The 285,433-nt window shown below is 41.3% G+C and overlaps 19 protein-coding genes across 31 annotated transcripts in view; 6 read left to right on the top strand and 13 right to left on the bottom strand.

The window, feature by feature from the left end:
• Window positions 1-41,479: 41,479 nt before the first annotated feature.
• On the bottom strand, window positions 41,480-44,945 carry ndufa4a (NDUFA4 mitochondrial complex associated a). The gene is made up of 4 exons (XM_072694249.1): window positions 44,778-44,945; window positions 43,003-43,091; window positions 42,495-42,555; window positions 41,480-41,798 (listed from the first exon to the last, which is right to left on the bottom strand). The coding sequence occupies exons 1-4, from the start codon at window positions 44,817-44,819 to the stop codon at window positions 41,742-41,744; spliced, it is 249 nt and encodes an 82-aa protein (XP_072550350.1). The 5' UTR covers window positions 44,820-44,945; the 3' UTR covers window positions 41,480-41,741.
• A 5,307-nt stretch (window positions 44,946-50,252) lies between these two features.
• slc35b1 (solute carrier family 35 member B1) lies at window positions 50,253-57,978 on the bottom strand. Its single transcript, XM_072694259.1, has 9 exons — window positions 57,301-57,978; window positions 55,592-55,695; window positions 55,366-55,496; window positions 55,081-55,111; window positions 54,389-54,549; window positions 54,127-54,253; window positions 52,820-52,926; window positions 52,314-52,467; window positions 50,253-51,190 (listed from the first exon to the last, which is right to left on the bottom strand). Exons 1-9 carry the CDS (start codon window positions 57,420-57,422, stop codon window positions 51,138-51,140), a joined length of 990 nt encoding a protein of 329 aa, XP_072550360.1. The 5' UTR covers window positions 57,423-57,978; the 3' UTR covers window positions 50,253-51,137.
• Window positions 57,979-58,733: 755 nt separating this feature from the next.
• fam117aa (family with sequence similarity 117 member Aa) lies at window positions 58,734-74,626 on the bottom strand. The gene is made up of 8 exons (XM_072693637.1): window positions 74,227-74,626; window positions 71,306-71,454; window positions 66,605-66,700; window positions 65,917-66,030; window positions 64,707-64,823; window positions 63,853-63,979; window positions 62,710-62,863; window positions 58,734-61,653 (listed from the first exon to the last, which is right to left on the bottom strand). The coding sequence occupies exons 1-8, from the start codon at window positions 74,351-74,353 to the stop codon at window positions 61,398-61,400; spliced, it is 1,140 nt and encodes a 379-aa protein (XP_072549738.1). The 5' UTR covers window positions 74,354-74,626; the 3' UTR covers window positions 58,734-61,397.
• Window positions 74,627-77,090: 2,464 nt separating this feature from the next.
• rundc3aa (RUN domain containing 3Aa) lies at window positions 77,091-97,738 on the bottom strand. The gene is made up of 11 exons (XM_072693244.1): window positions 97,577-97,738; window positions 82,971-83,086; window positions 82,708-82,841; window positions 81,671-81,756; window positions 80,495-80,584; window positions 80,210-80,290; window positions 79,776-79,941; window positions 79,093-79,250; window positions 78,404-78,523; window positions 78,214-78,320; window positions 77,091-77,846 (listed from the first exon to the last, which is right to left on the bottom strand). Exons 1-11 carry the CDS (start codon window positions 97,681-97,683, stop codon window positions 77,704-77,706), a joined length of 1,308 nt encoding a protein of 435 aa, XP_072549345.1. The 5' UTR covers window positions 97,684-97,738; the 3' UTR covers window positions 77,091-77,703.
• On the top strand, window positions 83,836-90,489 carry zwi (zwilling). Its single transcript, XM_072694329.1, has 3 exons — window positions 83,836-83,986; window positions 84,070-84,357; window positions 87,643-90,489. Exons 1-3 carry the CDS (start codon window positions 83,836-83,838, stop codon window positions 87,678-87,680), a joined length of 477 nt encoding a protein of 158 aa, XP_072550430.1. The 3' UTR covers window positions 87,681-90,489.
• A 4,772-nt stretch (window positions 97,739-102,510) lies between the features above and the next one.
• On the bottom strand, window positions 102,511-119,436 carry tlcd3ba (TLC domain containing 3Ba). Of its 2 annotated transcripts, none has more exons than XM_072693853.1 (8): window positions 119,340-119,436; window positions 117,788-117,935; window positions 113,052-113,212; window positions 111,828-111,911; window positions 109,072-109,294; window positions 108,182-108,277; window positions 106,708-106,817; window positions 102,511-106,085 (listed from the first exon to the last, which is right to left on the bottom strand). In XM_072693853.1, the coding sequence occupies exons 3-8, from the start codon at window positions 113,174-113,176 to the stop codon at window positions 105,833-105,835; spliced, it is 891 nt and encodes a 296-aa protein (XP_072549954.1). In that variant the 5' UTR covers window positions 113,177-113,212; window positions 117,788-117,935; window positions 119,340-119,436; the 3' UTR covers window positions 102,511-105,832. The 2 variants fall into 2 exon arrangements, with proteins under 2 accessions (XP_072549954.1, XP_072549955.1); XM_072693854.1 differs by lacking the exon at window positions 119,340-119,436 and adding an exon at window positions 118,496-118,610.
• A 2,183-nt stretch (window positions 119,437-121,619) lies between these two features.
• Window positions 121,620-133,133, bottom strand: nlk1 (nemo-like kinase, type 1). Its single transcript, XM_072693980.1, has 11 exons — window positions 131,565-133,133; window positions 131,338-131,467; window positions 130,858-130,913; window positions 130,242-130,348; window positions 129,417-129,502; window positions 129,111-129,320; window positions 128,435-128,536; window positions 127,104-127,190; window positions 126,491-126,689; window positions 125,487-125,580; window positions 121,620-124,059 (listed from the first exon to the last, which is right to left on the bottom strand). Exons 1-11 carry the CDS (start codon window positions 131,876-131,878, stop codon window positions 124,011-124,013), a joined length of 1,434 nt encoding a protein of 477 aa, XP_072550081.1. The 5' UTR covers window positions 131,879-133,133; the 3' UTR covers window positions 121,620-124,010.
• A 259-nt stretch (window positions 133,134-133,392) lies between these two features.
• On the bottom strand, window positions 133,393-143,971 carry maza (MYC-associated zinc finger protein a (purine-binding transcription factor)). Its single transcript, XM_072694111.1, has 8 exons — window positions 143,149-143,971; window positions 142,846-142,996; window positions 141,408-141,781; window positions 140,597-140,967; window positions 137,921-137,984; window positions 136,382-136,553; window positions 135,180-135,592; window positions 133,393-134,299 (listed from the first exon to the last, which is right to left on the bottom strand). The coding sequence occupies exons 1-7, from the start codon at window positions 143,179-143,181 to the stop codon at window positions 135,273-135,275; spliced, it is 1,485 nt and encodes a 494-aa protein (XP_072550212.1). The 5' UTR covers window positions 143,182-143,971; the 3' UTR covers window positions 133,393-134,299; window positions 135,180-135,272.
• A 2,794-nt stretch (window positions 143,972-146,765) lies between these two features.
• cdipt (CDP-diacylglycerol--inositol 3-phosphatidyltransferase (phosphatidylinositol synthase)) lies at window positions 146,766-149,902 on the bottom strand. The gene is made up of 6 exons (XM_072693500.1): window positions 149,725-149,902; window positions 148,341-148,475; window positions 148,091-148,244; window positions 147,349-147,430; window positions 147,155-147,236; window positions 146,766-147,001 (listed from the first exon to the last, which is right to left on the bottom strand). The coding sequence occupies exons 1-6, from the start codon at window positions 149,765-149,767 to the stop codon at window positions 146,856-146,858; spliced, it is 642 nt and encodes a 213-aa protein (XP_072549601.1). The 5' UTR covers window positions 149,768-149,902; the 3' UTR covers window positions 146,766-146,855.
• Window positions 149,903-153,347: 3,445 nt separating this feature from the next.
• taok2a (TAO kinase 2a) lies at window positions 153,348-177,281 on the bottom strand. Of its 4 annotated transcripts, none has more exons than XM_072693065.1 (21): window positions 176,438-177,281; window positions 175,516-175,602; window positions 168,398-168,538; window positions 167,999-168,070; window positions 167,144-167,245; window positions 166,978-167,023; window positions 166,636-166,732; window positions 165,156-165,269; window positions 163,462-163,553; window positions 163,005-163,098; window positions 161,948-162,029; window positions 161,007-161,174; window positions 160,705-160,911; window positions 160,071-160,214; window positions 159,583-159,819; window positions 159,192-159,320; window positions 158,215-158,418; window positions 157,692-157,931; window positions 156,927-157,148; window positions 156,375-156,557; window positions 153,348-155,459 (listed from the first exon to the last, which is right to left on the bottom strand). In XM_072693065.1, exons 2-21 carry the CDS (start codon window positions 175,552-175,554, stop codon window positions 154,524-154,526), a joined length of 3,549 nt encoding a protein of 1,182 aa, XP_072549166.1. In that variant the 5' UTR covers window positions 175,555-175,602; window positions 176,438-177,281; the 3' UTR covers window positions 153,348-154,523. The 4 variants fall into 4 exon arrangements, with proteins under 4 accessions (XP_072549166.1, XP_072549167.1, XP_072549168.1 ...); XM_072693066.1 differs by having other exon boundaries at window positions 156,936-157,148; XM_072693067.1 differs by having other exon boundaries at window positions 175,540-175,602.
• Window positions 177,282-181,355: 4,074 nt separating this feature from the next.
• On the top strand, window positions 181,356-186,034 carry LOC140574596 (prostasin-like). Its single transcript, XM_072694486.1, has 6 exons — window positions 181,356-181,547; window positions 182,481-182,498; window positions 183,598-183,760; window positions 184,111-184,388; window positions 184,700-184,839; window positions 185,518-186,034. The coding sequence occupies exons 1-6, from the start codon at window positions 181,487-181,489 to the stop codon at window positions 185,785-185,787; spliced, it is 930 nt and encodes a 309-aa protein (XP_072550587.1). The 5' UTR covers window positions 181,356-181,486; the 3' UTR covers window positions 185,788-186,034.
• Window positions 186,035-188,146: 2,112 nt separating this feature from the next.
• hirip3 (HIRA interacting protein 3) lies at window positions 188,147-194,254 on the bottom strand. 3 transcript variants are annotated; one of them, XR_011980684.1, is made up of 9 exons: window positions 194,128-194,254; window positions 193,807-193,933; window positions 192,635-192,788; window positions 191,288-191,989; window positions 190,594-190,772; window positions 190,020-190,170; window positions 189,789-189,887; window positions 188,763-188,882; window positions 188,586-188,668 (listed from the first exon to the last, which is right to left on the bottom strand). XR_011980684.1 is itself a non-coding variant. In XM_072693507.1 (8 exons), exons 1-8 carry the CDS (start codon window positions 194,193-194,195, stop codon window positions 188,484-188,486), a joined length of 1,665 nt encoding a protein of 554 aa, XP_072549608.1. In that variant the 5' UTR covers window positions 194,196-194,254; the 3' UTR covers window positions 188,147-188,483. The 3 variants fall into 3 exon arrangements, 2 of the variants coding, with proteins under 2 accessions (XP_072549608.1, XP_072549609.1); XM_072693507.1 differs by lacking the exon at window positions 188,763-188,882 and having other exon boundaries at window positions 188,147-188,668; XM_072693508.1 differs by having other exon boundaries at window positions 188,576-188,882.
• Window positions 194,255-195,137: 883 nt separating this feature from the next.
• Window positions 195,138-204,243, bottom strand: kctd13 (potassium channel tetramerization domain containing 13). Its single transcript, XM_072693194.1, has 7 exons — window positions 204,079-204,243; window positions 202,668-202,934; window positions 201,205-201,374; window positions 200,112-200,201; window positions 199,928-199,980; window positions 198,945-199,140; window positions 195,138-197,150 (listed from the first exon to the last, which is right to left on the bottom strand). Exons 2-7 carry the CDS (start codon window positions 202,897-202,899, stop codon window positions 196,899-196,901), a joined length of 993 nt encoding a protein of 330 aa, XP_072549295.1. The 5' UTR covers window positions 202,900-202,934; window positions 204,079-204,243; the 3' UTR covers window positions 195,138-196,898.
• Window positions 204,244-206,464: 2,221 nt separating this feature from the next.
• On the bottom strand, window positions 206,465-224,934 carry sez6l2 (seizure related 6 homolog (mouse)-like 2). Of its 2 annotated transcripts, none has more exons than XM_072692932.1 (19): window positions 224,204-224,934; window positions 221,636-221,717; window positions 221,328-221,456; window positions 219,971-220,183; window positions 219,237-219,373; window positions 217,187-217,379; window positions 216,898-217,083; window positions 216,210-216,393; window positions 215,627-215,790; window positions 215,297-215,491; window positions 214,542-214,680; window positions 213,657-213,853; window positions 212,762-212,956; window positions 211,820-212,014; window positions 211,313-211,504; window positions 211,106-211,144; window positions 210,720-210,837; window positions 209,594-209,705; window positions 206,465-207,807 (listed from the first exon to the last, which is right to left on the bottom strand). In XM_072692932.1, the coding sequence occupies exons 2-19, from the start codon at window positions 221,691-221,693 to the stop codon at window positions 207,778-207,780; spliced, it is 2,676 nt and encodes an 891-aa protein (XP_072549033.1). In that variant the 5' UTR covers window positions 221,694-221,717; window positions 224,204-224,934; the 3' UTR covers window positions 206,465-207,777. The 2 variants fall into 2 exon arrangements, with proteins under 2 accessions (XP_072549033.1, XP_072549034.1); XM_072692933.1 differs by having other exon boundaries at window positions 221,391-221,456.
• Window positions 224,935-224,962: 28 nt separating this feature from the next.
• asphd1 (aspartate beta-hydroxylase domain containing 1) lies at window positions 224,963-234,631 on the top strand. Its single transcript, XM_072692934.1, has 6 exons — window positions 224,963-225,027; window positions 227,216-227,658; window positions 229,076-229,282; window positions 230,705-230,912; window positions 232,317-232,430; window positions 232,769-234,631. The coding sequence occupies exons 2-6, from the start codon at window positions 227,236-227,238 to the stop codon at window positions 232,876-232,878; spliced, it is 1,062 nt and encodes a 353-aa protein (XP_072549035.1). The 5' UTR covers window positions 224,963-225,027; window positions 227,216-227,235; the 3' UTR covers window positions 232,879-234,631.
• A 4,960-nt stretch (window positions 234,632-239,591) lies between these two features.
• Window positions 239,592-244,203, top strand: cabp5b (calcium binding protein 5b). The gene is made up of 6 exons (XM_072693811.1): window positions 239,592-239,678; window positions 240,758-240,788; window positions 241,894-242,037; window positions 242,451-242,560; window positions 242,876-243,023; window positions 244,175-244,203. The coding sequence occupies exons 1-6, from the start codon at window positions 239,592-239,594 to the stop codon at window positions 244,201-244,203; spliced, it is 549 nt and encodes a 182-aa protein (XP_072549912.1).
• Window positions 244,204-254,671: 10,468 nt separating this feature from the next.
• On the bottom strand, window positions 254,672-264,049 carry pitpnbl (phosphatidylinositol transfer protein, beta, like). The gene is made up of 11 exons (XM_072692848.1): window positions 263,972-264,049; window positions 263,422-263,452; window positions 262,960-263,105; window positions 261,529-261,620; window positions 257,915-257,922; window positions 257,707-257,781; window positions 257,523-257,606; window positions 257,189-257,266; window positions 256,944-257,051; window positions 256,627-256,749; window positions 254,672-255,710 (listed from the first exon to the last, which is right to left on the bottom strand). Exons 1-11 carry the CDS (start codon window positions 263,989-263,991, stop codon window positions 255,663-255,665), a joined length of 813 nt encoding a protein of 270 aa, XP_072548949.1. The 5' UTR covers window positions 263,992-264,049; the 3' UTR covers window positions 254,672-255,662.
• On the top strand, window positions 263,526-282,692 carry sh2b1 (SH2B adaptor protein 1). Of its 4 annotated transcripts, XM_072692847.1 has the most exons (11): window positions 268,842-269,261; window positions 269,616-269,654; window positions 270,679-272,794; window positions 273,500-273,601; window positions 273,759-273,850; window positions 274,198-274,283; window positions 274,572-274,724; window positions 274,959-275,170; window positions 275,557-275,731; window positions 276,831-276,921; window positions 279,281-279,386. In XM_072692847.1, exons 3-11 carry the CDS (start codon window positions 271,085-271,087, stop codon window positions 279,300-279,302), a joined length of 2,643 nt encoding a protein of 880 aa, XP_072548948.1. In that variant the 5' UTR covers window positions 268,842-269,261; window positions 269,616-269,654; window positions 270,679-271,084; the 3' UTR covers window positions 279,303-279,386. The 4 variants fall into 4 exon arrangements, with proteins under 4 accessions (XP_072548947.1, XP_072548948.1, XP_072548945.1 ...); XM_072692846.1 differs by lacking the exons at window positions 268,842-269,261; window positions 276,831-276,921 and adding an exon at window positions 263,526-263,594 and having other exon boundaries at window positions 269,620-269,654; window positions 279,281-282,692; XM_072692844.1 differs by lacking the exon at window positions 276,831-276,921 and having other exon boundaries at window positions 269,620-269,654; window positions 279,281-282,692.
• Window positions 282,693-284,373: 1,681 nt separating this feature from the next.
• The window catches only part of atxn2l (ataxin 2-like), a 13,581-nt gene continuing 12,521 nt past the window's right edge, over window positions 284,374-285,433 (top strand). For 2 of the 3 annotated variants that reach the window (XM_072693286.1, XM_072693285.1), the window contains exons 1-2: window positions 284,374-284,678; window positions 284,956-285,062. In XM_072693286.1, coding sequence (XP_072549387.1) covers window positions 284,658-284,678; window positions 284,956-285,062 — 128 coding nt within the window. In that variant the 5' untranslated portion in view covers window positions 284,374-284,657. Of the gene's footprint in view, window positions 284,679-284,955; window positions 285,063-285,297 lie in introns of those variants that run through there. The other variant, XM_072693287.1, reaches the window with a different exon arrangement.

Here is a 285,433-nt window from a genome sequence, read left to right as displayed (position 1 = left end):
TCCACTAATTAGCATCACAGGTGTCTACAATCTTGTAATCAGTCAATGGGCCTATATATAAGGCTACAGGTAGTCACTGTGCTGTTTGGTGACATGGTGTGTACCACACTCAACATGGACCAGAGGAAGTGAAGAGAATGTTAAGAATGATAAGAATGTTAAAGGTAAAGGTTATAAGAACATCTCAATGCAGCTTGATGTTCCTGTTACTACAGTTATTCAGAAATTTAATTTAAGATCCATGAGACTATAGCCAACCTCCCTGGATGTGGCTGCAGGAGTACATGTTGACAAGCCCCAAAGCTTCTAGGAGAATGTCCTATGGACAGATGGAACTTTTTGCCAAGGCACATCAGCTCAATGTTCATAGACGGAAAAATTAAGCATATCAAGAAAAGAACACTGTCCCTACTGTGAAACATGGAAGAGGCTCTGTTTTGTTCTGGGGCTGCTTTGCTGCATCTGGCACAGGGTGTCTTGAATCTGTGCAGCGTACAATGAAATTTCTAAACTTTCTAAATTTCTAAATTGTGGGTTTCTCTTTCATTACCAAGGGGTACCAACAATTTTGTCCATGTGTATATACCTAGCAAACATATTGTGCTTTTTACACAAGGCCATACACACACAATACACACACATACATGCAATAACAATTCAAGTTAAAATTGTAATCTTCTGTCTTTTGCTTTCAAACACAAATGTAGGATCAACGTAGGATCATAAATGTTCCGACCACACACCTTTGTAAGAATTCCTACTAGCAGGAAATGATGAATAAATTGAGTTACAGCTCTATAGCATCTGTAATCCAGCCACTGGATAATCGCTGCCAATAACTGCAGCATTTGTGGTTAATATATTGTAATCTTTATCACAGTTGGGCTGTGTAATATGATCAGCCTCCACACACACAGGCCTTCATATTCAAGACAAGCCACACACACACACACACACACACACACACACAGTGTATGTTTGTGTTTTGGTCTCACTCTCAATTCAGTTCAAAGATGCTTTATTGGCATGACCATATTATGTTACAGGGTTGCCAAAGCATTAAACATAAAACCTCATTCAATGCATTTAAATCAGTCTCACACACACACACACACACACACACACACATACATACACACACAGAGTTTATATACATATATACAATTGACTAAGGTCGTTCAGACGTTCAGTCCTACATGTGTGAGCAGTGTAGTTTGAGAATGAGATTAAGTATATACATTATATTAACACTGTATGATCAGCTGTGTCTATTATCTATTACTATATTAACTGCTGTCACTGTTGGCAGTGTTATTGTTGTGCTTGTTGCTATGCTAACCCACTCTCTCAGACTCTCTCTCTTTCTCTTTCTCTTTCTCTCTCTCTCTCCCTTTCTCTTTCTCTCTCTCTCTCTCTCTCTCTCTCTCTCTATTTAAATATATGTCTGTCCCACTGTCTGAATGTCTCTCTTTTTCCTTATTCTCTAACGAAGTTCTCTCTCTCTAAATATCTCTCTCTTAGTGTGTGTGTGTGTGTGTGTGTGTGTACACAAGCTTTGTAGCGAGAGGGAAATTAAGAAAGAAGGCCTTTTAAGCCAGTAGATCCAAACGGTGAACAATATTCGAGGCAGAGGAGTGTAAATAGCTGTTTAATGAGTCTTCACACAAGCAAATGGACTGGCCCGTACTATTACTAACACACATTCTCACATACCCCCCCCCCCCCCACACACACACACACACACACACACACACTCAGTCACAGCAGAAACTCCTTCCCCTCCAATTAGAGGTAGCCATTGGAAGACTGCCCCATATTTTTCAAATAAATGTATACTCTCTCTCTCTTTCTCTCTCTCTGTATTCTTTTGCCCTGTACTGAAAAAGGGAACCATGGCTGGAAAGTCCCACACTAATGATGTACTCGACTAAGCTAAACATGTCTGTCTTAAATACAACAGACCAAAAACTCAGACATACTGTTTTTAACATGTCCTCATTGGCTTGCCCTCTTTGTTTTCCCTGCATCATGATCTTGACCATCCTTTCGTTACTGCTTTAGTGACATTTTTCAGATTTAATCAACCAAGGCCTAAAAATCACTATGACCCAACAGAATGTGCAGCAGAATACTGTATGTTATGCTTATGTAGCTTAACTAGTGTACTCTGCTAGCTTATTTGCAGGCCTACATAGTCTAGGGTTGACCTAGGGCAGGTCCAAGCCACACTTACTAGAAGATCCAACAAAAAGTCACACACACAATCACACACCCTACAAAACCTACAGCCTTATTTACACATCACTGCAAACATGAACCAAACTCCATTTCAGAAGTCCTGTAGATCATCTTGCAGTCTTGTTCCCCTCTATGTGCATTACATACTGAACATTTGGAAGCCTGGATAACCCACTCTGTACAATTGTGGTGAGCAGAAAAACATCTCAGAATGTTGAACCTTGAAGCGGATGGTCTACAAAAGCAGAAGACCATGGCAGGGTCCACTTCTGTCAGCCAAGAACAGAAAGCTGAGGCTGCAGTGGGCACAGGCTCACTAAAACTGGACCGTTGAAGACTGGAGAAACAGAGGCTGGTCTGCTGAACCTCATATCTCCTGAGGAATTTTGTGCCCTCAATTCATGTATCCAAGCTGCCATGTATCAACAGTCCTAAGCAAAAGTCATCTCAGTGGCCTTCCCAGTTAATGGATCTGAATCCAGCAGAGCACCTTTCAGGTGCGGTAGAAGAAGAGATGAACGGCAGCATGAAGGTGCTCCCGAAGGAATTTCTCCACCTTCATTTTCTGAAGTCCATGTTGTCAAGAACAGAGGCCTTTTTTAAAAGAGGTAAAAAGGAGGATCTACCTACTGTTGGTGTATTTAAGTAGAAGATTCTGAGTCCAAGTCAAGTCTGAGACGAGACAAGATAGAGACAGATGTAGAATGTTATCATTATATTCAATTTTTTAGGAAAATGTTACCACATAAAAGCCAATGAATATAAACCAACAGTATCAATTCCATCTATTTTTATTAATAAATATGAAAACATAACATTCAAATGGAAGCTATCCAGTTAAAACACTGTGCAAAGGAACAGTTCCTTGACTAAAGAAAGCCATAGTAGATGAGCCGTGGCTGAAATTTAAACAGGCTAATGACAGTCTTTTGTTACCTCACCTAACTTTAGTAGCCTGGTCTTGTTTCATCTTGAACACGGTGAGCTTGGGTAGAAAGTGTAGTAAAATCATACTAAACGTAAGACATGAGTGTCACTTTCATCACAATCCATTCTCTGTAGTATAGGCCTGCTTTGTGTGTATCCCTGGATCAGGGCCGGTCCAGGCATATTCTAATTGGGTATTTGCTATTTTAATCCCAGTCCAGGTCCGAGTCTTTGTGTAAACCATGGTGTTCGGCACACCGTCTGGTGGCCTCAAGGCGCTGTCATCAGACATCATTGCCCAGCCAGCAGATCTGGTGAGTTTAGAGTCTGCAGTGTGGAGTTTTTTTTACACTGAAACATGAAAACACAACATAATATCTGGAACTTAAAAAAATTGTCATTTTTAAATCAGCACTGAAAAGCACCGAGTGGAGGCTAATGCTAACGCTAATACACATACGCCATTGAACCCGGTATAATAGCATATTCACCTCTATATAGACAAACAACAACAGATATCAGTCCACAGTGTACCACTACACACACACACAGTGACTTGACTCCAGTGTTTTAAAGAAGCTAGGAGTTGATTGGTCAGAGAGGAGAGGCAGACTGAATTTTAAGATATTGAACACTATAATGGAATAAAAAAAAAAATGGGTGGAATAAAATATATGAAAAAAAACTAAACCAATCAGTTCAGAATGTCTCATTATAGAAACTGCTACAAAAAGTTATTTTACTTCAGAGTTAATCAGCAGCTCATCTTATCTAAACTGTATCAGCTGATACTCAGCATTAGGAGACTGGGGGCAAAATAATCTGATCGGGACATCCCTAGTTTCTATTTAACGTTACCTCAGACAGAAACACTGGACTCAACAGTTTTTTCGAGTCCGCCTTACCCCAAGGCAGGACCAAGTCCCCGAGACGAGACTCAGACTGCTCCTTTATGGTCTCGAGACTGGTCTTGAGGCCGAGACTAGACTCAAGTGCTACAATACTACTAATTAGGGCTACTAATGAAGTGCTCCCGGGTATTCACTCCTAAGACTGTAGCTTTTCCTTTTTACTGTGTGAAATGAAAGTATCAATCCAGTTTTGTTTGGCAGTACATTATGATAGAATAAGCCATTCAGCATTTCTGCCTGTGGCGAATCTTTAATCCCAATTTGCTAAAAAGGCGAATCCGGTAGCCCCACAGGGGGAAGAACCAGCAGGCAAAGCACGCTTGATGAAAACGGTGCAGTGCTTCTGATTGTCATAGTGACCCTGCAGCTGTTTTCTGACTGTTTAGTACAGTGTTTAGTTTAGTTTAGTTCCGACTGTTTTAGCACTTTCACACTCATGGCTTTTCTCACGCTTCTCACTGCTATAATTGACACGTTGCCCCTGCCTTCTTTAGTTTCGGAAGGGGCGATTGACCCAGTGCCTCCCTTTAGTTGATTCCTATGATGTTAACGAAGGGGATTTGAATGTGAAACCCCTTTAGAACAAGATAAATGTAACGCTGACTGTACAAGAAAGCTAGGAACTGACAGCAAAATGTCATCCATATAAACCACCTTTCTAAGTAACTGTGTCACCATGTACCTTTTAAAGCCCTTCTGTCTTTTACTGATTGGTGAGGAAGTCTGACTGACTGCTGCATGATTAATGGTTAATGGTCCTGCAGAAATCTTGAAGTAGAAAGTCATTGAGAAGTACGAACACACTGCTAACTGTTCAACTGCGCCATCTTGTGGAACTAACTAATTGAGTAAAACCAAAAACTGCTGGTTGTCTCCTCTTAACAGTGTCTCTCCAGTGGTTGACTGGAGAAAGTCTTTAATGTGATGTCACCCAGTTTAAAATAGCATATGGTCCAAAAATGACAAGCAGTTCCATTAATCTCACTTTCATGCTTTTATTTTTCACATGCTTTTCCCCAAACCTGTATTTTCACACATACGTTAATTTAAAAATCTGATTTATAAAATTTATATTTATTAAGAAATCTGTAATATTCAGAATAGGGTTAGAAATGAACATGTCTGGAAGCTAAAAGTTACCTGCGGAGGCAAATAAATTTCCCAGAAACTGATGCCAAAACAACGCTACAGCCAGACACTGTACTGATCTCAAAAGCCCTCAAGCAGATCATACTCCTAAAACTATCTGTTCCCCCGGGAGGAGCGCCTGGAGAAGGCCAACAAGAGAAAGAGAGCAATGGATGGCAAGCAAGGTGCGTGTCTATGGAGTTGGGATGCAGAGTGTTCACAGGCCAATCTCTCTGCAGGGCCTATAACACACTGGGTGTGACAGGTGTCAGTAGGCGAGGGGCCATAAAGTTGACCACAGAGGCGGCAGAAATTGATTCAAGGTGGCTGGAGGTCAGGAGTGTCGTTGAATGCTTATAAACTATGTTTGGGGTTTTGGAGTTTAATAAACATTGAATACATAAATAAATATTCCCAGACTGCACAGAGAGCTGCAGAGAGAGAGAAGACATCAAACACAGGAGACCCTCCCAGCCACTCTCCATCGGCATGCCGGTCAGCGCAGGACCACTTTATTGAGAAACATGTTACTACAACCAAGCCAATAACTCCAGTACTCAGTGGATGAGTGTCCTATTTGCTATTTCGGAGTTTCCTGCCTGCATCCCCTGTCAAAAGAGCCAATTATTAATATTTTAATTAGCCAGCCGAACATGAAAAGCGAGGGTGAAATATTTGAAGTGAAAGGAGTTCGGATGGAGGCGGCCTGTTGCCAGAGATTTGCTGGTGGAATTCTAATTGCTTTCTAACAGGATGGAATACTGATTTCTGTGCAGCGGCAAAGGGGGTCCGCTCAACATGGTGACGAGAGAGGATTCCTAGATGGTCTGGAACAGGAGATGGTGCATTGTGGGTTAGCTATGCCATGATGTGTGTTTGTGTGTGTCAGTCATCTATGTTTGAAACAGTAACTGTGCCATCAAATAATATGTCTGTGTAAAGTGATCTGACCACCCCCATACACAGACACACAGTCGCTACATGGACTAAAGTATTGGGACAGCTGCTCATTCATTGCTTCTTCTGAAATCAAGAGTATCATAAGAGTTGACCTCTTTTTTGTTAGCGAAAAGCTTTCCACCAGATTTCAGAGCATTGCTATGAGGATTTGATTGCACTCAGCGATGAGCACATTAATAAGGTCAGGATGTTTGATGATCATTACCCCACCTCATCCCCAACTTCCCAAAAGTACTGGGTGGAGCACCAACATTAGAGAGAGCACAGTTTCTACAGCTCAGTGCTGGGGGGCTTTATACCCCTCTAGCCCACATCTGGCTTTAGATGTATCTGCTCCAGAAAGTCCTATTATATCAGCAGTACTTCTCTACAGCAACTAGTGTGTTTGTGTGTGTTTGTGCATTTGAACACACTGTGTCAGCAATGGGTGCAGCTTAAAGTAGCTGAGTGTATTCATTAGAAGAGGGTGTCCACAAACATTTTGTGGATAGGTGTAGTGTAGATAGGTGTGCAATTATCTCAGGGCGTACCCCATCACACAAACAGCACAACGCTGGGCTCATTAAAGATGCTATTGACTTTTGCATTAAGCCTTATCAAGGCCTGATCAGTTTGGCCCTCAACACTGAGTAGAAAAGGCCTGTATTATACGTATGTAGTCGAGGAATTTGAGAGAGAGGCAGGCATCTTCTGTACACCATTCACTTATCTATGCTCCGCCCATAAAAGCATGCTTTTACAGTGCACTGGAAAACAAACCCGGTTTAAAATGGACCCCGTTTACAGTGCAGTACTAAGATAAGATAAGACTAAGACTAAGACTAAAGGGGCACATACGCAGGCAAAGGGGGCATCTTTAATTGGTTACCTTTGATTATTTAGTCTAGACACAGATTGCAGTACACTATATGGACATAAATATTGGGACATCTGTTCATTCATTGTTTCTTCTGAAATCAAGAGTATTAAAAAACTGAGAAAAAAGGCTTTCTACTAGATTTTGGAGGAGCATTGCTGCGAGGATTTGATTGCATTCAGTGACAAGTGAGCTTCAGTGAGGTCAGGATGTTGGATGATCACCACCCCACCTCATCTCCAATGTGGCAATGTGCCAATGAGTTCATGTTTATGAGAGTCCTATTTTATTGGCACTAAAATCCATAGCTTACAGGAAGTGAAAGGGAAATGAGGTACGTGTTGGTGTGTTTTTTTACGCAGGACAGTAAAATCGGATCCTGACTAGTCATGACACATTTCACTGACAAGCGTAAACAGAATCCAGTCAAAGTAGATCCAGATACTATCCGGATCCAAAACACATGATAACGGCAGGTGTAAACAGACCCTCACTCTCTCGTTCACACACTCTGTCTCTCTCTGACTCCCTCACTTTCATTATCCCTCCTTTGACCCTCTCACCCTGTCTCTCTCTCTGTCTCCCTCGCCCTCTCCGTCTTTGCCAGACACCACAGTCATGGCGGTTGCCTTCATTAGGCAACTGTGCCGAACACAACACTTAACATTTCAGCCAAAGCCCCGTCCTAATCCCTCATCAGCACTAGGTCAACACAGTGCTTAAGACCCCCGGGCTCTTCTCCTGTAACATTAGAAACTCCTGTCTAACTATCACACTTCTGATTCCCTCTTTCTCACAGTACACATGCAAATACAGCAAGCCAAGCACTACATGCAATTAAAAGGAGCTCTACCGAATGAGAGCAGGAAAGACTAGGTGATGAGAGAGAGCGAGTGAGGACGAGAGAGGGGGGAATGCATGGGATGGATTTGGTGGTCTTAGGTCACACACACTACTGCCTTCAAACAAAAATGGAGTTTCAATCCCTTCATTTCATCTGTAGATGAGTCCTTCAGAGAGCACACACACACACACACACACACTAGAACAGGTCATGGTGACCTTAAGGCTTTGTATTTGTCGCATGATGAAACATCCTCCGATCAAAACTCTGTAAAGCCACAGCAGCCGATTACACGAAACCACAGTAAAACCAGTGAAACACTGCATTATAAATCAGGTCCTGAAATCTGATTGGCTGAGCCTCGGCTGAAGCCTTTGTAACATTTTAGATATTAACCTACACAACCTCACCCTATACACCCTATACAACACACATTAGAGAAATTAAGACATTTGATGATTGTTATGTTGCTTGGCAACCACAGCCCAGCCAACATGCTCAAGGGGAGCTCACATGGGTAGAACATGGGCTAGGTGGGTTCCAGGTGGGCATGGGCACTGAGTGGGTTTGTCCCTGTGCTGTTGTTTTTTTTACTGGGACCCAGTTGAGACTCTTTTCAGTTCCTCAGTGCACCACAGCGTGCCACAGCATTCTGACAGTACTACATTAAATGAAAGCCATATCGATGCTACAGAAAGCCTTAAAATTCACACAGAGAAAGGTAGCCAGTTTTTGTGTCACCTCAGCTAACGTTACTATCCTAGCCCTGTCCAGCTCCTGTTTTTCAGCTCGAAAGCAGGCAGCTCACAGTAGCTGAAAGATGCCATGTGTATAAAATACATCTGAATAAATAGTTTGCTGAAAAGTTTGTTACACTGTATTTCATAGAGGAAACACTGTCCATCACTCCTCTTCCCATTTTGACTTTGGCAATATTACACATTTGAAAGCCATTATCATACATTTGTGAAAACTAGATGGAAGTAAAACTCGCAACTGATATTCAATTCAATTTGAGTCGTGTGAGAGTTGGGGTTGAATGTTCAAGTCTGAGGACAGTTGAAATGCTTGGATCCGTCTCTAAGGACTTCAACTCTGATGAAATCGTGTGCTTTCACTGTAATCAGCTCGGGGGGGGACAAATTCACCGTAGCGTGTTTTTTAACAAAGGAAAGAGTTTGAGAAGCGCAAGTTTAATGACCAGATTTATGCCACACCAGCGCAGCTCAGCAGTTGCAGTAAACACAAACTCTGCTCACAAAATCAGTTTAGATATGTCCGCCTCTACACTGCACCCAGACTGCTGGGGAAAACCAAGCCCTTCATTTTCTTCATGAACAATAAACAGAAATTAGAAACGGTATGAGGAGCAATACCAAGAACTACAGCCTTTCATGAGGTGGGAGAACATCAACTGCACTGTAATGAAAGCTTTCCTTTAATAGTGGTGAACTGGTGTGAACACTACTTTGTGTAAGCTACAAAATCTCCTCATTCAGTGTGGTGCTAAAGTTTGAGCACCATGGCCGAATGAGCTGTTACTGTGAATGGCGTAGAGTTTGGTGAATAGTAAGAAATGACCTTATTTGATGCCTAAAGTTAGAGAGAAACAGTGATTTAAGAGTTTAAGCTCTATTAAGCGCTACAGGTTCAAAATAACTAAACAGGAAAAGGGCCCAAAGCAAAAGTTTGGGCTCCCTGCATAGTCAGTTCTTAGTCAAATACCCCTTGGCGAAAACACTACATGTGCAAATGTTTGTGAACAGTCTTTTAGTTCTTCCTGGGGGATTTTCACCCATTCTTCTATGCAAAAGACTTACTTTCTAGGAATTTCTTCAAACTCTGAGCAGTTGCACTGCGTGCCTTCTGATTGTGCTTGAGCAGAGACATCGGCCCAAATATTTATGAGGTCTGTTATCTCGCTATTCCGCCACTGAAAACCTCCCTCACTGCTGTCTGTCTGCGTTTCCCTTCTCGTCAGCGCATTTACGAGGGATGTCGAGTTGGATTTCCGTGACAGTCGCATGAATTCAGATCTGTCATTCAGAGTGTCATTGCCGTGTATCAGAAATGTATCGGATGTCAGTACCACATATGAAAGCAGCCCAAATCAGAACTTAGCATGTCTGCTTCAGTGTGTTTGTTGCCGTTCACACTGCCACACAGAAAACACATATGTGTCACAAGTGAGGGAAAAGATGGGATTTGGGCCACTTGTACCTGCTCTGTGAGAGACATGATGGAGGCACACAGTGAAACTGACCATTTAAACTCGTTGCCGTGGCAACTCTATTATTGGAAAAGTAATGGCGAGGGACATTTGTTAGTAAGCTCGGGCCGTTTGTTTAATTACAGATCTATGAACAGAATCTCTCTCATTTACATATGTAAATTCAGGAAGGCTTGCTTTGGAACGACTCTGGCTGTGGTGGAGACGCCATTTCGTCTCTGCGTGTTTGTTGTGTTTGTAGAGTGAGAGAGAGTGAGAGAGAGACTGTAAGAAAGTGTATGTGTGTGTGTGTGTGTGAGAGAGAGAGAGAGAGAGAGAGAGAGAGAGAGAGACAGATGTTGTTCCAGGCAGCTGTATTGTGTGTGTATGTGAGGGACAGAGGAACAATAGAGTTGATGGAGACAGATGGAACGGATGAAAAAGAGAGAGATTATGATTTTTTCCTCTTTATTTGGCAGCATACGAATCAGAGCGAGTGTGTGTGTGTGTGTGTGTGTGTGTGTGTGTGTGTGTGTGTGTGTGTGTGTGTGTCTAAGGCCAGCCTGGGAGTAGAGGATCGAGCTATTTAAAGTCAACAAACACAGGCAGCCATCAGGGAGTGATATTTAAGTGTAAGAGAACACACACACTCATTAACTCTCTCTCTCTCTCTCTCTCTCTCTCTCTCTCCTCACTTTCTCTCGCTGTTCACTCAATTTCAGGCTCAGTAGATGTAGTATGATACCCTGCTGCCAAAGCAGTTCATGAACATGACAAACTAAACAATAAACACATGTAAACATACATTAAAAAACTCTCTCTCTCCCACTCTTCCTCTCTCTCCCACTCTTTCCCTGTTGTTCTTTCTCACTCTCACACTTTTACCCTCTCAGGTTCTCTCACAGTCGGTCTCTCTTACACTCTCTCTCTCTCTTTTGTATTCTTTCTCAATCTATCCTTCTGTGTCTCTCACACAAATTACAGGCTGTATTACCTACTGTTTTTCACTGAACCCGTTTTAGACCCGTCCGGGTTCACATCCTCACAGAACCCAGACTGCGCAGTCTGTCGCACTTTTTGATAGAGCCGTTACAGGAATGCGAGAACCTTGTATTGTTCCACTCTGTTGTAGATCCCTCACCGTTCCTGTAAACTGTTCACAGTCTCCAGAGCAGGACAGTTTTGATGAGAAGGCGTTGCTCACAGAAAGTGAAAGGGAAAGGAGGTACGTGTTGGTGTTTTTTTTTACAGAGTCAATGTGGATCCAGATACTATCCAGATACATAACGCACGTTAATGCCTGGTGTAAAGAGACCCTCACTCTCTTAATCTCTCTCTCTCTCTTTATCACAGTCTCGCTCTCTCTCTCTTTATCACAGTCTCGCTCTCTATCTCTCTTTATCACAGTCTCTCTCTCTCTCTCTCTCTCTTTATCACAGTCTCTTGCTCTCTCTCGCTCTCTCTATTACTATTTCTCACTCTGTCTCTCTCCCTTCCCCTCTCCCTTCCCCTCTCTCTGTCTCTCTCTCTCTCTCTCTCTCTCTCTCTCTCTGTCTCTCTCTCTCTGTCTTTGTCTCTCTCTCTCTCTCTTACTATTTCTCACGCTGTCTCTCTTCCTTCCTCTCTCTCTCTGTCTTTGTCTCTCTCTGTCTCTCTCTCTCTTACTATTTCTCACTCTGTCTCTCTCCCTTCCTCTCTCTCTCTGTCTTTGTCTCTCTCTGTCTCTCTCTCTCTTACTATTTTGCACTCTGTCTCTCTCCCTTCCTCTCTCTCTCTCTCTGTCTTTGTCTCTTGCTCTCTCTCGCTCTCTCTATTACTATTTCTCACTCTGTCTCTCTCCCTTCCCCTCTCTCTTTGTCTCTCTCTGTCTCTCTCTCTCTCTCTCTGTCTTTGTCTCTCTCTCTCTCTCTCTCTCTTACTATTTCTCACGCTGTCTCTCTCCCTTCCTCTCTCTCTCTGTCTTTGTCTCTCTCTGTCTCTCTCTCTCTCTCTCTCTCTCTCTCTATCTCTCTCTGTCTTTGTCTCTCTCCCTTCCCCTCTCTCTCTCTCTGTCTTTGTCTCTCTGTCTTTGTCTTTCTCTCTCTCTCTCTCTCTCTCTCTCTCTCTCTCTCTCTCTCTCTTTCTCTCTCTCTCTGTCTTTGTCTTCTCTCTCTCTCTCTCTCTCTCTCTCTCTCTCTCTCTCTCTCTCTCTCTCTCTCTGTAAGTCAGATTCATCAGCAGTAAACAGTGGTAGTTAGAGACTCCTCTGAGGGTTTTTGCTGAACTATGCTGAAGAGTCTAAATGTGTCACTGCACAGGTGTGCACAGATGTGATTGAGTGTGTGTTGTGTGTGTGTGTGTCACATTAGTGGGTAGTAATTGATAGTGGCAGGCAGAGGGGACAGGCTGGTTTCTCTGAAGCTGGAGGAGCTGAAGCTGAGCTGTGTGCAGCTGGAGCCTCCAAGCTTATGCTGCACGTCAACTTACTGATGTAAGAGTTGCATGTGGTGAAATGCACACACACACGTATGGAAAGGATTGTGTTTCGGGGAAGCATTTGTCCTCTCAAGCAATGATGTAATGTATACACACATACACACACACACACACATACAGATTTGTTTTCATATAGCATGGTTTACAGTATGGTGGTTCTTGTTGTTATTGACAAGATCCTTACTACAAAGTAAACAAAACAAACAAAAACACACAATACACTCACACACATACACACACTGAGAGAGAGAGAGAGAGAGAGAGAGAGAGAGAGCGAGCTCAGCTAACTCATTAATAACCATCCATCAGCTCCTAGACTCTCCTCTAGCCGCTGTCAGTGTATTCCCTTTTCCACAGCCAGATGCCATGATTCTCTGAGTCTCCAGCAGAGCACCACGAAAAGCAGACCCCTGAGTCACCCCCATACACACGCACATACACACACACACATCCGCACTCTCTCCCCCCAGCTTACACCACAGCAGAATAGGGGCTAACACTGCAGATACACATCACCAATTTATCTCTGCAGAGGACCAGACCACAACCAGATGGTGCTGCATTATTTGTGTGAGTGTGTGTGTGTGTGTGTGCGTGGGTGTACTTGTTTTCACACTGATTTTGTTGGAAAAATGGGAAAAACAGACAATGTCAGAATTCCCCAAATGACCCGAACCCTCCATTTTTCATTGTTTAAAGCGGTAAAGGTGTGTTTTTGGTTTGGAGGTTAAAGGTACAGTCTTGCTTCTTATGTAACATGTTAATTGTGCTGCATGTTTTTTGTATCCAAATTTCATGGTGAACGGACCAATAGAAATGCTCCGAAATGACTAAAATCTTTTCACAGGTTTTTCTTTCATCTGTGAAGTTTTGGAGATTATATGTGTATAATTTATTGTAGAGGGAAATATTACTACACATAGTTACAAGGTCTAAATGCAAGTATTTGTGCACGCATACTTATTTCATCCCACAACTAGCAGATTTCTTACTGTTTCACTTTTGCCGTCTGCTCCTCCCTCCTCTAGTCAAGTCCAGTCACCCCAAGAATATTTTATCATACAGTGATTTATCATCAGTAAATAATGTGCAGAATAACTGAACTCTTCATGATTTCCGACTTAGTCTTAAACCCATTTATAGCAGTTACTGAATTAGGAGAAGAGCAACCAAGGAAAGGCAATGAAAGGTCTCAGTAAACTCCACTATAACTGTGTGTCAATATGGTGTCTGTTTAGAAAAGTCACAAAGCTATTATTTGCCCTGTCTATGAATTTCTGAAAGGGTTTCACAGTTTCATCTCTTAAATAATTTCATCACACGTCATTTACAAAACTGAAAGACTACTTAAGGAACCAAATTAGGGTTTTCAGTGGAATCAGAATCAAAGGATCCAGTGTAGAACAAACACACACAGTCTCTAGAGTTTACTCAGAATGGAAACAGAATGGCTGGTTGATAAGAGAGGTCAACAGAAAAAGGCCACATGGTTTTGAGCTGTCAGAAACTGAGCTGTACAACTGTGGTGAGCAGAAAAGCATCTCAGAATGCCCAACACCTCCAACCTTGAGGCGGATGAGCTACAACAGCAGAACCATGTTAGGTACCACCTCTGTCAGCCAAGAACAGAAGACTGAGGCTGCAGTGGCCACAGACACCCCAAAACTGGATGGCTGAAGACTAGAAAAGTGTGGTCTGTTCTGATGAATCTCGATTTCTGCTGAGGCGCACAGAGGTAGGGTCAGAAAGTGGCAACAACAGCATGAATCCATGGATCCAACCTGCCTTATGTCAACAGTCCAGGCTGGTGGAGGTGGTGTAATGGCATGGGGAATGTTTTCTACAGGAACTGCAAGACACCATCATGTCAACATGCATCGGAATTTCGCAGGAATGTTTCCAACAGGAATGATATTATTATTATTTCCTCCTTATTCCACACATAACTCTGTGCCTTGTCCCAGGCCCAGGCTACAAGTCACCCATTAGGTCTGACCAGGACTGCTGGGATTCAAATGTCATCCACTTAGTCTCTTGATGGTGAAGCAGTTAGACAGTAGAGTCACCGATTCTTAGGTAGTTGGACAGTTAGACAGTTGGGTCCAACTGATACAAATATGTTTTTAAAAAAAAATCATTATATGTCTGCTGATGTGATTCTGATGTCATTTTGCATCATTTCATTCACATGGTTTATTTGTTTGTTATTTTTTATGTAGCTCAGTAGCTTTAGTAGCTACAGTGAGTCTGAAGCTGCTGTACGACAAAAGCAAAGCTACCATGCAATAACACAAAGCTTCTACACTATACACTTATACAAGACTGCTGACACAGATGTGCAAATGCACACACACAGCTTGCCTAGTCCCTGAAGAAAGGTATTGCCAATAGAATAGGACTCTCTGGAGCAGATAAACATGCCAGGCGTGGGCTAGAGTGGTATGAAGCTCCCCCCAGCATTGAGCTGTGACACAGTGGAACTCTGGAATGATGGATGATGCTCCATCCAAAACTTTTGGGATGAGGTGGGGTGGTGATCATCCAACATCCTGACATCCTGCTCTTGTCGCTGAATGCAATCAAATTCTCACAGAAATGCTCCAAACATATAGTAGAAATCCTTCCCTGGATAGTAGAAACAGTTACTCCAACAAAAGCAGGACGAACTTTTTAATACCCTGGATTTCAGAGGAAACAATGAGTGAGCAGGTGTCCCAATACCTTTTGATACCAATTGATTCTCTCTCTCTTTCTCTCTCTCTCTCTCTCTCTTTCTCTCTTTCTCTCTTTATCAGCTACCTGTCCCTCTTGTCCTCTTGATGAACGCAGACATGTAGACAAAAAGGCCTCTGAGATTTTCCCTTTTTTTTTTACTCCAGTTTTTACGGTGAGGTGCTGCTTACGACTAATTAGAGTAAAGAAGGCTGATTTAAACGAGGGCCGTCTTTCGAGCTCAGCGTTCATCAACACAAAGAGGAAGAGTAGAGTTCAGACACTGTCTGTCTGCTTATTGACTGTGAAGAGACACTGAAAAACGACAGGATAGAACAAGAGAAAAGGGATGGTAATGGTGTGAGATATATGACCCGTCTCTCTCTCTCTGTCTCTGTCTATCTCTCGCTCTAGTGCTCATTTCCTCGCCTCGTTTCTCCTTCTCACACAAATGGCAATTGGTGAAATCAATAACCCAATATGTTCAGTCACAGATAACGGATGATCAGAAGAGAAGCGTAATGATCTCCAGCACCAACTGTCCAGGAGAACGCGGATATGAGGTGACAACCAGAAAGCCGGGGGAAGGTAAAAGCAGCGGGGGAAAAGGTGTCCTCTCGGGAACACCAATCGTTGTTAAAGTAACCATAACAGTGGAGACAAATGAAAGCAATATCCCGGAATGGAATTAGACTTCATATAAAAACACGGATATGGGACGTTTCGAGCGGTTGTGCCAGATGCTACCACCGCTATAAGACACATGCCGGTTGTATTGCAGAATAAAAAAAGAGAGAGAGGGAAGAAGAAAAAGGAGGCCAGAAAAGCCAATCTTCAGTCTCGGACTCGGAGCGGAGTATCAGATTAGTGACAGCTCTCTGACAGTCATGCCGCTCTTTGGCTTTCTCTCTTCTCTTTAAACTGAAGCTCTGCACAGAGCCGAGAGTGGGAAAGGTTAATCTAGCGTGTCTCTACCTTGCCTTTCTTGTAGCGTAACCACAAGAGGCATAAAGGTAGTCTTGTAGCTTAAATCCAGAGCTTAAATGGTAAATCGCCGTGGAATGTCCAGAGACTTTCATTCATTTATCCTGGCTATAAATACTCTGAATGACTATCTGTGATTGGCTGAATGTATTTCATGACCTGTGTAGTGCACTGAACAGACCGTAGCAACTGCCTAATATAACAGATCTGACCATTCGAGGCATGGATTCTGGGGCAGTGGTGGCTCAGAGGTTAGAGCGCTGGGCTATCGCTAACAAGGTTGATTTCCCGGGCTTGGCAAGCTGCCACTGTTGGGCCCTTGAGCAAGGCCCTTTACCCTCTCTGCTCCCCGGGCGCTGGAGTTGGCTGCCCACCACTCTGGGTGTGTGTGTGTACTCACTGCCCCTAGTTCACTAGTGTATGTGTGTTCACTACCACAGATGGGTTAAATGCGGAGGACACATTTCGCTGTACAGTGACGAATACGTGCACCTTTACCCTTTACCTTTACAAGACCTCTAAAGGCATCCTGTGGATTCTGGCACCAAGACATTAGCAGCAGATCCTTTAAGTCCTGTCAGTTGTGAGGTGAGGCCTCCATAGATTGCATCAGTGGGCTCAGGTGCTCATGTCCCTGTCCCTGCTTCATCGGTTGTCCTTTCTTGGAGCATTGTTAGCAGGTACTGACCCCACAACACCTGCCTGGTTTTTGGAGATGCACTGACCCAGTCTAACCATGTCAAAGTGTCTCAGATTCTTATGCTTGTCCATGTTCCCTGCTTTTAACACATCATCACCTTCAGGAACTGACTGTTCACTTGCTGCCCTTGACAGATGATTGCATCAGTTAATGGTACTAATGTTATGGCTGATTTGGTGTATGTTTCCAGTAAAAAGTCTGGGAGGGAATTTAAAGAACATAGTTTGTGTTGTCTTTATCGAGAATTATGCGAGAAGTGGTTGCTCCTGGGCTCCCTCTACAGTCAGGAGGTGAAATTCGTGCTTTGAGTCACCCTTTATGGACAGGCTTTACACATGCATTTCTGGACAAGCTGAGAGGTACAGAGCCTACAGAGCATGTGGACTGAGGCATAGAGTGTAGAGTAATACTGCAGGATCAGTAAGACCGCCCACTTCAACAAAGTTACATAAGCAAACTTCATCTCTTCAGAATAAGTGTCCTATTATATTGGTAATACTTTTCTACATGGACTAGACAACATGTGTGTGTGTGTGTGTGTGTGAGAGAGTGTGTGAGAGAGTTCATTTGCACATCTGTATCAGCAATGGGTGCAACTTAGAGTAGCTGAATGCATTTATTAGAAAAGGTGTCCACAAACTTCTGGACATATAGCATAGTGAATTTTACTGATATGCAAATCAAGAGCAAGAGCACGGAACCGTGAGCAGTGAGGGCTTTTCCTATGTGCTTTATTAAGCTGTATCATAAATATGGTGCTTTTTACACACTGTAATGTCGGTTACTGAACACCTGTACACAGGTTAGGTCGTCTCTGAACTCTCCAGTTTAGAAAGGGTTGCAAATAATTAGGCTATTACGTGCTCCGACGCTGTTTCCTTCCTGTAGGCTCAGACTATTGTGCATAAATATGATAATACCTGTCTAATATTCGTCACTCGACACGCGCTCGCTCCCCACTGACAGCCAAACAAATACAACAGCATTTTTAATGTAGGGACACACCGTGGCCTGCAGAGGTTTTAAAGCACTTGCCCGGCCTATTATTACTGCCTCAGGACTGAGGCCTAATGAGTTGTCGGCTCTTGTGATAAGGTTTCACTTAACTGTGTCTTTTGAACACGAGCGCGAACAGTGTGTAGACTCATTACAGCCGACTACACTCCTAGAGTTTCCAGCCTGAATGAATTACCCCAAGGCTTTCTCATCATTATACACTCTATAATGCAGCCGGCCCGCACCAGTTACAATTCCATTACATTTCTATTTTCTGAAAAGCAGCGAGAGCAGGACGTGGTGGAGTTTGTATGGAATGTAGTGTGTGCAACATAAAGCAGGACTGTAATTGATAATTGGCTACACGGCGACTAATCAGGCGCGGCTGACTGCCTGTTCTTTAAATTCCCTCCTAGACTTTGTATCAATTTGCAACTAAATGGAAACAGTCCACTCACTGGAATCAGTAATGCTCTCTCTCTCTGCTTCTACCTTTCTCTCTCTCTCTCTCTCTCTCTCTCTCTCTCTCTCTCTCTCTCTCTCTACACACACACACACACACACACTATCTATCTTCCCATCTTCTCACTTTTTCTGTCTCTCTCTTGCTCCTTTTTTCTTCTCCATCTTTCCTCGTTCTATCTCTCCCCCTTTCCCTCCCTTTCTCCCGCTCTCTCACACACACATACTGAGTCATGTCCTCCTCTCCTCTCTTTCTCTCTGACACACACTCACACTCCCACCTTCTTACTCGCTCTCTCTTTCCCCAGTCTCTCTATGTCCCCTCTCTCTCCCTCTGCCCCTTCCCTTTATCTCTCTCCCTTATTTCCCGTCTCTCTCTTGCTCTCACTGTCTCTCTCTCTCTCTCTCTCTCTCTCTTTATCTCTTTCTCTTTATTCCCGTCTCTCTCTCTCTCTTTATCTCTCTCCCTTCTTTCCCACTCTCTCTCTCTCTCTCTTTATTCCGTCTCTCTCCCTTATTTCCCGTCTCTCTCTTGCTCTCACTGTCTCTCTCTCTCTCTCTTTATCTCTCTCCCTTCTTTCCCACTCTCTCTCTCTCTCTTTATTCCCGTCTCTCTCTCTCTCTCTCTTTATGTCTCTCCCTTCTTTCCCACTCTCTCTCTCTCTCTTTATTCCCGTCTCTCTCTCTCTCTCTCTCTCTCTCTCTACACACACACACTATCTATCTTCCCATCTTCTCACTTTTTCTGTCTCTCTCTTGCTCCTTTTTTTCCTCTCCATCTTTCCTCGTTCTATCTCTCTCTTTATCTCTCTCCCTTCTCGCCCTCTGTCTCTCTCCCTTCTTTCCCTCTGTCTCTCTTTCTGTGTGTCTCTCTCCCTTCTTGCCCTCTGTCTCTCTCTCCCCTATCAGTCTATATCTTTTTTAACTCTTTCTATCTCTCTTTCCCCTCCTCCTTATCTCACTTCCCTCTTTCCTTCTGTCTTTCTCTCCCCCTTTTAAATCCACATGTCTCTCTCTCTCTCTCTCTCTCTCTCTCTCTCCACGTGTAAACAGTCTCCAGTAGGAGGGGTTCTGGTTCTGGCTTGTTTCCAGGGTTGGGGGTGTGGAGGCGGCTGCTGTGTAAAGACCTTGCGATTTGATTCCCGCGCGCGCGCAGCGGTCGGAATACTAATCACACCGCGCAGCCACGCGCAGCCACGCGCCGCCGAGTCCCAGCGGAGCGCGAGCCCACGGAGGCGGCGGGCTGGTGTGAGAGCGCCCTCTATGGGCCGTGTGCGTCTACACCTGAACACCCTTCGCGTCCACGCAATCCTCCAACCTCCACCAGCACAAACCGAGACTCAGCTCCACCCACACAGCAGCCCGGTGTCTGCAGAAGCACCAAACCAACAAACAGCAGCAGAGAAGGCAAAAGAGAGGGGGGAGAAGGGGGGAGAGGGGGGAGAAGGAAAGAGAAGGGAGAGAAGGTGGGGGGGGGGAGAAGGGGGGAGAAGGGGGGAGAGGGGGGAGAAGGAAAGAGAAGGGAGAGAAGGGGGGGAGAAGGGGGGAGAAAGGGGGGGAAGGGGGGAGAAGGAAAGAGAGGGGGGAGAAGGGGGGAGAGGGGGGGTAGGGGGGATAGGAAAGAAAGACCTTTACAACTTTAATAATGTTCTAAGTGCAGCGGCGGTCGGAAGCTGATGGGGTGTTTTGGTGACTAATGGGCCAAAGATGGAAAGGGTCACGAGTCTGAAACCGCCCTATAAGCGCAGACACGCCCTTCGGTGGCCTAATGATGATGTAGGCCTGGATACAATCAAGCTCCAGATCTTTACTGCCACTGGACCAGAGCACTAATGAGAGACACTTTATCAGCGATGAATGTTTTACTGACTCGCATCCAGAGTAAAAAGAAGAAGAAGAGAAGAGAAGAGAAGAGAAGAAAGTAGGAGAAACACAAAGAAGAACAAGCAGGAGAAGAAGATAAAGAGAAAAGAGGATGATGAGGATGAGGATGATGATGGCAAAGACGACGTCAAAACAGATGTTAATGACGTCTCCTAGTCCTTCTTTAAATACTGTGATGAGGATGGAGGTGATAAAAAGAAAGACGTGAGAATTAGGGATGGGGGAATTCATACATGCAGATTCATCCGCATGTCAAAACTGGATTTTTACTAAATGTTAATGATAGCGTAACATTGACGGATGGATGGTAAAAGATGGAACTCGAAAGTGTGGAAGTGCAGCGGACTGAAGTACTGTGGAAATACTTTGGCTCTGGTTGGCTGCAATTACAACAGTGCGTTTCTTTTTTAATATAGCTGCCAAACACCATCGAGGACCATCGAGCAAGAGATGTTGGCTTCCACCCAACTCTAAAGGCTAGTGAGCTCTTCTCTAAAGAGCTCTAAACAGCGTTAATCAGCCTGTTGGAAAGTTGGGTTACTGTAGGATCAGTGTCCACTGCAGTAGAGTCCTTTAGACTGCCTTCACTTTGAATACCGTGTGATCATGAACTGCTTACTACAAACTGACCGGAGACAGACTCTTGAAAGTGGGCTCTGCAGGATAAGGTGGATAGAAAAAAAGATTCATCAAGAAACTTCGATTATCGTTTTATCAGATCACTGCCCTCTGAAATCCTTAAGATTCCCACCTCTAATGAGAACAGGATAAATAAGATGATGAGGATGATGATGAGGATAAAGACAATGAGTTAGTAAACAAGAGAAAATGAAAAGGATGAAGAAGAGCATGAAATATGGTGGTGAGGAGGAGGAGGAGGAAGAAAAAAATAAGGGGAAAAAGAGGACAGATGAAGACTATGATGAAAAATGAGATTTAAGAAAAATGATGATGTGGCAAATATTATGGTGATGATGATGATGATGATGATGATTAGACTAATAAGAAAAAGTAGGAGACATGAAGGTTATGATAAGAATAAGAAAGAAGGACATGAGAAAAGGACAGAAGATGATAATGAAGACAAAGATGAGGATGATGATGATGATAAAGAACAAGATGAAGATGGTGGTGAGGAGAACAGTAGAATAGAAGAATAGCAGGAAGAAGAAGAAGCAGGTAGCAGCAGCTGTCGGGGATGATGGCAGCTGGTGGAGGTGGAACACCTGTCCCACATTCCCCACCTCTCATACACCCTCACCTCCCTGGCGTCCCTGCAGCGACAGATGGAGTCCGAAGATTCTGATCTATCCCCCCAACTCCCCCCGCCACCACCCCCTGTCCTCTTCTCATAGCCAGGAAAGAGGCCTCATGCCTGGGGAACACGTGGGTCAGGACCAGCCTTCTTACCCACACTCTCTACAGAGCAGCACAGGTCAACTGCTTACAGACACGCATTACACTGCCAGCTCCTGGCAGACACACAAACAGTACCGCCCCCCGGTGGTTAGCGTTAGAACTGCAGATAGGAATTATGTGTCTGATTTAACATCCCACTGTTTTACTTGGGAATAAAAGTGTGATTCGCTCCTCGGTTTAATTACAGCTCCTTAGTTAACAGTAATTAAATGAATCAGTGAATAATGAAATTCCCAGTGATTCGTTGTAATTCAATTATTTTGATATGATTCCGAATTCTTTTTAAACACACAAATTGGAAATGTTAACACTTGAAATTGGCTCAATTTTTTATTTGTATGTTTTTTTAAATGATGTTTTATCGAATTTTCTTATAATCAGTTCTTCCATCACACCTCTTACAGACCGATGCTTCCCAATGCACTATACAGCCTTTTGGTATTAGGAATGTTTAATCATCTGAACATCTGAACTCAAACAAATCTAAAAAACATCTAAAGCAGCATAGTTGTGTGAAACAGGGATTTGATGAGACTTAGTTGGGCAGTTGTTGTCCAGGATGGCCAGTAAGCTAAAGGTTAATAGGGTCAAGGGGCACATTGACCTGAAACATCCTTGTTTGGCTTAATGATGACGTACTTGTTGATTTACTGCACTTACAATTAACCTGGTGGCACCAGATCCTTACAGTCACTGAGCCTGAGGACTAATGAGAGACGCACAGATAAAAACATTCATCAGTAATTAACATCTCAGAGACCGTGTCCTGCATCAAGAGGAGGAAAGAAGAAGAGGAGGAGGAAGAAGAATGGGCTGAAGGAGGAGGGGAATAAAAAAAGAAAGGGAAGAAAAAGAAGGAAGAGAAGGAGAAGGAGGAGGAGGAGAAGGAGGAGGAAGAGAAGGAGGAGAAGGAGAAGGAGGAGGAGGAGAAGAAGGAGGAAGAGAAGGAGGAGAAGGAGGAGGAGGAGAATGAGGAGGAAGAGAAGGAGGAGGAAGAGAAGGAGGAGAAGGAGAAGGAGGAGGAGGAGAATGAGGAGGAAGAGAAGGAGGAGGAAGAGAAGGAGGAGAAGGAGAAGGAGGAGGAGGAGAAGGCAATGGAAAAGGAAAAAAAAGAGGAGGAGGAAAAGAAGAAGGAAAAGATGGAGGAGGAGATGGAGGGGGAGGTAAAGAAGCAAGAGGAGCAGAAGAAAAGGAGGAGAAAGGAGAAGGAGGTAGAGAGTAAGGAGAATGAAAAAAAAAGAAAGTGGAAAAGATAAAGGAGGAGAAGAAAAGAGGAGGGGAAGAAAATAGACATGGCAAAGACGGAGGAGGAGAATAAGGAGAATTGAGAATAGGAGAGAGGAGAAGAAAAAGAGGAGGAGAGAAAAAGAAGGTGGCGAAAAAGGTGTAGGAGAAGAGGAAAAGAATGGGGAGGTAAAGAAAGTGGATAAGAAGAAGATGAAAAGGAGGAAGAAGTGGAAAAGAGAGAAAAGTAAAAGAAGAGGCAGAGAAGGAGGAGAATAAGGAGAATCAAGAATATGAGAGAGGAGAAGAAGAAGGAAGAGGAGGAGAGAAAAAGAAGGGCGAGGTTAAAAATAAGAGAATGAGAAGGTGGCGAAAAAGGTGGAGGAGAAGGAGGAAAAGAAGAAGATGAAAAGGAGGACCAAGTGGAAAAGAGAGAAAAGTGAAAGAAGAGAAGGAGACTGAGGAGAATAAGGAGAGTCGAGAATATGAGAGAAGAGAAGAAGAAGAAGAAGGAAGAGGAGGAGAGAAAAAGAAGGAGGAGGTTAAAAATAAGAGGAGAAGAAGGTGGAGGAGAAGGAGGAAAAGAAGAAAATGAAAAGGAAGAAGACGTGAAAAAAAGAGAGAAAAAGGAAGAAGTGAAAGATGAGGAGAAGATGAGGACGAGGAAGAGTACGTAAGACTAACTGGAGTAATTGGAGATTGATCAGAAGTGAAGGTATCCGGGACTGTGTTCTGTAGCAGGAGAAAACACGGGCTTTCGTAAGCCTCTGCCTGCTGTCAGTGAGGATTTACAGTCAGCCCTGTGCTGGTCTTTTGGTGTGTGGGGGCTCATTACCATGGAGTCTGAGTTAGGTCAAAGACCATTTTCTCCTACAACAGCAACAAAAGCCCATCTTTTCTCCTTACATCTGCTATAAGTGCTCCCTCTAGACTCATAATGGGACATTACCAATCCTCTGCCGTCCCGTAAACAGGAATAATACTGTCGTGACTGCAACTTCACCTGCCACCGCATGTTTTATTCCTCCATAACTGCGGCTAGTTCAGAACCAAAAACACAATGAAACAGTAATTGATGAGAAAGGGACATAGTTAGCAGTTTATTAGGAACACTACAATCAGTGGCTGTTTTATCAGATACGCCTGCCAAATAGGTCAACTAAGGTGACCATATGTGCTCTTTTTGGGATCTAAAAATGCTTCCAGCCAGGATTTCGCATTGATTTCACATCAGCCACAGCTGATCTATATGTAGTGTATTGTATCTACATTCAGCCATGGGTCAAACTGCTTCCTAGAGAGAGAGCAGGGGATTGTGTAACTACAGCAGCACTGTGTGTTTAATCACAGCCTAAAAATGTCTACATGCAGATGTAAATAAACACAAACCATTACAGCAAAAATATTCATTGGTTTTGTCTTGATGGAAGCAAGTGGCCCAAAATCACCAATCCAATTAATCACATGCAATTATAGCCTGCCAGGCACACCAGGACAACCAAAATGATTTCTATATATTTTTTATATGGTAAAGGTAGATTTTTTCTTTCCTTCACTTTTTTATATTTATTTTACTCTTTGACCCATAAAAGGTTATGTGGTCATATAGGCCAATTATTGACAGGCTGCACCTAGCGCTTACTGACTGAATGATAGAGTGACTGAGTGACTGATAGACTTTGTTGAAATGCACATGTGCAAGGACTGCCTCATGTTTGCCTAGAGGACCATTTTCTCATACTGGCTGTCTGAGGACATTTTGCCACATAGCTAATAAGTATCTGTGCTGCCGAGAGGAGATGTAATCTTAGCTGAGCTTAAGTTGTGTCCTTGCTTGAAATATTAATATGAAGATAAGAAGGTAAGTTGTACCGCAGCATCCGCCGGCCTTGCCTACCATCGCTACTGCAGCAAACTGCATTTCTGTAGCATTAGCATCGCTGCTGCACTGGCCTCACCAGCCTCTCCCAGCATCACTGCCGTGGCGTTCTGTCTTCTTATCCTTATAGTCGCTGTGGGTCCTGAGCCTACATGGAATCATTCTGCACAAGGTAAAAATACCCCCTGGACAAGGTGCCAGTCAATTGCACATGTCTGATTGTAATACCATACCTAAAGCAGCATTATGATCAACTTCACAACAGTTGCTATGAAAGAACACAATCACAATCAGTATCCATATAGCTGCAAAGTACACCAGTGGTAGTTTATCTGATAAACAGATACAGTGGACCCAAGGTAGGCGTACCTAATATGCTGGCAAGTCAGTTCAGTCTGCCATGCTGGCTCAAATGCATTTACAGTTTTCGAGATCTGAGCCAGCAGGAGGCTCTCACTGATTGGAGTGACAGCCTGAGAGACTCTGAGTGACCAGCAGCCTCAGCAGTAGGCCTACATCTCCACAGCAACTTTCCAAAGCTCTGCATGACATGCTGCGTTGAATACGACTATGCTCTCCCCCTGGGAGCCTTGGAAACAGTTGGAGGTTGGCTTCAGAAGTAAAAGAAAAAAAGAAAAAAAAGAAAACTAGAACTAATCTGGTGAAAGTGAGCTGTGATCCTTCTGGACACAGACACTTTGCTCTTCAAACATTTTCTCTAGAAAGAAAAGCTGAATGAGTTTAGTTGACTTACACGGCATGAGGCTTCCTTCACACTGTTAAAAGATGGGAAAAGGTTTAAAGTGGGCCAGTCTACATATGTGTTTTACTTTAAGGTTGTCACACAGCTTGTCTTGCCCCTGTAGACAAGTGCTGCCAATAGAATAGGACTCTTTGGAGCAGATAAACATCAGCCTCTTGGCACCATGCCTAATGCCAGTAGGCTAGAGGGGTATAAAGCCCTCCAGCATTGAGCTGTGGAGCAGTGGAGGAACTGTGTTCTATGGAATGATGATGGTGCTCCATCCAAGGCTTTTGGGATGAGTTGGAGATGAGGTGGTTTGGTGATGAAAACCTTCACTGGACAGTAGTTAGTCCAACTAAAGCAGGATAAACAATACCCCTGCAGGTATTTATAGCCTGATCATCCTCATGCAGCGCCATCTGCAGGAGTCTGGAGTTAGAACCATCTTAAACACGCAAAATCACATCATTTTTTCTACAGGAAATTCTTCACAGAATTGTGTCCGAAAGACAAACTGACAGACATGGACCCTTCCAGCAGTTTCATGGCTTGTGAATGAGAATGCAGTTCCTTGTGGAGAGTTCTTTCAGGACTTGGTTGTAAAGAACCTGCACTGACTTTTAGAAGCGATTCTTGTCTGGAAGCGAATTGATTTTCATTGAAACCCGCCAGCAGTCCCTGTTCATCAGTTTCGTCTCTCAGACACAGTTCTGACCAGAATTTCCTGTAGACTGGGATTGTGGCGTCTGCTGACATGCCCAACAACGTGGATGTGAATGGGCATGGCTGAACAGCTATAGGCTGAGTAGGCAGATACATGTAAATATCTTGTTTTTTATCACAAAAACAATGAATTTAAAACTGACCATACAGACGTACAGTGACCGGTACATTCAGCAACCTTTCATATTGTCGCTGTCATGCAAAAACCTTATTTCTCTAAAATTGAAGTCGATGAAGAAGATTTTATTTTGGAGTCATTTTTGTAACACGTTTCTATTGGTCAACTCCAGATTCACATTATGTAAAAAAAAATACAGATACATTTTATTTTACGCAGTACTCCAAATTTTTAAACAGCATGAAAGAATAAACCAAAGATGGTGACCAAAGGGTCTGTGTCCTCTGTGTTTCCCCTTAAATCCATTAAAGTCAAAGGCCAGTAGATCATTCGCCTATTCTGCAGTTCACTCTCTCTCTAGCAACAGTGTCACTCCCCTAACAACGAGGGAGAGGAAAACGATGCTATAAAGTCTACAAAGACGCATTGTTTTGTGGGATTTTTTTTCCATCTTCTACCTCCCCTTTCCCCTCTGTGCAGCGCGTCTGGGGACTCTCCATCATCACTGAGTGTGTAATGAATCCATGGAGACGCGTTTGGGCAAATAATTGAACCGTTATCACTCACGACTTAATTACACACACAGGGAGTCGCTCCACAGAAGCAGCCAGAGAAGAAGCCACAGTCAGTCAGCACCAAAAAAGAAAGAGCGAGAGAGAGAGAGAGAGAGAGAGAGAGAGAGTCAAATGCATTCAGTCACTATAGGACAGGCAGAAAGAACGGGTTAGCATACATTAGCATTCAAACAGCAGTGTTTCCATTTCCATAATGTAAAACCAGTTTGCTGCAGATAAGCAGATAAAACGATTCCACATAACTTAGCGTATGGCTCTTTCCATTTCTCCTGTCTAGCACCGGCTCGAGGGGCATAAATCCCCCACCGCTGAGCTGTGGAGCAGAGGAACCCTGTTGTCTGGAATGATGGTGCTCCATCCAATACTTCTGGGATGAGTTGGAGTGGTGTTTGTGATATAGGACTAATTACCCAACATGAAATACCTGACCTCGCTCAGGCTTGTGAGGCTGAATGCAAGCAAATCCTCACAGCAATGTAAGAGATCCATTTGCCATTGCTGCATAAACTCCCAGTTAATGCTATTGATTTCAGAAGAGCAGGTGTCCAGAAACCTTTGGACTTATAGTGTGTTTAGAGAAGTGTATAAAAATATAATATCTAATGTACAGAAAATAAACCTATAGACGTCACAGTTTACACTGTCTGTCTACACAAGTCTGTCAAAAGAATGGACCACAAGAGTGGGAAAGACTTCAAAATAGTGCTTGGTTACTATTATTATTTATTCTAGTATTTTACTATTATTTATTATTGTACTTTCTGTTAAAGCGTTCCACTGAACAAACTGGGAAAATCTGCTCTGCTTTTGCACTGGAAGCTCAGGCGATGTGAGACATGCCTGGTCTAGTAGAAGGGGGCGGGTCTACCAAATGATAAGGCAATTCTGACTCCGCCTCCAGTCTCTACTGCGCAGACCCTGGTTGCAAATTTGACAACATGGCGGATCACTCTGGCTTCATTACTATAGATTGGAAAGGGAGTGGAACCACAGCGTCTATGTTTTCTACAGTCATTGGTTAATACAATAAAATGACGAATGCTTCTTAACCAATCAGATTGCTTGGCAAGAACCAAGTGTTGTCTAATTTATATCTAATGTATTATGATTTGAATTATATCGAAAGAGAAAAAGTTGTTGTGCAGTTTATCCTTTATTTTTGTTTGAAATCTGAAATGGAGAAATCACGATTAGCCAAATCATCTGTCGACATCATCTGTCAAACATGGTGGAGGCACTGTTATGGCATGGGTATGAATGGCTGCAAGTGGAACTGGATCGCTGGTGTTTATTGGTGATATGACTGTTGCTAGAAGTAGCAGAGTTCGAAGAAAAGAATCCAATATCAGAAGCGTAAATGAAAAGATTTAAAGACACAATAAAAGTCTGGACACTGTTTAACCCACCAAAAGCTGTGTATTTGCAGGGGGGCTTGGATAGTTTTTGATGGTGACTCTGTTCATGTGTAAAGGGGGAAGGGGGGGGTTGTTGTATTAGCATGACGCTAATCAGCTGCTGGCAGCGCGGGGCCGGGCGGGCGGTCTCTGTTTGGTGCCGTGGCACCCCGGGTGTGTGGCGTTGGGTTTGAAGTTTAATGATGCCAGCTGCCGGCTCCGCCAGCCTGCGGACACTAACGAGCTGGCAGTGCCAGTGGAGCGGGAGAGGGGCACCTGGATGCCAGGCATGCGCTGCAGGGACGGAGGGGGAGGCGGGGCCGCAGAGGGGTGCTAGGCGCGGAGGGGCGAGAGGGGCTCTTTGAAGAGGGTCCCCCTCCCAAAACTCTCCCTCCCCGCCATCACCAGCACCATTTCCATATTTCATTACACACTGCTGAGCGACAGGCCCCTGCCAGATGTTCTATTTTCAGCTATTTAAATTTTGACCTGCTTTCTGTATGCCACCGTGCATGAAGAACAGAAAAGGGGGGGGGGGTTTGGGAGGGGGATTTGGAGGGATTTCAATCAACAACAGCACAGATGCTGAGGTAGATAAGAAGGTGTGTTTGTTTGTTGTGTTGTTTCTCTGTCGATTGTTCTGTTGGTGCTGAGGAAAAGGTTGAGAGAGCAAAGTGAGACTTTAACCCTCTTTAACTCCCTCAGTCTGTTCACACTGAGGGAACGCTGCAGCAGCCAACAGCAGGGCTGCCACACAAACAACTGACATGCAAATGCAAGAGCTTCAGTTTACATAAACACACCCTAAACAGCGAGCATGCGAACAGCTACGGGCGCTCAGCAATACTTGCAAATGACTCATGAAGTTTTTTCCCCCCTTTCTGAAGCCACACACACACACACACACACACACACACACACACACACACACATACACACACAATTCTGACATCATCTCCCTCCTTTGTCTCCAGGCTGCTGCACTGCCTCTCCCAAGCAGCTATTAATATGGAGCTTGTACTGAGACCACACACCAGCCAATATTTCACACCAAACTACTGGGACACAGCTGACCTTTCTCTGAGTGAGTGTCTGAGAGGGTGTATGGGTGGGGGGATTAGTGAAAGAAGGTGAAAGGAGGGAATCGAAAGAGATAAAGACACATAGAGATAAATCTTTAAAATAAATAAATGAATAAAATGGTAGTAAATCTAAAAAACAAAATAGGCCCTCGGGGGGTATTTTTGCCTTACAACCAGTGGCAGCTCAATGACTGAGCACAGTAGGCCTACGCCCATTTGTTTAAATAACTGACCCATGTATTATAAATGAATGAAAGAATGAAAGGAAAATGGCAAACTACCAAAATACAAATCACTGCACTGATGCTATAACAACATTATAGGAGAGAGAGAGGGTTTAGTATGATGCTTGTTTAGCCATTTGAGAATCATCTTTGTGCTAAGATGCTTTCAGGTAACCCAGCCCAGATCCAGTATTTTGAGAAACCAAGATTAGCGTAGAGAAGAAAAATGCCACATCATCTGTCAAACATGGTGGAGGCACTGTAATGGCATTAGTACATATGACGGCCAGTGGATGTGTGTCACTGGTGTTAATTGATATGATTGCTGACAAAGGCAGAAGAATCCAAGCATTGAAATGCTTCTTAAAGCCGCTCTATAAATATGTTAGTTAGTGGTGGCAGGACTGTGGGACTTGGAACAGATGTGGTAAATGCTGTGAAATCCTGTACTGGTAGCTTGTGAAAAGTCCCGGTACAAAAAAAAGTCAACTGTAGAAGTGCCAGTACTTCAGCCTACTTCAAGCACTGGACTTACATGAAGATCAAATCACACTATAGAAGTCAGTCATGCAGCCAGTTAGATTTGAACAGGGTAGTAAATTAAAAGGTAGTAACAATAGTTAGTCTACTTTAGTAGTATTTAACCTAAAATCTAGTAAAATGAGTGCTGTATGTGGAATACCTGCATACACTGAGAGAAAGAAGAGGGAGGAACAAGCGTTTGCAGGACTAAACGCTGTCAACACTGAAAACCATCCATCACTCTAACCCAATCATCTGTAAGCACTGCCGGCTGCATAACCCAATCATTTGCAAGCATGCCCTGCTCATAATCCAATCAGACTCCCAGCTCCACCTGTCAGCACCTCTGAGTATGGCCCAAGCAAGACAATGGCCAAATGGTTACCTCAGGTTACCTTCAGGATAACAAGCTCACAGCTGAGGTAACATACACTATATGGCCAAATGTTTGTGGACACCCTTCTAATGAATGCATTCAGCTTCTTTAAGTTGCACCCATTGCTGACACAGATGTGCTAATGCACACACACACACACAGTACATCTAGCCCCTGTAGAGAAGTATTTCCAATAGAATAGGACTCACTGGAGCAGATAAACATTAACCTATTGGCCCGTATGGGTAGCCCAACTGGGAACCGAAAATAAAAAAAGAAAAGTTTTGTCCATGGGTTCCATGTTGGCCCCACATATGAATTACCACCAGGTTCCCACCAGGGTCATTGATGGGACCAGAAGGGGGTAAACATGGGCTCCATCTGCACATGGGACTTAGCTGGTAACCATGTGATGGGCTGTAATGATGGTGCCCATTTAGGAAGCCCTGGAACCTACTTAGCCACATTCCACCCATGCCTATGAGCCCCACATGAGCATGTTGGCTGGGCCGATACTTTTGTTCTAGAAAGTTATTGGTGTTATTTGCTGCAGAATAATCCACAATAATCTTAATGTGTTCTTGCGTTTACGTCCAGGGAGGAGATACTTTTGTAGCCTGCTCAGAAAATGTTTTGGCGTGTTAGCTTCAGGCTATGTGTTCTCCAGCATTTATTCACTTGGTTTATTTGCTTATGAACTCTGACTGGGGAAAGAGGGGGCTAGGAGCAGCCTGTATATGTGTGTGTGTGTGAGAGAGAGAGAGAGAGAGAGAGAGAGAGAGAGAGAGAGAGAGAAGAAATAAGACTAGGGAGTAAGAAAGATGTGAGCTGCAGTAGAGCAAATTGTTGTTAGAGAAAAAAACATTGCTTGTATACACTGTGGCTGTGGCCATCAACGACATGTGCAATAAAGCAGTGTCATTTTTAATAGCAGCAAATGGTACAGTATGCTAATGTGAGTGTGTGTTTGACACTGCTAGAATGGAAGACCTGGCTTCAGAGCAAACAGAGTGCTGTTTAGCTGTAGCAATGCAAGCGCTATATTATTTCATGTGTGTCTCTGTAAAACTATTGCCCACATGCCAGCTTCTAGAGGCAATTATTAACCATGTCCTGAGCTGTGTACGAAACAGTGCCCTTTTCACTGTATAGTGCATTAATTTGGGGTTTCTTTATTTTGTTGTGGTGTCTTAAAGCATTCTCCACTATAACAATCCCACATTGCATTGCACTAAGTAGCGTACGAATGATGCACGCTAGCGGACATGGAATACACTGCAATTCACCATATTGTTCCGTAGAGGCTAGAAAAGTTCAGCAGGTTAAAATAAACACTGAGTCAGAATCTAATAGCTCTGAATGGTCTGGATGGGACAGCGTTTTGCTTATTAGTGACCTCTGCCCGAGTCAAAGCGAGCGAGGCTGTAAAATGCAGAGGCCAATTCGAGAGAATTTTCTGTTGATACTTCAGCAGATATCAGTAACTGGGTTGCTACATGAACCAGGCCTTGTGACCACGGCCTTGCCTGTGCCAGTGTCTGCTAAAGGGGAAGTGAGCGGGTCTCAGTGCTAAGCTAAATTGCTAATCGCTAGCAGTATGCAGCAAGGTGGGTGGGCTCTAGGCAGTGCTGGGCTAACATGCACTCTTAAGCCTACTTCATTAATCTTTAGGCCATGTCCAGCCTAATGCACCACAGAACCATTCATTGAAAGAGTCTTTTGGAGAAGTAAAAGGTGGTTTCCTGTGGTACATTTACTTTGTGGGATACTGGCATTTTTATTTTGTGAAAAAAAGGACGAAAAGCAGACTTTCATTAACAAAACAATAGACTGCATATGAGAAATTCATCCAATACAATAACTGTATCCACCAAGTTCCAGCCGTACTCTAATGCTGTTTATGATGTAACTGTGACCAAATGAATGCAGATTAGATGAAGAAAACAAGACGTATGGGTTCATAGTCCATGCATCCTGTGTGGATTTAACTGTTGGCAGAAAAATCAATGAGGAATCTTTTAGCCTTGATCTTCTAGTCTAACAGAAGAGTACAACTTCTGGTGATAATGAGTCGTAGCTGCTTCTTTAATAATGTCAAGCTCCTTAAAGTTTTAAAAACTGAACTAAAAATATAAAGTATTTGAGACTTTAGAAAGACTGAAATCTTTCCACACAGCCAATGTTTGCCCATCCACTCACTCAAGCAGAAGCTCGCTTTCTGTCTATTCTGAGAGATGGGATAATCCAAAACCAATATCGCGGCTTTAAACCCAAAGAACACAGTGCTGAGACTAAAACACACCAGCAATGTAGCTTTATATGCCCTCTGGAACCTTCTTAAGGTGCACAAACACTGCAAAGACGGTAGAGTGTACCTAGCGTTTGAAGAGAAGAGCTGCTGCACCTCACAAGAAGTTAGTAGCACGGTGGCGCTAACTGGATTTCTCTGGATTTATTTTTACCTGGAGATGAGATACTTAGAGTTTCTGGGCTAAATGCGAGTAAACATCTGTGTACTGTAACATATTCAAGAGTAAGATTGACAAAGCTGTCAGTAAATCACTGGACAGGTACACAGTTATTGCTGTTCTGGCTTTAAGTTGCACGCCTTGCTGACACAGATGTGCAAATTCACACACACAAACAGCTTGTCTAGTCCCTGTAGAGAAGTACTGCCAATAAAATAGAACATATTGGAACCTATTGGAACTAATATATGCCTAATGCCAGCTTTGATCTGTGGAGCAGTGGAACTGTGTTCTCTGGAATGATGGTGAGTTAGGGAGTTGGCAATTAAGTGGTGTGCTGACCATCCAACATCTTGACTTCACTAACGCTTTTGTCGCTGAATGCAGTCAAATCCTCATAGCAGTGCTCCAAAATCTAATAAAAAGCTTTCCCTGGACCCCCTCCCTGTTTCTCTAACAAAAGCAGGATACACACCTTGATTTTAGAAGAAACAATAAATAAATATCTATGTGTGTGTGTGTGTGTACACTGATCAGCCATAAAAAGAATACCATCTGCCTTATATTGAGAATCTGTGCTCAGTATTTTACTAAGGTATTTTAAATTCAATTTGTAATTGTAATTGTCATATTTATTACTAGATTCCAAATACTTTGCAACCTCAAAATCCCTGGCCAGCCATTGGTTATCATGAGTATCTCATCCTGTTTTGTATTTAGTGATGTCTGCATTAAGTGAAATACATATCCTGTGGGTTTCATGTTAGTTGACTGAATTGGCCAGTCCAAAACACTTCCTCTCCACAGTTGTTTCAGTACCATATCATGGGTCATTGTCCTGTGGCAAGGTCAAGTACAATCCACTGAGGTTCAAGGCATTTGGCTAGATGCTGCACTCTTCACTGCACACTTTACCATAGGAAGTCACATCATTAATTGAGAAAGTGAGCCAGGTACACTCGCAGCCATTCATGCATGTGCCATCATATTTCAGAGATAAAAAGGTTTGCTTTGGGTAATGAGCAGTCCCTGTGTTCCTTCACACTTCCCTCTTTCCAGTACTCTAGCGCAGGTTCATCTTCAGTCTGGTCTTTATGTATTTTTAAAGAAGCCATAGAAAGCATTTATTGAACATTGTAGGATGTTATATGATGAATTAAATATAGGGACAAAAGTATTGGGACACCAACTCGTTTATTGTTTCTTCCAAAATCAAGGATAATAAAAAAATTTTATTTTCTTTTTCTGATTATAATGAACTCTGCTTTTTGGTTATACAGGATTTTTATTTATAAGAGATAAGAGTGTTTGTGGGCCACATTGTGTCACTTGCATGTACCAAACTCTCGTTATTCAACTATACCAAGGTGAATAGAGTCAAAGTGGTGCTTAGCACATCTACACCCAAACACATCTGGGTGATGTTCTTTACCTGTTAAACAATTTCTATTCACAAATGAAAGTATGATTTGGTCATTTACAATTTTAGGGTCATGGTGGCCCTCTTTATTAGCATCTTTAGCGCTCACATCTATAATGACTGATTTTGTTAGTTCTCTAGTTCATTAATAAACAATGCAACAAGAACTGCTGAAATCTGGCTCTTTAACCTTAGTGGTAAATCCAATGTTCTACAGTACTGACGAACCTGTGGAAAAAGTCACTGTCCAATAAGTTGAAGACTGCACTGTGTGTGTGTGTGCACCATGTGTTGTCAGAAAAAATATTTGTGTTCTCTGAATGTTTGGCTTCAGAGTTCTAATACTGTGAGGTGCATGGCTGGAGAAGATGGACACTGCAATGTCCAGCGTCTGCACAGTAGCTGAACCGAGGTAAGTTAGATGTGTGAGTCTGTATTTCACACCTGTCTGACATCGCCAGCAGTGTGTGTCCACACTGAGTCATGATTGACAGCTGCAGTGTGTGCTTTTGTGTGCTGAGGCTGACTCTGCTGTTCTGAATTTTTAATCCAGCTGCCATTTACTGTGGTGACTTCTGAGCTGCCATATGCTGTCCGTATCCTGTCCTCCACCTGCGCCCAATATATATATATATATATATATATATATACATATATACTGTGGGCTGCTCTTCTAATGAATGCATTCTGCTGCTTTAAGTTGCACTCTAGTTGCACACTAGTTGTCTAGTGCAGAGAAGTATTGCCAATAGAATAGGACTCTTTGGAGCAGATATATATGTACCTATAGTCATCATGCCTAACACCAGGCGTGGGTTAGAGGGGTATAAATCCCCCCGCATTGAGATGTGGAGCAGTGGAACTTTCTCTAGAATGATGGTTGGTGCTCCATCCAATACTTTTGGGCAATACTCTAAAATCAGAAAGCAGGAGAGATAGTTACTCAAACAAAAACATGAAAAACTTTTTTTTAATACCCTTGATTTTGAAAGAAACTAATTAATGAGCTGGTGTCCCATTACTTTTGTCCATGTAGTGTACATTGTATGTTTTTTTCAATGGTTCCCATGGAGATAAACAGGTATTTGTGAGCTGTTTTTCCAATATGAATGCCTGTATTTCATTGCTTGTAGGCTGCACAATACCTCCTACCAGTGTTGCTATTCTACAGTCACTCCCGTTCTGTGTGTACATGTGCGGGGGTGTGTACATGCCTCACGCCACATCGATCCTCCTGTGACCTGCGGTGGATCATTTTCAGCACTCCTGACACTCCATCTCCTTCCACTCTCATTATTTTCCTCATCAGAACCGGCTCCACACAGGCACGGAGCCCTCCGCTTTCGGGTGGGGTCAAAAGGTCAGGCAGGCAGCCCACTGGCTCATACCACACTGACCTCCGAAGCATCTGACAGCAAATGTCCACCAAATAGTCGCACTTTGTACTCAGACCTCCACAACCTGTGGGGTGCCAGTCCAATGCAGATACGTGGCGTTCTTCCATCAGACAGTGAGAAGGAACTATAAATGATGACTTGGTCCTGAAGAGTGGGCGTGGTCTGTTAAAGGGGAAGTCCAGCTAGTTTTTAAAGGTTCTGCATAATTGAATGAAGATGTAAACAAAGACATTAAGAGTGGACTGATGTGAAATGCAGTCAGAAATGCTAGAAATAGGAAACACACACCAAAGTGTTTATCCAGCTAAAGACTAGCTCCCAGGAGGCTATTTAATAATGGTGTCTGATGCCTGAGCCATTGTTTTCTGATTGTTTTTTGGTTTAAAACTTTTTTTTTAAATATACATTCATGGTGGGGAGGTACATGCAGGGCGTTGTGAGGACAAATAGGCCCCCTAGGATTTTGCCGTTACAGCTTTTCTTTACAGCAGTTTCACAACAGTGCAATTGAATTTAACCTCTGCATTTAACCTGTGGCAGTGAACAAACACACCTGTGATTATGGCCATGAACACACACACACACACACTATGAGGTGGGCAGCCACCTAAGAGCTCAGGGGGCAATTACAGGTTGGGTGCCTTGCTTAAGGGGTGCAATAGAAGCTGTGAAGTGAGCAAACTTTCAGTTCAGAGCCTAGGGAGCAATAGAAGGTTGAAGGCTCTGCTCTGCGGCACCTCAGCCATGGAGGCTGGTTCTGGGAATCGAAGCCTTTAGGCCACAACTGTCCCCAACATCAACATCATATAAACACAGCAGACTTGTGTAGGTCAAGTTTGTGTATATATATATATATATATATATATATATATATATATATATATATATATATATATATATATATATATATATATATAGTAACCAAAAATGGTTAGAATTGTTTTGTAGACATTGTGACCCCTGATTACTGTCGTCACCAAGAGACATCTGAGTTTCTCTACAACAAACCAGTTCTTCCCAATTCACTTTAAATCACTTGGTGTTCACATGCGTTTTGTGGTGATCAGATCATGTTCGTATTTCATGTGACTGAAATACATCTGTCAAAAGCAATCACGCTTATTTACCGGTAGATGAGAGCAGTATTGCAGAGTGTGTTCCACTGCGGTTTAAACAGTCTGTTGTATTTTCTGTTAGAGCCGTTACAGGAATGAGAGAACCATCTATTGTTCTCTAAACAGAATCGGGTGGAAGCAGATCCAGATACTATACGGATACAACACATGTTGATGCCAGGTGTAAACTGGCCCTTAGTTACCAATAACTGTTAAACTTCCCAAAAAGCTGAAGCTTCTGAGGACCCCCACCACCCCACCACCCCGACACATACACACTCCAGTGGTTTACTTGAAACTGTGTGCTTTCTATTATTTTAAAAAGCTGACTATTAATGAGGAGAGAAATCACCTGCTCACCCAGGTTTTCCAACCTTTCGAATATTTCCTCTCAATTAAGTAAGACTTAAGTGTCCTTTCTCACACCCGTCGTCCCTTGAAGCCATTAAGCGAAAACAGCCCTCTCGCCCACTCTCTAAAGATGAAGTAACTATTCTTTCATTAGCGGTGGAAATAAGTACTAACCTTTGGAAAGGCGGGAGAGTTTGAAGGCGCGAGCTGCTTGGCGAGCAGCTCCTTGACATTTCTCGCGAGGCTCGGTGACATTTACCAAAGTCATCAGGCTCAGGCAGAAAAAAGGATGACAACCCTGAAGAAGAAACAGCTAAGCAGCGCATTCTGTTCCAGAACAGCTCGTTTTATCAGCTCCTTTCCACACCTGCAGGAACCGAGCCACCAACTCTTTATTTACACTACATGTGCGCCTGGTCTTTCAGCAGCAGGTTACTATGACTTCTGCCATACTGGAGGGCCGTGTGCTGCTTAGAAAAGCACAGAAGAAATGCGCCTTTACTAAAGTAAAGTACTAAAGTTAATTAGACAGAACCACACTGGAAGCGGCGAAGATATCTACAGCAACAGGGGAATTTACCATGAGATCATTTTGGAGTTGGGGGTCATGAGATGGTTGTCAGGCTGTATTTATGAGAGCTGTATTTTCGTAACGTCGCTCACAGCACTGATATTGAACAGGCATTGCAAGCCAGAACGGAGTGGCTGTGTGAGGTAGATGTGCCATGGACTGAAAGACCGTGTTCAGCAGTGCTTAGCCAAACAGCTAGCATGTACACAACTAATTGTCCACATGTGTGGTGTTACCTTCTCTGAAGAAGACCTCCAGAGATACACGTTTCCTTATTACCATCATTCCCTTCTAGACCAGACGCTTCGTTCAGAACAGCCACCTTTCCACCATTTACTTCCAAACATTCCCACACACTTTAAAACCCTTCCTTTAAATAAAATTGCCCTTTTGGGCCTTGCTAGTTAAAAAGTATATCCGCCGTCAGCAACAGCACTTTTCCTACCCTCTCAGCACTTTTGAAAAATGCACATTCGGGGGGCTATAAGATGCGTGCCGAGGTGGGGCCTTGCGAGAGGTGGGCAAGGTAGAACGGAGCCAGTCTGCTTCACTGCTTTGTACGTCTGTGTCGTAGCAGTGGGGAAAACCACTAGCCAGGTTTGGAACTTGTGTTAAACAATCTCCTTGTTAATCAGTTACTACAAGACATGTATGTAAATATGTTGTAGATACAAATATATATATATTCTTGCTATCATACAGAAACCTCGTATCTCCAAAAGGGCAGCTTTACAGAAGAAGGAAAAGGACTTCCTAACTTTCAGTGGAGGTCAAAGTAAAAGTCATTTTGGAGCATTTCTATTGGCCCATTCCTTGTGAAATGCATGCACAATGTAAAGAACAACTGCTAGATGACGTTTTATATATATATATATATATATATATATATATATACACACACACTATATGGACGAAAGTATTGGGACACCTGGTCATTCATTGTCTCTTCTAAAATTAACAGTATGGGGGGGGGGCTTTTGTTGGAGTAACTGTCTTTACTGTCCAGGGATGGCTTTTCACTAGACTTTTAGAGGAGCATTGCTGTGAGAGCATCAGTGACATCAGGATGTTGGATAATCACCACCCACCTCATCCCCAACTCATCCCAAAAGTATTGGATGGCGCACCAATGGAACACGTTATATTGCTCCACAGCTCAATGCTGGGGGGCTTTATACCCCTCTAATCCACATTAGGATCTGTTTATGACGGGCCTATTCTGCCGACTCTACTTCTCTAAAGGGACTAGACAAGCTTACACTTGTAACATTGCTTACACAATAACATTGTGTTTCACCTTCCCATCCCACCACACCAGTCTATCACTGGGCAGAAATGCTCCAGGTAGCTCAGAAACACACGTGATACTGTTTGTCACTCGGAAATACGTCATAGTTTGAAAGGATGTGGGCTGGTATGGAGTCAAAACTGTTCATACCGCACTGCTAGCGGTGGTGTACTAATTGGCGTACTCATTAGTAAGGTAGTATGCTGTTTTGGACACAGTTAGTGACTTTAAAGCCAAATAAACTCCACAAAATTTCCCTTTAATTGCAGTCAGTAATGACGTGCATCCTCGCTGCCGTTTTGCTTTTCTTGCTGTAAATCGAGAGGATCATTAATTACGTTAAACCGAGCAGTGCGTGGGCAAGGCCGAACAGGCAATCGCCTGGGGACGACAGACCCTGCTGGAGGCATCACTCGGCTGCCTGGTTTATTTCCCTGCATTTTCAGCCTATAAATCATAACATCAGTAGTTGGCTAACCAGCTCAAAAGAATACCAAGCTACTGAAATTATCCAGCGATTACAAACCTCTGACAACTACCTGGCATCCTGAACCTTTATTCCCCATTAGCTTCCATTAGTTTTTGCCCGATCTGGACATCAATCACCTGGCTCTACTTGCAACTCAGCACTGCCAATATATACTATATGGACAAAAGTATTGGGACAGCTTCTTCCCCAGAGCTGTAGCGCTCCTCAATCACAGTGGTCACCTCCCACTGTAAACCTCTAAACTTACAACTGAACTGTACCAAACCGGACTGAACAGTTATTTGCACTCTGCCTATTTTGCACTATGACTATTTGCACACCTGTACAGATGTCCTTTTCTTTTCTGTAAATATATTTTTCAGCTCTTTATTACCTTTATTACCTTTAGTACTTTCTACTTTTTTTAATTTATCCCCTACCCTATTTATTGTTTAGTGTCATTTTCCTTTAGTTTAAGACTGTGTTCTGTGTTTCTTTGTTACTTGTCATGCGTGTTGCTCTCACCAAGACAAATTCCTTGTATGGGTAACATACTTGGTGAAATAAAGAGATTCTGATTCTGATTCTGATTCTGACACCTACTGGGTATTAAAAAACGCTTATCCGGTTTTTGTTGGAGGTAATTGTCTCTTCTGTCCATGTAGGGATTTTGGAATACTGCTGTGAGGATTTCATTGCCTTCAATGACTAGTGTGTTAGTGAGGTCACCTCATCCCAAAAGTATTGGATAGAGCACCATCAAGTCAGAGAACACAGATCCACTGGGCCTTATACCTGGCACGAAGTATAGGGTCAAGGCCCCTGTTTATCTGCCCGTGCATTGCTGTAAGGATTTGATTGCATTCAGCTTTCAGGGTGTTTATGAGATCAGGCTTCTCCATGATCCCAAAAGTACTGAATGGAGCACCATCTTTCCATAGAACACCGATCCACTGCTCCACACTCTTCTAGTATTAAGCATATTGCCAGGATGTTGATCTGCTCCAGAGAGTCCTATTCGATTGGCAAGGTTTCTCTACAGGGACTAGACAAGCGGCGCACACACACACACACACACACACACACACACACACACACACACACACACACACACAATCTGTTTTATCAACAGGTGCAACATAAAGTAGTTGAATACATTCATTAGAAAGTGTGTACATAAACATTTGGACATAGTTTATTGGGGAGGCCAGAGTTTATTGATCAGACAAAGATAAAGGAAAGCCAACAGGACAGGAAGTGTCATTCTAGCATGGTGGCTTATGTCCATTTTAACCCCATCATCTATACCCTATCCATGCCTACCAACTCTTGCGAACAGAAAATACTAAATTGATTTTGAACCAGCAGGAGCCATCCATACCACACAGTCAACACCCTCAGACAGTAGAACCGGCCAGCAGCCAGAACCTGTCAAAGTCCAGGAACACACCACAGCATGACGGGGGGGAGGGATTCAGCTCCTCACTCACTGTCTGTGAGCTAAGAATACTACTGTACTTTCACCAGGGACTCCAGGCATTTCTGTACAATGCTGCCTCTTGGAAGACAGCCATTATAGCACCACACTTGGCTCTCTTTGAAAGGTTACACTGGTAGGAGCCATGGAGGATGACAGTGCTAGAGCTAATTAGTTTAGAACGATGACTTTCCTGACTCTTGCTTTCAGGCGTCGGGATAACTGTACTCACCAGACCGTCAGGAGGGGTTTTGAATTGTGAGATAGATAATGTTTAGCACGGTCTCTTCCTTTCTCTCACACAGGCCCAGACACACACACACACAGACAGACAGAAGCAAGACCCAGTGCCATGATTTTCTCTGTACAAGGGAGATAAGACTCCTTTATTGTTCTGCTGTAGACAACCATAAAGAACACACACGTCGTAGCCCAAATAGATTCAAAAAGGGGGACTCAAATGAGCAAAGACAAAATTGTGCGGTTTAGCCTCTTTGCTTATGTTGGGGTAGGGCAAGGGACACTGGAGAACAGTGTGCGAAATGCTTCTTTAGTTTTTTTTTGTTTACTCAAGCCTTTGGTGCAGCAGTGTTGAAGGCTTCTCTGGATAAGGCAGCTTTAGAAGTCAGGGCGGTCCTTCTTCAGTTTGCTGTAGTCCATGTTCACTGTGAAGAACTGAGCACACAAAAGGACAATCAAAGCTGATTTTTAAGAAACAAATAGGCATGGAACAAAGATTGAGAAACAAAATGAGCAATTTATCAACAACCAACTACTTTAACGAGCTCTTCGGAAAATTCAATAACTTCGAACCATGTTTAAGTGTCCAAGTTGGCGCTGTATCAAATTCGCATTAAGGAGACTGCTTGATTAGATTTGTGACTAGTAACGGAGCTTGCATAAAATGAGCTTATGCAAGGCTTAATGAATTAAACTCATTAAGAGTGGAGATTAGGTTCTGATACGGTCATTCGCTTCTGCCAGAACTCTTAATTTGATCCCCTTAGGCAACGCGACAGCAGTGCAAAGCTTAGATAACTACCAACACTTGGGTGCTTTTCAGTAAAGCAAGGAATACCCTGCACAAACCCCCCTCCTCATCGCTGCTGTCGCACACCAATTTTCAGAACTGTGATGAAAACACTGAAGAGCAAAACCTTGAGACGTGAGCAGATATTTAAAGTTCTTGCATCCACTGCTTACAGCAGGCTGTTTGCAGCTCAAGTGACGGTTTCCCTTTTCACACCCTGTAGCTAGGCTTTAAAATATAACAAGCATTTAACCACAATATTCACAAGGCTCAACAAGCAGGCATCACAAGACACCTGATGCACCAAACAGGTTTCAGTTCATAAACTTCTGAAAACCTACCTTGTACTGATCGTTGGGCCCCAATTTGTTCCAGGGCTCGGGGTTGTTCGTTTTGTCCCAGCTGTGAATGGGTGCGTGAAGGAGTGAATGAATAATGAAGATGTGCATGAACAAACAAATCGGTGCAATGAAAACTCTCAATGCCTTTAACTGCAAGAATTTAAAAAAAAAAATTGAAATAAAAAAAAATAAAAATAAAAAAAAGAGCAAGCCAATCTCATTAATCGTAGCTTGTCAAACTACTTCGCTTCTGAATGGTGACTTTGTTGTGTACTTGTAATTTTGGTGTCTTACAATAACACATTTAGACATTCGACAATAAGAATAAAAATAAAGCACTGTTTAAAGTCAAAACATGAGCCAGATCTTGGCATCATATCTTGAGTTCTTGGATCGTCCACACTGAAGAGGCCTCTTAGTTTAATTACCTTGGAGTTAATAGGCATTTTTAAAAGCATCCACAAATCAAAGCTGGATGAACTGTGATGAATGTGTTGCTGAATCTTACCAGACATCAGGGTTACGGAGGCCCAGCCTAGCCAGGTAACTCAAAGACATTGTACACCCACCCCCAATGAAGAAGAAGAGGGGAATCAGCTAGAAGAGGAGGACAAAAGACCAGTGAAAGATATTTCAATAAGTGTACACAGATCTGTAAACGAACAGAAAGTGGGCATTGTGCCACCAAGGTGTTAATGGTTAATGAATAAACTCAGACTGGCATGTTGGCTTAACCACGTGATTTGAGAATTTAAAGTCAGCATGAAGCCATAATTGACCTTTTTCACCTTGATGGGTCTTGTTTTTATCATAATCTCCTCATAGCCTTTGCCTGATGCCTACTGTTTTTTGGCTAGGTCACTTTACACCAGCGGGGGGTCAAATATATTAACCAATAATATCACACAGCCCCAACACACTCTGCTAACTCCCGGACAGTGTTTCACTGGAATTCATGGCATGGAGGGAAAGTGTTGTTGTCTGGTTTCACATGGACTTCAACGACAAAGAAAACGACCAAGTAAAAGCATCAATTTTAACACAGCATGCCCAAAACCTTTTAAACTAAATCCAGCGTAATACCACTTCGAGAAAATCAACTCTTACAAATGAGCTTTGAGCTGCTCTCTACTTTTAAGTAAACACTAGCTATAAGAACTTCCCCTCAATTTCTATTAAGGCTGCAAACACACATGTTCAGGTCTGGGACATACTCGGTTGGCTCAGAACACAGACTTTACCTGATACTGCAATATTATACATTTCTAAGCCAAAAAAAAACACAAAAATTGAATATGTATGGAGGCAGAATAAAGGCAGAACATTACTGAAATCAGAAGTTCAGAGTTTAATAAATTATTCCCTCAATTTAACAACTGAGGCAGCAGTTTTCTTAAAAAAAAGAAACGAGTTATTGGATCTAGGGAATGGTTGAAGTCTCTAAATATCATCTAGCTCTTCTCCACACTTCAGGTCACGTCACCCAAAGTTACAGGGTCGACATTACCCAGAACGGGCTCGCAGAAAGTAAACCTGCAGGCTTCACTTTTGGACAGTAACAGAGTTGTAGAAAATGGTGTAAAGTGCTGGTTTGGTTGAGTTTTCAGTGGTAAAACTGGGGTAAACCTGCGCGGAGCTACACTCGACACTTCGTCCTCAGTTCGCACTGCTCGTCCTTGAGGTCCTGAAACAGCAGTCACGTGACCAGGGGCCTTTTGGGCGGGTCGCCAAGCAGCCAACAATACACAATGCTAATAAACACGACTGAAATATATATATATATATATATATATATATATATATATATATATATATATATATATATATATATATACACACACTTTTCAAACAGCATCTTTCCATGCTGATAAATGATTTAAAAAAAAAATCCTGATATTAACTGATGGCTGTAAGATCACCCAGTCACTAACGACGGCACATGCACTTTGTTAACTCTTTGTTAGCCTGTAATGGTCGCGTCTGGCAGCGACTTGTTTTTGACACTTCGTCAGAACTCAGCTCTTACAGCTGTAGCGATGAAGGAGCAGAAAATGAGGACCAAACATTTCTCTAACCTCGACTGTGTTAACAACACTAATCTGTTGGACCATTTGTAACAAAAAATAAAAATAAAAAAGACAGACAGACGCTAACGGTTAGCTGCCTGAATTCCTTAGCATTTTAGCATGGAGCTAACTAACTAGCTACCTAGCTAACGCGCTCTTAGTGACAACAGCGACCAAACCCCAAAGACCGGCGCTGAAATCGGCTTTAGCTACTCACGGCGGGGTGGTTTTTCAGTTGGCGTCCAACAGTACTCAGCATCGTTGCGGATCGAGATGATTAAAGTCTCCCAAACTGTACTGAGGTAGCTTAGCTAACCGGATTAAGCCTGGGTCTCGCCAGCAGACGGACACGATTTATAGAGGGTAGCACTTCAGCGTCACCAGATAAGGAAAGACAACAAACCAGATACAGCCAGCCTGCCTGTCTGCACTGAGCTCCTCTCTAATACTCCTTTCACACGCTTACCGTGCTCCAGACTGTGCTCTGTTTCGTTCAAATCTTATATTTTAGGGTAAAACTGCCATTTCTACGTTGTAAAAGTAACCCCAAGTGATATTTGGGTTACTTCCAAAAGGCAATACACAGGACACCAGGCTCGTACGTGCAGACAGTGCAGGTAGCACAACACTTTAATGGGATATTTGTTGGGGAAAGGTTCAGACGCTCATCAATAACTATTTACTGAGAAATTAGGTCAGATATGTAAATTATAAGATCATAAAACCATGTTTACCCAGTAAAATCATCCTTTTTGGTAATAATGCCCAGAAGTATAGGCTGCATCTGTCCATCTGTTTTCACTCTGTGGGAATCTGTAGCTCTACACTGGATTTACCTTGGATTTGCAAAATATAGAAAGACATATTGTATGTAATCTAATTATTTGATTGGCAAATTACTATATTTAAAGGTGTACGGCACAAAAGAGCTGACCCCTATTTGATCTTTGTCAAAGATGTGGGTATTTTTCTTTTTCTCTTATAATAAGAAAGCTGTGAAAACCTGGCATCAGTGTTTTGTAATACTGTTAGTTTTTGTCAGGGTTTACTGTTTCTGCTTACGGTCTTCATTTGTTTTGTTTCTTTTTCCTCTTTTTCTCCCCTGACTGTATTTATTTGCATATCTTTTATTATTTAGTCAGTGGTATATAATGAGTTTGACTGTCTCTACGTTGCTGTATGTGCAAAGATTCAATAAAGAGCATAAACAATTTTCTACATTTCTACGAGTTTCTACATTCCTAAATATTCTCAAATAATAATTCAGTCTGTCGATTTAGTATATGTGCAGAAAATTCAACTGAATTTACCCTTTATATCAGTTAAATTAATGTATATAAGTTATATTAATATATAATAATAGTTTATTCCAAGTGATTTTGTGTATTTTTATTGGTCAGTCAATGCAGAGCAGATACAGGGTTTAAACCATGGAGAAAGATAAAAACAGACAAAAATGGAGATTTATATGGAGATATATATATATATACTGAAATGCTGTCATATGGATCACCTGTACTTATACTTTTGTAAGTCTAATTTAAAACCAGGCAGGCTTCCCCCTGAAGATCTGCCTTCCTGTAGGTTTTTACCTCCAACCCAAATATAACTCTTCATTCAGCTAATTGAGGATTCAAGTGAGGACTGAAGGCAGTAATTAGATGATCAGGTGGGGTTAATTAGGGTTACAGCTAAAGTTTGCAGGAAAGTAGATCTCCAGGAATAGAGTTTGGTCCACTGGTTTGGACTACTGATGTGACCTGAGGACAGCTCTGTGCTTCGCTGGTAGGGCAGCATTTACAGATGAAAGTATGTTATTGTGATTGATTGATTTACTAACCCAATATGATGTAGTACATTCCTGATCTGTGATATGAAACACATTCAGTACTACAGTAAATACGGTATGATGAACCGTGTGGTTGAGCTGTCTATGGCTTCTAGCTACTATTCTGCCTAAATAGTCTATTAACCCAAGTCATCTACTCAGAATTATGCAACCCCTTTATGACTTTATGACTTCAGCACTTGGGAGAGCACCGATTTGCCCCTCTGATCTGCTGCAAACGTGATGGATAGCCAGACACCAGCTTCTGGCAGCTTTCCTGAGAAATCTTAGCCCACCCCTCCTGGCCAATGGCCTTAAGTTCACTAATATTCTTGGGTTTTCTTTTGTAACCTCCTTATTCAAATCCCACCAAAGATTTTCTGGGGGTCAAGTGACTGTGACGACCACTGCAAAGTCTTCCAGGACTTCTTCTGAAACGAAGCCTTGCTTGGGATCATTGTGCTTTTGGAAGAGACAGAAAAGCCCAAGCTTCAAGACACACAGCTGATTCAAATTCCAGTGGTTTCTTTTATAGCTCCACAGAACAGAATCCCAAAATGGCTTATTTATCTGGTTTTCAGCAAATTGGAGGCGACTTTTTGTGCTTTTGGTCAGTAAAGGTGTACAGTCATGAGGACCTTCAGTGCTTAGTATGCGCCTTACTGAAAACTGAACCATTAGTCCCTGTTGCCACCAAATCTTGCTGCAAGTCTTTTGCAGTTACTCAAGGGTTTGTGACCACCTGCCTCTTCGGGAATCTGATGGCAGCCGGTGATAGCTTCCTCTTTCTGCCAGGTCCAGGTAGTGTAGCCAGTGTTTCTTTTAATTTCGCCATATTTCTAACATGTAATCAAACATCCCAGTCAATGAGACCCATAGCAGGTCCAAGTATTTGATGTGTTTTATCTCAAGCACACCTGATACAACTAATGAAGCCTTTGATTTGCAACCTGATTTGCAAATGTGTGCTCGTATGAGGGATTCTCATTGAATAATTCAGAGACCACAATCATCATTAAAGGAAACCAGCAATTTTACAATGATTGTGCCAACACTGGGCCACGTGTGGGGTCCTGGCTGATCTATGTTATAGTCTAATTTGTGCATTCTGTTTGGATAGACCATAATTAATTACAGTCTTTTCTACTGTATAATTGTAGAATTGCAATAGTTGAATAAAGGTAAATGGTAAAAATGATGTGACACATGAAACTACACAAAAGAATTAACAAAGGCATAATATTGATATTGATATACTTGTTTAAATTGTAGTGATATTTGAGAAAAACAATTACTGGCCCAATGGTGGTGTAAATGAGAAGGTCAAACTGCTATACAGCAATAAAGTTTTGGTGAATAGTGTATAGATCCAACTCTTTTAGTTCAAAATAGAAAAGTACTGTCCTTTAAAGCCCGAAGTTGTAAAATGTGATCCAAGCTCAGTGTAATATTTTGCGGGAAAAAACAGTAATAAATGTAGCACTGCTACATAGTCTGCTGAAGTCGGCTGCTGTGGTAGCCTGCATTACCTGTTCTTAAAGGTTTAGTATGCATTGCACACAATGTACAACACAAGCTTTGAAATTCTGCTTTACAACCTGAGCTTGTACCATTTAAACTTGAGTGAGGAGAAAATGAGAGGGAAGGAAAGAGGCAGGGGGAGAGGGAGAGAGTTTTTGAGCGAAGCTGCCCTGAGGGCAGGCTGTTTAAACGCTGAGTTTGGAAATGTACGGTTTTGCTACTGTGCCAGTTCTCCTCCGCTCACTCCTTTAATCAGATTGCCTTTCCTGACACCCACTAGTGTTTGTTTCCCCACAATTTCATTTTCTGCGCTCAATTGAGCATTAACCTTTCTTTGCAGAGAGCCCTGGTTAAGCAAACGGAGGCAAACAACGGCACTCCGGAGCCTTGTCACAAATGCGACAGGTGGGCAGGAAAGACTCCCTCCAGGGCCATCTGACCCACTTTAAACCCCACTGTCTTCTGCAAAAGACAAATTATACAAGACTGCAGAAAAGTACCTGTGCTCATCAAACTTTGTTTTATATCTCCTCTTCAAAGCATTACGCTATCAGGCAGAGAACCCACCAGCTTCAAACTCAAGGATCTACACTCCTTAAAATAAAGGTGCTACAATAGGTTCTTTGAGTGATGCCGCAGAAGAACCTTTTTTGGTTTCATGAAATTTATAAGAGATTTGAGCGTGAAGAACTTATAAATTGGTAAAGAACCGCTACACAGACTTCTATAAACCTATAAAATGCTCTTTGCACATTTACATCTTCTACGGAATTATTTGTTTTTGGTTCTTCTATGGTATCACTCAAAATGGGACCGCGCCTAAACTCCTCCTCTCAAAGAAATGCTCCTGTCCTGCTCCTAAAAAAGCCCATCAACTCGAAGCCCCCAGAACTCCAGGCCAAATTTCTCAAGTTCTCCTTCCTTGCCTCCGGTTCAATCAGGTTCAACCAGACTCCGGTTAGTTTTCACCATTCGTTTGGGCAGGTGTGAACACAGTAATCGCACTCAGATGCAGGCAAAAGCATCTGCACTGAGACCCTTGAGAAGAGGTGGTCTTGGTCCAGTCCCAAACGAACTCTGGAGCAGTCCGTTTGTGGTGAGAAAGTGATCTGACCACGATTCGACCCAGCTATCAGATGTACTCCATATAAGTGAGCTCTGCAGGTGCAGTTTAACCGGCTGTATAACATGATATTTACTACAGCTATGGACAAAAGCCATCTCTGCGGTTCCTCCAGGTTAAACTGCACAGAAATCTGCACTATTTGTATTGACTTTATTGTTCCCGCCCCCAACAGTTCTGACCAATAAGCGGAGGGAACGCGCTCACGTGGGTTGACTGTGTAACGCATGTTGGTGCGCTTGGATTTTTCCCTGTGTGAAAACAAACCTAAGCAAGGGGAAAATGCTCCTGGTTCAAAAACTGATCTTGACTGGAGCAAACGAACTATAGGTGTGAATGATCTAATTTGCAGTGCTTCCAGTGAAAGATCGCTTAAAAGTACTTTACAACAATGAGTATCAGCTGGTTTTTAATGTTTCAGCATCATACCCCTAACAGATTATGTGAATTATACCCAAATAATAGATATTTAAATACATAAATATAGATATTTAATGGGCATGTTCTGTAATTGGGAAAGTCTACCAACCACCAAAAAAAGCTATGTCCTTCCGAAGGCCTGAAGCTGGAATTAAACAGGGTGCAGTGTTTGGCGGCTGGATTTGGACTGAATGGAGCACAACGCCTAAAGATTAGAGAATGTTCAGAGCTGAAGTGCTCTAGAGCAAAGTACCTAACCCCCAATCGCTTCCTAGATGCTGAGGTGGCTGCCCACTACTCCAGGTGTACATTCTCACTGCCCTAACTGCTAGCATTATTGTGTGCTCAATGCCACGGAGTGGTTACATGCAGAGATTGAAGGAAGTGTAGTACTTCTCTGTCATCATATTTTAGGGATTTGGAGTCACTAATCTCTTTTGGAGAACTATTTCAGCACATCTGTATGTGATTTTGGATGCAGTTAAAGAGCCTGTCTGAAATTATGTAATGCAGCACGGACGTTGAGAAAAGATGCACATATTGGGTTCATTTACATCCAAGTTCTAAGTTTAATGTCATCTGGTCGGGTGTTTCTCTCTCTGGACAGATGGACAGCATGGTGTCGCTGGCAGAGTCCGACACCGTGTTTGGCGGCTGTTTATATACAACAGCTGGTCAACAGAAACCCCCAGCAGCCTGACTGAGTCCCTTTCAGTTTAACATCCATTACAGTTCCAACTGGAGTTCAGGAAAAAAAAAGAAAAGGAAATAAAATAAAATGAGACACATACCCAGGCAGATTGTTCCGAAACTGGTTTCTTTTTCTCTAAAATGTATGAAGGAAAATGACAGTAATTTTCCCAGACAGTAAACAAGACAGACATGAATGCAAACAGGAAAACGTGCTCCATGTCTTACATGAAAGATTTTCGGTCGGAATGAATTTCATCAGGAATATAATCTGGATGAGTGTGGTTTGTGCGTACCCGGAGCAACGCATTTGCACAGTGGACATAATGGAAAGCCAGCTGTAGGTCTTGGATGGAGTGTGTACACACACACACCTACAACCATCCAAACACATTCACACTCAAACACAAATTTTACAGTTGTGAAAACAAAGGCTTTCCAAAACATTAATTGAGGACACTTGACAAACCACAAATGAGGTATTGGACAGATTCCAGAGCAGAATCCTAAAACTGGGTCGGGGTTTAATTTGATATGACTGGTCAAACCTGGGAAACACACATGCAAACAGTTGCAAGTGTGCACTGCGTTCTCACAATGCTCATTTCTTCTGGCTCTAGGATTCCTGGGTAGTGTAGTTCTAAGCTGGAGTATGTGCAATATTCTGACTACTCCACACAAGGAACCTTCTGTCCCTTTAGTTTCTAGTATTTAAAAGACGTAGTCCTGGCCACTGTGCGCATGTCTGATGAGTGGATATTAGCACTTGGCTGTAGAGACCCTGTTTAACAAGGGTAATAGATAAGTCCAGTATTCAATGCCATAAAAATAAGTCTATATAAATGCCTAAGATTTAGCCACTGATGGAAATAGTGCACTGACGAACAGATGCTTAAGTTTACTGTCCATGAGTTCAACACACACTCAGGTGTGTGTGCACACAAACACACACACACACTCACACATTGGCTACACTCAGGCATTCTCTTTGTGCTTTAGTGTGTAGTCTTCTTGGGTGCTTTTCCAAACTTAGCATCAAGCCCCAAACCTAAAAGACAGAGAAATAAAAAAAGGAAGAGATCAATACAACATCCATCCACAGCGTTCAGCCTGTATGAAAAGCACCTCAGATTAAAGCCACAGTTTGGCCAAAATCTCCCGTCACCCTAAATGCAGTCAATCAGTCAAGACATGTTCAGCGTCTGACCTATGCCTCTTTATTTTTGCACTGAGCGGAAAGCCACCAGGTTAGCATTATGAACTGTAGGTCATCACATCCCTTAGTAAAGAGGCCCCAGAACAGAAACTGTATTTACTATATAGACAGAAGTATTGGGACCCCCGCTTATTCACTGTTAGAGAATGCCTAATGATTTCCACGAATTATTAAAAACATTAAAAAATCCGACCACAAATGACTGCCAAAACGCAGAGTTGTTCAGACCTGGCATTTTAAATGCACTGTTGCCGCCAAAGAAGGGTCATGGAGCACATTAATAATTATTTAACCAAGGTGAGACACATTTGCTTGCGCACAAGCCACGAGTATTACCTTTAACCATTAGTGCGTTACTGCAGCATGCTCAGCTGACTCGTGTGGATGGTGGACGATGTGGTCTCACAGGTTATTATGTATTTACTGGCTGGGGCAGTAACAAGGTTGATGCGGATGGTGCTTTGCTGTCGAGGCGCTTTGGTGCAGCAGTAAAACACTTATTTCAATGTTAAATACTGGCTGGAAAGAAAAGGGTTCTCTATGATCCAGATTCACTGGTAAAGACTGATCCTAGATTAGCAGTCTTAGAAGAAGCTGAATATGACCCTCCATAAAGCTACTGCACAGCCTATACACACACACACACACACACACACACACACACACACACACACACACACACACACACACACACACAAAATGGGATTAGAAACTAACCTAAGCCCTTAAACCTGCAGCTAGCAGAGCGAGAGAGCAAGAGAGAGCGCAAGAGAGAGACTGCAGACAGCTCATTACTGGGAAAGAAAAAGAGGCACAAATAGGGCCTGATTTAAAAAGCCACTGAAAGATAAGGGAAAGGTGGAAACCCAGCTCAGCTCAAGAAAAGGTTTCTTTCATAATACTGTCAAACAGAACCAGACCAAAAGTAGAGGAGAGAAAAAAAAAAGCTACTCACCCAAGAAGACAAGGATGGTTCCTATCCACTGCATGTGGCTGATTACGTTTCCGAATAGCAGCACCGAGCCCAGGATGGTGAAGAACTTCCGCGTCGTTGTGACAATAGAGCAGGTCAGAGGTCCAAAATACACAACCGTCATGAAGATGAAAGTCTGACAGAAAATTGGGGAAAAAGGACACTGTTACTAAGACGACACATTATTAACTATATTCATATTCATATATTGCATACAGTTTACAGTGCATGACACACGAGACAAACTGAGAGAAAGAGACAATCTGAGAGACAGAAGAGATGTAGATAGGGAGACAGACAAGCAGAAAGACAGATGTAGGTAGAAAGAGAGACACTGATAGACAGATAGATAGATGTAGACAGAGAGACAGACACAAACATAGATGTAGGTAGAGACAGACAGACAGGTAGAGAGACGGACAAAGAGATAGACGGACAGATGGAGAGACAGAAACACAGAGGAGACAGACTTGATGGATCTAAAGTACCTGTCCTAGAGCGCTGGTGAGGCCAAAGAGCATGATGTTGTAGATGACGCTGGGGTAGCGATCAGCAAAACTCAAAAACTCCCACACCTCACCTGTCCACAACACAGCTGGAGGAGGAGACACAGACACTATTTAAGGGTCTAAAGTCTCTACAGTCTACAGTCTGAAGCCCCAAGCACATAGCATTCATTGCAGGTTATTTAAGTTACTGGAACCTCGCTAACATGAACAACAAATATTGTGGTGAGACATGATGATCACTGTAATGTTTAAAATGTCTGGCTTGGCATTATAAATGGAAAACTCAGCACTTTTCATTTGTTTATTTGTCCCAATTTATACAGTATTCTGAATACGCTGCTTCCTCCACTTGTATTCAATTTATTATCCTGCAAGCAAAGCAACTCTTTTCCATTCAGGCTGTGTGGTGCGAAGTCTCTTTTTAAAAACTTTATTAAACAGGGGCAGTCACACCGAGATCGCCATCTCTTTTTTTCCCCATGAGTGTGTGATGAGATTAAAGTGCGAGGAGCTGAAAGATTAAAAGCGCGTGGCTGAACAGATGCCTCTCAAGCCCTGCCGAGACCGTCTGACCAGCTGCCTAACACCAGCGGGGCTGCTCTCTTTAACACCGCCTTCAACACGACCCACACATCACTACAGCTACAAATACGCTGGAGCAATAGCTCCCCCTCCTGGAGAACAAAAGTGATGGCAGGTTTGAGGCCAACCAGACACCTGAAAAAGAACATCTCAAAGTAGGGGTGGGCGATATGGCATTTCTTTTTTTTTTGGTAACAATACTTAGACATTTTCATGATACACATTATCACATTCTTTTTAAACACAGACAAAATGCCCCAGTAAGCCATTTTTTAAGAAACTGCTAGTAAAAACAGGTTTTTACACTGAGCTTTTTTTCTGGACCCAGGTCAGCTTGCTCTATGAGCTTGTTTGGTCAAGTGTGATAGCTGCTTTTGAGCCCAGGAGCAGCCCAGGGCACATATCTCTGGTTCTCTTGAAATTGGTGGTCTGTGGTTTGCTTCTAGTGAACTTGCTGCGGCCCACCGCAAGTGTGAAAGCTATCCGCTCTTGGTGCCACAAGTGGGGTTGCATGATTGGTTCATTTTTATCACCGGACTGCTTCAACTTCTCACATGCATGGCTTAAAACCAAGAACCTAGGCCTTACTATTTTGCAAATATGCATGCAGAAATTGCACAATCCATGTCAGTGGTGCTAATGTCATGGGTGACTGGTGTATTTCTACAATGCTAAACATTTTCTGCTGTGTTGCAGGGACATACCCATGCCCAACACAAGTGTGGACCACAAGTTCACGTTCAGCATCATATGATTGGCTCCTGTCTGGAAACGCGCCCTCATATGATCCTGAGCCACACCAGTCAGACCATCCAGGGTCAGAGACAGACCCTGCAAAGAAAACACAAAACAGGTGACACACAAAAAGAGGGTAACAGACACAGATCTAGTAGCTTCCTCACTCTGATGGGTGGTGAGTTGTTTTTCTCCATAAAGGGTAAAAAGCTGAAAGGAAATCGTGCTAACCAGCAGCATCTCTCCAAAGCCGAAAACATGTTCATCTGATGAGGTGGAGCCCTTATTGGGTTTGTAGAGGAAAAGTGCCACACCAGTGACAATCAGAAGAACACACAGATACTTGGCCATGGGGTACTTCTTCCTCAGAATGGTCACTCCCAAGATCATCACTACAGAACCAAAAGCACAGAGACATTACAGCAGCATTATGTGAGAATGGGCATTTCTTGCTCCTGGGCTCCCCCTACAGCAAGTAAGTGCAATTCATGCTTTAGGCCACCCCTAACGGACATACTTTACACATGCATTTCTGGCCAAGCTGAGAGATACAGAACTGTCAGTGAAAGTGAAAATAAAATTACAGGATTTTACACAAATATATACATATGGTTAAGCAGCGTTACACAGCTCTATCCTGCCCGCTTTACCAGAGATACATACGGTGGTTGCTTATTTGCAGAGCCCAGCGTAGCAATGACAGAGCTGATATTTTCCCTACTACAGCCAGTGAAGCATCAACATGGTTCTTAAGCTGTCATTTTAAGGTGAAAATGCTACATAAATGTTGCTCCACAGATAATGTGTATTAAAATACGGTGTGTCAGTGTGTGCAACTGACAAAAATAATCAATGTTGTGAATAGGTTTATACCCCTGTGTAAGTATGTGTTTGTGTAGAAGACTGCAGAACAGCTCTCTTACCTGGGATAGGTTTACAGGACTTCCCCAACACCTTAAAGAAAACAAGAGAAATTACAGATTTACAGACATGAAAACAACATTAACAACAACAACAACAACCCATGTATCTATGGCTAAGGCTGTGCTTACCTTACAATGGCTTCTGCTCACTTTACAATTTTCCTTTTTAAAAAAGAACTTTCATATGTTGATCCTAATTCAGATACGCACTGACCATAAGTGTGGTCAAATGAAGAGAAATCACAGAGACAGAGAGACAGACAGAGAGACAGACAGAGAACTGACCTGTGTGGGGTAGTTGACATACTGCAGAGCAGAGTTGCTGGACACCATAGCCCCCAGATAAGACACCGCACACACGCCATAGAGCCAGCTCCGCGTGTGGTCCGGCCTAGAGCCCTCAAAAAACTGGATTACTGTTTAGGGACAAAAGGACACAGGGAAAAGTTTGAGAATGAGTACAAATGAGAACAACTTGGGAGGTGAATGGTAATATGAAAAGATGACTCACGGATTCGAGCGAAGACAGCATTGATGATACACTGGATAAAGACAAGAGTGGTGGCGTAATGAAACTTCTCCTTTTTCTCCCCCTGGCTGTAGTTTCCTCGTGTGCTGAAACACAAATAAAGGGTTAGAGACTGATACTTATCCAAGAATGGTTAACCTTACCCAAGCTTTAAAAACAGCAACTAACTGTGCCTAGTGTCTAACTAACTAGTGTCTAACTAACTAGTGTCATTAGCACTCTTCTTTAACCTCAGGCAATGAAACAGCAGGTTTAATTCACACAAATAATTCAATGCACATGTAACAGTAGTTTTCCAGGTACCCTTCACAGTATAATGTGAGCAAGCTAGACAGATCTAAAATTGGAGCCTAGACATGTACAGCACAAAGGGCACTCTGCTTGGATTTTGAAATAAGATACCACCGTGGCAGTAATGTAGGCCTATTGCAAGTGCCACCTCATTCAGCATAGTACAACCGTGTGTATTATACTGAAGGGGAATATGAAGTGCCCTAACGGTCATAGTTGAGCGAAAAACAATACTTTATCTCGCATCATCTGATGGTTTCAGTTTTGAGACAACCAGCATGTAAGCAAGTCCCCTTTATGAAACTCCATCCAACTGAAGTTGCCTTACGTTCATTAACCATGGCCACACGTGTATCACTAAATCACAGACTACTAGGATACTAGTTTCTAAGCAAACTGGGCCAGTGTTGGGTATTTAAAGAATTCACTGCTTTAACCACATTTTTCTCTAGTGGAGTCCCCAGTCCAAGTCCTATTAAGACCGAGTAAAATTACAGTCCCTGGAGGGCTTCAAAGAGACCGCATCTCTGCCTAAAGCAGGGATTTTTTTAATTTCCCGTTCTGAAAGACCACCGTCCAGAAAAGTCTGGTGATTTCCCTGCTCAAACATGCTTTCGTTGCCAGGTTCACTAGGTTTTTTTATTATTATTATTATTTTAGCACGGAAACCACCAAACTATTCTGGACGCTGACCTTAGACTGAGAACCCTGCATTAGACAGAGATACCCCTTTTTAATTGGAGATCTTTGGTTGGATTCATGTTCACCCAAAGGTGAAAGGGAAGCAGTTTACAAACCTCATGCTGGTGCTGATGGATCACTTCATAACTGATAAATGATCTAATGAGAAGACTGAACATCTGCTGACTGACTAAACCACCAAGCCCTAATGTTTTAGTTTGTCTTCTGGATAGAGATGAGATGAAGTTCTGGGTCCTGCTGGCATCTTACAGTACTTGCAGCCAGACAGCTGCTACAGTTAGCCACCTACCTTATGAGAGACGTGTATCGTAGTACAGTACAGTACAGAAACACTATCGGTACTGTAGCACATAATAACCTAGCTATGTTTCTCCCATTAAAAGTCCCTAAGAAGTCATTTCTAACTTGAAAGCCTTGTGGGACCATTAGAGAGAACTAGCTATGCTAGCTAGCTGCCTACTTGGCTAGCTAACATTTAGTTGACCACAGAAGCCATTGCTCCATAAGTCAGGCGGTGCTGGCTAGTGCTAGTGTAGTGCACTACACAGGGAGTAAGCAGCCATCTGAAATTCACCGTTTTAAAACAGTGACCGAAACGACCAGGTTAGTGTTACCGCCTATGAGTTGAGCTAGATAGCTAGCTAACTAACTTAGCCAGCACCGCTAACCGGTCACCAGCTGGACGCTTGGCAACTCACATCGTCTCCTGGAGAATTCCATAATAAAAGTAGCAGACGAAGACTCCGACGAAGCAGACGGCAAAGCGCACTCTCTCGTTCTGCCAGAGCGACCCTTTCACCGCGCCTTTCCCCGCAACCATAGCGTCGTCCAGTGAAGCCGGTGAGACCGGGATGGCCACAGTCGCCGATCCGCTCGGAGGAACCCGTAAGCTCGCGTCTCGCTCCACTCTACCGGCTGTGAGGAGTGCGGAAACGGAGCCGGAGTGAGATGAGCTTTAAGCGGGGATGTGGACGGGGCTTTCCCTCTGCCCTCAGCTCTGCTTACCTCCCCGTCAGATTGCTCTCTGACATATAAAACAGACCCTGTTAGTGAGGCAGCTGTGTCCAGCGCTTTAACGTGTCATGTGTCGTCTTGTAGCATCCTGGAAAAGCTGCCTTCCGCGGCGCTAGCTAGCGCTAATGTTTCATTTACAGCATCGACTCGACTTCCGCTGATTACTGAAGCTTCTCCTGACACAACAGCAAGTGAGCTGAATGTTTTTATTTTAAGCTCACAGGAGACGAGAGGAGACACAGGACCAGGGCTAGTCTAGAGAGGCTTTCAAACATGCCTGCTTCTCGAACTAGCTACAGTGCTTAAGCTAATGCTGGGCCTGTAGTCGATGTTCCCGTCCCCGTCCCCCCGTCTGGCTGGGACTGCCGCACCCTTTAGGGTGGAACGGATAATTAGGAGCAATCTTGAACGGTGTGTGGGAGTTTGACAGTACACAGTAGTGCAGACTGGCCTGTCATTATAGTTAGCTCCTGAGACCAGGGCGTTATTTCAGCCTCAGCCCTCCGATGCTGTAATTCAGGAATCATTTCAGGTTCTAGACATATTAATACTATTATTATTAATATTACGTCAAGTACGTGAAACCCAGAGGCAGAAATGACTCTGAAACTACTTCTTTTGACATAGTCTTCATTTTCGAAGAAATATTATAACTTTATACCCCCAAAAGAGTCACAGCTGCTGTTGGGCATTAGACTAAGCCGGCTACGTGAAGATCGAGCGGGCCTTTCTGAATACAGCGCGCGGAGAGGTTTTACGTCTTGGTATGTGGAGGACCGCGATTGGTCCAAATAAGCGAAACAGGCTTGACTCGGACCAATAAGAACGCCTGGATCAGAATGAAGGCGTGGCCTCTAGTTCCAAAGCATAACTACACGTGTCAAGTAAAAAAGCCAGCCGCTTACCAACAGCAGCACTGGCTGTAATCACTAATAACAGGCTGTGCTGCTGAATAACCCGGGTTTATATGCAGTTTTCCTCTTTAGCATTTAACATTAATCACCCACAAATTGCAACATCGTACAGCAGAACACCCTGTCAAAATAATTTAAAATAACAAGTAAAACAGTGATCATACATACTTTGCTTTGTATATATCTTTTATGTCATCCAACAACATAAACCAAGGGCATAAAAATAACTTTTCCAATCTGCAGCAGTCTAATCTGGAAAGAAAAGAGGTCAGATACACTGCTCGGCAATAAGCCGATAATCAAACATGAAAAAATTAAGCCACAACAAAAGGTGACTGTACAAAGAAACCTTTCAGAGAACAAACAAAAAAAAGAAACATTCAAGGAAACCCTTTTCACAACTATTAACGAGACACTAGTATAAGTATTCATTTGCACTCTTAAAATGTCAGGTGCCACAATTTCAGAACCACATTGGTTACATAAAGAACCATGTTTGTGATAATAATAATTTGTAAATCACTTGATGTAAAGGTTCTTCATGGAACCAAAAGTGGTTCTTCTATAACATTGCTCTAACAACCCTGTAGCACCTTTATTCTTAAGAATGTACAATTCCTTCCAACAGGAACTGAACTGAGCCGGACAATTTGTTGAACTGAGAAATCTTTAACAAATCTGGTTAAAAATATCCTGAGATTCTGGGATACGGACAGGTTTTAAGAAGAACATGGCACCAGAGCTTGAATCATTCGTCTGCTTTGTGTAAAATGGTACTTTGTCTCAATAGCATTAAATACTTATACAATCACTCTATATACTGCTTGTGTCTGTAGTGGTCTGTAGCAGTATACTAATGCAACAAATGGCACATTTTCTGTTTTTACTCTCCCATTCTATAAATCAATGTGAGATTAAATGAGCTAATGGTCAGATGTTTTAAGATTTTAACCAAGTTGAAAGAAAAAGAAAACAGTGACTCCAACATACAGAGCAATAAACATAAACCTGAACTGCAACTGGCTGTTTTTAGTGCTATGCTACAACAAGTACTACACAATACATGTACAAATGCACAGGGCTTCAGACATTGTCTGTCATATCTAGAAAATCTACATGCAAAATGCAGACAATATTCACGTTGGATATCAAAAATAAATTCAGGAAAAAAAATGATATCAGAAATCAGTGCTTGTGAATGTCAGTACTTTGCAAAATAACTTTTCGTTCAAAGGATGTGTACATATGGCCTCCAGAGCAACCATTCGGTTGACAAAAGCCAGTTTAGGATAAAACCAACGACACTTTAATTGTGTACACAATTGTGTTTCACTTTTTAAAATGCGCACAAGTGATCGCAAATAATAAAGAAACTTTAATATAATTTAGAAAAAGTGTGTCAGCAAAACTTGTTTGGTCAACTTCAGTTTTATTATCTGACCAGTTGATCAAACGGAAAAGCACCACCCTGACATCAGCGCTAGCAGTGCGTCAAGTCAAAAACGGTTATAGTCAAATCTACTTTAAAAATAGCTGGTAATTTCTGTGGTGGTAAAAGAAACACAAAACAAAATTCTCAGCAAATATTACAGTGGATGAATGAACCCTTAGTGGGGTCTAGTCACTCTGTGTTACCACACAGCATAGTATGTTTTGCAATAGCAGTGTGCCATTCCCTTTTAAATGGAGCTAAAAGCACAAACAGGTGTGCTGGTGATCCTCACATGTCTGACACTATGGTCTGCTGCACCAATACATCAGTACATCAATAGCAGTCTCTCGGTCTTCTCTAAATGTGGTTTAAAAGTGCAGTAAGTCTATTTAGATGCACCACAGCTCAAATTCTGCATGACAATGGGGCATTTTTTTTGCTCATGTTTGACACATTGAATACTCACAATAAAATACAGTACTGTGCAATGCCATGTAGAGCTATTTATCTTCAGTAAATATTCAACACCAACAGAAAAATAAATACAAATAAACAATACACAAGCGTGTGTGTAAGGAAAGGTAGTCTCTACAGTTAACCTCTAATAGCTAGTTTACCTAATCAATTCTTCATTTAAGTAAATCAGGTGAGCTTCTGGTGAATCTGAACAAATTTATACAATTATATTCTGTATTCTAATTCTAAGTCATATCAGCATATTATGACCACCTACCTAATAGTGGGAATAACCACCCTTGGCTCGGATGACACTAGCAAGACTTTGTGGCATCTCAGAGACAGCTAACTTTGTGCAATGTTCTAGAGATGCCATAGTGAAAGTGTACATGGCATAAAAGGCGAGTGGTACAGACACACCACTGTGGCGCAGTTAACCTCTATAATGAACACCTTCCTTCAACTAATATAGTCATCTGAGCCAAGGGTGGCCATTTCCACTATTAGAGAGGTGGTCATAATATCCTGATAGGATTGTGTATAGTGTTTTTACACACAAAACACAAATACAAATATAGCTTTTAAACAATTCTTGTCACTGTCTAAGGCGCTTTGCACAGTACTGTACGTTTGGACCATTCACATGTCAAAGGGGATTTTTTTTACCTAGTGCATAAGCTAGAAAAGCTTATCACACACAAAAAAGAAAAAAAAGTTTTGAGTGTTTGTCCTGAGAGTGACCGTGTTTTTTCTGCAGTCATTTGGTGAGAGATTGTCTTTCTTCTTTTTCTCCTGATTTCCCTCATAGCTGAAAACGTAACACTCATTCTTCAGTCAATTCTTTGAAATAAGAAAATGGCCCATAGAAAAAAAGCCACAATCCAATACCCTTGTGTTTGTCAGTTCCCTCCTTGCATTCCCATTTCCTGTACCTTTTAAATGGCTGGTTTACAGTTAGTGGTGGTAGTTAGAGTCCTTTTTAAAAAGTGGTAGAGTCTGGGAGGTACGTGTTGTTGCCTACTGTATGTGTGGATGTCTGACAGGAGGCGGAGCTTAGGCCTGAGCAGCCAGTGACAGGTGAGACTGACAGGCCACGGAACAGCAAGTCCATGGAAGGAAGGAGGGGCTTAAGCAGGCTGACGGGACAGAAGGCTGAGCCTCCGTGAGGAGTAAAGTTGACTTTGTTGGGGTCGGGGCAGGATGGCTGAACGGGGCGATCGCCATGGCAGGGAGAACTAGAAGGGGGGTAGAAGGAAGACAAAAGAGGCAGGTTATGAGTTTATCAACAGAGCAAACTGCATATGTACACTACAGACAGGCACCAGTTTTGTAAAAATAAACAGAAACAGTTAATAAACTGTTATATACTGTTCATAATAGTTTATTTTGTTTATTGAGAAGCATACTGTAATTATCCTACAATATTTCAAGAGCTTGTTTAGAAGACCTTCTGTCTATACTCTGCGTTCATGTCATTCATCTTTGTGCATGCCCTGTGAAAGCTTACAGATGGATGGAAGAAAGTCATACCACTGGAAATTGTGGGGGCAGTGTAGCCAATAGTGTAGCCAGTAGCCAAAAGCAAAACACAACCTTTAGACCACTTTTATGAAAGTTTACACTGCTGACTCTTTTGTGTTTTATGTAATAAGTACATTATCACAACCTCCTCCACCGCCACCATGTTTGTTGTTGTCAGAGACCTATGGCACTGAACTGCACTCTAGTGGATGCATTGCTTCTCATCTATGCCAATGTAAAGGACGAGTAAAAGTAGTGTGGGCTGTATTGGTTACAGCATTTGAAATTTACATATTCATGTTTGCAAAGGGGAGTATAAATGAGCCTCAAGTCTTGCCTGGCATTTGTTGGTGTAATGTAAGAATTCATGATTGCCACATGCTGCACACTAGTTTTGCACACAAACAGTACCCAAGCAGAATGAAGCAGGCTATTTCAAACCCAGCCTGGTTCCTAATATGTTCCAGGTGACATGTGATTGCAGCCATAATCATATCTGCCTGATTCCCATGTTCTGATGCCCCTCAAGGCTTGATTTACTGTATCAGATGTGTTTATTAAGAATTTATCAATTAAAAACTGATCAATATAATATCTGTTAAAGCGTAACTCTGTATTTTGCTAACTTTGTTGTTAGTTAAAGAAGTTGTGAACACACAATGTGTTTCAGTGTTGGCAAACTGACTTTACCACTTGCTCCCATACTTTGGACCTGTAGTGTTTTCTCTGTAATCTCTGTGATATTTCTGTACATGCATCTGTGTACTCACAATGCCTCCTCACACACGCGCACTCTCTCACAGCCCTCTGGTGGCTCCCTCTGGAAGGCGCAGGTCTTGTTGGGGCGGGGGGAGGAGGAGGGCGCTTCAGCCACATAGAGAGGAGGAGAGGGAGAGGTGTCCAGCGGGCCACACACCACCATATCTAACACACAAAAATGTTTTTGTTAATACTACACATACACATCAAAGGTTTCTCTACAGCAGAGGTCTTCAAATCCAGTACTGGATGGATGGTGTCCGGAACAGCTTGGTGCTTTCCCTGCTCAAACACAGCCACTAAAGCCAGCAATTAACAGTGGAGTTAAAACAGGCGTGTCTGAGCAGGGAAATCACCAAACTGTCCTGTACACCGGCCATCCAAGACCTGAACTGAAGAAGCAGAGGTATATGTAGCAAACAGTGCAGAAGCCGACAGATGCCTCACTGGTGGGAGCTGTACATGTCGACACTAATTAATAATTTAATATTAAGACACAGACCCGGAGTGGTGAGTAGCCCAGTGCCCAGTAAGCAACTGTGTTTTAGGTGCTTTGCTCAAGGGCTTCTTTGCTGTGAGGGAGGATAATGTGTCATACTTTCATTCCCCTGCCTTTCTACTTCCTGCCAAAGGATCAAAATAGGAGACCTGATCTCAAGACCACTTCTCTAACTTTTAGATGCCAAGCTTAAAAGGGACACAGCTGCCTCCTCAAATCCTAAAATGTGTGCATTTTCGCTTTAATCGTGCAGAACTTTACATTACCCTCACTATGTTTGTCCAAAATCTCCACTGTATATGTATATTTACATTTATACCACCTGTATTATGCAGACATGTCTGACTTCTATAGCAGAGCAAAGTTTATAAAAAAATAGGATGCCAGTTACAGCTGATGTTACCTGTATCCTAGGGCCAATTTATGCTTCTGCGTCAAATCTATGCCATAGCTGTATACCCTTTGTACCCCACATTGGTTCACTAGCATCGAATTTCTGACTTCGTTGCAGAGCAGTGTAGGCCAGAAATCTGCCTTTTCTGGCTTTCATGCAAATCTTGGCTTTTCTACTTGGAGTACACACATGTTCACTATACTTACGATAAACTGTCTTTTTTATTTGTGATTTGACAGTCAACCAGCTACAGTGACTCACCAGAGTCTGTTATTGGACAGGGGGACTGTGAGGGTGAGAAGAGTCCAGGTGAAGGGTCACTCTGAGAGCCACTGCTGCACCTCTGGGCTGGAACAGGTGCTCTATGACCATCAGGGACTTCCAGAATCTAAGCATAAACCATAAATTACACACGCATACAAAGAAAATCAGCTTATGCTACTTTGTAGAGTCACATTTTCTCTCCATAGACAGACAATTCTGTTCATTTCATGCTGCTTATATACAGATAGTTATTATTGATTCACCAGTGCATGCTTAAATATACTGTGGGACATATCACAATATCGTTAGTTTAGTATGTAGCAAAGATCTTATATTTAGTATAAAATAAATTATTGTCCATATAGTTCTCTATCTTTTTGTTTAATAATTTGTTTGTCAGATTTTTCCCTTTTTTCTTCCCAATTTCCACCTGTTCATAACTCCCCCTAGCACTAGCAATGCTCCCAACACTAGGAAGGTGAGGACTTAACAAGTCTCCTCAGATACATGCAAAGCCAGCCACCACCTCTTTTTGAATTGCTGCCAATGTGGCTTGGCCAGGCAGCCAACACGATCGGAGGAAATCATCGGGTCCACAACTCCACCACAGACACCTGTGCCGACCAACATTGCTTTAAGAGCACCATCCCATGAGTACACAATGAGAGTACTGCCAATTGTGCTCTCTCAGGCACCAGGTGCTGATGGCAAGCATGGCTTGTGACCCTCCCTATAGTGGCAGTGCGCTAGACTGCTGAACCACTTGGAGCCCCCAAACTAGTTTAAGCAGCTAACATTTTATGTGCTAATGATGTGTGTGTGTGTGTGTGTGTACACATGCAAATTCCGACCTTGTGCTGTTCCTCTGGTGACTCAGAAACAAAGACCTCCTCCAGCTCCAGGTTAAGTCCCTCTACACTGCGCCGCAATCTGGGAGCCAGCCTGCTGAGGGGCAGGAGAGGTACAGTCTGCTCACACACAGACAGTAAAAAAAAAAGGAGAAAAAAAAGAGAACAGAATTAATAAGGTAGGAAAAAATACAATATTTCCAGACCATTAAAGAACAGGGTGAAGAGAGGCTAACAAAGTTTATATATTATTTTAAATATTCAGCTGTGGAGTTGTTGGGTGTTGAAACTTAAATGTATACAATTCAGTCATGCAATCTCTGTAGTCAAAATTGGCAGTTACCCTCTTTAAATGTCACGGGATGCCATCTTTGTTACAAGTCTATTTGTGAGGTTTCTGCCATGCTAAATCTGCCCTAGTCAACTGTAAGTGCTGTTTTTGTAAAACGGAAGCATCTATGAGCAGATCCAACATGCAACCTCACAGAACAGGGCCACAAAGTTACATACAGTGCAAAAATTGCCTGCCCTCTGACAGTTCCAAAGTGCCTGGAATAAATATCAGCACAACAACTGTGTGTCTGGACCGTCATTAAACAGGTTTCTCTGGCGAAGCATGCTTGTAAGTGTGAATGTCAGGGGTCCAAATACTTTTGGCCTTTAAAGTAAATCAGGTGAGCTGCTGATGGAAATAAACAAATCCATACAGTGGTAGAAGTGCTTAAGAACGTCTCAGCCCTCATCTTGACAATTGTTCTAATTGAATAATAGAACTATTAATAATGTTAGTATTAAAATTTTATTTAAAACTGAACAGTGGTAAAATATCAGCCAATGCATTTGTTTTCCATACGGTATGGAAAAGAAAGAGCTCCTTGTGAATGTTAACTTGTTGCTGACGTGTGCATGTGTGTGTACACAATATTAATAACAGTGGCTCAGTGATGCCATCTGCTAAGATAAGCCAGGCTCTATTTAAATCTCTGTTGCTATATGAATGTGGAACTGCTGCTTTTCTGAACATCATGCCACAGAGCAAAGCTCACACACATCTCCTATACATATGCTGTCCCTGTCAACACATCATGCTTTGGAAATAAACTTAAGCCAACTAACATGCTTGCACATACACATTCATTTCTACTTACACACATAATAACGTACATGTTGAAGGCTGTGCATAGTGAGTGTGAAAGTTTCTAGGTGTTTTTACCTGTGTTCCGCCGGGTGTGTGCAAGTGAATGCTAGGTGGGGGCTGATTAGGGCGGTCATAGCCAGGAGGGGCATGTCTGGAACGCTTCTGTAGAGAGTGCCTCAGCTTAGCAACCTGTGAGAAGAGAATAAGGAGAAATGAGCATTAGACTTCATGTCTAAGGTCAACATGCTGTACTTCTAAACAATTAGGCATTTAGGTCTCAAATCAGTAAATTAAAGCAGCATTATGCAAGAATTGGCGTTTGCAAGAAGTGGCATTTCTTGCTCCTGTGCCCCCCCTACAGTCAAGAAGTATAATTCACAGTTTAAGCTTTCTCTGTAGGATATGTTTCATATGTGCATGTCTGGACATACAAATATAGAGATACAGAATCTGCATCTAAAAGTTAAAGAAGCATATAGACTGAGGTGATAGAATTATATTACAGGCTTATGCATGACTTTTTCGCCAGCACTGTCCTGCCCAAGTTACACCAGAGTTACAAAGTGCAGTGGGCAGCATGCCAAACCCAAAGTAGCAATACCAGAGACACTATTCTCCCTATTACAGGTCAGTGGAGCACAATAATGATTTGAAGCTGTTATTTAAAGGGATTTATAAATACGCTACAGTACTGATCACCCACTCTACTACAAATGCTACTAGTATGTAGTTTGAAAAGGTTAAGATACCATAAAGCACTGACCTCTCTCAGATGCTCAGCACTGCCCCATGATGCAGAGCGCTTGTGCCCTAATCCACCTCTTCTCCCCCGGGTCTCCTCAGTCCATGAACTGGGGGTCTAAGGACAAGAAAAAGGTTACATGACAAAAATGTCACATACAGCCTTTGTTGTGGTTATGAAATAGTGTTAAAATATAAAACAAAAAATATACATATACATATATATACCTCAACAAAGCATTTCTCGATTAGCTCTACCACGTATGACTGTATATGCCACAAACTTTGATAGGATCTGACAGTACATTCAGTACACATTGCATACTTCTAACAGAAGCATAGCTATGAAACATTCACCTAAAACATGAAAAAAAAAACATTTCCGAATAAGGTCAGAGTTAAACTGTGGATAAAGTTGAAGAAACACAGTTTAGGTTTTCTCACTACCAGTTTAAAATGGGTAGACATGCTTGTTTGGGTAGCCTAAGAACTACTTGCTGAACAAGTTACTGTACATGTCTAATCATGCCTGAACTGTTTACCATTGTGTGTCGGTTGCAATGCACCAGTTCACAAAGGCAGCATCCAGCAGGGCCCACATCATTTGACTAAAACCAGTAACTCATTGACTGCAGAAGTTGTTAACCTCCTTTTACCCCAGTTTTGGATGGAACTGAAAGAGGTTTCCTCACCCCAGAGACTACATTTGAATACTATACAAAGAACAAGCAAACACACCTGCTATGAACACCTGTGACATACTCACAAAAACATCTGTGCTAAGAGAAAAACACACTCTACATGCGCAACTACAGCTTCTGCCCCATTTCTGTTGCATATGTCAAGAAAAGCCGCTTGCATTTCCAACATGTAACAGGATGTGTGAGCGGCCAATTATCGTGGGCAGGTCATGATCTCAGGGTTACAACTGGTGTTTTCGCTCGTTTGCTGGCGTTTTACTGTGGTGTTACTGGCAATATTACTGGTAAACATAGATATGCCCTTCCCCTTCTGATCATCTATGTCAGCTAAATGTCAGGGGCATTCTGAGGTGGGGAAACGTCACAGCACTTGCAGAAAAACAAGATTTTGAATGCCACGACTCGAAATATTAAGCTTAATATAAAAAGTCATGAACTAACATGGAATAGATATTTTGGGCTTTGACTTTCATCGACATTTGAACCTCACTTTGAGCAAGATCTTTAACTTGATGATATAATCCATCAGGATCTCTGCAGCTGATCTGATGAAGGCCATGCTGTGGTCTGTTGTCAATTTATCCTGACAACGATAACATATGAGACTGCTCTCCATCACAGCTCCATAGAGAACTGTCTGGTGGCACTTTATCATGTCTCATTCTCATGCTCTTGACCTAACATTCTGTTACACACCAGCATGCATGCATGCACATTGACACAGACACACGCATACCGCCATGACACCCCCCGGTGCCTTCGGTTTGTAGCCACAGACCCCGGATGACACACTGGGAGGAAGTGGCTGGGGGTCTGTCAGGAAAACACTGAGCTTTTAGCGTAGCGACCGTTTAGCTGCACCGACATGAGCGTGACTCTGCTACAGCTGCATCACACTTCCTCTGCGCTCATGTATATGCGCGTGTGTTAGTAGACAGATCTTCTTCTCTTCCCCAACAAAACCTCCCAACAGGTGGTGTTCTTCGCCAGATCAGATTCGGTCTGTCACGCCTCCCTGGACAGTTTACTGGTCACCGTTTTCTCTCCGAAGGTTTCACAGCACCCCTCACCATGGGGTCCACACTGTAGGACACAGCTTCCTCCAGTGTAGCACTGTCTCATAGCAGAACCTTCCTGCGGTGCTTCATGATGAGGTCAAGTCATGTAGCTATCAGTATGCTATAAATCTGAAGTGCAAGAAATGGGTCACCCCCCAAGGCTGCTGACTGTCCTCATAAGTGGATCTAGAGAGGGTTTGGAGGTGGGACATGAAGGAGAATGCCATGCCCCCAATACTGTGCCAGTGTAACACACTGGCTTTAAACTCAACCCGCTGTCTACGCCCAGCCAACCCCCTGAGCCAGGACTTAATGAAATAAGGATACTCTGATCACAGGATCAGCATCTATAAACAGACCAGCTGTATCTGGGTCCGGATGCAGATCTGGATGACTGGGGTAAAGTTTCAGACCCTAAAAGAAGCATGAACGGGTCTGGGGGTGAGGGGGTTTCAGTTTGAGAATGTGATACAATAGAATAACTAAGAGGTGTGTGTGTGTGTGTGTGTTTCGGGTGGAGTCTAAGTTGGGAATTGTGTCAAGGGTGAGAAAGTGGTTAAGTTCATTCATCATTACATCAGTGTAACTGATTATGGGACTGTGAAAGAGTAGTTTAAATATCTGTTTACTGAAACACTGTGTATATATATGTGTGTGTGTGTGTGTGTGTGTGTGTGTGTGTGTGTGTGTGTGTGTGTGTATAAACCAGAGACTTGAGGCTAAGCGAAGACCACAGAGGTCATACAAACAAAACCTTCTTTTTCTGGTTGGCCAGTCACTGGTAGCCTGCTGAGCGGCACTGCAAGCATGAACAAACCCCTGTTCATGGGGGGCAGCGTGTGTTTCAGATACAACAGGACTGAAAGTTAACAGGGATGTTTAAAATGATGTAAAGGTTGAATTAAGAGACCCAACACCTAGGATGAGCAGCACTTTCCAAAAAGGGCTGTGCAATACAGTCAAAAGGCTCAGCATTAAATTTCCACAATCCTGATAATTACTGATAATTACTTCATGCATTACTTAATGCTCAAATTTAAGTCTGAGTAATATTTGGAACCATAAAGAGAACAAAGGGCTTCTTCTGATTGTAGTGGCTAATCCAAGTTATCCAAAAAACCCAAGCCCATTTTGACCCCCTATTGTTTGGAGATGTTTTCCTCAACCTCAGTGTTTCCAACTGTGGCTGACAGGCTAACTCCGCTAACTGCTTCCTTAGCAACGGTTGAGCTACAATTGATAAAGTAATGAAGTCCCATTTTTATTCCAACCATTTTATCTTCTGCTCAGTACGTTAGTTCAAACGTGTTGAATCTTCACAGCATAACTGAAGATTCACTGGTCACTGGTGAGAGATTGTGAGAGAGTGGGGGTACAAAAGGCATATGTTTTGGCATGTTGTCACAGTATAGTTTACATACAGTTGCCCTCAAAACTATTCAACCCCACTGCTAATTAGGTTTATTATTAGCAAAATGTACAAACTTCAGCTGTTTGCAATAAGCCTATCAAATGAGACCAATTTAAATATCTTGTCACAACAAGTATAACAAGTGCTTAATGACGACTGCAGTCAATGACCAGCACCATTATGACCTACAGCAAACGTGATGCATAGCCAGACACCAGCTTCAGGCAGCGTTCCTGAACGTTCCTCATGAGCAGTGGCCTCCAGTTCACTAATAATCCTGGGTTTGTGTGCTGTAAGCGCAAAGACTTTGTATGGGGTTCCAGTCAGGTGACTGCGATGACCACTACAGTATTTTCCAGGAATTCTGAAACCGAACCTTGGTGGACTTGGTGAGGTATGCTTGGGATCACTGTCCTGTTAGAAGGTCTAATAAAATCCAAACCTTAGCTTTCTTACAGAAGGTATGACGTTTTCTTCTAAGGTTTCCTCATATTTGATTAAATCCATCTTGCCCTCCAAACCCTATAGGTTTCCAGTGACAGAGGAAGCGAAGCAGCCCCAGAGCATCACCGAGCCACAGCCATACTTCACAGTAGGCAGGGTGTTTTTTTCAGCGTATGTTTCATTATTTCCAGTTTTGTTTCATCACTCCACATAAAATACCAAAACGTCTGTGGAGCAATTAAACTGAGTGAAACTGTATATGCTGCACCTCAAGTTCACCCAAAACACCTTCTTGCGTCCCTGCCCATGACCATCTAGTGTACTGAAGTATCAGTGGTTCAGAACACGAGCTTTACTCTTGATACTGAGGACCAGTAGGTCATTCTCATTTTATTACACCATTCATGTAAAGAAATGTGTTTGATTTCAATAATGACCATTGTGGTTTTATTGCCCAGGCCTAAAGTTCAACTAGCTAAAACCACATGAGGCCTGTCCACCAGAAAAGGACCATAAAAAAACACATTACTAACAGGACTGACTGACCAGTGCATGGGACGTCCCAGCAGGGGGTGTTCTTAAACCTTTTTAATCAGCTTCACTGAACAGAAATCCACAGTCATTTTTATGCAGCACTCCAAACCCATGTGGAACCCATTTAGTAAGAACAACAAGGCTGCTCCACCTAGCAGAGTTCTCACAAATTCCCACCATGATTGACCCTGAGCTCCTCTGAGGCGCGTTCTCTGGTTGGTAACCAGTCGGCTTGCTTTAAAAATCAAACAGATCGTCCTCTGGCGGTACAGAAATATTCCTTTTAAAGCCGCCTTTGGTGAGATCTGATTCAGTGCCCCTGGGGGTCAGATTCATCAAAGCCATTTATCCATGTTACGCTTTACTGGCATGATAAATGATTTGAAAGTTTCCCCACTTTCCTCAACCAGTCCTATAATCTCCAGATAATCTGCTCTAAGGCTACCAAGCGTTACTCTCAGAATATCTAATCCACATTTTGTCTGAACACCTTTTCCATGTGTAGCAAAGAAAGAACGACTGCTCAGTGTGGTTTTCTCTTTGAGTAACAGAATGAGAATGAATAGGTAGGTTACCTGTGTAGCTTTGTCATTGACACAGGTTGTGTTCTGACTCTCCGCCTGTTTGGGCCAGTGGCCCTGCAGGTACGGCCCAACCAGCGTGTCCAGGGAAAGAGTCCGTCGCAGGGTCGGCTTTGGGGGACGAGCCTTTGTCTTACACTCAACTGGAGGGACAGGGAAGCACATCACTGAATAAGAACTTGGAAAGGCATGCTGAGAACCTTAATGCTAGGAGACTAAACTAGAGAGGTTCAATCCGAAACCATGCGTCAGTATCGGGCTGATATAAACAGAAAAGGCTGGATTGGATATCCGGAAATCTGGGTCTCTGGAAAAATAAATTAAATTTAATCTGATCCTGCTACTATAAACAGAATATGCACTGCTAAGTATATCAGAACTGCACCACGGAAGCAATGAAGGTCATGTGATCAAGCAACCATATGATAACCACATCATATTTCTGTTATATAATCATGTGCTTGTTCTAGATGGTCATCTTAAGTGGAGAGCTAATCAAGCTATTGATATATATGAAAATCTATTTCTGAGCAGGGTTTACATTGTTCTTACCAGAAAAGTCAAACAGGCATAATGAAAAGCTGGTTAGAGAACCCGTTAAATATAAACTACAGGCTTAGGTCACACCAAGTTTCAGTTCAAATTCGAATACAGATAGACTAAACAGATACAGACAGTGGCACTTGGTTACACCCCTAGTATCAGTTTCAGTCAATACTCAAGTATTTAATATTGGTATCTGTCTCAGAACAGATAAATGTGGTATTTCTAATGCAAATAAAATATATTCTTCTTTCATAACATGTCTATTGGTTGTTTAATTAGTTAATTCAATTTGAATCACCTGACAAAATTTATCACTTTAACATAACATCTAATATTTGGTAGCCAATAAAAATAGAAAGTCAGGTCAAACGTACTGTTGAAGGATCTTTGCAAAAATGTACTGTAGTTCATTGAAAATGTGGAGTGCAGATATTGCAGAATTGTGCAGAGGTTTGAAGGCACGTATCTTAACATACAATAAGAGAGAGTTTGCTTGTAAAAACTCCAGATCACATTAGAACAGGTACAGGTAAACGTACGTACGGTAAGAATGTTTTGAAGAAAGTAGTTCTTGAGTTCAAAGAGTTCTTGTGACCTAATCTAAAAAACAAAGCTTGTGTTTTAAATTTCTCCTGGACGTCCCCAATGTAGATGGGTCCAATTCCATTACCAGCTCACCTAATTTTACATCATTAAGCACTGATTTACTAAACCAGGTGTTGGATATCTATAAATAGTACTAGACTCCCATAAGGAGAGCTCTGGAGGTGTTCTAATGAATTCAGGGTGTAAAATCACTACTTTTTGCATGAATGTTATTCAGATTTATGTTAATAATAGTGTTTTACTAAGTAAACAAATACTTACTGCCCAGAAAAGGAGCTTTTTCCATTTAGATTAGTAGGTTTTCAGAGGTGCCTAAAACATTTGTGCAGTACTGTACGTCTGCACGTTTTAGTATAACGAAGATCTGATCTTACATCAGTGTATTTAGAAATGCTTGAAAAGTATGAGGCCTGGTCTGGGTAAAAGCATGCATTGCCTGTAACAGCAAACAAAAAGTCATAAATAACTACCTATATAACTACAGGCCTTTTGGGGCCAGTGATTTGATATGCAACAACCCAGTTCACCCTCCTCAACTTTGATATGCAGCCTCCACCACAACATCCCCTACTGTCACACTGTGCCCTTATTCGCTGTGCAGCTGAAGATCATCGCCAGCAGATGTTCAACCTCAAGCGTGTGGTGTTGAGTAGGTTGCAAAACAGTGAAAAAAAACCCGGTGTACTGTTCAGCCCAGCTCAACTGATCCCCATCCCCCTTCACCTCCGTTCCCCATGAGCACAGTGAGCTGGCTACTAAAATAAACACGCGTTGGCACATGGACTTGAGTTACACACACACAGCTCGGCCACGAACAGAGCAGAAACACAACAGCTAGACGAGACTGTGTACACTGTTACATTGCACGTTGTTTTAGCAGATGGAAAATGTGACGAATCAATGAATCAAACTCTCCATTGAAGCCCTATCAATAAACATAAAGACTTCACACAACCTGAGCAAAGAAGCTAGGCCTCAGTATCTATAAGTAAGTGTGTAGTGTTAATAAGAAAGGCTAAAGAACTATTTCAAGATTGATTTTCCATACATATGTTGTTATGTCTTTAATCCAAGATTGAAATGTAGCCTCTTTTCAGGGGAGAATGTGGTCTTGGGTTTAGTTAATCTTAATGGCGTATTAGGAGAAATGTTTCAGCGTCTATTTTGAGACTTTAAGACCCCTCATATGCAAAAGAAAGGAATCAGAGGCACCTCTGATCACATTCAGCAGGGCCTAGAAGCCTTGCTGGAGAAATCAGTCTTGAGAGCTCTGTAACAGCACCCAACCCCCCAAATAGCCCTACCTTCTTGATGCATGCATGCATGAGAAGTTCTTGCTTAGGTCTCAGAGGTTTTGGGTAGTGGAGCTGCTTGCAAAAATATGCATGATATGGTGACACAGTTGAAAATGTTGCTCACTACTTTACGCTTAATGTCAACAAAGTTAGCCTATGGGCACAGCCAGGGTATTTGGGGTATTCCCAAACATCTGGAGATCCCTAATAGTTGCAACAGCATCTCTTTCACTTTCACACTCAATCTGTGGGTTCTGCACAGAGAAATGCAAAACCTCATGGTTACAACTGAGGTTAGTAAAAGTAAATATATCTAGAATACATGTTGTATTTGTCTCCATACAAATCCATCAAACGTTTAGACCAAGACACTGAAGGCTACAAGGCTTCTGGAGGACTACAGAGAGTGAGGGTATTTACACATACTTAACACACAGGTTTTAAAAGAGCCATGAGCTCTGCCCATACCTGTTGAGAGGGCATCTCTGCAGCAGCGTGGTGGTGGGGCTTTATTGTGGAGCTGAAAGGGAACAGTAGCTCTGAGAGGCTGAAGACCCTGACTTCCCCCCCGGGCCTTTCCACTCCAGCACGACATCCCAAAGCACACGAGTTGGCAGCTGTTCTCTCTCCCGGTTTGGGCTTTCACAAAGTTCACGAATCTCCAAGGTTTCAAGCTATTAATCTCTGGAGCTGCTTCAGCTAGTGAGGCTGCCTCTGTACCTCCATACAGAGAGATGTTTGAGAAGTTAATGCTAACTTAGCTCCCTCGCTAGCAGCCAGCTAATTTCTTTTGTGGAGAGGACTCTCCAGAACTTTTTTTAAGCAAACTTTAAAAAATGAAAAGCCTCCTGTTGCTGTGTTTCACGGAATATCTGTCCATATCAACCTAAACGTGACGTTACTGAAGGTACCCGCAGTCTGACCGGACTATGGTGTACTTTGTGGAGCTCGTCTACATTGTTGGTTGGCTGCCAGTTTCTTCACTGTCTGACAACAGCCAGCCGACACACTCGTGCTGGAGGGGGGCGTGTCTGCGCGCATGCTCTTGATTTGATTGGCTGCTGTAAAATACTACTTCTACCCTATTGGTCGCTGCCAGTATCGGTCGTGTAGGGGAGGGCGTTAAAATGCAGCAGGGCCCGCCCACCTTGCTAACTCTTATGTTTGGAGTTGTTAACATGGCTGTGGTTTATAAGGCTTATAAGAAAGTCCCTGTAAGAAATCCCAGATATTCCCAAATTAGTATTAGTGTTAGTTTCCAACTTTCCTCAGAAGGTATTAGGTTAGCATTTCCATTGGTCCGTTCATCATGAAATTTTGGTACAATGTAAAAAAAAAAAAAAAAAAAAAAAAAAAAAATCAGATTCATGCACAAATTTAAGGTTTTCGCATTATAGTTAATAAATAAATAATAATTCTTGGTTGATTTTCCATACATATGTTATGTATTTCATCCAAGATTGAAACGTAGTCTCTTTTCAGTGGAGAATTTAGTCTTGGGTTAAGTTAACCTGTATTAGGAGAAATGTTTCAGCATCTATTTTGAGACTTTAAGACCCCTCATATGCAAAAGAAAGGAATCAGAGGCACCTCTGATCACATTCAGCAGGGCCTAGAAGCCTTGCTGGAGAAATCAGTCTTGAGAGCTCTGTAACAGCACCCAACCCCCCAAATAGCCCTACCTTCTTGATGCATGCATGAGAAGTTCTTGCTTAGGTCTCAGAGGTTTTGGCTAGTGGTGCTGCATGCAAAAATATGCATGATATGGTGACACAGTTGGAAATGTTGCACACACACACACACACACACACACACACACATTATATATATATATATATATATATATATATATATATATATATATATATATATAAAGTAAATAAGAAACTTTAGAAATTCCAGATATTCCCATATTAGTATGCTTTCCAATGTCCTGCCATGGTGTTAGTTGTATATCGTCGCTGTTAAATAAAAAGCGTCTTTCCAAATTTTAATTTTGGAGGATTTCCATTGGTCCATTCATCATGACATTTTGACAAAATGTGAAAAAAAACAGATTCAAGTTCTATCTGAAAGTTCAACTGCTCAAATTCAAGGTTTTTGCAAAATAATAGAAGATTGAAATATATAGCCTCTTTTCAGTGAATATATATATATATATATATATATATAAATATATATATATATATACATATATATATATATATATATATATATATATATATAAATATAAATATATATATATATATATATATATATATATATATATATATACATATATACACACACACACACATGACAGAAAGACAGATCTAATATGTTGGAGTGATATAGATCTAATTTCCCATGTTTCCATGTGTTTTGTTATATTTTGAAATATACAGACTAAACACTAAACAAAAGCCCTGTATGATGGAAACACGTTCTCAAACATGTCAACATGTCAGCACTAATTTTTAGCCACACAATTATACACAGCACCAAACTTAAATTAACATAAGGAGGCTTTATATATTAAAACTCATTAACTTTAAAGGGGAGGGCACTCTTCACAAATACACCTGCGACATCTGAGAAATTCCTCGATCACTTACAGAATACATTTCAATTCAGACTTTAATTAATTAGCCAATTGCTTTATTAAGCTTTCGCATGCTGAACATGATGCCATTGCATGCTTGATGTCAGTAACAAGCACAGTCCACCAGGGGTCACCTCCCTCAAGGCAACAGGAAGCCATGCATCTGTCTCTTGGCTGCTTTCCCAGACCAAGACAGAGCCTAAGCCTTAACCACATTTCAGTTTAGTCCACAACTAGCTTTAATCTGTGCCAAAGAAAATGTTCCTTGATCTTCTGGGGTGAGTTTTTCAACTATTTAGCTAGACAAGAATGAACACAGTTACACTGTTTTATTGGTGGGGGCATGGTTACACTTGATGCCCGGCTATATTCTGACATACAGATCCTAGTTTAACGATAAATTTGGATTTATTGTACAAAATCAGCCTTTTCATCACATTTGGGTAGTCAGGGCCTTAAGGTTAACAAAGCGGACTTGGGGCCAGAGGGTCACTGGCTCAATCCATATGACCAGCAGGAAGTGGGGGCGGGGGAAGTGTGCTCTAGGTGTGCGCTCACTCCCCTTCACTCCTTTACTACAGTGTGTGTGGGTTAAATGCTGAGATTAAAATCTTTTGTGCAATGGCTGTAAAATGTTTCTATTTCTAATTTCATATCAGTTCATATCATCCAAGGATGAATCCAGTGCACAGGTCATAGTCTGAGCTTGATATTTAAAATACAAACAAAAAAAGATGCAGACAAACAAGTGTGAACTGAGATAATCAAAAGAAAGACCATTTTATTGGCAAAAAAGACTAAAGCACTGCCACTACATAACAAAATATATAATATGTAGAAATGAAGCAGCACGACTCTTCAAGCCAATCAAAGCTTTACAAACATAAGAGAGCTACAGGAGGTCTACGTTTCAGTTTACATTTGCTGCTGCCCACACTCATACACACAACGCCAGGCATAACTGTCAGTGGCACAAGCACATCAGGGGAGTGAAGACGTTTACAGCCGTTCTGGATGGAGGTCAGTTCTCATGCAGACAAACAAGCACAAACTCATTCTCGCCTATTCTCTCACAATATATGATCATATGATCCCTCTGGATGGTGGGGAATGAAACCGATGAAAGGGGCTTATATGGAGTCACTACAAATTCACTAGAGATGGAGGGGAATAACATCACCGTTCACGCTAAGAATCACCGCTTTCTCAGGACAAACCGAGAAAGGCATCCCTGACCAGAGCAATTAGGCTCTTTCCTAATGATGAGTGATCAATGGTAAAGGAGTCTGAATGAGGGTGAGAAATAGGAGTGATGAATCTCTAGTCATGGTTGATTTCACTAGTTATGCTAAACTTTGAGCCCCCTAGCTTGGGGACAGGGCAGGGCTGGGCTCTGTGCTGATGTTGACCAAATACTCGCTGGATTTGAGGCTGGCCAGAGACTTGCAGCTGGGCGAAGAGGCCAGAGATCCACACAGGCCAAGCATAGACGGAGTGGTGTCGTTAGCTGGAAGAACAGAGAGGCAAGAAAAAGCAAAACAACAAGCTTAATCACGTGCTGGAAGCAGGATTCCTCACCCACAGTGTCACTGGCAGACCTGCAGCCCACTCAAAAGTTCAGCTACTGAGACAGCTGCTAGCTTATAACAACAAACTGGGTCTCTGTAGGCCAGGGTTCTTCAATCTCGCTTTTCCCAGCACAAATACATCTACCTAACCTGGCAATTAACAGGCAAGTTCAAATGTGTTTGAGCATGAGGTGTGTTTGAGCAGAGAAATCATCAAACTTGGCTGGATACCAGCCCTCCAGGACTAGGGCTGAGGTAACCTGCTGTAGACCATTAGCATTCAAATATGAATGTTTGTGTATTCACCTGCTGAGGACCAGGCTGTCTCTCCATTCTGCTTCTCATCTCTCTTAAGAGGGTCTTTTGAGTTCAGATTCGCCTCTCCGGAGAAGGTCAGACTATGAAAACTTCTCCTAAAGATGCGGACACACAGAAGTGCACATTAAATACAGTTTCATACAAGCAAATCTTGTCTTCCTAATACACAAACACTTACCGGCGAAACAGCTTGACGTCCCCTTGGTTGTTGGCGGCCTGTGCGGATGGCCATTGGTTGACTAAGGAGACTGACAGGTTTTTTTGCAAATGGGCTGAATCACATGGAATGACACCAGTCCTGCAGGAGCCAATGGAGAATGAAACACATTAAAAAAAAGAAAGAAAGAAAGAGAGAGGGCAACAGAGTAATATAGTAAACAAGGGAGCGAGAGAGAAAGCGTATAAATGTGGGGCAGGAAGTTGGTATGATGGTGTTTATGGTATTTGTATTGGAAAGTTTGTACATGCCACATTTTAAGTATTTCTTTTTTCCCCATATGCTAAAATTCACCAATTAAATTGTATTTGTGCATTTGCAAGTTCGGACCATTCCATCAGCACGTGATAACATAGGAGTAGATTGTAAGAGAGGGGGAAGAACTCCAGCAGTTCAGGTGGTTTCTGCTTTGTGGTAGAAGACCAGCCCTCTAATAAGTGGACCCAGGATATGGAACATAACTGGGTGGTGCTGGGTTGCAAAGACTTCATTGTGAACACATAAACAAGGTATAGAAGAAATTCATAGGTCATTCAATTAGGAGAAAAAGGGCCTGCAGGCCTGTTCCTCCTCCAAAATGCAGTTATTTCATAACTCCCTTTATTGGGTTTTTATTTCATTTGACTGTATGTAGGAACACGTGTACATACAGTTGTGCCTGTAGTTCCAGTATAATGGCCTCCAGCTCTTTCTTCTCCTGTTGGCTCTGGAGCTGCAGATCCTCCAGTTTAGCATTTAGCCTCTTATTCTCGGTCTCCACATTCTTCAGCTGCGACTCTCGCAACCGCACCAATTCCTCCAGGTAACCCTGTTTACAATCGCAGGATATACACCATGTACAAGACACAAATCGGTCTATGAACAAACAGTAGTTTAGACAATACTTCTATTGTAACTGTGGCACTGTGGCAAAAAATAGCAACTTTACAACATAAATAAGTTCTTTTTTTACATTTACATTTACGGCATTTAGCTGACGCTCTTATCCAGAGCGACTTACAGGGTTACTCATATTACAGAGGTGGGCCAATGTAGTGTTAGGAGTCTTGCCCAAGGACTCTTATTGGTGTAGCACAGCATAGTCACTCAGACTGGGAATCGAACCCCAGTCTCCCACGTGGTGAGGTAGCTCACTAGCAGGTAGTGGTATTATCTGTTGCGCCACACCAACCACTATACACTATACTTTTTAATTCAATAGAAATCATTTTTGGAGCAGTTCTATTGGTTTGGACAAGCTAGAGAACAGCTACCAGATTCAGATTATGTCAAAAAGTGAAAAACAGCAAAAATGGAGATCTGGGTGAAAGCAACCAAATAATTGTGTGTTCACCTTCTGAGCATAGACAATCTTGAACCTCTGCTCCATCTTGCGGCACTTTGCGCTCCAGCTTTCCTCATCGGTGACCAGAGGGATGTAAGGATGCTCAGCTACACTGTCCTCGCTCGCACTGCTGTCCACACTGCGGCGGTCCTCTTCATCACTCAAGTAGTCATAGCTACAGAGGGCAACATCATCACATATGTAGTCAGAGCTGCAGAGTTAGCATCACAACAGCATTGCTTTTTTGTACAATGTACAGTCCAGCCAGCAGTGAACAAATGCATTTCTATAAGCTTGCAAAACCCAAGCAAGGCCTACTATGGGTTATAGTATGGGGATAATTCATAATGGAAAAGATTCATGTACAAAAGAGAAAGCATACATTAATGCATTTAAGATCAACATGGCAAATGTTGCAAGTGCTTTGTGTAGGCAGCTCTCACCTCTGGGTAAATTTCAGGTATGGTGTGTAATCAATCACAGCAGGTATTTTCCCATCTAATACCTCTCCCTTCAAACAGAAACTGAGAGAATGAAAGAGTGAAAGAAAGAGAGGAAACGAGATAATTAGAATACTCACATGAGTGGGTCACAGCTACTTGGCCTAAGTGCTGGTAATGCTTTCAAATTACAGCTTTGTGGAGTATCATTTTGCAGCTGTACACACACACTGCATGTGTGTCTCTCAGTAGAGTGTGTAGAGATAATGCTTCTTTAGGCATTCTCACCTGAAGTCAATTGCACTTAGCCCAATCAGCATTCCTGTCAGGACGGTAGCTTCCTCTCTAAGCATAATGGCACCTTCATCATAAAACCTCCTGCATACCACATACACACACACACACACACACACACATTATTCAGGTTATATTCACATAGCCAGTGGTCTAAATTCACCAATATATTTTTAAAGCCCTATTCATACAGGATTAGTTTTACATGGGGAGGTGGAGTAATGTACAAAATTTATGAACGATTTGACAGAGATAGGAAATCTTGGAATAAATGACTAAGAGAGAGGCTATTTGATTTACACACTACAGTCACAGTCACATTTTATAACCCACCTATAGTAATAAAATTGTAGTTAATAAAAGAATTAGCTACATGTTCGTAAACTGTATGTAGGCTATAAGTTACACTACCCAATGACTTGCCTATAGGCTACACTACATGATGACAGCCAGTTGCGGAACGCCTCTGGGGAGTCCTTTGGTCGGTCTCCTGGATTTGACTGAGGTTTTCAACAGACTCGAGGTATCTGTGCCATGCACAACTAAACGAAATGCCTCCATACTTTAGAAAAAACATGATGGAATATTTACCCACATGTTGATTCACACAGAATTAATATAACCAGAGGTTATTTTTGTGGCTTGGTTTATAGGAGGTAAAAGATGCCGGAATCTTTACAGACACAGGAGTGCGTAGTCCACAAAAATGACTGACATGGCGCATTTGGACTAAAATCACTGAGAAACTCAATAATAATAATTACATTATCCCACCTCCCCATGTAAAAGTAATCCCATCTAAATTTCTTCTTAAGAAAAGTCCATGTCGTGTTTTTCAGGCACAGAATTGTTCACAGCTCCTACTGTCCTTACAAAGTGAGCAAATCACAAATAAGAAAACATTGGTGAATGTCAGAACCTTTGTGAAAAGTGCATAAATAGGTTTTAACGATATATGTCCAGTTGGTGAATAAGGCCTATTGTTTTGCACCAAAGAATCTGAATTTGTACAACAGCTGTACTCTGATGTTTGAGAGGCCTCCACTGTATAAGTGTTAGCACTGTAAAGTGTCGCTCACTCAACATTCTTACAACGTTCTGTGTGCTACAGTTTTTTCAGTCTTTCATAAAAAGTCTAAAAAGCTACCAACACCGCAAGGCTGTTCCAACCTGGTGGTCCGAGTATCTCTTAAGGCTGTGGCGATATATTCAGACAGACGTTTCTCCATGAGAGCCATGCGAATCCATGCCCTGCCCTAAAAAAGATGGGAGGAAAAACCATCAGAGATAACGAAAAACTGAGAAGGTAAAACTGAACCTATGTAGCTAAAGTTGTAGTCAGATTTCAATGATTGGAAAGAATCAATTATTATTTTTCTGGGGTAGAATGAATGCACAGCATGTCTTTAATTAAAATTATACATACAGGGCTGCAAATATACATACACCCACTTATTATTAATTCAGTGGTGCTGAAAGCTCCAGAAGGCCTCATTATTTCCTGTTCGTGCTCATGATTGAATTACAGCTGGCAGCTTCTTCGTGTCCACATAGAAATGGCTTGTTTGAAAGCCCTCACTGGACCGACTGACACAGTGTACAATGGAACATTACAAGACGTTCAGTGCAGATCTAAGAAGGATGATCACAGAACTGTCAGAAGTCAGAACTGTTTCTTGGAGAAACTTCTAAACATCTGCAGATTCCGAGATCATCCCGTGCCTGTGAAACCAGCCAACTGAATTGCAATGAACTCTACCAATTCTGCCAGAAAGAGTGAATCTTGCTAAGGGATACCAAAGGCCAGCTAACATGCAGCTTGGGATATTTAACCAAATGAAAAGTCTGCTGTATGGATATTTTTAATCCTGTATGCGTAATTGCATACAACTCACCCCCCCCCCCCCCCCCCAAAAAAAAACAAAATTGCTCACTAATATTATTAACCTTTTTGTATGTATGTCGTATCTCATTCCGCCCCAGACAAAGAACAATTCAAGGAAATCACTGAAAGCCTCATATTCACACATAATTTGCTTCTATGACGAGTGTCTCATTCAGGACTAGATATACTGAACATTATTTATGAGTCATGGCACTGGATACAAAGAAAAAACAACAATGAGGAAGAGTTGAGACAGCTAATTATCATCAGGAGGGGAGAGAAAGTGTTTACTACAGGCTTAAGCGGAAGCACTGACTCTTACCTTGGCCCGAGAGGTGCTGATGTTTTCAATGTTCTCAATGCTGCTGATGCAGTTGTTATGGACTTTACTGCAGGCCAGTCGCACATAGTCCCAGAAACTTCTCTGTCCATCTGAACTGAACCAGCCCCCTGGTCCTAAACCCCATGCAATAAAATGTATTAAAACTGAATTCAAATTGAATTGAAAAACACTTAAGAAATAAATCATTTTCTTGTGAAAGGCTAAAACAGTATATTTGGACGTGTGGGTGTTTATGGGTTTACCTTTGAAACGGTGACTGAGAATGTGCTCCAAAATAGCGGCAAAGTTAACGAACTCTTCTGATGAATCATCGATGGGTTCAGCGGTATACTTCTCCAATAACGTCTTTACTGAAAATCTGAAACAGACATGCGAAAAAACGGTAAAAAACTGTACAACTCTACGATAATCTGCCTGCTATTAATAGATACATTTTCTTAGCAATGCTGTACCAGAGTGATCTGTCTCTCTCTCTCTAGCTCTCTTTCTCTCTCTCTCTCTCACACACACACACACACACACACACACACACACACACACACACACACACACACAAACACATAAGCCTCAGCTCTCCATTCTGAAGAACCGGCAGCTTTTGGGAGTGGTGCCACAGCAGGCCACTGAGGTCACCCCCAATTGTCCTGTGTGCTACACAATGCGCCTCTTCAGATGTCCTGCCCGATTACCACAGCAACAATCACAATCGGAGTCCTTGTGGGGCAACGCTACTGTCGGCGTTACGATCTTTGTCCATTTGCCTTGGTTCCGTTCCAACCTCTGTATGCCTTTTTTTTCTTTTTCTTTTTTTTCCTTAAAGGATCAGCTTCACGGTCAGAAAATGACAGAATACCCTAAACACAGGCACCCACACAATCCTTCTCTCCACCCACTCATTCTACAAGCAGTCGCCTGATCTATTTAGGGCTGCTCTCAGTACTGGTGCAATTTTGCCGCCGTGGATCTCCCCCAGTCTCGCAAGGCTTTCCTACACAGGCCGGCCTGCAGGGCTCTGGCATGCAGAGACGGCTCTAGCCCACACAACCGAAATACAAAGGAAAAAGAGGATTGGCAGAATTTTCCAGAGCTGATCCTCTTCATGCCTTCATGGGGAACACCAGCATTACTGAAGGGAAGACGGCCCTGTCTGTAGGTGGCTCCTCGATAGCACGGGGCAAGACATCCATCACCATGGGCAAGTCTTCCATCACCCGCGGGGTCACTACCACCTCCATGGGGGACTCCACCATCACCCGAGGCAAGACCACCATCTCTCTGGGCAGAGCCAGCTTCAGCAGGGGCAAAACCACCACCTCCTTCCGCAAGGCCCTAATGCCCAAGCGGCGAACGACTTAGATGGAAAAGAGCACCGTAACGGCCGGCATGAGGAGCAAGAGGAAACCAAAAGCAAGAGAGGCAACCGAGGAGAACGAGGAAACAGAAACTCAGCAAAATACACCGGGAAGGGATTCGTGGAGATCAGGAAGCAAGGCATCCATTTTGATGAGAAAGACCTCCTTCATAAAAGGGAAAACCAAACTGCTAAGAAGCAAGAACGCCATCTCATGGGGAAGGACCGCCGTCTCAAGGAGCAAGACCAAACTCAGGACGGGAGAGACTGCATTTGCGGTGGGTACAACCACAGTTACACACGGAGAGACCACTAGTTCCCTAAGTAAGGCCACATTAAGTCAAGGAAAGAAGTCCATAACTGTAGTAAAAACGCTCCTCAAAAGAGGCAAAGAAACTCAATGGAACCTCTACTGGGATTTTCATCTTTGACTGAAACACACAAAGATGAACACATGCGCTCCCACACACACACACACACACACACACACATACACACACATACACGTACAACAAACTTTGCAATGACTTTGGGATAAAGAATGCTTAAGCAAGTTAGTTGCTTTGTGAGATGTAAGTGTTTTGCCTGTCTGTTCAGATGATATTCCAGTGTTAAAAGTTTATTGTACCTTAAATCAGCTTGGAATCTGGTATGACATTTCTGTTCCACAGTTGGAATATGATTGAAAAGTCTAAGCTGATTTAAGTCAGGTGGATTTGTGTGATGATTATGGAAATGATTCTAACGTCATGACTGTATAGCAGGTCTGAGGCGGGAGCTTGTCTGCGGATGCGCTGGCAGGATTTCAGTATGAAACAGCTGGTATGGTGTCATGTGTACACACCCAAGAGGGCATGTGTCCAAAGAGAGAATCAGTAATAAGATTCTGCTTTCCAGGAGCAGACTTGTCACAAAAGACAACAGTGCAGATGCTTTACATGACTGGTCCAACTTGCATAGTACATGGATCCATTGAAATACATGTAGTATAATATATATTTGAGGCCTAGACACATCTTAATGTAACAGACTGACAGTTGTCTACAACTAATTTCAGCTAGGATAACTAAAATCCATGGTAATAGATTATACCTCAACATAGATCAAAACTGTAGTAAGTTTCTCTATTCATGTTTCTTAAGGTTGGAAAACCAATAGGTGCCCATCTCAGTACTGGAAGATACATGGAGCTCAGTTTGTAAAAATTAAATGGGAAAGTTATGAAACCAAGAACTCTAATATTTCATGAAATTGTCTTTTACGTTTTTTCAGTGTTTCCTCCACATGCTAAGGTCCCTCACATGTATGTCCACACAAATTATGTAAAACAACATGCGAAAGTAGTCCAAGCTTCACATATTAAGTCGTACTCATGTACAGTATCAATCAGGACACCACTGGAGAGCAGTTCCACTGGAAAACAATGCCAAGGAACTTAGTGATGTCACCAGCGATTGTACCCCTCAACAATGTGTCCTTCAGTGCGTTCCACAGCCTTGCCTTAGCAATGGGACAATGACATCTACTGTCCCCCCGGCCCCCAGATAGGGCTGCGGCCTCCTACGGCAGCCTCTGTCCATTCACGGCACACAGGGGAGGTATGTGGCCCTGTGGAGCCCACGTCGTTCTGCTCAACAAGGGGCTTTATGCTGCTGCATGGGGGCTGCGCTGAATGCGCTTAGCTTTGTGGTCCCATCCCTGAACTTGCTGTGTGGATCTTGTCACACCCAGCCAGGCACGGTCTGTGCACGTTTGGGATACGCTGCTGGCAGGGAATGCGATGAGCCATCAAATCCTCGCCCTGTGAAACCAGGAGGAAAAAACAACAACAACAAACAAAAAAACACCTTCCCAAAGAAGAAGAGACAAGATTTAACCCAAACACCTTCCAGGCTGGCTGCTGGAGGAGAACCCCTGCTTCTCCTGTTCCACCTCAAGTTGGTTCTCCTCCACCATGGGTAACACCAGCATAACAGAGGGCAGGACGGCCCTCAACCTGGGAAGCACGTCCATCAAGAGGGGCAAGACCAAGATCATGATGGGAAATTCCTCCATCTCTCGCGGGAAGAGCACCACATCCCTAGGCTCCTCCACCATTACCAGCGGCAAGACCAAGATCTCCCTGGGTGGTGCTTCCTTCAGCAGAGGCACCAAGACCACGTCTTTCCGAAAGGCATTAATGCCCAAGAGAAAGACTCTTTAATAGGAAGAGGGGCCGAATTGTCTGTGCAAGGGTCTGTGGGGAGGGCATTGGGTACCAAGGTTGGGAGGTGGGGAGTTTCTCCAGCGTGTCAAAAACTGAAAATGTCAAAGAAAACTTAAGCTATGGCAACATCGCAGCGGAATTCTAAAGAGGATTGTTTTAGGCATCGTCCAACCAGTTTTGTTTCATTTATACATTTTTCATCATCCAGAAACTGTGGGATTGAGTTTGACATCAAGGTTTTTTCTCGTCCATTAATTTGGGATTAAGTCGCCGATGCAGGTTAGTGAATCAAGAGTCTTGCTTAAGAGGTTTCCAATTAGACAAGTGATGTTCTTTCTTGCATTGTCAATATTCCAGTTAAAAAGAGTGAACCAGTAGATCTGCTCGAGAAGCAGCTATACATACAGAGATGCTGGTCTTATGCTACAGCAAAGGTTATCTACTTGATATTGAAACTGCTTGGTTTATGGCATGTCATATCTAATTTCTTGCACTGTAAACCCAATGAAAAAATTGGAATTGGAATTTCAGTGTCAACCTTCTTAATCAACCATGTGCTTTGGCTTGAGCATCACATTTAAGGCTCATATTTATTCAAGAACATGACTTCTGAATGACTTGAAAGTCCACATGCCCTCAGGGAGTAACTGTTATTTATTTGCATGGACTGTGCTCTATTTACTGGTTCTTCAAAGCAAGGAGCCCTTTATTCCATAACACAAACCCATGTGTGTGAATGATGGAGGCGTAAAAACGTAGGGCTCCAACCTAGAGTGGGCAAACGCAGGGCTAAATCGCTGTCTTTCTGAAGCAGTGAGAGTTGAAAGATGAGCTGACATGCCTGAAATGCTAATTGGTGAATGTGGCAGCAAGATGCCCTTGGTACGATTTGACACTGAAAAACAAATGTACAGCCACTTAACAAACGGCTTTTGTGCTACTGCTCTCGCCCACCTTGGCAGGAAGCCAAAGGAAAGCCACGCTATGGCCCTCTGGAACACTCCTCCAGAAAGGCGGGTTATGGGATTTTAATGTACTTTGCGATCTGAAAGTCTGTCCATATTTTTTTTACTGCCCCACAGGCACTCCACCTCTCATCAGCTTGTTGCTGAGTCTCTAATAGCATTGAAATGCTGCTTCTTAGTCTAGACAGACTGGCTCTGCTTCTCCATGACTATATTTTCCTCTGTTAGCTCTTTCCCACTCTCCTACCCTTACCCTGAGTATCACATCTCCTTCTCTGTAATTGCCACCTGGAGTCTTCCTACCTTCCTCAGTGACCTCCTGTCGTTGTCAGTCAATATTTCTAACACTCTTGATTTCACCTGTCCTCCCTGCCTCTCTCTGTGTCTCTCAGATGATGTCTCCACTCTTGAAGATCAACAGCAGACCTAGGATCCATATTTTCACTGTTAAAAAAAAAAAGACTGCCCCTGACCAGGACCTACATGCCAAATACTTAAAAAGCAAATCTACTCTGAGGGGATGGAAATTTTACCACTTGCACTGGAACCCACAACGTTCAGTTTTAATTTGTGTATGAGATTGTTGAATGGATATCGTATGTGTTGAGGAAATGGCAGATGTATGTGTTTATGAGGGTTGATGATGGCTGATATGAAAGATATACACTCTAAAAAAATAAAAGTTCTACAAAGGGTTCTTTGAGCGATCAATGCCATAGAAGAACCACTTTTGTTCCATAAAGAACCATGTTTGTGAGTGTGAAGAGCCTTCAAATTGGAAAAGGACTTCTACATCAAGTGTTTCAAACATGCTTCTTTATGGAACCAAATGTGGTTCTCCTATGGCATTGCTCAAAGAACCTCTTTAACACCTTTATTTTTTAAGCATGTAGAGAGTTCTTGTGTTGATAGAAGTTTACATTGATCTGCAACCCAGATCCTGGTATGTAATAGATCTGGAGCATACCATAAACCTGTAGACTAATGATACCGTGCCATAGGTAGAGATGATGCTGGAGAAGTAAGAATGGGTATAATTTAGGGCAACTCAGAAAGCAAGCAGGAGCGGATCAGTTAGGGATTGCTTCCAATTAAAAGATGTATGAGCCAACTCCACCTAGAAAGGTTCTTCTAACTGTAAATGACTCTATATATGAATTATCGTCTTCCCTGGAAAAAGCCTGAGGACAAACGCAGGAAGTCTCTCAAGTGGGAAACGCTTTCTCTGAAGGGAGCTCCTGGCCTGCCTGTTTTCTCCTCGGCAGTATTAAGGCTTGAGTAGAAGACTCTTTGGGAGTTTGGCTAGTCTGTCAGCTCTAGAAACATTCCAGATCTTCCAGATCCTCCCAATACCTCCCAACTCTTCACTCATATCATTTCTTAACCTTTATCCCGTGTTCTCCCTTGTTATGGGAAATCAAACAGGAGGAAAAACTGACAGGAAAGTGAGAACAGGTGTTTCATAGAATATTAATGCTCACGTTTTTTTATTTTCTTTAGGTTGAACATGCTGCTGCCATCAACTTCTCTCAGCATCTGCCACTTGAAATAGTGTTCAATACAAGACAAATTAGTCACTGTTCAACAGCCTGCACTTCTGCCTAAAGTCTCCACAGCATCCCCTGACTTTTTATACTCTTCCCTAAACTACTTTTCGAAAATAATTGAATTCCATGGAAGATGCTCATATTATGACCCTAATTCCTCATAAGGTCGTAAACCGTTGTGGACATTCTAGCAAGCTGCCACTGAAATTTGCCTTCAGCTCTTGAACACAAAGAGACTTACCCAAAAAGAGACTTTCTTCAGAACTGCTGGAACTCTGACCTCTCAACTTTGTCCTGGAATCATCACTCCCCATTCGCCTTAAATTATAAGCAAAGACCCTTAAGAGCACCCCTTCATGATGACTGTACTAGGTACTGTACTTATGTTGTGTTTTACATCAGTGTACTCATGTCATGTACACAGAGAGCACATGTGTGTAGTGTGTCATGCTGATACATGATCAGCTCCTTATTAGATTGGGATATGAAAGCCAAAACCTGATCCCAGACTGCACACTTTCTTTCAATTCCGATTCGGCTTCAGACATGTGCAGACCTTTACTTTTAAGTGCTGGTGGGCACTCAATGAAATTCCCTAAATTTATAACCTTACATATAAAGTCCCTCCCACACTTTTGTTTTATTTTGAGGTGTTTGTAAACCATGTGACTGTGTGTAGGTCCATTATGTCTGTGAAACAGAAACTGTGTGTGAATGGAATAGGAGAAGTAGAAAAAAGTGCACTGTAACTAATGCTTTAGACATTAGCACTGATTAGCAATGGGGGCTTAAGAAGGAAAGGGAGAACCAACTGTGTTTCTGACTGTCAAAAGTTCCATCATTTGTAAATGTTCTCCATATCGCTTTCCACCAACCTACAAACACCCACACACCATCAAAATCAGTGGTCCTCAAACTGGTCCTCAAGGCCTTCAAGATGATTTTGGAGAATTATTTAAACGCTCTGCCCAAAGTGTTTTCAATGGCAAAGGAGTTTGTAGTGTCACACTGCCCACTGGAGGCCTCAGAGGAAATGACACGCCATGGTTTGGGATCAGCACTGCCCAGAAATTCAAAAAACACAGGGATCACTTTTTCTTTAATGTCACCGTTGCAGAGAACCTTCTAAACGTCTCACCATTGCTGTAAGGGCTAATTACCAGCCCATAAGCTATGTGAAAGCAAAGCAACAGACATCCCAATGCACTGAGGAAACCTGATGGAGAACACGGGCACCGCCGAGCACAAACCAGACCAAGAAACACAGGAGGTTTCAGTTACGTAAGGCTTAGAGCCCCTAAGAACACTAGGTAGTACACATAAACAGAGCTAATTTACATGCGTATCCTAAAATGTAATGGTCATTCACTGTTCAAGATGTCTTAGCTAGCAAGAATTAATGGAATTTCAGGTTTTAACCTTTATCTTCATTTCAAGTCCTTGTCTATTGTAGCCTGTCTTTGCATGTCCTAGATTACAACTGTCTAGATGTGGTCAGGTAGGAGAACTGGGAGAAAACTGGGCCACATTGTTGTCAACAGAAATGTCTTTGTGCTTTTTGAAAATATTGTTTTCCTCCTCTTGCTGTATTAGCATGTTCTGTGTTTTAGCAGCGTTCTGCAGGATGCTAGAACTCTGGAAAGTGAGGTTCTGTCTATGGTGCATGTCTAATAAACAGTTGCTGACGTTGTCTGATGCCATGGTCTTCTTCACCTTTGTCTGATCAAAATACTGTCAGCGAATAAAACAATGACTTTGAATTGATTTGCTTACTCAGTCAATATTTACTAGTTTACATGCTAGTTCTTATTCAGGTTGATACTGTAATGTAGGCTAATGGTCAAATGATTAATTAGCATAAGTACACCAATCTGCCATAACATTAAAACCACTGACCTTAAGTAAATGACATTGATTATCTGGTTACAATGGTGCCTGTCAAGAGGTGGGATATACATATTAAGGAGAAAGTGAACGGTCATTTCTTGAAAGTGACGTGTTAAAAGCAGGCATTCACACAGGTCGTTTACATCGTCACAAGTTTGTCTCTTGTAGGTGTGTTCAAGGCTGATTGTGTTGTCCCTTGTGGGTGTGTACAATGTCCAGCTTCCGACAAGAAAATTAAATGCATATATATAATAACTAAATTCAAAATGAATTCAATAATTAAAATAACCATGTTTAGCACCACACTGTTGAGAATAAAAAACTAAATACTGGAAGGAACAGAAAATTCAGCCAGCTGAAGCTGCAGGCCTTGTGGAAGTTGTTGAAGCCAATCGTTTAGTATGGCACATTACTACATCATAATTCATTTGCATAAAGTTAAAAAGGCCTGAACCTAATTAGCTGCTTGTTGACGTATCTCTTGCTGCGACTATAAGGCGCGTTCTGTAAGAAATGACTAGTCATGACTACACTAGCTTGTCACTCGCTCTGTCATCTGCTAGTGTGAACGCAGGGTGTAAATCTGAGCTCCTTTGATAAGGGCCAAACTGTGATGGCTAGACGACTGGGTCAGAACATCTCCAAAACGGCAGGCAGGCATGTCTTGAGATGGTTTTTATTGGTTATGCTCCAAGGAAGAACATCCAGTGAACCAGCAACAGGGTCATGGGTACCCAAAACTCATAGATGTGATCCAGGGAGGCCCCAACTCACAACACAACACAAGTAACTGCTGCTAATGTCTTCATGCCAGATACCACTGGATTCCTTCACAGTCTTTGTGAAAAGCTTTCTGGTGGCTTGAGGGGTATCAACACAATATTAGGCAGGTGTTTTTAATTTTATGGCGGATCTGTGTATTTCTAGCTATTTGTGAGTGAAATTACTGATGTAGCGATGTAAAGGGAACAATAAAGACACTCAGGGGTCTGATCACAGGTAAAAAATGACCATATACATACAGTACATAATGTAATGTATGAGGCTTCCTTCATTGTTGGATGCACTGTGTTTTTGTGCACTGTGATCATGCAAATTAATTAAGAAAATATAAAAGTAATTATAAAATGTGACTGGTGTTTGACTTGTATTGCTATTTATATGCTTTCTTGGTCAGATAGCTTTCACTATTAAAAATCACTGAATAAAAATTCTTAATTTTAGCTTTATTAGACAGCATTCTTTACATACCAAATTAATGTGACTACTGAGGAATTCTTCAGCTCAATCTCCTTTCACTAAATGTGCAGCATAGATTTGCTCACCACGGACAATACCTATCCCTGTACTTAGAGAAGAACAGAAAACCTCTAGAAAACCAGTAGACAGGGTATTGTAGGTCAGGTTTCTGTTCTTTTGCTAAATGTGCAGCTAAAAAACAGGCTGAAAATTCCTGGAGTAGTCCTTCAAAGATCCATCAATTGAAAGGTTCTTCAGGGAAGGTACTTCTATGGCATCACTCCAAAAAGTCTTTTGGCACCTTTATCGTCTAAAAGGGGTCTGAGTGCCCAGATTGAGCACTTGACATCAGTAAAACGAGCCACCCATAGACCTTTACGGAGCCTTTTAAATGCAGAAAGAGGATTCGCATGGATGATATTATAATCGTTTGTCTCTCTTGGAACAATCATGGCCTTGTCCCTGGTTTCTTCAGGGGTGGCAGTGTTCTCTGTCCATGCAATGGCCATGCAGGACCCACTCCTTGCCCCACACCCACCCCTTTGGATAGCCTATGAAATATTCAAAGCCCAGTAAACATGCTACACAAACCTACAGATGTAACAAACTACAGTACTGTCCCACACGCCTGTGAAATATACAATGCATCAGCTGTTGGAACTCACTGTCCAGTGTTTCAAGTGATTCAACTATGACTCACCAGCGCTTATGTTGGCACCATGCACTGGACAGTAAGCTGAAACACTCACACACATGCACATGTGCACGTGCAAACACATACAGTACATACAGCACCAGTAGACAGCCAGCTGGGTAAACTCAGGAGAAAGGAGCCTTTGCAGCAGCCAAGCCATAATAGAAGTATATGGATCCAGAGCTCGGTGGTCCTGTTCACTCTTGGTATTAACATTTGTCTTGAGTGAGTGGCTCATAAGTGGGCAGCAAGACCTACAGAGGTTTACACCGTCATGTGTTCCATTTCAACGTGTCTCAATTGAGCATTTTGGATTTCAGGACTGGAGGGAGTGTTCCTAGAAGATCTGAAGGTCTGATTTCACACAATATCTTGTGGCATGACAATAATTGTGTGTGTTGAGTAGGGTGGGAGCGGGCAGCCCAGCCCAGTGTGTTTGGAACAGGACAACAGATCCATGAAGAAAAGTAGGCCAAAAAATTAACTGCATCTCAAAAAGTGTGTCACATCATTAAAGGTGCATTCATTAGTTTAGTGTATATATGTGTGTATTTCATATGTCAAAAAATGTATTGTGATTTTTTCATGTATGCCATGTTGCCCATCCCTAGTTAGACATTACACTTCACATTTGCACTAAAGCTACATTTACACAGTAGGTTAAACATGGCCCAAATCCCACCTTCTTGGTCATTTGTGACACAGATGTGTTATTTGTGTGGCAGTGTGAACGGCAAAATTACACAGAATCTGACATTTCATTTCCGATTTGGTCCACCTTCATGTATGGTACTGAAATTCGGACAAAATGTAGGATACAGACAAATGTCACATTTAGGTCACAGTATTTAGATCACATTAAAAACATCGTGTTTGCAGAGAAAATTGGATTTGGGCCACTTTATCTGCTGTGTGAACGTAGCCTGTACACAGATGATAAAATAACCATACAATATCGTCTCTAGAGGCAAGTGTTTTAGTGCCTTACCTTCTAACCCTGATGGTTATACAATTACCTATCAACTGGACTAGCATTTATTATTACCGAAGAATTTATAATAAAAACTCTATTCTGCACAGACGGCATATAGCGCTATATAACATCCAGGTTGTGTTTTCTTTTCTCATTGAAAACCTATATACTGAAAACTGCCACATTGGCACCATTCTTCTGCGAGCAAACTTCAAATGTGATGTACCAGAGTTTCTTTTATTTATTTGTATGAACCTTGTGCGCTTTCCAAGTGGTGTTCAAAGTGTGTATGTGTGTGGTGCAATTAGATGGTGGCGTTCTGTTTGTGTTGCCTTGAATTAAGCAAAGTACTTTCTACTGTACACATTTTTTACAAAGGGTAATGAAGGCAAAGCATTAAACAATATGTAGTATACGAATGCAATCATCAAAAAAACTATTTGAATACTATCTGCACTTATTTTTATATTATAATGATATTCAATAATAGTAATAATCAGCCAAATCTTATGCACTGCCCACTTATGATTGTATCACCCCAGAGTTATGTAAATGCTGTGTGTGAATAGGGGCAAGTGAGAAGGGCTGTTAGCTCATGCGCTCTGTCTCTACTTATGTAGCATCTTGGCCTTTAAAAAAAAAAAATCTCACGCCTCCCTGAAGCTGATGGATTATAAATATAATTAATGAGCTTGATGAGGGCAATTGCTCATTCAGAGTTGAAAACAGCTCTTCTTCACGCACTCCCACATTTCTTAATTAGTGCTTCACTTTTTTTTTTTAGGCCTAAACCGGGACCTGGGGATTACTGAGAGCACCTGCAGTAAACGTGGTAACATTTACAGCTCTGAAATCACTTCAGTGACTGTATGTTTACCCTGTTTATCACAAGATGTTTCTGCGGTTTCGCCCCTTAGGAAATCATGCTGGTTTAGCTTTCGCGTACTTAATTAGCACAACTTTCAGCTATTCACAAAACAGGCAAGAGGAGACACTTGTATAGCGTGTGCATGAAGTGCGGCATGGCCCATTTAGTCACGCCGGACCTCACTCAGACATTACCTGGACTTTGTACTAGGGAGCAGGATACAGTCTGAGAAATGTCCAGTACAAATGATGCAGATACATGCATTACCACAAACAGCTCCTCCAGGTGACGTCTGGAAAGGTTCTGGGTTACTGCGCATGTCTGACTGGGGCTTAAGGGGTTTTTCCAGGATCTTTCAAATATTTCCAAGACATTTTAGCAATTTTCAGATTCCATCACTGGAAAAATTGTCTCTAAACTTGCAGCACTTGTGGGAACCTAGCATTTAATGTTTAAGTGGATATTAATTTCAAATAATGTGGCACTGACACATTAGAGCCACTTGCTTGAGCAGGAACATCTCCGAACTCCAACCTGATATTAGAGTTGTCCCGGTCATGGTTTTCTCTGGGTGAAAGTCAGACTAGAAAAAAAATCTCTTTGAACATTGGTGTCGGTGAAGACTGTTCAGATCAGCTTGGACGACAAAGAAAACAAACAAACGTACACCTGACCAAATCAAGACTCCAGAATGAATCAGAATGAAGCTCTGGATTCATAGGACAAATTGCTTGGAAGAGCTGAAGGTAAAAGTGGAAGTGGCCAGCAACAAGAAGGTAAAAGTGGACGGCCAGCAACAAGATGGATGGATATAATCAGAGAAATCATGAACAAACCAATAAGATGCCTAAGGACTCAAACAGAAGGCCACAGCATAATATTCTGGGAACACTATCCATATGGTTGCCAGTAGCCTTGTAGTTCCAGTGCATAAACAAATAAGCAAACCTCACACTCTGCCTGGTTTACTATGGTTAAGTTAGGGAATAATAAGGGATAAACATTTTAAATAAAACTTAAATTCTAATGTTTAAGCACAGGAACACCATGAGAAAACCCAAACAATCACATAAGGTCGAGCATCCTATACACTGCAATTATACATTTCCACTAGATAATGCCAGACATCACAGCTCTCTCCATCCGTGAGCTATAATAGTAGCTGTTACTATTACTACCTTTACGAAATGATTCTCCAAGTCATGTTCCATAAATAATAATAAACAGCCTTTCAGAGTGTTTAAATGGTCTCGTGCAACCTCATAACAAAAGCATCAGAATAGTACAATGTCATCAGATTCTTTTTTTGGGGGGGTTGTGAATTATGAATGAGTAGTTTTATGTATTAGTCAAACCTTTCCAGGGTAAAACTGTTATTTACCTGTTTGCTTAAGGAGTTAAAGTCAAGGAGATATGGTATTACGTAAGAGCATTTACATAAGGTTATATGGTGAACTGTCTGACCGCACTGGCCTCAGCTACTCATGTTTCCCAGCCTAAGAGGGAGGAAGTGAAACCTCTACCTCTTTCCTGTAAGAATATGATTGCATTTAGTCTAAAAAGCATACGTTAGGTCAGGTGCTTGATGTTGAATGAATAGTTCTGGATCTCAGATACCAACTCATCCCATCTTACTGGATGAAGCTCCATCGCTCCAGAGAACACAGTTCTTCTCACTGTACCCGTGGAACTGGGCATGCTTCTACTGGCGCCACTTTTTTTAAAGGCTTTTTTATACTTTTCTTTTTTATAGGTTCTACCCACCTATAAAACACCTGTACCTGCAATAGGTACACCTCAAAATACTTACCAGGGGTGTCTGGGTGCTTTTGGACATGTACATTTTAACTGATTTACTGTTGTCTAGTTTTGTGTCCCATGTATGTCCAAGGAAAGCAATGCTTGTGCAGTAACTTACTTAATAACCAAAGCAAATTGTTAATGCAATGCAAAAACCTGGTAATTCCAAACTGGAGAAGAAAAAAAGCTCCTTCACTGTCAATGGGAATGAATGTAAAAAGATTTAGTCCAAATCATTTTTAAGCATTTTAAAAGGTCCATTCATCATGACATGCTGATATAGCCAGATTTACATGGCCAAAAAGTGAAAAACATTAAAATGGATATTAAAACTGGAGAAAATGATTTTTTAAAGAAAAAAAAAAAAAAAAGACACTGAAAGAACCACCAATCAGGCCATGTGCTAATCCGCAATTCTCCTACACTGTATCTGGCCTCAGGGGGTCGCTAGACGCACGCAGTGACGCAATGGTTGCTGAGGCAGGCTGAAGCTCTGCCAGCATCATCTCTCCTGCTCTTCTTCCCCATCATTACCGTAGCTTTTCCACTGGCTACAGTACGAATAACGACCTTCCCACAGTCTCCTCATGCAGTAAACCACTGTCCCACTGAACTTCGGACTTCTGCAGCTTCTCCAAACAGGCGATGGGGAGAGTTTCCCCACAGCATCACATCATCTCACACAGTAAATGCCTGACCATTCAGAAGGACACTGTCCACTGACCCGAAAGCAGGCCTACCACTCGACTGTTCTCCGTTCATCTGAGCTTGGGTTAGGGCTTCTCCTCTGACTTTCCGGGTCCACCTTAAATTATGCAGTTACTACATTCCAGCGCGTGCACGGGAGTAGAGTCTAGCCGCTGCGGCATTTAAGGTGGACCTGGGAATGCATAGAGAGGAGCCTTAACTTCAGCTCGTCCTTCTAAACCGTGATGAAGGATGCACAGTAAGAGAGGAGGAGGAGGAGGAGGAGGAGACCAGTCCATCAGCTTGCCTGTTTAAACCTTTCTGCAGAGGGATTAAGCCTTGGAGCGCTGGTAGCCCCTCTTAGTACCCCGAACTACACTGAAACTCGCCCTGCCGTGGCCATTTCTCACCGGTCAGGTGGCCTTTTGAAGTAGCCATTATCACTAAACGGTCAGCCACATTATTACACACCTTTCCCGCATTAAAAAAAGACGCGAGCAGAAGTCAGTTGACATCCTAAATGAACATAATCGAGGCGCAGGCGCACCACAGTCCACCGTGTGGTATTATTTCTTTTTCCGGACAGGCACCGAAACGCTCCCCTTTAGTGCTGTTCTTAACGAGAACCCACCTGCAAACCGTGATGAGGTTCTTGCGCTCCACGGCGACGTTTCTAGAAGAGGGTTTTTTCGACGTTAGCCCCATAGCCATCGCGGTGTGGGCGCAGACCGGCTCCATATGACGGAGGCTGAGCGGAGCCCCGAGACCCAAAACACGCGCATCGGCACTCAGCGCCCCCTGCTGGGACTAATCAGAGAATCAGGGGAATAACACCGACCTGGTGCATCCTTTTGAAGGTGACCATTCAAACAGCATCGATTTAGAAGGGATAATTATAATCGATTATTATAATGTTCAATTGGTTATTATCAGGTTTTTGGTTATAATAAACCCACACTGTGTTTTATTGTGTATTTTTCACTATGATAGTTCATTCTAGTTGTGGGTGATATGGTAAAAATATTATATATTTTTAACAACATTTAAACCTAAATGCACTAGTAGAGACAGATTTTTAAACACTGCTATCAAAATACTATCCCACACACAGTACAAGGATTTTTATTTGGAAGTTAAACAGTTAAACAGACTATTTACACTCATTATAATGAAAGGTTCAGTGATGATGCCCATTATATGCTCTGAAAAAAGCATACTGTGTATCTCAATAGCAACATTAATCACAGTACAATACAATATCGTCATGTTTCCCACTGCTAGTTAAATGAAATGTGTTTATGTAATTTATGTGTTTTGTGTTTTTGATTTAATTTAACATATAAATGTAACAACATCAAATGTAGCATATATATATATATAAGTTGTATGCATATAGTATAATAAATTCTGAAAGTAAATATGAAATGGGCTATAATAGGCTATACAAAATACAATTTAGATCACTATTTATAATTAACTGATTGTGTCTTTTTAGCAAGGGTGTTTTCAGTGTTTAAAAACAATAATTAATAGTAATAATACCATATTAGAATTGCTTTAATTGCTTTATTCTGTCCAAAACAAAAATCTCTGGCTATTTTTAAACCCATAACTCCAAAGAATATTTTATGTATTGCATGTATTGACAGTAATGCTGCACTACTGTCTGAAAAGGCTCCAATTAAATGCTTTTCTTTGTCTGATTTCTGTAATCAGTGTATTTCCTGTATTTCCTGCCCCCAAATAATCCAATTACAATGAACTGGTTCAGTCTGAGATTTCATGACACACTGAATCTCTTCCTAAAGCTTGGTAATTGAATTGAGTGAGGTCAGAGATTTATGCCTCTATTGGAGAGTATTAGAGAGGTACTCCTCTTTCATTACAGAGAGTGTTACACAGGATACCGATCCCCTCCTGCAGGAAGAGTATTTAGAGACACTGGTCCCTATATTAGAAAGGGTACAGAATACTAGAGAGTATGTTAAAACCAGTATCACAGAAATACTGCACTGCTGTCAGTAGCATTTAGTCCATGTTATTATATTACTGACTGTAGAGGGTTTCGGGCACCTTCACAAGGTTTTCCATTCAAATCCAGACCCATTAGGACTAATGACATCTGTTATTGTATCATTTAGTTGAGTTTTTTCAGTGTCTTTCAGCTAACACTAGGCCAGCCAGAGAAGAGGAAAAGGCTGACCGGAGGAAACTTTGACTTTTTACTTGAACTTTATAGCAGCTACATTCTCACCCACTCCAAATAGAGCCCCAATACGAGCTAATGACATGTGTTATTGTATTACTTAGTCCGGTGTTCCCCAGCTCTGCTGTAAAATCCTTGAAAACACACATTAAAATGGACTCTAGGACTGGAGTTGGGAAACAGTATTGGTTCTTTGCCATTTACTGTTGGAACAAGCAGTAATAAGCCTCGGGCAAAATCCAAGGTTTTATGTGTAAGCCGTGCTGAATGAAGGCCTTTAACTGAAGGCTTACCTGAGTGCCGGAGTCCAGTTTTGTAATATTTAAGATGTATTCCATTTCATCAGGAGCTCCTGCAAAGCTAAATACCCTTACACCACTGTTCACTGCTGCCGTTTGTTTGTCCTCCATCCCTTTTGCCATTTCGGCCTTGTAACGTTCTTGTATGGCTACCCCTTTATCCAGCAATAAAGATCCCTGTACAAATATAAAATACATTTGTAATGGTTACCTGAGCGAGGTTGGCTGTAATAAGACCTTCACAAGACCGCTTTTAAATTTGGTTAATACACTCAGCCTAGAAATTTAAACCTCAACTCTCTGTGTAATTTAGTCTCAACCTGAGTAAAGGGCAGCGTGAGACTGTCAGTGAACTGTAACACATAAGTGGCAAGATTATTTAAGGGCTCATATAATAGAAAACAAATTTTCCTTGCTTTTTAAAAATGAGGATGTGATGCAATTATTAAACCAGTAACGTTTCAAACTATACTGTTTCCAATCCATGACGTCCACATACTTTTAAAATATACTAACAGGCTGTTTTAAATTCATTATATTTGTGATGTTAAGAAAATTGGCTTCCGCCTGTTCACCCTACCATCTCTCGAACACCACCCATTCACAATGTTTCCATCCAGACTGCTTTTCTGAAAGAGGGTTAAATCCAACAAAGATCCGACACATCAAAAAGTTCATCAGAAAGATTATTTACCTAGATCTTAAAGGCACAAGGCTGTTTAATTTTGAGTGATAAATAGCGCTGAATTGCAGAGAATAATTACAGTATATTCATTCCCTAAATATCCATTTATTCTAGATGACTTCCTATTTAAATTTAGCATTTCTGTCAGTTGTATGTGTATAAAATTAACAAATAGCAGCACTTTTGTTAGCAGTCTTCTTTGTGTTTAAGCTCGTAGACAAATGACGAGATCCATTCTTGTGTCTTTGCTCTTCTTTGTAAGAAACTTTTCTGCAAATTGTAATCTGCTTGTTTGCATCTTTTAGTGTAGCTTTTAGCATGATGTCTATCTCTATCATTTTTTATATTAATTCATATTACATACACACACACACACATATAGATATATACATATACATATATACTTGCAAGTGTTTTGTGTAATTGTGTAATTGTTTATATAGAAGGTCTGCTACATTAAGAACATGGCTTAAGAAGGCAAATCTCTCTTTACGTGTGTGGCAAAAATGGCAAACAGCCACCAAGGGGCAGAATTTCATTCCCATCTCTGCTGAGTTGGTGCCCTCTGTTGGGCAATTTACGCAAGGAGGACAGACTGCTATACTGGGGAGCCCCAATACTGCAGTTAATCCCTGCTCGATTTCATGCTAATCAAAGCCTTCCTGAGCTGACTCAGGAGTGTAAGAACACATGTAGTTCAGGGTGAGGGACGCCAAGGCCTTTAGTCTGAGTCACAACAAGAGAAGTCAGCATGTTGTTCAGCCTACTGACAGTAGAGCATAAAGCTCATTAGCAAATACCATAATGAGATTTAAATGAGGCACGACTCAAGTCTTATTTTAATCTCTTTCTGTCCCTGTAGGCACAACTCTGCATTTTTGTACGAGACTCTGCTGCCAAAACCAGAACCGTAACCATCACTGTATTGGCTGTAAACATGTAGATTCTTCATTTTTAAGTGCTCTAGAGTGGAAACCTGTTTTACACAGTTGAATCATGAGTGAACGGACATGGAGGCGACAAACCAGGAGCCTCAAACAATGTTGTCTCTTCACTGAAAAGTAAGTCTTTTCATAGGGCTCAAAACTGTTAGCTACATAGCCATTAGTCTTGATTTTATTAATGCTTCCAAAATTAACAAACCCAATCCACTAGAAAATGCCTTTAGAGGGTAAACGCAGAAGCTACTTCAGGAGAATATGGAAGCGAGGCAAAACAGGCCAAACTGATGGGACCAACTGCTACTGCGAATTGCTGTGCACAGGAGCCCTGGAGAATCTCACTGCAGGGAAGCCGGCAAAGCAAGCAGGTGCTAGGCTAAGTTCTTCAGCTAACTAACGAGCCTAGAGATGGCTAACGTTGTGTTTTACATTTATGGCATTTAGCTGACGCTCTTATCCGGAGCGACTTGCAAGGTAACTTGTATTACAGAGGAGGGCCAACCTAGTGTTAGGAATCTTGCCCAAGGACTATTGGTGTAGTGTAGCATAGTCACCTACACCGGGAATCGAACCCCAGTCTCCCACGTGGTGTGGTAGTTTACTGGCAGGTAGTGGTGTTATCTGTTGCACCACACTAACCAGTTTTTACTTATCAACCTCTACCTAGCAGTCAAAGTAGGTATACCATTGGATCCTCTGACTTCTAACAAGGATATTAGCGAACGAGTCAAAATTATGAATTTTGCTACATACAAGCTAGCTAACATTGCTGCGTACCAATCTGACATCAGAAAATCAACAACCAAAAAGAGCAACTGAGCCCAAATATAGGGCCGATTAGCTTTTCTTGGCTGCAGCAGAGAAGAGTTTGGGACCATACTGTTACACTGTAGACTTTAATAGTCTAATAGTCATCTTTTGTGTAAGGAGTGCTAGGCTGCTTGTAGCCTGAAAGCAGTAGAATTCAGATTTTGCAACACCCGCAGTTCCTAATACGAGCAGGATGCTTACTACCAGTACTGCAATGGGATAGAGAAACACAGAAAGCATCAGAGGTGCAATGCTGCGCTACATACTATTCCATAACACATTAGATTTCAGTGAATGCTGGTTTAACCCAGAATACCCCTTTAACATACTGTCACAGAAACATATTACCTTCTTAAGTTGAAAATCTTTCCTAGCCAGCGGCCCATAGGCCTGAAAGCCTCATCATAATCCACTCAGTATTAAGGGCACACTTAAATAATGCTCCACAATGCGCCAAAGTCAGCGCATTTATCAAGAACTGGTATGTACACACAATTAGGCTACATACATTTTTCATGTGACTGCCCCTCTCTCTCTCTCTCTCTCACACACACACACATACACACACACAATGACTAAGTATGGTCGTGTCAGGAAAAAGAGGTCACACACACACAGGTGGTGTCTGAGTACAGGAGGAGACAGCGGAGTATATTTTAGCTGAGAGAACAGTAGAGTTACAGTAGAGCCTTCAGCCAGGCAGCCACAGCCACAGATGCCCATTCAGCAGAACATTTACAGATGGATGCATTATATGTACATTCAGTCCTCTCCAAATAAATAATAAATACATAAATTACTCAAATAAATAAATAACAAACTACAAAACATCAGAAGATACAGAGGTCACTATTTCCCATTTGTGTAACACTACTCGTGTTTCCCCTCATTTTTGCTACAGTCTGGGACACGGTCAGTAGGGCACTGCACTACGCTATACTCAAGGTATCCACACTGCTCGCCAAAATGTCTTAAATAAGGATGTAACTAAGCATGTTTACCCAAAAAATACTCTCTCTCACTCTAGATTCTTCCTAAAAACTGCAGCACTAAGGAACAGCTGTCAAACATGCTACCTTAGGAATAACTAAGGGTGTTACAATTTCAGTATGGTATCTAAATAGCTTTACTAGAATGCATCTCTGTCTTCTAGTCGTCTCTTTTTTGCCGTCTATAATGAAGAACATCGTCAGTGATCAAAACGAGGCATCTGGCTGCACTCTATGCTTACACTCTTAAAATTAAACAGTGCTACAAAGGCTTATTTGAGCGACGCCATAGAAGAACCCCTTGTGTAAAAGAGATGTGAATTGAAAAAACCTTTAACCTTTCAAAAGGTTCCTCAAACATTTATCTCTACAAAAATGGTTCTTTATGAAAATTGTTATTCTAAGGTGTCACTCAAAGAACCCTTAAGAATATATTATGTTCGTATTATGCTGAGCCCAACCAATGTGTGTAAATAAGTATTTAATCTAAGCTTTAATAAATAGACATTTTAACATTAAAAATGTCATAAGTGAATTAAAACTTTACCTCAGAATCAGTTTAATAGAAAAAATAGCTGCTAATTTTTTACTTAAATCAAGCAGAACATAAAACAAGAAATATTTCTTTTTTCCCCAATTTAATAATTTTCAGTTCCCACCTACTAGTTAGGACTCCCCCTAACAAGCAGTGCCATCAATGCTGTAATGGTGAAGACTAATTTGCTTCCTTTGAGTCACATGAAACCAGTCAACCTATTTTCTGAACTGTTGCTCGAGGGAGAACACTAACTGACAATCTGTTGCGTCAGATAACAAGAGGCCCACACTAGCTAGCATCAAGCTGAGTCATAGGAGAAGAGGATGGGCCCCCAAATGAGAGCCCACCCAATGAAAGGGCAATTATGCTCTCTGGAACTCCTTGGGGTCCTACCACATGTTTGATCCCTGGTGACTGAACCTGTAATCTCCTAAGAATGGGGCCAATATTATGATTGGCCTAATGTTTAAATGGCTGGGTCACCTGGGAGCCCTCAAAGTGTACCCTAACTTTAGACAAGCAGTGTAGGTTTTGTAAAGCTGATTGGGAGCTCTATAAAATTCTAAGAGAGCCCACCTGCTTTGTTAAATGGATCTCTGCCTGTAGCGTTGCCCTACTGAGCGTGCTCCAGGATACTGGCCCCGTTTTGGTTCCCTTCGAATCAGTGCTGCTGATGCTCTAATTTACAACAGCCTCCTAGTATCGTGAGTTAACATGTTGAACATGTGGCTGTTGTAGCTACATAGACGCCAGAGCACATTTACTCTGTGAACAGAATAAATAATAATAGTAATAAAAAAGTCTAAAATAAATAACACAAGGAAAACTATTATTTCATTAAAATCCTACAGCAGTGGTTAAGGAATAAGGGACTTTGATCCAGTGAAAGCCCTCTCATTTCGCATTTCTTTTCAGTGCATTGCATTGTCTGATACCAGCTCAGTGATGCAGATACCAGTACAGAATCACCTCAGAGAAGAGCCAGTTCAGCTTCTGTGAGAACCTTACTTGCAAGGCGCTTTGGATAAAAGCGACTATCAAGCGAATAAATCTAACATAAAACTAAATGAACGGAAATGTAACAGAAAATCTCCCGTATTTTCCCATGTAATACTGTTATGGTCTGACTGACAGTGTGTGAAAACAAAAGTTTATATATTTATATATAAGTTAAAGGGCAAAATGTCTTCTAAACATCAGCACCTTTTCAGCATTCTGCGTAACAGTTTCAGACTCAGTCTGCAGGCTATAACCACTGCAAATGAACTCCACAGTGTAGTCACATCTTACCAGAGTATTATAAAGGAGTAGTTCAGTCAAACATGCTAATGCTGAAGTGAACAGTCACTGATTAGCACAGCAAAAATGGCATTATGAAGGTAGCTTATGCTTTTGGGTACTGGCACACTTTAGGGTCTAAGGCCCTGCATGTTAGCCTGAGAAACAAGAGTACTGGGGCACAGACATTCAGAGAAAACCCCCACACTTCCCCCTGGGTGCTCTGCTGAACCTGTGTGCATTTCCTAATAAGACTGGCAACTTCATGTCTCCTGGCTCCCTCTCTACTTTCCTTCCATCTTGTGGCAAATTGGAGGCAGAAGGTAGATCATATGTAAAATAATCTAGTCATACTAAAAGTAAAAACTAGTAAAAACTAATAAATAATGAGGGTAAAATAAATAATTAATTAGATTCTACATAAATAATAACAATAATAATAAAAAACATATTTAAAAGTTGACACCAATGACATTTTGCTATGTACACTGACAGAAAAGTTGTTCCCTTTTCCAGTCCTGTCTGTGAAGTGATGAAATGAATGAAGGGACACAGAGACAGAGACTAGATCCCATCAACTTTCCCCGCTTCTCAGTCCATGTTCTTATGACGACGGAGGGCAGCGAACTGGAATACTGAAATAACCCTTTTTTTTTTTCTTGCGGTTAATATGGTAATGGTCATGTACAAATGATGGGCTAGCACTGCTGTACAATATACTACATTCTCCCTCTCCCCAGCTGCATGAAATTTCAATCATGGAATATTTCATATTCAGTATGAAGAATACAATCTGTGTTTGGTCTGGACTTCGCTCCGCGTCCGCGGGTTTTGCTTTGACGAGAGTATGACACAGGCTTTAGGAACATGCTCCTGGAATTTTCCCTTAGAGGAAAAAAGAAAGGATGGAGACAATCACGCCTTCAGTCTTTCCACCTCTCTCTCTTTCTCTCTCTCTATCTCTTCCTCTGCCCTCGTCTCCTAACCCCTTCTACCACTCAATGGAGCAGTGGGACATCCACTACTTGTATTATATTAGCATTCGGCCTCACACGTTTAGGCAGAGACCTAAAACCAGTCCCTTTCAGACTCACAACCCCTTTTCTTTTCCCTTCCATCCTCCGGCCTCTCTCAGTGTGTTTCAGTGCGAGCTGGGCTCTCTCTCTGTCTCGCGGGGGCTGTAGCCATTGGCGGGGGGCTGGATGGGGGATTTGGGCTCAGAGTCTGTGCTGCGAGGGGGGCGCTGGTGGCGGGACGCGCCGCTGAAGAGGCGGAAAGCTCCCCTGCAGATCAGAGAAAACCAGTAGACCTGTGGCGCCATAAGCAGGGCTGCCCCCATGTTACAATGCCACGGGACGGAGAGGGGTACCATGTAGAGAGGGATGGACGCATACCTGCCACACAGAAACACAAACACACCAGTTATTCTTAGGTCACTGGGCCTAAAGCTAGAAAGCCTAAAAGAAAAGAGACAGGGGTATAATGATCATTAATTCTCTCATTTTTATACACTCAATAGATGTTTATGGGTCATGTCTTACCACAATTTTAGTCATTTCCAGTTCCCACCCAGTAGCTGGTACTCCTAAGACCCTTATCACACTATGACACCAGTACTGGGAGGGTAAAGGCCAGCATGTGCTTCCTCTGAATCTTTTATTTTTTGGACTGCTGCTAATGCAAATCCAGCTGAACACACTTGTAGGTGAGCATTAATGGCTTACAGATAACAGATGTCCGCACTAAATACCAAAATACCAGATTTTCTTAGCAAAGATGACTTCTATTTGGACCCTCTCACAAAAGTCAATGTTCTGCATCGTAAGGTCTAAAAACATGCTTATGAATGGTGAATTATTAAAGGAAATATAAGCACCTAAACCTTGGTTGTGTGTTTTACACTTGAGCCAAGGACAAAGTGTCTGCCCCAAATATCAGCTCATTAATTAATGCTAAACAAACTAGCTAGAGAGACAAAGACACAGAGTGATACAGAGAGTGAGAGAGAGAACATACCTGCCATAGGCGTAGTAGAGGTAGGGGAAGAGAAGAACTCGACAGACGAAGAAAGTGACCAGCATGAGAGCTCCATTGACTTTATGAAGCAGAGTGTGCTGCTGCTTGTACTGAGGCATTATAGGAAGAAAGATTCAGAGGAAGAAAAATACAGAAAGAGAGAGGGACAAAGAGAGAGAGAGAGAGAAGGAAAAAGATAAAGAAAAAGAATGGTGTAAGTAACAGACAAGCCTGAGAAAAGAGAAAATTATCATGAGCCCCAGCAATGCGTCCTGTTAGTTCTGCAATGAGTGATTACATTCTACAATGTTTTTTAGAGTGAGGGAGTAAGCCAGATGAGGGAGCACGAAGGGTCATTAGGGATATAAACAGAAGTTCAAGACCTATGCAGAATTAACAGCCCTTCAACTGAATCACAGCCTGTTAAACTAAACATTAGCCTGATCAGAAACATTGCAGTGTTTAAAGCAGTGCTACCCATCAGCCACAACAGAGACACAGCTGCTCAGAGGAAGTGCAGTGACCAAGACTAACTAAAAAGATGCTTAATTATCCAAGACTGAGCTAAAAGATTAGGAAAAGAGAGAATATGAGAGAGAAGAACAAGAAATAAGAAAAAAAATGGGAGAACTGGGTCAGATGAACAAGTGATGAATAAAACAGTGATGGGTAAGTGAATGGTTGATAAAACAGTATTGGGTGAATAGTATTGGGTAGGTGAACAGGTAAACAGTATTGGGTAGGTAAAAGAGTGAAAATAATTGGGTTGGTGAATGGGTGAAAAGTATTGGGTAGGTTGATGGGTGAACATAATTTGGTTGGTGAATAAGTGAACAGTATTGGGTATGTTAATCGGTAAACATGATTGGGTAGATGAACAGGTGATGAAAACAATTTAGGTATATGAATGGGCAAACATATCAGTATTGAATAAATTGGAGATGAATAAAACAGTATTAGGTTGGTGAATAAATGAATAAAGCAGTATTGGGTAATAAAGCAGTATTGGGTAGGTGACTGGGTGATGAATGAGACAGTATTAGGTTGGTGAATAAATGGTTAAAGCAGTATTGAGTAGGTGACTGGGTGATGAATGAAACAGTATTAGGTTGGTGAATAAATGAATAAAGCAGTATTGGGTAATAAAGCAGTATTGGGTAGGTGACTGGGTGATGAATGAGACAGTATTAGGTTGGTGAATAAATGAATAAAGCAGTATTGGGTAATGAAACAGTATTAGGAATGTGAAAGAGTGACAAATAAAACAGTATTGAGAGGGTGAGTGGGTGATAAAACAGTATTGTGTAGGTTAATAGGTGCAAGGTGATGAGAAGGTGAGTGGGTGAACAGCTTTGGGTTGTGATGGATAAACAGTATTACGTAGGTGAATGGATGAGCATGGTTAAATAGGTGAATGGGTGATGAATCCAGCAGTTTTGGGTAGGTGAATGAAGACTGAGTGAGTGCTGTTTACCTGAATGAGTATTTTTCCCAGACAAACGGACGGAGTGCTGAGTTCAGCCAGAAACATTACACCTTGGAAATAGTCCCCCCTTCCCTGTCTCCAGAACTGAGGGACAAGATAGGGTTGGGAGAAGAAAGACAAGACATTTATTTTCACTTGTGACATACAAACAAGAGGCATGTTACTGCCATGGCTTTATCATTAGGGCCCCTGTCTTATCTGCTCAAAACATGCTCGCTCATCTAAGAGTGTGGCTAATGGCTTGTTACCATGCCACTGCTGACAGCAACCGTCTCCATGGTAACAGACAGAGAGTGATGGGGAGGTGTAATGACAGGGTAAGGGTACAGAAGCCCTTTAGGGACATGTTAACATGCCAATCATTCACTGATCAAATCACAGGCAATCTGCAGTGACACTCCAAAAAGTGGATGCAAACCAATGTGACTTTACAATCATGGCGGGACAGTGCTACAAGTCGCAGCTGTCACGCAAAAACCTTGGCAACTTTACAGCAGAAGAAAAAAAAACAAAAAAAACGGCATAACTTTTCATGGAAGTCAATGTAAAAAGCTCTTATCACTAGTCATTTTGGAGTGCTTCTATTGGTCCATTCATCATATATTATTTCTTTAATTTAATGAACTGCAGATTCTTTATGCAACAAAAATCCAACAAAAATGTATATATATATAACGTTTTTGCAGTACATAACATTTTTAACATCACAGCTACTACGCCCTTGAAAGTACACCTTACTAAAAACAAGCTCTAGCTTAAGTTGTTAATGAAAAACAAAACTAAGAGGGACAGGCATCAAAGCTGACTCGTCCGTGCCCTGTCCTATGTTGCACTGCCTATTTTCTTTTACAGCACTGAAACTCATCTTTCCAACTCACCACAGAAACGGGAAAGCAGACAGTAACCATAACAACATGATGTAGCACCATAAGGAACTCTCGCCGCAGGTAGCTGCTTATGACCGTGGCCATGGGCTTGGCTGCACCCTCTTCCTCGTGACCTTTGACCTGCATCTTGTACCAGTAGCACATGAACATGGCATAGATGTCATACACAAAGTATGGGACGGCAAACAGGATGTAGGTGCTGGTGAGCCAATGCCTAGAAGAGAGAGAAAATGAGTGAGAGGGAGAGAGAGAGAGAGAGGGAGAGAGAGAGAGAGAGAGAAAAGCAAGGCTCGTCATACAGTTGTCAATACTGCTGAGGTCTGACTAACCCTTCCGTTCCTGTTATTCCTAAGGATGAATCAGAGGCAATCTTCTATATAACGCTCTCTTCTATTGGGGTCATTAACATTATCCACATTTTCCAGCAGTGAGACACAAGTTTAGAAGTGAATAAGTGGATTAATTGTCTGTGGTGAGATACTATTTCAAAATGGGACATGAAAACAATTCCTGTTTTTCGATTCTACCAATGCTGATACATACAACTTTTATAAAGTGTAGAAACTGGTACTAGATCTACCTGAATTAACATTAGCTTTTATTTGGAGGGTTACAAATACAGTAATATAAATATAAAAAATTAAATGCAGAAATTTTAGCTTTATTATTCAGCATCAACTTAATATTCTGTTCTTCCAGAATCAATTATGGATTGTCCTGCCTCTCTGATGCCGCCAAAAAGCCATTACAGATGTTAAGATCATCTTTTGTCAAACCAGTGAAATGTGTTGCATGTGAAATAAGTGTGAGTGCCACTAAAAACACAGTAAAGCGGCACACGATTAGTGTAAAAACAAAAACATCAAAGAAATCAAATCGTCTGCTACGACATGCCATGCTACGACACATCTGGCATTGGTAAAAGCAGCGCAATAGAACGCGAGAGAAAGAAGCCGGGTGATTCATGCATGTTAGAGTAACACAAAATTGTTACTGTATTTGTGACAAGAAAATAAAGGTTATTTACATAGACAGCCCACAAAATGAAGTGATTTCCCTGTTGCATTTTGAATTAATTACAATGTGCAACACAATATATGGACAAAAGTACAGAGACACCTAAATATTACACCTACAGCTTTAATGACAACCTACTGTATATCCATTGGCATTAACATGGAGTTGCCCCCCCCCCTTCGCAGCTCAAACAGAGCTTTGCAGTTATTGAGTTACTCTGCAACTTTGTGTTGGTCTGCCATGTTGTGGCTGAGTTGCTGTGGCTCCTAAATGCTTCCACTTTTCAAGAATACCACTCACAGTTGATGGTGGAAAGGTGGATGGTTGAACTGACTTGTTGCAACGGGGGCATCCTATTTCAGTACCATGTTGGAATTTAGTGAGCTATTAAGGACCACCCATTCTTTAACTAATGTGTGTGAAGGCAGACCTCATGGTTAGGTGCTTGATTTTATACACCGGTGGTAATAGGACTGAATGAAACACCTGAATTCAACGATTAAGGGGTATGTCCCAATACTTTTGTTAATATAGTTTATCTTACCTAAACTGCACTGGTTGTACTTATTTTAATGCTGGTGTAAAAGTATTATCCACAAAAACACTAATATCTAACACAATCAACACAAAATGTCACTAAGAGAAGCTGTGGATTTTCCACCTGTCCAAATGCCACCAGCACACAGCAGCAGCCCTGGAGCAGCTGCTCTATTCAAACTAGCTATCGCTTCTACTTTTCCTAAACTTTGACTACCAAAATCCCACTGTTTCCACCCCCTTCTCTCTCTCTCTCTCTCTCTCTCTCTCCTCCTACTCCTGTCCTCGCTTCTGCTTCAACCCCTCACCTGAACACATGTGCGTATTAAAGCTGAGTGATAAATCAATGCCCTGACTAAAGCCATGACAAAGTGAACTTCACTGCAGTGTCTGAATCTCAGGCGGCTCCGCTCCACCACGCTGCCGTGGCCATTAGAATGCCACAGAGGATTTACAGAGGAAAACTAATTAGGTTGAGAGCCTAATTAGATTACAGGGACATAAGGTGAGCTAAGAGAGAAAGGCACATTCTTAGAAGAGCACACACACATATACACAGCTTTACACTGAAGTGGATACTGCCTAGTTTTCGGAACCTGAAGGTCTATTTCTGAGGTAAATAAGCTACAAAGATTCTATCTATTCTAGTAAAATATGGCACAAATAAGATTATTTTACAACATCTCAAAGTCTTAAAAATACAGGTCCCTTAATGGTTCTTTATGGGTATAAAATGCTTTAATAGGCATAAAATCTATCTTAAACCCTATCATACCTAGCAGCTCACAGTTGTTTGGCTCAGATGTGCAGTTCTGGGTACAGGACCACTGCCTTATGCAAAGGTTCTTAAATTCTTAAAAAAGGTAATTTGATCAATCACCATTAAGACCTATTTAGAACAATATTTTTTAAATGTGAGATTTTCAGTTCGATAGGGTTAACTAAGTCTGCATAGATTAGCTGCTGTTACAAACTTCAGCTCTCAATGATGATAAACGTGCTATCAATATCTTGACATGATTCATAATATATTAACAAGCAAATGATGATAAACATGCTAACATTGTGTAGACATGCATCATTAATATATTAATAAGCAATTCAATAAACCTCTATACAAAGAATTGAATCGATCTCTTGGCCCTGATTCTTGCTAGACAGAGGAATAACATTACTCTTAAACAAACACTTACTGGTCCTCGATGATGTCTTTACAAGATGACGCTATGATGTAGCCAGCGGAGGAGGCCATGATGGCTTGAACGGATGACACTAGTCTGCAAAAAGGAGTGAGAGAAAAGAAAAATCCCTGTGTAATCTCTGAGATGGGAGAACCTTTTAATCACAGAACACTACATGGACAGAAGTATTGGGACACTTGTTCACCTGCTGCATTGTTTCTTCTAAAATGAACGGTGTTAAATGAGAGTATATCCTGCTTTTGTTAGAGTAACTGTCTGTACAGTCCTAAAAAGGATTTCAACTAGATTTCAGAGCACTGCTGTGAGAATTTGATTGTATGCAGCGACAAGAACATTAGTCAGGATGATGGATGATCACCACTCCTCCTTATCACAAGCTCCCCAACTCATCCCAAAAGTATCAGATGGAGCACCATAATTCCAGTGAACACAGTTCTACAATGCTGGGGGGCTTTATACCCCTCTATCCCACAGCTGGCATTAGGCATGGTGCCAACAGTTTCATGTTTATCTGCTCGAGCATGTTCTATTCTATTGGCCATGCTTCTCCACAGGGACTAGACAAGCTGTGTGGGACTACACATCTGTGCCCGTAATGGGTGCAACTTAAAGTAGCCGAACACATTCTTTAGATGGGGTGACCACTAAGTGGTACAGGTCAGATTCCACCTTACATCACTATAGTTGGCGACGTAGAGGGAAAATATTTTAAATATGTATATTTATTCAACACACAAACCCATAACCCACCAGGATCACATGGAACATTGATCTGTCCTTAATGTAACATCTGTTATCAGGCGAATGTCAGGGTCATGCATCAGCAACGCACAGCTGTTTGTTTACATGAGTAGGCATTTATATCTACAGGAAAGGAAAAGTTTAGGAGTAGAAGCTGGAGCTGGAGGCCAGCAACGTGTTTCTTGCCACAGTAAAAAGGGCTAAATAAATTATGCAAGACTGGCAGATTCTGCATCCTGGGATTACTTGGGCAATAATAAGGCTCTTCTGTACAGTTCAGAATGCATGATGACTAATGCACTTAATTCATTTGCTCCTGCTACAGTTACCATCATAAGTCTGTCTACAAGCAACTTGCTATATACCTGTGAAGGTGCAGGTGGTGGTATTCTACCCAGGATGCTCTCCCAGCATCAATTTAGCATGTGCCCTATAAACACAGCCTTCACAATAGCAGCGCAAATTGAAACGTACCTGGCGGAGACGATGACGGCGTCGCCCTCGCTCCACTTCAGACCCGGCGCATGTTTCAGGCATCGCTTCGACAGCAGGAAAAGGCCTGGGAAGAATATGGAGCCGGCCGCTAGGATGCTGAGCATGGTCCCTGCGATGCTGCTCTGCTTCTCTGTCTATCTCTGAATAGGAAAACCAGTTTTAAAACATGGAGAGGGACGAATTAGGACAACAAAACAGAAGCTAGTTTACATGTAAATTGGCCAATGTCACCCTGCCCGGCTTATATAAATCAACACGAGGCTAAGAAAAATCGCCATGAAGATCATTATCAGTTTCTGGAGGACTAACATCTATTCTTAAACATTTGCCTAGAGACATCAGAGCAACACTTTGAATCATAATCCAAATGATCTAAATTAATCAGCATCTACCACAGGCACCCACAAGTGTCTTAAAAGCAACACATAAAGAAGAAATAAAAACAGAGCTATGTTCAAGCCAGGCTACAAAAGGCTATTTCAGAATATCCAAATTTCATCTGTTGAATGAACGACTTTTCAATTAGCATAACATTCCAGGACATCCTTGATAATTATAGTGTTTAGTATTTAATTACAGATTATGAGAATACTGTAATATGAGTACAATTACAAGAACATTGATTTAGCTATGTCATCCTGGTATCAGTGTGTATTAATATCAGCTGGATCGGATAGCAAATCCAAAAAAAGTATGACTCTGGTTTAATCCTGTAACAAATCTAGCCTATAACAGCACACACTCACACACTATAGCGGTGTGTGATTTTCCCCAGAGGGTTGAAAAGCATTTGAGTAGTTTTAGGTACTCATCTGTAAGCAACATTATGTTGCAACTGTACCTTAAAATAACAGCTTCAAAGTCATGCTAATGCTCCACTGACAGTAATAGGGAGAATAGCGTCTCCACCATTGCCACTGCTGCACTACCGAACTTGGGTGAATCTGCCTGACTCTTCTTGATTTTTGTAAACTTATTTTTGTGTAAAATCCGGTAATATTACTCTACTCGTCTCAGTCCACATGCTTGCTTATTTCACTTATTTTGGTTCTGTATCTCTCAGTTTATGAACAAATGCACATTTATAGCTGTCCATGAGGGGGATTGTATTGCCCATGAGCGTGATTTGTATTTACACCAGTGGCGTAAAAGTTAATTACACTCCTCAACTGTGGGGGGAGCTCACAAGCCAAAAACAAATCTTGCAGAACACTTCTGATTTAATTAAAATGTTTCAATTTGCTTCAATCTCATCAGATTTGAACTAAATAAAATGGATTTGTTTAAGTATTGGCCGATACCAGAGACGTTATAACTGAGGAGTCTGGCCACTGGTTAAAACAGAAATGGGTAATGCTTCCGTTTATGGAAAAGTCACACCTTAAAATAAGCCAGTCAGCTTGCTGGTTATGCCAAGAGTGAAGGACCCCCCCTCGATGTGGACATCTGCACAAGAACAATAGCTAGAACATTCTGAAAAATACAGATTTTTGTGAATTACTGAGCCGAACTTTTATTGAGTACAAACTAGTAATCGGGTTGGTCAGATTTTATCAGTGATTTAAAAATATGTGGTTGCAGTAATTTGTACCCTGAAGGCTAACACAGCGAGAATGAGGAGGAGCTTCTTTCCACAAGCCATCCGTGCCTTGAATGGGGACAGGGACTAAGACACTAAATTAAAGTATCTACATACACAAACTGGACCCTCACTCACTACAATACACAACCATGGCTCACGGAAAACACACTACGGACAATAACGAAAATATTTCTTTTTAACTCACACATACACTCACATACAGATAAATATGTACATATGTATACATATAATATATATATATATATATATATATATATATATATATATATATATATATATATATATATACACACACACACACACACACACAGACACGCACTATTTCATCTGTGTATATATATTTGTATTTTTTTTGCTTATATTTCTATATTTTCATATTTTTTATATTTTATTTTTTAACTTAAATGTAACTTATTCTATTTTTATTTTATTTTATTTTTTTTCTTTTGCACTTTTGCACTTTACTTCATTAAGTTAAGGTTTAGTTAAGTTTAAATGTAGATTTTTATTGTATAGCTTGATGTGGGCAGACTGTCATAAAAGCATTTCACTGCAAGTTATACTGTGTATGACTATGTATGTGACAAATAAAATTTGATTTGATTTGATTTGATTTGTATTTACACCAGTGGTGTAAAAGTTATTACACTCCTCAACTGTGGGGGGAGCTCACAAGCCAAAAACAAATCTTGCAGAACACTTCTGATTCAATTAAAATGCTTCAATTTGCTTCAATCTCATCAGATTTGAACTAAAAAAAATGGATTTGTTTAAGTATTGGCCGATACCAGAGACGTTATAACTGAGGAGTCTGGCCACTGGTTAAAACAGAAATGGGTAATGCTTCCGTTTATGGAAAAGTCACACCTTAAAATAAGCCAGTCAGCTTGCTGGTTATGCCAAGAGTGAAGGACCCCCCCTCGATGTGGAGATCTGCACAAGAACAGTAGCTAGAACATTCTGAAAAATACAGATTTTTGTGAATTACTGAGCCGAACTTTTATTGAGTACAAACTATTAATCGGGTTGGTCAGATTTTATCAGTGATTTAAAAATATGTGGTTGCAGTAATTTGCCCTTAATTTTACATTTTTTGGTCTTTTTTTTCTTTCATAGAGATAGAAACTTGGTCTCGTATGACTGGAAATAACTGCCCGGTGGCATTGCAAGGACAGCCACTGAGTGAATGGACTGGCCTATAAGGACTAATATTCAGTTTCAGTAACAGTATCAGTATTGGGAAATAAAAACATGGCACCATGCCTTCTCTACATTACCTGTTCAATAGCTGGTTAATAGCTGAGGTAAGTGATAGCTTTGACTAGACTGACTCCATTACGATTCTCCAAAATAAGTCACAGAACAACTTTATTCATTTTAACGATAAAAGGTCACATTTTGTCAGCGTTTTTGCTTTCTACTGCTCATGTCTTTGCTTTGCATTCGCATTTCCATTCGTGATGCAAGAATTGTTTTCGTGCTTCCTATTTTGCATTTGTTTGAATGTCTATAAGCTGCTCTGCACTGGCTGAGAAAATAATATGTAGATCCTGACTTCCTGACTTGTCCATCACAGTCGGGATTTGGGTGTGTATTCGCTACATCTTTAATAATCCTGGCTGGACCAAATGCGCAAATGCGAACGAAACGTAGGTCAAATAAAAGTGATTCAAATTCTTTAATTACTACAAGAGTCCGGTCCGGGACTCCTGTCTAATCCATATTTAGTATAAAAGGGAGGAGGGTGGTACAAAAATAGATTCGGAAAAGCTTAGCAAGCTGGAGATTTAGGAAGATTACTGCGGGGAGTGGGAGGGCTGCGAGACGGACAGAGGAAGAGCGAGAGAGACAGAGACAGAGAGAGAGAGAGAGAGAGAAAGAAAAGGCATGGGGTGGGGTGGGGGTTGGAGGGGTGATGGCATTCGTTGGTACAGTAGCCAGAAAAGGGTGGGTATTGTTGAGAGAGGAGGGGACAGGGACAGTATTGTTCCCCTAACTACGGCAGGACCATAGATGGAGGTCTCTCGATTCTGCGGGCAGCAGTACCACGATAGGTCAATAAAACGCACTTGTGTATGAAGAACATATGTAAACAAGCTGATAAACATCTTATGTGGCTGCACAGCAAAAAACTATTTAAACACGCAGCGCACTCCAAGTTGGTGGAAATGTCCTGAAGGGATGTGCGCTGACATGATGAGAGTTGATGGAGCAAAACAAGCAAGAAACCATTGACTGTTTCGGTGTGTGTGTCTGTGTGTGTCTGAGAGAGAGGGGCTGCTTCATTCTGTACACACTGCTGATTCAACAAGATGGACAACTTCAGCTAGAGGTTACAGATAATCTCAACCAGAACACAGATCAGCCTGTCAGACATTGCTTTGGTGCACGCCATCACATCACAAAAACACTGGAGCATCTTATCAAATTTACATGACATGATAACGGGACACGACTGCATGCCTCGCTAAGATACGTCAACTTGGCGTAACAGCGTGCTACTGAGTATTACCAGCAAACAAACGGATATAGGCGTAGAGGTAATCTTATCTGCTGATATGACAAGTAAAACCACACATTCTCAAAATCGCACAAGCTTGATTTCTCAGTACAAACATGACGCTACGTCCCTAGCTTGCTAACAGGCTAGCTGAATGCTCCCCATTGTGTCCCTCCGCTACACCAGGGCAGCAGCAGCAGCAGCAGCAGCGCATGGCGCAAAGTGCATCTTCTCAAGCCTGCTAACAGGTTGCATATCACACACGCTATAGATATATAGCAATACACACGTACTGCGTAATTTGCATTTCCAGACACGAATACGTTTCTGTTAACCCTCACACTAAAATGAAAAAGGGGGGACCGAGAAAAAAGATGACCCATCTCCTAATAGCTAGCTACCATCCCCTGACAAACTGAGGCCCCGTGTCTCGCAATGCTCAACAAGCTGGTTAAATCTCTGCACGATTCAGTCCAGGTCCTCTACACATCACACATAGGCTATCGAGGACAGAATGCACAAATAAAAGCCGAAGTAATCAGATGGATGGAGGTAGGGCGGTATTGCAGAGGAGGAGAGACGCATGCCAAAGGCGGAGAGGCGGACATTTACATGGGAGCGGAGCGGCGTCCTTTCAGGCCCTCGAGTCCCCGTCACAGCCGTGCGGAAAGCGGTTGGCGAGGTCCAGGAGGCATCCGAGAGACCGTCCACATGTTTTTGATTCCGATATAAATCAGGTCTCAGCTTCCAGACAGCTTGGCTGGGAGAGAGAGATACAGATTTACAGGAGCTAGTTTACAAAGCTGGGAGCGATGAGACAACGTGACAGGGTCCACCAGAGCTGAGCAGAGCAGAGCAGCGGCAAGCTACCGCTAGAGGTGACAAATCCAGGTCCGGCGAGTACAAATCCACCCCAGGATTTCGATCGAACTGCCAGACTGGCTCTGCTGCAGCGGAGCCACTGAGGCCGTTGGAACAAAATCCTGGGGTGGATTCGTACTTTCCGGACCTGGATTCGTCACATTCGGCTACCGCCTCCACACTCTCCAAAAAAACAAACAAAAGCGGACTAGCCCAGCTAGCTTTTGTCACATTCAACGACCAACACTGCTCCTAAGTGACTGGTTTCCACCTAAACGAAAACACTTGGCATTAATAAACTGTGACTAGCATCTAAAAAGCTGGGTACGGATCTGACCATCCGATCAGAAATATTTTATAACGTTATTATATCACACCAGGTTAAACACCCAGTCTGTCTGCACCCTTTGGCTAATTAAAATCAACCGATATTGCTAAATATTACGTTAACGCACTAACCTCGGATTTTATAGCTAGATAGATAGCTAACGAACTGGAGTGAAGGAGGTGAAGGAGGTGAAGGAGGCAAAACACACAAGAAGCCAAGGTTAGCCAGCTTTGCTTTCCAACAGCATCAGCGCATCTGAGCAAGGGCATTAGCTAATTAAGTTAGTAAGGTGCTAGCTAGCTAAAGTAACGTAGGAGAGCAGCTTGAAGGAGGTGAACACGGCCGTGTATTCGCTAGCTAGTCAGTCAGTCAGTTCGTTAGTTAGTTATAACGCAGTAACTAGCTAACTAACTAGTTTCTTTACCTCTCTGCTGCAGTACACCGCCGACTGTGTCATTGAGCTCTGAAGCGAGAGGCTCAGGAGAAGTGGGATTATATTACAGCAAACAGTGTGGACCCACTCTACCGCAATTGACTGTAAATCCTGTTCAAATACAGAGTCGAATAATAAACATTATATAGAAAGCTGAAAGCTGAGTAAGCGGTACTGCCATGCAGCATAGCTAGCCACATCACATGCTATAGGCTTTAAACGTGCTTCAGTCAGAGCTGGATATCACCGGTGTAGACATTAGCAAGGGGTGCATTACATAGCTATATGTCACAAGCCTTCTAGTTAGCTGTTTTTATTATTATTATTATTATTATTATTATTATTATAGGCTATTGAAATGCATCGCAGCTAAAATGACTCAGACGCTAAACGTTAGTCGACTAAGCAGCTTCACGGCATTAGGTCTAAAAGCCAGAGCCACCCTGCCGCTGCCCCAGCAGAAGCCGCTTTTTGACTGGGTTAGGTTTTAGCTACAGTTAGCTAGCTTTAATAAGTGAGCATTAAAACAAGACATAGCCTACCTTATACCGCATTGATCACACCTCGGCATACGCTTTCGCATTAACTCTCTACAGGCTCTGCTCTAAAATCGACGAGCTTCATTTCACTTTTAAATCTGCGCCGCGACCGCAGACAGACGAGCAGCGATTGGCCGAGAGGAGCGAATGACGCCGCCTCGCGTTTGCTGCATTGGTCGGCTTTTGGATTGACAGCTCTCTCCTCCAATGGCAAGTCAAAACAAAGTGACCTGATAGTACGAGCGTTTGTTAACTATTGCTTTGCTGTGTTTCGCCACCAGTGAAATGTAAAATAGGCGAGTGAGGAGTTTATCTCCATCTAAAGAGAACTCATTAACATGTAATGCAATCAGGCTGGGACTTTTATCTCAAACAAACGTGCAGAATTGCAGTAACTACGTTACACAATTACACATTAACTGTAGTAATTACATTACCACGAGTAATTAATATATATAACATAGCGATTGACCTTCACTGGCATTTCAGGGTTTCATTTGCAGTGGATTATATAGCTATGTTTTATTGATTGTTTGTTCTGCATCCTGCTGTTTATGTTGTTTTTTTTTTGTTATTACTTACTCTGAGGCTCATCTATAGTTTCAGTAGGAGAAGTAGAAATAATAATATTAATAACAATAATAATAATAATAATAATAATAATAAAGCAATAACAACAACAAAGGGGAGTCCTAGATGGCCATAAAAAAAATGAAACATTGTAAAACACCTTTTTTAATACATATATTTTTAGAAATAATTGTTTTGTAATATACTTAATACTAGTATGTAAATATTGCTCAAACAACACATTTTACACCGTTTTTAAAAGGATGCACTTCAGATTTTGGGCCTCGACGTCATGGAAGTGCACTCGCCAAATGAAAAAAGTTATTGCAGGAACATGACCTATTTAGTTTAATTTTATTATAATTAAATTTTAATTCCCATTAAAATTTAAGCGCAGCAGTTTTAACATGGGGGATCAGTACGTTTGTCCCGAATCCATGAGTTAATGTGTTTGATATGTTGTCAGATCAGAGTTCATTCCCAGGTCACTGTGGAAGAGAAATGACTAGAAGCTGATCATTGATAAGATTTTCAACAGTAACCTAATCATGGATGAAATGCCATGATTAGAAGATTCCCCAAAACCTCTTGATTTGATTATCTGAAAAATTCTTTTAAAAGCAGAGAGTGCTGCCTTGCAGTTGATAGTGGTCAACAGCAGGTTATAGGTTAACATTTACCTTTCTAATAAGGTGCAGGTTTTGGGACACCATTCAATCATACGTTAGGGACAAGGTTTCCCAGACTTTGGTTAAGCCTAGTTTTGGACTAAACAGCAGGGCAGTCTAGACGTATCCCCAATCTGGGTCTGGGAATTAAACTCTTTATGTCAAAAACAAAAAGTATCTAGACACCCCTCCTAATTACTGGAAATAGCTAATCACCACCCATTGCGGACACAGGTGTTCATCTGCACGCAAACACAGCTTGTATAGCATAATCTCCATGGAAAAGCATTGCCAATGGAACAGGATGTTCTGGAGCAGCTCCACATGCACCTAAGGTCACTATGCTCAATACCAAGCAGGGTGTAAAGCCTCCTAGCTTTAGGCTGTGGAGTAGTGGAACAGCCTTCTCTGGAGTGATGGAGCTCCAGCCAAAACCTTCAGGATGAGCTGGAGCGGAGACTTCAATCCAGAGCCATTATTTAACATCAGTAGCAGACCTCAAGTCCTCCCAGCAAAGGTCCAGCATCCAGTGAAAAGCCCTCTTCCTACAGTGTAGATGTCTGTTAGTACTTCAGGCTAGTTATATAGGTGTTCTGTCTGACAATTACAGAAGTTATTGATCTGTGTTGTGGAGTAATCTTTTGTAACGAGGTTACAAGGTTTAGTGGGCTGTGTATGAACTCCTACCTGACTTTATTCAGTCTAAAAAAAAAAAACCCCAAAAAAACAGCAAAAAAATAAAAAAATAAACAAAAAATAAAAGTGTGTTTGTAATATATATATATATATACTTATTTTTTTATTATGAATTTTTTTGCTGCTTTTCTTTGTTTTTTTTTTTAGACTGAATAGTCAGGTAAGAGTTCATACACATGTTCATGAAACAACTTTTCATTTTTATATATATAAATATAAATAAAATAAAAAAAAGAATAAAAAAATAAATGAAAAGTTGTGTGTATTTATTTATATTTATATCTTTAAAAAAAAAAAAAAAAAAAGCAGCAGCTACTGACCATTCAGCTGACGAGGCATGTTGTCTCCAGTGTCTATTTCTTTATTGACTATTTCACCCTAAGCCAACCTTTTTTTTTCTTAGAAATTTCAAGTATTTGTTGTGAACACAAAAGTCTGGAAAAACAACCTCATATTCATTTAAATGCAAATGACGAAATAAATAAAATAAAAACCAAAAAAAAACAACAAAAAAAAAAAACAAATAACAACCATCTTTTAAAACAAGTTTTCAATATTACCACAGCCATAATAGTCATTAACACAAAATATCAAGTATTCTGTTTCATCATAAAATGTCTAAAAGTTCTATGACCTCTTGACTAATGCAAATCTCCCCATTAATCGAAACTTCTTCACTCTGTAGTCGGCAGTCAGGACAAGGAAGCCAGACCCAACGTTTCTCTTCATGTCACTACACTGCTAGATCTTCTACCAACACAACAGCAAAGTGGCCAAACAACATAACCATAAGATATTTAAAAGAAACAAAAGAAAAGAAAATAGTCAAATGAACTAAAATTGGTCACAATACACGGACAAATGCAGAAGAAAACTCAACATTTTCCTATGGTCAAAATTAAATAACATCACAAGGTTTTGTAAAATCATCAAACTCCTGAAGTACTGCATCTGGAAATCCCGAAGCGAATATACACATGCGGATCCGTTAGAGGGGACATTCTTGAGGAACAGTCCGGTAGAGCGCTGTGCGGTCGTGTGCGCAGCGACACCTAGTGGTGGCCAACATGCACTACAGTCTCAAGCCTTTTAGAGCACGACGAGCCTTCCGAGTCTTAACGCAAACAGCACCAGGAAACGGCCGCAGCGGCTCGGCTCGGCTCGGCTCGGCCCGACCCGGCCGAGGGTCCTTGTTTGATTTACAGTCTAGTCTGTGATATGAAACCTGAGCTCAAGACTATTTATGCTTAGAACTGACGTGAAAACAATAAATGAACAGCAGCATTTTTCCTTTCAAAAGCGATCCGAGACGAGACCATGAGCCACTACACCCCCAGAGAGAGCTAAAGAGGGAGAGAGAGGGAGAGAGACCTAAAGAGAGAGAGCTAGAGAGAGAGAGAGAGAGAGAGAGAGATGTAGGGGTAGTGGTTCAGTGGCGTGGCTCTGCAAATTTAGATATTAGCACAGACCCCTGTACAGTACATGGTTAATAGTTGGGTTTAGCCTAAACACACTCACAGCCAGTGCACAGTGGATCTACTGAGGTAATGAGAATGTGAACAGCACAACACTGCATGTCTCCTACACTCTCCAGTCCTGAACAATGTACACACACACACACACACACACACACACACACACACACACACACGCACGCACGCACGCACGCACACACGCACGCACGCACGCACACACGCACGCACATACACACGACAAGTCCGACGAAAGACTGCCTCTCTTCACAAGTGGACAAAAAATAGCCTGATAACATAATCTGGCAAATGAACGACACAATTAACAAAAACATTAAATCAAAAAGGGAAAAAAAAAGGACGTAAATAAAAGGTTCTTTGAAAACACACTGCAGTCAATTAAACTACGCAGTTCCTTACACCAAGCTGAGGGGACATATGCATCCAGACAAAGCACCTACGTCTAAAAGATGTGCTTTCAGGATGCAGACATTTATTACCTCAATTACAGTACTCTAACAGCGTCCTAAACTAACGACCGAGCAACAAAGTCAGGCAGGAGGAGAACTGTGGTATCGCAATTATAAAAGTGACTACACTTACAGCATCAAAGAAAACAGAGGGGACATAAAATCAAGGTTTTCGCTATGTGGAAACTAAGCAACATTAAAAAGATTGGTGGTCAGACTAAAGAACCTAAAGGAAGAGCTTATGTGAAAAGGGATGGCGAGAACGTTAGGAACCTACTTACTCAAGAACAGTTAAGAACTTCTACGCGCAACACGGTAACACATCGAGACTTTCACAGAGAATGAAGGAACAGTGAGAAGTTTCTGAATGGCAGTTGAAGCCCACAAAATACTAAAACCTTCCACCCCCAGATATTGGTATTGCACACCATTGAGGGACTTCATTAACACAAAAGTGTTGTCATCAGACTCTCAACTTCAATCCATGAAGTCTTTTTTTTTTTTTTTTTAACAAAATCCAGTTTTTCATAATCCTCGATTTCAGTCAGTATAAAAATGTTCTCAGCAGCATATTTCAGTCATCACTTGGAAATATTGTCTTCAGAACCGGGTATGGTAGTTTTTTTTTTTTTGTTGTTGTTGATGATGTTAGGATGTTCTTCCTGTGTCAGTCTCACCAGATCATCAAGTCTAGTATTTCAGACCCGGATCATCCAGCCAGATCCAAAAGCAACTTGTCAGTCATCTCAAGCACATGCTCCTATAGTGAACTACTGTTTTACAACCAGGTTCTTCATTTCATCTCTCCTCCTTACGTGATACTTTTGAGGAATGCCAAGCGGTGGACCTGAGAGGGGAAGTGAAGGAGAGAGTGAAAAAGCAGACATTTAGCAATGCTATTGCTAAATATGTTCGGAACAGGGAAGGTACATTTGCTGTCTGCTGTTTGTGTACCTGAGGGGTTACTGTTGAAAAACACACACTGCCAGGTCCCCCCCATATCCCCCATAGGTATGCTTAACAGTACAGCCCTATTCAGGGCTCGTCATCCTAAACGATGAGTGTCATTTTGTCCTTTCAACAAAAATCAAACCACCTTGTTGATTTGATTAAAGCAATGTTTTACCATCTTGACTGTCAATAGGTCTCAGTATATTCTAAAAGGCTTACTTTGCTTTAGCTCAGCTATAGCTGCTTTTCTTGCATCTCTGTCGGGATACGTTTCGGCAAAAGTAGTATTGGTTCTTGCAAAATCTTTGACTTTTTAATGAGGCTTCTGCTTAACTCTGCTTCTCATCAGTCAGCATCCGGTTCAAATCTACCTGTCCTACTTTACATGGTGAACATAAATGCTGCACCCTTTAAGGTGGAATGGGAAAATTAAATCCAAAGAAGGAGCTGGCACACCAGAAGCGGACTTGAGCATCACAACTTTGTAGTGTTTGACCGTTTCTTCTTGTAATTAAATACATCAGGAAACAAGCTGGAGTACTTTATACAAGCAAATGAGTCTGCTCACTCGCCTCTAAATTGTTGGTTAGTGCATATATACATTATATATATTAGCAACTAAACAGAAGAGACTGCTGTTTGCATGGCTGTGTAACCAGCAGTCTATGCTCCACTGTTTAGGGTTGGTGCATTAGAAGCATTTAAAGCCATTTCTACAAACTCCAGTTTTAAAGATCTTTTTTTTGGTAAAACTGTGATTGAAACAAAGTGTGTGTTAGAACATGCTATGTCAGATAAGCCTTATGTTACCGCAAAGTAGGATCATTTTATTTTTGACCTAATAACTGCAGTGGAGCCTCAAGAGGCCTCATGTCGCCAACCCCTGGCCCTTTTCAATTGGGATTAAATTAATGTGGGTCCTGCTTCATTCTTCCTGTTATAGGGGGTCTATATTTAATTTCTGTGATTTTATTTAAATGCTTTCAAAATTTCAAGACTCACAAGGGCTTACCGTTTAAAAAAAAAAAAAAAAAAAACTGAGAGAAGAACAAAATTAGTTTTTTTCCCACAACAACCTTTGGATAAAGTCATCATCACATATCACATGAAGCAGTGCCCACACCAAGTTAAATATTACACCTCAGCAAAATATTCTGATATTACAATGCATTTTAGCTACAGTGTACTGTGGTTGTTACAGCTTAAAGTGGATTTAGATTCGTTCATCTGCTATTTGGAATGTAATAAATGTAACCAGCAAAAAGGTGCACAACTGCACTTTCTCTCTCCAGTGAGGTTTAATAGTTTATTACTCTTCCTCACCTGATGAAGGTTTTGAAGGCCGCACTCTGGGGGTTAATGCACAAAGGCACTCGTTTGCCTTGCTGGTGCTCTGTGATGAAACGATGGATGAGCTCTGAGAGAAACAGAGAGAGAAATATATTAAAAATAAATACATAAAACATAAGACATTTGTAATAGAGGAAATGTGTTCTCCCTTTCCCCAGCCTAGTGATGATTCCTTCTGATTCTTTATGTGTACACATGGCAAGGGACTTGTAACAATGGTTAAAAGACAGGTCAAACTAAAAGAACAGGCTGTAATAGCCCACTATATATTGCCGGTCATAAAAAACAAACAAAAAACACACTTCAACGCAATATTTCATCCATCCAAGATACTGCACTCTACAAATAAGTCAATTGAGTACACACGCATGGCTCACATTTTAGAAACACAACCATTTTAATAAGCAAAATCAGAAAGAAATACATTTTACACAGAATACAATGCTAAATGTCTGCAGCTTTTTTGTACAGATTTGTTTTGCCTCTGGGGATTTTTACTCTAATAAGCTCTAATAATATTCCCCAATACTTACATTCAGGTACTCCTGAGAAAACTGCATTTACTGAAAAAGGGGTGGTAATTATGAGCCTGTGAATACTGATATGCCAAGGAACACAGCTGCACACCAATGACATATTTAGTGAAAAAGCTACTCGTCAATCAAAATGTGCTGCAGGTCACGACCAGATATTGCAATGCACAGACTGCAATAATTTCTGACTGGTCAAAGCCCATCTTCAGTCAACATTATATCTGTGTATTTGATGTTGTTCCTGGGCGCACTTATGCTTATATTTGCTTTGTTTTTGTTGTGCTACTCTAGATCACAGAAATGTGCATGTTGGCACACAACCTCCCACCCCCTTCTCCCTCTAACTTCATTGCTTGTTTCCATACATATGAGCCATATGAGTAGGCTGTGTATTAAAGTGCAAGATGCAAGAGAAAGCAAAACAGAAGTTGAGCAGTTAGTCACCTTTGCCCTGCCAAACAGAGAGCATGCTCTCTTCGTAGCTGTGGCTGAATGGACGCTCGGCAGGGGGCTCAAAGTCACGGGTGTAAACCCTCCCGCTGGGAACAGAGTAACAGCACTGACACATGCAGGTGTGATACCGCAAACGGCCCTCATCCAGGTACGGGTGCGAGAGAGCGTCACTGCCGGAGATCCGCTTAGCCTGCAAGCACAAACACATTATATACATATACTCTGAAAGCATTATGAAGCACAATTTATAAGAAGAGTGAACAACAAGTCTGATTTGCAATTTTATACCATTTCTAGCTAGTTAATCAGCTGGGCTTGAATCGAACTACATTGTTGTACGAAGTACATTCATTAAATTGCTAACCATTGAAGAGCACCCATACTACAATTTTAAATGACTGGAAGTCTTTGCAGTCACATAAATGCTATTTTGTGGGGCTTTCTTAAAGCATTTTAGTTGCAATTAGTTCAGCATCAAACCCAAGAACTGATACTGACTGCTTTGATGTCCATTTCCCCCAAGACTCAATGACTCAAATGCAGAGGAAGCTATCGGCACAGAAACTGGTGATAACGAAAGATGTGTGTCTGTATATGTACTCACTGGATCAAAGACTAGCATGCGGCACAGAAGATGAACAGCCTCATGGGTAGCTGCGTCTGACAGCATATACAGAACCGAGAGTGAGGGCTAAAAGAGTGGCACAGAGGGAGACAAAGAAAAATATTGAATGGTGTTAGCAAACGAGTAAATATGCAATTCCCATACAAGCTATGTTAAAGTTACTGAGCTGTTGAGTCTGTTGAGAAAAGAGGGGGAAAAAGTTCAGCAAAAATGTGGAATTCCTTATCTGGAAAATCACCACTTAAATGATCATTGCTCAGAGCAAAAACATTGAGGAATTCTCTGCGTTCACTCACAGGGCAGCACAGGCATATATTTAACATGCCATTAGGTTCTTTTCATACACGTGTTTCTCGCTCTGGACCAGACTCACATTCTTGTTTTTGTAGGTGAAAGTTCCACACAATCCCTACCAACATCAGCTACAGCCAATTTGCACCAACTCCAAAACTATTTGCTCAGTTTCAGTCAACGTCGTTTGTAACAGGTCAATCCAGCCCTCGGCAGCCTAGTGTCTGGGCTGCAGTGTGACAAATGCAACTATGCATGAATATAAACGCTATAAACATCAACCCATTGGCACCACGCCTAATGCCAAGAATAGGCTATGGGTTTATAAAGTCTGGAATGATGATGCTCCATCCAATACTTCTGACATGAGTTGACATGGTGATCATTCAACATACCTAAACTCGCTAACGCTCTAGTCACTAAATGCAATCAAATACTCAGCAATGCTCAAATTCTGTAGAAAGCCTTCCCTGAACAGTAGAGATCAAATAAACTTTGTAGCTTTTTAAGACTCAAATCCAGTTTGGTCACAAATCGAGTCTGAAATAGCACACACTCGCTTTGTGATGCCATGCTGTTAGCGGTGTTTCATCTTGTGGGTTAATAAAGTTTGAGTAGTTTGAGCACAACAGCCTACTTCTAGAAGCTGATCCTAGGTAAAATGCGCCAATACATTTTTTTTCAAATCTTAATAGTTTAAAAGAAAATATACATGTATATTGGATTGGTATTGATGTCAGTATCGGAAAAGAAAACGCTGTACTGTACTCTCTCTACTGCCAGAACACGCCTACATGGCATCAGAACAGAAAAGGGACATCATTTGCTGCTCAGGTTGAAGCTCTGCCCAAAGCTCTAAAACATTTAGGTGCCCAGCAATCCTCCATATAAATGAAATGCAAGTGCATTAGAAGAGCAAATGGTTACAGAGGTATATGGCTCCTTTGTGGCCTAGGGAACAGTACAAGAGATCATAAACCCATTTTGCAAAGTACATTACTGGAAGCCAGACACTTTACCGGTTTGTGAGGTCCTCTTAGGATGTGTGCCCGAGCGCCCTCACATGCAGATGCCATGGCAGACAGTGGAGGAGTGCCCAATAGATCAGTTATCAGATCCAGCTACAAAAAGACAACGTCAGATCCAAGATTTTAGCAAGATCCTTTATCTAAATTGATTTCCCTGATCTTTACTCATTTTACTCAAGCCATTTATGAAATGAACTTCTCTCTCTCTGCGTCTCTCAGTAGCTACATAAGATGAAATTAGAACACTTAACATGGGCCTTGGTAATAAAGTCGACTTTATTCATCTGCGCTCATTTCGTCAGCACAAAGTAACCAAGGACAAGCAGTGCATAGAGATCCAAATATGTTCATAGGAGGGGGAAAGTGGATTGAAAAAGGGTTAAATCACAATTTATATAATAATTAGGGCAATGTAAATTAGCAACCAGAGAGAAAGCACATTCACGGTTTTAAAGGAAATTTACAAGTGACCCAATTTTGCTACACTCTATATGAATAATAAAATGATTACAATTTCACAATACTAATGGAGGTCCTGATCTCAAATCAGCTTTGCCAAATAAACCACAGTACATGTAAGAATATACATATGTTAATAAGGTACAATGTTAAAATGGTAATAGCTATATGTCCACAATGCAGAGTGCATTCAGCTGTCAGTCATTACCTGCTGGATGGGGCTCTGAGCCTGGAAGAGGATGCGGCGGCCCAACAGCTCTGCAAAGATACAGCCCACGGACCAGATGTCTATAGCTGGGCCGTAGTGTCGGGAGCCCATCAGAACCTCAGGGGCCCTGTAGTACTGAGTCACCACTTCCTGGGTCATGTGACGGGTGGGGTCGGGCTCTTCTACTCGGGCCAACCCAAAATCGCAAATCTGATCAAATGGAAAAAGAAGCAGAAACATACTTGTTACTTGTACCTAAAATATAACCTCTAATAAAGCAGAGAGCATTGATAAACTGGTCCATACCTTCAGCAGACAGTTGCTGTTGACCAGCAGATTCCCTGGTTTGATGTCTCTGTGCAGAATACCAGCGGAGTGCAGGTATTTCAAGCCTGAGAGAGATAAAGGACATTGCACTTGAGCTTCTCTCATAATAATTTATCCCATAATAAATAAAGTCTGTATGGACATGTAATGAAAAGTTAATTAACCCCCCAAAAATTATTTATTAAAAACGTTCTGGAACTGGCTTTATTATGCATTCTCTCTCTCTCTATCTATCTATCTATCTATCTATACACACACACACACACACACACACACATGGTATCACTTAACACATTAAACATAGAATTTTAATATTGCTTTTATCTTCAGTGTCAATGTCCTCCATAGCTCTTTTCAGCACTCTGGATACATCTAAAATGAGTTACAGTTAAAGGGTTTACTTGCTTAGGTATGAGCAAACGTCATCAGCTTAGTATTAACTCAAACACAAAGCATTTTGGTATACATTCAGCTCCTGTGCAGTAAGCTACTTTGGTTTCCATAAATTCTGAGTGCATCCAGTGCCCTTAATTACATTCAAACTCCGCCTTACGATTCAGACACTCACAGAAAAATGTCCGAAAAACTCAATAGTGTCCTTAAACGCAAATAGGGAGCCATGTCAGTCACAGCCTGTCTCTGCAACAAAACTGTTCCTAGACCACCAACTCTTTTTCCACAGCAATACTACTCTACACTTCACAGAGAGGCTTTTATACCCCCTTCCCTGAGTTTGCAGACAAACAGGTTCAGCATGTAAAGTCAAATAAACCCAACCCCACCACAGGTTTGATTCTCACTCACCCCTGAGTATCTGGTAGAGGAACACTTTGATGTGGTCGGTAGTAAGAGGCTGAGGAGACACAATGACTTTGTGCAGGTCACTCTGCATCAGCTCTGTGATCACATATCTACAGAACAATTACAGTTAAGGCAAACACAGCTGAGAACATAGGAACCAAATACACACCCATTACTCTACACTTTATGTTCAAAGGTTTAAAGATGAGAAAGAGTATTAATACAGGGAAACAGCCTCTAGTCCTCTAGGGAGGCTTTATACTAGACGAAACTGGTGTTAACAATCACTTATGGATCAGAAACACCACTCCAACTCATCCCAACAGCATTCTGGTTGGTGGTCCATCACCTCAGAGAAAGCAGGTACACTGCTCCACAGCCCAATGCTTTGGGGTTTGCACCCCTCTAACCGACATCTGGCACTAGGCATGGTGACATTCGTCCCATGTGAGATCCATGTGGCACGCTTATCAATGGAGATGAAACACGCAGCGATTGCTTGTGTGTCAATGCTTGTCTCAGCAGTAAGCGCACCTTATGGCAGCCAAATTCACCAATTAGAAACAGTGTCTGAATACTTTTTGGCCATACAGCGTTAAAAGGTATATGCTAAGGATACATCTCTTCAAAGCAGTCAATCTGTGGCGGCTGCAGAATGTCCAAAGCAGATAACACCTGCGAACGCAAAAAGACATGATCAATCTTTACCATCAACACCCAATTAAGAACATCAACGACACTGTATTTGGTAAATGGCATTTTAGTACTCATCACTAACCAAACCGGGAACCTTCCCATTCTTTCCCCCAAATTACTCTACCTTCATGATGAGATCACTGCTGCTGCTCTTAACATTATTAGATTAGAAACCAGATATTCAAAAACAGCTGTGTTCATTTAAAAGGGTTTCTATGACCAAGATGAATGAATTTGTGGGCTCTGTAACTTTGAAGAGAATCAAATGTTTAGGCTGAATCTAAGAAGGGTGTTATGACTCAGGTGTGGGAATTTGTAGGCTGTGCAGCATGAATGAGACATAAACGTCTCCCCTGAAAGTTGGAAGGGTGTTATGACTCAGGTGTGGGAGCCTCAAACTCACATTGTCGTGTTTGAAGAAGCACAGCATCCGCAGCTCCCTGAAGACACGCTTACAGGAGACCAAATTCTGGAAGACATTGGGCATCTTCTTGAGGGCCACCTTCCGCCCGTCACGAGGGTCCGTCACTGACCTGACGGAAAGATGAACATTACAGTTGGTGAAAACCCAGGGCATACTCTTCTCACGCCATTTCAGCGTTTCAATCCCAACAAGATGACAGCACTCACCACACTACGCCGAAGGCTCCATAACCGATCGGTCTATCGGGCTCCATTTCAGCCGGACTTGGGACCTCGCTGGCTGGGTTGCTGTGAGGCTGTGGAACCGCGGCCCCTCCGCCTGTGCTTCCGCCGAGAGATGCCGGGTGCCGTGGGGCGCCTGCGGGCTGCTCAGGCCCGGCTGGGTTCTGGGTCGCGCTTAGGCCACTGGAGGTAGAGCCAGTCGTGCTGTTCACACAGAAATACTTGTGGCCTAGCTCCGATCCAGGGAACAAGTTAACGTTTCCACACACGGTTGGCCGAGCGGACCCATGGAATGCCATTCTATTAGAGCAAGCCCACTGTCGAAACGGGTTGGCGACGAGCAGCTATGCTTATTAGTCCCATTAAAACGCAGAAGTGTTGTAATGAAACGAAATAATAAAATACGATCAATAAAAACGGACAAGCCCAAGTTGCCGGAACAGTCTCTCGGCCGCGGACAACTCGATTACGTTCACTTGGCTAACAGGCTCAAGTTAGCTAGCTAGTGAGTTGCATGAGGTACGATTTGCTAAATCCCGGAGGACTAGCCAAATTATTAGACTTCGTGTGTTACTAGCTATTATACCAAAGCAAATGAACACAAAAAGAGCCTATGAGGTGGGACCCGGCACGGCAGTATTTGGTCGCCAAGTTATCTAAGCTAGTCAGCTAATCACACTCCGAGGGCGACGGGGCAGAAAATGTCATTTAAAACGTTCAACAAACGCCAAACTGCTCGATTTTGCATCGTCAATATGATCTAGACGTATCAAACTCACGATTACGTGAATGTTTTTGGACTACGCTGCAGAAAGAGAGACGGATCACAAGCCCGAGAGTGAATTCAGTCCGCTTCGATCATCTTTGTTTGCTAGCTAGCTAACGTTAGCTGGCTAGCCGGGGTCTTGGTACTTGGTAACCAACGAGCTCAGCAAATGAGTCTGTATGCGGTTGGTGGGTCGGTTATCGCACGTATTTGGGGTTGTCCACACATCTAGCAACAGCCTCGCACTTCGACCTGCCTTGCAGCTTCAGTTAAACGGCAAAACATCCCTGATATTTCGCTGGAAAAGTGCCGGGAGGAAGGTCGGTCGCTCGGTCGCTCGGTCGCTCGATGGAACTCCAGCCGGTAGCTAGTGCTAGCTAGCTTAGGCTCCCACCAGCTGTTACTAGCTAGCTACCTAGCTTGGTTAGCCTGCTAATTAAACCGCTACGTGACCCATATAGGCTGTGTAAACGCTTCTGCTCCGAAGTAATATGGCAAGTCCAGTTTCTTCGGGAAATCCGCAGACTAGGAGGGAAGAGTTGCGAAAAGAAAGCAAGCCTGAACTGACTAGTTGTCTCCCCGCTAGCTACAGATGTTCGTAAAGTTAGCTAGCTTTAGCAATTCGCTTCAAAGCAACCCGGCTGGGATCGCAGCACTGCAGCAGTCCGGGTTTACCAGAGGAAGATCAGCGTTATGGATGCATGTCGATCCGAGTGCTTCATCGCTGTGGCAGTATTTCCCCTCAGTTCTGCCTCTCGCCTTCTCCTTTTCTCAAATCAGCTGTTTGAAACAGTGGCAGGAGGAGGAGTTGGGAGAGGGGAGGGAGGGAGGGGAGGGTAGGGGAGGGGGTACGAAGGGAAAATGAGAGGATGGGGGAGGGGAGGACCACCGGCGTAAACAAGGCAGGAGGCGATGTTTAACCATTCACTGCCCGTTTCCATCATTGCCCATATATTAACATACATGTAAGATGAATGGCAGCAGGATCGTTCAGTCCACCCCCTCCTCCATTCACTTGGGCACACAACTGAACAGTTGGACACACGGTTAATTAAAGTAAGTATAATTAGGTGCATGTTCGTTGTTTGTACATTGATTAATTAGATATCGTTACAGCGACAGCAACAGAGATTGGCGTTCAACAAGCTTCAACACAAACGAGGTCAAGGAGAGAGCATTATGCAGCTTCGTAAGCAACATCTAACCATGTTCACATCCCTGGTCAAAACCTTTTAAGATAAATCAACATCAATGAGAATCTGAAATAAAAAATACTCAGAACAATAGTCCCTTATATCCACACGCATGAGAAACAATACAGCTAGCTAACTCCTTGTTGTACATTTCACTTTGAAACGAACCCCCTTACAGGCATCAGGTATTTATGACAGGAAATGGTACAGCATTTGATCCCCTATCACAAAGCTGCAGATCTCCTCCAAGGAGGCTGGTTAAATGTTCTAGACCACATTTATGGACCATGTAAAGAAAAACAGTATAGTACTTTTGCTTGCTTGAATACTGAAGGCAGTTTAGATGGGTGGGTAGCTGGATATCTAAAAAGATCATAATTAGCCTCAACAATCTACATTCCTCATCACTAGAGACGTGTTATAATAAAATGGGACAACACTTCACAGCCTTCATTTCATTGGGACCTCTCCACTGGGACATGACTGACATAATGAGGGGATATCTCAACACCCAACCCAGCAGTCCATTCGATCTTCTTCGCGGAGCAGGGAGTAGATAGACTGAAGTGGATTGGACCAAAACGAAGCCAGTAGGACTGGTTGGAAGTCTGTGAGTGGTAGAAACAAGTGGATGATTTCTTAAATGTTTCTGCTCCCAAATCCTCAGCCTTTTTAATCAAAAGTCATCAGGTGTGGTGGCAAGGACGAGGGGAGGGAAGAGTTTCTTAGGTATCTTTTCCTTTTGGCATCTTTATGACAGCCTATTGGAAAGAGAGATTAAGGAATCGGATGATTAGTATACACTCGGTCTGGACGATCTTGTTAATATTCAGACTGACTGTATTTTCCAATTAAAACTGTGTCATGAAAAGTTAATGAGCCCATATTCAAACCACCCCGTTTCATTCCCCAACAGGAAACTTGAGATATAATGCCAACTAAATGCGTTTTCACACCCACACTTTTTAGTCCGGTTAAATCGGATTGGTTCTTTTTCACTCTTGGTGTGGTCTGTTTGGGCAGGTGTGAGTACAGTACTCTCGTATGCAGACCCTTGAGAAGAGGTGGTCTCTGGAGTGGTTCGTTTGTGATGAGAATGTGATCTGACCTTGATTCGAGACAACTATCCAGTATAGTCCGCACGGTTTAGCTAAACAGCTCCTGTAGCCAGGTGTTAACCCTGTATACTGCTCAGATAATTAATACAGCTATGAACAAAAGCCATATTTGCAACATGCACTAGTCCAGAAGTAAATTCCTCCTGTATTTACTTTCTTGCTCCCACCCTAGACAGGTCTGACAAATAAGCAGAGAGAATGCTCTCATGTGGTTTGTTGTGACACATTTTGGCGAGCTTGAATTTTTCCATGTGAAAACAAATTAAGCCAAGAGGAAAACACTTAAATTGTATTAACTTGTTAACTGATTTAACTAAAACAAACCATATGTGTGAAAACGCCCTAACTGAACAACATTTTTGTTGTTTTTTTGGGTCAATTTTAATACAACATGATAGATCAACCTTGTTTATGACAACAGTGTTGGTACAAATTATACATCTCCCAACGTCAGTGAACACATTATGTCTAAATAACTTCAACAAAGGAATGTATATGTGAAAGAGACACAGACAGAAATTACCTGTTCCTGTTCAGGTATTCGCCATTCCTTTTATCTTTCCATTAAAAGCTCTAAACTCTGCCTCCTCCCCGTCCTTGCCCCAGCAGCCTGTGGCTAGCTGTGGCTCTGGGGAGCAATGCTGGAGCAGTCAGTCACCAGCAGGCCCACAGTGGCTGGAGGGCTAGAGACAAGAGTGGCGGTGGCCACCGTCCCCCCTGAGCTACTGCTGATGGGGCTGGGTGCAGCGGGGTCTGTCTGGTTGGCATGAGTGGCCATGTGGCCTTGGAGCTGGGTGGGGGTCTTACAGTGAACTCCACACAGTTGGCACAACAACACTCCACCGGGCCCGGTGCCACGACCCACGCTGCTCTCTTTCCATTCCTGCCCGTGGTGCTTCTGGGCGTGCACACGCAAGTATGTCAGCGTGGTGAAGCCTAGATGGTAATAGAAAAAAACTCATTCAATTCATTTTGAAATAAAAAATGTAATTATAAAACATATAACTGTGATTATTTTATTTTATGTTTTATCTGACAGCCTAGCTGTCTACACTATATGGACAAAAGCATTGGGACACATGCTCATTCACGGTTTCTTCTGAATCAGGGGTATTTAATAGTAATTCTGCTAGATTACTGAGTGTAGCTATGAAGATTTAAGTGCATTCAGTGACAATTGTTAGTGAGGACAGCTTGTTGGATTATCACCACCACACCTCATCCCAAACTCCCCAACTCATCCTAGAAGTACAGCATGTAGCATCATCAGTCCAGAAATCAGAGCAGTTTCACTGCTCCACAGCTTAATTCTGGGGTGCTTTATACCCCTCTAGCCCATGCCTGGCATTAAGCAGGGTACCGACAGGTTGATACTTCTCTACAGGAACTAAACAAGCTGTGTGTGAAGTTGCACACCTGTTTTAGCAAAGGGGGAACTTTAAGTACCTGAATGCATTCATTAGAAGGGGTGTCCACAAAGATTTGGACACACATCATTATTGTTTCTAAGTTCTGAATGTTTTTATGAGCCTACATCATTCATCATTTTTGGTAATACTACTCTAGCTAGGCTAACCAAGCACCTGCTTCAGCCTTAAAGACACTGTATGTAATTTTGTTAAATAATTAAATAAACAAACTGGCTATGTGTTTTAACATTAGTAATACAAATAAACACATGCACTTGTGCCCAAAACCTCAAACCATCACTGTACTGAAACTCACTGCGATTGCACAGGTGGCAGACATGGTGCTGGGACTGGTTGTGGACCCTCATGTGGTCTGTGATGTAAGCAGGAGAGAGCAGTTTGCCACAAATGTGGCAGGGAACTTTGTCTTCGTGTCTGATCATATGAGCACGCAGTCGGTCCTTAGTGGCAAATGCGGACTCGCACGTCTGCAGAGGGTAACAGACATGTTAAATTCTCTCTCTCTCTCTCTCTCTTGCACTATCTCACACACACACATATATAATACACATACACAAGGAAAGGAAAAAAAAACCTTTCTAACCTTCAATGGAGGTCAAAACAGTATTTATGCCAAGTAATTCGGGATCCTTTACATTGGTGGATTCATTATATTTTTATACAATGTTTTATACAATACACATCAATCAGCCATAACATTGGCACCACTGACAGCTGAAGTGAAACACATTGATTATCTTCATTAGTGGAATCTGTCAAGGGGTGGATATATTAGGTAGCACGTGAACAGTCAGTTCTTGAAGTTGATGTGTTGAAAGCAGGACAAATGGACAAGCCTAAGGATCTGAGGTACTTAGACAAGAACCAAACTGTGATGGCTAGACGACTGGGTCAGAGCATCTCCAAAACATCACACAGGTCTTGTGGGGGTTTCCTGGTATGCAGTGGTCAGTGGACCAAATGTGGTCAAAGTAAGGTGCACACCATTGCCCCACCTCACAACTTACAGGACTTAAAGGATCTGCTCCTAACGTCTTGGTGCCAAATACCACAGGATACCTTCAGAGCTCTTGTGGCATCCATGCCTCAAATGGTCAGGTCTGTTGTGACAGTACAAGGGGGACCTACTCAATATTAGGCATGCGGTGCTAACGTTATGGCTGATTGGTGTTAAAAACTACCAAACAATCAAATTCAGAATATATAATTAGATGTAACATATAATGTAAATATGTAAATACATGTAATAATACATGAAACATAGTGGAGAACACCACTTCCATACCTCCATCATACTCATTCAGGAAAGAGTACTACTGCTCTAAGATTTCTTGGGCAACACATCTTTTTCTCACACTAAAAAGCACACATGTTGCATATGACTCATTTCCTCAACATATACCTTAAACACATACAACTTCAATCTTAACAAACACTTCAATCTAATTCCTGCATAAGAATACCAAACCCCCATATGCTTCCAGTGAGCAGCAAACACTCCAGTAAGCAGCAAATGCACACAGAGGTTAGTGAGGTAATGCTCCTGATGAGCTTGGTCTGAACTAAGAGACTCCATCTGGCTGATGCACGGGACTGAGAAGTCATATGTTCTAGACATTGAGTAAACAAGCCTGTGCCAAAGAGCAGGCAAACATGGGGGATCGGCGAGGAATATAAAGACATGTGACAATGAATGAAAATGTTAAAGATGTTTGGTGGGTTGAATAAGTGAAAAAGGTAAAAAAAAAAATGGTAGAGATAGATAGAGAGACAGAGGTAAAGAGAGAGAAGGTAAAAGGAAGGAGATGGGGAAGAAAAGAGCTGCTGACATTACCGGGCACTTGAAAGGTCTCTCTGTGGAGTGCACCTGCCGCACATGACTGTTAAGATGGTCAGGCCTGGAGGGGACAGAGAGGTTTTAATGCACAATAACACAATACTTAAATAAAACCAATCAGTCAGTGGCACCATCAGGAATTAACCAAGGCTTGGGAGAGGAGGGGGTGGGTGCTCTGGAAGCCTAATATGCCAGGGTGAAAATGCCTCCTGCATAAAACCAATTAGTGCTGGGTGCTATGTGTCATCTATAGTGATGTACTGCACAACAATACACAACAGTACATATTTTTTTCTGAAAAAAACATTGAAAATAATGTAATGTACAGTTTTGTCTTGTTGATGTTTATAATAGTGTAATACAGTACAATAACACAGTTAAACAATTTAAACAAGCTGTTAATATTTGAAAGATTTGCATCAGCTGATACTGATACTTCAATCAATACCACTAAGCACTGCATTTTAGAAAAATACACACTAAAAAAATATGGTATGAGATGGTATGAGAAATATAATTTTGTTAGCCTGTGGTTGAGAGATTAGTCCACACAATATTTATCCCTGATCATTCACCAAAACCTATTTTTGAATAAAAAACCTATACTCGTTTTTTAAATATGTTTAAAACAATAAAAAAGTCAATACCAGGTGACAAAAATAACAAAACAAATAATTTCTGACAGTGGTCAGGAGGCAAACTAAATTTTTAGCGTCAGGGAGCATGTGTGTCCCTATGCAAACCTGTAAATGGAGCAAAAAGATTACTTCTTATTGAGGTCATCGCGCATCAGTCTGTATGTGCCGACGCATATGGTGTGAGTTACAGACGGGGATAAATACAGCATGGAGGTCATTTTTCCCTTGTCACATTGACCCATTTTCAGGCTCAAATTAGTAATCAGGGCATCTCTCGCCAGCTTTCAGTATAATGACAGCGTTTTAAGCTTCCACTACAGGCAAAAGTGAACAGTAGAGGACTCACTGCAGTCCATCTCCACCCTGCTCAATACAAAGTGTGTGTGTGATGATGCTTAAGAAGATCTGAGTTTGGTTTTAAAATGTAAAAGCATTTATACTGTACAGTTACAGATTTGTGTTGTAGAAGCGCATGGTCAAGTTGGTTCAATGTCTTTCTTCCTAGACATTCTACAATCAACTGTGAGTGGTATTACTGAAAAGTTTAAGTGTTTAGGAAACACAGCAACCCATCCACAAAGTGTCAGACCATGTAAAGTTACAGAGCAGGGTCACAGAGTGCAGAGAAAAGTCAAGTCTGTTGACCCAATAACTGCAGAGCTCCAAACCTGGCATTAATTAACATCAGCACAAAAAACATGCACCAGGAGCTTTATGCCATGGGTCCATTATCAGTGTCTGAACTCGCAAATGCTCTTCTGAAAAAATGGGCAAAACCTCCTACAGACACACTGTTATATTCATGTTATAATAATAATAATTATTATTATTTATTATTATTTATTTATATTTATATAGCACAAAGCACAAGGTAGCATTACAAGATTATGCTTTACAGCAGAAAGAAATAAAGAGGAGGAGTGGGTAAACATGGACAAATCAATATGCCTATGTCCCAATACTTTTGTCCATATAATGTAGTTTATCTAGTCACATTTGTGTATTCAGTGTATTTTCTAAAATCAAACCAACATTAATAAGCTAAAGCGAATTTTAGTTAAAAGTTTTATGATGCAATGAATCATTTTTTAAAGAACTGAATCCTGAGGTCTGATATTTTCATCAAGTACAAATACACTCACCAAGCACTTTATAAGGAACGCCTACTTATGCATACAATTACCTAATCAGCTAATCTTGCGGCATGAATCTCTGATGAGGAAAAAATGTGATCTCAGCGATTCTGAGTCAATATGATTGTTACTGCCAGACGGGCTGGTTTGAGTATTGATAACAGTCTGTAGAGCTTACTCAGAACGGTGCAATAAAGGTAAAATGTTCAGTGAGTGGCAGTTCTGCAGACAACATTGCTTTATAGATAAGAGAGGTCCACAGATAATGGACAGACTGGTCAGAAAACCACTTTAAACAACTGTGGTGAGCAGGGAAGCATCTCAGAATGCACAACACACCGAACCTTAAAGGCAGGTGGGCTACAACACAAGAAGACCCTATCTGGTTAAGAACAAAAAGCTGAGGCTGCAGTGGGCACAGGCTCATGAAAGCAGTTGACTGGAAACCTGGAAAAACCTGGCCTGGTCTGATAAATCTCTATTTCTGCTGAGGCACATAAATGGTAAGAAGCTGGTGCAAAAAGATTGTCAGCACGGAGCAGAATCCCAAAAGAATGTTTCTAACATCTTGTGGAATTCATGGCACATAGAAATGAGGCTGTTTTGAGAGCAAATCAAGGCCCAACCCAGAATTAGTATAGTGTTCTTAATGAAGTGCTTAGTAAGTGCATACACACACAAAACACACAGTCACATACACAAAAAATTGTGTTTAACCAGGGGTGCTCAAACTTTTGCATACAACTGTTACAACTGTATGCGTGTGAAAGTAATGGTATTTTTTTACTGGGTGGTGCAGTACTGCATGGTATGCCTTGGAAGCGGTGATCCCTCAATTTGGCATGGAATTGACTGTGAATTTCACCTGTCAAAATGTGTGTTTGGGTGTGTGTGTCTCTCACCGTGAAAACCCCTTAGCACAGTGGGGACAAACGTATGGTTTCTCAACTCCTCCCTGATGGGATCTGACATGGTAGCTCATACGGTCCTTCCTCTTAAAGCGCTGCTGGCAAATGGGACAGGAGTACGGCTTCTCATCCGAATGGGACAGCCGGTGTCGATTCAGGTGGTACACATCCCGGAACGCCTTCCCACACGCCTCACATGCGTGGTTCTTTCGTATCGGGTTAGGGTTTGGGGTAGGATTGGGGTTTGGGGTAGGATTAGGAATGGGATTAGGACTGGGAGCAGGGTGAGGGTTTGCAATTGGAATTGCAATTTGGATTGAGCCGGGAATGCTGGAGTTCTCTGCAGTGTTGGTGGTTGCCGCAGCCTGGAAAAAAGATTTGAGCAGAGAGTCAGGGTCCACTCACATGCTGTTAGAAAAGGGACAAAAAATCTCATATGTTAAAATAGCCTTCCTTTGACGCAAGCGAACGTCAGTCTATGGGCTAGTGAGTCATTTGTTACACAAAGGCTGACACAGTGCCACGGTGGTATTTGGGTTTATGGAGCTTTTGAAGCTGTCTTTTTTTCTGCTTTCCTGGCAGATAATGAGGTGGTGATGTTAAGCCAGAAAAGATACCTCAGTATGCAAGTACACAAACGCCAATGAGACTGCAGGCATGGCCTGCTTGACCAACCCAACATGTTTACATCACTGTGGCAGTTATAAAACTCACTCAGGAGGCTGTGCTATTCCAGCAGCCACAATAAGAAATGACGGTCAAGCGAAACATGACAAAAAAAAGAAAAGACATAAACCGACCCAACCTGCACCATTGTCCCCGTAACCACTACAGCAGCAGGGAGAGGCTGAGGTGCTGTCATAGCAACAGTCGCTGGAGTGATAGACACAGCAACCGTCTCCACCTGTTGGTTGGTGATTGCTGGCTGGGGATGGGTCATGGGGTCTGTAACTGTGGGAATTGTAGTCGGAATAGAGAGTTGGAGAAGAGAGAGAGGGATGGTCTGTCGCTCCACCCGTGTGCCTGCCTTGCCTCCGTCCTTCTCCCGAGCCGCTCTGTCTTTCATTTTCACACCAGTGTGCACAGACTGGTGACGCCGCAGGTTATAACTGTTCTTAAACTGCTTATTACATATGGAGCAGATGTGAGCGGGCCGGGCAGGCCGAGTGACAGGTTTAACTGGGGAAGAGAGGGAAAGAGAGAGAGGGCTGAGCTATTAATCATGTACAATATTGTGGACATTGTTGTAAATTGCTGTACTATATGTATACACACACTGTTATAATATTAAAATTTTTTCCCTCATTTCACTGCATTTGTAACTCTCTAGAAATAGATATAGTTATATTGGCATTATATACACACATGGACAAAATTGTTGGTAACCCTCGGTTGATGAAAGAAAAACCCACAATGGTCACAGAAATAACTTGAATCTGACAAACGTAATAATAAATAAAAATTCTATAAAAATTAACAAATGAAAATCAGACACTGATTTTGAACCATGCTTCAACAGAAATACAGTGTCCACTAATTAGCATCACAGGTGTCTACAATATTGTAATCTTGTAAAATAACTGAGGGGTCCCAACAATATTGTCCATGTGTGTATTATATATGTAATGCCATATATAATATGGCAAGTAGGAAGTAGTCCAGGTTTCTACATTTTAGAAACATTTGTGTATCAGCATCAGCAGACGTGCACATTGGTGTTGGTCCACAATTCACATATTGGTGCATCTGTGAGTTTAAAAGAAGCAGAATAGAAACCGTCCAGTCTAACTAAATATAAACACTGTGGTGTAGTGCTTGTTCATTTCAGGTTCATTAACATTATTAATACAAACTACTTAATACTTAAACTACTTAATACTTAAACTACTTAATACTTAAACTACTTAATACTTAATATCATTTGGAATTATGATATATTTGGTAAATTCTGTGATATTGAACTTTAACAATATCACCTCTATCTACCATAAACGCCAACTTCCATATCGTGTATATGGTCACTACACCATCAGTCTGACCAGAAGCAGTGCCTAATCTATCATAACACATTATAATGAATGTATTATTACCATTACTTAAATTATTACTACACAAGACCTTCAGTGAAAGACAACACAGCAAGAGAGCAGAGCAGAGCAGAGCAGAGCAGATGATGGTGACCTCCAACCACCACCCCCCCCCTCCCCCTCCTTCCCCCAACTCTCTTTCTGCCCCTCCCTCACCTGGCTCCGGCTCCTCGCTGAGCGCTGCTGTGTCCACTGTTGAGGGGGGCGGGGCTATGTGCTCAGTGGGCGGGTCCGGGGGTGGGTCCGTGAGCTCAGGCAGAAGATCTGACTGGAGGGTCGTCTCCGTTTGGGATTGAGAAGGAGTCGTCTGCAGTAGGAAGGTGCAAAAAACACAAATTTTGGTCGTTTTTCCTCCCCTTTTTATGTTGAAAAGTCAGAGAAGAAGGGCATTCCGGCGTACAAAGACCAGAACTACTCTTCATTTCACTCTCTTTATTCTTGTTTATTATATTTCCTTACCTGAAATAGGAAATTGCTCCAAGCTGCGTCCATCTTGAGGGCCGATGACGTTTGGTGATCAATTAAAAATAATCGAGAGAGGTACAGTGCGACCAGACCCCCACTTACAATCAATGATCTAAAAATAATGACCTGTTTTGTGCTTTACAGTAACTGATAACACAAAAACTACGACATACTATCAAAACGGCTTGGATAAGGGAAAAATACACGCTTTAAAGACGCCAATTAAGTAATGTACAACACATTAACTCGCATTAAAAAAATTACGATATTTAAAAATATACTGAAAAAAAATATATTAACAATATTAAACAGCTGTCAAAGTCTTAAGTGCCGCAGGTTAAAAAAGAACAGTCATATTATTATCATGCTTTCATTACATATATATATAATTTTTATACACATATTTTATGTTGCTGGAATGGTGTTTTAATAAATGAGACAGCTGTGTTCAGAAGTTCATGCAAAAGAAAAAACAAATAACACAACGTTGAAAACTGAGAGTTGGTATGATGTTTGTTTTTTTGCAGTCAGCGGTCGCTCAGTCCCTTTGCTGTGGGAGAAACAGCCTGGGAACTGCTCCGTGCGGGCCTGAGCGCGGCAGAAAGCCTCGGTGTTGCGTTAAATCTCATCCCAGCGTGGCGAGCGCCTCACCGGCCGCGGTCCATGGCTCCGCCTCGGCGTTTCAATCGAGAGGATGACATCTTTTCTTTTTTTTCTCCTCTCCCTCTCTCTTCCTTCCTGTAGCGCTCTCCCTCCCACCCTCGCTCTTTCTTCCTTTTCTTTTTTTACGCCGTCTTCTCTGCCCCGCTGTCTCTCTCTCCCCCACCGCCGTGTCCCCCTTGTTTTAAAGGGATAGTATTTGGAGTGAACTCCCCCCTCTCCGTCCTCGTCCCCTCCTCCATCCGACGGCTTTTTTTTCCCGAGCGGTGTCGTCCTCCTCTCTCCCCCTCCCTCCAACCTGCTTTGGCCGACGCAAAATGTCGAACTGAATCACGACGGATAAATATAAAACCTCATGTACCGCTTTCTGATATTAAAAACAACCCCGTTCGCCCGGCGCTCGACAGCTGGACGCTCGGTCTGAGCAAAAAAACCGGCTGTGAAAAAATGTCGCAGGTCCTTAAAGGTAACGACTCACTCAGACGGGCCGGACACAGACAGTACTCCTACAAAGCGGACCAGCGTCCTTTAGCCAGATTAAGCTCAAAATTAAACGGGTTTTAATAGTGAACCTCCACCAGCACTGCAGTTTAGTCCAAGACTAAATGCATACGCACGACCCATATCTGGGAAAACTGCCCTACATGGCCAAATGTTTGTAGACTAGTTATAACTAGAAATCCAGCAAAGCCACGTCTGCTGTATGAAGATGGTAATGTAGGTGTCTAACGTCTAAAGCACTTCTAATGTAGCATCATACAACAGTATCACATATATAGCCTGTTTTTATACAGACTATTAGTCTAGTCCTGAGCCTTAAAGACTAAGACTAAAGGACTAAACTTAATCCCAGGCCAGGAAACCAGCCGTGTATGTCATCCAACATTTCTGCTGAAATCAGAATCTCAGTATTAATAGAGCATGTCCTTCCTTTGCTACAACCATGGCCTCTGCTATTTTTGGAAAGCTTTATACTAGAAGTAGGAACCTGCTGTGAAGATTTGATTGCATTCAGCACTCCCAGAGCATTAGTGAGGCCGGGTACTGATGCTGGTTGATTAGGTCCGAATCACGGACACCACTCCATCTCATCCCAAATGCATTGGATTATGCTTCATCACTTCATCACGTGCTGCACAGCCCAACGCTGAGGAGGGATTAGACTCATCCAGCCAACACTTGCACTGGACATGGCGACCTTTGGCTAATCGGCATCTGCCCTGGAGCACCCCAGTCTACTGGCAGTTCACGGTCTGCAGCGGGTGCATCTTCAAAGGGGTGTCTGGATACTTCTGGAAATATAGGGTATTACTAACTTCTCTAATAAACCATTGAGTACTAGAATTCTCTAAGGAACGTTGCACAAACTATTTAATATGCAGTCCATTGGATAAGGATTTCTTTATTGCCATGGGTATTTCTGCAGACAAGAACAGTATGGCTATATGTTTCCTTAGGTTCTAATACATTCATAAGGTTTTAAATAACACCGTGGGATAACATAGGGTAACAAAGCAACTCTAAAGCAATTTATTTTTCATATTAATAGACAGTATGGCACTCTCAAATAGCACACCAGCATATGTATATTGAATAAAAACACAAATATAGACATACCAACAGTGGTAAAATACTACAGCTGATAAAATAACCAATTAATAAAATCAAAAACAGAGCACAATACAGCTTTCATTTTGCGGTGAGGAACGTGCCCATCTCTCATATATCTGAGCAAGATGATGGATATATGCGTGTGTGTCTGCTATAATTTATTTGATAATAGAAGAATACAGAATACACATATCCGCTCATAACTTTACTTAGGAGGTGTGGCTGAGGGACAATCCTAAACAATACTCTGTAATATAGAGAATAAGAAAAAAAAAAAATACAACCCAAGATACTTAAGTTTAAAACAAGAGCCACTGCAATCCAATATATTACCACCGCATTATTACCAATAGTCTATGAATAAATAAATAAACAATCAGGGTGGCTTTAAAAAGTTCCCAAAGTTCATATCTATCGCAGCAATACTCAGATATTTGTCAGTCTCATCGCTATATGGTGATGCAGTCATACAGTTTATTACCTCAGATGTTTTAGAATAGACAAGAAAACTCTTATAATAGAAGCCATTGGGCAGCAACTGTCTGATTTTAAACATTCAAAATTAATTAACCACTCAGATCTGATTAACAGTTTTAAAAGCCAGGATTTGTACATGTCAGATAAGCTAATGGGATAATTTCAAGGCCAAATACATTCAAATCCACTGGGCAATATTGCAACACGTATGTACGTTTGTGCACAGACTAGAACCCCCTAAATTTGCTCAGTTTTGCCGTTTTTCACTTCAGGCAGTTCTTCTTTACATTGTATATAAATTTACAATAGAAACTGTCTAAAATTATGTATTACATAAAATCTTATTACACTGGCTAACACTGAATGTTGAGGTTTTCTCCTCCTCCTGTTAAGTTACCATTTTCATGAAATTGATGATATGCAAGAATAAGACAAATGTAACCAGTACTGTTGTGTGCAGAAGCAGGTGGAATGCCAATGACTAATTCTGATTTTTCTCACTTTAGGCAACGACACAGAGAATAGGTATTTTTCTTTGAACATAAGAGCTGTAAAACTATCAAAATGCTTAAGAATGACTTGCTTGTTTCATCATCATTACTTCCCATTGATTTCTATTATAAGAAAGTCTCAAGTCAAGGGGTTTTCTGCTCCGATTGTGGTAATCAGCGCAACGCTGTAGATACAGCAGATGACAATTGCACTGAAAAACACTGGAGTACTTCCTTAACTCGTCTTCTAAACCAACCTTCATCTCTCCTGTACCTTCAGCCTTCATCTCCACTCATGCTGTAGCTAATTTTACCTAGCAACCCGTTTTTACACTTATCAACGATCCACCCCCCCCCCCCCCCCCACACACACACACACACACACACACACACACACATACAGTGCTAGTACAGTATACATTTCCTTTAAGACACTTCTCCATTTGTTCCCTGAATCCTCTCTCACTTTGTCTTGCTCCTTTCCCTCTCGCGGTCGGCCAGGTCTATTGCAGCCATGTTGCAGGAGGCGGTAATGAGGTGAAGGGCGCTAATACCAGACTTCAGCAGGCACACCACACCACATGCTCCGAACAGGCACTGTAACCACACTATATAAAACACACACACACACACACACACACACACGTTACAAGAAGCTTTACACTGATATCCAGTATAAGAGAGAAGACCGAAGCAGAGGAAAAGAGGAAGTGGGTAGTGTGGCCAGGCAGAGGGGGACACTACTGACCGCCGATACTCACCCTGTGGCTCTTCGATGTAATACATCACATACAGCAGGCAGTAAAACAGCTCATTCCCCATACACATGAAAAAGAGCACCGGCTATAGGACAAAACACAGCAATTAGAGGGACCAAGGAAACCATATATTTAAACCATATAATGGCTCAAAAGAGTTTCAGTATTTGTTTTTAAATCATCTAGAAGTGAATCACCCTAGAAGTGTAATAGAGCCTGAGAATAGGATTGCCTGACAGGTCGATGGTCTTGTGACTGGTTGCGCCCTTCATCATGGAGCTGAAAGAAGAGATATAGAAACAAACTTTTAATTAAAACTGACTACTCAATACACAGACAGTCATGCCAGAATATTATGACCAGACCTTTTTTGGAAGGAACCCAGCCCATTATATTAGCTCCCTTTTGTAGTTTAATAGTAACTGTAGTCCATCCTTTCACCCTGTTCTTCAATGATACCCTCTTTTCACCCTGTTCTTCAATGGTAGCCTCCTTTTGTTTTGTTTTTTTAATGGTCAGGACTCCACAGGACCACCACAGAGCAGGTAGTGTTTTTAAAAGTCCTCACAGCTTCACTGCTGGACTGAGAATAGTCCACCAACCTAAAATATACAGCCAGCAGCGTTCTGTAACTGTCGTTGATGAAGGACTAGGGGAATCACAAACACAAACTGTGCAGCAACAGATGAACTTCTGTCTCTGACTTTACCGCTAGGCAGTAATGTCCAATAAGAGTGGAAAAAAAATCCAGCAGCACTGCTGTGTCTGATCCACTCATACCTGCGCAACACACACTAACACGCCACCACCATGTCAGTGTCACTGTAGTGCTAAGAATGACCCACCACCCTGTGGGGTCCTGTTCTTTGATGCTAACAAAGTATGCAGAGAAACAGCAACACAATACTGCAATTTTCTGGGGGAAAGTGTCTGATTCACCTGTGCAGGTGAAGCCAGTGGCTGGCCACATCCAGGCACATGCTCAACTGGAAGAGGAAAGTATAGGACGGGTAGAGGAGAGCCAGGTTCACCAGCAGACACATGGTGGCACAGCGGTCAGTTAACATGTCCAGCATGGCACCAAACTTTGTGCCTGGAAGGAGAGGAGAATGAAGATCATCCAACAGTATAAATCACAATATATTTCACCAGGAAGGAAAAAAGGAAGGAAAAAAAAGGTAACATCTACCTTGATTAAGGGCTCGAGCTGCGTGTCCATCAAAGGCATCCAACAGTGCACTCAGCAGGTAACAAAACACGGCTGGTGCTGGACAGCAGGGCATCAAATAGAAGGACAACAAAGCCAGAATAATTCGGGCATATCCTGTGAAGAGAAAGAAAGAGAGATAACTACCCCATACCTCCTTTTTGTGCAATTTGAAGACAGATTACACTATATAGACAAAAATATTGGGACACCTGCTCAGAGTTTATTCTGCTTTTGTTGGCGTAACTGTCTCCACTGTCCAGGGTGGAAGTCTTTCTACTAGATTTGGGAGCACTGCTGTGCATGTACATGACAAATACTGGATAATGAGCACTACCTCTGTCAGGCTTGCATACAGCTTTCTGATTGGGTGAAAGATCTCTGTCTAGCAATGGATTTTTCAAGATTTTTCCCACAGGTCTGCCATACACCAGAGACCGTCAAACAATGGCTGATCAGATCCGGGATAGCCATCTGTCAATCCACTGCTCAGCACTGCTCGAGAAGGTTCAGTGGCTGTTTAGCAACAATTGTGGATCACATTTAGGTCTGGGGCATATTGGGGTGGCTGGCTTCATCTCAACAGCCATTATGTCACATTATGTGTTTGACAATCCAAAAGCCACAAAAGCGATAGCATCACTGTCCCGGACGGGATCAGGAAATTGAGTGATGCCAAAATTCCCCTTCTTATGGCACAATGTAAAACACATTACTGACACATGGATACCAATGCAATCACTTAGAAATACAATAGCAACACCATAGCAACCACATGTTATACCATTGCAAGGTTTCACTCTAGTGATCACATGGCAACAGCTTAGTAACTGCATAGAGGTGGGAGTCCTCACTGAAAGCTTCGCAACCATTCCGCATTTTCTACAAGAAATTAACTATTCTCTTAGTCTCAGCCAAAAAGACACCTTACATTACAAGACATACATTTGGTGTAAAAAAAACAAACAAACAAACAAAAAAAAAAACAATATAATTATTCCTAGTCAGTTCATATGAGGATTCATTTTCAAAAGGATCCGGATCCATCAAGATCAGATCAAAAGAATCGACACTTCGACACTGAAGAATCGATCCACCCACCGCTCTAAACCAGTAGCTAGCGAAGACTGGGTGGCTTCTAAGCTCATGTTAATCGGACTGGTTATATCGGCCTTGCTCAAAACAGCAGGTCTGATCCCCACTTTTATATAACATGATAAAATCACAGTGTTGAACTGCAGAGCAGAGCGAATCTCCATGATTCATTCAATTCCGGCTGTAGCTCTTCGGGCTCTGCGCGCGCTAATCGATGATGTGTTTGATTGAGCCTTTAGCTCCGAGCTAAAGTGACCCAGGCGGCTCTTACCGATCAGATTGGGCACGAACAGGAAGATGTTTTCTTCGGCCATTATAACGGCCGGGCTGCGAGATCAGGACGGAGCTGATAGCAGAGTTAATCAGTGCGGCTGTTGCTCTCTTAGCCTCTCTGCAGCTCCAGGTTTGTAAGGAAGCGTCAGTTAGACGTAACGACAGACGTCAGATTTCCGGTCGAGCAGTTAAAGTTAACCCTCCCTTTAATCCAGCTGAACCGTCCCCACCTCCACCTGCTTATCGTGTTGATCATCTTCATCGCTTTATACTGATTGATTGAGGCTCTTACACTTTCATTTTGTGTCGATATTGACGGATTACGTGGAAGTAAACAAACAGTCGCCATGACTGTAAATACCTGCATCACCACATCTGCAGATTCGTTTATTTATTACAGGCTTTCTTGCAGGAAAATATTAATTATTAATGTGTTTAGATAAAGACAGCTATTTATTTACCTCGATGATCTTGATACACAAATAAATGAAAAAAAAAAATAAAGAAATATAATTTAATTCATAAAGTAAACACGTTTTTTAATTCAAATATTTCACTTCTTAGTCCTTTTAAATTTGTAAATTTGACAGTTTCACCCTACACAGTTAATAACATATCAATTTACAGCGTTATTTGATTTGCTATGCTCTCATTTTAATGATTTAAGAATAGTGGAGCTGGCTGATGCTGTTGGTCCTTATACAGCAGATTCAGGGCAGTATCTGGGGGCCTTTACCCACCCAAATCAGACTACAGTATGACTGGATGCTAAAAATTAACAACAGTTTTCCAGTTTTGTCATTCCTTGATTAGGATTATGGAAGCGTAATAAGCACTGTGGCAAGCACCATGTCACAATTTACTAATACAGGATTTCCAACGCTATTGTCTGCATAAATGAATTAATAAAATTGAATAACATGAAAACCCAATGATTTGGTCTCTCTACATGGCTCTATTGTGGTTGGTGCTTTGCAGCGGTCACTGTGGACCAGTTCAGGATCAATAGACTGAATATTTATGTGGTTGTGCGGTGGTTCATTGTTCTGTAGGGTTTATGCTCTTATTACCGTATATTATTGCTGGCTACCAAAATCCCTGACAGGATATTTAAGCCTCTACTGAATCAAATCATTATTGTTTTTTTGCCATCAAAAGGAACAGCAGTTAGCTTCACAGGGCCTCTGGATCACCTCACATCACTGTACATTGCTAACATGATTTTGTTGAACTGATTAAATGAACAAGCAGCAAGCTACTATGCACTGGCATTAAACACCCATCTCTATGGAAACCTCAAAATCTGTCCATCAGCGTGTTGCTGCTTCAACATGACCTTAGTGACTTGGTGTGGATTAAATTTGGTGAAACAGGCTCTGAAGGAAGTGAAACGGCATGAAATACCCATGAAATTAGGTCTAATAGGACTGAAAAACAATTTTGCAGAACACAGACAGAACAGACTGAAAGAATGAGTCAAACATTGAGTTTTCATCCTTTTTAATGACTTGTTAATGGTTTCTGTACAAGTTCTATAACTCAGTTCTTGAGTTTTCCTGCTCTTGTTAAACCTGAACGTAGTTTGGCCTTTTCACGTTTAGCACTTTCTCTGAACAACTTCTGCCTCTCTGCAAAACACTTTCACATAAACCCATGCCTTGAGGACAAACTTCACCACGCACTCAGTCCTTGGCCTGAACTGTCCATGTTCCTCAGACACAGCAGAACGAGGACAAAGGCTCCACACTTTCTTGTGACAAACCCCAAATCTCAGTCCCAGACATGGACTTGGAAACACCCCCTCCAGAATAGACGAGGACTAGAATCCAGCACGTTTTGCTGTAAACACATGGAGCGAAATGGGCCGAAGCTACAGTGGCCGAGGTTTAGAGTTGGTCTCCTCCTCTGTCTGCTTAAGGTAAACGAACAGAGCTACAAAACAGGATATAAGAAACAAACCACACTGACTGACTCAAGGGCATGCGGGGGGGGTGTTCTGGTGTGGGGGCTTGAGAGGAGAGAGGTCAGGCAGACACTAAAGTGTGAGGTACTGCAAATCTCCATAGTGTGTGTGCGCGGGGGGGTGAAAAATAATAAAATAAAGAGGTGAGTGAGAAAGAGACAAGAAACAGAAAAGAAAGAAAAATGAAGGAGAGAGAGGGGGGGGGGGGGATGAGACCCGTAAAGATAGAGGCAGCGAAAGAGTGGGGACAGAAGAGAAGAATGTACACAAAAAGTGAGGTAGAGAGAGAGAGAGAGAGAGAGAGAGAGAGAGAGAGAGAGAGAGAGAGATTAAATGCGAGTGAACGCTGGTGCTTGAGAAGAGCTGGCAGTGTGGAGGTTGTGGAGGTTTAGAGACTGCTTCAGTTCACTGTGGTGGGACTCTTGGTATGCTATGAAAGGCAACATCAGTACTGCCACCATTGGGGTTTACTGAGAATTTGGTAGTCAGTGTAAACAGCTCAAGGTTGACTTTTAGTCTGAATAGAAATGAAAAATAACAATAATAAAAAATATCCAGGCAGAAAATGGTCTGACAAAACATGCTGGATCAGAGGGGGTGTTTTAGACAATGAACAATTAACTAGACATTTTCTATACAGCTAAAATTCTCTTCAAATGTCCTGTACAGGTTTAATACTGGCTCTAAAATACTACAATCCCAACAATGCACTGCTGAACAGACTCCTACCCTGAGACGTAACAAGGAATGCTGGGATAGGTAGTCTTTTCCCCCCTCCCTGCCCTCCCTCACTTAAAAAAAACAAAACAAAACAAAAACAACTAAAAAAACCAAAAGAGACTTGTCTCAAGTTCTCCATCACAGTAAAATCACTTGCTTTCTCCACCTAGTGGTCAACATTGGCAAACCAGGAAAAACGAAATTAAAACTCTTTAAAAAAATTGCAGTAATAAAAAAAGAAAGCGAGAACAGAATTAGTTTAGAATTAATTACAACATAAATTACAACTGCAGTAGTTGAATTAATGGTAACAGTATTTTTTTGTCCTCCATTCCTTCCTTTCCAATTACTACAGCTCCCATAGCAAAATTATCATTATCCTATACAAGTTTTGAGTTAGTGCTTCTTTTTTTATGTACACACACATTATATAAGTACAATATAGATCAAAAGTGTTTAACAGTGAACAATCTTAAACCTAGCTGTCAAGACCTTTTGACAGGTATAATACACATATATACTCACTCATATATAAATGTGCTGTGTGTACGTTTCGTATACAAATGGCCTCTGTACATTAGGGTTCGATGCACTAAATTGTGATCAGCTCGCTTATGGACATGTACATCACATATACATATGCCTTTGTAGACAGAGACAAGGAGATTCCATTGAACTGCTGTAATATAGTGATATACTGTCCTCTGAATGGCTTTCCCAACACATCAGGTAAGAACACCGGTTCTATGAACTAACTAGCATTATCCTATAAACACAAGCACACCAATACAAAGGGTCACTGACACTGACTTGCTCTTGCTCTAGAACTAAAGACAACTTGGCAGACTGTCTATGTGATGACAGCGGGCGGAGCTGCTTTAGGTCAGTCGAGCCTCTGGATGGCAGTGTGCTGAATAATGAGGTCAACTTTTAGAGAGGGGGGAAAAAAAAAAAAAAAAAAAAAAAAAAAATCCTTGTCTCCTTGTCTCTACTACAAACACGCATTTATTTTGATGACCATTTTAGTTTAGTATGGTTTTAGTATTATATACATAAACTTTAAGCACCCTCTTCTGTTTCAGTTTAGGTTAATTATCGTTAAAACCAATTTTAAAACGTGCTACTAGCTCTGACACACCTCACTATTGCCTCTTCCTCTCTATCGTAGTAGTAAAGCTCACATTGGCAGTTCAATTATCATCTCCTGGGCCTTAAAAGGACCAATCAGAAACTGCTGCAAGAGCACCATGCCAGCACCAAACAAACAAAACAAAAAAAAACACTATCGTTCTGGGAGTGTAGTAGTGATCATGAGGGTAGGAAGTGTCTGTTGTTGCAGTACCAAACATCAGCATAGCACTGGCACTGCAGCGGTTTCTGATCAGTGCTTTAACTGCTGATGGGGGCTAGCAGAATAATTTACATCTAGGGGAGGGAAAAAAAAAGAAAGAAAGAAAATGTGTCACATTTGGCAATCTAACTTCTTAATCTACTCTTTCAACGGATCTCGACACTTGGTCACTAATGTAGTGTGTTATGAGGGTATGCTAGCAGTTTACTGCAAGCAATTCAAGCACTGCTCTTTCTAGAGGTAGCCTGTTGAATGTTCTGTTCAAATGATAGGTGTGTTTCTTCTCCTAGGAATCCAAAAAGCCCCCAACAGAACCACTGGATGACCATCCTGCCCTACAGTATTGGCACCATTCACTTACTCAACTCTCGCTCTACCTTAATTCTCAAGCACATTCGTTTCCTTTCTTATTAGGGGACATATCTATCTTCTGCGCCACTTTCCCCCCGCCTACAGAGTCCCTTGGTAACCCTGAGTTCAATCTACCTTATGAATAAAGGTGATGACTGCTGCTCACTGTCTGAATACTGATTGAAAAAAGAAGATGATCAAGAAGATTGAAAAAAAATAAAAATAAAAGGTCACAGCATGGGCTATGGCAATGGCAAATCCCACCTGATTTACTATTAAAGGGGTGGAATGAAGATCTTTCAAATTCACGCTAAATACCAGCCAAGAAAGGCTTCGTAACACTAAAGATCCAATTCAACCCCTGCAAATTTGCAACCCCTGCAAACTCCCACAAAAAGATTCAGCTGTGTCTTTAAGAGTAGGAGAGGTGGGATCCGTTGGAGATGTGAGATGTGACCGAGGTGCTGCGGCTCAGGCCCCCATCTCCAGCCGGTCCGCCAGGACCTCCGCCCGAAGCGGTCCTCCTCAGGGGTCCCGGGCTGTTCCTCAAGGCCATCAAGCTGGGGCCCCTCACCACTAGGCCCTCGCCCCGCCCTCCGTATCCACCCTGCGAGGAGGATGATGAGGAGGACGACTGGGGAGAGGAGGAGGAGAGAGAAATAGGTGGTGGTGGAGGAGGAGGTGGAAGCAGGGCAAGAGATTGAGCAGACGCATGGGCAGAGAGATGGTGGTGCGAGTGGCCATGGGAGTAGGAGGATGAAGAAGAGTGGTGGCTCCCTCCTCCTCCACCACCACCACCACCACCACCACCCCACTCTCTCTCGCGCTCCCGCTCTCGTTCACGGCTCTCGCGGTATAAGTGAGGCGTGCTTTGGTGGTGGTACTGCTGTGGCAGGTAATGGAGGCGGTGGTGTGATGACGAGGATGAGGAAGAGGATGAAGAGGCTGACGAAAGAGAACTTGGCAGGCCACGTGATCCCAGCACATCGAAATCCCTCTCGCTGTCTCGTTCCCGCTCCCGATGTGAGATGGATTCAACTCGAGCGAATCCGGCTGTGCTGTTCTGGCTCCTCCAGGAGGGTGGCGCTACTGAGTTCTGGACACCGTGGCTCCAGTGGCTGCCCGAGCGGGGCACAGGGCGAGAGGGCCAGCCACCAGGTCCCGAGGAGGGCGGGTTGGGGTAGCCCTGGCTATAGGCCTCGGCAGGGATGCCCGTCAGGGCCATGTTGCTGAAGCCCAGCCGCATGCTCTCAGAGTCGAAAGCCTCAATCTCTCGGGCCTGCCTCTCCAGCAGCGTCCGGATGCGCTCAGAACGCTCATTCTGAAGAGAAAGCATCTCTTCTTCAATCTGGAGGGAGAATGAAAGAAAAAGATGTTTAAAAGATGTATAAAAAGCATTAGCCCGCTCACCAATAATTCTATTCAATTAATCCCCTCCCCCAAACAGATGATCCTTTCCTACAGTCTTGGCATTATTCACTTCTTCACCTTTTACTCCATCTTCAATTCTCATTAATTGCCTCTCTTATTAGGCAACATCTCTGCTTTAGCTCTTCCTATCCCCTGCCTACCCAGTCCCTTGGTTACCCTATCTACCTTACAAGTAAAGGTGACTATTTCTTACTCTCTCAACATTAGAAAAAAAAGTTCACAGCGCAGGCTATGATGGCAAATACCATTTGATTCTATATGATTTAATATCAAATGCACACTAAATTGAGGCAACTAGATATTGGTATTGGCATTGCTATGAGGATCTGATTGGATTCAGCGACTACGGTGTTAGCAGGGGTGGATGATGATCTCATCTCATCCCAAAAGTACTGGATAGAGCACCATCATTCCAGAGAACACAGTTCTCCTGCTCCACAGCTAAATGCTTGGGGGCTTTATACCTCATGTTTAACTTAATCCTATTGGCCATACTTCTCTACAGGAACTACACAAGCTGTGTGTATGTGCATTTGCATATCTGTGTCCGCAATGAATGCAACACAAACATTTAGCCAGTGTGCTTGTTTTTATACACCTGCATGCATGATGTCCAAATGCTCGTCATTTCTTACTTTTGGAAATATCCACAGAGGTTATAGCGAATTGGACTGCCACCTATTATTATTATTGAACATTTAGTTCATTCAAGTCAATGCAGGTGAATCACCACCTTTAGACAGATGTTTTTACAATCCTATTGATCCATCATCTTTTATACTACAGATAGGTACTGACAATACAACCGTATCTGCATGTGTGTATGCCTCACCCTCTGCTCGAGCAGCGCTCTGCGGATGGACACTCTCTGCTCCAGATCCTTGACCTCCCGATCATGCTGTGTGTCGGTGTGCATTTTGATCTTGCTCTGGTAGGCATTCAGCAGCTCCAACTCCTGTTGCAACTGCATCCTCAACACCTGGTATTCTGCCTCTTGAGTCTCATCCAATCGTAGCTGAAAAAATATGCAAAGAGCCAGGATGTCAGTAGAGAATCAGCCAACTGAACGGCACAAGATGGATTTAGAGAGCTGTACAGTTACCTGATGTGATCCCTGTGTAAAGCATACCATATAATCATAGTGAATTGATAGTCATAACGAATAAGTACTGACAAGAAATATTGTTTTAAACAACATTGATGTTCTTTAGGTCCCGATGATACCCTTTAATGGGTGCACTGCTGTTGGGTGCATGCATTAGAGGCTTCATCTTAGTTTCTAGCACATATACGGAGTGAAATTGGGATTGACAGTGACAGACTGCATGGTTGTGTACATGTATGTGTTATGTAATGTATGCATTAGAAGGGGGTCTCTCCTTGCCTTACTCACAGCCTGTGTGGACAGCATGTCATTGATGGAGTGGTCATACTGCTCTGCCAGGATGGCTAGTTTGCGAGTCTGCTCTTCCTTCAGTCTCTTCAGCACAGCCTTGTGGTCAGACTTGGGTGTGGTCTCCAGCAGATGGTTCCGTAGGGCCTTGTACTGCCGTGTTTGGATCTTACACGTGTCCTGGAACTGACGCTTGATCTGCAGCTCCTTAGTCTGAAACAAAGAGCATAAGTGATTGAAAAAAAAAAAAAAAGAAATACTACAAACAATAAAATGTACTATCAATACACTATGAGCAGATCAGGGCATCTCCTCCAAACCACAAACACAAAAAAAAAAACAACACACAACATTGTTACTGTTAGGCCAAAAACCTAGTATCTCTAGTCTGACCTGAACTTCAACATATCACTGTCATGCCAAAATCTTGTATTTCTATTTTATCTGTTTTTCCACTTTTTGTTAAAAAGAAGTGATCCAAAATGACTTTGAATTAAAACGTTTTACATTGACGGCTATTGAAAGGTTTTTTCCTTCTTCTGTAAAGTTGTTATTTTGGTTTTGTGTGACTGTGACAATGTGTCAATATAAAGAAAGTTTATTCCAAGTTATTTTTGATTAGTGATTCTTTCATGACTGACTCATGACATTTTCAAACAATGTGTACAGGGTGTCTCCAGCATTTTACATACTGTAAAAGGGTAAAAAAAAAATTCTGCTTTGAAAAGACCACAGGACACAAAATCTCTCCCTTACCTTTAGGCTCTTGGGCTGCTGGCGGACCTCCATACTGTGCTTCTGCCGCAACTCCTGCTCCCGCCGCTTGTTGTAGTCCATCTGGTTGGCAAGCTCACTCTGATGCTGCGTGCGGATCAGGTCGGCCCGTGTGCGCTGCACTAGGCCCAGCTGCCGGAACTCCAGCTCCTGTGTGGACTCATGGTGCCGCAGCAGCATGGCGCATTCCAGATCCTTCTGTGTCTGGCGCTTATTTAGCTCCTAAAGGATGATGCAAAACAAGAAAGATTTGTCAAATGTTTCTTTTTAATCATCATTTCACTTTTAAATCGCCATAAGAAGACCACATGCTCTGTGAGTGTTCTGACAAATACAGTTGGCTCTGACTTAAGACTCATGATTCCGGATGTCTGACCATAACAGTTCTCTGTCCTTCACCATAATTACAATAAAGCATGTACTCAGAAAATAATCATATTCTAAATACAAATGAAATAAGGCTTATGATGAATGGTGGTGTAATGATTTAGAGAGAGAGCTTCACCTCTCTAAGCAGGTCCTGCTCCAGGTTGTGTCGTGCTAGCAGCATCTTCCTCTTATACTGTCGACACTGCAGCTCATAATACTGCCTCTGGCGCCGCAGTAAGCCAGCCTCCTCCTCTGCCTGGATCTGCTGGAGACACTCCTTCTGTCTCACAAGCCACTCCTGCTTCTCCCGCTTAGGAGTGGACTGGTTTTCATTCAGCTCCTGCTCACAAATCAGAGAGGAGGTAATGTGAATTACACATTTCCATCATATAATCTGTTTCCAACTCACAATTATGAATTATATATATATATATAATTATATAGAAGTTTTTAAGTGAATTGAAACAATTTGTTTTCAGATTATTCAAATAAGAATAATTACAAGGTTACCACTTTCTGATCCAGGGTATTTTCCATGACAGCATGCATTCAACAAGTATTAAAAGGTTCCCAGTAGTAATGGTTCTGACACACATGGTTATTGTTCAATACCTAGTTAAGCATTTATTTCTTCCCCATTATATGCAAATCTAAATAATTTTGTGTTTAAAAAAAAAAGATAAAAAAGATAAGATATGGAGGTATATAGCCAACTAGGAAACTTGCATGTACAGGTTTTCAGCTCGTTAAATTAGCATGTTAAGAGTGTCCTATTAAATCAAAAACAAAAATGTGTTTTAGTTTGTTTATATAAATGTATGACTGAAATTTCCACATTTGTAAAATGCTAGACTAAAGACTTAACACAAGTAACCAGATACCCTTCGCCAGAGTACATCCCTTAACCCAGTACAGTGAGTATACAGAAAAGCTAACAAACACCACTAACCACACAAAACAGCAAACAATGCAGACCACGCTTACCACAAGCAAAAGTACAGCAGCATGTCCCAAGTGATTGTGTTTTCAGTGCTATAGACAAGGGCATTACTAATTAATCTAATCACTAAATTCCCAGCTTTACCAGGACCCGCATATTGTGTATGTGCATACCTCTTTGAGCTGTTCCTTGCGCTGTCTGTACTGCCGTTTCTGGGACTCCAGCAGGCCAGTGAGTTCTTTCTTCTGCTGGCCCAAAATGTGCTGCTGGAACTTCTTCTCCTCAGTCAGTGCCCCTTTAGTCTGTGGATTAATGCAATAATTACAGATCAGCATAACCTTAGTGATTATAGATACCACATTTTATTTAAATATATTATTTAAATACATGCTTTAGTCCAATTTCACACTCTCAATACACCTGGAATTACAACACTCTAGGCTATTTGCAAAGCCCTGGAAATCGGTCATTCATCATCTCCAGTGATTTCTCTCTGTATTGTCTCTGTCTACAACAGCAAGATACACCCCTACAGGCTTCTACATCAACCCTGCGCTCTCCCACCTCTTTCTCCAAGATAGCCTGGTGTTTCTTGGACAGTTTGTCAGCCTCACTACTGAAGCTGTTCCTCTGGCTCTCCAGCTCCTTGTCCAGTCGCAGCTGGTGCTCATCCATTTCAGCCTTTAGCTTGTTCTCCAGGGCAAGCAGTTGCTTCTGGTGTTGCCGTCGCATGCGTTTGTAGCCGGTCATCTGCTCCCGTAGTGCAGAGCCCTGTTCATGTTCTTGGATTTGCCTTGTGACCTGGGGGACAGGAAAGACACAGGAGGCTTCAAAATCACTCAACAGCACCAGAAAATACAGGGAGAAACCATAATCTGAAACAGGGAAACATTAATCTGACAGGGGACCGTTTTTGGTTTTTGTTTTTTTTGCTGGAAGTATAACAAGCATATCGCATAGAGACCAAAAGAATTACAAGAAACATTTATTAGCAAGAGATATGAATTGGCAGCCAGGTAGCTACACTAAGTGATTACTGTGTGGTCGCTCACCAGTGAAGCTGTGCGAATGGTGGCGAAGTGATCACGGTTGCGGTAGTGTGCTCTTCTACGAGCTCCTGAGGATGCCTGCTGTTGCTGCTGCTGCTGAGGGTCCATCTCTGGTTGGTAAGGATCATCATAGATATTATCAGGACCCTGAAATCAGCAAACACAGAGGAAAATATGTACTTATATTACAAAGCTCGACTGAAAGGCTGGAGCAATCAGTTTAAAGAACAAACTATTTTTAATGTTTATATTACTATTACTTAAAATCATGGGTTCCTTGGGACTTGCTTAGAGTAATGCAGTATACTGAATTGGAATCCATATCATGTGTATTCTTGCCAATACACAGCTCTACTAATAAATTCAGAGTGAAATACATTGTGCCCCAAGAATTCCTCTAGTAATAGCAGCTCTGTTAGCTAATATAATAAAACCTATAAACTGATATGGCCCTGCTCTGTACTGTTACTGTTACTGTATTTCACATAAAGCCAACATTAACATCCAGGCTATGACCGTTCAACGTATAGTTTGAGGAAACCAACATACATCCATGTAAAATCAGCCTCATTTCCTACACATGACATTACAAAGCATCATAACACAACTCTAACAAACATGCTGCATTCCTACTCACAGAGGGCCGGTGTATGATGGAGCTGTTGGAGGTGACCGTATGCTCTCCTTCCCCCATCATGGCCATCTCAGCACTGTCATCTGAGCCATCAGCCAGGCTGTTGACCGAGGAGCTCTGGGAGCTGGCACTGATTGACATGGAGGGCACCGAGTGTGAGCTTTCCATGCTGTTCACCGTGCCTGTCCGTAACAGGTACTGCTCCACGTCCTAAACGCAAAACCACAGACATGGAAACTTGACAATTAAGAGAAAGAATAGCAGTAACATATAGAGATAAACAACAAAAGAAAAAGTGTAAAGACCTCTTCCTCCTCTGCCCCATCCTGTGTGGGGCCGTTGTGCGTCTCCTGGAAGAGGATTTTCTTCATCTTCCTGTACTGTAGGTTGTCCAGCTCCCTCACTGCATCCTTAGTGCGTGCGATCAGGTCCATCACCACAGACAGGGGGCGCTCTCGACACAGGAACCGATGCTGCAGGCAGACAGCAAGCAAAGAGATCATTCCACATTCCAGGTTTCAGTTAGAGTGCTTATAAACATTGTTTCCGCATTCTGCAAGTTTATGAGTGAAATGAAACCAAAAATAAAAAGTCAATGCAGGTTGGGGTACACAAACATTTATGGCATTTAAAGCTTAATGAAGACTGATTATTTGCATCAGCTGATTATCATTTAGTTCCGAATATCAATCCTATTGAACCATTCTTGTTCTTATCCGTTTCTTCCTTGTGAGGGTCGCGGTGGATCTGAAGCCTACCTGGAAACATTGGGCACAAGGCAAGAATAACCCATGGACTGGTGCCCTGTCTCAAGTTCACTCGCAATTTAGCATAGCCAATTCACCCAACAAGGAGAGCCTTTAACATGAATAAGCCAGCATTACAGATTTGTTAAACAGTGGTTTAATTTTAGTTGTTTTATGTATTTAGTTTGTTTGTTTATAAGGTTTTGTGCTCTGCTAAAACAAGAGTTTTGTCCAGCTGGCATCTTGAGGCTCATTTGTTTGGGCTACAACCATGACAAAGCTCTGACTGGTCAGCCTGATTTTAATGCATCCATGAATAAAAATACATAATTCAGTGTGACAATCTGTCCATTTCAGCATTGGTTTGAAAAGCAGCATTAATGTGCGTATTCACTTTCAAAACCTGACTTTGGCTGTAAAAACTGGACTCTGCGAATACTCTCACACTGCAGGAAAGCTCACTGAATATGTTCAAGTACATGTAAGGTAACTTTTCTTACATTGAGCAGCACATCAGAGGTAGGTCTGTCCTGAGGAATCTTCTGTAGACATGAGTCCACAAAATTACGGAAATAATCAGACCTGAAAACGTAAAGAAAAATGGTGAGTTAGTCAGTAAAGATTAAGTCCCATATTTGCAAACAATTAAGGGTGTTTTAAAAAGTGCCCTATCTGTAGTTAACCAATATCAGCAGAACATGCTAGATTGGAGATCTGAAAAGAAAGTACTGTAACAAATCTAGCCTGAAATAGCACACCCTCACACTGTGTGGTGTGATGTTAGCTGTGCATTTCTGAGTGTTTCAGCATGATCACCTGCTTTAGATGTTAATCTTTAGTGAAAGTTCTTCATTTAAAAGATGATTTAAAAGTTTGGATGTTCAATGTTTTAGGGCCAACGTACTGAACAGTTATCGTTCAATACTCTAGGTTTGTATTTTGGCATCAGTACAGAAAAAAATAAATGGGTAGGGTGCCAAAACTAGGTACAATCCAGCGTGACATGATTATCTAATGCTAGATAAACACTTTCACAACTTTGTGGCACATGGTACATTTACCAAAACAGATTTTGCTGACTAGATCAAGTATAGATAAAAAAAAAATGGGGGGAAGGGGGAAAAAAAAGAAAAAAAAAAAAAAAAGAAGGAAAGAACAGTACGTGCACTCCACACTGCTCTTAGATCAAAACCTCTGGTGTTGGACCAGAACCACATTACATTAAAAAGACAAAATAATAATTGACAGATATTTTCTTATTAAGGCAGAACCATCTACATTACAAAAACTTATTTCCATAAAGAACAATGTTCATTAAACTTCAGACCTTCAAAATGTTTCACACATTTTACAGAAACAGAACCAAATGGATTCTTTGAAGGACTTAATGAGCAACACTTTTACTCTGCAGATCAATTCATTAAGCCCTAAAAACTCATATAATACACTTAAAGCAAACAAATGCAAACTTGCCCTAAACTCAACTTGTACATCGCATAGCTAAGCCAAGATATCATCACAGAAATACGAAAGCAAGACATTTGCAGAGACGCTTACCAGTGATTTGATGCGAGGACCGGGCTTTCGTTCTGAGCAATGTGATATAAGGCACTCATAGCATTCATATTAAATAAGGGTGGCTTCCTCTCCGCTAGAGAGAGAGAGAGAGAGAGAGAGAGAAAGGGCAAATAAATAAAAGCAACAAAAGTCAAGGAAACAATAACAAACTACATCTAACTAAGGCCAAGAGAAATGACAGCAAGTGAGCTGAATGAGAGGAATGGTAAAAGACAGACAGAAACAGTGAGAGAGAGAGAGCGAGAGCGAGATGTTAGCTCGTAACCAAAGCAGCTTACAAACTAAACCCCAAATCCCTCTCCCTAACAGGCATCACAGACAACAAAATCCCACACACAACCACACTGGCCTAAATGTCTACTGTGACCTACAATCACAGCATGTGTCAAGAGCCGGAGGTTGAAGGTCAACTGCTTGTCATCATGGCAGCACTCACCTAACTCTATGCAGGTGATTCCCAGAGACCAGACATCCACCTTTCCATCGTACTGACCCTCATCCATGGCCAGGATAACTTCCGGGGCCATCCTGGACATCAAACGACAAGTCAGACACAAAAAAGTAAGTAAAAGAAATTCTTGGGAGCTGGGTTTAGCTGGTCGAGCGCGTCCAACTAGCTTAAGTTGTCAAATGCTTTAAATCCCGCCTGATGACAAGAAGTGTGGTTCTCTACTGACTTGCATTCAGAACTAATATTTTTCAGATTAAATATTTAGGTTTTCCAAAAAACCTAAACCTGTTTTCTACGTTTTTTTTTTTTTTAAGATGTTAAATTCGGAAGCTAGTTTAGCTTAGCTTATTTGGCTAAAGCAGGGGATACGCTACAAGATGTCTTGCTTGATTTTGTGGTCCAATTCTCAGTCTGTGCTGGTTGGCTCTAGTCTGCTGTTTCTGAGGCAGTCGGTTGAAGTTGGTTGAAGGAGAAAATCAAAGTGTGCGAGCAGCACAAACACCGACCGTTCCAGGAGATGACCAAAAACAAAAAAGTTAGGATGCCACAAGACCCAATAAATGGATTTTCCCCCTTTGGCTAAAATCTCATAACCAGCTACCTGCACAGCCCGTTTCAGATCTAGGCTCATGGGCACCTAGAACCGTTTCTCTAAGCACACTTTGGATCTGGCCATGGTAAATATATGCACTGCAACAATAAAGAGCATACCAAACGAAATGTCTGAGGTTTAAATAAAATCCTCTCTAACCATGTTTGAATCATCTACAGCTGATGTGATGCACCCGATTCTTAAAGTAGTAACAAATAGGGGTTTCCTAACTTTTTCCTTACATAAAAAAGTCTTTTACAAAAAAAGTAAATTCAGTTTTCAATTTTACTACTTGGTTATATTACCTCCATTTCATAATAGTGTTAAAATGAAAATCAAATGCCCATATGTTTAAATGTTAGACAAAAAAGTTTTTACGGTGTGCTACTTTTTCACAACTGTATAGATCACACCACTCTAACAAAGACATGACAATTGTGGGGCGCATAGTGCAGACACAGGAAATCTGTAATCTTGTTGTAATACTACAACTATGCCCCAAGTGTCATACTTCACAGGTTTCTCTCAGCAATACAACACAAGCTCTCCGTTGCAGTGTGGGAGAGAGGGCAGTAATGATTTGTGCATGCTCTGGACTTGTATAGGGTGGGACAAACAACTCCTGCCCTCCTTATTCACGTCAAATTTATTTATAGAGCCTACTGCACAATTATGGAGCCCAAGTGTCATATAAAACAGTCTAATAAAGTTCTTCAACCTAATGAATAAAATACTGGAGAATTGAGAAATCATTCATTTGTGTTTGAGAGCTCTTTTGAAAGTATATCTTACATTTACATTTGTGGCATTTAGCTGACACTCTTATCCAGAGCAACTTACAAGGTTACTTGTATTACAGAGAAGGGCCAACCTAGTGTTAGGAGTCTTGCCCAAGTACTCTTGTTGGTGTAGCGAAGTCACCCATACCGGGAATTGAAGCCCAGTCTCCCACATGGTGTGGTAGCTCCCTGGCAGGTAGTGGTATTAGCTGTTGCACCACACCAACCACACCATATCTTAACAAATAAGAAAAACCTTAACAAAACACACACTGGATGCAAGCTGACAGAATGTGGATTTGTCTCACCAGTATGGTGTGCCCACAAAAGAGTTGGCAGGGGCAACGATGGAGGCAGAGCCAAAGTCTCCCAGCTTCACCTGACCAGGCTCAGTCAGCAAAATGTTACCTGCCTTTACATCCCTGAAAGAGAAAGAGAGAGACATTTAATACTATTATATATTTTTTTTATTTTACCTTAAAAATGTCTCTAGAATAGAGATGCAACTAAATTGCGTCTCAACTTTAATCAACACTTGATTTCGACTTGAGACTAAAACGAACACCATGGATTACACCAACTGCCAACTTAAATGGTAAATGAATAAAGCCTTTCATTTCCAATTGTGTGTGTGGCTTTTCCTGACATTTTGTGAAAGAAGTAAACCATCTGCAGTAAACTCTATTAAACTTGTTAAACTTGCTCCTACACTGAAGCTCGTTAACAGGGAAAGCTCCTCTGAACTTTCTCTTTAACATGTTTTAACATGTTAAAAAAAACAGGAAAGGTAACAGCAATCCTTGCTGTAATTTGATTTCAACTTTGTTTTGAGATTAGGCAAGTGTCTAAAATCTTGCAAAGATTCTCTGAAGAGACCTAAATCAGAAAGCAGTATCCAAAGCCAAAGCTTTTAATGTGAGAAAGAATACGCCTGGAAAGTCAAAGATGTGAATCTGGACGGGACTGAAATGATCAGACCACCACTGAGTTCTGTGGAACACAGTACGTAATTCAGCCTGTAATTTTCTCAGCAGATGAGAGGAAAAAAAAAAAAAAAGTCAATTCAGGCAAAATAAAATCACAGAGGAGCTCCTGTAAAAGGAGTGAGAATTACATTACATTTCATCCAGTCAAAAAACCAATTCTACTCATTATTGAAAAACCTTCAGTCTGAAGGTCAGGCAGAGTTTAAAAGAGCTAAACAACTTTAGTTGGGTAGTATGTAGCTTGTCCTGCAAGCATGCTTGTTAGCAGAATTGAAAATTTAGCTAAGGTTTTAGTTACTAAAACTTGCTAACCTTGCTAGCTTGTATACTTGCTATAAAAAAATTAAAAGAAAAAAACTCACCACTGTCATGCAAAATCTCAACCTCATCTCAAAAACAGCAACATTAAAGGAGAATGAATAACCTTTGAAACTAAATGGAGGTCAATGTAAAATGTTTGTAATGTAACAAGATTGGATTCCATTATGAAATGTACACTGTGGAGGAGCAAGAGCCAGTTTTACATTACACCATAATCAAAAATGGCAAACATTTTCATAAGGTTTTTGCGTGCAGCCACAATCGGTTTCCAAGATGTCTTAATAATGAGGCTGAGGAATTTTCTGCAGGTGTCCTGAGGACAAACTTGCAACAGTCTTATTAGTACACACATAACTTTACACTATAACATTCTTTAGTCAAGGTGCAGTTATTTGCAGCAAGACTGTGACTTTCACTAGCAGAAGTGTTCTACCTGCCAGATCGCTGTGAAGTAAGTGGCAGAGATACAGCAAATGTTCACCTGTGGATCATGTTGTGAGAGTGAAGATAGGCCAGACCCTGCAGTGCACCATGGGTAATAGCAGCGATTTCCACTTCCTGAAGGGGTTTCTTATGAACTGCAGGTGTGGAAAAAAAAACAGATAGGGAAGGAATCAGTATTAATTCAGAAAATGTTCAACTCTTATTCATCAAGGAAAAATCTGAAACTGATTTATTTTTTAAAAATTTAACACGCTACAATATCCAGAGATGGAGGAAAAGAACAGAAGAAGGAGGGGGAAAGCAGAGGCACTGAAGGGTATCAGAAGAGGGGGGAAAGGATTGGTAGAAAAAATTAAAACAAGAAAGAATCTCTACTCACCCTCTAAAAGATCAGAGGCAGAACCCAAACAATACTCCATCACCAGCTATGAGGGAGAGCAAGGAGGGAGCAAGAGAAAGAAAAATCAGACAAAATCAGAAACTTTGAAGCTAAAAAAAAATAAATCACAACACTGGAGTAAACGTTCACACACATGGACACATACCCATGCTGTGTGCTCCCTCAGATAGCAGCCTTTGTACTCTATGGTGTTGGGGTGCCTAAGCTTCTGAAGGAACTTCACCTCTTTAATGATGTCCTGCCATTTCTGCAAAGACCAAGACAGCAAGATAGGGGGTGAGAGTTGGTATTACAAGATCAGGGGAACAGTGATCCACAATGCTACTATGTTGCTAAAAACTCCATGAATCATGAAGCTGCCGCATGAAATGGCATGAAAAGATAAAAATGTTCTCTGTTCCACACTGGAGACAAGGTGAATTTAATGCTTAGAACTTTTACCCAATTTGACAGGCTAACTACAAAAGTTCTGTTCATGTGAACTCCTCCCATCACTAGCAATGACTCAACACTAAGAGAGAGCTGAGAGAGCAAGGCTTTTGATGGCAAGAGGCATGACCCAAGAATCGAACCGCAGATCCGCGGATCATAGTGGACCACTATCCCACTCTGAGCACCCTACTACATTCTCCACTGACAAGTTTGCAAATTATTTTTGTCTTTTTCGGTGGCAAGAAATGACAAAAACATTGTAAAGACCTACAGCATGTTTTTTCCTTATACAAAGCAAAACTGGAATGACATTTCCACTAATTAAAAGCTAAACTAAAACGTCTACTTACAAACCTGAATGTGGTATCAATTTAGAAGTCTCCAAATTAAAACAATTTGAGTGAGAATCAATCTCAAATTGCAACAGGCTTCTGTAACTGTAAGTAATAAATGCAGCTTTTAAAAATGTATGCAAAACACCTTACTGGTTTTTCAACTAATCAAACTTCTGCAACCTTGCATGAGGCTGATGTCTTTTGAGGTGAGCAAAACTTAAAGCAGGACTTGCCTCATTGGACTGTTTGCCACTGTAAGACATCTTTTTGATGGCCACCACCTCATTGGAGCGAACATCTCGTGCCTACAAGAAAGAGAAGTTACATAAAGGCACATTGTTTAATTAAAATTGGCAATATTGACTTTGAGAAGATTAAAATCACAGAGAGCTGCAACATGCAAATATTTTTTTTGGTCAAAATAATGCAGACTGATTAACTGTTACTTCATGTTTACAACACAAGTTCAAAGTTTTCTTAACGTATCATTAATAAGCCATCATAGGACAACATAAATAATAATATGGACTACTAATAGACAGCAAGTTGCTTCCACACAAAGTCTGTACTTGCTTCTCCATAAGCAAACACTTAAAAATGGGAGAAAGATAATCCTTTTTGTAAGCTCTTACAAAGTAGACAGCTCCAAAGCTTCCATGGCCAATCTCTCTGAGGTCAGCAAAGAGCTTCTCAGGGTCATCTTTATAGAAAAGATCTGCTACTTCAGGGTCCTTCAGGCTCCCCGCACGTACACTTGCAGGCATGGCCAGCTCCTGTGAGAGAAAGAGGCAAAAGAGAAGGTACTGTTAACTACACTAATGTCTTAATTTGCAAGGACATGGGAATTCTGATTATGTAACAAATCCATAATGTACTACTGTAATTAGATATTTAAATTATAACAATATAATTTAGTATTTCTCTATAGGCTGGGAGACTTGGGCTGATATTTTTAGAACATATTTTGGGGGAACAGAGAGCAGGGGACAAAAAAGGGAGAACGGTCTCATTCAGTTAGATTCATCTGATGAAGCAAAGCAATCATTTTCCTTTTTTTTTTTGCACCATCAGTCTATTTAGTGTTGTCTATTAAGACTCAAAAACTCAATTGAACAAATCACCAGCAGAGCCGGATTTAGCCTAGAGGTATATTTGCCCTGTTTGTTTGACTTGTGTAAGAATGAGATGTGCAAAAGAAGAATTTGAAGACTTTAAATAGCTTTGGGGTGATAACAGTCAGCTCTTGAATCTGGACTCTTGGAATGCTTGTATTGTTGCCCAGGGCAAGTGAATGAAGGAGTCACGCGGCCATGACCAGAACAAGTGTCTTATTCAAAAAGTTTTGATGTGCTATTCTGAAGGAGGTCCCACATTACCCTCACTGACCCACATTAAGTTCAGTTAAAGCAGTCTATGATGGGAAATAAATAAAGACAAAAAACTGCTTCAGAGTGAATTTCATGTAGTATGTAAACACTGTTGAAGTCAGGAGGCCACCATTGCAACAAGTCAGTTGATGACATTTCTTCCCTCCTTGATTTCCATGATCAACTGTGAGTGGTATTATCGAAAAGTGGAAGTGTTCAGGAACCACAGCAACTCAGCTATGAAGTGACAGACCACCTCTGGCATTAACAAACAAAAACTGTGTGCCAGGAGCTTCATTACATGCAAGCTTTACATCACCAAGCACAAGGCAGAGTGTCGAATGGAAAAAAAAAAAAAAAAGCACTCCGCCACTAGACTCAAAGGATGTTCTGTGCATATTAATCAAGATTTTCCATCTGATGGAGGAACCTGACTCCAGGAGAATGTTACCTGCTTGACTGCATTGTTTGGTGGAGGAGGGATACTGCTATGGCATTGATTTCCAGGGGTTGGCCTAGGTGCCTTGGTTCCAAGAAAAGGAAAAGTTCTTGCTTCAAATTTCAATTTAAGACAAGTTGGACAATTGTTTGCTTCCAACTTTGAGGAAATATTTCAAAGAAAGGCCCTTTTTGGCTCAAGCATGACTACATCCATGCACAAAGCAAGGTCCAATAAGGGATGGTTGGCCAAGTTGTGTGGAAGAACTTGACTGGCCTGCTTAAAGCCCGGACCTCAACCCAATCAAACACCTCTGACCTTACGTATGCTCTCCTGGATGTGCATATAACATTAGTCCAACATCTATAGCACCTAAACAATAGCCTGTAATCAAAGATAAAAGAGAATCTGAGAAAACAGAATCTTAAAAAAAACAAAAACAAAACAAAAACAAGTTAACAATAGGCGCTTTCAGAGAACACATCACATAGCTAACATGCCATGGTTCTTACAGCCTTTCCTAATGTGAATTCCATCATGTTTCTGGTTGGAGTTGGAAGACAAGGCTTCAGCTTCTTCTGAAAGACTTCCTATTCAAAACTTTCTAACAGGAATAGTATTTTTGTCATTAGATTAGATACATTATGAAATAATCATGGTACAGGTGAGGATAAAACTGCAACATATGAAGTAAAATACAGTGTAAAATACCTTATACACTTATTAAATGGAGAATACTCAAGTGTGACAAAAAACAAATGTATTCTCTTACTGGAATATTATTATTGTAATATTATTATTATAGGATTATTATTCTAGTAGGTTATGGCGCTGACTAACAGGAAAGTAGTTAGAAATGTTTTCAGTTGCTCATGGGGTTATAGTATTCATATAACGTTTCTGGTATCGCAATAGCCAATAGACAAGAATCGCATCTTTAGTTACTTCATAAGGCAAAATTGCAATGCCTTTGTTCTTAAGTACTTATGGTAAATTTATGACTTAGTACTACATAATGGCCATAATCTAAGCACTCCATTTCCTTTTGTTGTAGTCTATGTTCAGGAGTAACAAACCAGTTCTACATGTTTAAACAGTCTTTGCACTTTTATGACGCACACTGCTCTTAATAACCAAGTGAACTTACCTGTATCTGTGACCTGCCCAATTCTGTCCAGTTTGTGTTGTTAAATCCAAATTTGTACCCAAAACAAATTACCAGAAAAACAAACCTAAGAATCTCAAAAACCCACACCCTAAAGAGCTTTTCAAAAACCTCAGTTAGTCAGTTAAAAATTTATGAGCTTGTGAACAAGATGCCAAAAGGCAGAGAAAAGGTAACATTTAAAAATTCATACATTTGGATGTGTGTGGATGGGACGCAAGACCAAAAAAAAAAAAAAAAAAAAAAAAACGTGTCCGCGGGGGTACTGCTTTGTAAATACTTGGACAAAAAAAAATACTTCCTTGTATATCTACATACATTTTTATTTTTAAATATAAATAAAGGACAGCATGTCTGTCAACATTGTTGTTTAGTTCATTAGGTTTCATTTACCATTTCATAGGATGAAGTATACTGGCAGCTTTAAGACTTATTTATACTCTTTACATATGAAAAAAAAAAATGTCTGTTTCAAGCGACGTAACCGTCATGGTCTACATACTTCTGTATGTCCTTTACGTTGGCATGGATGTTAATAAAATGGTTAAAGAGGTTGTGGTAAATGTACTTACTACAAAAAGATGACCGGGCAAGACTCATCAAAAGGTTTAGCCATAAGTTTCTTTTCTGACAGTTTCGTCTTTGTTATGTCCATATGGTAGTGGTCATGTTTCGCTATACTGTCCCATGAATTTTAGTGGTACTGTCCAAATTCATAAGCTTGCAGAGAATGTGTACAAATACAGACAAAATGAACAAAGTCTGTCTCCGTATTTAACATTGAGTCTCAGAGGCCTCCAGGGGTTCATTTCGCAACATAACCAAGAACTGCCTCATTTGACAGGAAAGAGATTTGACTGACTGGCACAAGGCCCAACCACACGGTTTGTTGTCTTTGCAAAATAATGTACGAGGGTGAGTTTCAAAATGGTGATACAAAAAAAAAAAAAAAAAAAAAAAAAAAAAAAAAAGACCCGCATGTGACAAAATCTCTCTGCAAACACAAGCATCTCATTTCCAAACTATTGAATGCTCCAAGCAGAACAAACGAATATATGTGATGCCCAAGACCCTGCCAACTTCATTCACACTAGCACAGGCTCCTTGTTGTCAATGTGCAGAGAAGACTATCGCCTGTAAAAGTTGTTTCACGATAAAACAAATAAAACTGGTGCAAGGACACGCACATACAGAGACTGATGAAAAAAATATATATATCAGAGTGGAACTAACAAAATTCCAACAGCTGTGGTCATCCTAGCACAAAATTAATATCAGACAGTCTGTGCAGCTCTGCAAGGGCAGAGCGTCCAAGGCTGAGACAACTCGACACTTAACTTGGCTGTTTATTTTTATGAGGCAGAGTAGGCTTGTTCCCTTCTGAACATCCCCACACAGCCACAGTATACAAAGCATTCGAAGTGCAGCTCACAGAGGCCTCTGAGTGTATGTCTGTGCTTTTAAACTATGGTTAAAAGAAGGGGTGGCACAACACCACTTTTTCACGTCCAATACCAATACTGCAAACCTTAGTGTCTGCAGATATCAACAGAAACCAGATACCTGATATTTTCCCCCCTCTCTTAACCCTTAGACCTACAAAAACTGTATGCTTTTTTTGATGCAACTTTATTCACCTACAAATGCCAAAGAATTTATAAGAGACAGCATCACACGGCATGTTATTTTCAGGAGATTCAAGGGTACTTGAGTATGTCCAAATCCAAGATGTAAATTTAGATATCTGTACGAATTTGACCATGTTTTGATCATACATTTACTTCATGTCAGCAGTTCCAGTTGCTGCATGTAAGGACTATTTAAAAAATAGTCAGATGTGGTACATATTGCTGCTGCTTGATGAAAGTCCTATTTGGTTGGCTTCAATTCAAATGAACACTTTAACAGCAAAATGTTTAGTGTAACACCATCACAGGACTGATGAGATTTTTAATTCTATTATCAAAATGTCTTTACTTAAAAAAAAAAAAAACTATTACTCTGTTCTCAGAGGGCACATTTTCCACGCCCGTCACATCAACCTTCTAACAAGAGGGCATAAAAATGTTGTATGTAAAGCAGGAATGCCCCTTCCCCACTCTAAAAGGACCCATGTATCAAGTTTTAATCACTGAAAATGGTGAATCGTGATGTATTAATTTTCTATACTTTTTCCAAACATTTAAATGATTTTTCTAACAGTCCTTAAACTGATCATTGGTTCACCCTTTTCAGAATCATCTTACTATAAAATTTCAGCTTCAGAAAACTGACAACTTTAAACACTGTGAACGTTCACACCCCTTCAACTTCTTGGCTACTTGAGAAGCTGAAGAAAGAGCCAAAGCATGAACTCAGCTTTTAATGATACATTAAACAGCTATTTCACATTCTTGTCCACAAGCACAGGACAAGAACAAAACTGTCTAGGTATTTATTAGCTGGACAACTTTCTGTTGTTATGAATGCCACCCTCCACACAGCATACTACAACTCCTGCATGTCCATGACATTAAAGCCAAGAGCTATGACCAAGCTGGCTACGGTCATGGCAATGAGGTTAATGAGCAGATAAAAATAACAATGCAATGCAATACAATGTCCTGGGCCTTTTGGTTAACTTTATGTGATTTGGACAAGTTTGTGCAGTCCATGCCCTGTCTGAGACTCACAGTAAACAAGGAGGGTGGGGTTTGAAAATGGATCAAATGCTTTTAAAAATCAATGTGGCAATATTGTATTAGTACAGGTTTATTTAGAGGCAACACAACACATGAACTAGCCCACGTCCTGGTTGGCGATTTGCAGATAGTCATAGTGCTTTTCCTGTTTGCCCTTCTGCATTATATTTGAAACATTGAAAAATTAAAAGCATCAAAAGTAAGATACGGTACAGTAAAGTAAGATATAGTCAAGTAAGCCAAGATAAGGCATGGTAAAATAAGGCAAGACAGCTTGCAATACCAAGATGTGAGCCCTAAACCGATGCTTATACTATAGCGGTATGCGGCCTATGCATCTCAGCATCTTTGAATTATGCGATTACAATCATGTGGCTGTAAGAATGTGTGCATTAGGGCTATATTTTACAGATTTTGGGTCAGATGTCGGCTTTGTCCCAGAACCAGCCATCACAAGTTTTACTGACGTGTACTAAATAAGTTTTGCTTCCCTTTTAATGTTTGAAATGTACAGTATGAAATGAAAGGTACAGTAAAGTTAAACATAGTAAAGTAAGCTGAGACAAGGTATGGTGAGGTAAGGCAAGATGTGTAGGACAAAGTATGATATCTGATGGGCAAGATACGATATAAAACAGTAACAAAAGCTATGGTCATGTGTGGTAAGATACAAAGACTTGGGGTGTTTATGCTTGTCCCGAATACACAAGTCCACACCCAGGACCAATTTTGGGCTCATTATCACTGGTTTGCTTTCGCACAGAAGAATTCCATACAAATGGATCAATTGTGCAACTTCAAATTTCTCTTTTTTGTAAAACAGCAGCCTAGGTTAACCAGTTCATTTTTTCATCATTTCCATTGGATACAAACACCTAGGAGGCTTTTCTGCAGTCGTGGCATTTCACCATGCAGAGAAGGAGCCGTTCTCGTAAAGAAGTTTTTAGTTATGCAGACAATAAGTCGTAGCAGTCACATGACAAAAGAAACCATTTATGCCACCCAGGAACAATAAGCGGCACCAGGAGTGGATAGCTTCCACACCTGCAGAAGACCACACCAGGGTCTGTTTGAAACAAACCCTAGGCCACCGATTTCAGGAGATCCAGAGATCATTGCCTTGGACCGCTCCCGGTCTCCAAACCAAACTCACTAAGTAGGTGGACCTGGGTCCAGAAAAAAAGCTCTAGTGTGAAAACACTCTTAGCATTAGTGTCTACACTTAAAACAAACATAGTACAAATATATACACACACGTAGGTATATATACACACAAATGCAAAAAGCTATTATAAGGTACCTAATGGACCATATGGGAGTCTGTAGAGTACAGTTCTTAGTAACCGTTACTGTTGTATAGCTTGGGACTTCACATCAATTAAAATGTAGTCTAGTACTAGGCTTAACCCCCTGTTCAGGAAACCAGCCCTTTACATGTAATTCAAATACAGAAATACACCTCTGTGTTCAACATAATACAAAACATGTCACTTTGCAGTTGAGACAAAAGTACATACAAATGATCTTATAAAAGCATCCCTGAATAATTTGTAGCTTGAAATACCAAGATGTGTAACCTAAAAGCTTATACTACCGTGGTATATGGTCTAGTTAACACTACACTGTTTGGTTGTATCTCAGCACCTCAATCATGTGGCTGTAAGAACGTGTGCATTAGGGCTATATTTTACAGATTTTGAGTCAGATGCTGGTCAAGTCTCAGAACCAGCCATCACAAGTTTTACACTGACGTGTGTATCAAATGCAGTTTTGCTTCAGCTTTGGATTTGGGGGCAGTGGGAGCTAGCACACACGCCACACACACACACATGTTGGTCTCTTTCATGCCAGCAGGGTTGAAGAGGAAATGAACTTCTGAAAACACTTCTCCTCCCTTAAAGAGGGAGGGAGGATGGCAGAATGGTGGTCTATGCAGTAGGGCTGGGCCATATATACCCTCCATACGGATATACTGGGAGATCAACATACTGCATCCTGCTTTTCATTACTAGACCATTACTGACCATTATTTCCACGATATAATGTCCACACAATAGTGCTGCCCCTGTTGAACAGTAGTTTAAGTTGTTTTACTCACTGTATCCAGGACCTGACACTTAACTGAAACTTGCATCATTTGCTGACTGATTCAGATTGGGTAGAGCATGGAATGGTATGCCAGGCCCTTTTAAGAGAGGAAAATTACACAGATCAGCCACCAAAAAAAACAAAACATGGTCAGTTTGGTAAGACATTGTTTTATACCATGATACTGTCCGTTAAAGGTGTCTCCCAGCCCAGCTATGCAGTTTAGACAGCTGAGGTGGAGTCTGGAGTTTTCCCCCACCCCATCATTTTAGCTAACACACTGAAACGCCTAGGACTGTTACAATACCCCACCCATGAAGAGTGCTGCTTTCAGATAAGCTGGAAACGCTCTGCTCCATCACCAAACACATCTCGTTACAGTGGTGGAGCCAAACAGTGACACGTTGATTTCTATGATGACTGCCAACAAGTCTGGAGAACATTAAAAGCTAGTGGGGTCACCGCACACACAATACTTTTCCGGCTCACAAAACCTGAACTGCTTTAAGTGGGAAAAATAAAAAAAAATCAGCCAGTGTGTCACTGTCTTTACAAGCCACACACATGTGGCATTTCATGGAAAAAAAAAAAAGGAAAAAAAAAAAAAAAAGCTGGAAGTGATTCATGGCCTCCTGACCTGCTTACCATCTAGCTTAGCTCCACTACAGGAAGGACACCTAAACAATAGATCCATGCAAATCCGGGCTGGAGCTGTGTGACACTGCCTGGTGTTAAAAACTGCCCAAATAAATAAATAAGACGCAGGATACCAGGTGTTATTAATATACACGCATGCTGTAATCACGCAAGTTGACATACTTTTGTAGTTACGAGGTCCAGCTCCTCTGGCCTACTTTCCTGTGAGAGGCTTAGCTAATGCTGGAGCAAGGGAAAGTAAAACTGCATCTGGGAGGGCACGGGGAGCAACTTACCGCAGCTTTACAGGGGTCTTTTCTTGCAAGGAAATCAATCTTTCTCTGGCTCTCTTCGGAGGATCCGAAGCAAGCGTTTCCTGGCGTTTCCACGAGAATAATTCAGATGAAAATATGACCCATATTAGCGAGCCAGCTACAGCCACCCTCTTTCCTGCTCCGTGCGGATTTCTCCTCGCAACCAGTTTCTTCGCTAGATGGCTAACTGGATAAATCTGTAGCTAGCTAGTAGCTATATCCAGCGTTAGCTATGGAGCCACTTTAATAATTAGCCAGCTAAAGGTTGTAGTTAGTTCGCTAATTTGTCAAAGAAGGTCTAGCTACTTCTGATGGCCTTCACTGCTGAGCACTCCCAACCGAGTCCAACTTACAGGACGACTCAGACAAAAACCATATGACCCACATTTAGCTAGCTAGCTAACTAGCTAGCTGCCCTGCTACACCTTCTTTCCCGTTTCGTCCCAATCCCCCCTTTTCCACGACAGCTGAATTCGTAGCCAGCTAGCTAGATAGCTAACTAACTCCTTCTTACGTCCGGCTACGGTAGTCCAAACAAGCTGGCTAATTAGCCGGCTAACGTTAGCCAGCTATCTTTATCCTTCTTTCACTAACAGCCCGTTAGCCAGCTAGCAGCTCTGCCTAGCTAGCTAACTGTTTCCAGTCTCAGCAAAGGGTGCAGCCCGTATTCCTTTCCGCAGACTCCTGTTTCTATCATATTGTTCGCTTACATCCGTGTTTTAAATCCTAGTTTTTTACAAACTGCAGGCGGCCTGGCTCTCTTTCCTGATTGTCTTTCTTTCTCGCCCCCTTTTTTGTTCAGGAAACGCAAGATGGCTACGTGGGGCGGGAGCCAACGGGGAGAAGGGCAGGAGGAGAGACTCTTAAAAATCACTTTCCTGTGAGGTCTGACGCTGTGATGGGAAAAGCGCCATGTTGAGAAGGTCAAGAGATTCAGAGGCAAATGGGACACGTTCCTGTTTCTACGACTAAGCCGGTTTAGTTATTTGGCTACAGTATTTAAAACGTTACTTTAAAAAGGTACCTAACAGATTAAATTACAGAACATTAAAAAATAATCATATTTAGATAAATGTAGCTAATATTGAAAAATGTAATAAATTGAAAAAATCTCTCAATTAAAAAATCTTCTCTATTTGTTAAAATGGGGAAACTATTTATTCAGTGGAGGGAGCGGTTTATGCCTCTAAATATCACCTTTTTTTTTACCAGGATACTCTAGGGGCTCTGTACATCTTATAAGCTTAAAGTATCTAAAAGGCTCCCAAACTTCATCTGTTGCTCTTAGTTGTGTGAGCTGTGTCAGGCTATTTTTGGCAGCACATTTTGGAATTTGGGCCAAGTTGATTTCCTGTAGCGTGTCTGGAAGGCCTGTTGTAGCAGTTTCCTCTGGCCTGTTTAATGAATAATGTCTAAAGGGCATAGCAGTTGTAAAATTGTATTGTTAGGGTATGCTCATTTTCTTTAAGTTTTGTTTACAGTAGATCAATCTTTGAATGGAAAAATACTAGGTTCTTTAATTTTTTAGTAGACTGCAATTAGAAAATCTGATATCCAGTAGCTTAGATTATTAGAATATCTTATAACATCAAACAGAAAAGGATGCATAATACAGAAATGTTTACTTTACACTTTAGACAAATTATGTTAAATTCCTACTCTCCAGATTAGTGCGGCGTGGCCTGGCAATTGGCAGTCAGCTTGTGGCACTGCTGAGATGTTATTGAAGCCCAGGTTGCTTTGATAGTGGCCTTCAGCTCGTCTGCATTGCTGGATCGAGAGTTTCTTATCTTCCTCTCGACAGCACTCCTTAGAGAGGGAGTCAACCAATTAACACAGTAATATTATGCACTGTGGACAGGTTCTAGGTCCTGCTGGAAAAGGAAATGGGCATCTCCATAAAGTTTGTCAGCAGATGGAAGCATGGTGTGCTCTACAATTTCCTGGTAGACTGTTATGTTGACTTTGGACTTGATAAAACACATTGGACCAACATCAGCAGATGACATGGAACCCCAAACCATCACAGATTGGATTCTGTGCCTCTTTACTCCTTCTCCAGACTTTAGGACCTTGATTTCCAAATCAAAAAAATACTTTAATCTGAAATAAAAACGTTGGACCACTAAGCAAAAGTAGGGATTTGCTATCAGGGAAGTTGTAGCCCCTTTCCTGTAGACGTCTGTGCGGTGGCTCTTGATGCACTGACACCAGCCTCAGTCCAGCCTCTTGAATCGACTTTTCTTGACAGTTCTAGATAACTTTCCGTTCATTTGTTTTGAAACACTGTAAGACCAGCCAGGCTTTTCAGGAATGACCGTCTGTGGCTCACTCTCATTCTAAGTGATTGTCTTCTGGACATATGTCAAATCAGTGATCTCCGCCATGATTGTGGTTGTGTGTGCTGAACTAGACAGAGATATATAAGGTATTTATACTGTTTGAATAGTAACTTTCTCAATCTTGAAATGAAATATTCTATAAGTTTGAGATTGATAAGAGCTTTATAAGCCATACTAATAACAAGAAAGGCTTTAACTATGTACTTTATGTGTAATAAACATTTTCACAATTGATTTCACTTCCGAAAGCAAGCATAGTAAAAAAAGCTCCAACTTTTGTTGGAGTAACTCTTGAGTCCTGGACTCCTGGAGTCTCTACTGTCCAGGTGAGTTAGTGAGGTCAAATTGATAAATGTTTACCACACCACCATCTCTAAATCTAAGTGTTGGATGGAGCACCACCATCACACAGAGAACACAGTTCCACTGCTTCACAGCTGAATGCTGTGGGCCTTTTACTTTTCTAGCCCATGTATGGCATTAGGCATGGGGCCAGTAGGTTCATGTTTATTTGCTTCAGAGAGTCCTATTCTATTGGCTTACTTCTCTACAGGGGCAAGCTGTGTGTGCGCATTTGCAAGCAATAAATGAGGCTGAATGCACTCATTAGAAGAGGTGTCCATGATTCAAACATTGTGGAAAAATGTAAGATATGTATAACGTCACATAAAGTGGAGCATCTTCCTTCTGCAGCTAGAATAGAATAGGAACCGGTCTCTCTAGTTGGAAGCAGGTGGTGCTGAATACTCTTACTCTAAACGTTACAAATATGAACTGATTGTTGTTCATAAACTACATAGGTAACCACATAAGTCTCCAGAAGAACCATTTCTGTGAAAGAGATTTAATTGAGTTGGTAAAGAACCTGTATATTGATCAAGTCCCACAGGGTTCTATTTTAGGGTCTATGAAACTGATATGAACTGATATTAATTACGAGACTAATGCAGTCGTAAAGGTGAAGAATGTAAGTATGGGACTACATACAGGGCTTAAGGATTTAAGCCTTTAAAAGGTTCTTTACACTCACAGTAAAATTTATTTGATAAAATATGTTTCTTAGGGAGCCAGAATGGTTCTTCCATAGTCTTGCTATAAGAATCTTTTTTAGAAACTTTAATCTACACTTAGAAAAGTGTAACTTGCAACCTGCAACACACCAGACAAGCCCTGCCACTGCAATAAAGTCAAAGTACATTTGCTCAGAGTTGGGCTGGACTGGAGCAGTAGCTACCCTCCCATTTCTGTTGTCTGCCTTCATGACGCTTACCCACTGTTTGCTAGCTTTTCCTTGTAGATTTCCGATTGGTCAAGAGATGAAGAGACCTCAGTGGCTGTCAAAGATGACAGAAGCAGCAATGAGTCACAAATGGGGCATGAAAAGTCATGAAGGTGTGTTGAATGTGCAGTTTGTTAGGATATACATGGTGTACTCAAGGAACAGTTCACCTCAAGTGATAAAATTGCTAATATTGGGTAAAAACAATAGGGAAGTCCGTGTAAATTGTTTTTAGATTATTAGACTTTGAGATCGAAAGCTAGAGCCAGACAGACAGACATTTATTGGATTTTGACTTCGGTCAAAGCCACAGTACATGCCACCCTATAATAGAAACATAAACACATACAAGACATAAAAAGAAACATAACTATTCTGATTGAGCGTTACGTTTGCCTTGAGGGACAGGCATGGCAAACCATGTTTAAACATTGGTCTAAAATGAAATAATGAAGAACAAGAAGATCAAGGCACATTTAGTTCACTGTGTAAAATGTTGGATTCTGTTTGGCAGACGTATAATGAGCAAACAGTGGAGAACTCCCCACCTGAACATGAAGAAGAAACACTGACGGGAACCAAGACTCCAAAAGGTGAAACTCCTCCTCTTCTGGAGTTTAAATGAGTGGGAATAAAATAGGAATATCAGCGTGCTGTTTGGCCTTTGTGAATATATTATAAGGAATGGGACAATAGAAATGGTCCAAAAGGGCATGGAAGTACATTGTCTTTCTTATTTCTTATTTTATAAAGTTATGACATCAGAGATACAAGGTTTTATCATGACAGCAACAATATATAAGATAATAAAGATTGGAGATCATGGCAGGTACATAAAAAGGCTGTCAGGTGGTTCTTTGAGCAATGCTATGGAAGAGCCACCTAATGAACCATGTTTGTAACAGAGGTATGCGAGTGTGAAGAGCCTTTTAAAGGTCTAAAGAATCTCAATATTATTACAAAATGGTTCTTTATGGAAACAAAATGGGGTCTGCTATGGCACTGCTCAAAAAAAAAATCAGGCACCTGTTTTTTCATTCTCAGATCATAAGGACAATACACAAAGTAATGAATCACCTCTCTCATATTCTGATGTCATGAAAGAGCTGTTGCAGTTGCAGTGTGTTCCTTGGGTACTGCACTTTCATGCTGATCTGCAATCAGTTTCACCTGATTGGAAATCATGTGGGGGGTAGTGCCTCTAGATCCATGTGAAAAGGTGTGTGTGGGTGTGGAAGCAGGTGAAGCAGGTAGAGGAGGTGACAGGAAGAGATGAAGGAGGGGGGTTGGAGTGGTTTAAGACGTAGAGTGGCACAATAGGAGTTATGAACATCGGCAGACGCTGCCTTTACTACACGTTGAACACAGTTTGAAGGATAATCATCTGAAAGCCGGAGAACAAGCAAAAACATGGAGCTTCACTGGTGGAAAGCTGTGTTTGTGGCACTGGCTCTACTCCTGAACATTACAGGTAGGTCCAATGGAAGTGTGGCTCTTTAATCCTTTAGGAAATACTTGAATTATTGGTGAGTAATGCTTTCAACCAAGTAAAGCCCCAGCTGGGTCAATGTGTTGCTGAACTTTAAAACAAATGAAGATCCAGCTGGGTTAAAAAGCGTTGTCTGAACTGTGTGGAAGCACAAAAGACAGTGTGGAAGCTCTTTCTTGATGCCTTCTTTAGTGTTTTTAGCCTAGAACCTGTTATCACTCCTCTGACAGCAGCATACTTTAGAGAGTATTTAATGAGATTTTGTTTGATGTTGTGGTAAATCTGAATACTGATTTAACATTTATTTCAGTACACATTTTTTAACGCAGGAAAACAGTCGATACAATTTGTTTAACATAAAAAACAAGCCAAAGATGTGAGTGAATGGAAAAAAGATACATCTTAGATAATAACTTTTACGTTTATGTATGTTGTGTATATTTTTGTGTATTATGTATATTGTTTCTTATTTTATCATCTTAATTCTATAAAAAACTTCTATTTTTATTAATCTTGTGTCTTGATGCCAAGGGAACTTCAAATAGTCTTTAAAAACCTATTCTTTCATAAAAGGTTAGGTATTCTTAGAGTAAACCAAGCATTGTCAATGACCTTTTATCTGTGTGTAAACAACATCCTTTCATGTTCAGCATGTTAGTCAGACCTTTTTTTGAAGTCTTAGCTGAACCAGCAACTTTGTCCTTGTTGTTGGTTCACTTTGTACACTATTTAGACTGAAATACAAATGTGATTACTTGGCAGAATTGTTTGTTTTCTCTTGCCCAGACAGGTTTCTCAGGAATTTTCAGTCAGGACATATGTGCTAGAGGTTAAATATTCTACCAGCAAAAAAAAAAAATTAATAGTGTAATAAAAGTGTGACTGTGTTTTCTCTCTCTTTCCTCTTCCTTGTAGGCTTGCTCGCCCAGACTGGTAAGTTTCAGTCAAGTAAGACTCTAATGACACAGATACAGTTATATGTAATGTATATGTGCGCAAATAATAATGGTAGAATTGAAACAAGAAAAAAGTTACATTCAGAAATGAAAATGAGTAGTTATGTTTCTTATCAGTATTTTTCATATTAATTATTGAACTGTCTACATTGGCATGGAGTGATTGAAACCGAAGAACAGAGAGATGTGTGGGCTTGTTATTTAGACAAACAAACAAAGAGGGATTACAGGTCTTACAACAATGAATTAGAATTGCTTCTAGTCAACATGAGCATGAATCTGTTTCTGAGTAAAACCCAGTATCAGGAACAGATCTGAGTTTTCAATGATAGGGTGGAGGTGGAGTGATTGGAAACAAAGGTACAACATGATATCATCGGTTAATGTTATTTATCCCCGACATAATTGAAAATCAGAAGACGGCTTGAAGGTTACATGATTTTTTACATGATTTTTTTAGTTTTTTTTTTTTTTTGTGGTACATTTTCCAATTGCTTGTGATAAAGGCTTTGGCCAAACTGGAATACAGATATAAAAAAATGTTGGTAGATTTTAGTCTTTAAACGTCTCAGGAAAACCAGTTAAAAGCTATAAACATAAAGGCAAAAAAGTCTGACCATCTGAAAGACTACTATATAATTCAGCGTCATTATTTTAAATGTAGTATTAGCTGTGAGCTAAATTCATTTATATTTTATAAAGCACAGAGATACTAAACAGTCTACTCAACCTTGTAAAAAACAGGCACAACATCCATAAATATTAGAGCTACAGTAGAAATGAGTGAGGCCTTTTGTTGTATGAAAGCCAATGTGCTTTCAGCCCACATATTCTGCTTTTCATTGTTAATCATGAAGTATATCTTTAGTTTCTCACAGGTCACAAACCTTCTGTAACAGTATTAGAAAACATAAGATCTGAAGGTAGCTCCTAAAACCAAGAAAAGCTAAGCAACCCATTATCTGATAGGCAGAGTACTTCCATTATTGTGTCTATTCCTTACGTTTTCACATTTTTTTAAGGTTCTGCTCCCTAGTTGGTAAGTGTGTTTTAGTGACCTCTTTCTTTTCCAACAGAATGCGGTAAAGCTCCCTTCAACACTAAAATTGTGGGTGGGAACAGTGCTGATAGTGGCGCATGGCCTTGGCAGGTCAGTATTCAGTACTCTAGAGGCCATTTCTGTGGTGGAAGCCTGATCAATAACAATTGGATCCTGTCTGCAGCTCATTGTTTCCAAAGGTATGGAGATCAAACATCAAAATGTACTCAACACAGACACACCAGGACCAGAATTGATGATCCCTGCTGTAAAGCAAGCCTGTCAAACTGGATTGCTTCTGGGCCACAGCTCTGCCACAGCGTTTTGCCCCCTTCTAACACACAAATCATGAAGGCTTTGTGAATTAGCCAAGAAGCTGAATTACAGTTGCAAAGTTGTGGACCAGAAGCAACCTAATTTGATCTATTTAGTGTAAAGTATTAATGGGGTGTTGGCAAATCATCAAAGCATCAATAACAAAAATAATTTATAAATTATAACGAAAAGAAATTCCTGATATTTAATCTGACTTGAACTCTCTTCCTTTTAGTTCCCAGACCAGCAGTCCATCTGCGCTCACTGTCTATTTGGGACTGTCAAGTCTGCAGACAGTAAACTCGAATACTCAGCGCATGTCAGTCAGACAAATCATCAACCACCCCTCGTATGTCTCCATCACTAATGACAATGATATTGCACTCCTTGAGCTTTCCACTTCGGTCACTTTCACCGACTACGTCCAGCCAGTGTGCCTGGCAGCATCCGGCAGCACACTGGGTGCTGGCACTCTTGTATGGGTCACTGGATGGGGAAACATTAACACTGATGGTAAGTAATTTGCAACCAGCGTAGTACATTGTGATATTGTCAAATTATCAAAACCTCAGGTCTCCAAAATAGAAATATAAGATTATAAAACTATAAAGATTATTACAAAATATATAAGATTATAAAACTCCCAACACTAATGCCATGACTTAATTCCATTGTATTGATCTATTCCTCATAAAATGTCAAATTGATGGGAACAGCAGATATTCTTTTCAAATGGACTGACGTACAGAAAAAACGCCACTTGATATGACAAAAAGTTTTATGAAATGCTTGCTCAGCTGAGTTGTAACCCTTGGTCTTCGCAGTGAGTCTGCCATCCCCCAAAAATCTACAGGAGGTAGAGGTGCCGATTGTCAGTAACACAAAGTGTGCATCTTCCTATGGAACCATCACAAACAATATGCTATGTGCTGGCCTCTCTGAGGGGGGAAAGGATTCATGCCAGGTAAGCAATCAGTATATATCGTATCGATTGTATCATGTTAATGGAGCGTTTCAGCACGGGCTGCTTTTTACAGCAGGCACATTACAGGACAGTGAGGGTCATTTACATGCGCAGGCGGAGTTCCTGTTTACAAACGTTACAGGGTGCGCGCGCAGCCAGGGGGCAAACGCGCCTTGGAAGCATGGTCGATCACTAAATTGTAACATTAGTGGACTGCTTTAATCACTGTTTGTAGATTCTTGTTAAAGCAATGATAAAATGCGGGTTCAGAGCTGGATCTGGTTATTTTTCTTTTTTTTTTTTTTTAGTTTGTTTTGTTTTCTTCTACCATCATCTTCTACGATTTTTGGCAAAAGTGTGATCCCCTCGGAGCATTTAACATTTTTGCATCCATTTTCTCTACGGGTGGTGCAGTTGTACTGCTCAACTCCTTGCTGTTTTTGCTTTCTAGCGTAGAGTGCAGCTTTCTGCCGCTTCTGCCCCCTGGGTGCGCGCGCATCTCTGTGAAAAAAAAAAAAAAAAAAAAAAAAAAAAAAATATATATATATATATATATATATATATATATATATATATATATATATATATATATATATATATATAATGCAAAGGAAAAGCTGCCATTGTTATCTCATTGACAGCATATGTGTGGATAAAGCAGCTGCTTGTTTTCAACAGGGCGACTCTGGAGGTCCTCTGGTGATCAAGCAGAGCGCTGGCTGGACTCAGGCTGGGGTTGTAAGCTTTGGTAATGGCTGTGCTAAGCCGAATTTTCCTGGTGTGTACGCCAGGGTGTCTGAGTACCAATCCTGGATCAACTCTAAGATCAGCAGCAGCCAACCTGGATACGTCTCCGTTACCACCAGCAGTGGCTCCAAGATCTTCTCCTTTTCCCTGTCCCTTTCCTTATGTATCATCCCTTTCCTACTCTCCCTCTATATCTTGTGATGAAACACACACACACACACACACACACACAACCAAAGTGAAAAAGATATTGTGTAAGTCTTACTGAAGGACTACATGTCATAATGAAGGATGATAATTATATATAGCTAGATTTTCAGTGATCTTTACTTTTATCATTTGTGCAATTCTTTTTTTTTTTTTAACTTTAAAATCTATCCCATTATGTTTTTAGATGTATCCAGTTCTACTGATTGTAATTTAAATAAAAAAGTACTTGCTGTATAAAGTGAGTTCCTGACTTGGGTGACACTAGTGGGTAAACTTTGTGCTACTCTATGCTAATATCATCTTACAGTGCTAAAATAGAACTAGCTCTGTATATATTATACTTAAATTGTACAAAAAAAGTACAAAAACCTAACTTTGTGGAAACTGTTAAAATTGAGCTATTTTAGATATACTTTAGGTGAACATACTACTACATATGTATTTAAATTAGGGTTGTTAACGCATTTAACGCTCATGATTAATTTGCAGCTTAATCTTAGTGTTTTAGCTTAATCCAGCCTAATGACTGATCATCCATTTATCTCTTAAAAAGTTGTTCAAGCATTTTCTTTATTAAAGCTTCTGTGTCTGAGACTAGAGTTCTCAAAGCTGCACTGAGATATTATAAGATAAGTTTATTAGAAATACTGCACATTTGTAGCCAGTTTATTAGGCAGGCCACACTTTTATTTGTTTTCCTGCCCAGAATTTCAAGGACGTGCTAGCTAGCATCACACAATATTGTTGTGATTAACATGAAATTAAAACACATTTAATTATGTATATATGAATTAATCAATCAATCAATCAATCCTGGGGGGGCAGTGGTGGCTCAGCGGTTAGAGTTCCGGGATATTGATGATAGGGTTTGGGTTTAGCAAGCAGAGCAAGGCCCTTCACCTGCTCTGCTCCCCGGACTCCACAGTAATGGCTGCCCACCGCTCTGGGCACGTGTGCTCACTGTGTGTGTTCACTGCACAGAAGCCAAATGGTGAATATACTTGTTGTGTCTTGTCTACTACACATTAAGTGAATTAGAAATGTACTAAAAAACAGATTTACCAAAATAGGGCACCTATAGGGACACTTCGCAGTGCATAATATATTAAAATATACACTGTTTTACACTTTTATTAGTGTGTCACAAATATATTTATTACATTTTATGACATTAAGTGTGCATTAAAGTGAATTACTGTAGAGTTTTAATTGTATAAAATATACAAAAATCTATTTGAAAACAAGTAAGTAGTTTTAAGCTAAAAGTATACTTTTATACTTCATATTATAAGTAAGTCCTCCAGGTAAGGTTTTTTTTTTTTTTCTTAGTGGAACCCACCTTTAAGGCCATGCTGTAAAGTTCAGCCTGTAAAAGTCCTCCACACTGAGTCACGCTCTGAAGTTCAGGAGATGGAGGAGTTTATGAACCCATCCTCTCCTGTATGCTGTCAGAGTGTTATCTAAATTCATGTTTCCTGATACATGTTAAAGTATAAAAACTGGGAAGGTAAGTCAGCAGGTAAGTACTTACAGTAAAACAACCTATATCTGTTAATTGTTTACTAGCTGACTCATTCACATACAGTTCTACTGTAGGAAGATTACAGTAATTGAATTTATCTCCAAAAAAGATTAAGGTTTTGTGTGTGACAATGATAAAATAATTATATATAAGTCTTAATGTTAGTATATACACATGCTATAAAAGGAAAGCTCTCCAAGAACAGGGCTGGAGATCAAGGCTTTAGGCTGTTCAATTCAGTTGACCAATAAAAATAAATAAATATCTAGTATTTAAAAAATAAAGACTAGATTTAATTAGAAAAAGTCATAAAAAGGGAAATGTGTAAAAAAAAAAAAAACCCAAACAAACAAAAAAAAACACCACTCATATTAGGCAGATCATAATTTACTAAAAATCCTGCTTTAAGAAATACTGTCACACAACTGAGCTCACTTTTGTCTCTTCAGCATGACCTGTTCAGAGTTTCCGTTACCATCCATGTTATGGCAATCACATGCTACATAATAATAATAAAATAAAAAAAAAACACATTTTATTGGCAAGATCTTGATAAGTTGTTTCTGCTCCAAAACATCAGCTTTACAGGAAAAGGAAGAAACCGTCTGAACTTCCAATTTAACTCAGTGTAAACAAATTTTGGAGCATTTTATTGGTCCATTTATCATGAAATTCTGAGCCAATGTAAGAACCATTGCCAGATTCAAACTGTAAATTGTAAGATGGCAAAAATTATGTTTTTGTGCAGGACAGCCAAGCCATTTCCGTTTCTCATGTAGACACTTATGCACTGAGAATAACGTACAGAAAAAACAACATCAAAAAAGATTACAAATTATAATTCTTTATTATTTCATATAGTTGAACAGAGGAACATAAATATGTAAAATGGGTACGATTATAAGTACCACAACAAGAACATCTAAAATGAGCAGACAAAAATCACAGAAAACAGAACTTCAGTCTGGAAACCTGAACAGAACAAACTATGAACACTTTGTACACGCTACTCTTAAGAATAAAGGTGCTTCAAATGGTTCTTTGGGTGAAGTCATTTAGAGCAGATGTATGAGTGTGAAGGACATTTACACTGGTAAAGAAAGATGAAGGTTCTTCATACTCACACCCCTTTATTTTTAAGAGCACTAAGCAAGGCCCTTAACACCTAATCGCTCTCTGCATCATCGCTGATGATTCCCCGCAGGTTGCTCCAGTCTGTTCTTTTGCGTCCCCTGTCTGCATGCCCGTCTTCACTGTCCGAATCAGAGTTGACTGCCCGTTTGTAGGCTGAAGGTGGAGGAGATCTGCCACGTGGAGACCATATCGCTGAAGCTCTGCGCTTAGGACGGCCTGAAGAATACGGAGAAGACAGACAGGCAAATCAACCACAGTCTTTGCTTATACGTAGAACCAGGCAATTATTTGAATACTCTCTCATACTCACTGATCATTGGATAAATACTGTGTAGGACCTTTATACTATTAACCTCCTTTTAAAAAAAAAAAAAAAAAAAAAAAAAAAATTACATTCCATTGGATTGCAATCTGATGACTGGGAACACCCCTGAAAGAACAATGAACCCATTGGCATGTCATGAAACCATTTGGAGACAACTTTCACTTTGTGAAAACGATGTTTAAGATGATGGTAAAATGTAAATTAAAACATTATTAATCTAATTTATATTTTCTCAATTAGTCAATTATGCTAATGACAAATGTATCAATTATTCTTATATTTTAACCATAATAATGAAGAATATGTCTTAATATTTAATATATACTTAATATTTTATATTTTTTGTATCATATTCTCTTAGATACATTATATGCACTGGGACACATTCTGCAACAGAAATATCTGTGTTACCAGGGAATCTCTGGCTTATATCACCCTATCTACCCTTTATCTGAAATATCTTTACTTTAGTACAAAACTTGAAACTTAAAATGGTTATAACCTTATTATTCCATGATATGTAGTTAAGGCAAATCACTAGCAAATGTATTTTTGCATCAATGGCAAGGGCAAGAAAAATATTTAAACAGACCTACAGGCTGTAGCAACAAGTTGTTAGTTTAAGCTATACTTTCACTCTTAGACGCCATCAAAGTTCTAAAACAGCCAAATGCCAACGTTAGAATAACACATGGTGTAACGTTACATTACCATACCAGCAGCGGTGCAGAAATGACTTGAAATGAATGGGTTAACATGGGGTGATAAAGGAAATTTTTTTTAGTGGGCAAGGCCATCTTTGATGCACGTTATGCATACCATTTTTCCTATGATGATTTCATCAACAAGTCACCACAGTTGGGTTCCTCTCCGAGCTTGAGCGATTCCATAAACATTTCTGTACATAACTAGAATTTCCAGTGGAGAAGCTTCACATTTCCAGAAAGGCTGGAACTGAAACAGTATGCAAGTAGCCCTATAGCCCTAGACAAAGATTGCTAGTGACCGTACCTTGAGTGGTGATAATGTTGCCAACGTCCAGCTCTGCTAGCTCTTGAGCTTCCTCTCTCTTCAGTCTGGCCTTCTTACACTTCTCTATGGTGGGCTGACCTGGAGAGATGATAACAGCAACTACTAGCACATGCCTATAAAAACAATGTCTTCCAACTGAGATATTCCATTCAGGGAACTAGACCAGCAAAGCAGTTTCTATTTCTCAATGCTGTCCCTTCGACTACTGACCTTGCACCCCCAGCTCTTCCAGTTCTTTCTTCAGCACTGCCACCTTGGCCTTCACTGAGCGGCAGCCCTCTAGTAACTTCTTGTAGTTTCGGCGTACACCACAGAGGGCAATGTAGCGCTTCAGTCTGGACACAGCTTTATTCTCCTCATCCTGCAGGTCAAGTTGTACAATCGTTAGACTTTAGACAATGGATTCTTGTCTAAATATACACACATATTATGTATGACAACTGGTGTCTATGCAACATTGCTGTAATATTCTACTGCAAATGTGATGTAAAGACGCTTGCCATGAGGGGTTCAATAATTCTGAGAACGCATTCAGAATTAAAAGTAGTATTTTGTGCTGACTAAGGAAAAAGCACTTGGGGCAGGAGAATAAAATGCATAACAAAAACGAAATAAACATTCTGGAAAATGTGGAAATGCTTTTCAACCCATCAGATTTTGTGATCAGAAATCTGAATCCCTGTGTACAACACAGAATGAATAATTAGTTCACAAGTTACTGTTCTGAGAAAAACAAGCAAGTTCCTGAAAGATGGAGATGGCTTGGCAGCTCCATTCATCTCACCTTTCCTCCTTTGGCCTTGCTCTCACTCTCTTCCTTGTTCGTTTTTCTTGATGCACTCTTTTTCTTTTCTTCCTGTTTAGGCTTCTTACTTTCTTCTTCTTCGCTGTCTAGGGAGGGTAGTGATGAGGAGGAGGAGTCCGAGTCCACTACTCCATCCTTCTGTTCATCCTTTGCTTTCTCTGAAACGAAAGGGGCCGGGACATCAGGGTAACATTACCATCACTTCACTTATGATGACCATCTAAATAAACATGCCATCATGCTCTAAATGCACACTTTACTAGCCAACAAAAAGAAATACACAGCTAACTAAATGAGAGTGTGCTACTTCAGGATACAATTGACATTTATATGGAAATTTTAAGTTTTTTGAGGGATGTTATAGAAGAACTACTTTCAGTTCCATAAAGAACTAGCTTCATAATAACTGTCAATGGTCTAATGAACATTAACTTGATGTAAAGGTTCTTTACCAATAAGCTTACATTTCTCCATTATACACATGGTTCTTTATAGAGCAAAAAGTGTTTTTATACAGAATTGCTTATTTTATTTTTTTTAAAGAACCTTTATTTATTTATTTAATTTATTTATTTTTAAAGTACACTTCTCCTCTCCAACTCTTTTTTTCTGTCCATCAATTTCTGATGCTGACACCCATCTCTACATACAATCTAAAAGACAGCAGGCTTACCTTTCTCTTTAGGGAGATTGGCAATGACAGTCTTTTTGTCCATTTCCTCATCGCTCTCATCATCACTCTTGCCCTCACTGTCGGAGTCGCTCTGTTCAGTCTTTTCAGGCAGTTTCACCTCTTTCTTCTCAGTTTTCTCATCGTCTTCCTCACTCTCAGAGCTACTCCCAAACACTTCCTTCTGCACTCTTCTCACAGCCTCGCTCTCAGGTGACTTAAGCTCTTCATCATTAGTCTCTTTTCTTTTGCCTTTCTGAGCCGTTACTTTTGTTTTCTCCTGCGCGCCATTATCCTTTCTCTGTCTTTTCTTTTTTGTCTGTTTGTTGTTTGTTTCCTCCTCGCTGTCTGAGCTCACCTTTACTTTTTTCCTTTGAGCTCTGGGCTTTGTTTGTTGCTGGTGTTCTTCCTCTTCTACTGAATCATCAGAGGACTCATGCTCCTCTTCCTCACTCTCTAGCACCTTTTCTTTCTTCTTTGTCTTACTTCTCATCTCCTGCCCCTTACTTCCTGAGCTTGCTTTTTCCTTCTTATTCATCCTCACTTCTTGGTGTTCTTTCTTATTTTCCTTTTTCACCTTTTCTTTTTGTTCTTCATCACTCTCTTCATTTATGTCCTCATCACTTTCATCATCAACATCATCATCATCATCCCCTTTCAGATGTTCCTCATTGGCCGCTTTCTCTATTCCAGAATCGGGGGAATCTGATAGACACACAGTGATGTACAGTGTTATTCATGTCTGATACGAAACACAAACTTAATGCCACACTTTTACTGATAAAAGAATACACTATATGTCCTAAAGTTTGCAGACACTCGCATTCAACATTTCTTCTAAAATCAAGGGTATAAATAAGGGGGCATGTCTCCTCTTTACTGCCATAACAGCCTCTAATCATCTGGGAAAGCAGCACACTTGGAACACAGCTATGAGGATGTGATCAAATTTAGCCACAAGAGAGATAATTAAGGTCAGATGCTGATGTTGGGTGATTAGTTCTGGATCACAAATGCCACTTGAACTTATTCCAAAAGTTGATCAAGCATTCAGCTTAACTGCCTCTCAGCCAAAGACACCTTCATAGTCTGTACCATGCACTGTCTCCAATATGTGCATATCCTTATCTACAGAATGACATGACTTCAGGGGTCAATAAGACTAATGAGTGGCTTTTCCAGAGCATCCAATTCAATTGGGAATGCTTTCACAAATATTACACATGCTGTGTGTTCAATTAAACAATTGTGTCAGAAATGGTTGACACACCAGTTAGGAGCAGTGTTCGGATGAATTTGTCTATATTAACAGATGCAAAATTCATAAGACACAAACAAACAGCATGCTACCTGGGGGTACCGACTCAAAACGAGACTTCTTTTTCTGGGCCCCGGCATCACAACTGTTTTCTTCCGTTTCTGCTTCCTCTTCATCATCATCCTCCCTCTTTCGTTTGTTCTGTGAAGGATCTGACTTCCTTATTAAAGGTTCATCATCACTGTCCTGGAAAAAGTGAGCAAATTTGTTTTACACACACACAAACACACAACCGGACAACCTATTCAACACATCGCTGCTGTCCAATTAAAACCATGCATCACCATTTCTGTCCGTTTTTATAATTTCATCCATCGTAGGAACCCTGTCGCTGCTCTGTACACTGTATAAATAACTCTGGATGAATGGATCAATAGAAATGCTGTAGAAATGCTCTCATATTTTATATTAACTTCCATTCAGAGTCAAGAACACTTTTGCCTACTCCTGTAAAGTCGCCATTCTGGAGATACATGTTTTTCATTGGACAGCAACAATATAGTACTATACACATTTTCACCCCCATAAAATTCGAATTCCTCTAGAAGTCCTTTGGTTGAGCAAAATCTGGAGCGAACAACATACCGCTAGACTTTATAGAGTTGACTGATGCTAGCTAGAAAGAAAACCTTTGTTAAGGAAGTTGCTAGCCTATTTCAACAGATTAACAAAGAAAACCTAATAAAGTGTGTGTGGCATGTGTGTGTTGAGCAGTGTCCTTTTAATCAATAACAAATATTTGTTAAATAAACAGAGACATACTTGTCCATTAAAAAAAAATTAAAGCTTAGTGTATCTCATTTGAGACATCTGCAAGATATCAGTATGATAAATTAACAAATAAGAAAATCAAATCAGACACATTCTGCTCCCTGGTGGATTATTAATGCAGTGCATGCAGCAGAAAAATACACACAATAAATTACAGGCATCAAACATTACAAATAAATACAATTAATAAGAATGAATTAATTAATAATTAAAAATAAAATTGGTTTCAAAGAGTTGAGGCCTTCAGGGGTTAACACTGCAAAGCATGGTGATGTGTAGGGACTATCCACATGACACAAACCCAAAACTGAGATCTCAGTGGCTCAGAAGCTCAGCTGATATTTCCATGGCATTTCTAACAGTAATTTCCATGACCTTCAGTTTTCCAGATTTTCCAGGAACCCTGAGGAGGGGGTGGACACAGACCACTCACCTCCACCTGCATCTTCAAAAGTTCCTCTTCTACGATTTGCTTGAGCAGAGTTTTGTGCTCCACACTCAGAGACTCCCTGCCCACATGTTCCAGATACCTCTTTTTTAGTATCCCAAGTGTTAACGTGCTGCACAGACAGAAAGCATCGCATTCATTCATAAACATAAGCGACAGGAAGGTCCGCTCGGTTCACTTTTTAAACGTTAGGCTAGTTTAACGTGTAGCTGTTAGCCCGCCCTGAGTCCCTCCAGCGACCCAAACTCGCCTCAAAACACGTCCGGAACAGCGTCAGACAGCGCGTGTTCACAGGGAGACGCTTACCTGAGGTCCGAACAGCGACGGAGCTCTTTGGAGACAAACCGGCGAATTGCTGTCCCTTCCGAAACCATGTTTTAAACTATGAAGCCCCCCTAGACCCACATAAACACACACACTGCGCCACTTCCAGGTTTGGCGCGCGCGGGTACGTCGTATTACGTCATCACGTACAAGCCAAAGCTACAAAAGGGCCATCAAGATCCATTCAATTTCTATAAATATAAATGAATAAATAATCCAATACAATTAAGCAGCTTTTAGGACGTTTAGAGAGATTTAGGATATTAAGGAATATTCCAGCATCTGTTGTGGGTTGGAAAATGATCCCTCCCCCTCTGTATCACCAGTGCATTTATGCAAAATATTGAGAATTCTGGGATTTTTGTATAATAATTATTGGAAAATTTGCATAAGCATTGACAGAAGGTAACTGGAATTGGTTTATATATGGTCATATTCAAAAGTTTGGGCACCATTGGTCAAATGACTCACTTGTTGACCACTGTTGATTTTCTAAATGTGAAAATAAGCTAAGTAACCCCTTACTTAAGTGTACAAAGGCGCTGCACATTTTAAAGCACAATCCCCATTAATTTCTTGTGTTTAACAAAAAGCATACAAAGTATGATTAAGTAATGTGCAGAAGTGTATGTTTCACATAGCAAATTAAACACACACACACACACTTGACCAGGGGCACCCCAGGGATTGTACACCTAGTTGCTTTCACACAAAAACTGTTGCTGTTTATTCCAAATGACTGGAAATAAAATCTTTTTAATATGACTTCCATTGAAAGTTAAGAATATATATATTATATAGTATTTAAACAATATCTCTATTAAGTATGCAAGAAAGCAAAAAAACTTTTTGATAAATTACTTGTCATTACTAGTCATTGCATTTTGATCTAACATACATGAACATTTACTCAGTGTTGGTTCTTTCACCATGGTTTTGTTTGCAAAGCATTAGTAGAAGCATGAGTTTAATTCAAATGAAGTTCAAGAACATTAATGTGTAAAAAAACATTTTTTTTTTATTAGTGAACCTGTGGATAAAACTTGAACATTGAACATTTATGGACGGCTTAATACCGGAGATATTAAGGTGCCAAACAGTTTTTGAAAGAGGTGTGAAATCTCTGATAATACTGTTAAGATTTAAAAAGATCTCATTTTTAGTTTCGGGAGGAAGCGAGTGTGAGATGTTGGTATTTCCTTGGTCAGTAAAACCAGTTCTCAGAGTCTCTAAACAGATAACAGAGATCAAGTGGAACATCTAGTACAAATCTCATGTACAGCAGTGTCACATGTTAGCAGGTGAACAGTTGGCTTTTATAACCACATCATATTGTTAACTCAACTGATGTTTACCTACAGCCCTGCAGTAGGCAAACATGGCCTTAAGCCTCTCAATGTATACCACGACTCCATAGCAGGTTCTCCTTTTGGCTTAAAAAGAAAGAGATTTATGATTATTATTACATACAACAAAGCAAAGCTTTGGGCAAAAGTAAACAGCCCAATTACACTCACTTGTTGCAAAAAAAAAACAAACAAACAAAAAAAAACAAACAACCAAAAGTCAAAACACAACGACAGCCTCTTGTTGTGGACACCTATGAAACATTTGTGCTTTTGTTTGTAACAACCTCTAGGTTCAACTGGTCCCTGGTGAACGGCTCATGAGAACCTGCTATGATCACGTCAGTGTAACACTTTGTCAGTTTCCTACAACTTTGGTGCAACAACAGCCTGGATGGATAATCAGTTTAATAAGCCACTAAACTAAATACATAACTAGGTCAGGTCAGATGTTTTCATTATTCGCATAGATTATGGGCAAGCCTGGGGACTGTCTCACTGGGTTGTTGTTTGTGTGGTTGGTTTAAAGCAAGCAAGAAAAAACCAACAAACATCTGCAAGTCTCTACATTTCTAGGTGAAAAAAACAGCTTGTCAAATATTTGCATTCCCAGACTGGCTGCCTGGACTACAGTAGACAGCCAAATGATGAGATTCACCATCTTAAGAAAATGTGCATAGAGAGACATCACTCAAAGACAAGTGAAGTTCGACCACATCGTTAGGAGGTTGATCTACTGTTGTCTTAATGCAATAATAATTGCAATATGGGCATACAAGTATGTCAATGGTATTTCATCTTACAATGAGTTTTGTTTATAAAAAGAGAGTAGGTTCAGGATGGCATCTGGCCCAGTGAGAACACATATCATACATCAGTCAAGTACGAATCACTTTTAAGTACCTCTCTGCAGCTCTCACACATCTGCATACAAAAACATCACAGTTCACCATTAGGTGTCCAAAAATACCCTTTCCCCCATACACACATAGCAATAACTTATTTTACGTGTACCCTTAAAAGTGAAAAATTGAAAATTCTGGACAATAAATTAATGAAATAATAAATACAAAAAAAACAAAAAAAAAACAACAACAAAAAAACAAATGGAAAAAAACAGAATGACATACATTCATCCTCAAAATAATAAGACAAATAAAGCGAGACCACACTGTGGCTCTTTTGGGATCATTTTGTAGCAAGTCCGTATAAATCCCCACCCCACCCTCAGTGCAGTGTTAGCGTACCAATGATTAACTCCCATCTCTGCTTTTCTCCTCCTCCATCCACCTTTGATTCCCCTTCAATATGATCTTATTTCCAGTTATAGTACCTTTAGCCTATTCCTTCATTCCATCTCCTCTTTCTACTCACTGTTGTCACAGTTCTCCCTCTAACCCTTCGCTTTCAGTCTTTGTACACAGTCTGCTGTCCGTGTCCCCGCTCATCATGCATAATATGTCTCCGCACATGGATCCTCCTCACTCTTCTGTCTCCACCCCCTACACCAGCCCCGTCCTCCTCTGACTGGCCCACACCTGGAGATGAGACACCACCAGACTCCAAAAGAGCCATGCCTCCATGACCAGAGCCCCGTCCATTCTCATAGATCAGGATGTTCAAGGTCTCCTCAAAGATGCGAGCTTCTGGAAACTCAACCTAAGAGTAAAAGGTGAATCATGGCGTAAACATGCACAAACTAAATAGCATGCACAAAATAAATAGCATAAACTAGTGTGTGTGTATACATACATACATACATACATACATTATATATATATATATATATATATATATATATATATATATATATATATATATATATATATATAGTGGGGGGAAAAGTATTTAGTCAGTCACCAATTGTGCAAGTTCTCCCACCAAAATTAGGGAGGCCTGTAATTGACATCATAGGTAGACCTCAACTATGAGAGACAAAATGAGAAAAAAAAAATCTGAAAATCACATTGTCTGATTTTTTAAGAATTTATTTGCAAATAATGGTGGAAAATAAGTATTTGGTCACCTACAAACAAGCAAGATTTCTGGCTGTCACAGACCTGTAACTTCTTTAAGAAACTTCTCTGTCCTCCACTCATTACCTGTATTAATGGCACCTGTTTGAACTCGTTAACAGTATAAATGACACCTGCCCACAACCTCAAACAGTCACACTCCAAACTCCACTATGGTGAAGACCAAAGAGCTGTTGAAAGACACCAGAAACAAAATTGTAGACCTGCACCAGGCTGGGAAGACAGAATCTGCAATAGGCAAGCAGCTTTGTTTAAGGAAATCTACTGTGGGAGCAATAGTCAGAAAATGGGAGACCTACAAGACCACTGCTAATCTCCCTCAATCAGGGGCTCCACGCAAGATCTCAGCCCGTGGGGTCAAAATGATCACAAGAATGGTGAGCAAAAATCCCAGAACCACACGGGGGGACCTAGTGAATGACCTGCAGAAAGCTGGGACCAACATTACAAAGGCTACCGTGAGGAACACACTACGCTGTCAGGGACAGATCTTGCAGTGCCAGACGTGTTCCCCTGCTTAAGCCAGTACATATCCGGACGCGTCTGAAGTTTGCTAGAGAGCATTTGGATAGAGTATTGGGAGAATGTCTTATGGTCAGATGAAACCAAAGTAGAACTGTTTGGTACAAACACAACTCATTGTGAATGCTGAGTTGCTGGCTCATTGAGAACACCATACCAACTGTGAAGCATGGGGGTGGCAACATCATGCTTTGGGGCTGTTTCTCTGCAAAGGGACTAGGACGACTGGTCCGTGTACATTTAAAGAATGAATGGGGCCATGTATTGTAAGATTTTGAGTGCAAACCTCCTTCCATCAGCAAGGGCATTGAAGATGAAACGTGGCTGGATCTTTCAGCATGACAATGATTCCAAGCACACTGCCAGGGCAACAAAGGAGTGGCTTTGTAAGAAGCATTTCAAGGTCCTGGAGTGGCCTAGCCAGTCTCCAGATCTCAACCCCATAGAAAACCTTTGGAGGGAGTTGAAAGTACGTGTTGCCCGCCGACAGCCCCAAAACATCGCTGCTCTAGAGGAGATCTGCATGGAGGAATGGGCCAACATACCAGCAACGGTGTGTGCCAACCTTGAGAAGACTTACAGAAAACTCGGTCATTGCCAACAAAGGATGTATAACAAAGTATTGAGATTAACTTTTGTTATTGACCAAATACTTATTTTCCACCATTATTTGCAAATAAATTCTTTAAAAATCAGACAATGTGATTTTCAGATTTTTTTTTCTCATTTTGTCTCTCATAGTTGAGGTCTACCTATGATGTCAATTACAGGCCTCTCATCTTTTTAAGTGGGAGAACTTAATACTTAAGACTAAATATTCCCCCCGTGTGTGTGTGTGTGTGTGTGTGTGTGTGTGTGTGTGTAAATAAAATCAAACTTCCAATGCCTTGCTTACTTTGGTCTGTTTCTTCTCAGTGGCATAGACAATGGAGGTACAGCAAACCTCTGCAATCTTACGTCCATCTCCGTAGAAGGACCAGCAACAGATTTCGTCTCCAAGCACATCTTTAATAAAAAGCACTCTACCGTTGAAGCGCAGTCCGAGCTTATCAAACAGCTCAATGTTCTTTAGCAAGTTGTCATCAGAGTTGCTGGGAAGGAAAAGATTTCAGATAAATGACCCAGGCACATACATTTGCAAAAAAATTAAACAAGACTTCTAACATTACTCATGTCGTAATGCCGGGCCTACACTACACAATTTTTAGCCAGATTCAACCCTCCATTTGCCCTGAGGAAACCAATAGCACTGGTGTATACGGTAATGTGGGAGGCAAAACCAGTCAATCTTTAGCAAACACAATTTTTTGTTCCTAGTAAAAGATAGTCAGGAATGTTGATGTACAAGTCGTTCAAACTGTAGTCAATGAGCATGCTAGGAGGTAAAATGATGGAGAAAAAAAACCCCAATGGAAATGGTATTGGCAGTTTGCAGGAATGTGTTGCTTATTACTACCTCCAGCTCCTGCTGTAGAATATACGCTGAATTATGTGTGCACTCCCTCAACCACATGTACACCCACATATAGTGGTTTATCTTTTTCATGTCCTGTTTGTGCAAACAATGTGAGGTTCAACATAATCAGTTCCATTTTGTTCTTGTCTCACATTAACAGGGCTTTGCTGATTCTCTCACTGTGTGTTCTTGTGAGGGATTCAAATTCATAGCCTCTACTGCAGTGATACTAATTATATATGTAATGCCCCATCTTCATCTAATACTGTAGTTCTGTTACATTCTTGCTACACAGGACAAAAAAGTTCATGCAAAAATGACAGTAAGTGTGACATGCGCTCTTTTTATGAAAAAGGATTGTATACGTCATGTAGTGTAAGCACGGTTTAAAAGATGGTGATGTATGTATGTGCACACAGTACCTGGTATAGGAGTATTTATTGTTCCCTCGATTATTCTGCAATTTCACCACAGGCTAAAATGAATTAAAACAAGGTTTAGACATCTTTCCTCATGTAACACAATCCTAGTTCTTATAACAGCTAGCTTTGCACTAAAGCTATGACTCCTGACCACAATATTTGTGCATGTAACAATTTCTCTCACCTTCCTACAGGTGGCAATCATCCTCTGTTCCTCCTTGGCAGAAGTGATCATGGGAATGCGGCAGCCTCCCTCATAGACCTCACTGCGTTTCTACGACATAGAAATGAAACAGTGTCTGTGTGTGAATCTAACATTTCTTCCTGAAATGTGCTGACCTGATGTTGTCGTAACTGCTACAGGACAAGTGAAAATCATAAGTATCAGCCAGTTTCTAAAATGTTTAGATTTAGAAACAATGACCAAATATATCATATTAACACATAATCATTACAGAATTGCAATGTCTGTTCCACCTCTCAGGCCACTAGTAAGACGATCTATTGCTTTTTCAGAATGACATTTACTAAGCACTGAATGAGTAAACAATTCAGGCCCAAATGCTTAAGTGTTTGCTTTGATGCCTGCATATTTGGGGATTCAAAAAACTGAGACAAATGATCTTGGCTCATGAGGCAAACAAAAGTGTTTTTTATAAAAAATAAACACAAACAAAGCAAACAAAGTCAGAGGCAGAACCACAAGAGGATCCAAGGTAATCTGGAACTTGCACCAAATGCGTCTTGTAAAAGGGATTTAAAGTGAAGGTACTGCCTCATGATTAGGTGTGCTGGTTACTCTAAAATTGCCCTGGTGTGTGTGTGAAGGAGTGTTTGTCTGTATGCCCAGGTATGGATTGGCACACTGCTCTGGGCGAACCCCCCTAGTGCTTAATGTAGTCCGCAAGGTGAATGATCGTTTCTGATTGAGAGTGCATTGTCGCAACTGGCTGCAGCTTCTTACTGGCGTGTGTTAGTTGAGAGCTGAATGCTGACTGTAAAACAGCCTTGGAAATTAGAAAGGCACTACATGTTCATTCATTCATTCTCTCTCTGTAATGTACATTGCATCTGGAGCTTAAATATATTCAACTTTATCCAACTGTATGTTATGGTAGTTCTGAGCTAACAACATCGCTTTTCACATGGCAGATTAGGGTGTGATTACCTGGCCTTACACACTCGCCTACGTGTGTAACATGAGTCAAATGCAAGTTGCTCTGGATAAGTGCCACGATTGTAAATGTAATTGTATTGTGTTGTGTTGGCAGCCTGACCTGTAGAGTGGAGAGGCAGTGCTGGATTAGCCCCTGTAGTCTGTAGTACTGTGCTTCCTTCAGCACCTCCTCCAGCTCCCTCTGGCTCTCAGGCAGCGGCACCGTTCCGTCCCGCAGGAAGTTCAGTACCAGGGGAAAGTGACGGCCGCTCCTGTCCAACACCACCCAGCCTGTGGACATAGAGTATGAGGAGTTCTGCTGTGCTCAGCTGCACTGAACGATACTTGTAAATGTTGCCTGCTGAAGGAGGATCACTGGAACAGTTCACTGGAACAGTTAAGGCCTATTCACACATTAAAATCAGGCTGACCGATCAAGGCTCCATTGTCACTGTTGCAGACCAAACAAAGGAGCATCAAAGTGGCACCAGAAAAAAAATCTTGTTCGTAGATGAACACTAAAACATATGACAAGCAGCAACACACTCACTATAACAATTAAGGTATAAGAAAACGTGGTGCAGCAGAGATGAAAGGCTGGGGAATGACGGTAAGTACTTTACAGAGACTTTATATAACCGTTTATATAAAGTTCTTCCAAACATGTTCAAAAAACAGCTTTCTGAGCTTGAGCACTCATGTGGTGGGAAAAGAAAGTGTGGAAATTTATGAGAGCTATGTTTCTAGCCTCATTTACAAAGCGCAGAAGGAAAAAGACATGTCAGACTCCATGTAGGTTCCACTATGTTAAAAATCACAATTTTTTTAGTCTGAAAAAATTTCCAATGGTGTGAATAGGCCTTTACTTTCCATGCTCAGTATGATCTGACCAGTCAAAGATTTATTGTCTCAGTAACTATGTTAACAAACACACAATATTCTGGTTATTATCTTAGATTTCCAAACTGGACCAAACCAAGACATTTAAAACATCTGTATGAAAGACTAACCCCTTTACATGCACACCAGAATAGTTAGACTGAACAACATGCACAATATGTTATTTTTCCAATTGGATGCAAAGCACAGAGCATAGTGAATTTTTAGTGGTAGGCAAGTGTCTCTGGAATACAGGTGGGGTGCATCACCTAGCTTGAAAAGGACACCAGCAAAACATTGTCATAACTCATAGCAAGACTAGTTAAATTCATTTGGTGGCTTCCAAATTCATGTTTACTAGTGGGTGAAACAGAAATAATAATAGTCAGGTTATAGTTTAGTTGTTTAGCAGAAACACCCATCCACATGAAAATAACAATAAGTACATGCTACTGATGTTGTTGCTAGATTAAAACATGACTTTACCTCATACTCTGCTTTTTGGTTGTTGCAGTGATACCAAATATATGTGCTTTCTTTTGGCAACAGACAAACATTTTCCAAGGCCGCTCATGTTTCCGACTAAACAGAAATCCCCTTGCCTTTACAATGAGCACTTGAGTGCAGCATTAGTCACACCCTTGCTCTCATACACTACTGTGTACACACACACACACACACACACACACACACACACACACACACCTTCAGAGTCTATGCTGACTTCCGTGCTTCCATCACACATACTCCTGAGTAAGCTGTCTTCCTTGCTGAGGGTTTGGACAGTGGTGTAGTGAAGGGAGCCGCCCACGTTCAACTTCACATACTTGCTGCCAGCCAGACCTCCCCCAATCTTCTGCCCAAGTCCATGGTTGGGAGATGGGGGTGCCGGGCTGGACTCCGACACCACACTTCCACCAGAGGCCTCAGCAGACATCAAGGAAATGCAGTCCAACAACTCTATCGTACTGTCTAGAAATGAAGTGTACATATACATCAGGCAAAGAATAATAGTGTCACGCACTAATGCAGGCAGTATCAGACACTCCGAAAATCTGTCGGGTGTTCACTAGTCTTATGCATGAGCTCAACCAATAACAGCATTCTGGTGGCAATAAAACAAGTTAATCATCTTCTATTGGTTTAAAGATCTTCAGTTCACAGTGGAAGTAATAAAAACGTACACTGAGGGAGGCATTCGATGCTATTTTTAGAAAGCAGAGTACAGGTACTTAGAGTTCCTCATCAAGTACTCTAGTATCAAGGCTGATTAATAACATTTAGAGACATACATTTTGTCGTTTGTTCCCTTGATTTAACAATCTGTTCCTGAAATTAAAATAACGTGTTGCTTAGATTTAATAAAGCATTTCCTCAATTGAATAAACAGTTCCCCAAGCTTAGCACTGCATTTTCACAATTTAATAAATCTTTCTTTAAATTTAATAAATCCTTCCCTATATGGATCAATCCATTCTGTCAATTGTTCCCTTAATTTATCAATATTTTTCCTCAGTTTAGTAAATGGTTACCTTAGTTTAGAGGAAACACTTTAGTTGAACTTAGGGAACAATTTATTAAATTGAGGGAACTGATTGTGAAATCAAATGAACGATTTATTAGGTCCTTATATCACACCTTTCCGTGCAGACGTCCCAGAAGTCCTGCTATCGGGGACTATTAGCTAGCTAAATGCCTTGGGTCATATAAAACACTAGATATATCAGAGCTATAATAGAAAGTAAGAGCAACACAGCTGGCTATCTAAGAGGAATTAGGTCAGGACTGACGGCTACGTGACAGATCTTACTGAGCCAGCTAGCTAGCCAGCTAATCCGCATATGAACTCGGGTGTTTGGGCTAACGTTATTTTCTTAACAATACGACTGGATAAAACAGCTACGACAGGACAGTCACTGGTTCGTCAAGATATTTCGGAGCTGTTCAACCGGGAACAGCTGTGTACCTAGCGCTACTTCTGCTGACAAAAGCACTGGTGCGCTAATTAGCTAGCAAGCTAGCAAGCTAGCAGTAGCTAGCAGAGCCGTTCATGGCTAGCTAGCTGGATCTGACGTTCACTATTGAGTTATGACGGGAAAACTACACGGTCGCTCACCAAGCTGAACAGCGGAATAGCTGTCCTCAGGCCCACACAGCTTGTAAACAGTAGGCGACCGTTTACATGAAGAGATTTGGAAGCTGAATGCACTGTATAATTTTCACCAAATCATTTTTCGTTATATCTCCAGGCTTCACCACTACTGTCTTCCTCTCGGCTGTTTCCCCATACGGGAGTGAACCTGTTACCCGATTGGTCCAAATACACATCCGTCACTCTCCTAGCACCGCCTCGCTGTCAGTCATGCGCGATCTGATTGGACGCGCAGCCTCGACGTGCCTGAATTGGACCAATGATCGCAGTCTATTTAAATAGGTCAGCCCTTTGTTTTTGCTGCTCTGAAGCGCTCGTCTCAGCGCCGTGTTTATATGTATTGCATGGCGGATCGACGATGATGTGATTACACTTGTAATGAGTAACGCAGACTAATCTGACGGGCTGCACAGTCTCAGTTATATTACAGTGATTATATTCATTAACTGAGCGTCAGAAATGCTGTCTGAAAGCTTTGGGTACCCATTTCTCTGTGGTATAAAAATAACTGATGGTTTTCTTCAATTATCTGATCGCAGGCCTACAAGAATGATCTGCCTGTAGACTTATAACTACAATTTGCTCCCCTTTACTTACTTGCTGACTTATAAAACTATATGTTGACATATTTGTATAAATATGATCATATGGACACTGCATTTGTCAACATACTCATCTCAAATAACAAATATTTAAGTATAAAGTATTTCAAATATTGTCCCTTTTTACAGAGGAATTTGGCTTGTATGCCTTGAAATAGTGTCCAGTGCCATTCAAATGTGTTGTATAAACAAAACAAAAAAAAACACAAACAAAACAAAAAACAAGATAAATGATAAATGAACAATATATCTTAAAGATCTGGGTCTCCAATGTTGTGGCACTGTGATGACTGCACTGTTCATGTGAACTTACAAGAGGTTGTAAGTTTGCAAATTTATCATCAAATTTGCAGATACTTTAGGAGTGGGCCTAAACAACAATCTGATTTAAAAAGAAGGAACATACTGGCAGGTCGAGAAACACCAAAAGACCATTGAAGATAACTAAACTGGATAATAGCAGATTTTTTTCTCGGTGGAACTAGCGAAGAACACTTTCAAAGAGGTTGTCATATCATTGTCAAAGTCAACAAACAAAAGATGCCTTTGTGAACTGAAAAACTAAGGGTTTAATTCAAGATGTAAACAAATGGTAAAGCTCAGGAACGGAAAGGCTTAGGATTAGACCTTGCTAGTAAACATCTAAAAAAGCCCACCCAGTTCTGGCACAAGATTCTTTGGACAGACGAAGCCAAGATTAACTTGAGTGTAGAGTAAAAAAAGAAGGGATTCATTATCTGAAGCTCAGTACATCATCTGTCAAACATGGTGGAGTCGCTGTTTCTGCATGGGTATGTATGGCTGCCAGTGGAACTGGGTCACTGGTGCTTACCGATAATGTGACTGCTGACAGAAGCAGCAGGATAAAGAAAACATCAAACATCCAAATGTTTGTGAACACACCTTAAAGTGGTTGAATACATTTGTTGAATACATACATTCAATGAATACATACATACAATGGGTGCAACTTTAAGTTGCACCCATTGCTGCCACATATGTGCAGTGCGCACACACATGTCTAGTCCCTGTAGAAAAATATTGGCAATAGAATAGGACTCACCGGAGCAGATAAACATGAACCCACTGGCACTATCCCTAATGCCGGGTGTCGGGGTATATAACCCTCCAGCATTGAGCTGAGGAGCAGTGCAGCTGTGTTCTCTGAAATGATGGTGCCCCATCCCACACTTCTGGGAGTTGGACATGAGGTGGGGTGGTGATCATCCAACATCCTGACCTCAATAACGCTCGTCACTGATACAATGCAATCTAATCCTAACAGCAGTGCTCCAAAATCTAGCAGAAAAGCCTTTTCTGGACAGCAGAGACAGTTACACCAACAAAAGCAGGAAAGACTCTTTTAATACCCTTGATTTCAGAAGAAACAATGAATGAGCAGACATCCCAACATTTTTCTCAATGTAGTTTATATGCATTTTTTTTAAATGATTATAAATAGTATTATTTGCAGAACATCCAATACGAACTCCGACTGCTGATAGCACAGCGGATGATGAATGATGGAACTCACGATCCCCGGGCCATAGTGGTAGGAAATTAAGCTGCTGTACCTAATTTAAAAAATAATGATAATAACAACTTATATAGCTTTAGTTTATACAATATTTCAGGAGTATTGAATGTGTACACCACATTGAGACCTACATAAACTAATAGCCGGTTTCCTTTAAGGTAATCCTCATTAAAGGACACTGTGCCATTATAGAACAGAAGTAAAGCCAGTCTTCACCATCCAACAGAGACTTTATTCTTAAATCTTAGCAAATAAATAATGCCTTCATGACAGTATATTAATGATGATTAATAAACAATATGAACAATTGAGTAATACTTCAATGCAACAGAGTCCCCCACAGCTAGACTCTGGGTATGGCACAGTGGAAGAGACGAAAACTCACTGCATAATATTAACAACGAACCATGATTCAATTAAAAAAGAACATTATAAAAAGCATTTCAGTTTCGATACTGCATCACAGCAAGCAGCTGTTTTTTTCTTCTTCTTCACAGTACATATATATATATATATATATCTATATATATTTTGTCAACATAGTGCATATGCAACAACATCAACAATGACAGTAAGTATAATTGTTCATGAATCCTAAGCTGAAGCGGTAAAATATACAATCATTGCGTGCCCTAAGCGTGAAGACATTCCACCCCCTTTTTTAAAATCCAAAGTCATTCAACATTAAGCAGAAAGAGATTCTTTAAGAAACAGCAAAGAACATTATGAAACGCTGGCTTTGTTGGTATTTATTACATCGTCAATGTAGGAAAGACCATGAAACCTGTGAAACATGAAGCGACGTCACATTATGGGATGTCGTAATTTGGCACTGAATCAGATTTTTATACATAAGCCTTGATATTCAATCAAAATATTTACATTCAATATATTCTGTGTATGTGTTGTGTGTGTGTGTGTGTGCTTGTAAATGTAGAGAGAACAATCAGTATAAGGACATTGTGTGTGTGTGTGTGTGTTTATATGTTCTTGTGTGTGTTTGTGTGTGTGTGTGTGCTCCTGTCCACTGTAGAATGCAACCCCATTTAAGTCAAAGTTTGACACTCTCTCTCTCTCTCTCTCTCTCTCTCTCTCTCTCTAATTAATGCTTGTACTCTTGCTCTCTTCAGTTCTGTCACTCCTTTAACCTTGTTGTAAAGTCCCTAAGGCACCAAACCAAATGTTAGAAAGCATATCTGATCGTGAGAAACCATAAGCTCATGAATAACACTTGCTTTTTGAATCTCTCTTTTCTCTTCACACACAAACACACACACACACACACATACACGCAGAGACACAAACACCCCCCCACCAAAAAAAAACAAAAAACCCACACATACTGTTAATTGCGTCTGCCAAAAGCAGGAGAGAGACTGAAAAGAGAGTAAAAAAAAAAACAAAGGTAAATGCGTTAGAGGAATGAAAGTGTCTTGTGGAGAGAGAAATAATACCATCCCTTCGTTTGGGTCTTCCTTCTTTGCATCCTCGGTTTTGGACTCATCACATCACATGCTTGTTCCGTTAGATGGACACTTCATACTCCCTCGTGTCCTGCAGTGAGACAAAATGGCCATAATGAGATGAAGTAATAAACTTAGATGGAAATGCAATGACCCTGTTCTTACAGGAAGGCTAAAACTGACCCTAGATCAGCTGTCCAGCATCCTACCTCTCAGTCGGAGTGGCCAGAGTACACTGATCAGACAAACAACGAATGAACACAAGTGTTTGGGTGTGTCCTACCTGTGTGTGATTGTTAAAAGACTTAAGAATGTTATCTCTAGGTCACTTGGTTTATAAGGTCTTTTTCTGAACATTTTAACCCTTTAATGGGCATTGTAACCACATGATATTACTGCCATAGTCATTACAGCTGAGCCTCACTGAAGAACACTGTACATTGTTTATAGCTACCCACCTACATCCAGGCAAGCACAGTAAACAGTAAATATATTTTGTTCTATTTTATTACAGTGACTCTTCTGTAATACTAATTCATGCATAGATTTTCGCTAACTAATAAAAAGTCATCTGACTGGCTGATTGGGTAGCCACCTTTTGCCCAAAGAATAAATTTGTCTTGGAGAAAAATGACTGGCATTTTTTAAAACTTGCCCCTAAATACTCCAAAGCTAAAGCGTTTTGTCCTGTGTACACTCTACGCTACTGAGTACTGCAAATAGGTCCTGTTCATAATTCTCATGTAAATAATGGAATTGGTGTCACTATGTGCAAGTAGGGCTACTACTGTAGCTATGCACTACATAAACATTGTTTTACCACAATATCACCTGCTTAACATGCAGGCTTCTACTGCCAAATCTACTGAACTACCACACTTTAAATGCCTGCTAGTTTATGTGGGTGTTTTGGTGTTCATGTTAACCCACTGCTCGAAACACATGGCAATGTAAAAGAGCATGTTAATTAAATGTGCAAGCTAGAATGTAGAATAGACTGTATGTTGCAATGTTCCTATTCCTGATAACCTGGTAATTCAAATGATAGTTTTCTTTGGAGAAAGAAAATGTAGAAATGACAAAATGTATAGGCTTTGTAACGTGTAGGCCAAGGTGATTTTTGAAAATGCCATTGATTATTTCCATAAATAAGCACAGCTCACTTTTTTATATTTATATATTTATAAAATATATTTTATATTTTTCATTTCTTTTATTGGTCAGTGTGTGCAAGTAACAATGTTCATTAAACCTCCTTATGTGTCACTGAAGCTGAAGTGTTGCTTAGGTCATAAATTCCATGTGGGTTTTTTTTAATAGGAGGCTTTACAATAGCTAAGGTAGCGATACTATTTGCTCCTTGGACTCTGAGGCCTTCAAAAGCATTTTTTCTTGTAATATAACACCAGTACACACAGTATTTGCCATTCTTTTATAAGAGCTTTTGCACAATGTTTGCTCAGTTAAAGGTTTTCGATGGATCACAACTACTGTGCTGCAAAATGTAATATATAGGGCAATGTTCATATATTCTGTAATTACATTGTAAAGTCACCTTGAATTGTTACTAGCTAAAAACACTAGGTAATGCATCTGTTATGCAGGGTATGCAATCTGTCCTAGTCATCTTAGAGCCTTAGAGCCTGTACTGAGAATAGTCCACTATCTGAATAATATCTGGTTAACAGCGGTCTTGTGGTCAGAAATTGATGTATGATGGGCGTTGGTAGAGGGTGGCTGACAAACCAGTATGGTGGAGCAAAATTATAGTGGACCTAAATGGTCAAATCGTACCATATATTTACCATATAAGGCATTGAATGAACAAGCAGATGTTCACTGTAAATGTAAGAACTAAAAAGCTGGTAGTGTCTTACCCCTGCTTCATACAGGGGGTTGTTAAAATCAGACTCCACTGTGATAGGACTGTAGGAGTGGGTGTGTGAGAGGGACTTCCAAAACAAAGGCTTCCACTGCAACCTACAAACACTGGGAGAGCAAGAGAACAAGAAAAGGAGAGAGACAGAGAGAAGGAAAGAGAGAAAAGCAAAGGAAAGAATGAACAAATCAAGCAAACAATATGGGCCAAAAGGAGTTGGGCTGAAAAGAAGAATTACTGAACAAAACAAAGCACAGATCTTTATCTGCTTTCAGAAAAGGCGACTTAAAGCGACAATATGTAGCATTTTTACCTTAGAAAAAAAACACATCAAAATCATTTTAATGCTCCACTGACTTGTAACAGGGGGAACAGTGTGTCTATAATTCCCACTTTGGCTCGGCATGCTGCTTACTGCACTACGTAACTGGTAAAACCAGCAGGACAAAGCTTGCGAGAACTGTGTAATGCTGTGTAAAGTGCTGTAATAATACGGTACTGTGAGAGTCCACATGCTTTTTTCACTTTGACAGTTCTGTATCTCTCAGCTTGCCCAGAAATGCATGTGTAAAGTGTGTCCTTTGGGAAGTGATCAGAATGCAGACAGATCAGATTTGTTTCTTAAATCAGATCTGTTGATATGATTACTTATTTGCAAGTGATCAGATTGGATTTGTGTGTCTGAACATAACAAAGCTATTGCATGGGTTGCTATGATAAGGCGATTTAATACACAGTAGCATGAGAGATGGAGGTCGCTCTGGGTTTACATGGGAGTTTTCACATTGCGAGTGATGCAATAGACACTTTTAAAAAATCAATTTGAGTGCCAAGAGCGTCCAGACTGAGATGCATCGAATCCGATTGTAATCAAATTATAAACCACCTCCAAATGTGGTATGAAGAAAAATGAAATTTCATGTGCTTTTTGGATGTCCAGACAATCACAAATCAACCTGGATACAAGCTAGATCTGCCAAAAATCAGATTTGGGCCAGCAGTCTTTGTGATGTCCCAAAGCTCAAACTCCACTTCTGGACTGTAGGGGGAGCCGAGGAGCAAGAAATACCAATCCTTGCATAATGGTGCTTTAAAAGTTCAAAGCTAGTCTTCTCCAAACTTACTTAGTGTAGTACATGTAGATTCCGCCAATCAAAAGGATGACCAGAATGATTGGCAAGATGATGGCCAATGCAATGTTCTCACTCAGCATCTGGTGGGAAGCCTCTAATGTCTGGGCGACTGAAGAGACAAAAAACACTGAAACCATGAACACATCAGCTTCATCTAACCTCATACGTCCATTTTTTTGTGTTGATGCTGCCCTTTCAATAGTTCACAGCTACCTGGAATAAAGTTTTTTTACATTTATGTACATTAAAATTAAGACTTCCTTCTTCTGTAAAGTTATAATTTTTTAGACACAAGGTTTTCAGAGTGAAAAATGTATTGTTATCAGTAGTGAAGATCATGGTGTTAATGGTAGTGGAAGTTTACTATTTATTATTACCTTCTAGATGGTGATCTTCCAGTAGCTCCTCATAGGCCACTGTAGAGAATATAAAAATTTAAGCAAGTTATAGTCAGAATGTAACCTCCTGTTTGTGTATGTGTAAAGCTAATCCACTGTAGAGAATATAGAGAATTGAGCACAGAACTCTAGATTTAGTCAAAATTGATCTTTTTTTCTTTACTAGGCAGGTTTATTTTTTCATACCCTTGCAGAAAGGAGGTGGGCTGTTCCACTGAGAGGGGTGGCCTGGGACACAGTTGATGATGACTTCTCCAATCAGTTCATAACCTTCATAACAGAAAAAGCGCAGAGTCTCCCCTGCTTGGTAACTATGTTTATATAGAGTCTGGTATCCGTTGTCTGGCACACCGGGATTAGGGCACGGATCATACTTCACTGTACATAAGAGAGGAAGAGAGACAGAGATTGTCCAGTCTAAATAAGCACATTTAAACCATGGACACAGATAGACAAATAGCACTGTTTCATGTTATATAATATAGCCCAAATATCAAATATTTGATGCATACCTTTATATAACTATGTATTGTTGCTATCAAAAAAAAATCTTATTTAACCATTTTTGATGCTTTTCCCTTTTTAAAATGTGTCTGGCAGTTGTTCTTTATATTGTATCAACAATTCATGATAAATGAGGCAATAGAAATCATCAGTAACCAAAAACAATAATAATAATAATGACACACTTACAGACACATTTGGGGCTGCGGTCACTCCACTTGGGCATGCCGGTGTCTCTGCCATGACAGGAAATTTGGCTGGGGCCTTCCAGCTGGTAACCTTGGTTACAAGTGAAGCGCACTACCGTCCCAACTGCAAAGCCTAACTCTGGATGCACAGAGCGTGCTCCGTTCACCACCTCCCCTGGGTCAGGGCACTGCTGGACTATAGGAGGGTCAAAGCCAGAAAGGAAAACACATAGTCATACTATATAGACACAATCTCAGAAGTGCAAAGATCCGGCAGAACAGACTTGTTAAAACCTAGAAAAGTGCCTATAACTTTCTTTGAGTGTTCTGTATAGCAGCCCTTGAGGGACCCCTCATGGTAAGGGTGTACAGTATTTTGTCTACCTGCATGTCTGTCTGGAGGTTCCCACTTCTGTCATGATGCCTTGAATGGACCTCTAAGTAGGGAACACTTTTCTTCCATCTCTTTTTTTAGCGTTTAAAACTTCCCTTTCCCACAAATGCATTTAATTTCTCCTGAGTAAATGGACCATTTCCATTTCATTTTCATTAGTCCTCCTATTTGTCATGACTATCCCCATTAAATAGATGGAAAATGACTCATTCTGCCATTTAATGAACTATCTTTATTAAGTTACCCGATCCCTTAATGCTATTATTACAATTCCGGCCTGAAAGCATGGCCATGCTTCTTCAGCAACTGCCTCATTGCGATAACAGCACAGCAAAGGCTAATGCAATTTTGTGAATCTGCAATTGTGGCAGTACTGTCACTGCTTCCCTTTGACACATTCAAAGCCTTAATTGAACCCACAAAAGGTGAAATTAGTTCACTTAAAATGAAAAGTATAGATTCTTACTACCTCCTTTCACATAAAGCACTATAAATGAATAACACAGTACCTCCCAAATCAAAATAAAAAGTTAAGGTAATTTGGCTTACTTTTTACACAAGTAGGTGGGCTGTTGCTCCAGGACAGATCCCACTGGCATGTGATGATGTCAGAGCCCACAATGTCATAGCCAGGCTGACACTGATAGGTGAGCACACTGCCCCTCACAAGAGAAGGGTGGGAGGAGCTACTCCAGCCAAATTCGACCGGCGGGAGAGTCGGACATGTGTCATTAGGCTCAACCTCTGAAAAAAAGAATCAACGGTTGGGGCATAATGAGTGGAAAATGTGTGGAAATGTGGCATTTGGCAACTACATTAAAAATACAGATGTAGAGATTACTAGCTAAAAGTCTGGACCAAGTGTCGGAAGAGAAAATAATGAATCCAATTCAGATTCTGTTTTAAATCTAGCCTGAAATATAACAGAACATAGACTGTGCTCAGAATAAGTTTTATGTCCATGCAGCTAAGCTTAACTACAACAGCATTGATCTTGTAATTTTAGGGTGAAAAGGCAGACATTTGTCTGTGTCCATCAAGGTATGTGTTTACAATGTGTGTAATATGTCTTTTCCAATTAAATGGAGTTCTATGGGAGAGAAGAGGGCATTATTTATTTACTTTTAACACATTAATTAAATAATATATATTGTTGTGCAGCAACCTGGTATCTTTTACTTTTACACATCATTTTACTCTAGCATTTTAACATTGACTTCCATTGAAAGTTATGCAGGGTTTTTCCTCTCCTGTGAAGTTGCCATTTTAGAAATACAATTTTTGTGCGACAGTGACAACATATAAAAACCTTGTCTAAGGTGACTGGAAATCGGCCAATAAATGTTAGTAGGGCTTACACGTAAAATAAAGTAAAGAAAAATGAGCAGATCAGCTTTGATGTCAGCCAGTACTTTTGGGTTCCATGTCTGGTTAACAGTTTTACCTCGATAGTGGATGAGGAAGCCTTGGCTGAGGGTGAAGCTGGAATCGTCGGGGTCACTTTGAAACTGAATAGTGACCTCTGAGCCACCGGACACAACCCGGAACCTCTCCCGTGAGCCCAAGTACTGGCCAATCACATGGGACATGAGGTCATGCCCATCAAATATGGTCAGAATGTCGTTGTGACGGATGTTGAGACTGGAAAAAAAAGCAGAGAAAATGTAGAACACATTCAGGCTATGCCAGTATTTGCTGACTGATTCATATTTTTGAGTACTTAAAAATAAGTAATTCAGATGTGTGAGAATAGTAGATGCAACACATTCACTGCCTGTAAAAAGCTTTTACATATATATTTTAAATATCAGCATGTTTGTTCTGTCAGTCTGCAGCAGCATTACAGATTAAAGACTACAAGGCTTAGTCTCAATATCACACAGAAATATTTGTGACAATAAACTAAACAATATAAAATCAATCATACAAATAAACAAAAAAAAATACTGTGCATTCATATAAACACCTTCTCAATATGTACCTGTCCTTCACATCATTTTTTCTAAATGTATATTTTTAGATCAATTTATTTTTCTTGTAATAAACCTGGCTGTTCTTTAGCTTAGCTCGTATTTAAATTATTCCAATTCATTTACTATTGCAATGTCTCAACCAAGCTAAAGCTCTAATATAGGCTAATGGTTGAAGTATGCTTTTGAACATTATAGCGGCACATAAGTCACAGGTGGTAAAATGTGTAATATAAGGGGGTCCAGGAAAGCCGTTATAGCACCCAGGTGCTACAGAACCCACCCCCCTCATCAAATGACGCGTCCTGGTTAAACTTTCCTGCCTGTACCACTGACTCCTATATTGTAGACAGACTCACATCTGCACGTCCAGCTCGATGCGCTTGTCCTCGGTGACATGGATTTGCCACACACAATCCTGACCCTTAGAGTAGCTTTGTGGCCAATCAGGAGACAGTACTGTTCCGGCTGCGTCCGTTAGCTCACCGCCACACAGAGCTGAATACAGAATGAGGGAGGGAAGGAAGAATGAATGAAAAGCAGAATGAGGGATGAGTTTTACAGTTACTAAACCTGTTCCAGTCCAGAGTGGAATAACATCGCTGTCCTGCTAAATGCTTGTATCTCCATTTTTTGCTTGTATTTCATTTTTTGTCACAGTTTGAATATGGTAGCTGGTCTTTAAATTGTGTCAAAATGTTATGATGAATGGATCAATAGAAATGCTCCAAAATGAAGGCTTTTTTCCTTTTCCTGTAAAGTAGCCGTTTTGGACATATTAGGTTTTTGCGCAACAGTCAGGACAAGTATGTTTGTGTAATTTAAGAATGTTTTCATGACACCTTTAGATGGGTTCCTTTCTACATGTTTATTTAGTCACTCAATTCAGTACTTTACTGAAATTATTAATTCGTCAGTTTAAGAGGTTAAGACATTTTGACTTTCTTATGATTTTATAATAAAATAAAATAAAATAAATCATCTATATTCATAAAAGGCAAAGAGAACACTAGCTTATTCCTTGTAATAAGTAAATCATTACTTTAGATTGGAGATCAAAGTTGTGTGAGTAAAAAATGGCTGCTTATTGGTGAATGGTCACTAGAGGCTCTACCTCTGCAAACAGGCTCGCTTTCGTTCCAGTGAGGGTCACTGGAGTCAACACACTCCATGACCCCTGATCCCTGCTCCATGACAAAGCCAGGGGAGCAGGAGAAGGTTACGGTCGTGCCGAGAGGGAAGGACATGTCACTGCTGCTGAAATTTCCATGAGGAACGTAGGGTTCATAACAGTGCTCTCCATCGAATGCTGAACAGAGAAAACAGAGAGTCTGCATTAGCAGCTGCTGGATGTAAATTATCTCAGCAGTTCTTAACACCACCTTGATGATCACAGTGTTCTGTGTTTGATTTTCAACCTTTTTTATATTTCCTTGTATCTCACCCTCGTAACGAAGTGCCAGCAGCAGAGGGATGGAGGAGGAGTCTGCCGTTAGCTCCAGATAGAGAGACGATCCCTCACTCACAATTCCACGCTCCGGAACATCGTCCAGATCCGAGTCGAAGAGGAGGGGAGAGTTAGAGTTATTCCCACCTCGGACGATCAGTCTGAGAAAAAGACAGATGCAGACAAGCAGATGGGTTCATCACGTGTTATTCTGCAGACTGGATATTATAGAACCATACAGAATAGGAAAAGTCAGTGGAAAGGGTCCTAAACTACTATGACCAGCTATAAAAAGCACATACTATTATACATTAAAGCAAAAGAGGGTGTGTGTTATTGTGAAATAACAGCATGGCCGTGATGAAGCAGACACAAGCCAAATGTGAGTGTTGGATTTCATCATAGCCATGCTGTTATTTCACGATAACACACTCCCTCTATTGCTCCCTCTATATCAGGAGGAAGGGGAGGGATATACTCTCTCTATATTAGGGTATTCACATTAATTCTTGGTTATTTTTATAATTTATACCAACAGTGCTCAGCAGAGTGATACAGTGTTTGTGAAAAACATCCTTACTTGTCATCATCCTCATCAAGAGCCACTCTCTCGAAGTGGAGGTGGAGCCTGTGGCCGTCTTTGGCCTCCAGCAGCCAATGACAGCTCAAGTTACTGCCGCTGCTGAGATTACTGGTGGAGGGGACGGTAGGAGAGAGGATACGGCCCACTGTGGCATTTCTGATCCATCCTCCACAGGACACAGCTTTATACCACACACACACACACACACACACACACAATGACATTCCTTTTAAATTAATGACAGGAAGACTTTACTACAATGCTATTGTTATTTTAATAACCAGATTTGACTGACAGCCTCAATTTCCTCACCAAATACAACTTTCATAAGGTTAAGAACTGTGTTGACCACTTGATTAGTGAACAATAACAAATAGTATAATACAAAAATACAAGTCTAAATCCTGGAAATGCAGTTTTGCCTCTTAAATGTAGTTTGGATTGAATCTGTATCCGAATCTGTATAATTATTTTAGAACCAAAATCTGAACCTAATTATATATGCAAATAAATTGGGACTACCCTGCCAATACAGACATAGTCTGAATAAAAGACTCTATGCGCTTATTAATGTTGTGCTGGGTGACTTAATCAGAGATTACTTGAATCCAAACCCAATTCAAGTCTGAACTAAACCCTTGAAGACAAAGTAACAAGAGGGTATACTATAATATAGGCTCCTTACCAACACACTGAGGCTCAGGCATGCTCCAGCGGGGTCGGGTGGAGTTCAGACAGGTGGCCACCTCATGACCTCTAACCTGGAAACCAGGGTCACAGTGGAAATGAGCCTGGCCCCCAGGGTGAATATCCGTCACAGTCACTCCTCCTCCCTCTGGAGATAGAGGGAATGAGCAGGAGAGGAGGAACGCTGAAAAGAGAGAAACAACCAGACAGAGAACAAGATCAACCATCACATCTTTGAGTGAATAATGAAAGCTTTTTGCAGTGATGTGCTATTCCAAAAGAAGTACCTTGGTAATGAAAGCTGAAAACACCGTGATTGGTCTGTTTCAGGCTCCGATAGTGAATCTGCACCTGGTTGGTTGCGCTGCGGATCACCTGACCCTCGCTCATCATGCTCTCATTGGCTAGTAGTTCAGGCCCTGGCTCCCCCAGCCCCAGGATGGTGAGGGACTCCTCCTTGGATAAGTTCATCTTCTTCACCTGAGAGCCAGCCATGAGAACGTTACCATGACAACAGTGCAGATGACATTTGCCAGGGTCTTAAAAGGTCTTTAAATCAAACCACATTTTTCTAATGCCAAGCTTTGTTAAGGCCTGAGAATTTACCACAGCTGTCTGACCAATAGCTGCATAGTACCTATCTAACCTGCAGGACAGCAGCCTAGCAAAGAAGTACATTTAAACAATATTTAAACAATATGTTTGCTAGATTTTGTCAATTGTTATATATAACAGTGTTTTATTGATACACTGACATAAACCATAGGATAGGTGACACCGATATTGCATTGCAAATATTCTTTAGTTTGGTTTTTGTAATAGGTTAAATGCAGTAAATATAATGTAGTTTGTTAAAAGCAGGCTATGGTTGCCAAGCAACATGACAGTCACAGATAATTCCATGTACAGCATGAAGTCATGTCTTCATCTGGTAGTCAGCTTCATGCCCATATTGGGAACTACAGGTCTCAGCTGACAAAAATGAACAGGATTTTCAGAAATCACTGATCTTGTGCCCTGTTGTAAAATAAACTCTGTCAACAAATCTGGTACCTTTTGACCTGTGCATATTTTCCTCCTGTGTGTCACTGAATCCTCTGAATTTTAAGGTTGTTAATACGTGGAAATGTACATTTTGCTGCTGTGCACCACCAAAATAAGACCCACTAAAACGGTGTTTCTCAACCCTGGTCCTGGAGGCCCACTGCCCTGCACTTTTTAGTGTTTTCCCCTCTCCCAACATAACAGATCCAACGAATCGGCTAATTAACAACCCATTATTGAGGTACAGAGGGTGTGTTAAAGCAGGAAAAGCTCTACAATGTGCAGGGCAGTGGGCCTCAAGGACCAGGCTTGAAAAACACTGCACTGAAATACCCCCTAACAAATGAGCAAGCTCGGTCAAATGAGGTTACTCGAGTTTCTTTTACAGTAGTAGAGACCATTTGAAGTAGATGGTGTTGTTACATAACAGCGTTAAAGATTAGTCTCCTTCAACAAACAGGAGCGTTTGCCTGCTTATAGCAATACTTATTAATGACCTTGTAATTCTGAGGATCCAGTAATACACTGTATATATATATATATATATATATATATATATATATATATATATATATATATGGTGTTGGGACACCATATGATTCAATGTTTATTCTGAAATCAAGGGTATTAAAAAGAGTTTATCCTGATTTTGTTGGAGTAACTGTCTCTACTGTCCAGAAAAGTGTGAAATCTAGTTTTCTACTAGATTTTGATCCATTACCATTGCTGTGAGGATTTGAGTGCAATCAGCGACAAGAGCATCATTAAGGTCAGGATATTGGATGATCACCATCCCACCTCATCCTTAACTCCCCAAATCATCCCAAACGTATTGGATAGAGCACCATCATTTCAGATAAAACAGTTCCACTGCTCCACAGCTCAGTGCTGGAGGGCTTAATACCCCCTATAACCCACATGAGGCATTACAGGTTCATGTTATCTGCTCCAGAGAGTCCTACTCTATTGGCAATAATTCTCAACAGGGGCTAGACAAGCTGTGTGTGTGTACATTTGCACATCTGGGTCAGCAATTGGAGTCACTTAAAATAGCTGAATTAATTAATCATTCATTAATTCATTGTCTATAGTGCATGTTGGAATGAAGAATCCAACTGATGTAAGCAATCACATTTGAGATAAACACAGGTCAGGCAACCAGATGTTAGAACCAAAACTATTCATTATATCACAGTAGTAATGGTAGCGGTCAGCTTGAAGCTTGCAGCTCCTGGCTGGGCAAACTGACTCAGTCTAATCTTTTCTATGGTAACAAAGGTAATGCTGTCTTACCTGTATTTCCACCCCATATCCAGGATACACAGTAATACTGTAGGTGCACTCAAGTGGTGAAAAGGGGGCCGAGGAGGAGAGGGGGTCTGGAGACTCCACTATCCCCTCCATTCCAGACAGACTAGCATTGCACTGCACTGGAAAGAGAGGGAGAGAGAGATCAGAGAGAGGCAGAAATGGGGAGATAGACATTTATTCAGGCCGCAGTATTTGGTTTTTATTTTGCATTTCTTTTTTGACAGACTTGAAGGCTTGATGCTGTGCCCTGCTGAGAGCTTTGAAGTTGTTTATGAGGCATCGCTGCTGCCAGGATCCAATGTGATTCAGGGACACCCTCAAGGGCCCAGTCTTGGGTTTAAATGGACTTCATGTCAGACTTTTTGGGCAGTGAGGAGTCTGCACTTAGTTACTTCACTATTGCTCTTCTGCTGCTTACCAAAGCACTGTGATGAGTCAATGTGCTAAGCTTTAGTAGGCCTGAATGCGAGGTGATGCATTGAAGTTATTAAAAGAAGATTATGAAATGCAGCAACTGTGCTTGGTCTCCCTGCTTCCCGCTGCCAAGTCTCAGTGTTTGTTCCAAAACAGAGAGTGCTTTAAATCTGACTCAAACATTTTCACCCGCAGCTCTATCAGTTCTATAAGAATACCTCGTCATTTCTTTGTGTAATTAAAAGATTCTTATTTTTGGAATAAAAAAAAAAGATTAAAACATGTTCAGTTGTGTATATTACCTGGTGTGTGAACCGTAGTTATTGTCGTTGTGGTAATCAGCGTTGTTGTGGTCTCCTCCTCAGCTGGGGGTGATGTCACAGCACCTCGCCTTCCTGATTGGCCAACTTGGGGTGCCGCAGATGATGTCACGGCAGTAGTGAGAACACCTGGTGACATCACTGTTGAGGCTGGGTCGACGGAAGGGACGGCCTGCGTTGGGTTGGTGGTTGTACCTACGAAGCAAAAAAAGACGAGGCAGAAAACAGACTTAGGAAAACTTGCACACACACACACACACACACACACACACACACACACACACACACACACACTACCTATTAGCTTCCATCATTAACCTCCTGAGACACAGACTTTTGCTTGGTGTGCATTTTTACCTTCCCCTTACTTGGGATTAGTAGGACCTAACCAGTATAAAATCATATCCTTTATGAGGCCAAAGGTTTAAAGTTAAAGAAAATTAAGTATCATGGTGTAGAGCAGCAGAAATGTACTGTCCCCATATGAGGATGCAGGATCTCAAGAGTTTAAGTTTTAAATGATGATTAATTTTCCATCATCTTCTTATTTGCATCTTATTGGACAGGGTTGCAGTGGGTCTGGAGCTTACCCAGAATCATTGGGCGTGAGGCAGGAATACTCCCTGAACGGGGTGCTAGTCCATCGCAGGTTACCACACACACCAAATTCACTCACACTTAGCGACAGTTTAGCATAACACATTTGCCTACTATTTGTGTGTTTGGGAGGTGGAAGGAAACCAGAGTACCTGGAAATCCACAAGCAGGCACAGGATAAACACACCAAGCTCCTCGCAGACAGTGACCAGAGCTTAGTTATTATTATTGACAGCTGACTCAGCTAACTCTAGGTTGAACTGAAATTACTAAAAATACTGTTATGTGCACTCACACTCACTCAAGAGTCTACAACTGCACCAAATCATGTGTAAGGTCATGAAAACTCTCCAATGCTCTCCAATGCTACTCATAACCTAATCTTACAGTGATATCTCTGACTCATTTTGGCCAAGATACACTACATAGACAAAAGTATTGGGACCTCCATACACAAGCTTTTATGCCTTTCACGTTCAAAATCCATACATTAATTTGGAGTTGGTCCAGCTCTAACAGCAGGTTTGGAACTCAGCAGAGCGTTGCTGACTCTTGCGCATTATGTGCCTCAGCACTCGGCTTATCTGGTTTCTGAAACTGTATGCTGACTATAAACACGGACAAACAAACAGACCTAATGTAAACATTAGGATGCTACTAGTGCTTTTTTAGCTACGCTAGGAGGCCAAAGTTTGTGGAAAAGAGCAAAAAAGTCAGTTTCAGTGTCCTTCCATGAGCTCACCTATGTTGCCAGAAGATTGGCCAAGATACTCCTTACTCATCAACGCTGCATGGATCAACTCACCCAATGGACGTGGGTCAGATGTCATGGTGGGAGGAGCTTCGGGATCGGGGGTCACAAAAGCTGCACCTGAAGAGGCAAGAAGTTGTCCATGTTATGGTGGAAAGCATATGATTGGTCAAAAGCAACCAGTTGCACTCAAATTTATGGTCAGGAGGTCCAATACAGTTGTCAGTGAGAACATTTCAGCCCACATGAAAACACAAATAACATCATTTCAGAGACATAAAGGCTATAAATATTCTTACCTGTAGTCACGTGCAGGAGTGTGACACATAGCGTCACAGCAAGAATTGTGGACACCATGGTGAAGCGCCAGAAAAAGGCAGTCTGAGAAAAGAGAAGAGACAGAAATGAAGAGCATGAAAACAGCAGAAATCAGAAAATTCGAGGGTGTGAGCAATCATAGTCTGTTTTAGACTACAGTCTGTTTTGATAAACACTCCAGAAATGCAACGGCATTAGCTGACACTAAAAAACTCTCAAAGAACAGATCTCAAAGAACAGAACCAACCCGTTACATCTCACCCTCTCAGGGACTTTATCATGTGTTATATTACATCAATGGTGTCAAACTCGGGCCCTGGAGGGCCACAGTCCTGCATAGATGAATGCTTCCCTCTTCTGTCACACCCGATTGACCTCTTGAAGGTTTTGGTCATTAGGTGATGGGAGTTAAATTCAGTGTATCAAATCAGATAGACCGCTACGCTCTCAGGGTGGTGGCACTTCGGGACATCCTTGTGTGTTATACCCTCTAACCTGGTAAGAGAGTTGAAATTCCCTCTTGCTGAATTTGTGTCTAACTGGTCTGCATTATAGAATAAGTGCATTTTTTTCTCCACCTGTATTCTGACAAGCCTCCTGTAAGAGGATTGCCTAGTAGTTCTTATGCATAGGTTTCAAACACAAGATGTAGTGTCAACCTGGTCACGTTCTCATGGTTTATCTGAGGAAGCGGAATCATTAGGACTGCTCAGCAATTAGCTGCAATCTATCTGTATTCTGAGAGTTTTTAGACACATGCGTAGCAGATGTAATGTGCTGTACTATAATAATAGTATTTAATAATTACTGTACAATGCCTGGTTGTACAATGGTAGATATTTCACTATGGCACTATATTTCACTCATCTTCACTGACCAGGATAAAAACGGAAACTGACTTCATAACTTGGCCAATTCATACCAATTCCGAACGTTCTCAACTTCCACCCCCAGTTTAAAGAGTGTGGTGCAACATCATATATGGACCAATGCCAAATTCAAGTGGCTTTGGAAACTTGTATATGCCTTGACTTGATAGTCATATTTACACATTAGAAACTTGAGCTTTTAGATGAAACACCAGTTTTCGAGATCTGATGCATAATTCAACTGTTTATTATTGATTCTTTCTGAAACCAAAACAAGGCTCTTCCCCAGTATCACTGAAACAACTCTTTTGCATTGTAGATTTTAAGAGTGTAGCAAAGTAAAAGCAAAATACACATTGTCTAGAACCCCATGCTTTCTTTTCATTGTATGAGATAGAGATTTATGGCATAGCAGACTTCAAAATCAGATGCTACTGCTCCATTTTGTCTGTGTGCCAAACTATTGAGATAAATATTGTGTCTTAAAAATGTCTGTAAATATTGTGATATACATTTTTTTTTGCCATATCGCCCTTTTTAACATCTGATAAGTCAGAATGGACAAAACAGCGGCAGTGACTCATTTAAACAATACTATCAAACACCACACACAGTGTAACTGTGATGAATCATGCCTAGCTAACATGTCCAGGTGGGTCCTGTATGGGTACCCCAACTGGGAAGCAGAAAACTGTGTCCTCGGATTCCATGTTGGCACCACATAAGGATGCCCACCATGGTCAGTGATGGGACCATGAGGGGTTAAACACAGATGGGACCCATGTAATTTAAAGGTGAGCTGTAATGATGGGTCCCATCTGGGTCCCAGTAAAAACCCACGTACTAACCCACTCAGATCTCACCAGGAACCGACCTGGAACCCACCTAGACCACGTTCCACCCATGTGAGCCCTACGTGAGCATGTTGGCTGGGTGGGGTTAAATCGCTTAATGCAACTGTATGACTTGTCGAAAGCCCAGCTATCAGAGCTACTGTCCAGTCCCAGCGCAAGAGTGGGGGGTACACGGGGGTACACGGTCCGGTCGTATCGCGGGTGACGGGTGCGAAAAAAACACTAACGCGCCTACACGTTCTCTGATGCCTTAATGACGTCACCTCCTCTCCGGGCTCGCGTTGGCCTGTGTGGACCACCGGGAGAAAATCTGTTTAGGACCACGGCAGAGGATGGGAGCAGCGATAGGGAATGGTAGTCTACTGTCAGGTATTAGAGACAAACAAACACACAAATAAACACAAGTAAACAAACAGCGGAGTCAACCACAGGCTTATGGTGCACAACACAGGCTGTTGCTGACACTGCGGGCAGAAGCCTCAGATCTCTCCTCGTTCAGACCCCTCCCCATCTCATCTGCACCGGCTAGCCCCCCCATCCCCCCTACAAAAAACATTAAGAAAAATACTCCTCACGTCCACACACGCAAGCGAGGCTACGGCTTATCTAACGCAGGCGGGCTGTAAGGGCCTTATGCTTATGGGAAGAAAATTGATTGGCCACAATAAATAATAGCACGCATACATTCTGTGGTTATGCTATAAGCACAATTACGACTCATTCTGCAGGTGGCCTAGCTGTCTCAGAAGGTGAGGGGCGCGCAAACCCCCCCAGGCTGTAAAGCATCCAAGGCCAGTCTACACAGACGAGCGGAAAACATACGCACCTCCAAACACTCCTCTTCTCTCCGTGCGCGCTAACAGGCCTCCAGTTGCACCTCTTTCTGGACGTGGCACTGGGTTTGCCTTCTTCTCCTCTGCGGAATGATGCTCCGTCTCGATCTCTCCCTCACCAAAAATACCAGAACAGTCTCTGGTCGAGCCCCCTGTTGGCACAAAACACGCTGGGCTGGCCAAGGATGTCAACAGCACGCGAAGGAGAAAAAACGCATTCTCTATCGGTTCCAGCCCAAAGAAATGCACCTCCGCTGAGAGTCCTTCCCTTCGCTGCTGTGTTTTTGCTCAAATCTGATGTCTTAGGCCCAGGACTGGCGCTTAGGTGGGTGGAACAGCCATTATATGACAGGTTCAACCCGTGTGGTTTGACGCGTTAATGTCTGTGTGTGTGTGTGTGTGTGTGTGTGTGTGTATATGTGTGTGTCTATGTGAGGGCATCTGCTGCCTTGGCAGCGGGGTTTCAGATAGCGCATCACCTGCTGGCTGAAGAGCGGTACTGCAGCCTCTTCACGGCGAGAGGAGCTGTCCAGCGCCGTGGTGCTGAAAACGTCGTTGCTGCCGCAGCGTTATGACGCGCGGGTCGTAAGACAACGAGGGGGAAATGAGGCTTAAACGCGCACGGATCGTGCTGCGTTAGCTGGTGCGGTAGTTTGCGCTCTCTCGGTCAGGAGGGCGCTTCACTCCCGGGGATTTTCGCCAAGGCAGCCTGCTGTATGCTCGCTAGTTGCAGCAGCATATAAACAGAGGGGGGGAGAGCACAGAAGGAAGGAGGAGGGAGGGGGAAAAGAGACACCAAGTGAGGAGCAGAGACGTGGTAAGTCGTCCTACACGCAGAGCACCATACAAACACGTTTTGCGAAGAGACACAAACTACTTGATGTACTAATGGAGCCTGAGGAAAGCTGCTGATTGGAGTCCCTCCTGTTGGCTATATGTGCGCTATCTGAGTAACGTGAACGCGGAAGAGCTGCCACAAAAACACGCAAGCGACCGCAGGAGGGTTATGTAATAAAGCGAACAAGACACAGGAAGAAGTAACGGTGCTAAGTGTCATCATGCAACGACAGTCTTTTAGCTGGTTGATGTTTTACATGACTGGTGTTTATGGTGTGTTAAGTGAGGAGGCACTGTTACTGTATATGTTTCGTGGGAAACCATGCTAGCATCAGACTGTCACTAAGACAAACGTGAAGAAGTCTCCTAATTGCTTCTCTTTCATCATTCGTTGTCATCTGGGTTATCTTGCCTACACTCTTGGTGGTTGGTAATGGGTCTTGGCTTAGATGTACAGTTGCATGTGAAAGTTTGGGCACCACTGGTGATGTTCCATGCTGCCAGCATATCTATGGTTTTACTGGAGTAGCAAAAAAAAAACCTTCTTAACTTTCAGTGGACGTCAATTAGTCTATTCATCATAAAATTAAAAAAGTAAAAAGTTATGATAATCCTCTTTTTTTTTTTTTTTTGCTGATAAAAGCCATTAGAAATAGTAGCCAGTCATAACCACCATGCTGGAGGCAGGGGTAAACTGCACATTCTTAATACAGGCTGTAAAACAACTTTCTGGCAGGCTCTTTGCAGCCATGTGAGGTGTTCGCTTTGCCTTTTTGGCCAGCATATGAGAAACTCTCATGTCTGAGAGTTTCCTTGACCTCTACAGCTTTCCCCAACTGCCATTTTGTATTGACATTTTAGACAGTGGACAATGTGAGCATCCTTTGACTTAGAAAAGAGGAGACTGACATGCTACATCAGCTAACAAACGCCCACACGGAGTAGCATCAAGCTGAGTGATAGGGGAGAGGCAGAGCCATCCTACCCACCCAAAAAGAGAGAGGCCTAAGATGCCTTTTGGGACTTTTGGGAATTACCTGTTTTGATCAAATAGTTTATCAAATATAAAATAGCTGTGCTTTAATGTTAGCTGTTTTCTGCTGTTTAGTCCAACAATGAAATCAACAAACTATGTAAATTGGCCATGGGTGCCCAATGTTTTGCATACAATTGTGTGGTTCTAGTAAACCTCTAAATTGGTTTGGGAGAGTTATATTATGTTATTATTATGTAGCTTTGCATGTAGTTACCAATTAGTAATAAAAGTCAAATAAAAGTCAGGAGCATAACTTTGCTGTCTAATTACAAAAACATTTGAATCTCCTAAATGGTGACTTAACAGGAAAAGGCAAAACTTTAAATGGAAGTCAATGTAAAATAAGTAATTTTGAGCTTTTTTATTGGTCTATTTATGCAGAATTATTTACACAGTGTACATGATACAGTCGTGGAGAGCAGCGATAAGGGGTTAAAAATGCGCCTCTTTATCTTCCAATCCATCTTTTCATTCTTGTATGTCTAATAAGGTTTCTGATTTACTGATTTAATTAAAGAACTTGAACGATGCTGTGCACTTTCAGAGAACGGTTTGTGTGTTTAGTTTATATGCTATATGGGGTGTAAACAGGCCAAACCTATCCTCTCTGTCCTGCTCTGAGCAGAGGAGCTCACAGATTTTAAGGTGTTACCTTGTATAGTCTGGCCCAAACTGGTTCACCCAGTTATAAATCTAGTCAAGGCCACATGCTGGTGCTAACAGGGAACAGAAGAACAGAACAGAACGTTATGAGGTTATACAGGACCTGTGTGATAATAAAGCGATGGCTCTTTAATGCTGACACCAACTGCCCACCTTCCAAATAATATCTGGTTACCAGTTGTTTTATGATGGTCCAATCAAAGAATGATAAATTGTGACAGTAGGAATGGATCACACTGTTAAAAGGGCTTGAGGAACTTTGAAATTGGTGGAGGAACCCTTAATTCAAATGGAGGAACCGTATTCCATACTGAGGAATCCCAAATGTTCTCACAGGCACCTCTAAAATCACTGAGGGGCCCCCAGGTCAGAGACCTGAGCAATTTTCGCCCTAGATGGACTGATTTGTGCAAAAGTTGAGCTGCAGTCTCTAACTGTACGCCTACAAACTTTCTCCCCCCCTCCCCAGTATCTCAGGTTCTCAGCAGGATGTCCTGGTCACTGGACCTGCTTCCTCTGCCTCCTTGTGTAGAGCTGGGTGGGCCTCCCCTCAGTGGTCTGCTGTGGACCCTGCTGCTGCTCTTTCTGTGGTACTGCTACCGTGTGGGCTCTGACCCACCATCGTGCCGGAGTCACGTAGGGGCTCTGAAGTCCGGCTCCGCCCACTCTGCCTTGTCCCGCTCCTCCGCTGACCCGGGGAGGTCAGTCCCAAAAGCGTCACCAGCGATCACCATGGAGACAGGTGAAGAAGAGGAGGGAGCGGAGTGTTACCTCACCCCTGTTTTAAGCCACGCACCCTTCCCCGCCCAGGCAGCACCAGGAAGCAGGAAACTGTACACAGCTCTGCAGGAGTATGCCAAACGCTACAGCTGGGCCGGGATGGGTCGCATCCACAAGGGCCTGCGCAACCAGGTGTGCCACACAATTACACACAGATACACACAAACAAACCTTCATCCAATGCTATGATTGGGCAAAAGTGTTAGTTAACAGCTCTGCATCACTTCTACCAAATAAATATGGCTAGCTGCTGGAACGCAACGCTCATACTCACCACCTGTACCGCCAAGATTTCGCACCTCTCCTCCAACGCAGGTGTCAGAGATGTAGCTGTGATGTTCTCCTTGGTTGATGGCAGAGTAGCCTGCCTTTCACAATCCAGTCAAATCCTGATGCCCACTAAATACCTTAAAATACCTTGTTTTACTTAGAATTAAGGTAGTAAGTAAGGTAGGGTAAGGCAGAAAATGGCATTCTCACTTGACAGTTTTCCATCTTGCACTAAATGTAGTCAGGTATCAATACCAACAAGCTTGCTTCTTTCATTTTACATGACAGACCAGTGTAGCTGCTAATAATTAAAGCCCATGTACACTAATTAACATTGTCCCTAGCATTAACCACAACCACCAGTGTATATACTGTATTCAATGTGTATATATATTATAGTGTATACACTGCTACTCCATTCTTATATATTTTTAGTTATTTATTATCTCTGTATATATTTACATATCTTTTATCTTTTTAATGTGAGCAGGCACTTCCCAAAGCTTTTCACTGCTAGTTGTACCGTGTATGATTATGTATGTGACAAAAAAACTGTAGGGGTTTCAGAAAGGGTTAAGGGCCATGCTCAAGGGCCCAACAGTGGCAGCTTGGTAAACCCGGGTATCAAACTCACAACCCTGTCACCAATAACCCAGTGCTCTATCAACTGAGCCACCACTGTCCATATTGAGCTATTAAAGCAACATTATGCAGGAATTGGTGTTTTTTGCTCCTGCACTCCCCCTAGAGGTGGAGTGTGAAGGTAACTTACTTTACTGCAGTTTTGAGTATCTGCCTCGTGGTACATATACAAGTTGAGAGATACAGAACCGGCATCTGAAGTGAACGAAGGATGCGGACTGACGCAGTAGAGAAATCTTAAATGATTTGACACAAGTATGACTCATGTTACGCAGTTTTATGCAGTTCTCACAAGAGGTCTCAGCAATTCCACCTCCTGTGGTACTTATGTGGTTTCTTATGGGGTCATCCTTGTAGCTCGAGTGTGAACTAAAGTCAACTTTCATCAACCCTAAAGTCACTTTTAACGACCCTAATGACCCCACAAAATGATGACCCTAAGCACGCAAACTGGAGTTCTCAATACTCAAGGTTAAAGTCATGTAGCTGAAGAGGTAAATGTTTAGCCTTGTGCATTAATGCCTGGTCCTCAGGGATAACCCAAACTAAGCGCCCTCCTTTTTCACTCACCCTACTTTAACAGTTGTCTCTGCTTGCCTTTGTTGATCTCTTCATGTATTTGTCCTCTTCTCTTTAGGCTAGGATGAACGATCGCTCCTCCATCCAGAAGCCACACCTCTTCCACCTGCCAGATGTTCCCAGCATCCCATTCTTCCCTCGAGACGCTCATCGCCATGACATTGAAGTCCTGGAGGCCAGCTATTCTATAATCCTCGCTGAATTCCAGGCAGTCTACCAGAGAGGCATTGACACAAAGTTGGGGTGGATGTACCAAGGACCTAAGGTCAAAAAACTCATCTCTTACAATACACTGTGTTAAAAAACCCTAATACACTCTATGTCCAAATGTTTGTGGACACCCCTGCTACTTAAGCCCTTAATGCAGTAAGGCTTATTATTAAACACTAAGGCATATTATAAGCCAGACGTGGGCTAGAGTGGTATAAAGTCTCCCAGCATTGAGCTGTGGAGCAGTGGAACGGTGTTCTCTGGAATGATGGCGCTCCATCCAATACTTTTGGGAGGAGTTGGGGATGAGGTGGGGTGGTGAACATCCAATATGCTGACCTCACTAGGGCTCTTGTCGCTGAATGCAATCCACACAGCAGTGCTCCAAAACCTAGTAGAAAGCTTTCCCTGGCCAGTAGAGACAGTTACTCCAACAAAAGCAGGATAAACTCTTTTGTTAATACCCTTTTTTTACAAAAAGTATATAGTTCTAAAATATCAGTTATTACCACATTTGCATTGGTAAGTAGAGGGAGATATATTTGATTAGAATATAATTGAAAGTACAGCCACTTGTTTTTCCTGTTTTGTGCAACAGAAAACAAGCTTTGACATCAAAACAAACAACAAAAGAAAAAGTCATAAATGCAGAATGAATGAACCTATTTGCATATTTAATGTAAAAATAATTCTGTGCATAATTAACCATATACGTAGATAATAATTAGGTAACTATCTCCATAAAGTGTTTTAAAAAGCGCTACAAAAGGGCTTCTTTTTCTCATAATGATAGTGGAATAATATTTGGTGTTGGAACTATTTATTAAAAGGTTCTATCTAGAACCTTCTACAAAAGTCTTTTTTTACCATTCTGAAGAACCCTTTAACCAGGCAGGGAGCCATTTACGCATACGGTTCTTAGAGTCATCATGGCTCTTTTTAGAGCAAATGCCTTTAATAATGAACCCTTGAGGAGCCCTTTTTTTAAGAGTGTATGTATTTAGGTTGTCATGTAAAGCAAAACTTTACTGTAGGTGTGTGCATGGATAAGCTCCTCCCATCTCTGTCTGATTCTCCATTCTACCAAATGCCATCAATCACTAACAGTCATTTCAACTAAAGGTTACCAAAAGAGGCATTTTGAGGATACACTGTTTTGTACTTTGCTTTATACATGAATATGTACAGAATAAGAAGTAGTATCTCTCCCCCTCTGTCTCTCTCAGACATTCACTTACTCACTCTGTATCTGCACTGCACCACTCTGAGAGATCTTTCAAATGTACATCCTTCTACTTCACCAGGCCTTACATTCATAAAAAGCTACACTCTGCTACACAGCTCAGCAAAGATTCATATTTATACCAATAATCCAACATTTTCAAGTAAAAAAAAAATCTAATTAAAGTTACGTTTTTGGAGAATTCTATGGAATAAAATTCAATTGTGTGTGTATGTGCTTTGACTCTTCTTACAGGGCCAGGCAGTGTTTCCGCTTTATAACGCAGGAGTTTGTGTGGCAAGTAACTGTCGTGCGTGTCCGTGCACATACCGTACCCTCCTCTCCCTCAGAACCTTCATCAGCAGTAACTCTCTTGGGGCCGCAGGCTTCTGGGTGTTGGGCCCTGGGGCTTCATTGGGAGGAGCTTACGGCCCCACCAACACTCGCCTACGCTGCCATTTGGGTGAGTTATACATGGCGCCGCTGACATAAGAGTCTCTGTCTAAACACATAGTCCTGGCAAAAATCAAATCTACAATGTTGTGCAAAAGTATTTGCCCCTTCCAATTTGCCCCTCCTGCAAAATGAGGACACTACTGTCAAGACACAGTTTCTGTATTCAGTTCTTCATGGTGCCCCTGCACCACTTGGCAGGTAGAAAACTACAACGTTAAACCCTGTCACCTGACCAAAGCTTACTTCTGATTCTTTAGGGCACGCCTGTATTCTGTTACTGGGTACATGGCAGACAAACACACTGATAAATACACTGAAAATCAAGGAATATTAAAGCTATTTTAGCTATTTTATTTATACTGGTGATGGTTAATATCACAGAACACTACTTTCAATAATCATGATAGAAAGATTATAATGCAGTTAATGTATGATTATGATTAATACATGTATTACCCATATTGACAATTATAATGAATTAAAGATATGTATTTATGGCAAAGCATTTGAATGTACTTTTTCTCTTTAGAATAAGCACAGCTAATGCCTGATCTGACAGCATATTTCAAAGCAGTGTAATAACATTATATAACCGAAATATATAAAACGAAAATATTATGGAATCTACATTGGATGCATGGACAGATTAAGCATTTGCCAGCAGATCTGAGATAAAGTTGGCAAACTAACATATAAATAATCCAACACTGAATATGAGCATTAATCCATTGAAAATGCCATAAAGCTGTTTTTGGCCATTTCCCAATGTGATGTATCTTCTCTCTAATGCTCCATGATGTGTTCCTCTTTTTGCTTGTATCAGTTTGCTCATATTTGTCCTATATCTGCACTCTCCTTTTGCAGTGCTCGGTAGAAATGTAGGTCTACCTACCTTTTCTGTTGTTTAACAACATGCCTCAGGTAGTACGGGGCCTGTATTGTTTACTCAGAACTGATTTTTAGCATTGTGGTATATAGCAGTATATAGAGGCGAAGAAAAAAAGCTTATGTAAAAATATAATAAAAAAAGTATTATGCTGAACATAAATTAGTTTGATTGAAATGGAAGGCTATCTTTAGGAACCCTAACTAAAGATATTAAAAATGCATGGAAACTCTGCCAATAGTTATTAATAATGTAATAATATCAATATTAATTTCAAAATCCAAATAATTATCACATGTAATAACAAAGTATCTCCATAACTATGCCACCAGGTCACCGGTAGTCCTTTTTTTTGGACCACTTCATACTGGGAACACCTTTGGAACAACACCTTTAGCCAGAGAGGCTTAGATTCTTATGCTTGTTTATTTGTCCAAATGTATTCACACCTTGACAAATGAAGTGAAAACCATCTACAGTGGAATCTGTCAAGGAGTTTTGTAAACATGTAAGAATTTTTCTCAGGTCTCCAGACTCCTGCCCAGTGTGAGCTGGTGGTGGGTGGTGAGCCGCAGTGCTGGTCTGAAGGACACTGCCTTCTAGTGGACGATTCTTTCTTGCACACCATCTCTCATAACGGTAGGAATGAGATGGGCTGACTCAAAAACAGGTCTTAATGAGCATGTCGAAGATGTTGGTAGATCCATTCAGACAAAACAGACAATCTGAATTTGTATTTCAATGTATGCTAAATGTAATGTAATATATGACAGCACAAAACAGCACTGAAGTCATTAAAAAGGACATTAGCTCTGACTGTACCTAATTGCTGTTATTACTGTCACACACTGACCAGTACACAATTCTTACCCATTTTCACAGTCAGATTCGTGGGCATGTATATATATATATTTGAATATATTATAGTCTATAATAACCCTAATGCTTAATAGCTTTATTTTTCACTTCTGCCCTAGGTGGCACTGAAGATGGCCCAAGGGTGATTTTCAGTGTGGATCTGTGGCACCCAAATGTGGCTGCAGCAGAGAGACAGGCTCTGGACTACATCTTTTCTCCTGAGCAGTAATCTACACATCCCAGAGTTCACCGGTTCCACCAAATCAGGACGAGAACGTCTAACAGCTTCTTACACACAGCCTGTCCCAAAGTTTACACTCGCAGCTTTGAGTACTTGTGTGTGTCAGTGTGGTGTCAGGTAAGTGTCCAAAGTGTGTCCCATTTATCAAATGTGCAAAAGTGCAAGACCACATTAATCATCAAACTCATAAAACCCTTTTCCAAATACTGCTTAAAGTGGTGAGTCAGAGACCGGCCTTCATTTATTTAATTTCCACTCAGAAAATTCCACTCAGAAAAGACAATGAAAATTAAGACAAATAAAACCCTGTTAGAACAGCAGCATAAAAAGTGTTCATCTTTAGGAGAGAGGAGAAAACCAAGCTACACTCTCACTTTCGATCTGAGACATAACAAGGGTGTTTTTGACCACCCTTCCAATGTGAGAAGGTGTGAAGGTGATGCAACACTGTGGGTCTAAAAGATGTGGATCTGATCAAATACATCTTACTGAGAAAAAGAAAGATAATAGAAAGAACATTTGGATATCAGACTGCTGAAGCTGCTGATGTTCTCAGATGTTCATCACTGAATGTGTTTGAGATGGCAAGCAGAAAATGTTCCAACTAAAGCTATGTTCAGACTGCCAGCCCAAATTAGATTTTTGGCACATCTAGACTGTATCCAGACTTGATTTTTAAACCCACCCACATAAATTTAAAAATCGGATCCAAACCTAATGTGAAGGTGGTTTGCAATGCGATAACAATCAGATTTGTATGGATGCGTCTCAGTCTGGACGCTCAAACTGGACATCACTTACAACGCGACAGACAATGACTACGTCAAATCGAGAGTGACCTTCAAATCTCCTGCTTCTGCATATGAGAGCACCTATGCCTACATTAGCGCCTACGTCATTACCACAGCGGTTTGTGGTGTCTGGACACGCAAATGTGATCAAGTTCATATCATATTAATTATATAGTATATTCATCTGTTGAGGGGGTTGTGTAATGTTTTGTAAAGTATAAGTATGTTTTCCACAGTAAATTACACTTAAAGGCCATGTTGACTGGAAATTAAATAAATCAATGGTGGTGTCTGGCTTTGCACAGCGTTGTACATTATGTTGTTCTGCACTTAAGAAAAACCACAAAACGCCAGCGTAGACTTTGAGACAGGCCGACAGTGTTTAGCTAAACGGGTGGGGAATCACCATTTACTCATGTGACCATACATTAACTGTATGTTCGTGCTTTGTATTCTACTGCCCTAAACGTCTCTCCAACTCTGAGTCTTCCACAAGCACAGTTTTCTATCTCACCAGGCCCTCACTAGAGCGCTACAGCTAACATGCAGCTACAATTACTGTGAACACTACACAAAGCGCTGGTTTCGAATATCTTCATATCTACTTTTGATTTGTGCCTGTCTTGATGACTCCGATCTCCTGTTCTATCATTTCGTGCCTGATTTCTTCACCTGATCGTGACCTCTTATTCTGATATATACTGTGACTCGAGCTATTCCGTCAATACTGTATGTATATTATACTTCTGTCCCCTGTTTTATGATGTGGAGTTTTATTTTCTGGAGCTTTATTTTCAGACACATTGTGTGAAGCACACAGCAAAGAAGAAACCTGAAATGTGTTTGATCAGACTGCATGCATGCGTTGTGAAGCCCAACTGTACAGCCAATGCGATGCATCTGAACCATCTCCCTCGCAGAGCAAATGTGTAATTGGTCTAAAGGTGTATTCTCTAAATAAAGACTTTTGTTAAAGCAAAAAGGTGTCGTTCCAAGCATCCATGTATCTGCAGAGTAGCCATTTACTCCAATTTCTCTTCATTACCCCAAATGTAATCGGTATGTGAGTTTTGCATATTTAGATTTGCACTGGAGCTTTGAGGCTAATTGAGCTAAAAAGTAATATAAGTTTAAAATTCATGCTTTCAGATAAATTGGAAAAACACATGTTGGCATAACAAAGCTTCATCACTTCCTTTCAGTAAAAAAGGTGTGAGTACATTCATATTTTGCAGCCAAAATGCAGCCAATGAACTCTAACATGTAAAACATGGACAATGCATCATCTCTCAAAAGTGAAACCACCACAGGTCAAGCACCTCTGCTGGCCTGGTTGCAGTAAGATGTGGAGCTCCTCCCATCACTATATGTTTCAATGACTAAACAGCAGATTTTTTCAATCATATCATTTTTCTCCATAAACTTTTCAATTTCCAGTGTCTAATTCCAACAGTTAGCTTTCCCTGTGCTAATATTGGCCCATTTTATATTTTTCTTCAGAAATCAGTGTTAAAAACACTGGACAAACTGGAAATCCAGGGCAAAATCAGCTTTGCTTCTGCACTGGAAGCTCATTAAAGGTGGTCAGTGATTAGGGATGCACCGATCCGGCTATTTTATTAATATCCGGACAGATTTCCGATTCTAATATCGGATTGGCGCATCCCTATCTGAGATACGAAAAGTGGGTGGGTCTACCAAATGAGTAGGTAGAGAGTAGTAGTCTGGCTCTGTCTTTGGTCTGTGCAAACTCTGGTTGCAAATTTGACAACATGGCAATCTTAGCTTAATTAATAGAGAACGGAAGGGAATGGCACCACAGCGTCCATGTTATCTAAAGTCATTGCACCAAGCTCGAATGTCCATACTAGGATGGTTTGGTATAAATACAGTGGAGTACCTTTACATCCTGTTACACATACTGTTACACCCCTAATTCACACAGTATGCTCAGAGTAAACTGAGCTCAAAGATCCAAAAGCAGCTCAAGCAGCACTGTCTCAACCACTGATCTCATTAATGCAGATCATCATAATTTAAGCAGATCATGAAACCATTGGCAGTAAACTATAGTAAACTCACAGTGCATCAATCGGTCAATCCCTCTTCTATCATACTGTGATCTAGTCCAAGTAGATTACCTGGACCAGATCACAGTATGATAGAAGAGGGATTGACCAATTGATGCACTTTGTTTCTGTCTCAGAGCATCTCTCTCTCTCTCTCTTCCTCTCTCTCTCTCTCTCTCTCTCTCTCTCTCTTCCATACACACAGATGCAGAAGCATTCTCACATAGCAACTGCCTCAGTGACAACAGTGCTCCTTTCTCTGTCCCTCTCCTGCCTCTTCGCCTTATTTAACCATTTTTCCCCCACAGTCCTGCATTCACTGAGCCATTAATGACTGTAATTTTTAGTTTACACATACATCCACACACGCCATTTATCCAAACAGATTTTTTTATAACAGGGCCTATATACTGGATTTTTCTTTTATTTTCAGATATCTTTGCTAACAAACATTGGACTTGCACTGTCAACACTCTCGTCTTGGTAAATACATGGATAAATCTTAAAATATGTATTCTATTTGTATATATGGTTTGTATATATAATTGATATTTGTAAATATGATTGATATGAAAAATAGTGTTTATATACTGCCTTTTCACAAAAGTAATGAATTTAAAAAGAGATTTTTTCTATAATCCGATCCCCATAATGCAAGTCTAAATAACAATTTAATAAAATATTATTGCACAACTTTGCAGCAAAAATCTCACCACCCAACATTTCCTAAAATGGATTTAAAATTTGACACAGCCTGAGCAAACATTGTCATAAAAATGCAATCATTTTCCATTTTTAAAATAACATGTTAAATGTAATGTTACAATACAATTATTTGCATATGTTTTTAATATATATATATATATATATATATATATATATATATATATCATGTCTTAAAATGATCTATGATTCACTGAGCACTATTTCCAATTGAATGGCTTTTGTCCCTGCTCTGAGATTAATTTGCTGGATCCAAGTGGACACTTTCTTCAGCTTCTATCGGATGAGAGACAGTCTCACTAATCTACGCCTGAGCGCATTTATCTTTTGTCCCAGTACTCTCTTCGTTTTTGAAGACTCTTCTCTCTTGTCTGTACATTTCTTTGTATTTCTTAGTTATTATATTAGGCCTGGGATCTCCCCAGTATCTCAAGAGGAACCATAAGACACATACTTCTAACCTAACCAACCACTGCTTAGAAACTGGCTGTATGCACTACGTCTTCTCTCAAGTGATGGACAAAAGTTGATTTAAGCCTACAGTAAGAATGGCGGTGGCAGCACTGAATTACTAGGATAAGAGAAGGTACATGTCATTTTGTGCAATTTTGCAAACAGATATTCCAATTATTTGGAAGCTCAAATATTTTTTTGTGTTGTTTTTTTTTTAAATAGAAGAACAAATTTCCCAGAATTTGGAGGAATGCTTGATTCAGGTTAAACTTGGCCACACTCACTAGGCCTACCTGCGCCTGCTCTGCTGTAAACTGAATTAACCACTTAAATGGCCAATGTTTTATTACACATTTCAATTAGCAAGGTATAGCCCCATCACTTCGTCCCTGTAGTTACTAAACCTATGCCTTAGTGTGTAATAGGCCTTGTAATATAAGTGTTAAGGGGTGCAAACATATATGGAATTAATATGTGTGACCAATGACACTGTTAACATAGCTGGGATATACTGTGTTTTTGTGTAACTGAGCTAAAATGGCTAATAATTACTTTCAGGTAGCTTCTGCAAGTACTAGTCCTGCTCAGTAGTGTAGGAGACATACGTTGTCCTGCTCTCTCTCTCTCTCTGGGCTCTTGGGCAGTAATGTGGTCAGAGTCAGAGTGTAATGATGTTGAATGTGCATCTGCTCTCGCATTTGTTGGGCATTAAGAGCTGTGGGATTACTGGGATCTCTTATGCAAACCCAAGAGACCCAGGAGCCTGGTGGGCTTCAATGGTTATGTAATGTAGGCTCTTTCCCTATATATGTACATATATGCCTCTTTTACATCTGTCTGTCTGTCTGTATACACAGAAGCCATGTTAAATTCAATATTTTAGTTTTTAAAGACTCTTAGAAGCCATTCAGCTATCTATTTCTAGTCATTTCTTAAACATCTGGCTCCAGATTTTATCACTATGTTTTAAATATGAAGTAGTGTGATTATTGTTTATTTTGAATTTTTGTTATTCAGCTGAATCCTTGTGAAATTGTCACTTAATTTCCTCACTTTCCTTGAAATGAGCTGAAATTAAAGTGATGGCATCATAATTAAAAATCATACTGTTTACTTGTCTTCAACAGATTGGCTTTCTATTACTGAGAGGAGTGTAGCCTATGTTAGGACTATTGAGAGACTGTTTATATGCTTTAAAATAGAAAATATGTTGTATCTCAAGTCTGATCTCTCTCTCTCTCTCTCTAAATCCCCCCTCCCTCTCTCTCTCTCTCTCTCTCTCTCTCTCTCTCTCCCTCTCTCTCTAATGTGATCAGTCAGTTGCCTCTGACTGACAGAGAAAGACATTTGAACTTTCATTCTTGGAGAGTGTGAGTAGTAGTGAACAGTAGGACACTGCAACGGGTCACTCACACAGTTTTCACACAGAGGAGGTGAAGAGGAGGAAAAGGTGAGTGGTGGGTTTCAGTTTAAACTCCAGAAAAATTTGACTTTAACTTTTTAGAATTTTGTCTTATTGCATAATTTTCATAATTATTTATACATTCAGCATTGTTATCACAATGTGCACAATGTCTTAAAATTTTAATTTTTTAAGACATTTTAAATAGTTTTCTGTAACAGATGGAATTATAGCTAGCCAATATCATTTACACCAAAATTGTAATAATTGTCATAATATTAATATCATTACATGTTGGGTCATTGGCTTCTGGCAAAATCTCTGGTGAAAATTCCTGTATTTTTCTATATCACAATATCTATCACAGAAAACAAACCAATGTCAGTTTCTTTCTAATATCATGCAGCCTTAATATAAATGTTAAATATATGTGATGTGTTAGAATTAGAAATATGAAACTCACATTACTTCAGAAGTCAGGATCATTTTGAGAATTATAATAATGCATGTGTAATGTTTTATAAAAATGGAGTAATAAGCATGTAGTTTGTATATAGTGTATACGATATTGTATATAGTACACTTATATGTATAGTATACAATGTATATTATATAAACTATATGTACAATATAATATACTCAGGGCTAAATATACACACAAAATGTGTGTAAGGCATCATGACCTTGTTTCTGTATGCTGTGAATATCGGTGCTGTCCAGCGAAAAACATCTCCAAAATTAAGACTTTACAGGGGAGGGCAAAAAGGCTCTTAAATTTGAATGCGAGTCAATGCAAAATAGGAGCTCATCCCAAGGAATTTAGAGCATTTCTATTGGTCTTTTGGTCTGAATTCATCCAGAATTATTTTCACAGTGTACAGAACAGCAATAGGGTTCAAACCATGGAGAAAACAGACAGAAATGTAGGTTTTGACATCAATGATATATATATATATATATATATATATATACATACATACACACACACACACACATGACCTGAAATTCACTGGAGAGATTCCATTGAAATAAAACGTAAAATGTGGCCAGAATCGTGACATCAAATCTTTTTGTTTGTGACCTGGCAGGACAACAACAACACCCTCCGAATCACAGAGAATTCTTTGAGCCAAAACAGCGGCTTAGTTTAATCTGTAGTATTGAGTTATTTGTTGTTGTATTCAGTTTACAGGAGACTGCGATCAGCCCCATTACAATCCCATTGAAGACTCCACAGGCAGCCAAAGTCCAAGAAAGAGGCACATGTTTGCACACTCCCTGTCACCACAGCGGGACGAAATGGAGGTGCGCCTGGGCCCAGCCTGCATTTTCCTCAGAGGAAAACACATTGTAAGTCTAATTTAACTCACTGAGCCATGGTTATAAACTACACTCTGCACATGTGTGAATATGCATTTGTGTGTACCGTGTGTTGCACTGTCCTAGTGAGACTCCACAACTGCGTTGCTGTGTCTTAGGTCACCTGCAAAAAATGCAAAATGATGTTTCCAGTTAGTTATGTGACACTTATTGTTATTGCACAAATACAAATAAACATTAATATATAATAATATTAATATATCTGTTGTATAGTAGACGGAAGAGAAAAGGAAGAAACTGCAACATTTTACCCTATTAAAGGTTATTTATATTTATTATAATGTAATATAGGTTTTAGCAGCACAAGTACTATTACTGCCAAGAAAATCTCTTACCTAGAACATAGTTTAGTTTTTAAATGTAGTACAGAGGGAAAAAATCTTAGCTTTCACTGGAAGTCAGTATAAGTATAAGTCATTTTGGAGTGTAAGTAAACTATTGTCTGTTGCAATCTCCCGACCTGGTGATTACCTTAATGTAGTAGTAGCAGCACAGTGTTTCTATTTTGAGCATATATTTCAGCTGATTTGCTGGACTGCATTCCCCCGGTGTCCTCTTTTAAAGGAATGCTTCGGCTCTATCTCCCGCACCTGTAGCATCTGCCCATCTGCTTCAATTATAGACATGCTTTCAAGTCAACAAGGCTGCTCAGAGAAGGAATGTTTTGGAAATTAATGTCTGTGGTAATCAAGCATCGGATTGAGATTATGTTTAAAAAGCTGGACAGTTCCTTTGATATCCATCTGGAGCCTACAAACATTTTTGCTCTACTATAATCAGGAATAATCTCGGTCATCTGTGCAAGTGAATGGATTGAGAGGGTGACCAAATGGGAGAAGAGGAATAGTGAATGTGCAACTCTCAGAGCCCGAGAGCCATTTACAAATGAGTCCACATGCTTTGCACTCAACTAATTGATTTGGGAGATGCTGACAGACTTGTGTTATTTCGGACTGCTGATTATCTGAGTGAAGTGGTGCTCGTTTTTGTGTGTGACAGAAGACTGAGCTTGTTTAACTGAATTTGACTTTCTGGGAATTGTTTTGCAGGAGCGTAAACTTGTCGCTGATGAGATAGAAGGTAATGCACTTATCATATTTCCATCTTCATCAGTTACCATCTTGTGTGTGATTGTAACAGTGTGTCCTGCTGTTTATAAAAGTATAAAACTACCCTACACTTGTAATGCATCAAAGTTTCTGAACATTTAATTACGAGTCTTAATCACCAGTCAAGGGAGAATTTTTAAACTACTAATAAATAGGTAGTTACCACTGACAACTGCAGTCGTTGTTAACATGTAAATGAATAATGTAAATGTAAAATAAAGAATAAACCTGAAAGCCTCCATTAAATGACTTCAGGGGCTGTCCTTGTTTTACAGTAATACCCTGATGTGAAATGTCATGTCATTGATAAAGTGGGACAGAGGAAACATTGCTTATAATAAAGGCTAGAAACTCACTTCCACTGCTGCTCTGCTTCCAAAGAATACAGATTTTTCATCACTGAATTACACTGACCAGCCATAACATTAAAACCACTGACAGGTAAAGTGAAAAGCCCTGTGACAAGGGCCATGTAGTATTCAGTACTTAAGTCAGTGTAGTCAAGGAAGGACAACCAGGGTCATGGGAACCTAAGACTCATTGATGCAATTCATAGAGAGCCCCACGTCACAACTTACAGGATTTAAAGGATCTGCTGACAACATATTAGTACCAGATACCAAAGGACTCCTTCAGAGGTCTTGCATAATAGGGACCTACTTAATACTAGGCAGGTGATTTTAATGTTATGGCTGATCGGTATACATGAACAATATGCTTCCCATTTTACAGATATTCACCCTGGATTGTTTAATGAGTAAAATTAAGAATCTGAACTATTAACTTTATTTGTTAATGCTTGACATGAGCAGATCATTACATTATGCAACTTTGACTTATGCATCCACCTGGCTTAAACCTTTTTAACAAACTTAATACTAACAAATAGCTGGTACTGGTCATACAATATTCATGAACACAATTTTACAGGAATTTAAATATGAATAATAAATATATACACATAATATCAGCTAATAACTGCTTTATGTTTTGCACAAAAATGTTGAAAATCTACCGAAAGAAACCAATGAATCTCCACATGGTAAAATGTAAATGTGTGTATTTGTGTGTTCCAGAGTTGCGGGATGCCTTTAGGGAGTTTGATAAGGATAAGGATGGACTCATCAGCTGTAAAGACCTGGGCAATCTGATGAGGACAATGGGATACATGCCTACTGAGATGGAACTGATCCAACTCAGCCAGAACATCAACATGAATCGTAAGAAACTAAGAACTGGTTTGTAGACTTTTGTGGTTCATGGCAGCTGTTAGGTTCGGCCAGCTTTTGAGAACACTGCTAAAAAAAACTCATATGGTACAGTTGAAAACCACCTGTATCTTATTCACATGTGTTTTTTCTGGAAGGGTAGCCACATCAACACAGTCTGGTTCAGTAGTGTAGCATTTCTTACTGGTAAAAGGTGTTAATAAAGGTGTTAATTTAGTTAATCTAGTGATTATGTTAATAAAGTGATTGTCTAGTGATAAGCTCCACAAATTCATGAATGAGATATTGAGGTAATTTGACAACTTTGTGTAAATCTTGTCTAACCTAGCAACAGTGGCTACAAAAGGATGTGTTTCTCTCTGTCTTTATTCTCACTCTGCCTATTCTCTCTTTGTTGTGCTAAGTTGGAGGGCGAGTAGACTTTGAGGATTTTGTGGACCTTATGACTCCTAAGCTGTTAGCAGAGACAGCAGGAATGATTGGCCTGAAGGAGCTGAAGGACGCCTTCAAAGAGGTGAGGTCATTTTAGCTACCCTAAAAGACGCTGCCTATTATAGACACAGTGCTCTGTATAGCATGTCATATTGCTATTCGGATTCTCGAAAATGATTTTTTTCGTTGTGGTCAGTGTATATTTAAAAAGCTAACTGGTCCCAACACAGTCTTCCCTGTCCAAACCGTCCATTGTTTAAAATGTCCTTAAAACTCACAAGATTTCCTGCCATCCTTTCTGCTTAGTGACTAGTTACTGACACAGGTATTTATTTTATTTTTGTATGTAAAGTCCTCCCACTAACTGGTGTGTGTGTGTGCGTGTGTGTGTTTTTAGTTTGATATGGACGGTGATGGTAACATCACTATAGATGAGCTGAGGCATGCTATGCAGAAGCTTCTTGGTGAATCCACCAACAGGAAAGAGATTGAGGCCGTTGTGAGAGAGGCGGACAACAACGGAGATGGAACAGTTGACTTTGAGGGTGAGACACACACACACACACACACACACATTGTATAGAAGTATAATTCAGGAATCCCAGAATTACTACTGCTTACTACTGGTATCAGCGACAAAAACGTCTGTACATGCCTCAACCCGCATGTAACAGTTACAACAGCTTCTTAGTTTATGTGATTTAATGGCCTTTCATGCTTCGGTTTGAAATACTGTACAAAAGCGAAAGACCTTCATTTATTTAATTTCCAGTAAAAACAGCCAAAAAAAGTCTAATTATGTAAAAAAACAAACAAACAAACAGACAAAAAAACCCAGGAATTTCCTAAATTGAAGTGCAAAATATAAATAAAAGTTATGGAGAAACTGGGACTCCAAAATAACCGTGCAAGACCTGGTAGACCACCAAAACTGTCCCTATCCTCCACTCTCTTTCTGTTCATCCTTCCATAGTGGATAGTGGATAGACCACTCAGCACTGTGGGTCTGAAATGATGTGGAGCTGATCAGGAAGCTCTTACTGAGAAAAGCAAACAGACAAAACCATGTTCTGACCACCAAGAGTCCAGGCTTCATCAATTCTAAATGAGTTTCAGATAACTTAGATGGTGACTCAGACTCAGAATCGAATGTCCTGTTCAGTACTGTTTAAGGTTATAAAGTTTTATTTCTGATTACTCAATCCAAACATATTCTCCCCCCATCACATGCAATGCTCCTGACACTGACAGGGTGAAGACAGACAAATGCGTCCTCTGACGTGCACAGCCGGCCATGGCCTCTTTGCCGAACTTCCGAACTTAATAACTTTTTGATGCATTAAGTAAATGAATGGTGGCTTTGACTGGCACATAGTACTGTAGTTAATCTCTCTAAACTCTTGTTTATTGTTCAGTCATTAATCCTAATGCAGATACTACTGTGAATTATTTGGTATTTTTGTAGTTCAGCACATGTTGGGGAGTCCCACAGGACTTCTTTTAGGACCTAAACTGATGTTAATAATAACAATAATGAAGTAACGAGAGTAAAAACATTGAAGATTGGGTCTAAACACAGTGTCTCAGGAGTTTAAAGAGAGCAATTTTCAGCATCTACATGATGTCAGATAATTTAATATGCTTCATGAGGGCAACAAAAATGGGTAAACAAATCAGCTATTTTTTCTTTCTTCAGAATTCGTCAGAATGATGTCACGGGACTGAAAATAAAGTAGGGGTTTTGAAGAGGATTGTGTGAACTGGAGAAGAGAACAAAGGCAAAGAAAAACAACATGAACTCAAAAGAGTAGCACTTCTTATGCTATCTTTTTATGTCTGTACATACGATTCGACTGAAACTTTCCTGACAGGTTAGAAAACACTCTTTTTTTTATTTTATAATAATTCGTCTGTAAATTGCTCACTTCTACAGTTCTACAGTGCCACTCTGTGTGTTTACAGTAGATTCTGCGTAAGCTCCACTTTATCCATCGCTGTACATGTCGATGATGTCATAGCCTCTGTCTTATGCAACATTATTAGTACACTCTGTTAGTATGTACTGTATGTTCTGTATGTATCTTGTACAGAAGCAGAAGACACAGATTTCATCTTTGGGTTTATACTGAAATGTAAACTTGATATTATAAAGTTTTTAATTTCCCATGGGGGGCTGTGTGTGACGTGTTTGTTGCTGGCAGGTGCCATTTCTGAACCTCTGAATGACACACTTACACATGCTCATTCTCTCTCTCTCTTTCTCTCTCTCACACACACACACACACACACACACACACTATTAAATGGGTTGTCAATTCAACTTACAACAATGACATCTTGTACTTTTAACAAGCAGATTTACAATGTTTATCCCATAATTACACCACAGTTATGTCCACCTCACAATGTGTTTGGGTGAGAGATATTATTTGAGTGTCAGTATCAGTTAATTTTACTTCCCTGTAATGTAGCCACAGGCAGGCAGCTGTTAAAAAGTACTAGCTAAGTGTATTGAGCCAATGTAATAGCCAAGGGTAACACGCTTGTCCTGACAACAAGCAAGGCAAGCAAGCAGCAACAACAAACCAAACAAAGGTATATCTCTAGACACTGCCATTTGCAGAGCACCAGTCAGACAGACGACCCCTTTCTGAGTGTGAAGATTTGCGCTGATGTTCCACCTCAACAAAAACACTGATGAGCACATGGGTGGAACGTGGGCTAAGTGAGTTCCAGGTGGGCATGGGCACGAAATAGGTTTGTACATACATTTCTACTGGGACCCAGTTGGGCTTCCCAAAAGGCCTTCATCATGACAGCCCATCTTAGTCTCACATGGGTCCCATCTAGGCCCCATATGCAGTGTGCAACATGCATCTCCTGGTCCCATCACTGACCCTTGTGGGCATCCATACGTGTGGCCAACCTGGAACCCGTGGACAAAACGTTCTGGTTTCCAGTTTGGCTACCAATACAGGCCCCACAAGGACTTGTTAGCAAGGAGTTGTGTTGTAATCATACACACCAGGCCGAAGGAAATTGTTTCACTGCAAGAGTTTCAAAATAACTTGTTTGTAAATAAACTAAAATTAGTGGTTCAGTTCTAGTTCAATGAAATTAAGCTCCAACTCCCGACTACTTTCTGCTTCCACATTTAAAAATCTACATTGCAGCGGAGGGTGAGTTAATCACACCTCATGTTTTCACACTGTAAATTACTTCTGTGATAGCCGGCTAAACCTATATCGCAAGCTGACAGCTGTCTACCTCAGCATATTCTTTTTTATGAATTAGGATAAGCACTTAATCTCAATAAATCCCAGAAAGGTTTCAGAAAGGAAGACATGGGAAAAGAGGGCAAGGTTAGGGAGAGAACTTCAGTGACTTGCGAGAGCCGCAGGCTGGTATAGGCTGTGGTTCCTATTTTAGTTTCGTCAAGCTGTTACAGGAAGTTTTTGTTTAGCTGGGTTTTTAGAAGCAGATGAGGCTTAAACCTCATCACCACCAAGATAGACTGGGAACTAGAGGTTGACCGATATATCAGTCGGCCAAAACGTCCTGCTGCCGCATGTGAAGGACGCCGAGCCAAAACTTTTGCAAACAACAATAGTCCTGGTAGATAAAGGCAAAGCTTAAATTCTGTCCCATGGCCATTTATTTACTATATGTTTCTGTTAGACTTAGTGAAAAAAAAAAAAACAGCATAGAACCAGTGGGAACTGGAATAAAGAAATATTAACAGCTGGTTAAAGGTTTGTCAACTTTAAGGTAACTTTAAGGCCTGTAGTCAAACTCTATCAGCAGCTTGCTTGCTTATTAGCCCCAATTAGCTACCTTCACTAGCTTCCTGTTTAAACTAATAAACAGCTGTATAGATAGATATGTATCTTAACTTTATAGCTTTATAAACATTACAGTTTACTGTTAACATGTACAGTGTATGAGGCTGGTTGACATGTTTATCTGCTACTTATTTTAAGGAGTTCTGTGGGAGCTGTGATTATTTAGACATGTATGATGCTAACTGGCAGGGTATAAACATCCATTGTTAGCTACACTAGCCTTGTAGCTTTAGAGCAAAACATAGTAAAGTAGCATGTCTTCATTAGTTAAATAAGTTTGAGGTAAGGGAGAAAGAGTCGGAATCTGATTTTTAAGCTTTTCTGAAACTATTCTTTTCTGATTTGGGTGGATCAGCTCTGGGGAAAGCTGCATGGACTGAATCACAGCAAAATCACTGTCTATTCGAAATCATCCGGCTTATTAGTGAAGCGGAAGAGGATATAGTGCAGGAACCATAGTGTATCATCATCTTTTGAGAACAGAAGCAGAGCCTCATGTTCCCCTGCTCTTTAGCTCAGCCCCACCAGCAGCTCCAGATATATTAGTGACCCGGGTAAGCCAGCCGGCTGGGGCGGCTGCTGGTCACATCTGTTGCTGCAGTAACTAAGCCTGCAGAGTCTTTCTCTCTCACCCGCTCCACACACATACACACACAGTTACATCACAGCACCATGAGATCCTACTTAGTTTCCTGCACAGAAGTCATGCAAATATAATTACACTCATTTGACTTTTATCTGAAAGAATGCACAGAGCGTGTATGTGTGGGTCTGGAGTTACCAGATGGTAAGAGGATAAGGATTACACACAACAAAACAAACAACCATAAAAGCACTGCATAGAGAATTAGGTCCACATCTTAGTGGTCCTGCAGGGTGTGTATCGATCAGTTGTCCCTGGGTCCCCATGAGAATAGCTACACTCCAAGCAATAAAGGGATCAAAGTTCATTTGACAATATAATAGTGGAAACTCTTTGGTGCTCTGTATGATCAAAATTTAAAAGGTTCTTTAAAGAACCATCTGCAAGAGGTTTTCGGTTAAGGACCATTTAAACATTAGCTATAAAACAATAGCCATGGTTCTACATTACAGTGGTTCTCAAACTAGTCCTCAAGAACCTGCATGTTGATGCAATGTTAAGATTTTGTAATTAAAAAATTCAGCGCAGCTGGATGTGAGACCCAAAAGCAGATGATGTAACGCCATACCAGCCTTCCTTTAATCCCACTGTATAGGCACTCTTGGAGGGTTACTTTCTCCATATCCATATTAATCCCACCTCTCCGTCTCTTTTTCCGAGCAGCTCTTAGTGTGCTTAATCCAGTGTAACTACATGTAAGCAGGATGTCTCCTGTTCCGTGACTTTCCTGATGACGTAAATTCTCTTGGTCTTAATTTGGCTGACCTGTGACTCCATAGGATAGTGTGGGTGCTTGATGCTCCTCTAAAAGAAGGAACGGTGATAAATGAGGTTTAATCCCCCTCTTTGTCAACTGTTTGGTTTCTATAGTGCTGTAAATATAGAACCAGTCATTGTACTTTGTAAAGGCTCTCTGCAGTGTTAAAACACATTTATTTATACAGTGAAATACATTTGATCCTTCTTTGGCTGATGGGCAGTGCAATTCACTTACGGCCTTTAGAGAGCCACAGCATTTGTAAAAATGATTAAACACAGTGCATACACATTTACCTGCTCTGGAAGGTTTGACCATCTCTAGTCTTCCAACGACTGCATGAGGACATTAAAGGACAGCAGGTTTATTATTAAGAGCCATTGAAAATACATTACACAATAATTAAACAATAAGTAACTAAACTTCTTGATTATATTATAGGACATAATTAAATACCTTCCAAATATGCAATGACCTGGAATGTGACTGTTCATTTTTAAATAGAGCATGTTGCAAATGAAACCGGTTTATTGCATTTTAACATTCTAGTTTAAAACACAGTGCTGTTACTGTTACTGTCAGTATGTATTTTTGTTGATTTGCTTTTAGGTCACCTAAATATGCAGTGTTCAGAGTCGTAGAATTCCAGACAAGTCAGCATTAGCATCTTCAAGATTAAACACCTGGAACACTGACTCTTACAAGTCTGCATGCTTGTAAATTAACATCATTCAATCATTGTAGCATATACAGGAGGTGCATTTGCATTTTTAGCATTTAGCTGACACTCTTATCCAGAGCAACTTACAAGGTTACTCATATTACAGAGGTGGGCCAATGCAGTGTTAGGAGTCTTGCCCAAGGACTCTTATTGGTGTAGCGCAGCATAGTCACCCAGCCCAGGAATCAAACCCTGGTCTCCCACATGGTGTGGTAGCTCATTGGCAGGTAGTGATCTTATCTGTTGCGCCACACCAACCCCCACGGATATGGCGACGGAAAGACTTAGTAGTGGCGGAAGTAAGCGGTCAGAGTATGAGAGCTGTCGTCTTTAGGCAGCAGAGTGCTCATTGACGTGTTTGAAAGATTCTGACCAATCACAGGTGCCCTGAAATCACTATACTATATAAAAGAAAGACTCAAATATGGAGTCTGGATACAGAGAGAAACATAAGTGCAGGTAGAGTTTATTAGAAGTCACAAAACAGATAACCAAAAGCAACAAAAAACTCAAACACACAGGAACCAAACAAGCTAAACTAGCCAAAGGAACCAAACAGGAACTCAGCAGCCCGCGCAAACAAATCCTGAACTGCCATAAATGCACATGAACAAACCCAGACCCAACCAGAAACAGTCAAACAAAGGGAGTACTTTTACAAACAGACCAACAAGCAAGACCTAAGACTAACAAGAGGGCGGAGTTACAAAGGAGGCACAGGTGGGAGTACTAATGACAAGGCGTGACTAAAAACAAACATAAACAGAGCCATGAGCTAATGTGCATGTGGCAGGGCAAAACAGAGACACAGACCAGGAAAGGAAAACACAAACACAAGGACAAAACAAAGACACTCTGTTACAGAAAGGAAGGACAGACGAAATCCACTGTTGAAATACTTAAATTGAATGAGAGTGTTTGACCAGGTTTCCAAAGCTATTCTGGTTTTATCCAGCTCTAGCTGAGAGCTATTACAGTGGTTAAGTGAATCATTCAGTAATGTAGGACTCACCTATGTACAGTGCTGCTAGAAGGTTTGTGAATGCACTGAGTTGAAGCAGTTTTGAGCAGAAATGTCTCTTACCTATACTGCAGCACTGATCAGTAGTCACTGGAAACATCTGGTTTCAATTATTGCTGCTTCATGGGTCACAGCAGAGGCGTCCACATACTTTTGCATCCTAACAAAGATAATTAATGTTGGATAATTTTTCTCAGGAAATGTAAGAAACTTTAATGGTTTGTGTCTTTTGTTTAAATGGATGCTATTTATCCAGCGTGGCGGTGAGGAGGCATGAGAGAGCTGTGGGCCCGCCCACGTCGCCACCCTACACCCTCCTGATGCCGTTCACCTGTGGCCATTCAGGCCCAGATGGCGGCATAAAAGGGCCTGCTCAGGCCTACACAGGAGAAAAGAGCAAATGTGGTAAGTACAAGGACTGAACTGCCAGAGGTTACTAAGACACTGTGCATGTGTGTTGAGCCCATTAGAGCCCCTGTTAGGCTTATGTTCTGTTGAAGGTTTTGTTTGGGTGTGGTGAAGGGTATGATAAAGAAATGTTAAAATAAAGGTTTGAGAGTTACTTGAGCTGTTTGTCGGTTCATGGTGGCTATGCCTGTTTTCTCAGGGGCTTGCCACACCAGTTTTAGAACCTGAGATAAGAACTTAATTCTATTTTAAGTCAAATATGTACAGAAATGGTGGGAAGGTATTGAATAGTAGGCTCAGATACTGCAAATGATTTCATAAAACCAACAAACCAATGCTCTGAATAGAACTGAAGGTGAGAATTAATGATCTTCAGTTTTTCATGCTTGAAGGACAAGAAGTTCATAAGCTTTTTACATCATACTGTATCGTGGGTGTTTAATGTTAATTGCTTCATGAAAGTGTTGCCTAGCTTGTCACTGTGGTGATGTCTTTAAGGATATGTCTTCAGTACCTTAACAGTACAGGAACATGCCTGTACCATATTTTTGCTGTTACATTTTCTCCACACCTTTCTTTATATATAATAGAATTTAAGATTGTATTAAAGATAATGAAACTAGACTTTTGAGGACCATGTTGTAGCTATGAATTCATTAATTCTTTTTTTTTTTCTATTACATGATTAGTTTTGTTTTAATCAGATTATCATTGAAGACTCAACCTTTACTTAATAATTCCATTTGGTTGGTGTCTACTTTGAGTGAGCTCTTCCTGCTTGTAGACCTAAAGCCTATATTGCCCCAGAATGAACACCCCTTTAAAAGCAAATACAAGTGCTTGGTTTCCTATTAAGTTATGAAGCTGTTTTAGCCATATGAGTGAGGTATGTACCACCTGCTGACCTCAGCACCTGACTAAACAGATCCACATTCTTGGTGGGCAGGAAAATTGGGCTAGGTTAAAAACCTCTGTCCATATTGCACACTAATCTGGCACACGTGCTGCCTTAAGTGAGCTAAATCTGTCTCCTTCATCACAGGAGTATAAAGGGGACAAATCTCTGAAAATATAACTCCTTGATTCTGCAAATCCTCATCTGATGACCGTAACCCTGCCCACAGGGCTATGAACTTGAGTATTGTAAGATGTGCTTCTTAAACACTGCTTTAAAAAAGTAGCCATACATAGACACTTGGTCCACTTTCTCCTGAATAAGACAGTCAAGTTAGACTAATGCTTTTTTTTTTTTTTTTTTTTTTTTTTTAAATGGCTTAGACACAAAGGACATTTACACAACAGCATTTATTTATTGCCTTCAATTTCTGAATGTCAAGAACAGATCTGGTCACTTTAAACCTCATTCAATTACTTGAAAAATGAGCTTGAGAACTAAAGTCTGACCCAGTCTGAAGCTGTTGGCTTATACCTGCATGATTTTCTGTACTGTAGTGCTTCCAATGAGGAGCTCACTGCATTAACAATCAGGTGTTAAGTCATTTTTTTTTTTGTGTAGTGCTTTTTACAACTGTAATGCAGCTTTATATAGTTAAAGAAAAGCTGAAAGGAGAAGATCCTTGAACTTTTGCAGATCTGCAATCTGCAACAGCATTAAAAGCTTTGCCTGAAAAATAAATACAGAGTAGAGAGAGACAGTAGAAGGTAAACATGATAAAGGACACATTACTTAAAAGTAGCATTATGCAAAAACCTAGTGTTTCTTGCTCAGAAAGAAACTTGTGGACTGAAGTAGTACATCTATATTTTACAATTTAGCTTAAATGAGGTTACACAGTTTACGCATTGTCTCGCCCCTTCACCAAAGTTACATAGTGCAGTAAGCAGAGTACTGAGCCCAGAGTGAGCCAGTGGTGCAGCACTGATTTTGAAGCAGTTATTGTAAGATAAAAATCTACATACTGTTGCTTTAATTGTATAAAAGCGGTATCTACCATCGCAAAATACCACAACGAGAAAAAGCAGTGGTCTATCAGGTGTAACATCACATTATTCTTGACTGCAACTGTAGGTATCCTATTAGGCATAAAGATTGCTGTACGTTGACCCACTGCCAACTCAAACCCAGTGCTCCTGGTAGCTGTAGATGCTAGGCCTTTATCTGTAACAATTACTGAATTAGACTGGAGTTATATAAAGGAATAAAAAGCACAGAATCATCAGGTAACACTATTTTGATGATCCCCTGTAGATGCTTTGTAGGTGATAAACTTGGGACACATACATATACTCTAAATTAAAGACACATTAACCAACCTTCACTCACTACTGTATATACCCTCATGTTCTACAAGCTCTGTATTAGATCCAACCAAGTTATTTTCTTTGAGGTGCTGAAGAAGCCCTAATGTCTCTACATGCACTACTTCCATGTATACAGACAACTGATACCGTGCGGCATCTACTGGTCAAAATGAGCATTACAGAGTAAAGTGTTTTCAGAGGCAAGTGATGAAGTTGACGAGTGGTCCAGCGGGATAAGGCGCCGTCACGATGACCAGTCATGCTTCTAGCCATCGGCACCTGAGAGCACAACTAGCTTTGCTCTCTCTACATCACTCCAGTTCGGTGCTGGCCGGCCTGCTGGACGACGCACCCACCTTCTCCCCGACATGGGCCGATTCTCAACCTGCGTTCTTGTGTGTTCCTGTGGACTTAAGAAACGTCATCATGATGGATAATCATGTCATATATAGCTCCCACATGGAAAACTGACCTGTAATAAGCTCCAACTCTACAAAGCTGTGGGTTATTAGCTGAGGAGTTAAATCAGGTGTGTTTAAGGGGTTAAATGCTGACCTCTGCAGCGCTGTAGGCTCTCTGTAGGCGAGAGCATCACATAACGCATGTCTGTCTGCAGTGTCAGACTGACGTCAGATTATGAGTATTGTAATAACTTGTCTATAAACTAGGTATCGTAATGTTGCCACCACCTTTGTTGATCCGGAAGGGTCCGGAGTAGAGGCAGCATCTAATATACAAAATAGGAGTGAGCAGGTAAAGGAGTCCTACGATCACCGGCCAGAATAACAGTTACCCCGTCCCCCTCACCCCTCACCCCTCATCCTCTAAACTCCAGCCATTATAAAGACACGTAAAGGACGCAGACGCTTTTAGACAAACACTCAACTCCCCTGAGGAGAAGACCCTCCTCCGATGTCTAGGAAGCTGACGTCACCTCAACTCTTCCCCGCAGAGCTGCACCACCATGGGCCACTGCTCAATGCTCCATGAACTTCGGCTGGGCAGGAGCCAGTCACACGACTCACGCCGCTGCTTCTCTAATCCCTAAACTATCTAAACTACAGGAGGCAATTAGACCTCCCCTCCTTCTACTGCCCTACTGCCCCACTGCCCCCTCGACTCTCCATCTCCAACAACCGCGAGCATCCCCTCCCAACCTGATTACAGCTGCATGACTCCCACACTCCTCTCCACACACCAGACGAAGAGCCCACGTTTCCCTCCTCACTCTCCTTTTCACCTCTCACCAACTCAACCCCCCCCCCACCGGTGCGGCCACTCACCAATCAGAGGCCCCGCCCTCTCCCCCTCACTCCCTTCCCTCACTCCCTCCACTCACTCACTACAGCATGCAATTAGCTCACTGCATCGTCTAAATAAACTTAATAAACTTAAGAAGTGTGTTTTTAAAAGACAACGAATGGATTCAGTGATACTTACTTTTATTTGCTGATGGACTCTGACTGATTGGACAATGATTACCATTCCTTGTGTTCACAGCTTTGTTCACAGGTTCGCGTTCAGCTCTGACTGCTACTGTACATTAATGTAAAAGTGAAGAGGATCCTGATGGTATTAATTTTAGAACTGATTTAAATCAAGCAGGATTTAAGCTTAAATAAACATAAGTATGGCAAATAGGTGTCAGATATCACAGCACTGGTCATGGATATAACAACATAAAAAATTCTGAAAATCAGTTCGAGACTCAAATCTGCAAATTCACCAATAAAAACTACATAAGAAAAAAAGTTTAAACAACAGTGGAAAAGATCTGTAAACAGTAGCAGTAACCACGCTATGCTACACACAATCCTCTTCATAAAGTCACTGAGGTTGTGATCAGCTCTCTCTTTGCCCCTACAGTATTTTACACCTGTCCTCCGCAATCAAAATCTAGATCAGTTGTTTATTCACTAAGGAATGTATATTGAAATAAGTGAAATCAAGAAATTTCAAGAGGATTTTTAGATCATTTTAATTCTCTTATTTTAACTCTGCCTCTCAGTTTAACACTGGAGAAGCACATTAACAAGCTCTAGGACAGATCTTTTCTTGATAAGGGCTGAACCAATCACCTTTTATTCCCTTCATTTTTTAAGTAAAATAAATAGACAAATACATGACAGTATCTTCATAATTCATTATTTCAAAATACATTATACATACACTTAGATGATAAGTTGAGCTTTTGTGTATGAGGCATTAGGTGGCTTCATTATCACAGCTCCTTCCTTTAACTCGGCCATATCTCTAATCCTAGCTCCACTTATCAGAGGGCTTCTGGTCTTCTACCACAGAGGCCAAATTTCTCTCCCTTCTCTTAGTCTTCCCCCACTTTATCATGCACTAATGCCATGGTCTAAACTTACAAATGTTCCAACAAGAGTCTAGCTACCAATATATACACAATAAAGACAAATGTATACTATGATAAAAGAGCTATCAGCACCTCACCGGGTTGATCCACTTTCAGTTCACAGACTGAAAAAACACTGCTTTTCTCCACACAGAGGAACGTGAACACACAGACGGCTCATGACAGTCAATTATATTTGTTTTTATTTTGTCATTACATTTTTGTAAATCGGACTTGGTTCCAAAAGTTCTGACCCGCTTCACCCCAGTGGGGAGGCGTGGCGTGCTGCATGTCAGTCAAAAGTGTGAGAGGCTTCAAGGGTCTTACACTTGAGTTAAAAACAGTCTCATCCATACAGCTCCTCTCACCCAGCAACGAGGACGCTCACACTGCATCAAGCCTTCAGTGCAGAGAGAAATCCAAAAAACACAAAGCCAAAGAGAGGCTCCGTCCATCGTGCTTTTCGAGTTTCATATGAGGAAAAACAAGCAATCGTTATACTATTTTTTTTTCAGTTACCTGTGTAGTTTTTATTACACATGCCCTTCTCTTGTAGCGTACAGTAAGTTCCCCCACAGAGAATTCATAAACATAATGAATTTTAATTGCAATAAGTAAATCGCTTAGTCTTTTATTCATGGTTGAAATACATGTTTAGTGAAATGCGTCCCCAAACCTTTTTTTTTTGTAAAACTTGGCCCTTAGGACCCCACTGGCACACTGAGTAAAAAGCTGATGGTTGCGAAATGAACCAAAAACCATAAAACAGTTATAATACTTAATTATAAAAAGAAACGCCGACATTACTTAACACGCTTTAAGTAAGATCCCAAAGAATTTGGCAGCAAATGATGAGGTTCGAGTCAAACTGCACCGCCACAAATACACACACACACATTTTACACGTGCACACGCATGTGCACACATACACTCACTTACTCACTCACTCACTCTCTTACACACACACACACACACACACACACACACACACACACACACACACACACACACACACACACTCGGCAAATGATAATGGACACTTCCTGGGTAAGAGATGACCGTTCGGAAGGGCTTGGTGAAGTGGCACATTGTGATTGGCCATGTGAGGACTGAAGGAGGTAAAACAAAAAGTAGCCCCAGTTTTTCTTTCCATCCCTCGTGCGTTCCCGCTCTAGTCTTCCCCTGCTTTCATACCTCGAACTGATCCTTCGTTACGCATCTGGAAAGAAAACAGTGAGACAGAGATGAGCAATATTGTACTGTACAGTGCAACATTTTATAATCGTGATACACAATATGCTTTCTCTAAACCTATAATGGACATTATCAGGGCTTAAAATCACTGACCAGCTGCATGTTTAATTACAAATAGCCAAATTTATTATAAATTAGTCCTGTTTAATTGGATAGAGTACAGTAAATGTATAAAATCTGCCCCTACTGGTGCATGCTGTCTGCATGTCAAAACATACAATAAATACTGTGCATCATATAAATGTCTTCAAATATTTGAATATAGTATTTTTACCATATCATCCACCTGTGAGTATGCAAAATTATTGTAAGATTCAAGATTTTAATTAGAAGTAACAAATGAATGCTAAACATTAATAATAATAATAATAATAATAATAATAAGTGTTTTTACACTTATGTACTTGCATAGAGGGCCCAACATTGGCAGCTTTAGGCTTGGGTACACTACACGACTTTTCAAGTCCTAGCAGATTAGAAAAAGAGTAGGCATCACACTTCCCGACTAAGTTTTGACTGTTCGTATGGCGAAAGGGGAAAAAGAAGAGATCATACACCACATAACTTTAACCTGTTGCTGAATCGAACCAAACATGCCCCAAAACACGTGTCCAGCGTTAGATTAAGTCGCTGACCAAAATATCAAATGTGTTGGATATGCTCCAACTGATCTGAAACATCATCAGACCAACTGTCTACTCACGCAAAATCTGCAGACAAGAGCCAACCAGCACAGACTTATCCAGACTGAATTAAATTCGGGGTGAAAATCTCATAGTGCAACCCCGGCTTTAGAAAGCACAGGTATTAAGGCCTTTGGTTCTATGTTATTAAAAATAAAACACAATACAGTGTTGTGTAGTTATTACGGCGACAGGTACCTGATCCAGTTCCCGCTGCGTCTCCTCCTCCATCCTGCGGATGTCATCCATGGTGAGATCCACCCAGCGGTCCAGCCAGCAGAACAGCTGACGGTGGAAATTAGTGAAGAGCCTCTTCTCTTGCTGCTCAGAAAGAAAGAAATAAAGGAAGACAAAACAGGGAGGTATTATTACATGACAGATATGACAGGAAATATCAGAGTGTGTATTCATCATACCCCTCCTTGTTTCCACACACAAACAAATATGAAGTTAGATGGAACAGGTCTAACTAAAAAAACAAAAAAACAAAAAAACAAAAAAAAAAACACTCTTACCTTGTGAATGAAGTTCTCCACACGCCCCTGCAGACCCCACCAACGGAAATGCACAGTCACCAACTTATATGCAGTCATGTAGGGACAGTTACTGTTATGAAGTTCCTTCTACAGAGGAGACAGTAACAGGAAGAATGAGGGAAAAAAGGTGTAAGTCAAACGAAAAGACAGTGTCACAGAATATCACCTTCTTTATGGAACATACAAACGTATGAACTAACGTAAAGAATGTAAGCAAGAGATACCTTCCATCCTGGTCCCAGCGGCCCTCTCCCAGTTTTCTCAGAGTGAAAAAGAGCTGGATCCTCATCTGGCTTATAGTCCTGAAATACACAAGTCAATGAAGTATCTGTGGTATCACCTAGAACACATCAATAACTAATAGGTTTTTTTTTTTGGCTACAGCTTGACAACAGGGATCTTGTGGTGCCACTGGAAGGCTTCACAGCAGTTTATGCAGGTTATAGATCCAAAAGTCCAAAGTGTATGAAATATAAATCAATATATTTCTTTCCAACTCTAAAACACAGGGAAACACAGTTTCTCAGAGTAGTAACCAGTATGTATTCTTTATCTTACCACATCATCCACCTGAGAACGATCTCCAATATCAATCGGCACCACCTCAATTTCCTCCCACTCCTCAGGGGGGAGTCCATGAGGCTGAAGGTTAAAGAAGCAGAAGTAGATGAAAATCAGATTCCAGATCAAGTAAATGACCAAGAAAAGGACTGAAATGACAAACTGAACTTCACTGACTTACATTATCAGTTGTTCCCAAGTCAGGTTTATGCCAAGTCTCAATCTTAATGAAAAAGTCATCTTTCATGTACTCATTCTGAGGGGGGTGGGGGGAGGAGATACACACTGCATTATGAACAGCCCACACAAGCTATACAATGATATATTGGATTATATGCATGACTTGAAAATGATAAATGACAACACTAAAAGAAAATAATTACACTTACTGTAACAACTGCAGTATTCCAATGTTAATTCGATGAAGCAGCAGAAGACGGAAGAAGAGAGAAAATTGTTACAGATAAAAATGTTGTCATGTCAAGTACTTGTTTATGTACAAGTCTATGTTTCTTAGTTCCTTCTAAGCAGTGATACTTTTACTGCCACTAGACCTGCCAAAACTGCAGTTCTACGTCTTCACAGATGTAACTAGACTTATGTGCCACATCTTATTGTAAAGGTAAGGTAAAGGTAAAGGTGCACGTATTTGTCACTGTACAGTGTGCACTGTACAGCGAAATGGGTCCTCCGCATTTAACCCATCTGTGGTAGTGAACACACACACACACACACACACACACACACACACACACACACACACACACACACACACACACACACACACCCAGAGCGGTGGGCAGCCATCTCCAGCGCCCGGGGAGCAGAAAGGGGAAAGGGCCTTGCTCAAGGGCCCAACAGTGGCAGCTTGCCAAGCCCGGGAATCGAACCCACAACCCTGTTATCGATAACCCGGTGCTATTTTATAGGTTTGGAAACCATACTCACCCTGGCTTAATTTGCAATATCTCTGAGAGAAATACCAACACTCAAAATGTTATAATGGTCTATCTGTAGCTGTATGTTAATTTCCCTTTTCTAGCCATTATGATAGTCCTGACTTGCAATATTGTGCACATACTGTGCAATAGCAGACTGTTCTGCATTGCTTTTGTATAGACAGTTTGAAAACCTGGATTGTTTGCATCAACCTACAAAGCTTCATTTACTACCATTACTACAGAATAACTGTACATTTATTATGTACAATTTCCTGAAAAAGCTCTGAAATGTACATTACTTTTCAGTTATTTTTCCATTTTGGCAGTTTACTTTTGTAATGCAGTGAATACCATTTCAGCCATTTCACTGGACTACTTAAATATCAAGTATCAACAAATAAATAGATAAATAAGTATGTCCTAAAATGGAACAGTATCTTATTCAAACTTAACAGTGTCTTACAAATCTGGGGAAATAATCTGTACACATTTTTCTGGGCAGGAAGCATTTTTTGTTTTAAGAATACAGTTTAAATACAAATCAATAATACAAAGTGCTTTTCCAATTTTCCAACATGCTTGTGAGTAAAAGCTAGTCTTTACAGTTCCCATCCAATATTTAGTTAGAGCTGGGCAATATGACAATATTTTATTGCATTGTGATAAATTGTTATTGTGATAACAATATGCTTTCTAAGCATATCGAGGACACTGTTAGTGCTTAATAAACACTGATCAACTGCCAGTTTCTTTACAAACAGTGTAATTAGACTGGTTTAATTAGATGAAGAGCAGCAGATATCGAATGAAAATCACTGTATTCAGTACAGGAGAATATCTCAATAATAGTTAAGAAGAATCTGTTGCTACTGATGTTAGCCCAACAGTGTCTCTACAGCCAAGAAAGCCCAACAGTGTCTCTACATCCTCCGGAAGCTGAGAAAGGCCCGTCTCCCTCCACCCATCCTCACCCTCTTCTATAGGGGAACCATAGAGGGCATCCTAAGCAGCTGCATCACTGCCTGGTTTGGGACCTGCACAGCCTTTGACCGCAAGTCCCTCCAACGCATTGTGAGGACAGCTGAGAGGATCATCGGAGTCTCTCTCCCCTCCGTCATGGACATTTACACCACCCGCTGTATCCGCAAAGCAACCAGCATTGTGGATGACTCCACCCACCCTTCACACAGACTGTTCTCCCTCCTGCCATCAGGAAGAAGGTACCGCAGCATCCGGTCCAACACGACCAGACTCTGCAACAGCTTCTTCCCCCAAGCCATCAGACTCCTCAACACAACTCAACTTCTGAACTGATATCTTTCTGGTACATGTACACTCTCCCTCCCTCCCTCCCTCCCTCCCTCTCCAACCATTTACCCCAGATAACATGGGAAGCATTTTTTGCACAAGCATTTGCACTAATAACTTTACTACCTCACTGGACTCTATTTATTGCACATTGCACAATTTGCACACTACCGTCAATTATTTATTATCCTCTGTCTGTACTGTGTTGTGTTGTCTGTCTGCACTTGTTTGTTTGTGTTGCACTTGTGTCTTGTATGCACTGTCTATGTTGCACCATGGTCCTGGAGGAACGTTGTTTCGTTTCACTGTGTACTCTGTATGTAGTTGAAATGACAATAAAACCCACTTGACTTGACTTGATCATGATAAATATTGTGTATCGGGGGGAGTTCAAAGAGAAGCAACCAACTCTGTTCTTCTAATCTTCAAATGGATACTAACTTTTTATATATTGTTTTTAAAGCAAATGTCAAGATAAGTAGTTTTAAACAATGTCATGGGTTTTCACCATATACTGAACAAATACAAACAATTCTTAATACACCCCTAATGTATTTTGCACATATTAACCATACAAGTACTGCTAATAATGAACAAATATTCCAACACAAACTATACACAGATGTGGTCTTTTTCATTGTTACACTAATAATGGACATGAACGTTTTAATTTTGGGGTGTTTCTAAAATCAACACAGGGTCAAAATTAAACATGGTTAAATATATATAGTAAGTGCACCTTGTTGGTAAACTTCTAGGAAGAACCAGTAGAGTTCAATTCAACGTGGTTTTTTTTGGCATGGAATCAACTTTCAAGCAGAGTCCCTGTATTTTCGAAAGGGTTGAGGTCAGAACTTCTGGAAGGCCATTCCAAAAGCTTAATATTAGCCTGCTTTATCTATTCCACAACCATGATGTGTGTTTGTCTTGCTGGAACACAGAATTGTGACCAGGTTTGAATGTCTAGCCGAGGGTTTGAGGTTATACTAAAGAATTCTAAGGTAGTCCTCTTTCTTCACTTTGTACAATGCACAGTGGTGGCGAATAGCTCCATTGGTGTCTGGTGACCAGCAAGCTTAACAGTTGGTAAATTTTTCTAGGGAATAAATGCCTCACCTTTTTTCCTGTCCAAACATTGCCTAAACTGACCATAAAACATTCCTCCTCTTTTTCTTTGTCCATATAGTGAACAGCAAACTTAATTTGAGCTGGGGCTAGCTGGAGCAGGGACTTCTTTCTTGGACTTCATAAATATCTAATCTAAAACTTTCCTGAATGTAGCCAGTGACACTGGTGTTCTAGCAGCTTCCAGGTCATGGCAGGCCAGGGTACAGCTAGTTCTGACCTGACCATCAGAACCATGTCTTCTCAGCTGAGGGTTACAGTTCGGGTCTTCTTCAGGGCCTTAGCAATGTGGCTACACCTCTCAATCCAAGAGCTGATCATCACAATCATCTTCCTCAGATTTACACTGAGCTCCTTGGACCTTTCTATTGTACTGTGCATTTATCAATCCGATATAGGCGAGTGTGTGTGTGTGTGTATAGTTTTGATCATATGTGTATTTTAGAACCCCCCTAAAATTTTAACCTTGTGCACCAAATTGTTTATGTAAACTTCTAACCACAACTGTACACATACACACATGCATCAGTAGCATAGTATCATAATATGAATGTAACAGCATGCAATAGCATCAACATACAAACATCCCCTCAAATTTAAAGCCAAACAGTAACTTAAGAGGTACTGACTGGTGCGACAGTAGGGATAGGCATTCCAGGCTTTCTCATGAAACACCAGGGCTCCCTCTGGGGCAAACATCTGAATGAAGCTGGGCACCTTGCTATAAGGAAAAGAACAGTTTTCTTTAAAACAAGTATGTAGATAGTATGTAGTTACTAAAATATATGATTTTATTTTTATCCTTATAAACAATATAGTTTTCTGAGAACACTGAGTATCATCATAACACTGACCAGCTCCAAGTTTCATTACAAATGACCATGCACCCTTAACCATCACTAAACATCTGTATTTAAAATTATTTCTCTTTTCATATCAGCGCTGTCACACACAAACCTCTTCAAAAATTTTATAAGAGGTGGAAAAATCATCTTAACTTTCAATGGAAGTCAATGTGAAAAGGTGAAATGGAAAATGTCAAAAAATTGAGATATGCTCTCAGCACCCATCCATATATACGATGTTGTGCAAATACTGTTTTGCTGTCCTGTCTAGTTAGTGTCACGTGTGTTTATTGACGGTTTCCACACTGTATCAGTGTTTTTCTCTGTAATGTGCTCCAGTTTTGTGACATCATGGGGCCTAAAGAATGACATTTTGCTCTAAGGTAAATTAACTATATTGAAAACTGACTACAAAAAACACTGGACTTTTCAAAGCCAAATATGAAAACATTTCTATGACAAATTATATCAGTTTAGGTGCAACAAACAGTGTTTCTTGAAAAAGCATTATTTTTCTTAGACAAAAACAGCGTCGACTCAGAGTCCTATTTAAAACACACTGCTCTTCCAGGAGCATGGATATTTATTTATGCTTAGGTGACCCATAACATATTTCACAGAGGAGTATGCTGGCACCAACATGTGAAACACAAACACTACATGGACAAAAGTATTGGGACACCAGTTCCACCATCTCTACTTTCCAGGGAATGCATTCTACTTGAGTTTGGAGCATTGCTGTGAGGATTTGATTGCATTTAGCAACAAAAGCATCAGTGAGGTCACCCCGCCTCATCCTCAACTCTCCAACTCATCCCAACAGTACTGAATGGAGCACCAGCCTTCATTCCAGAGAACAGAATTGAGCTTCACTCAATGCTGGAGCGCTTTATACCCTCTAGCCCACAACTGGCATTAGGCATTAGGTACCAACAGGCTCGTGTTAATGTGCTCCAGAGTCTCCTATTCTAGGCAATACATCTCTGTGACAGTGACTAGACAAGCTGTGTGAGAGTTTGGACACCTGTGTCAGCAATTGGGTGCAACTAGTAGCTGAATGCATTAGAAGGGGTGTCCATAAATATTTGGACATGTATGATGGGATTCCTCACCACAAATTAAGACTAAAAAAAACTTATGTTTGAGGTTCAACAGAGTTAACATAAGTCATATTCAGTTCCAGGGATCTGGAGAGGAGTGAAAGTGCATACGTACCTGTGTATGTGATAGATTTTGTGGGTGTATTGCCCCTTCTCCCCTTCCTTCTCGTACGGTTCATTTCGGAGCACTTCGATCCCCTCTCCCCCTCCCGTGTTGTTCTTACTGGCCTCGGCAACTGAGTACAGCTGGCCAACCTGGTACTGGGGAGGTGGGAGGTGGGGGGTGGGATTACATAAGTAACTAATGGCAACTAACCGCTAACACACCACACAGTGGGGTACAAGATTTAGTACAGAGCAATGCCACGGGACTAGCATGCCTATATTACCCATTTGCATCAGTGCATCGCTATTATTATTACTTATTTAGATAATTATTAAACAGCCTGCTTTAGCTACAGGGGTAATCTCCATAATACAAAGCTAGCAGTTAACGCTAGTTAGCTAATAGCTGTTGTCACAAAAGCTATCATGGGTCAAAAAAAAATAAGACCCATGCCTAAATGTGCTGACTTACCTCTTCTACTGAACATGGCAACACCACTTGACTGAAAGAGAAGCGAAAGAGAAGAGAAAGATGGGGTGTAAACAGAACTGGAGGATAAGTCAGGATAACGGACGTGTGGACATCACCGTCAGGCTAACATCCCGCACACCCCGGCGCCTTTAGCCCAGGGACGGGCGTAAACGGTGAGTCAACTCAGCCCTCCGTTAGGTGGCAATAACCCATTAATCCCGTTTACTCTGGCAAATATTTGCCGGCTAATGTCAGACGTACAAACTAAAGCATACTGAGAGTTTTTCCACAGAACTAGCAAGCAAGCCAGCTTCATCTCTGCACGGGTGTTTAATTTGTGACTCGCACCGCTAGCTAAGTTTAGCAACCAGGCTAGCTCGAGTGCCTAAGCCGAGCTAACGCTAACAGAGGACGGAGAAACCCAATCACTGTCTCGCATTAATCACTTGTTATGTAACACAAGGGTCTCCGTTGAGAAAGTGGTGTCTGGCTTAGCCAGAGGCACACGATTTACACGACAGAAACAGACGTTATACGAATGGCTACTCACTATTCCTTGACGAGTACCATCCCGAACCCGCACAGAACGGCAGCTACATTCAACAAACAGATTCTGCTCGGCGGAAACTGGACTATCGCGTTGGGATGCGTCATCAGGGAAGTGGGGGGCTTAAAGGGCCACTAGGGTCTGCCAGAGTAACCATGATGGGAAGGGAATGGATACAAGCACTGCTTTGAGGAAGATTAGTCCATGTGATCCTTCTACTAACTACCTTTAAAAAGGCATGGACTGTTTTCCACATCAGCACATCTTATTTTGAAAAGTTTGATAAATATGAGCTTTGTTTTCTGCAAAAGTAAAGGTAAAAAAGGTAGAGGTGCATGTATTTGTCACTGTACAGCAAAATGTGTATTTTGCATTTAATCCATCTGTGGTAGTGAACACACACACACACACACACACACACACTAGTGAACTGGGGGCAGTGAGTACACACCCACACCCAGAGCAGTGGGCAGCCAACTCCAGCACCCAGGGAGCAGAGAGGGTAAAGGGCCTTGCTCAAGGGCCCAACAGTGGCAGCTTGCCAAGCCTGGGAATCGAACCCACAACCCTGTTATCGATATCCCAGCGCTCTAACCTCTAAGCCACCACTGCCCCACAATAATTATTTATCTATTTATTTATCTATCTAATTATTTATCTATTTTTCTATCATACACACACACACACACTCTCTATTAGAACTATGGAGCAGTTAGTTAATAATATGGTGCACTCATCCCCTCCCGACACACACTCCTTACTCCACCCTTCGTTTTCTTGTATCCCGTCCTTCTTTCTAGCTTCCTGTTTGTATTTCTTTTTCTTTAATAATTTTGTTATTAAAACTAAACTCCTATGCATTTGATTGAAGATAAAAACCTATTTCTATTAAACAACAGAACTATTAATAAACATATTATTAATATTATTTTATTGTAATTATAGTAATAATATGATCAATATAGAGCCTCACCAACTAAACACTTTCCAAAGAATAAAGATTGTTTAACACTGAAGTATATACAGTATTTGGGCAAACGTATTGGACACCTGCTCATTTACCCTTTCTTCCAAAATCAGTGTCTATCCTGCTTTTGTTGGAGTAACTGTCTCTACTCTCCCGGGAAGACTTTCCACTAAATCTTCGAGGATTGCCATGGTTTGATAATCATGAGCTGGGGAGTTGATGATGAGGTGGGGTGTCTTCAAACAGTTGAGGTGTTTTCGGGCCGAAAACCTGCATCCCCATGGGCTCTTTGTGGATACATTTGGACACCCCTGATCTAATGAAAGTAACCTGTGTTCCTACACACAGCACATAGAATGCATCTGCATACTGCATCTACTGTAATAAGTTCAGGTAGTCTACATCACAAGCACCCTGTCTGTGCTGACCAATCAGACCAAAGGTAAGAGGGGTATCCTGTACTCTGTCATTTCAAACTGATGTTAAATAAAGCCATCATTTTTAGTTTATCTTGTGTTAGCTAGCACATCTGCTAGAGAACAGTGAATCACTTTCTAAAAGGACAAGTGTCTGAGCTTTCTACCGGTACGCTGCTGTTGCTTAGCAACAAGGAGACGAAACACAAAAAAGACTGTGCAGGACTGTGCAAGGCCTCAAAAAGCAGTGTGAACCCTCTTTATTCTGTAATGAGCTCTGCACTTATTCATCTGTTGCACCACATCAAAGTATTGCATCTTTTACAAGTTACTGAGTAGGAACCTGCTCACCTTCCAAAAAAATAAAGGGCCCTATTTTAGCGATCTTAGGCGAACCGTCAACTGTATGCCGTGCAGCTTGATTTAGGCCGTGGCAGTGTGCCTTTGCTATAGTAACGACAGAAAAAGTTCGCCTTGTGCAGCTCGAAACATGCAAAAGTCCTGCACTAGGTCTCTTATTATCAGGAGTGTGTTTTGGGCATAACGTGCAATAAACCAATCAGCGTGTCATGTGGCATTCCCTTTAAGAGCCAGGTGCGGTCTGACTTTGCCAGATTGCTATTTCAGTTGTGCAGAGGGGGAGTGTAAGCATGTTGGGCACGCGCCTGTGTTGACAATTCACTGCCAAGACAGCAATGAACGTCTGAATGAAGGTTGTTTGCAGTCAGTGGAGCATCTGTGCCAATACACCAGAAATTGACCTGAACACACCTCATTTTGAGACAGCCACGCCCAGCAGTGTAAATATATTCACAAGCTCTGTTGCTATTTGAAAGACGCAGGTGAAAGGCGTGAAAATAATCTGTTGGCAGGGTGTAAGATAGCAATGAGCATCGTGATGCGTATTACACAGGGTGTAAGATAGGACCCAAGTACATTTGATATTTACTTTTATTTACATTTATGGCATTTAGCAGACGTTCTTATCCAGAGCGACTTACAAGGTTACTCATATTATTGGTGTAGCGCAGCATAGTCACCGAGACCGGGAATTGAACCCCAGTCTCCCACATGGTATGGTAGCTCAGTGGCACAACAACATATTTACATCTGTCAAACACACACAGATTCACTCAAGCTGAAGTTATCTACATAAAAGATTTTGTTGAAAATATAATAAAAATAGAAAATTCCTTTAGAGTGATAGACTTATATTCCATTACTGTTAAACATTTGCTAACAAACACTGGACTTAGACTGTTATCAATCTCATCTCTGTGAAAACATGCCCAGAAACATCTCTCAACTTGCTCAAAACACATCCTGGACTTGTTTTACCCCCCAAAAAATCAATGTGGTTTATAACACATAATGTCCTAATTTAGTCTTTCAAATCAAAAATATGACAAAAACCTCTCCACACAGTTGGATGGTGGCAGCCACTGCGAGTACACTAAAGCATTTTACCTCTGCACAGTATATGGTATCATCCCACACACTGTGGTTCAGTTTGAAAGCGAAATGTAGTTCCACCCTTAGCTCAAATGTTTCAATAAGGTCTATCCATTTTACCCTTTTTTTTACACAGCTTTATCGTAGATTTCTGAAACAAATAAATGAAGATTTCTGGCATGTATTTACTGAGATGAGATTGGTGGCGGGCTATGTCCTGTGTTTGTTAGTCCAGCATCTCCTGATGTAAACAAAAGAAGCACAGTTAGGATATCAAACATGCCTTGGTTGATCATTTGTATTTGGGCTAATGGAGACATTTGATTTTTTGACGAACTCATAATCTGTCCGAGTTGGTAAGTCTGGTCTGGCTTGTGTTTCTTCTTCATTTCACTTTAATGCCTTTACATTTAAGATAATCTGACTGTGAAAAGATGAAAGTTAGCATCAGGTCCATGGGGTGTTTTTATTGTTATTGTGGATAACTTTTAGTAAATAAATCCCTGATCCTTTACATCATAGCTTAACAACATGTATACATTCATTTAAAACATATTAATTACTTAATACAAAAAGTACGAATAAACAGTGCACTCATAACCTAATTGAATCCCATTTACTTTCATATCTACTCTTTCTACTCCTATCTTTTTGGCCCTCTGGTCAATAGTTTTGCCATTTAAAAATAAAGATTTGGGCACCCTTTGTTCTAGATGAAAATAAATGTGATATTTACCTCTTACATGCTTTGGATTGGACTTCATTTGGGAAGCACAGATTGTGCTTTCTAAAAACTAGATTTAACTAAAAACATAGTAATGTAAAATGTCTATACATAAAACTGTTCAGGATTAATATGCGAAGAACTAAAGTAGCTCCACTGATCTGACTGAAATTGAAATGGTCTGAAAATGTTTTGTAAACATCTATGTAAAGTAATAGACTAATAAAGCATCTAATTATCTTATTATATTATTTTCAATAAGTGAAACCCGTTCTTTAGTGACTGCAGACCGCTACTGAAGAGAAAGTGCTTTGAACAGCCACTTAAAGGTCTAATGTTTGTTTGTTTGCCCTATTTAACAAGTAGGTGACTAAGGTGCCTTTCTTCTGTGATGTAAATAACGTAAACCGAAGATGATAATGACATTACCTTGTGAAATTTCCACGTGTACAAAGAAACACAGACACATGCACACATTTTACCTTTAGAGGAAGGATATGGGGAGAGGTTGGGGCACTCTGAAGGGTAAAAAGTCCAAACACACTGGTAGCTGCACTGAGCAGTTGTAACACTGGACCCAGTAACTTCTAGCTCTACCTTGGGAGGTTGTGAAGATTACAACATATTATGGTATGTAAAATCCAACATACAATGCCTTGAGGTTACTATTTATTGTGTGATTAACGAGGAACTGTTCATCTTAAAATGACAGTTAACACTTGCTGCATACAAAACAGATTGTCAAAAGGAAATTAATAAGACGATTCATTTTATTATTTTGTGTTTAGAATATATGACATCCTCTCGCTAGCCTAGGTGCTGCTTTTTAGTGTTTGGATATCTGTTATTACTTTTTATGCTAATTAAAATTTATGATTCAGGTATGTTGTAATGTTTTAGGATGTGTGTGAAAAACAACTGTATACAGTGCCTGCTAAGGACATCAAAATAAAAAAAGAGAAAGAACACCATCTATAAAAGTCAAAAACATGTATAATTTGTATAAATTAAACTAGGATTACAAAAAATGTAAGCAGCTCTAATAAAATTACAATTTACTAATTATCCAAAATATTATTATTGTTTTTTTATTTTTTATTTGGGTCTGTTTATAAGTCACGCCAGACTCAAAGAAGTGCAGAAACTAAAGTAATCATAATTAAAGGTAATCAGTTCATGAAGTCAAATCTGCCTATAGTCGTATAATCATAACAGCTCTTCAGTGTTACAGCATTAGCTGTTCTCCCATTGAAATCCCCCTTCTCCTGCTCTTCACTTTCCCTGGCCCCCCAACCAACACTCTCTCCCACTATATCGCGAGAGACAGACTCTGGGGCTGGAGGCAGAGAAATATTCATATTCTTACAACAACAACAGAGCAATATACAGTCGCCATAAACAGATGCAACAGCTACCATAAGATTAATGAACACGTTCACCCTTAAATGATGTAAAACCTGAGATAAGGGAGACACGACTGGGATGAGAGTTGATGTTCAAGGCAGCAGCACTGGTTTATTGCCTATACAGCTAGCTATCTAGCTATCTAGCTATGTAGCTAGCTGTCTGGCTAACGTCTGTTAGCTATTTACAAGATTGGGGATTTACGAACAGTGGCTAGCTAGCTTAGTTAGCTAGCTAGCTGGCTAGCAGGCTACATTAGCTACTTTCCGTGGCACTTCATTGTTTTTGTAGCTTCGCTTTCGTTCGCAGATGCCGTCGTTGTCGAACAAGGTAGGTTAAGTAAGGGACATGTTGTCTGTGAGCTAAACCAGCTATGCACACATCTAGCTAGCTAGCTAGCGAGCGCGCTAACGCTTTTATTAGCAAAAGTTGCCCAGCTAGCTCGTTAGCGCAGCGTATTGACATGATTAGCTGGTTGTAGCGCTAGCCTAGCTAGCTAGCTAGCTCACTACTTTACTGCAGTAATGTGACCGTGCACGACACAACGTTGTCTCGTTAGCTAGAGCTTAATTTCCCAGGCTAGCCAGTGATTACATGACAGCTGTGTTATCGCAGCCAGGCCTGTGTGTGAGGCTGATCTGTTGTTTTCTTCTCCATCTAACGTTGGCGAACCCACAACACAAGAAAGGCAGCGGTCTCGAGTTACACACGCAGCCGAAAATGGTGAGTGAAGCCCGGCTCGTTTATAATGTTTTGGTAGCAGTTTGTGAGGTGAACTTGCTGTGTTATTTCGGTGTCAACAACCTTGTTTTCGCCCACTTGACGCACTTAGCATATCATTTAAAGAAATGCACCAACCCCGTCTGTCCCAGTCTGCTGGCCTGACACTAAACAACACGAGTAGTTGGATAATTCAGCTTATTAACTGGTGGCGTGAAGATCCGCGTCTCGCAGATTTCACGTCGGTCAAACAGTCACCTGCCACTCTCCTGCCATTCTTGGGAGAAATAGCCGTGTGTAAATGGCTTTCCTTGTTCTTTCTTGTTGATCAATAGTTTGAAAAGCCGGATCAAGTTCATATGCGAATCTAGAATCTAGCCAGAATAAGCAGGAGCAGTAAAATCAGGCGTTGGTGAAAACTGTGTGCTGTGTCTCATGCTCATGTCTTTTATGTCGTGCTGTCATCTGGAATGTTTTTCTGGGAATAGTGATGAGACATGCCCTTCTAGTGTTCATAGACAGTGTTTATAGACAGTGATTTTGATATTTGACTCATTCTCGCAGTTCTTAGAGAATGATGTAAAGCACACACTGGTAAGGGGAGGTTGTATACACTCATATTGATGTATACACTCATAATTTTGTAGAACTTTCCTAACATCGAGTCTGAGAGATCGTTTACCCATCAATCTGCTCAGTTTACAAAGTAAAGGACATTTAAGATAATTATACAAGCCTGTTTTTCTGCCACAGTAATTATAATGTCATAACTATTAACATACTGGATTAGTGTATTAGTACTTTTAGTTTAAATACTAATAGTAATGGCAATACTTCTCATACGTCTCAGTCCTCTGGTGGTTTTCCTGTATTGTAAGCAGGTGTGCAGTGGGCAGAAGTGATCCTAATACACTACAGTGATTCTTCATGTATTGGTTCTTGTCTGGTTGTTTAACTTTATGCCCAGTTGTTGTGTTAGTGAAAATATGAAAGCATTTTTGACACCATCTCTCTTGTCTCATTGCAGGCCATGGACCCGTTCCTCTGGTTGCTAAAACGAGACCACCAGAAGGACAGAAAACTTCAACACTAGACCTGCATCATCCTTCTGATGTATTCTGAAGACACTCAGCATGCTGATGCCTTTATATAAGTTAACACGTGTTGCTTCACATAGAGTTCAGGAACTGTTCTAGAGCACCTTAAGCATCGAAAAGTCCAATCACTTTGTAAATGGGAGCCGACCATCATCGTTACTCATTTTTTGGCCCATCACTTTACCCAGACTTACAAGCTGTGTGAGACTTTACCTGATGAACAGAGCGTGCCTCCTCCTCGACCTGTCAAGATTTGACAATCGCTTGATGCTTGTTCAGAATGTTTCAATGATTAGTCTGCAAATCACCATAAACCAGTCTCTCAGTTAGTCAGTTATGAACGGCTCTCTCCTAACCCCGCCCAGCCCACGGGCCACAGCAAGTTCCTCCCCTCTTCCCCCATCTCCATCTCCCTCTCCATCCCCTCCATCTCCATCCCTGCTGCCCCTTTCTCCACGTCCTCCACCTCTACCCCCTCCAGCCCCTGCCGGCCAGCCGCTGTCTTCTCTCTCAGATACGCCTACTCCTTCGCCCTCTCCCTGCCTTAGCTGGACCGAGTTCTGTGAGCTCCATGCCCGGGTAGCAGCTGGTGACTTTGCCCGGCATTTCCGGGCCTTTTTGCTGGAGAACCCGCATTACTCCCCGGATTCTGCTGCTGCTTTCTGCCGTCGCTTCACAGACCGCTTTGTTCGGCATTTCGAGAGTGAACTGGAAGGAAGCGGTGCTGGAAGGGAGGGTACAGGGAGCTGGGTGGCCCACTCAGACGCCACGTCATTGGAAGAGGAGGCAACATCTCCACCACTTTTGCCACCCGAGGCTACAGCTCCCTGCCCGCCTACTCACATTCGGGCTCCGCCAAAGCCCCTGATTACTCGGCCCGGATTGGACGTCCGAGGTGGGGAGAGGTTCCAGAACCCTGCAACTTTTCAGGACTCATATGCTCACACGCAGATTCTTCCCCCTTCCTCGTCATCATCTTGCTCCTCATCTATGGGCGGCAACAATGGACGGAGGGAAGACAGATTGACGGTTAAACAGTGTCCTGGCAACTTGCCCGACAATGGAGACGTAGAAGAGGAGGAGGACGGTTGGGTGGGACCTGTGACTGGAGAGGAAGCTGAGTCAGATGAGCAAGCGGGGAAGGATGGAGAGGCAGAGGGTGACAGAGCTGATGGCAGCCAGACTCCATTAAGCCCTTCCTCCGGTCTACAGTTGAACTCTGGCTCTAAAGGCAATGGCACGCCAATGGGGAGTCACTCCAAAAACAAACTGAAGAAGCGATTCTCCTTGCGCAGCGTGGGCCGGAGTGTTCGGGGCAGTGTGCGGGGCATCCTACACTGGCGCAGCTCCTCCAGCGATTCCCCCCAGAACTGTGGCCCCTCAAACCCGGCACAGCTGCCCTCCAGCTACAGCTACACTACAGGCCTGCAAGATGGAAAGAGGAGCTCAGGATCCCAGGCTGTCCCGGCCTCTTTACCTGTTTCTCTTTCTCTCCCTCTCTCCCTGCCTCACTCTTCCTCGTCCTCCCTGCCCCCATCTTCATCCAGCAGCGCCACCTCCCTCTCGCTCTCCGAAGCCCGTGACCGGAGAAGAAGTAATGGAGAAGGTGAAAAGGAGAAGTGGAGTCACAGATTGGAGAAGTTACGTCTGTCTCGTTCTCCTCCGCCCACCCTACCCACCACCTTGGGACCTTCTTCGGGCCTATTGCCCTCAGCCTTGCCCCCAAGCAGCGCCTCAGCCCTCAGAAAGACGGGTAGGCTTGTCCGAGAAGGAGGAGTGACTGTCTTCTCCTCGTCAGATGAGTTTGCTGGCTCACACGGTTTTCCAGGGTTTTCCTTTGGACTGCTCCATCACGGCACAGACAACAACACAGCCTCTGGTTCTGGTCTAGGGCAGACAGGTGGAGTGCAGCCTCTGGCCACAGGGGGAGGTATAGGTGGACGGGGCACACGCTGGCACAAGTGTCGACTGGTTCTAAAAGAAAGAGACAAGGAGGGAGGGGAGAGAGGAGAGGAGTACTTCCTGGAGTTTTACATCCCTCCCAAGGTAATTTGGAAAAAAAAGCAGGTGAAAAACAACTCTGTCTGTTGACCTAAATTAATTAATTTCTGAACATAGATCAGATTATTTCTTCAGTGATTCAGATGATTTTTTCAGTGATTTTAACAAGACCTGACAGTCCTGCAAAAAAGTAATTCCATGTGTTTTTGGAAGGATGTTCTTGATTCTAGATGTTACACATGCCACAGCAGCATCTGATTATTTTTGTTTACCTTTCTTGAACAAGGTTATTCAATTTGTGAAGCACGCAAAAGCTAGGGCTCTGAGTGCGCTACCACTGTGTTGGAGTGGATTTGTGGTTAGCAAGTTTGAATCCTGAACCTTGCTGTTTTGCTGTCAGTGGCCAGACTCTAAGAGAGTACAATTGGCCATACAATTGCCCGTTTTCTCTGGGTGGGTAGATGGCGCTCTCACTTGTGATGAGGGGGTGCTAGGGACCCGACACTTTCCTCCGAGTATGACGGCTGCCCAGCAAAAAAAAAAAAGGGTTAAGTCCTTACACTTCTAGTTTTAAGAGCATTGCTAGTGCTAGGGGGTGTTACAACTAGGTATATTGATTGGCAGTACCAAATAGGAAAACTGCCAAACCAACTATTGAAAAACAGAAGGCAAAAGTTCATGCTTGTTTAGTGATGCTATAAATTCAGGCAATGTGGTTGGCATCAAATGTTCTTTGCTCTTACTCTCCAGTCCTCCAAGCCCAGACTGACTATACCATGCTGCTCAATTGTTGATGTGCGGAGCACCACAGCTCTTGAGGTGCCAGACAAGGAAAACACTTTCCTTCTGCAAGTAAGTCTGCTTGTGTGCTTGTGTAGACTTTACTTTTTCAGAAAATAAAGAATATTTTAAGAATCTTCCTTAACTCCCCCTTAATCATTGTGCAACCTGCTCTTTCCACGGTTTAGCTTAATGTCTCTCGTCCCTCTCTCTTCATGTGTAATGTCAGTTGGAAGGGCAGGTGCAGTACGTAATCGAGACCAGAGATGCAGTTCAGATGAGAGCTTGGCTAAGTGACATCAGGAATGGCATCTGTCTGAGGTAACATATATGCAGTTAAGTTGTTGGTATGTTCGCCAAAGGTAGATTGTTATTGTGTGCTTGTTTTATTACCGCCATACATGGTTTCAGCTTTAGAACATAGCATTTAACATAATTTAACATTTAAAAAGTTTTCTAGTAATATGTAACTCTTTAAATCAGAAGTCCATATTATATACTTACTCATCAGGTCCAATAGAATTTTTGACCAACATCACAGTTACTATTTAAGAAAACATTTGTAGGTGGATAATGAATAAGTCAATTATCCAGTCATAACTAGTGATCATCAAAGAGGCAGAGCCACTCACAGTGCATAAAATATACCCTTTGACCCTTGACCCTAGTGAGCAAGATGACATTGAGGGAGTGTGTGGCGGTGCACAGACGGACCTCAGTGGCACACCTGAATTCAGTGATCGCTTGTCTCAAGGTCAGTGTGTTATATGTGTAACCAAAATGCTTAACGGGCAGTTAACAGACAGACTGTGAACTATTGGTTCCCACAGAGGATATAAAGCACACATTTGTACAAGGTTGTACATTTTGCTTTTTCATGCTAATCATGTTTAGATAGAGAATACTAATGTAATATGAATTATACGTTTTGGGGATGATAGCCTTGGAGATTGTCAATTGCAACTTGCATGCATGTTTATGTTGTGCTGATTCAGCCTGGAAATTATACATATATATATGAAGGTTTGATTTTGATCTGCAGTGTGTTATGGAGGTGTTGGTGGTTCTCCTTTGCTGGAGCCCCTGCCTCCTGAGTTGCCACCCCGTGCCCCTTTGGATGAAACTGACAGTCGCCTGCTGGGCGGAGGTGGAGCTAGTCTCGGCACACCGTTTGCAGAGACTCCTGATGCCACAGGTATCCTCACACTGTCAGTGCAATAGATTTAGAGGTCAAAGCCACTTTGAGGTGTTTAGAGCAACAGCCAAGACATGATCGGTATTCAGACATCAAATTTGTCCCAAAATATTGTTGATTTTGGCCAGCCTATTGTTTTAATCTTCACACAGCCTCTAATTCACACCACCGTTCCATACCTACTAGAAAACAAGGATGTCCTCATTTGGATATTTGGATATTTTACCTCCTTAGGGTCCTTCCTGTTCTCAGAGGGCCCGGTGGCAGAGCCAGTGGAGCACCCACTGAGCGAATGTCAGTGGTTCCATGGCACGCTCTCGCGGCTAAAGGCTGCCCAGCTAGTACTGGCTGGGGGAATGGCGAGCCATGGAGTCTTCCTGGTGCGGCAGAGTGAGACACGACGTGGAGAGTATGTCCTCACCTTCAACTTCCAGGGCAAAGCTAAAGTGAGTCTGGTGTAATGCACTTAGAATCTGGACTGTTTTCCCCATAAAGATTGTACTTCATTTCAGTTGAGAATTTCTATTCTGAATGCTCTGTAGTACAGATCTAGGCTTAATCCCTGTCTAAGAAATCAGTCCTATTAGTATGTTGATGTGCATTCTGCTGTAATTTAGAATATCAATGCTTGTTTTAATAAACTAATAAAAGAAAAGTAATTAATATAATAGTATAGTATAATATAAGTTTCATATCACTGTTTCAAGACTTAAGCACTGGTAATAGCATCATAACTTTCTCCATTTATTCCTCTCCTCTTACCCTTTGCCTTCACTGCCTGCCCCTATACTTTACCTTCGCTTAATTTCTTTGTTTGCCCCTCTCTCCACAGCACTTACGGCTCTCTCTGAATGAGGATGGCCAGTGTCGCGTGCAGCATCTCTGGTTCCAGTCAATCTTTGACATGCTGGAGCACTTCCGGGTGCACCCCATCCCCTTGGAGTCTGGGGGGGCCTCTGACGTCACCCTCATCAGCTTTGTGGGGGCCACAGCTGTCCGGCAGCCAGGTACCCACACCCGGGGTCAGCGTTGAAGGGGTTGGAGGGCTTGGGTGCTTGGGTATGGTAACGAACAAAGAAGGGTTTTAGGCAGGAGTAGTAATTTGGTAGGTTTGTGGACCTGTGATGTTCGGAAAACATTGATGGATGTCAGAATGTATTGGCTTTCTACATTGTGCTTATGTGCTATTATAATCATGTGTATACAGAATCACAGTATAGAGGTACTGCCAGCCACTGCATGAGCTTTATGACGCTCGGCTGAAATGATATGAAGTCTCTTCCAGTCACCAGCCATGGCATGCTTTTCAGCACTTTGTGTAACTGTCCACTTTGACCACATACATGCAGATACAGCTCCATTCAGTTTAGTTTCCAGTTTGCTGGCTGTGCATGGCTTTGTTTCTTTGATTGTGATGTTGGTGTTTGGATTTTTCGCAATACACATGGCCTGACTTCTTCACTGCTTCCTTCCTTAAAGTCCCCTTACCATTCTAAATCAACCTGCTTTCATCCTATTGTCTTTTCAACCCCCCCACATACACACACTCTTTCAGTTGTTTTACACTCACTTCCTTTATCCCTCTTTTTGTCACTCATAGTCTCCTCCTTTTTTTACTATCCATTAGAGATAGACATTTTAACAATTTGTACTGTTCAGTAATCTAAATGGTTAGGCAAATTGCATTAGGGCATTCCAATATATTACATTTTTGTAAATATTGAGGTCTTATTTTGGGGGGGGGGGATTTTTGCATATTCACATGTTCACATTTATATTTATGCCATTTAGCTGGCACTCTTATCCAGAGCGACTTGCATTTGAATCAGTTTATTTCATTTTATTTATATTCCAAATATTCAACTCTTCAAACTCCACTGTTCAAACTAGCACTGTTCTACTTCACAACTTCTCTGGGCTCCATTCAGTTCAGTTTTTTTTTATCTCACGATCATTCACCTCTCTCTTTCTCAATGCCTCATGCGCCACCCCTTGCTCTACCCACTCTACCTTACCTTCTTGCCTCAGGCCCCTCGCCCTGCCAGTGCAGACCAAAGCTCTGATTGGCTGTCTCTGTTGTTGTTTGTCGTTGGGTCATCTTCGCAGGCCGGGACAGGGCAGGCAGCCGGCCCACAGTCTGTGATGTCATCACCACGCGCCACCCTGACTCTCCATCAACCCCCATCTCTGACTGTGTGTAAGTGAGACCAGATTTAAGACAGAGACAGAGAGGGAGTGGGTATAAAATGAAAAGAAACATTGTGAAAAGGGGAAAAAGAAAAGTGAAGAGGCAGTTTCATTGTATTGATGCCAGGTACGAAATAGCACAGTGGGGTGAAGATTTACAGGGACTGAAGGAGCAGGACATATAAAGAGACTGAAAAGGGCAAATACTAAACTACTACAGACTGGATGTTTTTTTGTAAATATATACAGGCATGTAAAGAATGTAGGACACCCCGTTAAAAGCAATTGTCTTTTTTTTTTTAACACAAGCATTTGATCTCCATCGTAACAAGATAGAGAGATGGAGATAATATAACTAATATATAATATTATTAAAATAAGATATAAACTAAAATAATTTGTTAAATGTCATTAATAGAAAAGCACACATCTTGTGGAGGAGACGGTAAGGATGCCCCCACATTTGTTACTATAAAAATAATTAGAATCAGGTGCAGCACATCAGCAAAAAGGATTTTATAGGAACCTGTTATTTAAACCTCAGACATTTAGTTTACTTAGCTCTGGATTGTTGTGGTATCACATTGCAAGATCCAAAAAGCTCTCTGAGGCTTTCAAAAACAGTGTTGTAGATGTGAATGAGTCTGGGAAGGGGTTTAAAAAGATCTAGGAAATGTTAGACAATTAGACAAGTGGAGAACACAACTAAATACAACTGAAATACAACTGCCAACATGCAGGCCTAACAAATCAGCCCAAGAGCAGACCACAAGATCCATAAAGAAGTCTCCCAACCATCTAAAAATGTCATCATGGGACCTACAGGTAGCTGTTGCCATGGTTAATCTCAAAGTATGTGCATCAATACATGCATGCAAAGAACATGAATGGGATGTTCTCATTTTTACACATCAGGGAATTTGAGAAACACTTTCTTCAACCTTATCTCCATCTGCTGTGTCTGTGGCAGGCATTTGATTGCTGCAGAAAAGTATTTTAACATTGACACACATTTCTAATGAAATCCTTAGGGCAGGTGCTTCAGCTACAATATCAGGTCTCAAGTAAACAAAATTTGAACTTGGAATTTAAAATAAAGTTCTAAAGTTCTAATTAAAATACAATTCATTGTCATTTGCAGTGTGCTACAGATGGACGGCAAGACATGAGGCTGAAAACAGTGCTTCTCCATAATAGTGTAGAGGGAATTAGAAGGAGATCCAGTTTAGAGAACAGAAAAGGGAAGAGTAGCAGTGGAGAAATAGAGAGATGGGAGGGAGTGGAGCAGCAGCTCATCCGTTCACCTCGGAGCACATCTGTCTGCCTAACGTTCCATTCATGGCTGGATTTCAGTTGCATAGATCCATCCTAGACCTTCCGTCACCGGATAACATTGAACATTGCTCACTGTAGCTTGTGTTTATCACACGACAGTTCTGCTCAATGCAGCCTTCCGTGTTTGAACCTATCTGGTATCACACATTTGGCAGACGACAAGCTCTTTCTCCACAGGAACTTGATTAACCTCATTTCAAGTGAACTTGATATATGTGGCACTTCATAGTACCATTTCAGATGCTGTTCAGTGTATCACAGTGTGATTTGTGGAGAGAGGGTGCAGGGAGTCTGTTATATGTGTTGATTGATGCCATTATTGGGGAACATGCATGTGCTTTCCCGGAGCCTTCATTCATCTTTCTCTCTCTCTCTCTCTCTCTCTCTCTCTCTTTTTTTCTTTCTTTCTCTCTCTCTCTCTCTTTCTCTCTATCTCTCTTTCTCTCTCTCTCTTTTTTTTCTTTCTTTCTTTCTCTCTCTCTCTCTCTCTCTCTCTTTTTCTCTCTTTCTCTCTCTCTCTCTCTCTCTCTCTCTCTCTCTCTCTCTCTCTCTCCTTTCTTTCTCTCTCTCTCTCTCTCTCTCTCCTTATTTATCATGTTCTTTCTTATGTCTATCTCAATCTCTCTTGTATTCTTTTCTGTATCCTTTTTCTTTCTCTCGGTCTTGTCACTTTAATGGGACTTTCTTTTTTCTTATCAAACATTACTTTTGTCTCTGAAACCCGATTTGATTTTATGCTTTTTGCTTTATTTTCTTTCTTTCCTCTCTTCTTTTGTCTTTCGTTCTCTCTGTATTTCTGTCTATCGCTTACCCTCCCTCCCTGCCTCTCTATCTGTTTCCCTCTGTCTCCCTCCTCTGTATCTGTATCCCTGTCTTCCTCTTTCGATCTCTCAATCTCTCTCTATATATATCCCTTTCCCTCTCTCGCTCTCTTTCTCTCTCTCTCTCTCTCTCTCTCTCTCTCTCTCTCTCTCTCTCTCTCTCTCTCTCTCTTTCTCTTTCTCTCTCTTTCTCTTTCTTGCTTTCTCTCTCAGACTTGAGCAGCAGACCCCGTAGCCCCCCTCAACCCCCTCCTCCTCCTCTCCCACCCGGACGACCTCCGCCCCCCACGCCCCCTCAGGAGCGGGGCAGTGACCCGGAGCCCGCCGGTGGAGGTGGAGGTGGAGGAGGAGGGGGTGCAGCGGGCAGTGGGACAGACGAGTGCGAGGACCGAGAGAGGGACGTGCCCCTCCGCCAGCTGGAAGGAGCGGAGGGCGAGGAGAGAGAGGGAGGCCGGGCGAGAGCCATCGACAACCAGTACTCCTTCTTCTGAGAGCAGAACAGGAGAGCCAGTCACAATCAGTATTTTTCACTTTGTAGGAAGAAGAACTCAAGGGGGCGGGTGAGGAACTTACTAACACTATAAAAAAATAATAATAACACAAAAAAAGCTTTCAAAGAGTGAGAGAGAGACAGAGGGAGATGCACACACTCAAACACACACACATAAACACATGCACACGCACACTGACCAGGGAAAGGGCGACATAAAAACACTAAAGTAAACGATACACTAACTGGAGCTTGGCTGAAGAAATGTTGGTCAATGTTACACTACTTTTTTTTTTTATTATTAATTTTTAATTCTGTTTTGGTGTGTCTCAGTATTAAACGTTCCTCTCATGGTTCTGTTGCATAGGAACGCAGCAGCTGCTGCTGCGGCGGTACTGTTCTTTCACCTCGTGCAATCACACTGGATGGTACTCTGCCACCACGTGGTGCTATCATTTACACACAGATAAACCTTTCATATTTTTCACCCAGCAGCACTCATACTTTTTTTTTTCTCTGGTACGTTGTTTTGTGTTTTATGTTATGTTATTTTATTTGTTTTTTGGGGTTCATCAATTAGCGCTGATGAACCGCAGTTCATTACAGTCTCACTGACTGCTAGAACAACGCTAGACTTCACAAAGGACTTAGCAACAGCTAGTTGCTTCGTCTAACCAACCCAAGCTTATCTGTGAGTCAGTGGACGCAGTACGATAAAGCAGATATTCGACATCTCTGTGGATGTCATTACCTCAGTCCTGGGGCAAAACATGTCTCAGATTCCTCAAGACTGATTCTGCATCCAGAAGCACACACTACCACACTCTACATATTATACTAATGAATGCACTTCTACATAGCTGGTGTGCTGTTTTGGCATACTATTCGGTGTGGTACTGTGCGGTTTTGGCCGCAACCTGAGCCGTCTGATCTGGGGTGACCTTTTGCTCTTGGAAAGGGAGCCAATCCCAGAGCAGTGGTCTCAGTGAGACGTTTGAAGTGTATGAGCCCTGATCTCTCATTTACTGCCCCCTGCTGGAGGGTGCACCTCATTGAGCGAATTCTGAACCAATCCGCTGTGTAGCTCACCTGTGGCATGCTGGCATTTGTACCAGTTACTCATTTCGGTGGATGTGTCTGTGTCAGGTCATTGGAATGTGGGTTAACATGGAGAACCACGCTGAACAAAATGGAACAACAAACAAACAGTCAACAGGTTATACAGAGACACTATTCTCATATGAAGCTGAATGTTAGGCTGGCAGTGGAAAGAGTGTGTTGAGAGGGGGTATTAAGGAAGTAGGCCAGTATTCTGATTAACCCATTATAAAGAGTGTGTTCCATTATTACTCACTAGGGCTGAACTATATATACAGACTAACACATTGCGATGATATTGTGGGTATATAGATTACTGGGCAGTATTGTCATACAAAATGGCAACAGAAGATTGGGGGGAGAATAACTGTCAATGTAAAAATATTCCAGGTCACTTTGATGCATTTCTATTGGTCCATTCATCAGTAAAGTTTTTTATTTATTTTTTTAACCAGATTAATTTTGGTTTCTTGGATCATAAAAATGCTTTGATTAACTGGGTACTAATCATACTAGCAAATAAAATATTGTTATTTGTATTTATAATTTGGATTTGCATTTCTAATAAGATGCCTTATTTGAATATTGCAGTCATCTATAATCAAAACATACTAAGCAGAAGTATGAGTATCTATCAGTATCATGATAGTGGTTAACAAACAATATATTGTGCAGCCCTACCTGAAACAAGAAATAGACCTCAGGCCTTATATTGATTGGTTTATTAATTTACCATCACATGATCCGAATGACTCTAATGACTGGGAATTTCACACACATTAGTACACTGGAATTGTGTCTCTGTGTATACTGTAGTTTCATAAGGAAATTCAGTAGTGGGCCAAATACATTAAATTGAGCGCTGGAATCCAGTGGCAGCATACCACAGATGTGGGTAGTGATTTGATTTAAAAATACTGAACCTGTGTCTAATGTCAGGATACAGTCTCTCTCTCTCTCTCTCTCACTCTCTCTCTGTCTTTCTCTCTCTCTCTCTGTATCCAACGCCTGCACTTCATTCATGTATTCATGTTAGCTGTCTGTCTTTTTATTTGTTCTACGTCTCTCTTTCTAAAGTACTCTCAGTCTATCTCTCTTTCTTCCTCTCTCATTTCTCTTTCTTGGTAACACACACACACCCACACACACACACACACTGTTTTTACTTTTATTTGTGAGTTTGTTTTAGTAGTGGAGTCCAGAGGAGGGAGAGAGAATGTCCTTTCATTTACAAGAGAAATAGTTTCTTATTGATTATGCTGACAAGGATGGTAATAATTATGATAGTAATAATTCTCTAAATAATAGTATTAATTTTATTTTTTATTTGTTTGGTTTTTAAGAAAAATGCCTCTGTTTTATGTCGTTTACTCTATGTATGCATATTATTTGTTCTTCAGATTTTTTTTTCTTTTTTTTGGAGTTCTACATTTTTTGTGCCTTTTTATATCGCTTGTAATCTCCCTCAACCTGTCCCACTGCAGTTTCCTTACAATTAAAGAAAAATGAAAAAAAAGGACAAGGATGAAATAGCCCTTATCTCCCCGTGCCTTTTCTGTGTTACATCATTTCCCTTCATTCTGTGCCAGTCTTGTTTTTTTTGTGCCTGTCTGTTTTGCCATGTCCAGCAGTTTTAGTGCCTACCCTTTACCTTACCTACTCCTTTCCTTCACACCATCACTCTGTCCTCCTTCTCTGTCCCCTCCTTGTTAATTTCTTATATCTCTGTATCGTCCCATCAGTCACTCACTCACTCATTCATTCACTTCTTTCTTTCCTCTCTACCCCATGCCCTCCATGCTCTCCTCTATTTTGAACTTCTATTTGTGCCTTTTCTCACTCTCTCTCTCTCTTTCTCTCTCTCTGTGCTGGGACCGTGTGTTGAGGTGGACAGTGTTGTCCACTCTGTGTAATTAGTTTCAGGTACTACATTTGAATTTAATAATAATAATAATAAATAATGATGATATTAATAATAATGGTGGTGATAATGGTGGTGATGATAATATGATATAATATAAATATACTGAAACAGTGTTTGGAGTCATGTCTCTTTGTGCGGCTACACAGCGTTATGATAAATCACATGGAACTGGTAACCACGTGAATTACTGGTTCACGGCCACACAGCCGTCCAAGGAAGTCATGTGACAAAGCAGGATCTGCTAGTTTGTGGTTTAAGAGCATACTAATGTGACATTTCTAAATGTATAACAAGTGCTTATGAAGACTTCTTTTTGAACCAGTATTTCCGGAAGGTGTACGTGTTCACCGTCCCTGTCCAATAAAAAGCATATATCTCTAAAATGGTGATTTTGCAGGAGAAGGCAAACATTTTCTTAACTTTGAATGGAAGCCAATGTAAAATGCAGTTTGAGCATTTTCTATTTTTCCATTCATCCAGAACTATTTACTCAGGGTACAGAACAGCTACAGGTCTCAACTGATTGAGAAAACCTCATGTCTTATGTACCTTATGTCTTGGGTGAATAGATTTTGGGAGAGAGCAAAATTTGGCCAAACTGTTTTAAACTACAGAAATCAAATCTTGAAGCAAAGAGCACTTACGATGAACCCAAACCTTTATCCGTTTGTCCGTATTCCAACTGACTGCTTGACAAATAATATCTATGATTTGACAGCTCAGAGTTTACTGCCTTCTTTGTGCATGGTGTCAGACAGGTTCAACAATGAAATCATACCGTACTTAAACATCAATGCAGAACTTGGTGAGACCCTGTTAACAACACCCATGGATCTAAAAAAAAATGGTTTGGTCATTCATATCAAAAATAAGCACACAAGCATTTGAAAGTCACAGTTTTCCTTCATGTGTATTTTTACATTACAGTGTTGTTTAATAATATTTAATAGCAAACATGACATATCACCTTTATAGCATTTAGATGCTTGTGCAAGTTGAGGCCTCATAAAATGTACAATTTAACTAATTCGGGTCTTAGTCAGTTTTGAATTTGTGCGTTGTAGTGCTGTTGTAAGCTGGATATATTGCAGGATTTAATGGGATTCATTGCTTGTTCTTGTCTGAACACCAATCCAGCATTCTCCGCTGATAATAGCCCAAAATAGATACCTGGTATTGAACTGTTGCCATCTTTTTTTGGTACTGAAATTTGAAAGGTTATGTTTTTAGTAGCGGCTGGTGTAGCCTAAGTAGTGGGTAACAACACTGCTGTCCCAGTGGCAGACTGGGGTTTGATTCCCTGGCCTGGCAGGCACACCACAGTTTACCAATAGGAGTCTTTGGGCAAAACTCTTAACTCTACATTGCCCTACCTGTCTAACATGATTCAACTCAAGTCATTCTGGGTGAGAGCCTCTACTAAATGCTGTAAATGCTGAAAAGATGAATTAATATGTTGAATATTCCCTAAAACTAGAGCGTGTATGTTTTCTGTTGCTTTAACTCAGGCCTCAGAAACCCTGTGGAGAAAGGTCAGAGCACAGCAACCATTTCAGCAGCTTGCTAGTGCTGCCATTCCCGGCCCAACCTCACAATTTTTCACATAATAAAAAAAATCGTCATGGAGAATTTCGTCGACGTGTAAACTGTCCTCATGTGAAATGTCGTGCGGTGATGAGATGCGAGGCTACGGTGGAGGACTCTCGGTTACAAAACGTCAATGCGTCATTAATCGAGCTTCAGCAGCAGCGGACCAATCAAAAGAGGGGTTGTTGGAAACCGGGTTGCCATTATGTTTAAGGCAAATCCTAAAACGTGGTACCGGCTTTTTTAAATGAACAAATCCTGTTAGACACTCGCTCGAGAGTGCTCATGACATGCTTTCGGGATAAGGACGAAATAAGATTCAAGCCTCTCGGACAGAAAACGCTCAAGGAGTGCCGGATATTTCTGACACTAATCCCAAGGTTGAGCTAGCCGGGTTTGCTAGCTAGCGCACAGCGGAGAAACCCCCCTCGCTGCTGAGCAGTAACGCTGGGGGACTTCAGCTCGGTGACAAGCCAAGTTAACGACCAGCCATGTCTTTCCGCCGCCAGAATGTGAGTACCTGTTATTTCTTTTTACCTGTAACATTTATTTTTGGTCAAATAAATCTGCCATTTAGAGGCAATCGCTTCGTTTAAACAACACCTATGTCTGTTTACTAGGTAGCTAGCTAGCTAGCACTAGCAACGTTAGCCGGCTATCTATCTATCTATCTAGCTAGTCGTAGTTCTAAGCAGCCGGTCACGAATATTAGCTATAACACTAATGTTAACGCTGTGGAGTAGGCAGCCGATTCATGTAGGTAAATGTTATACATGGGGTGTTTTGCAGCAACAGTCTGGACCAAGTGGCCGCAGAACGTCTAATGGTACTTCTGGATCGGCTAACATGTCATCCGCAGTTCCCGGGAGTAGCGCCACCAGATCAAACCCTGGAAGGTAACCTGAACCCGGACACACTTCACAAAATAGTCCGAGGACTGTCATTTCATCATGAGGCCTACCGGTTAAAATGGGCGTGTTCTGTACATGTAAATCGCAAGGGGGAAACGGAAACAACCAATCAGGCAGCGCGTTGTTGAGTTAGCGGAGAGGAAGGCCAATTGGAGGTGAGCGGTTTTGATTGACGTTGAAGGTGACCAATGGGTTAACGCTGGTGTTGAAAAAAGCGCCACACGCCTGCCTTTACGAGCCGTGTGAGCCAATAGGATCGTGAGAACAGTGGATTGACGTCGTAACCGACCAATGAGCTCGCTGGGAGAGGACAGCAGCGAGAGATCGGTCGTGTTTTGTTGTTGTTTTTCTAACCC

The sequence above is a fragment of the Salminus brasiliensis genome, chromosome 12, assembly GCF_030463535.1.
Source record: "Salminus brasiliensis chromosome 12, fSalBra1.hap2, whole genome shotgun sequence".
Taxonomy (NCBI): domain Eukaryota; kingdom Metazoa; phylum Chordata; class Actinopteri; order Characiformes; family Bryconidae; genus Salminus; species Salminus brasiliensis.
The sequence above is the reverse complement of the archived record's forward strand: the minus strand, read 5'-3'. Positions and strand labels throughout refer to the sequence as shown.

What these genes read in the sequence shown, in the direction of transcription:
- ndufa4a (XM_072694249.1), bottom strand. Translation starts at nt 44,819, where the DNA reads ATGCTGAGTACTGTTGGACGCCAACTGAAAAACCACCCCGCC. An exon ending in AACTGAAAAACCACCCCGCC is followed by an intron (nt 43,092 to 44,777) that starts GTGAGTAGCTAA and finishes CTCCTCTTCTAG; the next exon opens with CTGATTCCCCTCTTCTTCTT. An exon ending in CTCCGTAACCCTGATGTCTG is followed by an intron (nt 42,556 to 43,002) that starts GTAAGATTCAGC and finishes ACCCATTCACAG; the next exon opens with CTGGGACAAAACGAACAACC.
- slc35b1 (XM_072694259.1), bottom strand. Translation starts at nt 57,422, where the DNA reads ATGGTTGCGGGGAAAGGCGCGGTGAAAGGGTCGCTCTGGCAGAACGAG. An exon ending in GTCCTGTAAACCTATCCCAG is followed by an intron (nt 54,550 to 55,080) that starts GTAAGAGAGCTG and finishes TTGGTTCTGTAG; the next exon opens with TGATGATCTTGGGAGTGACC. An exon ending in CACACTTGTGTTGGGCATGG is followed by an intron (nt 52,927 to 54,126) that starts GTATGTCCCTGC and finishes CTCCTCCTCCAG; the next exon opens with CTGTGTTGTGGACAGGTGAG.
- fam117aa (XM_072693637.1), bottom strand. Translation starts at nt 74,353, where the DNA reads ATGTCGTGCTGGAGTGGAAAGGCCCGGGGGGGAAGTCAGGGTCTTCAG. An exon ending in CAGAGATGCCCTCTCAACAG is followed by an intron (nt 71,455 to 74,226) that starts GTATGGGCAGAG and finishes CTGTCCCTCCAG; the next exon opens with TTGAGTGTAAGACAAAGGCT. An exon ending in CTGTCCAATAACAGACTCTG is followed by an intron (nt 62,864 to 63,852) that starts GTGAGTCACTGT and finishes TTTGTGTGTTAG; the next exon opens with ATATGGTGGTGTGTGGCCCG.
- zwi (XM_072694329.1), top strand. Translation starts at nt 83,836, where the DNA reads ATGGGGAACACCAGCATTACTGAAGGGAAGACGGCCCTGTCTGTAGGT. An exon ending in GGACTCCACCATCACCCGAG is followed by an intron (nt 83,987 to 84,069) that starts GCAAGACCACCA and finishes CTAATGCCCAAG; the next exon opens with CGGCGAACGACTTAGATGGA. An exon ending in CGGGAGAGACTGCATTTGCG is followed by an intron (nt 84,358 to 87,642) that starts GTGGGTACAACC and finishes TGTGTCTCTCAG; the next exon opens with ATGATGTCTCCACTCTTGAA.
- rundc3aa (XM_072693244.1), bottom strand. Translation starts at nt 97,683, where the DNA reads ATGGAGCCGGTCTGCGCCCACACCGCGATGGCTATGGGGCTAACGTCG. An exon ending in AGAGATACTCGGACCACCAG is followed by an intron (nt 80,585 to 81,670) that starts GTTGGAACAGCC and finishes TGTGGTATGCAG; the next exon opens with GAGGTTTTATGATGAAGGTG. An exon ending in CTGGAACTACAGGCACAACT is followed by an intron (nt 78,524 to 79,092) that starts GTATGTACACGT and finishes TGGCTCCTGCAG; the next exon opens with GACTGGTGTCATTCCATGTG.
- tlcd3ba (XM_072693853.1), bottom strand. Translation starts at nt 113,176, where the DNA reads ATGCTCAGCATCCTAGCGGCCGGCTCCATATTCTTCCCAGGCCTTTTC. An exon ending in AAAGACATCATCGAGGACCA is followed by an intron (nt 109,295 to 111,827) that starts GTAAGTGTTTGT and finishes TCTCTCTTCTAG; the next exon opens with GCATTGGCTCACCAGCACCT. An exon ending in TGGGAAAAATACTCATTCAG is followed by an intron (nt 106,818 to 108,181) that starts GTAAACAGCACT and finishes ATAATGCCTCAG; the next exon opens with TACAAGCAGCAGCACACTCT.
- nlk1 (XM_072693980.1), bottom strand. Translation starts at nt 131,878, where the DNA reads ATGGCATTCCATGGGTCCGCTCGGCCAACCGTGTGTGGAAACGTTAAC. An exon ending in GGAGCCTTCGGCGTAGTGTG is followed by an intron (nt 131,468 to 131,564) that starts GTGAGTGCTGTC and finishes TCTTTCCGTCAG; the next exon opens with GTCAGTGACGGACCCTCGTG. An exon ending in GCATGCTAGTCTTTGATCCA is followed by an intron (nt 126,690 to 127,103) that starts GTGAGTACATAT and finishes TTGTGCTTGCAG; the next exon opens with GCTAAGCGGATCTCCGGCAG.
- maza (XM_072694111.1), bottom strand. Translation starts at nt 143,181, where the DNA reads ATGGACGCAGCTTGGAGCAATTTCCTATTTCAG. An exon ending in GGAGCAATTTCCTATTTCAG is followed by an intron (nt 142,997 to 143,148) that starts GTAAGGAAATAT and finishes TTCCTACTGCAG; the next exon opens with ACGACTCCTTCTCAATCCCA. An exon ending in TTACGGGGACAATGGTGCAG is followed by an intron (nt 140,968 to 141,407) that starts GTTGGGTCGGTT and finishes TCTTTTTTCCAG; the next exon opens with GCTGCGGCAACCACCAACAC.
- cdipt (XM_072693500.1), bottom strand. Translation starts at nt 149,767, where the DNA reads ATGGCCGAAGAAAACATCTTCCTGTTCGTGCCCAATCTGATCG. An exon ending in CACTGGCTTCACCTGCACAG is followed by an intron (nt 147,431 to 148,090) that starts GTGAATCAGACA and finishes CTCTTCTTTCAG; the next exon opens with CTCCATGATGAAGGGCGCAA. An exon ending in TTACATCGAAGAGCCACAGG is followed by an intron (nt 147,002 to 147,154) that starts GTGAGTATCGGC and finishes TGTTTTATATAG; the next exon opens with TGTGGTTACAGTGCCTGTTC.
- taok2a (XM_072693065.1), bottom strand. Translation starts at nt 175,554, where the DNA reads ATGATGCAAGTTTCAGTTAAGTGTCAGGTCCTGGATACA. An exon ending in AGTGTCAGGTCCTGGATACA is followed by an intron (nt 168,539 to 175,515) that starts GTGAGTAAAACA and finishes TTTCTCTCACAG; the next exon opens with GAGCTGGCCATGCCTGCAAG. An exon ending in CCATCATACACCGGCCCTCT is followed by an intron (nt 160,215 to 160,704) that starts GTGAGTAGGAAT and finishes TGCTGATTTCAG; the next exon opens with GGTCCTGATAATATCTATGA.
- LOC140574596 (XM_072694486.1), top strand. Translation starts at nt 181,487, where the DNA reads ATGGAGCTTCACTGGTGGAAAGCTGTGTTTGTGGCACTGGCTCTACTC. An exon ending in GCAGCTCATTGTTTCCAAAG is followed by an intron (nt 183,761 to 184,110) that starts GTATGGAGATCA and finishes TCTTCCTTTTAG; the next exon opens with TTCCCAGACCAGCAGTCCAT. An exon ending in GGGGAAAGGATTCATGCCAG is followed by an intron (nt 184,840 to 185,517) that starts GTAAGCAATCAG and finishes TGTTTTCAACAG; the next exon opens with GGCGACTCTGGAGGTCCTCT.
- hirip3 (XM_072693507.1), bottom strand. Translation starts at nt 194,195, where the DNA reads ATGGTTTCGGAAGGGACAGCAATTCGCCGGTTTGTCTCCAAAGAGCTC. An exon ending in GGAAGAGCTGGGGGTGCAAG is followed by an intron (nt 189,888 to 190,019) that starts GTCAGTAGTCGA and finishes TCATCTCTCCAG; the next exon opens with GTCAGCCCACCATAGAGAAG. An exon ending in CAACATTATCACCACTCAAG is followed by an intron (nt 188,669 to 189,788) that starts GTACGGTCACTA and finishes CGTATTCTTCAG; the next exon opens with GCCGTCCTAAGCGCAGAGCT.
- kctd13 (XM_072693194.1), bottom strand. Translation starts at nt 202,899, where the DNA reads ATGTCTGCTGAGGCCTCTGGTGGAAGTGTGGTGTCGGAGTCCAGCCCG. An exon ending in ACTGCCTCTCCACTCTACAG is followed by an intron (nt 200,202 to 201,204) that starts GTCAGGCTGCCA and finishes TCTATGTCGTAG; the next exon opens with AAACGCAGTGAGGTCTATGA. An exon ending in TGATTGCCACCTGTAGGAAG is followed by an intron (nt 199,981 to 200,111) that starts GTGAGAGAAATT and finishes AATTCATTTTAG; the next exon opens with CCTGTGGTGAAATTGCAGAA.
- sez6l2 (XM_072692932.1), bottom strand. Translation starts at nt 221,693, where the DNA reads ATGGTGTCCACAATTCTTGCTGTGACGCTATGTGTCACACTCCTGCAC. An exon ending in CTTCCTCATCCACTATCGAG is followed by an intron (nt 212,957 to 213,656) that starts GTAAAACTGTTA and finishes TCTTTTTTTCAG; the next exon opens with AGGTTGAGCCTAATGACACA. An exon ending in ATCTACATGTACTACACTAA is followed by an intron (nt 209,706 to 210,719) that starts GTAAGTTTGGAG and finishes TTGCTCTCCCAG; the next exon opens with TGTTTGTAGGTTGCAGTGGA.
- asphd1 (XM_072692934.1), top strand. Translation starts at nt 227,236, where the DNA reads ATGTCCTGGTCACTGGACCTGCTTCCTCTGCCTCCTTGTGTAGAGCTG. An exon ending in ACAAGGGCCTGCGCAACCAG is followed by an intron (nt 227,659 to 229,075) that starts GTGTGCCACACA and finishes TCTTCTCTTTAG; the next exon opens with GCTAGGATGAACGATCGCTC. An exon ending in GGATGTACCAAGGACCTAAG is followed by an intron (nt 229,283 to 230,704) that starts GTCAAAAAACTC and finishes CTCTTCTTACAG; the next exon opens with GGCCAGGCAGTGTTTCCGCT.
- cabp5b (XM_072693811.1), top strand. Translation starts at nt 239,592, where the DNA reads ATGTTTGCACACTCCCTGTCACCACAGCGGGACGAAATGGAGGTGCGC. An exon ending in TGTCGCTGATGAGATAGAAG is followed by an intron (nt 240,789 to 241,893) that starts GTAATGCACTTA and finishes TGTGTGTTCCAG; the next exon opens with AGTTGCGGGATGCCTTTAGG. An exon ending in TGAAGGACGCCTTCAAAGAG is followed by an intron (nt 242,561 to 242,875) that starts GTGAGGTCATTT and finishes GTGTGTTTTTAG; the next exon opens with TTTGATATGGACGGTGATGG.
- pitpnbl (XM_072692848.1), bottom strand. Translation starts at nt 263,991, where the DNA reads ATGGTACTCGTCAAGGAATA. An exon ending in ATGGTACTCGTCAAGGAATA is followed by an intron (nt 263,453 to 263,971) that starts GTGAGTAGCCAT and finishes CTTCTCTTTCAG; the next exon opens with TCAAGTGGTGTTGCCATGTT. An exon ending in TGGAGAACTTCATTCACAAG is followed by an intron (nt 256,750 to 256,943) that starts GTAAGAGTGTTT and finishes CTTTCTGAGCAG; the next exon opens with CAAGAGAAGAGGCTCTTCAC.
- sh2b1 (XM_072692846.1), top strand. Translation starts at nt 271,085, where the DNA reads ATGAACGGCTCTCTCCTAACCCCGCCCAGCCCACGGGCCACAGCAAGT. An exon ending in AGTTTTACATCCCTCCCAAG is followed by an intron (nt 272,795 to 273,499) that starts GTAATTTGGAAA and finishes CTTACTCTCCAG; the next exon opens with TCCTCCAAGCCCAGACTGAC. An exon ending in AAAACACTTTCCTTCTGCAA is followed by an intron (nt 273,602 to 273,758) that starts GTAAGTCTGCTT and finishes GTGTAATGTCAG; the next exon opens with TTGGAAGGGCAGGTGCAGTA.